This window comes from Periplaneta americana, chromosome 2 (assembly GCF_040183065.1).
Source record: "Periplaneta americana isolate PAMFEO1 chromosome 2, P.americana_PAMFEO1_priV1, whole genome shotgun sequence".
Lineage (NCBI taxonomy): Eukaryota > Metazoa > Arthropoda > Insecta > Blattodea > Blattidae > Periplaneta > Periplaneta americana.
Genome location: NC_091118.1, coordinates 75,071,474 through 75,359,831, shown reverse-complemented (window position 1 = coordinate 75,359,831; position 288,358 = coordinate 75,071,474). Strand labels below are relative to the sequence as shown.

The 288,358-nt window shown below is 36.3% G+C and overlaps 3 protein-coding genes and 1 long non-coding RNA gene across 16 annotated transcripts in view; 3 read left to right on the top strand and 1 right to left on the bottom strand.

Annotated features, from left to right (window-relative positions):
• The window catches only part of LOC138694345 (serine/arginine repetitive matrix protein 2-like), a 139,620-nt gene extending 105,272 nt beyond the window's left edge, over positions 1 to 34,348 (top strand). For all 3 annotated transcript variants that reach the window (XM_069817972.1, XM_069817974.1, XM_069817971.1), the window contains 2 exons: positions 12,607 to 12,725; positions 31,729 to 34,348. In XM_069817972.1, the coding sequence (XP_069674073.1) occupies positions 12,607 to 12,725; positions 31,729 to 34,020 (2,411 nt within the window). In that variant the 3' untranslated portion in view covers positions 34,021 to 34,348. The remainder of the gene's footprint in view (positions 1 to 12,606; positions 12,726 to 31,728) is intronic.
• A 31,505-nt stretch (positions 34,349 to 65,853) lies between these two features.
• LOC138694344 (uncharacterized) lies at positions 65,854 to 102,504 on the top strand. Of its 3 annotated transcripts, none has more exons than XM_069817970.1 (4): positions 65,854 to 66,472; positions 69,951 to 70,049; positions 80,399 to 80,536; positions 96,779 to 102,504. In XM_069817970.1, exons 2-4 carry the CDS (start codon positions 69,951 to 69,953, stop codon positions 96,836 to 96,838), a joined length of 297 nt encoding a protein of 98 aa, XP_069674071.1. In that variant the 5' UTR covers positions 65,854 to 66,472; the 3' UTR covers positions 96,839 to 102,504. The 3 variants fall into 3 exon arrangements, with proteins under 3 accessions (XP_069674071.1, XP_069674070.1, XP_069674069.1); XM_069817969.1 differs by having other exon boundaries at positions 65,857 to 66,267; positions 69,826 to 70,049; XM_069817968.1 differs by having other exon boundaries at positions 65,861 to 66,472; positions 69,826 to 70,049.
• Positions 102,505 to 139,063: 36,559 nt separating this feature from the next.
• LOC138694343 (uncharacterized) lies at positions 139,064 to 188,456 on the bottom strand. Of its 2 annotated transcripts, XR_011330908.1 has the most exons (4): positions 188,336 to 188,456; positions 162,445 to 173,305; positions 153,420 to 162,316; positions 139,064 to 144,739 (listed from the first exon to the last, which is right to left on the bottom strand). It is a non-coding gene; the product is annotated as an uncharacterized lncRNA (long non-coding RNA). The 2 variants fall into 2 exon arrangements; XR_011330907.1 differs by having other exon boundaries at positions 153,420 to 173,305.
• A 2,606-nt stretch (positions 188,457 to 191,062) lies between these two features.
• Positions 191,063 to 276,328, top strand: LOC138694341 (uncharacterized). 8 transcript variants are annotated; one of them, XM_069817962.1, is made up of 6 exons: positions 191,064 to 191,242; positions 228,650 to 228,805; positions 253,987 to 254,176; positions 261,260 to 261,456; positions 270,579 to 270,807; positions 275,167 to 276,328. In XM_069817962.1, the coding sequence occupies exons 3-5, from the start codon at positions 253,992 to 253,994 to the stop codon at positions 270,767 to 270,769; spliced, it is 573 nt and encodes a 190-aa protein (XP_069674063.1). In that variant the 5' UTR covers positions 191,064 to 191,242; positions 228,650 to 228,805; positions 253,987 to 253,991; the 3' UTR covers positions 270,770 to 270,807; positions 275,167 to 276,328. The 8 variants fall into 8 exon arrangements, with proteins under 8 accessions (XP_069674068.1, XP_069674063.1, XP_069674062.1 ...); XM_069817961.1 differs by lacking the exon at positions 191,064 to 191,242 and adding an exon at positions 192,009 to 192,206; XM_069817960.1 differs by lacking the exon at positions 191,064 to 191,242 and adding an exon at positions 193,770 to 194,726.
• Positions 276,329 to 288,358: the final 12,030 nt, after the last annotated feature.

Below are 288,358 nucleotides of genomic sequence, written 5' to 3'. Positions count from 1 at the left end.
GCAATATGCGGAACCCGAATCACATAAAATGAAGTGGGTAGGCATTGAATACATACATACTTAAAAACAAAACATATATATTTTTTTTTTTCATTTTTTTTTATTTATTTGGTTGCAATGCATTACAATCTTGAATGACTGCATTAACCTCTAGTCAATATAGCTGTCATTCACACATCAACATACATACAATTTTATACACACATGGGTAGGTCTACTTACACTACACACACATTAAAACATTTGAAGAGTCCAGGGGAAAAACACGTTTTATTGTCTTTTCATTTGTAATTGTATGTGTCTTCAAAATCAAAGTGTACAAACAGTGACTACACTGCTCCTTCGATTTAGTAGAAAGTCAGTGTTCGTCTACTTAGATGTAACACACGGAGCAAGTCCCCTGCAATCTGTAAGCATCATCTTTTGGTAGAGCAATGGTATTCCATCTATGGTACATGTGCCTCCAGAGGTATGTGGGATTGTCTCAAGGGGTATACATCCCACTGATTATGTATGTAAAATTGCTAACATATTTATTTTATTATACTACTTGTTGATAAATATTTCATTATATTATAGTTTCTTTTGCAATACCAGCTCTTGTTTTTCCTTGCTTGAATACCGTTTCACGTAAATCATTACTATTATTATTATTGCATCAGTAACTACTGAATAATAATAATAATAATAATAATAATAATAATAATAATAATAATAATTTATTTTTAGTGCAACATCAATCATAGTCTTTTGTTAATTCTTATATAATTGCAATGCAGTTTGGGGATACAAATATATTTTGAGGGTACACTAGCAAAAAAAGATTGAATACCACTGCCATTGAACACTGCCATATCAGTGAACAGTATATTTTATGAAAAGTTTTGCATGCTCACTATTCAAAGTTGCTTTACGTAGCTTGTTCCCACCCATTACAGACGATTGCTTTTTTTTAAAATCGTGGTAATAAGATTATTAAATTAATTATCCCACATATGGTACAAAATCTAAGTGGAAAAAATAAAGTTATAAGAAATTGGGACAATGAGTTAGCAAAAATAATTGAAGAGAAAAGATCTGCATTTAAAAAATTTGTAACATCAGGAAAATTAGAAGATGAAATTACATACAAACTAAGAAGAGCTATTGCAAAAAAAGGCAGCAAGAAAGAAACATAGAGAGAATTGGAATACTTTTGTGAATCAATTAGAATCTGATATAACTTGCCCAAACCAAAAAACTTATAAAATTGAAAAAAAAAAAATTAAATCAAGAAGTGAAAGAATCAGCCTCTATAAATATAATTGATAAAAATACTTGGCTAAATTATTTTGCGAAACTATGGGCACAGAAAGAAATTGCGGTGTTGACCAAAGTAGATCCTATAACAAAAACAGGAAGAATTTATTGACAGAATTTGAAACTCAAAGAGCAAACAAGAAATTTATCAACACAGAAGAAATGAGAGGTTTGGTAATAGAAGTGCATATCAAATTGAAGCTTGTGAAATCCCTTTAAAATGAGTGTAAAACAACTCTGTAGGATGTACAGAATCAGAATTATTCAAGATAGAAAGAGTTACTGAAAAAAAAGTGTTTGCAAATTTTAAAAATGAATTATACCAAAACCTAATAAGATACCATTTTTCTAAAAATATATTTTAATTTAGGCCTTTGGGGAGAATGATTCCTGAAAGTTTAATTACAATCCAAAATGGTAAGGTTGAATAATTCTTTAATAAGTTTCGTTGGTTTGGCATGGAATGATCCTTATAGTAGACCTAGGTGTTATTTATAATTCAGTTTTTGTTTATACTCTAGATTTGAATTTATTTATGATTAAACTTAATTTTACGTTTATTTTATTGCTGTAATTATTGTAATTTGATTGTACATTATATATCACTGCCACAGGGAGTATACCCAACTGTAGTGCTAATACATAGATGCAAATCGGGTACATGTAAATTAATTTTTATTTCGAAGAATTATCTTTACAACATGTGACCCATGATTGATCATCCTTGTAGTTACTGGCCTTACAAATAAAATTTGGGCCTCCTGCCCTTAACATAGTACATAGTATTGCACATTTTGGAAATATAATGTAATTTTATGGTGGTAGTTTAAATTGATATTTTAATAAGTTTTGTCATTTTGGCTGTCTTACAATCAAGCAAGCACTTTAAAATATAGCAGACGTAATTATAAACATAAAGCTTCCTTCCAATGCCGATCGCTTAAAAATCCCTTGTAAATTCAACGATTTTCACTTCCAAAATCACCAGAACTGCCTTAGCTCTAGTTTCAGCCTATAGAGGGATGCTGAATTATTCTTAATTGTATAGATAGGCCACAGTACGAAGAAGAAATTTTATCTTATCTTTTGAAGCCCACGTGACAACTATAAATAGCTTCTGCCAATCTGATTCCCTGCAACTTGTGAAACGAGATCTTCGATATAATTTTCTGCAACTTTTGAGATGAAGCAATCGATATACTCGTAATTACAATTGACAGGCCTTGCCGGTTCAGAGTCCATGTATATTGTGACGTTTTTGATGATCCTGTCATCTGTTATCAATTTATGGAACTATTCATATGACTGCTTGAAAGCCCGCAAGGTTGATCAATCATAATACAGTGATCAGGGCCGTCATCATGCAATTTCACTTGTCTTGTCAAACACCACCAGTATACAAAGAATTCTTCAGAAGGACTTACACATGCATCCATACAAAATTCAAAGATGCTGGTAAAGTCAACCACATGACTTTCTGCCAATAATTCTTTGATCTAAATGTTAACGAAGACGTCCACAATATGCTGATGAGTGATGAAGCTCATTTTCATCTCTCTGGATACGTCAATAAACAAAACTTTCGATACTGGTCACCAACTAACCCTTATGAAATGCATGAGGAACCATTATACAGTGTCAAAGTCACAGTTTGGTGTGCAATAGCATCATTTGGAATCATCGATTCTTATTTCTTTGAGGACAATAATGGAACATCTGTTACTGTAACATCACAGCAATTTGTCCGAATGTTTCAACAATTTTTGCCTCCACAAATTGCCAATAATCCTCTCATCAATAGAGACACGTGATTTCATCAGGATGATACGACCAGTCACACGGCTAGATGTAAGGTATAGTCACACGTTGCTACTTTTGCAGCGCTGCAGTACAGAAAACTGTGCAACTCTCATACTGTGACATGTTAACAATGGTGGAACCTGAAAAGTAGTGGCTGCCGAACTTACTGCCTGCTATTTTTTCATGCTGCATGCAGCTTAATAGTAGCGATGTGTGAACTGGATTCTCAAGATTGCAGCCGCAGCATTTTTGAGATCAGTTTTGTTGAAACTTTTGCAGCGGTTGTGACCAGTGTTGCGACCAAATATGCTAATGATACTTTTATTTTTGGATATATTTTAATGTTAGATGTGATGAAAATGATTTGTAACAGTTACTAAATATACAACACAGAGTATATTTGCTGATATAAATAATTTTTTCAATTTTCTGTGGCATAGTTTCAAAGAGGAGAGTTCCCAACATTGATTACGTGAATAGCTGTTGGTTATCATTTAAGTATATAAACATTTTTAATAGCTTTATAGTAAAAATAATGCCAATTTCTGTATACTAGTTGGGACAGAAAAGCAAATAATAAGCTATCGCATGAGTTTCATAATCCAAAATTCTAATGTGAACATAACCACAAAACGTATATTGAAAATTCAACACGTAGATGAAAAGCTGTAGTCTGACACGCAACTTTTGCAGCTACAGTACAAAAGCAAAAGTAGCAATGTGTGACCATACCTTTAGACTTGGAGAATATGTGCAACGAAATGGGTCTCACCTGCGGGATTTAGTGGTCAGAAAATAAGAATTTCTTGAAGTACAGGTGAATGCTATTGTGTATACTTTTAATGTAAAATGAAAGTTTCGTTTCAAAGTAATCAGTGCAATAATTATTAAAGTTTTAAAATTGTCTGTTTCATTGGCTCACCTTGTATTAACAGGAATGTGGATATTTTCTTGTTAACTACCTGCATATTGTATGTTCAAATAAAAATTAAAAGTAGTTTATATTAAAACAGTAAATAGAGAATGATAAAGTTATCTTCAGTATTTGAACTATCAAACAACATGATAAATTTATTGATGCCCAAATATTAGTGTCACCACTAGTATTCCAATAAAATTTTTATTAATTTCGTTACCACATTATATTTCATTAAACGTAATACTAATGAAGGTCAACATAGGATTCCAAACACTTCTTTAAAATAATGTTAATGAAGCCTGAGTTATGTAACTTTAAGACTAACAATAGTACTTCCATTAAGAGTAATATTCGTGTTATTTTGTTGAATCAACAATATGACATATTTATCCATCTTATACCAGAAGGGACTCCGACACCATGGTATCAATTACGTTTAATGAAATTTTGGTATGAAAATAGGAATTGTGCTAAATGTACCATCACTGCTTACGTTTGACTCACTGTGTATCACTGTTTTATCAACCTCAAATGTCATGGAATTTATTGTTTCCTTTGGTAAGAAACCATTTGCTTACTTATTGGGCTTCACATTTTGATAACGTTTAGCTGTGCCGCTGAAAATATCTATAAAATAATTATTTGTTAGGTAGTAACTCCATGAATGTATAATGAGAAGGTGTATGTACTTTCATCTGCACTGTATATATAATTTCGAATGTTTATTGCTTTCTTTTTACGTGTTTCACGTGGCTGAAAGTCCTGACACTTATGCAACTTCTACAAATTGGCTGTGGTCAGACTATCAGGTGACACCATGTTGGGAAGAGAGATGTCACAGTTCTGTTACATTGAAACCTAGCAAAGATCAGAATTTCAGATATACAGTGATACAGTGCATACAAGTGTGCATAAATCATATATAGTGTGCCCCTTAAATAAGGAAACAGTTTTTTTTTTTTTTTTTTTTTTTTTTAGGTGTACTGTGAATAGATTTCGAGAAATATTTCAACTGTTGTTGTTATCCAGTGATATCAAGATTGTCTTGTAGTTTTAACCATTTGCCTTTCCACTTATCATATCACTTTTATGCTCACTTTTTCCAAAACTAGTTGAACTAAGTTTAAATTAAACAAGTTCCACGGTTTAAACTCAGCTTCATTTTATCAACAGTCTTTTAGCCTAGGTTCAATTTAAACCACGCAAACTGAAAATACTTCATTGTTGTCTATCCTTTTTAAATGTTTATGGAGAGAAATGAAGATCAGTTTAATAATATTTATATAAAACAGCTGATATTATTTTCATTGATTCGTACAAAAATGAAGTTATATTATATTTTCTTCATAGTTTAGTCACACCTTTCATAATATCTCTACTTAAACCTTCCCATGTTGGCACTCTTAAAGATGATACATGTACATGAATACAGTATTATCATCATCATTCACTACATTGTGTCATTCGCCCAAGAAATGTAAGACACCCAGTGAGGGGTAGAACTACTAGTTCTTTTCCTCCATGTCATTTTTCCCCTACTTAAGTAACAGCAGCTTCAATCTGCTTCTTTTGCTCGTGCATAGTATTAGAGCTTTAAACAAAGTAGGCTCTATAAGATCCATTACTGTTTGCCCAACAAATAAAGAGACTTGGTAAGGGTTTTTGGAGGTTTGAGGGTATATGTCTCAAATTTATTGTTTTGGTTGTTATGTCTAATTTTGTTTTCTTCTTCCCCTGATTCTATATTGCTACCTTTTTCCCTATGGATATATCCAGAAACATATCTTAGGAATTGCATTTCTGTAGTTTCCATGATGTTTATAAATTGTATCTTATTTATCATTTAATATAATAAATAAAGAGTCCTCTGTAAATTGTTCTGTAAGTTTGCTAAAATTACTAGATCATCAGCATGTAGTATTGTACAGTCAACTCTGGATATAGTGAACTCGGTTATAGTGAATCTAAATCATTGGTCTCGTTCTGCATACATTAAAAATAAGTACATTAATATTTCCGTATATTCATCCTATCACATCATCGGGGTAATGTAACTCTGCCCCAACCTCAGAAGTGGGTTACAATTAAGCCACGGCCAGGAGAGAAGACCAGAAATGTCGAAAAGACAACCTGGTGGCATTGGATTAAAAAAAATATATATATATTTCCGTATATAGTGAACCCTCGCTTCAGTTATAGTGAACCTTAAAAATTGAAGTTACAAGAGTTGTATCCTGAAAAATTCTTCTTTCAAGTCAGACCTTCTTGTATAAAATTGGAAGAATGTGTTGAGAACAACATTCTAACTTTCTCTTTACTCCTTTAGTCAAAGGACAAAGGTAGGATTAGTTATTCCTAGACAGTGAGCTGTACTGTAAATCCAGACAATGTATGACGACCTTGCATCACTCCACGGTCAAAGGGTTGTTATTCTGTTCTCAGGCACAATACTCTACTGTTATTTCTAATCCTCTGCCGTCAGAGGGTTGCCTTTTGTTCTCAGAAACATTTCCATTATGACAGATAGCATTGAAACAACTGAAAATGAAATTACCTTCTTTTATTAAAAGGGGATGGACATTATATCCAGAGCATAAATGAAGGTAAGATTCCAATGGTTTTCAAACTCCATCAACCCCCTCTCAAGGCTAAGTACGCAGTCACATCATAACAGCATTTGTCATTTCTACCTGATCAGTCTGTTTCTAGTGTTCGAACAGTGAATGTACTGTATAAAAATGTCAAAGCGTAAAGTGTTTTCTTTGGAGGATAAGCCGATTATTATAAGTGATATTGAACGTGGTCTTTCACGAGTGGACGTGGGTCAACAGCATAGTTTAAGTAAATCAACTGTAACAGTATACAGTGTAATCCATTCCACAAAAATGAAATATTTTAATTACTGTATAGTATTTTATTTTATTGTTCACAATTTCATTCATTCTGTCATTTAAGGTTAGGTGAGAGACACTTTGGGTTTAGTGAATCTCTGATATAGTGAACTAAATATGCAAGTCCGCAGAGGTTTGCTATGTCTGGAGTTGACTGTATTTAAATTCAAATCATTGGTATGTGTTCAGCTTTGCATCCCACTGACATAGTTGAGGTGATGAGGGGAAACTGGAATTGATCGTGGATAAGAAGCTGTGGGCTTTGTTCTAAGACAGGGAATTGAAAATACGTATGTTGGTTTTACTATGGTCTTTTTGTTATAGTGCTAGCCATACCTGTGCGTTTTTGGACTTAAATCTGTTATATTTTCAAATACAAGTTTGTTATTATTAATGAATAGGCCTAATCAGTTTATTATAACTCGTTTACTCCTGAATTATTTTCAAGTTGTGTTTAGAAGTATGAATGAAACTGTTATTCTATGCAATACACTTTGGAGTTGTTCAATTAATTCTAGTTTTAAGCTTGGTCTTATGTTAGATCTAACAGCATCTGAAATGGAATATATTTGTAAGAACAGGATTGTTCTCCCAGCTCTTAGCTGGAAGAGAGCTTTGTCACCAAACGACACCACTTGGAATAAGGTGTTGCACTGTCTTATATTATTTAAAATGTTTTGATAGCGGATGTACTACTATAAGTAAGATTTTAAATGGTTGTGGGAGATCTTGAATATCAGAAATAACGTTTCCAGCAGCACAACACAATCTGTTTAGTGCTTTACTCCATTTTTGCGTTTCATTTTATCCGTTTTACTTATTTGAATATAATTAAATTCAGAGTAATCGATATTTAGATCGTAATGGAATGCTAACATACGTATTAACATGCATTTAACTCTCGACTATGCTGTCTAGTTCTAGCAATACGCTCTCATTGTTTGTTAATTCTCTGAGAATGTTCAGCGCTGTTTTCTCTTTTTCGACCCTGGTAAGTTCGAACTCTCTTATTGGCATGTCAATCAAAGCGTTCGATGCTAGTTTCTCTTGTTCGAACCACTGCAATGTTTGCAAAGTTATTTAAAAAACGATTCTCCCATTCTTCCTCACTCTTATTAAGTCTCCGAATTTTGTTTTGCCTTCAAGCAGAAGTGTTTCGGTATAACTGAGACTTGTTCGGCATTTTCAAGCCATTATCACGTGAAAAGGTAACAGACAGACAAGACATACAAACAAAAAATTCAAAAAGCAGTTTCTGGTTTCAGGATGATTAATTATATATGTTAACACCAATAATTTTTGGAAAAGCGAAAATTACCAGAAAAATTTTGGTTATAGATTTATTATTAGTATAGGTGACTGACCAGTGGTTGATAGAAGAAATGAGAAAGTCTGGATTGAAGTTAGGATATGCCTAGAAACTTTGCCTTGAAGTTACAGTATGACGAATGACAGGATGGTGAATGAGAGGAGAATGAAAAGTGCGGGGGCCTTCTGCTATCAGCCTTCAGTCGGAATCTTAATGATTTGCCATGGCCGACCATGAAGGAGAGTATAACTCGAGATTATCAAGGTTAATAGAAACCTAAATGTTTTTGGATGAACGAAAAATTCGGATAATTGAAGCTATGTAATGTTATCGAAAATTGACTCTTTTGTTTAGAAGACATACATAACACGAAATATTTGTTTTCTGTCACTTCTCTTTACTGTAGCAATTTCAATCATAGTAGGGAATATATATAGCATTCGCGACTATGTTCTTAAATTAATATGTATGGGCAGGGAAGGAGGAGCCAGCAATGCATTTATATTTAAGTAATTTATTTATATTGTATAGCAGACTGTAACTCTATACGGGAAAGTGCTTTTGAACCAGCATAGGACAGTGTGTGTGAAGGGAGAGATTGCATTGAGAAGAGACATTGTAAGCTCAGTTCACAATAGCACATTTGATGCCCTGCTGCCTTATGTTTTTTATTTAATTTTACAAAAAAAAAAAAAATAAATAAATAAAAATAAAAATCTGAAGAAGCACACATGGGGAATTCCTAAACAGAATAATTTGGGCACAGATAATGACTTTGCTATATTTTACTAATATACAATGTCTTATAATATCTTTGAAAAATATTGGAGTGCAAGAGGTCAAATGACTTTATTGTCAAACGCCTGGCATTAGAAAATAACAACAACATTTTACTTTCTAACTGACTGGCCAGCAGCAAGACTTTATTCAGCCCAGTCCAACTGATCCGCTCTTTCTATCTCCCCATGCTCTCTCACTCATGACATATTTCATACCATTCTGAACAAACAGTACCTATTAATATATTGAAAATTAATTATTCTTATTTCAGTAGTTACTTGTTTTTGTACAAATTTTGTCTTATTTAATGGGCTTCCTGTATATGATTTGCATATGTACAAAAGAGACAAAAGCTGCCATAATCGCAGTTTCATGTATCACTATGAGCAGTTTGATTTTAGATTTTTATGGACCTTACAACTCTGTTCCCAACATGTCAGAGAGTATATATGTGAGTAACAATTTGAATTTGGTTTGTTTCCTTCATCGAACCAGCAGGATGGATGTGTTCAGAAGGAGCTTGAGCATTGCAAGAGTAGCAAGCGGTAGCTCGAACTTCTAGGGGGCTAGGCCCCTTATGCTTTTTGCTAAAGACTATTTGCAATGACTATGATATACATTATATCTCCATCTTTGAAATATTTTATTACGCACACTCTGGAATAATTAGAATTTTAACTGTTTCTACTGTTTACTGAGTTTTCGTGCAGCCATTATTTCAGCCCATGAGTGAAGAAGTGGAAATGAAGCAGTTGTACCAACCCTGAAGACGTCATTTGTAACCAGAATTCCACCATGTTGTGGAATGCTGACAAATTGTCACTGTAACATTGCCTGTTATGTATATCAGTATCATGTAAAGTGGTTAAAATTGTAATATATATATACCAGAAGTAAGTGATTGTTATTTTATATAGAAATGTATAGAGCCCAGGTTTTTATGCAGAGTGCATATTATGTAACATTTACAAATTTTGCCTGATCGACTAAAGAATAAAGTAATTTAATTGGTAAGTTATGTATACTATTGTAGTTATATTTATTATGATCGAATGTAATAGGGCATTTTGTATATTATTTTGGACTCTGATTTTGATTTTTGTGTAATATTGTATTATTTTTGTAAACCTAGTTATGGTGTAGTTGTGTTAATAAATATTAACCTGTCATAATGTTGTCCTAATAAAGAAACCATTCCTTGCCTGTTTAATTATTGTGCTATAGTTAATTAATGTAATAGAGAAAATAATAAAATATTTACGGCTTGTATTAGATTACTACATCTTTTCTAATGAATTGTGTATTAACATAGTTGAATGTTCATGACTGCAACTTCTCTCAGTGCACACGTTCTGTTGTACTGAGTGTTCTCAAATCGAAATATCCAGAAGAATACGTCAGTGATTTGTCTCGTGATGGTTTAATATTTACCTGTTGCAACGAAACGTGTGTTCAAAGTGCTTTGTCAGTGATTTGTGTTGTGATTTACATCTTGCAAGTTGAGGAGGACACAGCATTTTGCTGGAAATTCCATTTTTCACTTCAGTTTTGCGACAGCTTTTTTACACTGTGGGAAATTGCGAAATATGTGTAGTATCATTTTATGTTAATTCCAAGTTTATGGCTCATTCTTTTTTATGTAAATTTATATATATATATATATATATATATATATATATATATATATATAATTCTCACTGCAGAGAGGGATGGCTCTTATTTCATTGTGTACAGTGTCATAACTAAAGGGGGAACCTATCTAGCTTTTAGACCTAACATGGTCCTGAAACCAAAATTTGAGGTTTTGGCATAAAATCATTCCCCGACCCTTGTGTCACATATATATTTATTTTTCGTTTGGAACCACTTTTAAAGGAACTACAGCAGCATTTAAATGACATGTGCACTGCCCTTTAGGTTATTCATTGAAGTTAGAATGGCTTTTTCTCAAAATAACTTTTTTTACAATGCAAAATGTTCCAAATGCTTCAGTTTTGCTCCGTTCTCTTTGAAAATTTACATATATATATATACACATATTTATAAGGTGTGCAACATATACACATACAATATAAATTGTGTATAGATTGTACTATGCATATGGGGAAAAAAGAGAAGCATTACTTTTGATAAGAATTTGTGTGAGTCTGAAAAAGCAGAAAATAATAACGAGAAAAAGTTAATATTGTATATATATGTATATATGTATATATATGTGTATATATATATATATATATATATATATTTGTTATTTCTTTCTTAAAACTGTGCAAAAAAAAAAAAACATAGTACAACTTCATTATATTTCATATGTGTATCCTGAAAACGTTTCAGAGTGATAACTAAAAAAATTAGGATGTCTGGAACTTTTTCAAAATCACTTCAAATATGTTGTCTTACTATTAACCATCCCGAGTAACACTGAAAGTATTATGAAAATTTGTTAAAAAATAAAAAACCCTTAATAACCAGACAGTTGATATAGTGTCATAGAAGCATTATTGTGTCTTAGAACACCATCATTTCTCATGAAATACAGAAAATACGACATTTCAAAGGTTGGATCTATTTTCATCTTCAAATGAAAATGGAAAGGAGAAAAAATGAAACTCATATTGATTGGAACAGTTGCAGTTAAGATCAATGAAATGGGTATAGAGTTCCCCTTTCCCTTGTTTCTGCCTGAGGACGAAAATATATACAACCTTCGAAACATTGTAGTTTCTGGAATTGTGGTTGAGTCAGGAAACATTTTGATTTAAATCCATTCTCTTATAGTCAGTTGCTGGTTTGGCTGTTATTATTAAAATCATATTTATTTATATGATTACATACTATAACTCATTATCAAGTTTTGCTATTACTTTTACAGCTAAATTCGGTAAATGTGAAGTATGGCTTATACATTTGTTACTTGGAGGATTGGTATTATTTTCATTAGAGATACTCTTTATGAAATTCTGTATAATTTTGCACTGCTGTTGCAGGGTAATATCTTTATAATTCTATTCTATATTTAACATTTATGTTATTTTGGAAAGCGTAGAACTCAAAATTTCTTGTCAAATTTTTTGGTGCAGGAATATGGCGAATATTATTAGTCTGTTTTGAAGAAATCATAGTGCTTCATGCACAACTCTGAAGTGATGAAATTACATTCATTGAATATCACAACACACTAATGTCAAATGTATTGTAGCACTTTCATTAACCATATTCACTACTACTTTGGCAGTGAATTGCGTTTTTAACATGAGATCGCATGTAAAACAGAATTAATTATTCCTTGTGATAACACAGTGGTTAGTAAATGGTCGGTGAATTTTTCAAGTTGTGTCCTCATTAAACGACAGATTTCTTTTATGTATTATAAATATACAGTGCATGACCACAGTTTTACTTTCCTTCTGAACCAGTCACTAAAAAATTTTGTTGACCTTGTAAATGAATCTCCATTGACTGGATTTGAACTCACGTCTAATTTAATGGCAAGCACAGTTATTGTTCGATCATGAAGGATTTGTGAGTTGTTTAATAATCTAAGCCAATGAAATATATCGTGACACCTGACAAGTCAGTAATGTTTGTCCATGTTGTGTTTTCCACAGGCCTGCAGTTCTTCATCTCTGCAACAGCTTGGTACTGTAAACTCTGTGATGTGTGGATTGGCGACCTGCACTGTGCGTCCCTCCACCTCAAATCCAAGAGACATTCTGAAAACTATGCTGTAAGTTTCTTCTTGTGGCCACATAAGAAATCGTATATTTACTATGTTTTCATGGAGTATTCAGATCGATCTGAATACACTTACCGTATTGAAATCTTCATGAAAACGGGGATTCAATTCCATCTGAGTCTCAAGGTCGATACACCTAAAAAGTGGGATCAGATCGTATTCAGTTCGAATTGAGTTCCATGAAAACAGGTATCGTATTCAATTCGATCTCAATACGCTAAGTGCGTGATCGATCGTCATTTGTTTGATGTGTCAGCTGTTTTTACCAACAGTGAGGACAATATGTTTGTTGAAAAAGAGTCTTGTAAAACATAATATTTCGTGTTTTCCTAGAAGTCAGTATTACCATTGTTTATTGTTTATTGTTTATTGTTAATAAAATAACATTGACAGAAATACAATCTTAGTTCTTCCCTGAAGGAGTAAAAAACTCGTGCTCAGGGAGATATCTAAACACAAAGATAATTTTTGACACAAACTGGGTCAAGAAAAAAAAAATAACAGGAATAAATTTAATTTAAAATACAATTTCAATTTTAACAATTTAAGTCATACAAATACATATACATATTAAATCAATATATATTCTGTAAAAATTAAATTCCTAATGCTATTTTTGAAATTCCTGATATTAAAATTTTCCAAATTTGGGTATTTATCAATTATTTTATTGTATAACCTTGGACCAAAGTAGGTACCATGGCTCAGAGCTGTGCTTGTGAAACACTTTGGTTCCTCTAGTCATATAAAATCGGATCTTTTAGTTCCATATTTATGATGATACAATTTGAATTTTTTACGGTTTTTATGTATGAAGATTAATAAGGCAATATAATAAATCTGTTTAATTTTCAAAACATTAAAATCAGTAAACAAAAGCTCAGATGAGTAATCAATTGGTTTATTAAGGCATATTTAAAGAAACAAATATCAAAAGTCCTTCAATAACTGTCTATTCAAAATACAAAATATTACATAGGTTACATGAACATATTCTGACTAGCGCTTTCACTATAATAATAGCATCTTCAGGTCAGACTTGCGTGATATTAAGCTTTTCATATAAAGACATAGATGGACAAGTAACGTCGAAATGTGTTAAGGTACATGACGTGAAGATATAAAAATACAATGGTAAGAAAAACAAGTAAAATTTGACTTATGAATAGTCTAATATATATATATGACAGTAAAACCTTCACGAGGTCTCACAAATTAATACATAAAAGTATTTGACATGTGTGCAGCTTATAGATCAAAATTTGTTTAAAAAATTGAAGTCTGCAAGATATATGCAGCTTAAAATAGAGACACAGACAGTTAAAAGAATAACAAATTAAAATATTGTTTTGCATCAGTCATCACGACGTGGCAGCACATTGTAAAATCTGCAAAAATCAATAATAAATTTTAGTGAAGGGACCTGTATAGAACCAGAAAGAGAAATAAAGTGACGATAAACTACTTACAAGGTCTTTGGTCTTGGCGTAATAAAAGAAAGTGATGTTGCCTGGTCTGTTGCGTAGTAGTGACTGGTGCAATAACACAGTATGAAAAAACACGTCATGATGTAAGTGGAGGGGGGTACGTGCTGCAGAGAATTTAACTTGTCAGACCAACATGCCTTTCAAATTTATTAAGGCATATTTTAATGACTCTTTTCTGAATAAGTATTAGTGGAGTGAGATTAGAATTACAAGCATTTTCCCACCCTAAAATTTCATACTGGAGAATGGATTGAAATAAAGCTAAATGAATTAGACGTAAAATATTAATTGGTAAATATGACCGAAGTATAACAAAGATATAAATTGTTTTACGTAATCTATTGCATAAATATATAATATATTTGTTCCATCGTAAGTGTTGGTCGATCATAATGCCTAAATACTTAACTTCTGAGGATTTGGTTAATATGGGACAATCACAATTTTGAGAAGAACAATCTGAATGATGAATTTTGAGCCTAAAGGAAGATTGAGGAGATTGAAGACCACTGGACCTTAGTGAAAATGGAACAACAGTTGTTTTGGATGTGTTTAAGGAAAGAGCGTTTGAATCGAACCACTCTTTAATTACCTGTAATCCATTATTCGCATTAATATAAGTGCCTTCCCAAGATTGTTCACCAAAACGAAATTACGGTATCATCCGCATATGAATATATAACCCCATTATATTTCTGTAAATCTGTTAATAACAAATCATTTATATAAATCAAGAATAAAATTGGACCAAGAACTGTGCCCTGAGGGACCCCTTATTCATTAACAGCCAGAATATTAAGTTTTCATGCGCCTCATTTGGAAAATGCAACATCGTTTATAGCCTAATGCCTACAGAGTGACCAGCATGCTAATATGTCGATGACATGTTAACCAACATAACTACTTCCGAAACTTCAGCTTCCGTACGCAGATCGTTTTCAATACGTATCGAAAATTGCAAGAAAACAGGGATCGTATTCAATACGGATCGTATTCAGATCAATTTGAATACTCCATGAAAACGTAGTAATAGTATGTAGTACTTTGTATATCTCTAGTAGCATTCATGATGTTTAAAGTCGTACTTGTCCACTGCTGTGGAGTAATGGTTAGCATGTCTGATCATGAAATGAGCAAACCCGGGTTCAAATTCTGGTTAGAGTTTTTTTCCGAAGTTTTCCCCCTTAATCAATTGAAGTAGAATTGCTGGATGACTTTCGGTGTTGGAGACCTTGGACTCATTTCGCCTTCATTAATTTCAACTTCATCTATCATCTTTCAGTAGTTTCAGATCGACCAAGAATGGAGCCAATGTAGTACAGTGGTTTGCATACAGATGGCATCTATCTGAGGAAACTGCAGAAATCCCAAGGGGACAGAGGGGCTTTTGTAGTGGACTCTGTTGGATGTGAATGATGTTTTGCTGAATTGATAGGTGGCAGCAAATAGTGAATCATGATACTTACAGTTACGCAGTATTCAAGTCAATATAGGAACATACTGTCTGATAGCCATCGAAACTTAACTCTTGAAAATATGGAGAAATATCCTGTGACACATTGCACTTCATGCCTTGATTAACTTTAGGATCGCACCAAAAACTATATCATGACATATATAAACGTGTAATTTGTATGAAATTAATCTTCTGATTGACCTTTATTTAAAATAAAATTATTTTTTAAATGAATAGCAATTTTTAACTCCCTACACAATTTTGATATTACATATTCAGTACATAGTTCGAGATTTTTACTTATATATTTATATACATATTTTTAGGGTCAATATTACATAAACATTCGGACTCAAGTTGTTGTAGTTTAATCAACTGTCCGAAGACAGGTCTGGACCCCAAAGTGACACCAACAAGGCATCACTCATGAGGCAACTAGGTCAGGAGACAATGGGGTAGGATGGCCAGTTTCTTTCCCCCTTATTTATGAGTAATGGAAGTAACTGAATAAAATTTGACCTGGACAAACCTTGGTGTATGAGAAACATGATGTCCTCATAGCAAGTATTGAAAGTGGTCGCCATTAGCTCAAGGCATTCCTGCACATCCTCTTCCTGTTACGAAAGGTATTCACTATTCACATTGGGAGCTACAGTCTCAATTTCCTGCCGAATGTTTTCTTGCAGTTCCATGAGCCCATGGCTTGTTGTGATACACTTTCCCTTTCAGTATGCCTCATAGGAAGAAATCCAGTGGGTTACGGTCAGGCGACCTAGGTGGCGAAAGTTCCTTAGAAATGACACAGTATTCAAAAAAGAGAATAATTTCAGCATTTGAGGTGTGGCAGCTGGCACAATTCTCTCGCCGTCCAGGTGATTCACTGACGCATGAAAGATGTCCATGCAGACTGTGGTATTCATTGTTGTATGGAAGAAGGTGGGGCGAATAATGTGGCTCCACAACAGAGCACACCACACCGCAATTTTTTTTATAATGAAGAGATATGTCATGCATGACAAGGATTCTCACTAGCCCAAATATGGGTGTTCTGAGAATTGAAAAAAACAATTCGTCAGAGAACCATGCGTAAACCAGTATTCCCTGATGTACATTGACTGCTGGATCCAATGACAGTAATTGAGTCTCTATTTGTCAGGAGGTTTCAATTGAATAGCTGCCTAGAATAAGGTTGTAACAAGCGAATACGAAATTCTTAAAAAAGGGGGGGGGGGAACACATTGTACTGTACATACATTTAATTTTTAGAGCGAGGTTGACAATCAGACATGTTTGCTGGTTTTAATATGAGTACAAACATTACATGTATCACATCATTAACAACCATTATTTACGAAAAAGTCAACTTATGAGATATGAGGCTTACAACCTTGTTTTGGGCGGCTGTTCAATTCTTGCACAGCAGTAACACAATATACATGCAACTGTGCTGCAGCTCGTTGATATGTGCTTGTGGAAACCCCCCTTTCTTGCGATAGTTTACGGAAGGACACAGTCTGTTTTTCACTTCTTGTGTCATTGTGTCTGGCATTTTCTGATGTTCTTCTTTGTGGACATCCAACAATGTTCCTATGGCTTCCAGTTCTTCACCAGATACTGAATGGAGTATTTTGCTAGTGGTTTCCTAACCCCAAATTCCGCAATAAATAAATTGTCTTTGACACTCCTTTCTCGACGCAGTTTTCCAGTACATGTGGACAGTAAACACATACTGTCCCACTGTGTACCAGTTCATACTCTACTGTAGTGCTCGTAACAAAAATGCACACTGTTGACTATTCTATAACAGTAGCACAGCCAGTTGTGTAACAGCAACTGCAGAGGAAAGCAAACATGCAATCGACCTTAACTTTGCGGAGGTGCTATACATAACCCATACAGTAGCACCACCACTCATGTCTTCATAACCATCCTTCTCATACACCAAGGTATGTCCATGTCAAGTTTCACTAAATTACATCTACTAATATAAAAAAACAAGGATAAAGTGTATAAAGCATGTAAATCTACAACATGAGACCTCTACTATTCCTATTTTTCTACAGACAACCATCACAAGAAGTTTCTTTGGCCCTTAAAACCCATCATCGTTGACAACTGGACTTAAATTAGTGAACTTCTGTTCCATTACATGGCATGTTAAATATTAAACCATGAAGGAAATTACGGAACTGTAGGCATAAGTATGTGTAGTATGTGCTTAATTTATGAAAATGTTCTTATTTGATTTGTTCGATAAACCTTTCAGTCCACCCACTTCATTACCACGGATAATAGAAGTTCTACTGTAATTACTCATAATCACGATGGAAAATCAGTCAATGTCAGTCATCTTATAATCTCTCATCAAATTTGTTTCTTAAATTCTCTGATTTTCATATCAATGGAATGTAGCTAACTTATCTCCTAGTTTAGGCTGATTACCTGGTTAGGTTTTTTCCGAAGTTTTTCCCAACTGTAAGGCAAATATCAGGTAATCTATTATGAATTCTCGGCCTCACCTCATCTCGCCAAAAAATTGTGTAACTCTTGACTTGTTCCACATCTTAAAACTTTGGTACTAATGTAAGATCTATGGGATCAGGGGCGGCTTTCGAAGGGGGGCTGCGGAGCTGCAGCACCCCCAGACATTTTGGGTCTTGTCTCGTTTTTTTTTGTGAAGTACATTTATTATACAGTCTCTATTTAGCGGCTCGAATTTTTTTTTTTTTAAATTTCGCTCTCATTGATATGCACGCAATCGTTAGTGAAGTCACTTCCTCCCCTGGTGCTGCCAGAGCAAAATCAGAGACAAGGACTATAGGGTGAAGTCACTTCCTCCCCTGGAGCTGCCAGTCTTGTCTCGGAAGCTTTGCGCTTTAGTTTTACTCCTCCCCCTGCTGGCCCCTTGCCATGAATCCAGAGTTTCCTGGTGCTGCAAAATTTGCAGCAGTTTGTCAGTAGCGCGCAGTTTTAAATACATTTTCTTTAATGTTGTGAGTATAGCAAGTGCGACAATGTTTAATTCTGTACAATATTTACAGTCTATTCATTTCAGTACCTTAACAATTCAGGAGAAATGTGAAATTAAGTGCCCATCAGTTGAATCTCATAATGGAAAGAGCCGCTAAACAAAATAACCTACAAAGCTCGCATATTTTTTGCTAATGTATCCAGTATCCCTGTTTTCTTCTCTCGATCTCCACACAGTCTGTATTAAATTAATGTGTTTGAAAGACAATTCCATCAGCTGGGGCAACAAGATGGAGTTTTAAATAAGAACAGTAAATGTTGTTCATGAGAAGAAGGAGCCATTGCTAGAATGTTTTCAAACCATAATGGAATCTGAAACATCTAACAACATCACAATAAATGGGGCAATCACCCTGGTGTATACTCTTGAAGATCCCGAATTCAATTTCTGGCTCATTTTTTTTTTTCCATTTATTGATGTGTCATTTAGATATATTATACAACCAACTACAACATCGCCAGTTAGATATTTCTAAGGTTCAAATCTGCATATAAAAAATTAAATTATGGTTTATTTCACGACACTCGCAACTGCAGAGGTTATATCAGCGTCGTTGATGTGGCGGAATTTTGTCCCACAGGATTCTTTTAAATGCCAGTAAATCTACTGAGCCTATCTCATTTAAACACACTTAAATGCCATCAACCTGGGCCGGGATCGAACTGCAACCAACTATGCTACCGAGGCCGACTCTGCATATCAAGCTTTGTTAATGCCATGCAGACAGTACGGAACAGTGCACAGTAATCTTGAGCAGCGAGATCTGTGAAAATGAAAACCCTAAAAAGCGTCGTAAGGTCGAAGGGATTCAGACAAGGGTTGCGGCAGCCAAGGAAGTGTGTGACCTCATTTTCACACAAGCTAACACCCAATTCCAGTTCAAGATCATCTGATATTATCTTCTCTTCTGTGTCAAGAAAAATTTGAATGCTACAAAAGCTCATTTCCTGAAAATGACTTAAATGTATGTGTGAAGCTTTTCCCAATGCTCGATAAAGACAAACTAAAAACGGAACTCACTGTGTTATGTCAGAGACAAGAATTCAGAAATATCAGTGACTCAGTCAAGCTCTTGCAGTTTCTTCTATCTGAGAACTTGCAGACCTCATTTTCAGAAGTTATGAAACTACTACGCATAGCTATCACTATACCAATGACAACTTCCTTACCAGAACGTTGCTTTTCATGTTTGAAGAGAGTAAAGTCCTATCTTAGAAATACGATGAGAGAAGAGAGACTGACCACATTAGCTATGTTTTCCATTGTAAAGACTATGTTAAACGACATATCGGATTTTAATAAGGAGATGATTCAAAAGTTTGCAACCTACAAGACAAGGCGCATGGAACTAATCTTTAAATAAAGTAAGTTGCTTGGTTTATTTTTGTATGCAGCCCCCCTTAATTCAATACCCACGAGCCGCCACTGTATGGGATACAATAACTCTTGACTTGTTCCACATCTTAAAACTTTGGTACTAATGTAAGATCTATGGAATACAATCAGTGAAATGAAATAGACTGTATTAGATTCAAAATATATTATCACTAGACCTCGGATTTTTAGGTTCTAAAAAAATGTAGATTTAGGCACCTAAAATAGGCTTTAAAAACTGTAAGATAGGTACTGAAAGTACTATTTTAGGCTTTTAAAAATGTGTAATACCACATGATATCACTATGATTTACAGGAAAATGGTTGTAAGACATCATATGAAATTAATGCATGGTTCACAGTGACCTGGAAAGTCAGAGAATGTCAGAGTAATAAATAATTATCAAGGAAAGTCAGGAAACTGTTTTAAATATGTTGAAAGTCAGGGAAATAGGCTATCTAGTTTTCAGAAAAATATCAGGGATATTTTCACAGGGATTCTCCTATTGTGGGTTTTGCAAAAAGGAGAACGACACAGATGCGGATTCATTGTTTTTAATTGTCTTGAGTCATCAGCTGGACAATAGTCTTAACCATTAGTGATGATATTAAGAAATATATTGATAACCAGAAATCACTTCATACTAAGCCTTTGAAAAACATTTTAACTCAAAAGATGAATTTTTAAAATGTAAATTGTGTAAATTGGCTTTTTTAAGGCAATTTCTCAAGAATGTGAGGAAATTCCAAACCTTTGACCCTTTTGTTCCATTATTATACGCAGATCTACAAAGTCTTTTACAAAATTTTATGGAGAGATTTGTAAAATACCTACATCACTGAGCAAATGTTTTCACTTAATATGAATGACAAAGAAAATTTACGTGAAGTAAAAAACATTGATATAGGCTTCCAAACAAAAAATTTCTTAAAAAAGTTACTGCAAATGAAGCTCAGATCATGAGATTTAAAATGGAATGTCAAATTGTCTTAATTAAAATGATAGAGAAAATTTTGGAAAGATGTCCTCTAAAATATAAATTGTCCAGGGACTATCATCTTTGGATCCTGATCTTATTTATTATCAACCACAACAGGGCAAAATAAGATTCACATTACTGCTAGATGAATTTTATATTCACAATAGAATTGCAGATGTTGTTGCAGAGAGGGCCAAAGGGCAATATTTTTTTTTTTTTTTTTTTTTTTTTTTTTTTTTTTTTTTTTTTTTGTGGGGAAGCCCATTCTGGTCTTGAGCTTAACTTCAAACAATTTTTTGAAAGTACAACAAATGCAAGACTTGATGATTTCTTTTCATCAATATTGTTAGGAAACCAACATTACTTAAGAGTTGTGGAATATTGTGAAGCTTGGTCTAATTTTTTCGCATGGAAATGCAACAGTGGAGAGTGGGTTTCTATCAATAAAAATTATTAATAGTAAATTTAACTGAATACAGTCTCATTTCTCAAAGAACTTGAAAATGCAATAAGGTTCTATGAAAACAGAAAAGATTCCTATCACCCATACAATGCTCACACATGTAAGGACTGCTCATATAAGATACGAAGAGTATCTCAAGGAATCAAAACAAAACCAGAAAGGAGAAGAAAAGAAACGGTTTGAAAAAAGTAAACTCTCCATAGAAATAAGAAGAACTTGAACAGAGAAAGATACTAAAACTTCAGACAGCTGAAGAAGAAGATCCCATAAAAACAAAGATTGAAATGCTGGAGAAGAAGAAATTGAATTAGTTTTACTGATTTGTTTGTATTTTGAGTTCACATACGTTTTATGTAGCTAGGACATAATGAAAACAGTTGTCTTTGTTTTGTTCTTAATTTGTAATGTTCATATGTAATGTTTTGTCAAATATAACACAAATAGTAAAATAACAAGGAGAGCTGTGGGGATGGTGGAGGCCGATTAAAAAAAAATCAATGGAACAAAATTGCATAGTATCAATTACTTATTTCCGTTGAACTTTAAAAATTATCACCTTCTGATTTCAGTAAATTTAATGATGTTTGGAAAATTTTTTCAGAACCATATTCCAAAATCTCTATTGTCAGGGAAAATATCTCAATATAGTCATGGAAAGTCAGGGAAATCAATATATGAAAAATAGTGTGAACCATGTAATGAAAGAAATTAAGTTAATTAACCATAGTAAATCTATTTATTGACCTGATTTGAATCACGATAATACATGCAGAATGTGACTGCCGAGCTGAACATCATTTCAAAAGATGCATTCCAAAAGTGCTTCCAACAATGATGGGACTGCTGAGAGAAGTGTGTCCATTACCAAGAGGACAACTTTGAAGGAGATTAGATTAAATGTATTGTGTATGAATAAATGTATTTTTGTCGACCAAAGGTTCAATATTTTTTTAAAACACCTCGTATGTCAGAAATTGGTTTTTGTTTAAAAACAGTTATGAGATTACAACTTAACTTTGTATTTTTCCGAGAAATTAAAAGATTCCAAAGTTCTCCGAAATATTTAATTTAAGCTCAAAAAACACAAAATAGGTACTAATGGGTAAAATAGGCATTTTAGGCACAGTTAAACTCTTCCAAGTGGTGTAACTTTTCATTTAGCGTGCATCTACATCATTGGGTTTTATTTATTCCTTCAGAAAAAAAATAGGCATGAAACCTAAAATCTGAGGTCTAGTAATAACTGACTATTGACCACAGCAGCTACACTGTGATTCACCCCTTCAGGTTACTGTGGTCTTTATGGGGAAGACGATGTTCCCACACTTTCCCTCACTTTCGCTTTTAAAGACGTTGCTGCGACAACGGCCACGATGGTCAGAATGTAGGGGCGGAGGGTTTGTTACCTCGGCCTGCGACTGCTCTACTACTTACGTGAAACACATTAGACTCTTTTTTTCGACTGCAAGTCTAATCACATACATTACAGTATTTACAAAACATTCAGAACAGAGTATTGTCAAGATACTTAACTCACCTGCCAGCTGCATTATTAGTCTGGTAGCGCTGCAACACCCAAGTCAGAGTCAGAATCGACGTCATCGTTGTCGCTATCGTCGTCAGAAGAATCTTCTAAATTTATGATGACGCTGTCATGAATAACGTCCAGCAAACAGTCAGTGTCCCACATGTGTTGCTCGATACTTTTAATATGAGAGACATAGTTCCTCCACTGCTCGGGCGTCACATCGTTTACACTGGCTTCCACAAGCTCCTGCACCCTATTTAAATTAAATGTGTTATTTTCTAGCGCAACTTTCCTTTTAATCTGGCTCCAGGTCTCTTCTATTGGGTTAAGTTCGCAATGATACGGGGGTAAACACAGCACTTCATGTCCATATTCCTTCGCCATTTCGTCGATTATGAATTTGGGCTCATAGAGAGGACGGACAGATTCCACTAGTTTCAACAATTCAGTCTTAAGCATGGAAGTATCCCATTGTACACCCTTGCTTGTCACCCAAGACTGAATTGCTAATTTAGTATTGTTTTTAGTTGGAAGTCTTTCAGTTTTCCTATAATGGATAGTCGCGTTGTCCAATACAATGACACTGTTTGGTGGAATGTTCGGAAGAAGCTTCTCTTTGAAATATTTCTCATACATGGGACCGTCCATCTCGTCATGGTAATCGCCATCCTTTTTTCCATGGTACACCAAGTGGGCTCCTGGAATGAAGCCGTTCTCGGTACCGGCGTGAACTAATATAATGCGTCCACCTTTCCCTGATGGCAGCTTGTTCCCTGTTGTAAGCAATTTCCTTCTTGCATCTAATGCTGAGGTTATTGTCTTGTCAATCCAAGATTTAGAAGTAGTGGAGCCTGCGTTTATCTAGGTTTAATCAGTATACACAATACTTCTGTTCGCAGCTCTATGTCGTTTGACAGATCGCAGATAGCTGTGACGCCAAGCAATAATATCGTCTCTGTCTATCAATAATGAGTCTCTCTTTCTTTTCACAAATTCAAAACCCATGTCAATTAAAAGCCGTCTCAGTGTCGATAATGATATGTTTGGAAGATCAGGATCAGCGTCGAGAACAGATTTTAACTTTTTTAAAGTGGGTAACTTATTCTGTCTATAGAAACAATGAACTTGCTTTCTAATACCAGATTGAGTCAGTGAATCATATAACTGCAGCCTAGTCTTCTGATTTCCAGGGCTTGTCTTCTTCACTGGAGTTGATAGTTTTCCAGCTGTAAGGAATTCTTTTTTTTATCGCAAGTACTAGCTTGTATGAAAATCTGGTAGCATCTGCAGTCTGCTTGGCAGCCTGAGCCACAGAACAAGCGCCACTGTTCCTAAAGTACTTATATACATTCAGCACTATTCCTCTCTCTTTGGAATTCAGTACTCTTATTTTCACACTTAGCTTATTGTAACATTCAGGCGATTTCTCCATATTTACAAGTTGTTAACTACCTATTGAATGTTTTGAAACACTGCACTAGATTATTAGGTCTATGTGTTAAGGCTATAATATATAATATATATGTACACTTACACTATTTCACTAAACCACAATGAATCACTTCCAATGGTTTTCCTTAACACTATAATATATGTATATAGGCTACACTCTCACTATTACACACACAATAATATCAGCGGTCAATGTTTTTGAAGCAGATAGCTCAGTAGCTTACTCGGTCAACGACAGAGTACGACTGACTAGAAAGAGACAAGGGAAGAGTGACACTTTGCAACGCGGTAGGATGAATGTTGCTAAGTTTCAGGTATAATCCCAAACCCAACACATAGACAGAAGGATCTGGAGACGAAATATTGCAGCAATGCACGCTATTCCTTTTCTTCAGTAACCTGAAGGGGTGAATCGCAGTGTAGGCGACAGTACCAAGATTAAATAAGTGAAGAAGAACAACAGGGGAGACTGTTGTACCTTGAATCACTTTTCACATTTTAATTTTTTTTTTTAGTTTTGAGAAACGAAATTTTAAAAATGAAAAAATGCTTGAAAAAATTATTGAAGATTCCTTTACAACTTTCTACAGATATTTTCCTGTTTTACACATTTATTAAGGATGAGAAAAGTAAAAGAAGGGATATGTAAAGTGTTCCATGGTGCAACACATTCGTGTACTTTGGATCATACCCTCTTGTACCTTGGAACATTGGAACACATGGAATATAAATGGAAATATAGCTGTAAAAATTCACAATAATAAAAAAAAAATGTATTTTCCATCATATACAGGCTTCTCTGATAGAGATTTTAATTCCTGGAGGAGCCATAACTTTTTCAACATCTTTCTCTAAGGCATCCTAATCAATTGGGATCCTCTTTAACTCCAGACTTACTTCGTGGCATGAGCTTAAAATAAAAGAAAAACAAAAACCGATAGCATTATGTACCTTGGAACATGTTCCTTGGTACAAGATGTTTTGTGATCCAAGGTACAAGAGGGTGCACGTTTAAATAAATATGTCTGCCTAAACTAGAGATGAGAATAAATCATGGATATTAACATATGAATTTACTCACCAGATGATTGGGGGAACACTCCGTACTTCATTGATAGATACAAATATAATTTGGTTTCGTGTTAGAAAATGTAGAACAATGAACGAAATATTTACTTTTGGTACCAAAAAATGGTTTCATCCACAGAATTCACACTTTGTAATAAATCAAACCGGAACTATGGCCAGAGCTACCTAGCAGCTTTCTCTACAATCTACTCCAAATTGAGTCGGCTAGGTAGCAGCAAAAATCAGACACAAAAAAAAAAATGATCTGTGTGAGGTAATTCCATGACTGTCTGTTTGAAATAGTACATTGGATTGCCATTTTGCTTTTGTCTACTAGTCAGTCCACAGACATGAGTTACCATCTAATGGCCATATCTGAAATATGTCCACCATCAGTTCTTGCAAAACAGTATTTGTACCTTTTTAGTGAAAGTGGGAACCAATCTGGCATTTGTCTTTTAAATAACTAGTTTCCTAGTTATTGTTATAATAAAGAAGACCATTAAAAATTCCGATCAAATTGGCCGGCCTTAGGATTTAATCCAGGACCTCCGAAAAGCGAGTCCAATGTCTTACCATTGAGCCACCTCATTCAGTGAGTTCAACTGTGGCACATAGAAGGAGAACAAGGAGAACGGAAAAAGTCGTTGAGATTTTTTATTCAAAATGTCATTTGCTAGTGATAAAATTTGCAAAATGATACTGGAGCCACTGTATTAATCTTACTATCTGTGACTGCAGAGCATTTCGGATTATGAATTCATCTGCTCTATTGTTGTTATGTTTCTGCTACTCTGTTACTGCCAATGAGAATATTTCAGTTATTAATAATAATACTGTCTGACCAAGTGGTTATGTTGTAGGGTCGGTGAAATGAGGAAGTCATGTAACAGTTACTTTACAGGGCCCTTTTCTTTCAATTATTTTGAACAGTTGTATAATATTACGTAGACTTCCAATACCAAGCAACTATTTTCAGGAAAGAGCCTAACACCTGGCCACTAGCCTTTACAGAGAGGCCAGCAGAAACGGGTGGGGGAAATCGAGATGCAACATAACCAACTGTACATTAGGCCTAGTAAAGAATCCCTGAACAACAAAACAAATGAGGTGTTGCAGATGTTAGGGGCGAACTCGCAATCGAGATCCTTTGTTGTGTTTGCGTCTTATATCCACAATACCTCAAATATTTTTCAGAAGGTATGACACTTTAAATAAACCAACCCCAAAGATTTACTATTCCCACCCCAAACTGTCTCCAACCATCAGGATTACAGATTTGATTCAATTGCAGACCAAGTGATTTTGTAAGCTATTTTTTTGTATCAGCAAGCAGTTTGTGTCTCAGTAAATTATTTCTGCCATACTCTTAAATTATACTTCAAGAAAGTTAATTCATACCATGTTCATCCTCCTCCAGTTTTGTTACTGAATTGCTAGCTATTGATGCTGATCTTCAGTGTTTTACTCAAATTTATTTTTCCTAATGTCATGAATGCAAAATATATTAACATTCAGCTGCCGCAAGTAAAATGTTTCCTGGACAGAAATAACCGGTAAATAAATATTTTCCATAAAATCTATTTCAAGACATAATACATGGGGTTGAACTTCAAGTTTGTTATAGAATTCCCTAGCCTTTCGTTTGTGCACCAATTTCTCAGCCAATGCACACCGTTTTGTCTTATCATTAATATGAGGATGTCGAAGTTTAACTTTTATCCAGTGTTTCACCGGTAAAAATGTTGTTATTATTATTATTATTATTATTATTATTATTATTATTATTATTATTAACATCTTTGCACAAATGCAGGTTCTTAGCAAGAAGGGCTTCAGTCCTGGACTGAATTCCTTTCTGCATAGAACTCTGAGCCTGACGCTTCAGTTCCTATCTTTCCAAGCATTGGACTGAACAGCTTTCTGCACAGGCCGATGGAGCCACCCATAAAGATATGATTTCCATCGATATCTCATTTTTCAAAGTTTGTGACTGAAGCCCTTTCTGCATGGGGCGATTCATTTAGAGTATGAGTATTAAGGAAGTACCTAGTTTAGAGGCTGAAGCAGCTGAAGTTGGATTAAAAATCAATAGTAAAAACCAAGGACATGCAAATCAATTCAAGAACCGATACCAAAATACAAATAAATAAAGAAAATATCGAAACAGTTGACGAATTTATTTATCTAGGTAGCACAGCATGTATTATAGTGTGTTAGTTGGGAGGCCAGAGGGAAAAAGACCTTTGGGGAGACTGAGACGTAGATAGGAAGATAATATTAAAATGGATTTGAGGGAGGTGGGATATGATGATAGAGACTGGATTAATCTTTCACAGGACAGGGACTGATGGCGGGCTTATGTGAGGGCGGCAGTGAACCTGCAGGTTCCTTAAAAGCCATTTGTAAGTAAGTAAGTAAACACAGCATGTATGGATTTTACTTTGTTATTTAACGACGCTGTATGAACTGCGAGGTTATTTAGCGTTGATGGAATTGGTGACAACGAGATGAGGTCGAGGATTCGCCATAAATTACCTGACATTTGCCTTATGGTTGGGGAAAATCTCGGGAAAAACCCAACCAGGTGATCAGCCCATGCGGGAATCGAACCCGGGCCCGAGCGCAACTCCGGATCAGCAGGCAAGTGCCTTAACTGACCAAGCTATGCAGGTGGCTGCATGTATGGGTGAATCCAGAAATGCAGTGTTACTTGGAGGACCTGAGGGACAAAGTCCTTTGGGGAGACCAAGATGTAGATGGGAAGATAATATTAAAATCTATTTGAGGAAGGTGGGATATGATACTAGGAACTGCATTAATCTTGTTCAGAAAAGGGACTGATAGCGGGCTTATATGAGGGTGGCATTGAACCTCCGTATTCTTAAAAGTCATTTGTAAAATAAGGTAGCATAGTGACAACAAATATAGGAACTCAGAGGATGTTAAAATACGCATTAAAAAGCAAGTAGGGCCTTTGTACAATTGTATATAGCAATGGTTCCCAATTACTTCAGAGTTGTGGACCCCCTTTTATTTTAAGGCAAGGTCACACCTTTAAATTTTGGTATCTGCGGAGAAATAGTAGTTGAGAGGTAGGTAGCAATATTAATAACAATTAAATTGAACATACAGTATATACCTGAATCTAGATGTCATGAAAAAAATCACACTTCTTTTTGTTTCAGATAATTCTCTCTACATCTGGTTCAATATTTGCTACTTTTAGTCTTAAATCAGTTTCAACATCGAGGTGATTTCTATGTTTGTTTTTCAGGAAACAAAGTATTGAAAATGTTTGTTCACAAAGATATAATAATTATAAGTATGGTTTATTTAATGACGCTCGCAACTGCAGAGGTTATATCAGCATCACCGGTGTGCCGGAATTTTGTCTTTTACATGCCAGTAAATCTATTGACATGAGCCTGTCACATTTAAACACACTTAAATGCCATTGACCTCGGCCGGAATCGAACCCACAACTTCGAGCATAGAAGGCCAGTGCTATGCCAACTATGCTACCGAGGGAGACTCTAAGATATATGCTACAAAATGAAACTAGGTGTTTCAATGCCTTTTCACCTATTTTCTTACACTCAAGAAAATACCTTCACCCAAAACTGATCATGTGTACATTGTTTGAAAAATATTTTAAATGAGCCATTACAAATTACATTATATTACATCAACAAGTTCATCTTGCTTCTCCTCAGACAAAGTTTTAATTGTATCATACCATACTCGAAAGGATTTCTTATCCATGAGTTTTCAGAATCTGATGGAGGGAAGTAATATCTGAAGCTAGTCGCTAAATCATTCAGATGCTCAATGATGACATGTTGAGCTTCTTGTGGCAATTCATCAACGGACTTCAGAAATGACTTCAATGTTGGGAAGGTACTAAGACTATCACCTTCAGCTCGGATTGCCCACAGCCATATTTTTATAATGCTACCTCAATCCTGTCTCCAACATCAAAAATATTCACTACCTTGAAGATTCACATCGACTATGTTCAAGTACGTAAAAATATTTGCTAAGTAGGCTGCCATAGACAACCAAGAGAAGTTATTCGACTGATCACATGGAAATTTAGTATTACTCAGAAATAGTCTACTTCATCACTTTTGCATACAGGAGTGCATTGGTTATCCAGAGGAAAAATTCTGCAGCAATTCTTCGCAAAATTGAATGTTTGTAAATTATGAAATGTAAAAAATGCCACGGACCCCTTAAATTTGTACCACCAGGCCTTAGGGGTCCACGGACCACCAATTGGGAAACACTGGATAATTACCTGCAAGACATTCCTTCTGAAATTACAGTGCTACATTTGTTTTCCAACAACTGTGCAGGGCGGAATAGAAACCATACCTTAGCAAGATTGCTCATATTTTTAACAGATACCAGTCGATTTGAAAGAATCGAGCAATTCTTTCCTGTAAGAGGTCATTCTTTTCTGTCCTGCGACAGAGATTTTGCTACAATCAAACACTCCCTTAGAAGATATGATCGACTGTACTCTGTGCATGAAATAACTGAACTGATCATACAAAGTAAGGCATCTGCGAAGTATGAGGTATGTAAAGTCCAAATTGAGGACATTTTGGATATTAAGAACTGGTGGCCAATGTTGTATAAAAGAAACTGCACCGAAGTCGGTACCACGAGATAAGAAGTACATTTTGATATCAGACACAATGAAGCAGTTTTCATACAACAGCCAGTTACGTGGCTGTATAATCACATCCCAGTTTATTGATGGTATCGTGAAACACACAGTCCGTCCTTTCCACCAAACCGTGCATATCCAAAGGCAAAAATTCCAGTGAAAGCGACAAAAATAAATGACATTACTAGTAGATCACTCCCTTATGTACCAATGAGCATCAGGAATTCTATACTGAACGATCGGTGGAGCGGAGAAAAATTCTCTCCGACACCGGGATTCGAACCCAGGTTTTCAGCTCTATGTGCTGACGCTCTATCCACTAAGCCACATCGGATTCCAATTCTGCTACCGAATTGAATCCTCTCAGTTTAATCTCCACCTCTTAGTCTCCCTTTAGTGGCCAACCCTCATGCACTACGTCACAGATGTGTGACAGTGGCACAATGTCCAACACACACCGCTCCACCAATCCATCATATGAGAAAGCAGAATTTCTGTACGGAAATATGATATGTACTTCGGTATATTACATTATTATATTGACATTTGGCACTATATTAACTGCAATATTATATTATAGCATATATTACAGGTTTGTATTTTCTTTCTTTCGCTTGTGTTGTTTGTTTTGTTTTTTCTTATTATGTATTTTGTATATGTATCCATATAAGCAACCTGTAATTGGAAGCCTGCTTCTTTTGGTGGTGGATTTAAAATAAAATTAAAATAAAATAAAATTAAAATAAAATATCGAAGTAAATCAGGAATTCTACCAAGAAATTACACTCTGGTCCACAAGTGAAGTTGTTGACCAAGAAGAGCAAGATTACTAAAGAAATAGATAGTGTATTGTAATTTTTTTAAATTTCTGGCATTTGCTTACATAAATATTGTTTCAGAACCAATTGTTTTACTTTATTTTATGCTCATTACTCTTTCACAACCCCAAACTATAACCATTACCCCAATGAAATAATTAATGATGCTCATTTTTTCAAGAAAATAGAAAAAATGTAAAGATATATTTTGCTCCATGCAGAAAGGACTTCAGTCCAGCACACAAAACTATTTTTTTTTGGTCATTTAAAAAACTTCAAAGTCGTTGCAACTCTGTAAGAGCATTCTTGCTAGGTCAATAAATAACCGTGATTTTTTTCATAAGCTTCGAACTCATAATATAGTGCACAGAGTGTTTTTTTTAGTTTTCTCAAAACTAGGTCTAATGGACTGAAGCCCTTTCTGCATGGGGCGATTCAAATATTCTGATGACTACTTTATGGCAGCTAACAAACTTTATCACGCATCACTGTTTAACACTATGGTAACAGAACCTCAATTGATGGGACTACATGTTGCTTCTGGTTTAGATGTTTCAAAGATCGGAAACTGTAAGATAGAATGCTGAGTTCACAGATGTGACACTTGGTGCAATATGAGTGGATAGCTCTGTCTTACAGTATGAACTGTTCTCTCTTTTCAGCAATTTACGGAGCAGAATCCTCACTGGGAGACAGACTGGCTGACTGGCAGAGAGCGGGCCTATGAACGTTGTTCAGAAGCGAGGCATCGGGTAAAGGAAGAGCAAGACACACTTCCTCCAGGTATGGAACACTCGTTATCAGCGCCTGCAAGTGACAAACAGTTTGTAGACATCAAGGCAGTGCCTGTGAAGGAGGAGAAGATGAACCAGAAGACCAAGAAGAAGAGTAAAGAGCAACGTAAGAAAATGAAAAAGAATTGCATAACAGCATTGGATGAGTCAAAAAAGAAGAAACGACGGAAGAAGAAAGGGAAGACAAAGAAGGTGCACAACTCACTAGATAGCAGCAGCTCCAGCAATAGCAGCAGTTCGAGCAGTTCCTCTAGTTCAAATGGCGAGAGTGATGCTGAGGATGGAGACAAATCCAAGAGCATACGTGTTGCCATGAGGAACAAGACTGCACCAGCATTTGTAAGGGCACCAAGGAGTAGGTGGGATTCACCTGAGAAGTTGAGTGACAAAGAGCAGGAGAGGAGAGGGGAAGAGCACATGGAAAGGGAGGACCATGAGCATAAGTCAAAAAAATCTACTCAGAAAATTGGTGGTGATGACAAGCTTATCCGAGAGTGGATGTCCTCATCGAAGGACGTATCAGATGGTGAAAAGCAGCTGCTGAATAGCATCAAGGACAGACTGAAGCAGAAGCAGGAGGCTGACAGAGAGAAAGAGAAGGAGAAGAAGAGAGAAGAGAGGGAACGAGGCTACCCCTACGACAGCAAAGGATACTATGATGACCGCAGGGACTCCAAAAGACCCCGCAGACGAAGTGAAAGTCCGATGTCACCATCCTACAAGAGCAAGCGTTCTCGAGGTAGTGATAGATCACCTGATGACAAGAGGGACAGGTCTAGGTTCGATAGATATGAGAGACATGAAACATCTCATAGGTCACCAGAACATTTCTCAAAGAAGAGCCCATCACGGCGTGAAAGTACGAGCTCTAAGACTGATGCCAAGTTCAAGGAAGAGCCAGAAAAGAAATCAGAAATTGAGAAGAAGATAGCAGGAAAGGTTGAAGCTGAGGAAGATGATGACGAAGAAAGTGCAGAATCCAAATTTGAGAAGCAGACAGCAGAGGCTGCAGCAAAGCTTATGAAGAAGGGCAAGAAGCCTGCTGTAATGACAATTCCCAAATCTAAACTGCCCTTCATTGGCCGAATGCCAATACTCAAGCATTTTGCAAAGAAAAAAGGAAAACCCGGTGATAAAACAGATGAAGAAGACAAGAAACAGCTTCCAGAGGACCCTCTGGTTCAAGCTCAGTATAGTCTGGAGTTCACAAATGTCAGTGGGAAAGTCAACATAGGACCCCAAGAGCAGCGTAAATCACGGTTTGATGAGAAGCCCGCTGGTTTAATTGGACCAGAACTACCACCAATGGGACCAAAGCTGCCACCGAATCTAGTGGAGCCTACATCTCTTGGGAAGGTGGAGCCTGCCACGGAGGCAGTGAATGATGCAAATATTGTGCATGAAGTGCAGGATATGGAGATAGACGAAGATACGTGCAATGTGCCTGTTATAGAGACCTCACCCTTACCAGAGAACGATGTTAGCAATCCTTCTCAGTCCCCCAAGAAGCCACTCTCTGAGATTCCACTGCCCAAGGACTTTCAAGATGCTTTGAACATATTGTTTCCAGGTCCAGAAGGAGCAGAGAAGAAAGATGATGGCCTTGCAATGGGTGGTATGATGTCGCAGAGTGCTGTGATTCAGAGTGGTCCAAAACCAGCCTCCATCCCTCCGAATGCATCACAAGGTCAGTGGCCTCAAGGCGGACCTCATGCACAGATGATGCCTCCAACACACCCAATGCAAGGCTATGGGCCTCAAGGGCCTTCTCAGATGATGGGAGGAGGTGGCCCTCCAATGATGGGACCAATGCATGGGATGCATGGTCCTCCTCAGGCACCACCAAACATGCAAGGGCACATGCAAGGACCACAAGGTATGTATGGTCCTCCTGGGATGCCTGGACCATCGGCACCTTACGGAATGCATGGCCCTCCTGCCCCTATGATGGGCCCACCTCATAACGTAATGCCATCGCATCAGCAGAGTGAAGCACGACCTCCACCTCCTCCTCTGCCAAAAGAGAGTAAAGCACCTAAGCCACCACCTCCGAAGAAAGAAACAACAGGAAGGAAGTCAGACACAGTGGGGGAAATGAGTGCAGATGAGTTGGCAATGATGGGAATTGATGTTGGGGATATGGCAGCACAAAGTTTCTGAGCAGATGGACAGTGCTGTTTGATACACACATAATAGTTATGAAGTATATACATTATATATCGTTCCTTTGTAATTTAAATAAAAAGTATATGCCGAAATATATACAGTGAATATTATATTTTCTTCCTTCTGCAAGCTTTATGTTTCTTGGTCTCTATTTTAGGCTCTTTTATGTGTAACAGCAGCACTAAAAGATGTCGAGAGACCAGATTTGTATGCAAAATCGACTAGTGAAATATGCATATAAACATTAACGCAAAATTGAAAATATGCATATATTATACAGTATATATAAAAAACTGAATAAACTCTTTGTTTTGTGACACAACGTAGCATATTCTTACTGTTGTACAGAAGAAAAATCACTGTGAGATTTTCTTCTGTGAAACCTGTACATCTGTCAATGAAGAAAATGTTTTGTGTGGAGAAATTTATTTTTATGTCATATAACTCCACTGAAGCATGTGGGAAACACCACATCTTTTTGGTTAACTGTATTTCCACTTCTTCACCAGACACATTTTGGTAATTCCAGATTCTTCTATGGACAGGACTTTTATCTAAATCATTACATAGTTTATCAAACATAAGTTTGTCATAACTATGGTTTTCTGAAGATAGTGTTACTTAAATTTGATCTACGAGTGAGAGTTAATGTTGAGAAGACTTAATTTGTGTCCCAAGCTATGTTATAATTTCAGTTAATTTTTAAAAGTGGTTGTAGATGGATATATTTGAACTTTCTCTGCATGACATCTTTAGTAAAACATTCCTGAACTATTGTAATGCTGGCATCTTGAGAATTCAAAGAATCTAAGACTGTTCCCAATTAACAGAATTGTTCCACATGACATATTCTCCTACCATAAACCCTATCGAGTCTAAACTGGCTGAGGAGATAAGGCATAGTTGAAGTAAGTTCACGAAATTTTTAAATTGGAATATGTGCCTTATAAATACTTTATTTACATAGAAGGCTAGAAGGTCCACGTCTTGATAATGGTGTCTAGTAATATTAGCAACATAAAAAGAAATGTTTTAAGGCAGATACTGCTTCTACACGTGTGATGTTTGATGTAGCATCACTAAGAAATAATAAAACATTGTTGTACTGAATTCTCTCTGGCCACAAGACAGCTAATGAGTCATTGGAGAGTTTAGCAACAAATCGTGGAATGATTTACCGGGTCTAGGGTTGCCAACTTTTTTTTTTTTTTTTTTTTTTTTTGAAGAAAACATGGGCGACTAAGAAATCGAAAAAATGTCACATAGAAAATCGACAAATTATTCGGTTCAGTTACTAAAAAACAACTTTATTATACACTTCGGCAGTTAGGCTTAAATTAAGAGTATTTTGAGACAGATTTTGTTTCGTGTAATAGTTGAATTAGACTACAGTTTGCAGCTCTGATTTGATTAGATGTGTCGTGCTCCTGTTTCAAACATCTGTCCAATTATTGTTCATGAGATAAAACATCCTCTTTGTATGAGCATTACTACTTAGTAAGGTTAGAACATGAAAATAGTTTGATTTTAAACGGGTGAGCACCAAAACTCATTTCTGACAACCATTACCTTCGACACACTGCACATTTTAATGCATCTCTGGAACAACAAAATTCATCATATAAATCATCATTCACTGCAGAATCAAATGTTTAGAATAAAAATTTTATATTATGCAGAAATAAGGAAGAAAAGTGCTTGAAGAGAAGAATAATATGGGAGTCTGTTAAAAATTAGGGGCAAATAGGGAGATCTCGGGAAATACTGGAGGGTTGGCAACCCTAACTGGTCACATATTTGTATATAGCTTTTATTTGCACCAACTACAGCAATGCACATGCATTATCCTACTGCATCTGAAGTTTCGTCAATAATAGATTTTCAGAATTTTTATGTTTCAAGGTAGCCCTGTGTTGTACATTACATACTGAAAACACTGTCTGGAACCCTTTGTTTATATATATTTTTTTCTGGGAAATCCCAAAGTTTGCGTTATTTAGTTTGCATAGTGTAATTGTGGAAACTAGAGCCATGCAAAACAATGGTTATACTCAGGAAAGATTTGCTTATCCTTGGGTAACACTCTAACCAGTTCCAAACCATCTCATTTAGTACACCTCATCTGTCCAAATGCAATGTGTGTAGGCTTGTCTTGCTCAAGCAGTATCTGCCATGACGATACACGGATGATATGTCCACAGTCCAAATGTCCAGTTTCTTCTGTCCTTTACATTAAAGTCCATTAATTTATAGATCCAGTTATTTAAAGACCACTACATTGCAGGTCCATTTGTAGTTGTGTCCACAGATGGTTTATCCATAATTTAAAAGATCCACAAATCTGAAGTAATAACTGATTTAAAAAATCATCAGTCTGCTTTTAATATGATGGAAATAATACAGTCAACCAGATGTACATTATTTTAAAATTTTAATATTACATAATAACTGTAATTGTAACATGTTTTTTTTTTTCAATTATAAAAAAAACCCATTAATTTCCTTTGTTATTGTTTTCATCGTAAGGAAGTTCTTCTGCATACAGTTTCAACCGATAATTAATGCCTCTAAGATATCTGTCAATGTCACCATTTTCTCTGTATACATGGTAATTCCGCACCATTTTCTCAATGTATCTTAAATTTAAAACATAGAACTTCTATATGGGATGACGTATTGCCATATGACCTGTCATTAATTGATTTATTAATAACTAATTGTCATTTTGGTCCTTCTGCAAGTTTCCGATGAACTTCCATATGTTAGCATGGTGAGTTACTAAACATTTTATAAATTTGGAGTGCCATCCTTCTATTGTATTAATTGTCCTTTGAGTCCCATTCAAGACTAGGTTATAAACATTCCAGACACGTGGAGGAAAGCGAGGCGGTATCTCTAGTCTTCTTCCTCTGGCAGGTATCCCTCTTACGAAGGTACTTTCTATGTATAATGATAAATCTAATACTGATTCTCTACACCATCAGAAACTTCATCAAATGTATTCACAATATGATCCAGTGGTATGAAAGGTATGGACATTAACTTTCGGATGCCATTTCTTACTTTGTCATTTTCCCTGTTATTATAAGCAGCCTTTAATTCAAGTTGAACAACATGACGCCAAATGACCTGACAGAAGTGGAAAAGACAATCTTTTATTTCTATTCTGTAAGATGTATTATGGACATTATAATCAATTGATAGTAAAAGTCATTGTATATAATGTATATGGACAAAATTTCTTGTGGACATATTTGTTTGTGGATTTAATGTTTATGGACGTTATGTCCAGTGGACAAACAGTTGTGGACATAACGTGATGATGGACATTTTTTTCTTTGGACTTGACGAAAAATGGACATAATTATAATGGACCAATCATCCTGGAACCGCCATGACATCATCCTATTTCAAGCCCTAATTAAACTGAACTGAAAGGAAAGGGATTTTGTAAATATTAAATAATTATTTATTTTGTTACTTTGAATATTCATCAATATTTTATTCATCTGTAACCTTTATTTTTAGAAAAATTATATCTATTTATATTCCTCTCTTTTTGTTGTTTAGTAGGAAATGTCAGTTCAGAAATATGATTACATTTACCGTAGTCCCTTACTTGTTTTGTAACATTAAATGGAAAAATCAACAGTATCTTAACTTAATACTGGGTAACTATACTAGTTTCCCACCTATGGGGAAAGAATAAAAAGTTGATCATTTAAGGAGAAGCTTACCGAGTTTTTTAGGCCTAAAGTGGATGGTTTGGTTGGTTGCTAATGCTCGGCATATTAGAGTTCTTCCATTTGCCTTCTTGCTTCCCAGTATCATAATGACAGAGCTATAGCTGTTAAATTTTTACAGTTCTTGAGGTGTGTCATATCCATTATAGTATTATCTTCTTTACAAAGTAAACAATTAGGAGTAGGAAAAATATTTATTTTATATAGATGGGCAGCCAAACAATCATGTCCCATATATGCGTATAATCAGAAAAGAAGTGTAGTGTAGCCTAATTGAGGACCGTTTTTGCAAAACTTGCTAACTGCAAAATTTGCAAAATTGAGATTTTGATGGATTCATTAACATAAGGCAGGCCTCTACATGATGTTAAAGGCGTCTTAGTAAAATTGGATTATTTCTCTTCATTTTAGTGTGTCAAAGTGTGATCGTTTTTTCAAAACTTGCTTTCTGCTATAATTAACAGTTACAGCAAAACTTGCTTGCTATAGTGTTTTGTCTCTCCTGTAAAAGTTAGTTTTTTTTTTTTTTTCAGTTAGCAAGTTTTGCAAAAACGGTCCTCTGTTGTGCAATGAAACTAAAATGAGAGTTTTGGCATAAAATCATATCCCATCCCTTGCATCACATGGGTTAAATTTATTATTCATGCTCAACCACTTTTAAAGGAACTACAGCAACATTTAAACGACATGTGCACTGCCCTTTAGTTGTTCATTGACGTTAGAGTAGTTTTTTTTTTTTTTTTTCAAATAACATTTTTTCAAAATGTTCCAAGTAAAAGATCATTTTCTGTGTTCAAGAGTGTGCTTTAGATAAATACATGAGATTGAGTGAACGACATTTTGCCCTACTCGAAAATTTACATACATAATACATACACATACAGGAGAACTGTAAGTAATGTCATTAATTTCAGGGAAGTTATGAGATATTTCAAACAAAAATGTAAATACAATTTTGCTCATTTTTTTTTTTTTCCTTTCCGAGATAATTGTTTTATATGAAACATTTCATAACATATTTTGGGAAAGCCATTGATTTAATTCCCAATATGCTCCGAACAAATGTAACAATTTAAAATTCCTTTTCAAAACAATAAATTACATTTGTTCGTATCAAATTTCTTCAAATTTAAAGGATAAAACTAAAATTTTTTCAATCATTTGTTATCATAATCTACTGCCCTCTTAAATTGACTGAGCATATTGGGAATTTTAAATTGTTACATTTGTTCGGAACATATTGGGAATTAAATCAATGGCTTTCCCTAAACACGTTATGAAATGTTTCATATAAAACAATTTTTATCTCGAAAACGCACAAAATTGAATTAACATTTTTGTTTGAAATATCTCAAAGAATAACCCTCTGAAATTAATGACATTACTTACGGTTCACTCTGTATATGTTATATATAGACTGTACTAGTCCACACCTGTGGAGTAACGGTCAGCGCGTCTGGCCGCGAAACCAGGTGGCCCGGGTTCGATTCCCGGTCGGGGCAAGTTACCTGGTTGAGGTTTTTTTTCCGGGGTTTTCCCTCAACCCAATACGAGCAAATGCTGGGTAACTTTCGGTGCTGGACCCTGGACTCATTTCACTGGCATTATCACCTTCATTTCATTCAGACACTAAATAACCTAGATGTTGATACAGCGTCGTAAAATAACCCAATAAAATAAAAAAAAAACTATGGATAGAAAAAATTATCCATTACTTTCAAAAATATTTTGTGTCAAAGTCTGAAAAAGCAGAATAATAATTTTAAAAAGCTTAGTCAACTGTCTGAAGACAGGTTTGAACCTCTTAAGTAACACCAATAAGGCATCACTCATGAGGCAACTAGGCCAGAAGATAATGGGGTAGGGTGGCCAGTTCCTTTCCCCCTCCAATGTATACATCGCCAATTAGTTACATATTCCACTAATCAGACTTCAGATGTATAGAAACAATTGTTCTTCCTCTGACACATATCGTCAAATGAAATGTACTGCCTGATAATAGATACATATATCAGTCAGAACCTCAATCAGAGGTAATGTTGTTGTTTAGTCAGCTGTCCGAAGACAGGTTTGAACCTCATAAGTGACACCAATAAGGCATCACTCATGAGGCAACTAGGCCAGGAGATAATGGGGTAGCTTACATAAAACTGTACAAAACACCCTATTTATTTATTTCAAATATGTATCCTAAAAAGTTTCACAGTGATAACTAGTAACTAAAAAATTGGGACGCATGTGACTTTCAAAATTATTGAAATATTCTTTTTTAATCTGGAATAAATCCTAAACTATGTCTCCAAATAACTTCGGATTTAATAGGTGTCTCTCTTTTAGTCATTCTAATTAACACTAAAAATATGGTGAAAATTGGTTAAAAATGACCCAGTAGGGTCCCCCTTAAATGAATGGTAATGTTAATGTTCTAATAACTGTTGTTATTTATTTGTCAGTAATTTCTATTGAAGAAGCATAGAAGTTTTGCCCACATTAGACCTCAACGTGCCACCATTTCATACACAACACAAATCTTATTGTGAGACTTATTTTTCCTAGGTGGTTTTTTCCAAAACTGAGAATGTTTGCTTTGAGATCATCAATATCCCTGGGGCTCTGTGTATAGACATCGTCCTTCACAAAATCCCAAACAGTAAAATTGGGTGGTGTAAGGTCTGGGGAATTTGGAAACCATGTAATTGGACATCACGACCTCAACATTTCATATCGAATGCTATTCACGAACTTCTTTTCCTCAATAAGATAATGAATACTTGAATACCATGCCCATGTGTTTTCCTGTTGCATCTGTGGTATGAAAAGCAAATGTGATCCATTTCTGAAGATACATGTTACATAATACTTGAATTCGTTGCATGTAGTAAAAATTCAGGTCAGTCTCGGTAGCGTAGTCGGTATAGTGCTGGTCTTCTATGCTCGAGGTTGCGGGTTCGATCCTGGCCCAGGTCGATGGCATTTAAGTGTGTTTAAAAGTGACAGGCTGATGTAAAAGAACTCCTGTGGGACAAAATTCCAGCACACCGGCGATGCTGATATAACCTCTGCAGTTGCTAGCGTCGTTAAATAAACCATAATTTAATTTAAAAATTCAGGTAACATTGATAAGTTGCGTATGGCATAGTTTTGCATAGTCAGTTGTTTGAGACTATTCTTAGGACTTGCTGCTATACCTGCTCTAACAGCAGCTTCAATTCGAGAATATACCTATGGCCACCAGTGATAATGGCATGTTAACAGATCCACTTTCTTAAGACATGTGGTACTATAACCATATTTACGTGTAACTCAGAGTTCTTTGTACATCACACTCATAGTTACAGCAACTTGAACTGGTGTTACACTTTCAAATTTTCCAAACCACAAACATTTCACTAGTTATCTTGCAGTAAGTGGCTTTTTGTTTATTCAGTTATTGCTAAATGACAGTCTGACTTCTTTTGTTCGTAATAACAATGATAACAAAACTCCCGTATTTTAAGGTCATATTGGAACTAAAATAACTTTAGCATCACTCCTGATATAATTTTTATAGCAACTTTATTTTATATTTTCCCAATTGGATCATTTTGAATTGGGTCATGCAAAAGTTCATAGCGTTTTTTCATTGTGACAAAAGTTTTTATTTGAGATGAATAGAAGACAGAAATTAATTAGTAATATATTCTCCTAGATTATCTATGAGACTCTGCCAATGCTGGAGCAGTTTTTTGATTGCACATCTGAAGAAATCTGCTGGTTTGGAGTTAAGTCCTCAAGCCAAGTTTGTAAAGTATCTTCGTTATTAAAAGGAATTCCCTTGAATATTGTTGAATAGAGGAAGGAGAAAGTGAAAATCTGAGGGCACAAGTGGCGGATGTGGAATCACCTCTCAACCAAGTTCCTGTTTAGCTGCTTTCATCATGTTAGCAGAGCATTGGCATGCATTATCGTGTTGCAGTAGCACTTGATGCAGGCTTCCTGGTCATTTTTCTTCAGTTGCGGCCGCAAGCCGTCTGAGTTGTTGGCAGTAAATGTCAGCAGTTATGGTTATATTCCTGGAAAGCATTTTGTAGTACATGATCTACCAGATGCATAACATCATCTTCTGTATATTATTTAATGTACTGAAGTATATAGGATGTTTCCGTGCAGATATTCTGTGTCATCGTACGATGACTCATAACGAGTGCACCTCCGCACATATGTGGACATTGTCCTAGGTTCATAGACATCTATGACGTAGTGCAGAGGGCAGGCCACTAGAGGGAACCGACACCAGGATGGGAATCTAGTGTGGCTTAGTGGATAAAGCATCAGCACGTAGAGCTGAAAACCCGGGTTCAAATCCTGGTGCCGGAGAGAATTTTTCTCCATTCCACTACTCTTTCATCGTATCATCTTCTGTTTGAAACGACAGAACTATTTTCTTGCAATGCTTTCATCGATGAATTCTCCCCGTATACTGTACAAATATTTCGAGCCACCTGTGCTGCCTTTGCTCCTCTATTAAACTCAAACAGAAGAATATGTCGGAAGTGTTCCTTTTTTTTTTTTTACATTTTAACTTCATTTTCTTTAGCTGACATCCACGAAATTCAACTTATTTATAACCACAACTTTTCAAATAACAAATAACGAACAATAAACGATCTCCTACATATCTCGGATTTTATCTCTGCCTCTGTGCAACGTTACATTTGCGGTGGGGAAGTGAGGGGGTGGAAGGAAAGTTGTAATGCTTTTCAATATGCTGACGCCCACGTTGTAAGATAAGCCATTTGAAATTTAACGGCCACTAACTGGCAGAGATATAATCCAAGCTCTGTATCAACACAGTGTTATGATGACAAACAAAAACACTACGAACTCATGCACCAACCCAATACTTTGTTTTGTAATAGATTTAGTCTCCTGAAAAAGATCAGAACACTGGTTTGAAACTGATAAGAGTTGTATAGTTATTGTTGATAAATTAGTAGATCACTAACACAGCCTGGATCCAGCCGGCTGTTGCTGTTAATCTCACTTAAACACTTTCACAAGGTGTGCTTGTTGCTAGAATACACAAGATACATCTTACAACTTGTGACAGCACTGACAGATCTCTTTCATGTCCCCTTCACTGTTTTAAAAAGTTATTAAAATTTAATTTATATCTCACTACAAAGAGTCTATTATTCTTCAGTCTTTGAAACAGTCTCTTTTTCTGAATGACAATAATAATGCTGTTTAAATTCCTCTATTAGGGAAAAAAATCAGATGATGCAAAAAATGTATTTTAGAATGAAGATAAGGTAAAACAGTTTCTTGCACATGACATTTAGGCTTGGTCACATTCAATCTCAGAGCTGCGTGTATATACTGTAGCTATATCCAATAGCTTATAGCCCTCTCTAGTCAGGCCCAGCCCACACTACGTGGCAACAACGGACAGCACGTTAGTTGCCGTCCTACCATGTTGCGTAACTGTTAATTGCGAGAAAAGCAGTAGACTACATCGTTTTTCTATTTCAAAGGAAAAGTAGTGACTTTCTGAATCTTTAGCGAGTTCACTAAACATTATAGCTCACCCTATTATTGTCAGTTATAACACAGTGTTTTGCAATCCTCATACATTTATTTATTGTAAAATATCTTTATATATTTCTGCTGAACCTGCCCTGTAAGTTGTTTAACCGCAACAAGGCTTATCACTTATCACCTTTTTAAAATTACCAAAATGCAGAGCTAATTAAAAAAGTTACTGGTACAATACTTTTTGCGAGATCATCTTATTTGTAGCAATTCCAAACAGTCGTCCATTTTTGTAATCTACAGTTCCTTATACTTGAATTTAATCTACTTGAATCTTCACAGTTTTTTCACGCTGAATACTGCCTAACATGCTATAAGAACTGTCTATTCTCAGATATTGAAGAAGGGAATACTTTAAATGAGGGAAGTTTTCTTAAATAGGCTATCAAGGGTGCGGTAATGAGAAGATGTTGTTCAGTGTAATCATATCTTAAAACTTGGCATTCTGGATATAAACTAAAAATGAGTGTATAATTATTGAGGATACATCGTACTGTCACCCTGGGTGGCACAGTCGGTATAGTACTGGTCTTCTGTGACCGAGGTTTCGGGTTTGATCACAGCCGAGTTCAATGGCATTTAAGTGTGCTTAAATGCAACAGGCTCATGTCTGTAGATTTGCTGGTATGTAAAAGAACTCCTGCGGGACAAAATTCTGGCACGTCAGCGACACTGATATTACCTCGGTAGTTGCGAGCATCGTTAAATAAAACAATTTAATTTACATCATACTTAGGTTTTTTTCGTAAATATTATGTCAAACTTATTACGTAAAAGATCAAATTTTTAAGCTGCTTTCATCACAGTTCTCATCATTTTCAACAACAGTTTCAAAGTTTGTAGTGAGGCAGTAATTTGAGATAGAAAAGTGCTTTTATTATTGATATCTGTTGAAACCTAACAATCACAAAAATCTATTAGAGATGTAAGCTATTAGCAAGTTAGAGGCTGTCCATATTAAAACTTCATTCGGTAGACGTCCACCATTTATGTGCATTTCCACACTAAAATCTCTGTTTATTCTAATGCTAACAGTTATTTTAGGAGCATTAGTTATGTTTAGTTCATTCACTATTCAACAAGATTCGTTTTTAAATAGTGACCCGTCTTTTTTAGACAGTTTTTTTGATACATTTTCCAAAAATAGGAAAATGCTACACACGGTTTTCTTCGTCTGCCTCTCTCTTTCTGGTTTTTAAGGTGATTGTCAATTTCTTCTCTCCTCTGTTGCGGATTTTTCCATTTGGTTTCATTCATACTGCTTAGATATGAAGGAATATATATATATATATATATATATATATATATATATATATATATTATCCAATGCCACCAGGTTGTCTTTTCGACATTTCTGGTCTTCTTCTCTCCTGGCTGCGGCTTAATTGTAACCCACTTCTGAGGTTGGGGCACCTGGAAGGCGGAGTTACATTACCCCGATGATGTGATAGGATGATTATGATAATGTAGTGCCAGGAGAGGTCTTAAATCTAAACTTAACCTAAATTCCAGACCATGGACGAACACAGGAATAATCCCCTTTAAGGAAAAATTCCTGTGCTCTAACCGGGAATCGAACCCGGGACCTCATGAACTATAGCCAGAAGCTCTGACCACTAGACCATGAGGTTGGTCATGAAGGAAAATATGGAAATGCATTTGGAACTGCACCTTCACACAAAACTCGTCTTTCCGTCCTTGTCAGCGTATTTCTCAAAGCTCAAGTCATTTTTCCTGAAAATGTTCCTTTCATACCACAGATGTGTTGGTTGGTGACCAGTCTGCCTATGGAACCAAACGAATCCATTTATTGCTTAGTTCGGGATCTTTAGGAAACCGAAAACAACTTATAATATTATCCTTCTGCTTTTTTTGTCTTTGTGTAGTTACTTAAGCAGACCGGCACTACACATACATCTATTTGGCATGGTTATGAAAAATTTATGTTATCACAGACAACATAACAAAGGAAATATAGGCGCAAATGCACAGGTGAGGAGAGCGTCGTACACTGAAACACATGCCACATTGCTGAGCTGATATGACAGGCTGTGGTGTTACCACATTTACAAGGGCCGGGCCATGACTAGAAAGTGCTATGCTATCACATTTGTGCTCACATACTCTGCCCTGCTGGAATAGGGTGACCATATATTCCGATTAATCAGGATTGTCCTGTTTTGAGGGCACAAAGATTTGTCCTGAACTTTTCTTGATAAATTTCCCTATTTTCGCAATTTTTAGTGGCAACATGTAAAAAGAGACTGAGAATTTTATTTCTTTTAATATTAAACTGTTAAATAGTTGTGACAGACAGCAAAGAGATTTCAGATAGCTGTGTCTGCGTTTTATGATGCTGCAGTTGAGTATTTCACTTCTTGGTGTGATAGATTATCTAACTTTTCCACATTTTCATGGACGTTGCAAAATCAAATTGGTCCGTAGTTGAAAACTGTTAAATGATTAAAAGATAAAATATTGTAGCAGATGATTAATGAAATAATTCATATCAAGTCATTTGTGCAAAATAAAATTGAAACTTACAGTGAACACTGGGATGATCTAATGACTCATAAAAAATGGTGTCATTTTTTTTTTTTTTAATTATTGCCATCCTAACAAGCAGTTCAGTGAATCCCTAAATATAGCACAATACTTATTTTCATTCCTAACACACAATGCCAATGTAGAGAGAGTTTTTAGTACACAATGCTAATATAGAAAGAGTTTTTAGTCTTATTTCTTCGTAGTGGACAGATGAGAGAAACAGCTTCAGTATCAGAATCATTAGTTATGTTTTGTTCACTTTGTTTCAGGTTCAAAAAATTTAGTTGCAGTTACTTTTATAGTAATTTACTTGATAAACCTGATAATGCATTGACTGGAGTAATAAACTGAAGTAAATCCCTTTTATGACTTATAATAAACAGTACGTCTGAGAAATCTGTATACCCCTATAAACCTTTTAATTTATTAGTGAACTCATGGGGCTAATTGTCTAAGGGGTCCATATGTGCTCCATCATGTCGGACACCCAAGTCTATGCACCTCCAAGTCCTTCGTGACATTTTTTCCAACATTGCAGGTGTGACCAAGACAAAGGCAGCCCATACTGCTTGATCCAGTTCACTGTTGGTTCTGTAGCAACACGCAGCAATCTTCCTCTTGAGAATACCCCACGAGTTTCCCGGTGTCGTGAGGTTGGAGCTACTTGGTTTATAGGGATATATTACCAAGGAAATTATGAAGGTCTATGATATAATATGATAAGGGTATATGGACTTCCCAGACGTACTGTATGATGAAGAACATAATATTGAGCAACTCAAGTATTTTCTAAGTCAAAGAATGCCACACTGTGCTTGCTCTGAGCTAAAAGCTTTGGTTCATACGATCACGAGAGTTTCGCTTTGCTTTTCTATTTAAATATTGCATATCTATGCTGACGAGGAATTAAAACTGTAGCCTCTTATGAACTGCACTGTAGATCTTGAAACATTTTGGCCTGCTCAACATTTATGTCCCTCATTGTACATATACCATATTTGCCAGCATACAAGATACACGCTGTTTTTTGTACACATTTTTGAGGGATAAATCTTTATCACTGAACATTATAATGAATTTATAGTATTTCAAATATGAAGTAATATGAAGGATTCAGAGCCATATTGGGCCAAGTGCCATTTATTAAAAACGGAGAAAGCAAGGGTTAAAGTTAAGTGAATATCATAGTTTAATGAAGATTGACATATCATTTAGTTTTAATGTGTATACTTTATATTTCTTGCTATATGTTTCCATTGAATTATGGTAATAACTTCATTTTAATCCTTGTTTTCTATGGTTTTAATAAATGACACTTGGCTCACTATGGCTCTGAACCCTTCATATGTAGGTCTACTTTCATCAAATACCTAATGTAACTGGGAAAGAACATCTTTTGATCTTCGTCAAACCCAGAAATTAATTTTCAGAGCTAAATGAAGAGTCACTTCAAACCTTTCCATAGTTTAATGAAGATTGACATATCATTTAGTTTTAATGTGTATACTTTATATTACTTGCTATATGTTTCCATTGAATTATGGTAATAACTTCATTTTAATCCTTGTTTTCTACGGTTTTAATAAATGGCACTTGGCTCACTATGGCTCTGAACCCTTCATATGTAGGTCTACTTTCATCAAATACCTAATCTAACTGGGAAAGAACATCTTTTAATCTTCGTCAAACCCAGAAATTAATTTTCAGAGCTAAATGAAGAGTCACTTCAAACCTTTCCATAGTTTAATGAAGATTGACATATCATTTAGTTTTAATGTGTATACTTTATATTACTTGCTATATGTTTCCATTGAATTATGGTAATAACTTCATTTTAACCCTTGTTTTCTACAGTTTTAGTAAATGGCGCTTGGCCCACTATGGCTCTGAACCCTTCATGTGTAGGTCTACTTTGATCAAATACCTAATCTAACTAAGAAAGAACATATTTTAATCTTCGTCAAACCCAGAAATTAATTTTCAGAGCTAAATGAAGAGTCACTTCAAACCTTTCCTAAATCAGAATCTGAGTCCTCATACAACAAATTGTCCTCTGTACCATCCAATGCATTACTAATGCCACACTTCTTAAATTATTTAATCACTGTCTCAGTTTTCACAGTATTACATGAAGCTTTGACCCATTCACAAACTTAGTATTGACGTATAAGACATACCCTGTTTTTCAGATTCATTTTCAAAGAAACAGAAAGTGCGTCTTACACCAGCAAATACGGTATATTAATATACAGAGTGAATTAAAAGTCTGGAACCATATAAATGTCTTCCATATGTTTGATTTTCGATTACTATAGGTGTTACCAGTATCTGTAAGACCAAATGCTCTACCAGTGACACATTCGATTCTAGCCCTCAGCTATCTCAAAAACCGCCATTTTGGATGCAACTTTGAAATTTTAAATGGAAAGGGGGTCATGTAGGTACTCAAAATCATGTCAAATTTTCTGGAAAATCAATGCCACAATCCGTTTTGAGTTATCTCTAATCGTTTTCAAGTTATTTAAAGATAACTGTCATAATGACACAAACATTAGTTACTGCATCTACAGATATTTTGTAACATGGTGCAGTACTAAGGAGGCTTTGGAGAAGGTATTTTTATGCAATTTTGGTAATTTAACTTTTCCTGCTTTACTGTTTGGTTAACCTGTGACAGTTTCAATGCATTGTTGTGATTAATTGAAGCTTTCCTATAACAAATTTCTTTATTTTCGTGATGGCATTATCGAAAGAGAGAAGACTTAATATCATTTCCATTCTGGTAGATTTAGCCACAGAAATGTTGCAGCAGACAGGACGAACAATTCCCTGGACATTGGATTGATCGGTGTGGACCAGTAGAAAGACCACTCAGTCTCCAGATTTAACACCCCTTGATTTTTTCTTTTGGGGTTACATAAAGAGCTTGGTATATGAAGAGAAAATTGAGAATGTGGAACATATAAAGAACTGTATCATTGATGCTTGTGCTAAAGTCACCCTGAAAATGCTACAAGATGTTTTCTCCACATTCTCAATTTTCTTTTCATATACCAAGCTCTTTATGAAACCCCAAAAGAAAAAATCAAGAGGTGTTAAATCTGGAGACCTGGCCAGCCATTCTATTGGTCCACACCGATCAATCCAATGTCCAGGGAACATCCAGTCTGTTGCAACATTTCTGTGGTTTAACCTACCAGAATGAAGAATGATATCAATTCTTTCCTCTTTCCATAATGCCATCACCAAGATAAAGAAATGTGTTATAGGAAACCTTCAAATAATCACAACAATGCATTGAAACTGTCACAGGTTAACCAAATAGTAAAGCAGGAAAAGTTAAATTACCAAAATTGCATAAAAATATCTTTTCCAAAGCCTCCTTAGTACTGTACTATGTTACAAAATATTTGTAGATGCAGTAACTAATGTTTGTGTCATTATGACAGTTATCTTTAAATAGCTTGAAAACGATTAGAGATAACTCAAAACGGATTGCACCATTGATTTTTTTCAGAAAATTTCACATGATTTTGAGTATCTACATGACCGCCTTTCCATTTAAAATTTCAAAGTTGCATCCAAAATGGCGGCTTTTGAGATAGCTGAGGGCTAGAATCGAATGTGTCACTGGTAGAGCATTTGGTCTTACAAATACTGGTAACACCTACAGTAATCGAAAATCAAGCATTATGGAAGATATTTATATGGTTCCAGACTTTTGATTACCCTGTATAGAGTAAAATTATTTGTTTATTATGTAATGCTGTTTATTGTACATTTTTTGTTACATAATACTGTTTTATTGTAAAATTATTTGTTAATTCCATGATGTGTTTTAAAGTGAATTTCTGTAAAAATTTTTGAATGGCTGGGGGTTATGACAGGTGTCCCATTTTTGACTTACGCAGTTATGGTCATCCTATTCACAGTCTAATGGAAACCACAAAAGCTGAATGCAAAATGAGTCACTGGAATTTAAATTTAACTTCGCTGTGTTGATAATAAGTTGTTGATTTCAAGTAGATTTCTCCTGTGTTCTTATGGTGTCTTATATTAATATGTTGCACAACTTAAACTTCTGTGCAGAAGGACTCCTTTCACATGTTACATAATATAATATCTTTTCATTTCCACAAATAATATTACTTCAAAACTCCTTTATGTATTTATGTAACATAGCAGGTTGCCTGTGATTTTATTGGTGGGATTCCTTGCAAAATCAGATTTCGCCTGATTCAAGTCCACCTATTTAATTTGCATTAATTAACCTGAATGCACATAGACTCTGAATATACTACACTTAATAAACAAGAAAACTACCCTCTTCCACTCCTACATACGTCATTAAATCTTAGCAACACAAAATGATTTCACAACATCATAAGTCTCTGGTATATTCACTTACTCTTGTGTTTTATAGTGAGTTCTCTACATATACATTTAAGTTTCAATTTATGATTCTGTATTAAAATTGCGAGCAAATTATACATTTTTTGATAAAAAGCAAATATACATTCAATATAATTTTTCCCAGAAATATGTGTTTACATCACTATCATTCATTTCATTCATTCATTGTTTTCTGCCCAAGGGCAGGTCCTTCATTGCAAATCCAGCATTTTATAATCTTCCCTTTTTTCCACCTTTCTCTTCGTCTCCACATATGATCCCATATCTTAATGTTATCTATCATCTGGTATATTCTTCTGCCTCGAACTTGTCTTCCATTCACCATTCCTTCCAATGTATCATTCAGTAGGCAGTTTCTTCTTGGCCAGTAACTCACCCAATTTCTTTTTCTTTTCTTGATTGGTTTCAGCATTATTATTTTTTCTCCCACTCTTTCTAGTACACCTTCATTGTCTGTCCATGTCACATGCTCCATTCTTCTCCAAATCCATATTTAAAATGCTTCCTGTCATTTCTCTTCACTTCGTCATAATGTCCATGTTTCTGCCCTGTACAATGTCACACTGCACACAAAACACTTCACTAGTGTCTTCCTTAGTTCTTTTTCCAGAGATCTGCAGAAAATGCTCCTTTTTCTATTAAAAAGTTACTTTGCTATTGTTATCCTCCGATTGACGTACTGCTTACAGTACACTCAAAGTATTTGAAGATTTTCACTTATTCTACTACCTCAATTCGAACTCGAGCATTTACCTTCTTTATTTTTCTTCCATTAACTATAGTATTCGTCTTGTTTACATTTATCTTCATCCCATATTGTTCACAGATGCCATTTAGTTCAGTTAGCATATCCCTTAGTATAATTTCCTCTTCTGCTAACAACACCATATAATCAGCAAATCTTATGCACTTTATTCTTCTTTTTCCTACTATCACCTCTCCCATGTTCTGAAAACAGTTCTTCACTAAATCCAAGTAGATGTTTTTTTTTTAGTTGGTTATTTAACGACTCTGTATCAACTACTAGGTTAGCTTCAATGAGATTGGTGATAGTGAGATGGTATTTGGCTAGATGAGGCCGAGGATTCGCCATAGATTACCTGGCATTCACCTTACGGTTTAGGGAAAACCTCGGAAAAAGCCCAACCAGGTAATCAGCCCAAGCCTGTGCGCAACTTCAGATCAGCAGGCAAGTGCCTTAACCAATTGAGCCACGCTGGTGGCTAAGTAAATGTTGAACAGGGTAGATGGTAAAGGGCATTCTTGTCGTATCCCTCTCCCTATTTCACTTTTCTTTAACACAGGCCTGCAGAACTCGCAAGTAGGGGAACTATGACGTCAGCCTCACTCCATTTCTATTGGGGATGATTGACTTCCGCCGCGAGAATGAATGTTGATGCAGCCGAGCATAACTAGAACACCGTGACCGCACAGGTAGAAAAGGTGGGTGGAGTAAGAAAGGGGAGGAAAGAAGTCGCTCTCAAAAGCTACAGTTCTGCAGGTCTGCTTTAACAGAACAGCCTTTGGAAAAGAAGAATGAATTTTCAAACTAGAAGATAACCACAAAAATGGCTGAGACATATGGAAGTAGTTTGTAATATCTGGTGGCCATTAGAGAACCTGAACCATGTTTTTGTATCATGGAGGCTGAAAACCAATCTTTAGAAATTTCGCTCATCTCATCCTGCTCTCCAGAGCAGTGTCACTGCCCTTGTCTACCATTAACTTAATTTGGATTTGTCAGAGTTTGAAGTCAGGTCTTCAGCATGGAAGCCAATCCTTATCTGTATATAGCTAGCTAACAGTGAACCAAAAGAATAGTTAGTGTAGTGTATATTATACTTTCAATATTTTTGTAGCAATTTAGAACGTAAATATTTTATGAACTTGATGTAAAGTATTGTTGGAGATACTTGATATTCTGTCTCTGTAAATGTTGTCTGCAAATAGGCAGATAGTGCGTACGAAAGTGTACTGAATGTAATGCTAAAGACTGTATTCAAGAACGTCATTTAAACTTCACTTCGTCTTGACTTCAAGTCAGAAGTTGGTCTTATAAAGTAAAGTGCAGGATCCATATTCAAGGACAATCTTTTCTTTGACAAAATCAAATGTAGGTAAAAAGTAAGTAAATCGACGTCATGATGTAATGACATAGTGCTTGCAGCCCACAGCTGCTCTGTGCAGAAAGTGCAGAAATCATCCATTCATTATTGACTACATTTCTTTGAAACCTGTTATTTTCAAAACCATCCATTTTAACTGTAGATGAAGGTGCAGACATGCATCAAAGAACATGCCTACAAAATTTTTAAGCATGTTCTTATAGTTGTTTTTCTTACTTGGTTGTTTAACGATGCTGTATCAACTACAAGATCATTTAGCATTGATGGAATTGGAGAGAGAGAGATGATATTTGACGAGATGAGGCCAGGACTCTCCATAGAGTACCTAACATTCGCATTATGCTTGAAGTAAACCTCGGAAGAAACCCAACTAGGTAACCACCCAAGCATGAATCGAACCCACACCCAAGTGCAACTTCAGATCAGCATGCAAACATGCTACTGCCTGAGCTATGCTGGTGATCCTTTTTTAGTTATATAAAGAAGTGATTGAAAATAAATCGGCAAAAAAGGAATGACACGAAATTTAGAGCACAAAAATACAAGTAATACTGATAACATTAAGTACAGTATATGAAAAATTGAATTAGAATCTTAGCCTTATGTTGAATAAAGTGTGTGAATATAAGTTTATAAGTAATTTTTGTTATAAGATTAAACAATTATATTCTATTGTAGCCTAGATATTTTTTGTTTCAAACTATATTTTGTTATACAAATATTTGCAGTTTATATTTTGTTGCAGTATATACAAGTAACCCATGTATTGTGGGTCCCTATCACCACGGCATGGCGTGTCCTCAGGTTGCGGATAGAGGAGACGGCCTCCAGATATGGAGGGTAGCTGCGAATATATTGAATAAGCAGTCGTGGACAGCCGATAAGGGGTGGTCGTCCAGCTTGGGGGTTGAGCGAAGGGCTAACAACCCATCACCGTAAAAAACAGCTTGTTACGTATCTCTATAATAAGCCTCGGAATAGGACTGATTCTCTAGCACGACCACAGCAAAGGAATAAGGATTTGAGATTTGGCACTTGGAACGTAACTAGTCTTTATAGAACAGGAGGGGTAACATTAGTAGCAAAAGAACTAGCTAGATATAGAATAGACTTCGTAGGAGTACAAGAGGTTAGGTTAGATGGGAATGGCATATCACAAATAGGAGATTACTTGTTGTATTATGGGGAAGGAAACAATAATCACCAATTAGGAACAGGATTCTTTGTTCATAAAAGAATAAAATCAGCAGTAAAAAAGGTCGAATTTATCAGTGACAGGTTATCATATTTAGTACTTAAGGGTAGATGGTGCGACATCATAGTTATAAATGCTCACGCCCCTACAGAAGAGAAAGACGACCATATAAAGAATAGCTTCTATGAGGAATTGGAACATACTTTTGATCAGTTCCCTAGATATCACATGAAAATTTTATTGGGGGATTTCAATGCTAAAGTAGGACGGGAGGATATTTTTAGACCAACTATTGGAAAAGAGAGCCTACACGCAATTAGTAGTGACAATGGAGTTAGATTAGTCAACTTTGCCACATCGAAAAATTTAATTGTCAAAAGTACAACATTCCCCCATAAGGATATACATAAATATACTTGGACTTCTCCAGATGGATTGACACACAACCAAATAGATCACATCTTGATAGATAAACGGAGACATACTAGTTTAGTAGATATTCGAACTTTCAGGGGTGCAGACTGTAATTCTGACCATTATTTGGTGATTGGAGAATTAAGAGAAAGATTATCAGTAGCCAAGCGAGTAGAGCAACAAGTTAATATTACTAAATTCAATATTTTGAAATTAAAGGACGAGGAAGCTAAGCAAAATTATCAGGTCGAAATTTCGAATAGGTTTGCCACTTTAGAAAGTTCCGACGAAGTTGAGAAAGAATTAGATGTTAATAGCGCGTGGGAAAATATCAGAGATAGTATCAAAATTGCAGCTGAGCAGAGCATAGGTTATTATGAAACTAAGAAAAAGAAACCGTGGTTTGATGAAGATTGTTGCATGGTAGTAGAAAGAAGGAAACAGGCAAAATTGAAATTCTTACAGGATCCAGTTGAGGAGAAGAGAGATAATTATTTCAATGAAAGACGGGAAGCAAGTCGTACACTTAGGAATAAAAAGAGAGGTTACTTGAAGGAAAAACTGAATGAGGTAGAAACAAATAGTAAGAATAAAAACATTCGAGATTTATATAAGGGTATAAAGGAATTTAAGAACGGATATCAGCCAAGGGTAAACGTGATCAAGGATGAGAATGGTGACTTGCTTGCAGACTCTCCATCAATCCTAAACAGATGGAAAAACTATTTTGCGCAACTACTAAATGTACATAGGCCAAATAGAAATGATCGGGACGAAATTGAAATACAAACTGCTGAGCCATTTATACCCGAACCCACGCTTACAGAAGTCGAAATTGCGATAGTAAATCTGAAAAAGTACAAGTCTCCAGGTATCGATCAAATTCCAGCAGAATTAATACAAGAGGGTGGGAGTGCATTATATAGCGAAATTTATAAACTTGTACTTGCTATTTGGGAAAAGGAAATTGTACTAGAACAATGGAAGGAGTCCATAATTGTACCTATTTTTAAAAAGGGGGACAAAACCAACTGTGGTAACTTTCAAGGAATATCACTTTTGTTGACGTCGTACAAAATTTTGTCCAATATTCTTTTGAGAAGATTAACTCCGTACGTAGATGAAATTATTGGGGATCATCAGTGCGGTTTTCGGCGTAATAGATCGACTATTGATCAGATTTTTTGTATTCGACAGGTAATGGAGAAAAAATGGGAGTATAAGGGTACAGTACATCAGTTATTCATAGATTTCAAAAAGGCTTATGACTCGGTTAAGAGGGAAGTATTATATGATATTCTTATTGAATTTGGTATTCCCAAGAAACTAGTTCGATTAATTAAAATGTGTCTCAGTGAAACGTACAGCAGAGTCCGTATAGGTCAGTTTCTATCTGATGCTTTTCCAATTCACTGCGGGCTAAAGCAAGGAGATGCACTATCACCTTTACTTTTTAACTTCGCTCTAGAATATGCCATTAGGAAAGTTCAGGATAACAGGCAGGGTTTGGAATTGAACGGGTTACATCAGCTTCTTGTCTATGCGGATGACGTGAATATGTTAGGAGAAAATACACAAACGATTAGGGAAAACACGGAAATTTTACTTGAAGCAAGTAGAGCGATCGGTTTGGAAGTAAATCCCGAAAAGACAAAGTATATGATTATGTCTCGTAACCAGAATATTGTACGAAATGGAAATATAAAAATTGGAGATTTATCCTTCGAAGAGGTGGAAAAATTCAAATATCTTGGAGCAACAGTAACAAATATAAATGACACTCGGGAGGAAATTAAACGCAGAATAAATATGGGAAATGCGTGTTATTATTCGGTTGAGAAGCTCTTATCATCCAGTCTGCTGTCGAAAAATCTGAAAGTTAGAATTTATAAAACAGTTATATTACCGGTTCTTCTGTATGGTTGTGAAACTTGGACTCTCACTCTGAGAGAGGAACATAGGTTCAGGGTGTTTGAGAATAAGGTGCTAAGGAAAATATTTGGGGCTAAGCGGGATGAAGTTACAGGAGAATGGAGAAAGTTACACAACACAGAACTGCACGCATTGTATTCTTCACCTGACATAATTAGGAACATTAAATCCAGACGTTTGAGATGGGCAGGGCATGTAGCACGTATGGGCGAATCCAGAAATGCATATAGAGTGTTAGTTGGGAGACCGGAGGGAAAAAGACCTTTAGGGAGGCCGAGACGTAGATGGGAGGATAATATTAAAATGGATCTGAGGGAGGTGGGGTATGATGATAGAGACTGGATTAATCTTGCACAGGATAGGGACCGCTGGCGGGCTTATGTGAGGGCGGCAGTGAACCTTTGGGTTCCTTAAAAGCCATTTGTAAGTAAGTAAGTATATACAAGTAACACTGATTTTCCTCATTTGTGTGGTTGATTCATAGGAAGGTTATGTAATTTTTGTTAATTTGATTTTTTATATATTTCTTTATCAACATAAGAGAAAAAAATAGTACAGTATTATTTCTTACATAATGTTGGTATTTCGTGTGCCTAGACTCTAGAAGTGGTATATCAATAGCAATGTTTTTGTTAAATTTCGTAATGAATAATGAGCTTTCTTAATGAAATACGTCGAAATTATTTTCACTTTTTACATCTGCAAACAAATTCAACTTGAATAGTTCCTTTGCAACAAAAACTTTTAAGAACCCATGAAGTTAACTATCGAGTATTTTAGGAAGATAATGGATATAGTGGTACCTTTCGTGTAACCTTGTTCATAAAGTTGATGTAAGTAATGACTTCACTTCTTTAAATAGCACTACATGCATTTTATTCAATGAATCATTTAACCTCTTCAAAGATCTATTGCAATGTACCATTCTAATAAACAAAACATTCAGTGGTGCAAAATATGGAACTCATGGTGTACATATTGTACATTCTGCAAGCCCGAAGTAAAATAGCACTTTGTAGCTTTGCAGTATCGTTATTGGGCCTTATTTTATAAATGGTACCCTAAATGGCAGATGATATGCCAGATTCTTAAAAATCATTCTTCCTGATTTTCTGGAGACCATACATTTGAGGAACAGAATGGTTATGTGGTACCAGCAAGATGGATATCCAACTTTACATAGTTTATATAATTTAACCGTAAGAGCCCGTTCATATTCTGGACTGAAAATATCCTGGTAGGTGGATTGAACGTCATGGAATAGTTAGTTGGCCTGTTCATTCTCCTGATCTTATGCCACTGGACTCTTTCCTCTAGGGAACAGTCAAAGACATTGTCTATCAAAATGTTTTTTTTTTCCTGTTATTTTACGATGCTTTATCAACTGCTCTGGTTATCTAGCATCTGAGTAAGATGAAGGTGATAATGCTAGTGAGATGAGTCCAGGGTCCAGCACCGAAAGTTACCCAGCATTTGCTCTTAATGTGTTGAAGGAAAACCTGGAAAAACCTTAAACCAGGTAACTTTTCCCAACCAGGATTTGAACCTGGGCCTGCTCGTTTCATCCAGGCAGGCTAACTGTTACTGCACAGCGGTGGACCTATCAAAATGTTCCAACAACACCATATGGCATGCAGCAACGTATTATTGATGCTTGTACATGCATTCAGCAGCAACACTAGAATGATACAGGACATCATTCATCCAAAGATTGAAATAATGCATTAATTCCAATGGTCACCACTTTGAGCAGGGCACGTAAATGTTATTTTACTTCCGACTTGGCAGTAAGTATGTACACTATCAGTTTCATATTCTTTTGCACCCCCTCAAGTTTTATTAGAATAGTACATTGTAATACATTTTTGAACAGGCCTTGAAAAGGATAAATGATTCATTGAAAAAAATTCACATGGTGGCATTTAAAGAAATGAAGTCATTACTCGTATCTCTTTAATAAACAAGGTTACAAGAAAGATATACCCATAGTATTAATTCCTCATTGTACTTGAACAACTTTTGTTTAAAACTATTTTTAATTTAGTGTCTAACAAAAAATTTATTTAGGGTGAGCAAGAAAAAAATTTAAATTACGGTTTGTTTAATGACGCTTGCAACTGCCGAGGTTACATCAGTGTCACCAGTATGCCGGAATTTTGTCCCACCAGAGTTCTTTTACATGCCAGTAAATCTACTGGTATGAATCTTAAATGCCATTGACCTAGACTAGGATCAGACTCGCAACCTCGGACACAGAAGACCAGCACTATACCACCTGTGCCACCCAGGCCCACGGTTGAGCAAGATAATGGATCACTCTGTAAACAAGGTGTTGCAAAAAAAAAAACTGTAACTCAACTGATCATTTTGTGTGTGTGCGTGCGTGCGTGCGTGCGTGCGCGCGCGCACGCTTTTTTTTTTTTCAACACTCCATCTAACAGTGTAATATATTTTAGGCTGGCCAGATTTTTATGGTCCACCAGGGGACATCGGCAATTTCAAGAAAAACCACATGCTTATCTAGTCACTGTCTGTTGAAATGTTGCTTAAAATACATGTAACAATAGATACTATGATAACACTGTGCACACTAAATTTGTAGAGTATCTTAACTGTTTTAATTAAATGCATAAACATACGTAACTCCTATACATAATTATAGTCACTAAGAATTCAATTTTAGTACTGACGCATGCATGGAAGTCTTTCACATAATATTGTACACACTGAACTCTTAACACTCACATTTTACAAGTACTTGTCTGAAGAATGTATCTTTTTAAGGATTGTTCATTCCCATACAGCTTCACACTAAGTTCTTCACATGAGAAATGAAAGTTTGTTTTCACTTGTAATAAAGCTTGAACTGTTTCAATGTTCATTCTTGAATTTTCATCAGTCCAGATTGAGTTCATTGTGGAGAAAAGTATTTCAAATGATGAATTACTGACTGAAAGACACATGATTAATGACACTATTTTGAGAAGGTTTTCAAATGGAATGGAATTTTTTTTTCAAATGTTGAAAAAATCATACCACTTTTAACCTATTGATGTGTTACATAATTCCTCACTTTTGGAACTACTTAAAAATTGACACTGCGGCAGTTCTAATACTTCAACGCAATGCTAATGAAGACAAAGATGCTATGTTCTTCTCAAATAGTCCAGAACATCTTGTACTGTGCTCGCTGGTTCTTCTGTCTCATACTGAGAACTGTTCAGAAATGTGCACGAATCGCAGCAGTTTCATCGTGATACTTAAATATATGTGTAAAATTTTACTGAAACAAAATCAAAACTTCTGGGGACAAAATTAATTTCTGGGGATCAAAATGGGGACATTTGCTCCCAGGGGACAGCAACTCAAAATCAGGGATGTCTCGTCAGCCTAATATATATATATATATATAGATATATATATATATATATATATATATATATATATATATATAGTATTACAGAGAAATTTGTGTATCTTAACTATTATTTATCGTGAATTTGAGGTGACATATGCACCAGAAAACCAAGAAGTTTCGATTTTGAGTGCATAAAATTTTCCTGTTTGGGAACTTTAAAAAGTAAGATTAATCTCGGATTATTGTAACTTATATAGTATATGTAAAATTTTGTATATAATAAGGAATTTAATTGAGCCACTGTAGTCCTACTTTGGAGAATTGGGACATGACATTAGCACTATAGTTGGGTAAAACTACTCAATAACACAGCAGAGTTTCCAACATACAAATCAATGCTTCATTATTATTGGAGTCTAGCCTTCATTTTGCATTTTTAATTGTTGCATACTCTATAAAATTTATGCTTGTTATTATTTGGTTAAGAAGCTTTTTATCATCCAGTCTGCTCTCAAAAAAGCTGAAAGTTAGAATTTATAAAACAGTTATATTACTGGTTCTGTATGGTTGTGAAACTTGAACTCTTACTTTGAGAGAGGAACTGAGGTTAAGGGTGATTAAGGAGAATAAAGTGCTTAGGAAAGTATTTGGGGCTAAGCAGGATGAAGTTACAGGAGAATGGAGAAAGTTGCACAATGCAGAACTGCACACCTGACATAATTAGGAACAATTAAATCCATACTTTTGAGATGGGTAGGGCATGTAGCATGTATGGGCGAATCTAGAAATGCATATAGAGTGTTAGTTGGGAGGCCAGAGGGCAACAGACCTTTGGGAAGGCCGAGACATAGATAGCAGGATAATATTAAAATGGATTTGAGGGAAGTGGGATACGATGGTAGGGACTGGATTATTCTTATTCAGGATAGAGACCGATGGTGGGCTTGTGTGAGGACAACAATGAACCTCCACGTTCTTTAAACGCTATTTGTATAAAAAAAAAACACTGGAGAAGTCATAACAATGATTCTTAATTTCACAACGTATATAATTGTCCACACCTGTGGAGTAACGATTAGCGCATCTGGACGTGAAACCAGGTGGCCTGGGTTCGATTCCCGGTTGGGGCAAGTTACCTGGTTGAGGTTTTTTCTGGGGTTTTCCCTCAACCCAATATCAGCAAATGCTGGGTAACTTTCGGTGCTGGACCCCAGACTCATTTCACCGGCATTATTACCTTCATCTCATTCAGACACTAAATAACCTAAGACGTTGATAAAGCGTTGTAAAATAACCTACTATATATATATATATATATATATATATATATATATATATAATTTCTGGACATGAGAAAAGTCAGTTACTTAGCATTTGTTCATTGGTGCCATGTTAATTCATAAATTCCATTACACCAACTACAGAATACAGTTGATATTTTGTTAGAACAACATTGGTTCATATGACACTTAATTAAATGTTTGGTGGTATGAAGTAATTCTTCTGCTTTGTTTAATGTGGCAATGCATGTACAAGCATGATCCAGGAAGTAACGACCATTTGCGCATTCCCGCCACACAGGTCAGTCCTTCTCTATTCAAGGTGGACTGGATTACCAAATATCTTTTCTCAGTATTCTGTGAGTGTATGTTGTAACAAGTTATTATTGTGCATTTTATGAGTGTAAATGTGAATGAGCTGTGTGATACAAGATCTTGCTGACTGTGAGGTGTGAAGTGTTATTAGATTCTTGAATGCTTAGAAGTTGAAATCTGCAAAAATTGATCTGGTTGTCTCATACGTCCCCAGAAACCAAGCGACAATCACTTGAGTGGCATCATCTTTTATCATCCAGAAAACCTTGCGAAAATTCAAACAGACTCTGTCAATGCGAAAAGTCATAGCGACAGTTTTTGGTATCGTGAGGATGTTCTCTTGGTGGATTTAATGCCAAAAGGCACTGCAATCAGTGCAAATCAATATTGCAAGACACTAAGAAAACTATGGCAAGCCATCAGAAACAGTTGGTTTGGAATACTTTCTCCATGGCAGTGCTCGCTGCTGCATCCCAATACTTGCTGGATCAATTTGGGTGGGAGGTTTTTGATCATCCATTCTACAGTCCAGACCTTGCTTCTAGCGATATTCTCCTTTTTACTAAGCTCAAAGAGTTTCTGAGTGGAAAACGTTTTGGAAGTGATGACGAGTTAAAGAATGGCTAATAGACTGGAGGCAGCAGAGTACAATGAGGGGATTCTAAAGCTCGTGGACAGATATGACAAATGCTTAAATGAAAGAGGTGATTATGTGGAGAAGTAAAATAAGCTTAACTTATTTAAGAGAAATACATTTTTTTAATAAACACTTGTTTTTAAAGTTATTACAGTCAAATGGTTATTACTTCCTGGATCACCCTTGTACCTCGTATTTAACATCATTGCCATTCTTTTGTGTTCAGTATAATTTTATGATTTCAACATACATTTTGTCCTTGAGAAGTTGTATCTGCACATTCAGGTAAGTTTCTTATCCCACCCCCATTATTTAAGTCGGCTCTGATATATTGTACCTGCACAATACTTGTACAGTTCAGCAAAACAGCATATTTCTGAAGAGAGAACATGGCTACATAAAGGAAGGTAATTAGTATCAAAGAAAAAAAATTACATTGTGGCTGTATCAAGGATCTGAACATGGGTTTTACATGAATATATCTGGCTTAAATTGACAGATCTAGATGAGATCTTTCATTTGGTACCAAAATCATATTGGAGTCATGAGATTGGCTATACTAGACTGTGACATAAGTATACAGAAAGAGGAAATTTAGGAGTTGGAGTGAAGAGAAGGAGATAAGTACTTACGTAAATAAATAAACGATAGAATAATAGGGAAATGATAAGTAATGTAAGTCTGTAAAATAGAGAAAATGGAAATGCAGACAAATAATTATTTAGGAAAAATAATGGTCAAGAGTAGATAGATTTGAGAATAGAGAATAAAAAGAAATACCAGTAATGCAAATAAAGAAAGGAATATAAACAGAAGAATAGGAAGTAATCAGAAAATACTTGGCAAATTAATATATTAACACAAAAGGGTGATATTCAAGTGATGGTGGATTGAAAACTAGAAATGTAAAGATACACCGTAACTGAATTGCAAAGTTGGTTCACAAATATCAATATCAAAACCATTCAATAGCCGTTTTCGTAATTTTGCCTCTTTAAGAGCCCAGATTTCAAAATTAGAGTACCAGTACTATACCTGAAAATAAAAGTTAACTAGACTACTCGTTTCAGTGGTTAATAAATTGGATTTAAGGCTGGTGCTAACTCCGGAGTATTCACCACCACATTGGTGGTGCTGAATCCCAGTGATGTGAATGTCCACAATCCCTTGGGGATGCAAATCATATATGTACTTCATCTTAGAAATTTTACTCTATTAATATTGTGAACATCTGTCAGCATCTTGGGGTATGAGCTCTGGAAGTAGGTACTATTACAAGTTTCACTTGGAATATATACCAGAAATTAAACATTTTTTGTAAATTAAAGTTGTGATTACCAAATATATTGGGATTCATCACATAAGATTATCTCTTGTTTGGTCTGATTGGTTGGTTTCTTCCGAGGTTTTCCCCAGTCATGGGGCAGATGCCGGGTGATCTATGGCGAGTCCTCGGCCTCACCTTACTTCAGCCCCGTTTGGTCTAATAACCTGGCTGGATTTTTTCCGAGGTTTTCCCCAACCATATGGCAAATGCCAGGTAATCTGTGTCGGATTCTCTGCATGCTCACTACACCTCGCCAAAAAATTATAATCTTGTAAACTTTTGACTTGTTCCACATCTTCAATGCTAGTGTAAGATCCATGGAATACAATAAATCAGGACTTGCAAAACTTTTCATAGCGAGGGCCACAATAACCATCCGAGAAAGAATCACGGGCCAAGTTACATAAGTTTAAATTAAGTCTAATAAACAAAGCTCATAAACAACATTGGTATTCAAACTTGTGTTTTATTGATCTAAAATCTACACTTTCAAACTGTTTTCTTTTTTCACTCAACTGGCAAGTTATGTATTTGGCAATATCTTCCACTCTGCGTGCAACTGTATGTACTGAAAGGTTAATGTTATTAAATGAATCCACTTTCTCAGGACAAATCTCCTTTGTCTCCATTATCATGCAAGATTTAATAAATTCACCATCACTAAAAGCTTTTGCCCTTTTCACCAGTTCATGCGAAACTAGCCACTGTTGCTGCTTCATTGTCTGATCTCTGTTTGTTGAAAATATTCTGTTAAGATGATAGTCCATGCTTCATTTCTTCAAATTTATCATCCCATAACTTCTCCATAAATTGTGAAAATTTTGAAAAATGTTTGATTTCATAGTGCCTGCGAATATTATATTCTTTCAAGACAGCAACTGATTCGTTACAAATCAGGCATAATTACTTTATTTCCAGTTTGAATCATAAAATAGTTTCAACTGCAGTGTTGTTTAAACACAGAACATTCACTGTCCATTTTCTCTTTTTTTCTTTCCCTGCCATAATTGAAGTTGTTATGCTGTAAGAATTACTAGCAAATGCTTGTGGATTACTCAAAGTGCTAATACTATTCTTAACTGGATAATATTTACCACTTCACATTTCCACTGCTCTATTATGTGTGAGTGTGTACCGAAAGAAGTCGCTGTTGTCAGCTTACTGCGGTGCAATGTCTGGTTGATCTGTTGTCACACTTCGCGCTTGGGCTGGACAACCTACAGTCGCCTGGCGGCTGAACGCTTGCAACCAGTAGCCTATATTGTAGCAGCATCATTGTTACCCACAGTATATGAGCAATTTGTTTAAGTATCTGGGCCTCTGATTTGATTTTATCGATCGAAATTCGTGAATAAATTTATCTTCTTTTTCTTCTTTTATTGGCTTTTATTTTTTTATTTTTATTTTTTTTTCAAGTTTGTAAATGGACAAACAAAAGTAGCTCACGGGCGTAGTTTGGCAAGCCCTGCAATAAATGAAATGAAAATGAAATTTCCTAAGAAACTAATATGGCTGTCTTTTCAATGTTGCCAGACATCACCAAAGCAGGTAGGCTCGGTACCTAAAATCACAATGCTGTGTACTCAAACAATAATATTGAGTATTTATTATTTTTAATTGATTGCTCTAATATTAAAATATATTTTGTCTGGCAGCATGAAATTCATTGGTTTGACTATGATTCATGAGACCTGACCTAAAAATTCGGTTTGTTTGACCACATGAAATGATTAGTACAAATTCTCACACTTTGAAATGTACTGTATGCTGTTTATTTATTAATAATTGTCAATTATGTTAAAATTTCAAATAACACTCGTTAGTGACCACCTCTGGTAGAGGTCAGCATGCTGGTCTCTTATGCAGAGGGTCCAGGTTCGATTCTCGGTTGGGTTGAATTTCCTGGTTGAGGTTTTTTCAGGGTTTCCCTTCAACCGTAAGGCAAATGCCAGGAAATTCGGGCCACAACATCCCTGAATATCACCGGCCTCATTCATCACTGAAATCATATTCATAACAAATCAGTAATACATGTACAGTTGCCATCTAGTTCACAACAATAGAACCAGTCTCAACAATAGTACATAGGCCTTCGGATTTCACACAGAAGATTAACTCGCGATATAACCAGAGATGTTAAAGTGAGTATAAATAACAGCGAGGAAAAAAAAAAACACTCTCTAGTAACTTTCGTTTCTTGAATGTTGGCAGCTTCTTCAAAGACATACGATTCTGTCAACATAACACTTAGGAAATAACTGCCAGTTGTATTTGTCAGTACCAAAATTCTAAACAAAGCAAAAGAAAAATTCAACCTAAATTTAAAAAATCATTATAATCCACTGGCGTATGTATTAGTAATAGGAAAAAAAAAATGGTTATAGATGAAAAGAAAACTTGGACTATAGACAGAATTGGTTGGCTGGATGGCTTTATGAGAGCTGAACCTGGGACAGATCCGTACACTTGGGCAATCCCATTGTGTGTCCTATATGCGATGATTATCCGAGTCCGATATGTGGTGTGGGTGGCATTCATGAATCCGATGCTGATAGGTCTCAGCCTGTGATAGAGTGAGGTCCAGTTTTGTGGTCAAGTAGTCTGATAAGCCCCAAGCCATTCCCGTCATCATTGACTGACAGGTGGGCCATTCTGTCTCAGCCCCTGATAGATCCAGATCCCGTAGCCTCATAAGCCCAATAGTCCAGAGTCCCAAGCACTTCCTATACCAGCATCAGAAACCTGCAGATAATTGATGAAATGAGGAGGAGGTGTTGAGTGTTGGTGGATTGATAGAGTACCCTGAGAAAAACCCTCTGTAACTTCTTCTTTGTCCACCACAAATTCCATCATGACCTAGCCAGGGATCGAATCCGGCCCGCTTGGATGGAAGACCAGCATGTGCACAGAACACTCATCTTAAAGATTTATATTATAGAAGTGGGGCATTTAAATTGACTAAGTCAACGTTAAAATATTTTGTTGAGAGTGAGAATATGGACGTCATAAAACAAGTGGAGAAGACTAAGAAAGAGCTGAAGTTTATGTCCAGACCCTGATCACATATATAACAGACTGACCAAAACCATGTTAAAAATGGTAACTTGTGGAAGAGAACAACCACTAGGATTGCCACTATCGATTGGTAACGACCGCTAGATGGAAGTATAGTTGTTCAAATGAGTGGTATAACGTGACTTCTTTGGCAGTCGTTAGATGGCAGCATAGTGGAATTGATAAAAATTGTTGCCTTCAAAGCCCATAAGAGTGATCGATCTGTTATAATGGGATCTATGGTCCGGACCGATACAGAACAAAAACAGGTTACAGGAACGCAGCGTCTGATCGAGTTGGCCGTGAGTGATCAGCTGGGTGGTCAGTGTGTGAGTAAATCTGTCCTTGATAGTGAAACATTTGACATATCTTACTTTCTTGGTTCAAATTAAGTGATTTTGTTGAATGAACACTGGTGTTCAGTTTGCATAAGATCATTGATAAATTCCGATCGAAAGTAAGGAAGACTGTGGACGCTGTAGTGTGAAGAATAACCAGGCTAAGGAAAACACCAAATAGATGTAAATAAACCAGGTATGGGCAATTTTAAGATACGATGACTTAATTTTCTTCATGGGTTAGATGAGTTTAATGAGAGGACAACAAACTGGCATTAAGCCGAGGTATATGACAAGGTTAGTGGGTTAGTTGAGGGAATTATTTAAGTCAGTGGTATTCAATCTTTGCTAACGTATCCCCAAAATATATGTACCCAGATCTTGGATACTAGGGGTAGGCTAACGTTTCGCTTTCGCAATTACTGCCAGCATAAAAGTCTGAACCGACCTAATCTAACCCGTCACAGATTGTAGATACAAGGCATAACAAAAGTCTAAACTTACGTAATGTCATCACATTTATGTTGATATGACTGAGGAAATGGCGGACTCGACAGCGTGCGTTAGTGTATCCCAGATAACTATTTTCTTGAAAATTTTTTAGATATAAACCCAGATCACATATATAACAGATTGATCAGCCTTATAGGTTTTGACAGTAACAACTTTTGTCAGGTTTACTGTGCTGCCATCTAATTGTTACATAAGCAGTCACATTATAACTCCCTTTTGAATTGCATTAGCGACTGTACTGCCATCTCGTGTCCGTTTATGGGGGACGAGTGGCGATCCTGGCGGTGGTTCTCCTCAAAGTGCTACCGATTTTAACCCTAGATCATATATGTAACAGATAGCTCCTTGCTACGTTAAAATCGGCAGCACTTTGAAGAGAACGACCGCCAGGATCACCACCCGTCCGCCGTAAACGAACACGAGATGGAAGCACAGTCGCTAATGCAATTCAAATGGGTATTATGACGTGACTCCTTATGTAACAACTAGATGGCAGCATAGTAAACCTGACAAAAGTTGTTAACCTCAAAGCCTATAACCCCGACATATCTGTTACATATATGATCTAGGTTTTAACATAGGGATAAGCAGTCTGTTATGTAAGTGATCAGGGATTTAAGTTAACGAGGCTTAGCAGTTTTGGTAATTCTTTAAAATTGCATTACCGAAGGAAGACTGATATTTATCCATACCCACCTACAGATCAAAATTCGTGTGCAAGACATACCAAAAACCTGAACTAACCAAACCTAGCCTGTCACTGATACTCGACCTTACGAAAACTCGCTTTCTATCTAGCCTATATGCCGGTACCTAGCAAAAACTTTACATGCAAGACATGTGATGCCGCCTCCCTGCTGGCCACTACTGGTACTTTCACAGCAGCTTTTCACACTTATTCTGGTGCGAAATTGGCTTCGTAGCTCAATTTGTACTGTATTTTGTTTTATGTAACGTAGGTATGACTCGACTACAACCCAAGTACGTACATCCTACCTTTCTTTGATAACGCAATTGTAAGGAAACAAGAAGTTTTACAACCCAAATGCTCAAAATTTTTTGAACAACTAACCTAAAAAAATGATCCATCATTAACGTCACGTTCATACGAGGCACAGTCATTAAGTTTGTGGACTGTTGTTCTGTTGCACCATATTACAAGATCTCCACACACCACACGCATATGCACAGGCACAGGCACAGATGGTCCCTCAAAGTAGTCTCCGATGGCCGCTATTCAAGCTCTCCAATGTAAGTACTGCTGCTGGAAATACTGCTGAAAGATGTGTCGGCTTCTCTTGTGGCAGTGATGATCTCCTCAGCCAATTGAACTCTATGTCTACATAGCCTTGCTTTCAAGCAGGGAAAGAGAAAGAAAGAAATCTCATGGTGCGAGATTAGGCGAGTATGGAGAATGTGGCAAAACTGTGACCTGTTGGACAAGCACAGATCGACGTGGAGGGGTGTTGCTGTGTACCAACAACCAGTTTTTCTTATGTGAAAGCTCAGGATGTTTACGACAAATTGAATGGCATAGACAGTCAGGAATCTCCAAGTGCTGGATCTTATTTACAGTTGTTTCATGTGGGATTAATTCCATGTGAAGAATTCCTGTAGTTGAAAAACAGTTCAAGCATCTTTTTCCTGTGGCGATAATGGCGAATTCCAGGTGGCTGATTGTCGTTTCAGTTGTGAAGCATACAGAAAACACCATATTTCGCCTCCTGTTGTGATCAGGTTGCATCGCTGTCAGCACCACTGATCAAGTCAATGCAAATGGTCGTGCAATTGTCATGTTAGTCTTGCAACAGGATGTGTGGAACACTGTGCTAGGTAACATGAGACATGTTCAGAATTTTATGGCATCTACCATGGCTAATCCCTACTGCTGCTGCGAGATCATCTAGCTATTGTGAGCAGTTGGCACTTACGAATGTTGAAACTTCTTCGATCTTACATACATTTCATACCATTTTTGGTTGACCAGTATGCTCATTATCCTCCAAACTGTCTTTACCCTGGGAAAAATATTGGTATCACTTAAACACAGCACTGCAGCCCACGACTTCTTTGCCGTACACATGCTTTATCATTTGAAATATTTTGCTAGAGAATTTGCCTAATTTTTGACAGAATTCGATGTTTGTCTGTTGCTCAAACTGCGACATTCTCCACCTTCACTGTTTTCATTCAACTACCCTTCACAAAAGAGACCGTAGTTATGCTTATACAGTATGCACGCAACTGCCTCTTGCTGGGACAAGAGAAGAACTGACACAGTACTATCCTGTGGCACAATCCATCTGCTGTTGTGCACCACAGCAAAACTATGCGGCCAGCCCACGAACTTATTAACCATGCCTTGTATGTCGTTACTAATGATCATAATAAACTAGGTAATTACCAGTTAGTTTTTACTATTTATGTTAGATTTGAATAGGAGTACCCCAGTGCTGTCATGGTAATTTTTTTCTTGGCCATACGCCTCACCCCTTGTTTTCTATCTTGAAATATATTTTACTCTCCTCTCTCTATCTCTCCAACTGTCTTTTAATGCTTGTTTTAATATTAAAAAAGAAGTAAAGAAATTGTTTTGCTTTACATTTTAATTGTACAGCAAGCTTGATTTAAAGAATACATCATGTAGCACCACCATAGATGCACACTTGTCTCTATGAATCTTGGAGTGTGTATTTGCAGCACTTCTTGTTTTTCAACCATTATTTTATATAATTCTGGATTCCAGTGCTGCAGAGGTGGACAATTTTTGTTTATGAACATCAAACAAAATACATTAGGAACAGTAAGAGATGATCTAAGTACTGTACAGATCTTCGCGTACAAAACTTAGGGACTCATATACCGTACGGCTCTGTACAGACAAAATTTTCTTTTCCCCATACGATTAATTAAAAAAGTTGTAGATTCCCATACGATGTATGGCCTCCATGACAGCACTGGAGTAGTCTAAATTAGTTTTAGTATTCTCCGTTATACTTGATTTTAAATTCTGACCAGCAAACATTCTGTGATCAGATGTCAGTTTCTGGCTCAACCATATCATGATGAATGAAAAGACAGAACCAGAGGATGACCCATTTGAAATAGAGACAAATGGAACCTATGTAAACAAATGCCAATTTCTGCCTCAACCTTATCAGATGGTGGACAAGATGGAACCAGAGGACCCATTGGCATTGAAAAGAAATGAGGATACAGACACAGAAGAGAAGAAGCCTTTGTCAAACTTAGACATGAAGGTGACTATAGTAATAATATTTTTACATACCAATATATGACAAATTAAAAAGTTCTCATGTGATGTTGATTATGTTGAATTTAAAAATAAGGCTAGAATTTTTTTTTCTGTTTTTCACCATAGCACATCTTCGATGTTTTATACAGAATAACTAGTTCTGAGTTAATACATACAGGGTGATTCACGAGGAAAGGTAAAAAGTTTAGTGTACGACATCTTAGGCCATTTTGAATGAAAAGTTCATATGAACATAGGTCTGTTTTTGAACGATGGCAGAGCTAGATGAATTTTTTTGGTAAAACATCTTGCCCCAATGTGAATCAGACATTACCATATGCTGCTAACGTGAGATGTGAGACAAGGTCATGGATCGCAATGATTGATGTGACATTGGAATCTGCATTGTAAGCGATGTGGATAAGTTCATTCACCTCACAAACTGGGTGATGGGGTATTACAAATGTTCAATCGTCTGCCTTTATCTGATTTAATGACACAGATCCCGTGCATAACACAGATACACTAGCCTATCGCTTATCAGTTCACAGCAGTTCAGTCAGCTAATTACAGTACAGTAGTTATACAGGTACAGTTATCGGAAGCGTTAAGTTGTGTTTTTCAAGATGCCTTATAAATTTTCGATTGCAGAATATGCCGATATTGTGTATGTTTATGGTTTGTGCGATGGAGTTCCTTGCGTGCCTTCGCTGAATATGAACGACGTTTTCCGAACAGAAGAGTACCATATCGAAGAGTATTTACTGTCTATGTGATTGGATGAAAGACTTGGTGTACCAAAGGAAGGTGAAAACGAGAGAGGCGCTAATCGACCGTATTTTAGATGCTTTGTGCTGCATAAAGAACAGTCACATGCAACTCTCCTGAGCGATGAGCGCGATTCACGCCTGAGCGCAACAGTGCATTGAAGCAGAAGGAGGTACCTTTGAAATTGTGCGAAAACATCGACCCTGACATCTAGAATATTAGATATGTATGCATACTATAAACTTAAAATTTGTCCTTTATCTGTCTCTAAATGCGAGTTAGTACAATGGAATCTTAGAGGTTTTTGTGAAATCGAAGAGCCATATCTCCGTAATGGTTCGAAAACTGACCTATATTGATATGAACTTTTTGACTCGGAATGACTTCAGAATTCACATCCCAAATTTTTTACCTTTTTCTCGTGAATCGCCCTGTACATTCTTAATATTGATTCAAATAAGAGAGAAAGAAATGGTGAATTGTTTAGAAGAGGTGTAGGCTGGACTGTTTCCATGGCTGGTAATGAAAAATAAAATCATAACATTGATTCTATCAAGCATGTAGATATCCTGGGTGCCAGGTACCAGGACAACTGTGTTTTTGCTACTGGTGCCTAAGTTTCGACCCAAAAAAGTTCTCTTTACTTTCTTTCTCTTCTTCCTTTCTTTTCTTCTTTCTTTTTATTTCTTTCATTCTCTTTTTTCTTTCTTTGTCTTTTTTTACTTTGTTATTTAACAATGCTGTGTCAACTTAGGTTGTTTAGTGCCAATGGAATTGGTGATAGTGAATGCTATTTGGCGAGATGATGCCGAGGATTCGTCATAGATTATCTGACATTCGCCTTACGGTTGGAGAAAACCTCGTAAAAAACCCAACCAGGTAATCAGCTCAAGCAGGAATGGAACATGCACCCAAGCTCAACTCTGGATCGGCAGGGAAGTGCTTTAGTCGACTGAGCTATGCTGGTGGCTCTTTCCTTTTCCTTTCTTTATTCTCTCTATCTTTCCTTTCTTTCCTTTTTTCTTTCTTTTTTCCCCTCTTTCATTCCTTATTTAATTCTTTCTTTCTTTCTTTCTTTCTTTCTTTCTTTCTTTCTTTCTTTTACTTGTAAATCTACTGTAAAAGCCCTGCGACATCTGTCATGACATCACTGAAGAAGCTTAAAACCACGCAACAATCTTCTCAAAAATGATCAGCATCAAGTAAATGAATATTTAATTAAATGAACCTTATAAAAGGCAGATTCAGGTAGTCATTAGAAACAGACATTTTATGTGATATGATGATTTGTAGTATGAATGGTCCAGCAACAAAGGAGTTTGATTCTGCAAGGACTTTGGACCAAGTAGCAAGACCACAAGGGCCACATCTTCCATTGTCATTAAGGACCATGCAAGAATTAGATAATTATTACAAGATTTTAGTCCATGTTGAATTTTTTTTTGTTTTGTTTTTTTTTTGTTTTTTTTTTGTTTGTTTTTTTTTTTTGTTTTTTTTTTTTTGTTTTGCACTTCGTAAAATGTAAATGATGGGTCAGTCCATACCAAATGGTCCAGGAGTAAAATAATATTGTTAGCTTGACCATTTTAAAAAATGTTTATTTTTAATAGTGATGACTCCTATCTGGAAACAGACAATAATTAGTGTATCTTTCACAGAGTAGGCCTACTATTTATATTACAAATTTGAAAGTTTTATTAGGTCCCCCACCAGAGATATTAGGGCTCAAATTAAGAGAAAAACTGAAAAGCGATCATTTTTAAACTGCTTTAGCTGAGAAAGATTATTTTTTGTTAAAGGTTTGAGTGTATAGCTGTCTTCTAACAAAATGTCAGGCCTGATATTTCATTCCTTCACACTGAAAATAATACCATAATCGACTTTGGCTTTAACTTTCAATTATCACAAAGCGAGATAGGTAGAAAGATACTGGATATAGAATGTAGCTTGGATTGTGCTGAAAATATTAGTGTGTTCCCCACCTTTCCATCATTTTTTCTGAGCTGAGCACTTACTGCAACTGTCTCCGAAAGCCAAAAATGTCAAATGTCAAATGCCATAATACAAAAGCAGCTGCCATTTACATTATGAAGGTAAATAAAAATAAACTACCTAATGCTAATTTCATTGGAGATTTATCCTTCGAAGAGGTGGAGAAATTCAGATACCTTGGAGCAACAGTAACAAATATAAATGAGGAAATTAAACACAGAATAAATATGGGAAATGCATGTTATTATTCGGTTGAGAAGCTTTTGTCATCTAGTCTGCTGTCAAGAAATCTGAAAGTTAGAATTTATAAAACAGTTATATTACCGGTTGTTCTGTATGGTTGTGAAACTTGGCTCTCACTTTGAGAGAGGAACAGAGATTATGGGTGTTTGAGAATAAGGTTCTTAGGAAAATATTTGGGGCTAAGAGGGATGAAGTTACAGAAGAATGGAGAAAGTTACACAATGCAGAACTGCATGCATTGTATTCTCCACCTGACATAATGAGGAACATTAAATCTAGATGTTTGAGATGGGCAGGGCATGTGGCATATATGGGCGAATCCAGAAATGCATATAGAGTGTTAGTTGGGAGGCCAGAGGGAAAATACCTTTGGGGAGGCCGAGACGTAGATGGGAGGATACTATTGAAATGGATTTGAGGGAGGTGGAATATTATGATAAGGACTGGATTAATCTTGCACGGGATAGGGACCAATGGCGGGCTTATATGAGGACGGCAATGAACTTCCGGGTTCCTTAAAAGTCATTTGTAAGTAAATACTAGTTTCTTAGGGATCATCACTATTAAAAAAATTAACATTTTTTAAAAATTGTCAAGCTGCTACTGTTGGTTGGACCATTACATTTGAATTGACCCTGACAATAGTGTTCACCATTTATAGTTCTACTGTATATCTAATACATCTTATTGACATTTTTGACAGTTTAAAATGTTTGGAAAAAGTAATGCCGAGGTCAGTGTCATGTAGCAACTTGATTAATGGTAGGAATCAGGTTAGTGGAATCGTTGCTGACTTCTAAATTTTTGTGCTGGCTCCTTGTATGAGAGAAAATTTCTTCACCCCTGAACTCTACCTTCATCTTCGGGTGAACAAAAAAATGGGGTGAGGATGTGTCATTAAAAACAACTATACAGACTATCTGATTGACTGACAAACAATAACTAGGAGAGTTAGGGATTATACTTATAGGCGAAGGAACAAAGGTCATATGAGGATTTCAGGACTGAAATTATATGATGAAAGATATATAGGAGAAAAATGAACAGTATAAGTTAGTTATGTAGAAAGACAATATAATGGAATAAAAACATTAATGTACAGAGTCTTTCATAAGTAACGATTCTATCGAAAAATCAACTATTTTGGATAATTTTTTGAAATGATATTCATCCTCACGAGAAAGAACCCTTCCAGATGCCATACTGTCGATTTGGAAACAAACACCTCATCACCCCCTCCCCCCGCTGCCAGAGGAAGCTACTTATTCATGTGTAATGTGCATTTGATTGCATATAGAGTGTTAGTTGGGAGGCCGGAGGGAAAAAGACCTTTGGGGAGGCCAAGACGTAGGTGGGAAGATAATATTAAAATGGATTTGAGGGAGGTGGGATTAATCTTGCTCAGGATAGGGACCAATGGCGGGCTTATGTGAGGGCGGCAATGAATCTCGCATTCCTTAAAAGCCAGTAAGTAACTAAGTAATGTGCATTTGATGCCAACTTAAAATAGCCTGGAGTTTGTCCTTCTATACGTCAAGGACTTAAAATGACCTGGAGGATGGCCTTCTATATGCCAAGGATAATGGCACACCGCCATGCCTATACACCTTGTTGTGATAAACTGGAATGATAAAATGCCATGCAGCTGCTTAATGTTACTGCAGAAGAGAAAAATTGCTGCCTGGTTCGAACTTGGAAACAGTGTCGCTCAAATTAAGTGTTTATTCCGTCAATGAAGTGAAGGTGGATTGGTCGCACAGGCCCCATCTGTTGTCCTCTGCGATCACCTGATTTGACTCCCCTGGACTTACTTTTCTGGGGATTCATCGAGAATCGTGTCTATGCAACTAAGCCACGTGCCATTCCTGAATTAGTGGAGCGAATTGAATAAACGATACAAATGGTTACGTCTGACATTCTCACCAGGGTTCATGAAAAGTTGATACGTCACTTACATTTGTGCATTCAGCAGAACGGAAGACTGTACAGCACCGGGAAGGGTTCATTCTTGTGAGGATGAACATCGTTAAAAAAATAATGCAAAATAGTTATTTTTTCGATAGACTCGTTACATCTAGTGGGGGGGGGGGGGAGCGAATTCCGCTTTACTTGTAGTTTACAAATTTCGTCGCTGATGTTAGTTAGATTTAGACTGCATTGGAAATCATAATGTATTAAAGGTTTTTTATTAAGTTTCGTTTTCAGGTGGGGAGGGAGAGGAATTAAGGGGTATCTACACTGACCGGCAAAAAAAAACCGATCACTTGAAAAAAATACTAAAAGTCAAATTTAAATGTAAATTATGAAATAATCTCAGAAATAACACAACTGTTATCGTGCTAAATTTAAAAATTACACTTTTATGAACATTTGACATGTAAATTCACGCCTTTCACACCAATTAATCTTCGGTTTATCGCCTAACAACGAAGGAGTGTGTTTCTGTGCTGAACATGTGGGGTAGGTCATCATAAACAATTGAAGAGGTTTTATTGCTTTAATGCTTCCCTTCCTTTTTGAAAATGAATAACAACTGTCGAAAATGGTTTGTTTGCCATTTCGTCAGTAAGTTTAGTTCAGACAATGCCTCTGTCACCTCAAGACGTTGTCAGAGCTGTCGCTCTCATTGATGACGGATGCAGCCTCAGTTATGCTGCTGCTACCATAGGCACACCATACACCACGGTGCAAGAGGCTGTGAAACAGTTCCGAGAAACATAGAGTTACTCCAGAAGACCTGGATCTGGCAGAAAAGGGAAGACTTCAGTCCGAGATGACCAATTTCTCGTCAGCCAGGTTCTAAGAAACCGCCATACCACAGCAGTTGAAGCTCAGAATCGATTACAACATGTGCGGGGTATTAATGTGAACGAGAGGACTGTTTGACGACGCCTTGGAGAACAAAATCTTTAATCACGACGACCTACTACGGGACCAGATCTGACCAGACAGCACCGAGACGACTGTCTTCATTTCGCTCGTCAGCATGCCGAATGGACTGTGCAGCAGTGGAGCAGTATGCTGTTCTCTAATGAGTCCAGGTTCTCCCTGAAATCCCCAGATGGTAGGGAAAGAGTCTGGATAGTGGTATGCAGAGTGCACATTGTCTGCAAGGACGCCATTTGGTGGAGGCTCCTTGATGGTGTGGGGCGGCATCTCCATGGAGGCCCGAATGGAATTGGTGATCGTCGAGAATGGTAGTCTCAACGCTCACCGCTACATGAACGAGATTTTGCTCCATTTATTGGAGATGATTTCATATTCATGCATACAATGCTCGTCCACATACAGCGCGCTGCGTATCACAGTATCTTTATGCATTGGAGATTGTTCGTCTCAACTGGCCAGCTCGGAGTCCCGACTTAAATCCTATAGAACATCTCTGGGAAAGGTTGGGTAGACGTATCCAGGATCGTAATCCTGTTCTGGAGACCTTAGGTGATCTGTGGGCGGCACTCCAAGAGGAATGGGACAATATAGACCAGACAGACATCATAACCTTAATTGAGACCATGCCTGAGGGAATGGCAGTGTAATTAGGGCCAGAGGGGGACACACCAGATACTGAGTGTTTGTTTCAGTTATTGTTAGTGTGAATTTAAGTTTTGTGCATCATCATTTTCAGTGAAGTTTAGTGGACAAATATTCAGCTGAAAGTTAAGTGAAAATTTTTACAACATTTCAACAAAAGTGTAGATTTATGAACATATGACGGTCATTGACTCAAAATTGGTGTGAAAGGTGTGAATTTACGTGTCACAAGTTCATAAAAGTGTAATCTTTAAATTGAGTACGATTACAGTTATGTTAATTCTGGGATTACTTCATAATTTACATTTAAACTTGACTTTTAGTATTTTTTTCAAGTGATCGGTTTTTTTTTTGCCAGTCAGTGTATTATTGACGACGAAATTTGTAATTTGCATATAGATTTACACTGCCCTGTTTATTTTCACTGGTGATATGTAAGAACGTCTTGTACTTCTTCTTTTTCTTTTTCTACCTCATGTCCACATTCGAGGGTCGAGTTTTTTTTGTAGAGTCTCACAGTTGAATTCCATCAGAGGCGTCATTTCAGTTAGCGTCTCTTACCCGTGGAGAACACAGTGCACCATGGTGCACTCGTAGCTGCTAGTGGGTATGCTCTCTACCTCTTCATGCTGCACGACGGGGTACATGGGATGACTCCGCTTATCCTTTGCACATTTCAGCGAGTGCTGACAACCACTGCCTTATAGGGTATATTGCATGGCTTACTCCCTATTTCTCTGAAATGAACTATTTTTCATACTGTAAACTGGGGTTAACTTGGCCATAAGAAAAGGGATTTAAACTGAATGGCATGTCTCAGCACTGTGTCAAAATGGGTTTGAAATAGGTTTGGCATTTTATTTCATGAAACTTATATTGCCTTCCTATGTTCCATATCTATTTTATTTCTTTCTATATTTTTTATCACGTAATTTCTATCTTGAAACCTTCATATAATTTTCGTTCCTTTGCCTACATGACCTGAGGGGCTCAAACAGATTTAGCCATTTGCAACGACCCCAATGAGTAGGAACCCCTTCTTAACTCTCGCCAGTGGCTGACTGGTTAGTCTCTCTGCCTTCCACTGAATGACCCAGATTCGATTTGTATCTGTCTGAATCACAAAGAAATTTGTGGTGGACAAAGCGGGCAGGAAGAGTTTTTCTCAGGGTTTTCCCGTTTCCCCTGATCATTATTCCACCCTCACTCTTTGAAGTCACAAGCCAGGCCTTCAGAACAAAACAAATGTCTGAAAGTTGTACCCATTTGTGTTTAATAAAGACTATTAACTTTTTTTTTTTTTTTGTTCATCTGAAGACAACTTTTTTTTCTTTACTAGCAATGGAAGAGATCCAGTCTATACTTCTATGTGAACTTAGTGATTGATTAGCCTTGGCACTGAATCTATGTGCTAAGGAGGCGAATTCACTATACTAGTGTTGTCAGCTCTTGTTTCCCATTGTAGACATTGTAATATGATATATTAGTGGCCATAAATGTTTTAAGAGCTTTCTCAGTTTTCCCTGATGAATAATTTCGCATTGTGTTCATTAGGTTGATCAGTTTTTTTCTTTGCATAATTGAATTCGTTAATCCAGTTCTAATACTCCTATTGCTATATTCAGAGTGAATGAAACGAAAAATCACCAGCTTCAAGGAAACCAGTTGGTTGTGAGCCCCTACATGCACTCGGCTTTCATGGCTCAATTTACTATCGCAATAAATCCCACTTCTGCTTCTTGACTGCGGAACAACGCATTTTTATTTGCAATACATTTATGAAAAAGCTTCATGGAGAAAGTGTCTCCGAGAATTCCGTCATCAGTCTCCTGATATTCTTGTGAAAGATAAGACAACAATAGTATACAGATTGATAAAAAATTAATGAGACAGGCTCAGTTCAAAATAAAAGTGTCAAAGCAATGAATTTCAGCAGAGGAAAAATTTGATGAAATAGGTTTTTCGAATTGAACAAAGCCCTCTTAAATCTTTATGGCAATTAGCTCAGCAGGTAGGGATATCTGAAATCACAGTTCAACACATCAATGAATTGTTGAAGTTTAAACCATGTGTACAAGTCCCTGCAGTGATTTTTCTCTCATTTAACACGGATAGCATAAAGGAAAAGATCTGACAAGAAATACAGAACATAAGTCAAAACAAACTACAGAAAGTGTCTGGGAATGTGCTGAAGATATGTGAAGCATGCTTGTTGAATGCATGTCACCATTTCCAGCATTTACAACAATTAAGTAAGCTTTTTTATTTGGGTTTATCTTGCCACAAATTACGATCACATTTTGGCAGGGGATATTTAACCACAGTCTAGTATATACAGTCGCGAAGCTCAATACGTAGTAAATATGCATCCATAGATAATTGCTGACCACTAGGATCGCTAATATCACCTCATTACAGACAATGTGAAATAGTACCGGCTACAGTCTATTGTTCCTAGCACCCTCACAACTCAAGCTTCGTGACTGTATATGTGACTAGTTGCAGGAAATGGGACCTAAAGTCGGATTTTTCGTATTTTGTTTTTTGTGGTTTCAAAAAGAGGATGAAATACTGAACATTAAAAAAATTCATGGTTCTAGGTGCTATAGTTTTTAATATATTACTTATTGAATATTGATATTATATTATGTACTTTTCGAGAAAAATGCAAATTAAAGTTTGCATTTGTTTTCTTAGCAACTATAAGAAAGATTTAGGTATTTAAGAAGCACTGTGTAAAACTACGTCCTAGTTTAGTATGTAAAGAAAGCCTACAGGTAGCACAAATGTCAAAACATAGAAATGCAGTTTTTACACCTCAAATTCGTTATTTTGTTCTCCTGTAAAATTTCCTTTCACGACTTTAGGTCCCTTTTCGCGCAACAGGTCACATATACTAGACTGTGGTTTAACCCTATAGCATGTGGAGGCTGCTAGACTTTCGGTTGAGTGGTGGTGTTTCATCTCGTCCACTCCCTGAATTCAACCTTTTCCTTTTTCAGGCTTTAATTTTTCTCTTCTGTAATGCCAAGTTCCTATTTAGACTTTTCATAGTTTCTATCTGTGCTGTAAGTATGGGGAATTTTTAAAGTAAGGACCATTTTGCAATAAAACATGAATTACGAAACATTTTGAGTACTTTATTTTTTCTCAGATACTACCTACATTTAGCTACTTTTCTGTATAGTTGCCATTGTTATTGAAACATTTCTCATAGCAGGAGACAAGTTTGTGTATACTCTTCTCACAGAAGTTCTCTGTCTGAGATGACAGCCATTCCTAGACCGCTGTTTTCACTTCATTGTTGGTGTTGAAATGCTTGCCGGTGATGAACCTCTTCAGATGGAGAAAGATGTGGTAATCTGTCAGCTCCAGATGTGGACTGTATGAGGAGTGATCCATTTGCTGCTTCCATTACTTCTCACGTTGACTCCATATACTTAGCAGATCTGGCAATGAATCTCTGCTGCTTTAATGTTTCTTTCAGTCAAGAAACAGATTACTGACCTTATTTTACAGGCAGTCGGCAACTTGGTCTTCGTATATTCTTCCATCACATGCTGCAAAGCATACACACTGCCGGTAAGGCTGAAAATGGTGTCCATTGTGTGCAAGGCATGCCGGGAGTCAGTTTGTGTGTGCCATAATACAAATGCACATGATTTAATAAAATGTTACATGAGCCTTACTTTAAAAATGGCCTTCATAGTAGCTAAGATAGCACTGGTATGCAGACACAAGGTACGGACTGTACCATGTGAAATCATCTTAAAATCAAGAAAGATAAATTATTAATTTATGTTGGCGTGTTTTCAATAGGCGCAGAATGTACTGAACGTACATATGGTTCAAATAAAGATGGAGTATGTGGACTCCAGCTGTGATCACTTATCGGAAGTGAAAGTTGAGGAAGATGCAGCACCATTCACATGCCCTATAGTGAAATGTGAGTCTAAGGTGAGTGACATTTATGGTGAATTTTATCTCTTAACGGCTGTTGATAGCTCACTGTTCATATTAGGCACAGTCTGTTTATCTTCATTCTACACAGATGATGAAGATCACAAATCGTCGGCTTAGAGTGTAAACCTGCTAAATCCATTTTTTGTCTAAACTTAGATTTTAGTACCATTTGAAAGGGGACGAGATGACGAATCGCGTAGGAAAAATAGCTAGGCACAATTCAACTGGTAAGCGTACATAAATGCGTGATGAATAAAACAGCCAAATCCACTTTGTTCAAAGCTCGCTGCTAACTCCATAGCGACTGTCCGTGTGGATAGTGTGTTCGGCCTTTTCTCGTGTAGTCAAACAAGTTTTGTGTGTTTATTGCGTTATTCAAGCTTTAAATGGCTGAAATATTGCAGAGAGGTGTATAATTATGATTGTTCAATTACTCTTTAGTGTCAAAGTAATTAGAAACTCAATTAGTTTTCGATTTAAAATTTTTAATCTTCTAGGTACTGAGATTAATAGTTTTTTTTTCGGTGCATTTCAGTACTTAGCAGATATTTTGCATGATGTTTGCTGCTACATATTCCATTATTAATTTTATTAGTTTATTTGATTTACGTTTTCTGCGATTCGAAAATGGGGTTTCTATTGTTTTAGATATCTTCAAATAGTTGTAACCGTCTTTGGCAAGGCAATATCGTTATAGGACAAAAGCTCTTTTAGATTGAACATACCCATGGAAGCAAACTGCATCCATTCCACAGTTGGATGGGCTCTTAAAAACAAAAACAATAGCATATCAGCAGTTTACATAGAAATCTGCAGATCACCCAGAAAAAAAGCCCTGTCCTTATGATGTGACATAGGCTGCTTAAATCATGAATTCTTTAAACAATCTGATGAGGTTAAATTTTATAAGTGCATTCGCCGTTTTCGTAGTAGAGGCGATCCTAAGGGTATTGACACATAACTGCTCTTCACTACACTTCAAATGGTGACAATTATAGAAATTCAGTTTCCCAGATGATTGGAAAATAATACCACAAAGAAAAGCGACATAAGTGATTCCCTTGCTCTTTACAGGCTTACAAAATCTGCACCAAAATAGAAAGGAAATTACTGCAAGAAAGTTTGAAGACTTTCAATATTAAATAATAGAATACTTTACTAGAAGATTACCTTCAGTATTATGACCAGTTACCTCATGATTGAACTAAATGGAGACTGAGTTAACAAATTATATAACTTACCTATTATTCAATAGAAAATGTCTTGAATTTGACTTTCTTAGTTTTAAGTAATTAATATTTTTCATTGTGAAGATTTTAAGAATTAGAATAGAAAGAAGAAAATGTTCAATTAATTCTTAAAAAAGAGTGTTTTATAAGAATAAAAGAGAATGTTTACTTACCGTTTTATTTTACTTTTAATTTTGTTAATTGTGTCTGGAATAGAAGCTTTTTTTAAAGAAAGACTGAAAGAATGTCAAAGATAAGTTAGATGTATATAAATTATTTATTTTTACATCAATCATTCGTTTGAAATAATAGAAAGACATTGGTAAATAAAGCAACAGTTTTCATTAATTTGCTTAATTTTCTTGAAAAAACTGCTAACTCCATACTTAAAAAAATTCCTAGCTGCAAAAACCTGCTAAATTACAAAAACGAATATAAATAAAAATACGTTATATTGTAACATTTCTTTTTTTTATCTATTAATGCACAGAATCAAAAAATGTACCACCTGTATTTCGGATTTGGTCCTAAAGCTTCAAGGTTAATTTTTAATCAGTTTTTTATTTCCCCTGTAAAATTATCTTTTTTTTAGTTAGCAGGTTTACACTCTAAGCCGACAAAATAATTCTTTCAACAGTTTTCTCACATTAAGGAGCAGGACTTATATAAAATAACAAAATTTTTCCAAATATGACAACTTTTGCTTTTATTTTAATTAAAAAATCGTTTCATCTACTGTATGTAAATATCATTAAAGAAAACGTATCATGATATGATGCTAAACAGCTGATTTGTTATTGTTTTTAAATAATCATGGGCGTTCATAGGACATTTAACTGTTGAAACTTCTTCTTCATGTGTTTTCACTATTCTGGTTCTAGGCCACCTGATATGTATACCATATAATAGCATAAGTTTTATTGTAGCAATGTCTGAATATTGTCTTTGCGGACCATCTCGAAAATTCCACTGTGCGATAACACTGCCAGAAGCTTACATACATCTTTTCTGTTTTGTACTAAATATCTCCCTCAATTCATTTCTTTTGTCTAATATAACTTAGATATTAGACATATTCTGAAGTCCACACCTGTGGAGTAACGGCTAGCGTGAAACCAAGTGGCCCAGGTTCGATTCCCAGTCGGGGCAAGTTACCTGGTTAAGGTTTTTTTCGGTGTTTTCCTTCAACCCAATATGAGCAAATAGTGAGTGGGTAACTTTCAGTGCTGGACCCGGACTCATTTCACCGGCATTATCATCTTCATCTCATTCAGACGCTAAATAACCTAAGATGTTGATAAAGCATCGTAAAATAACCTACTTAAAAAAATATATACTGTATTCTGAAAAGGGAAAGGTAACTCCAAATATGATAGTGAATGAACTTCAACCTTGATAGGTTGAGGAGACATCAGTTCTCTACTAATTTGTAAGCTGATTGCATCAAGGATAACAGTTTAAAATTTTCAGTAACAAGAACTGTGTAGTCAATAGTGTAAAATAAATATCCTTTTCATTGAGTTGTGAAGAAAGCTGTCCATAACTGTGTTCCATAATAGTAAAGACAGGATATCACTCTTGGTTACTGTTTCTCTTACAGAGGCATCTTCCACTGTTATTTGTACTACTATCATATTGAGCGATGTTTTATCCACTTTATTAAAGTAGATTCAAAGCTATGCTTTGTAAGGCAATATTAATGTTATCAAAGAGTATCATATTATGTAGCTAATCGGCGATGTATGCAATGGAAAGGGAAAGGAATTGGACACCCTATCCCATTATCTCCTGGCCTAGTTGCCTCATAAGTGGTGCTTTTTGGTGTCACGTGTGAGGTTCAGATCTGTCTTTGGAAAGTTGACTAAACAACGACAAAGAGAGTACCTATCACACCAAAGAAATCTTCATTGTCTATAAATGATCTCAAGGTAAATATTCAATTATATGCTGTATTACTGTCATATTGAGCAATGTTTTATCCACTTTATTAAAGTAGTTTCAAGGCTAACTTATACTTTGTAAGGCAATATTAATATTATCAAAGAGTATCATATTATATAGCTAATCAGCAAATGTACAGTTGAATTGGTCATTTGTAAAACCACATGAGTCCACATTTTTACGAAATGACTTACCGGTACTACAGGAAGCACTATGGGTAGATGCATCATTTACAGTCATAACAACATGAATCCGATCATTACTAAGCATTCTATAAAATCTTAAAATATTGAGTTCTTTCAAAACCACATCAGTTCTGGACTCATGTGGCTTTAACGCTTAACACCATGATGCAGCCATGACGCATTTGCTATCATGCACTTCTTTGTCAAGGTGTTGGACAGTGAGTGTAGTTCTAAGAGTTCTGTAGAAGAAAAAATAATCAACAGAGTTCTATGAAAGTACCTGTACCAGATAGAATAGGCATTAATAAAACTACGTCATTTGAAAGTAAAAATGAACAAGATGTGTACCTGTGTACCTTCAAGGACTTTTAGAAGTGCATGATATAAAGAGAAAAAGTCCTCCAAGAGAGATTCCAATGCAAGAAACATAGTCTTTTTTTTGGAGGGATAATATGCAATTTATGTTATTTTCTTATTGTGAACTAAAGATATGTCTGTACTCATACATTGCCATTGAACATGTGACACACTGGTAGAAAAATTAATTACTCGCGAATAACTTTTTTTAAATAAGGTATGATATTTTGAATTTAATCTGTGAATAATATGAATCATTTTCAATATGAAATAAAAATAACAATATAAATTGATTGAAAAAATGTATAATAATGTATTTCACACTACAACAAACAATACACTCCATATTTTGTCAGGATACTGGAATTGTTATTATTGGTACTTTTTAAAACAACATGTGTCCAAGAAATTAAAAAATATTTTAAGAGTTGATATGAAATAAGATAATTAAGATACAATGCTTTTGTAATCAGACATACTAATGTATGGTCCCCTAAAAAAATTTCACAGACCTAACAGAAAATCCATTAACTATAGGTAGTTTTTTCTGTTTTTCTCGAAACTTATTTTCTGTGACTCATGTTTTTTTTTTTTCAAATGACCGATTCAATTTTCGAATGTACAGTTCTAATTTAGAAGGTTTCCCTAGGATGTATACAGATAATGCATGTAATATTAGCATCTTCTTGCAAGTATCTGTCAGACAGTCTCTCCAGTACGTTCAACAAGGATGATTTGAGTATATTGGGTATCGGTAATATGATTTTGCTATTCATTCTTACAAGAGAACTGTTAGTGAGCTGTTGTTAAAATTTCTTCTCAAACTGTGCATAGTTAGATATCCAAAGCGATATCATGGTGGTCTAGTGGCTAGAATGCTGGACTTACAATCCTATGGACCCAGGTTTGATCCGCAGTGTATCTCCAATTTATAACTTGGGTTGGGCAAGCCCGTGATCCAGATAACACAGGGGTTTTCTTCGGGAGCTCCAGTTCCCCTGTGACATTCCAACAAATCTTCATCATCTCATCTCATCTCATCTCATCTCATCTCATCTCATCTCATCTCATCTCATCTCATCTCATCTCATCTCATCTCATCTCATCTCATCTCATCTCATCACAGGTGTAGCATAGACCAGTTTTCTCTTGGGGAGTGACTCTATGTCCATAAATTGGCCTACGCAACAGATCATTAAGGGTGAATGATGAACAATCAAGTATCAGGCATTAGTTTATATATATATATATATATATATATATATATATATCCAAAGCAAATAGATAAAAAAGAAAAAAAAAAAGTAACAGTTCATACTAACTTCAAGGGAAGAAAACTACAGTAAATCTTGCTAAAACGTACCCTCTATAAAAAGGAAACCTACACAAACGAAACATAAATTTGGAAATGAAATGATTTCCTATGTAAAATAATACTTTAAAGTGGAAAACTGCCTAACATGAAAACAGAATCTTTTGGGCACCATTTAGGTAAAAAAAAAACTGACAAAAACGGATGATTTTAAGCGTAACTGTTGCTAAATTCTTTCAAACCATTTTTAGTTTTGCGTTAATACTGTACGAAGCATGATATAATTTTTTTGTGTGACTACATGCAATGATCTGGAAGACTTTCGCTATTCTTTGTCAGGTGTTGGAGGTGAAGCTTCTCTAACCATGTCACTATTCTGTGCTGCTTATTGTTAAGGACCCCGGGCAGATTACTGACCTCCTGTACCATTACTTCTTTCAACCCTCTTGCATTTTCTTTCATTTATTCTCAGTTTTGTGATAACAAGCCAATACGGTGTTAAAGGACAGTGCGAGTAGAATAAAACTGTGCATAATTGTAGTGTGTCGCATTTCCGCTTATTTATTCTGAGTTTTGTGTTAATATGCTAATACAGTGTTAAATTACAGTGCGACTGAAGTAAAACTGTGCGATTTAATAAAAAAGTCTAGATGACCAGTTCTGTCATGAAAGAGTGGCTTCATAATTTTAATGGAGCAATGAAACATCAAGGTTGTAAGGTCATACTGTTTTTAGACAATGCTACCTGCCATCCAAGGATTGATTTGTCTAATGTGAAGTTAATCTATTTTCCATCAAACACAACTTTAGTTACACAACTGATGGATCAGGGCACCATTTACACTCTGAATTGATGCAGTACGCGAAAGAACTAGGGCACAGAGAGAGGGAGAGAGAGAGAGGCTGCAATTACGTAAGTTAATAATTATGTGCGATATGGAAATTTTACACATCACACCAAAAAGTTCACAGTTAAACATCCTAGAACAATACGAAATATATAAGAATACAATAGCACACCCACAATATATACTTAATACGCAACTACAGTTCAATACGCACACATTGTTTGACGTCATAGTACGTCATAGCATACAGACAACCAACCCCCACCATAGGAGCAACACACCCCCACCCCTACCATCGACAACTGCACATCGCAAAGCCAAAATCAGCAGTGGTTCAAGAGACACTGAAGACGACGACAAATAGCGTCGAAACGGGCCGTCTGTCGAAGGTAAATACCTTTTTAACAATTTTAACACTTTTAACGTGTGACAGAGTAAATTTTATGTTTTTAACAAAGTGTTAACGAGAACTTTAATCAATCAATAATAATTATGAAAATAAAATTCACTTTGCATGTATTGTAGTAACTTTTATTTCAAATTATTTCGTCATAGTGTTCTTCCTACAGTGAGCATACTGCAGTAGTCTATTCTTAGCTTTGCCAAAACTCAACCTTTTGTAAAACGAAAACCTGCGAAAACGGAAAAAAATTCTGGAACGATCGCATTTCGTTTTAGGGAGGTTTTACTGTACTTGGAACTTCGCATTAAGAAACAACAACTTGTATTTGGAGAGAGTAATTGAGTTGCCATCCTGTCACGTGACATGCTAGATATGGTTGTGCACTCAAAGCATTGAACAAGCTGAGTGACCATTATCTGCTCAGCCTGGGAACTACTCAGTTTTTCGATACTAACCTCACAGTAAGAGCATCTTAATGTTTGTATTTTGTCTGTCTGCTGTAGAAATCTGTATGCAATTTGGGAGGAAGGTTCCGACGTAAGCTCATCAACAGCTCTGTTATTAGTTTGAAGACAGCCCTCACTTCCCTCCAGCTAATTAGGATGCATTGAAAGGTATTATATTATATCCCCAATAAGTATGTACTAAGTGGACAAGTAGAGCTGGAAAAATACCATTCAACCCAGGTTCTTGAATGAAGAAAACAAATGCCTATCTTATCTACGGACCTACACATTATTACCTTCCAATTCTCAGTTTTCTGCACTGAGTGGTGAGTTTTCTTGTTTTGGCCACACAGACCAAGGAGGGTTGATGCAAATTGGAAAGTGAGTTTTAAGCAGAATGTTCACAGCTTCTCATATGTAAGACAGCGTTGTTATTATTTTGGATTTTTTGAAAGGATTATTTTAATAATGTTGGATATGTAATAAACTCTGTTGAGTTACGGAAGTATTCCCAAAAATCCCCCTAATTACGCCTTATTTTGATCGTGTGAAAATTTATTTTATCCGTATAGGCTAACCAGTCACCAACTACTGGTATTCTGATTCTTTCTCGCTTCATTAAAATTTTAACTACAGAACTTTTCATTGGACATATTACTTCAGAGATTTGAATGAGAAAATTTTGTATTAGCTCTACACTCTTTTGTAGATTTTTAGTCTCATAACTCTTACTGACTTCTTTATACTGCCAAGTTACCAGATGTGTTCAGTATTTGATCGCCAATCTGTCAACTTGGGATTTTCTCTGACGTTGATGCACGTGGCCATAAGTGAACCTCAGGACTGTTCTGGAAGTTTAGGCAACGAAGAAAAAATTCCACTGTTGCCAGGGATTGAACCTGGGATCTTCAATCTGTAGCCAGTTGCTCTACCAACTCAACTACTTGGCTGCCTTTTTCAAAAGTCTCATTCATCTTCATCTCACAATTAATCTCCATATTGGTAATAGCCACACAAAGATGTTTACTGACTACATCTGAAAGAGTTGTTTGAGAGTGACCCTCCTTATTAGGATTTAAAGTGTCACCACCTTCTGACTTAATTATTTTATAATTCTTTTCTTGTTGTCTCCTTTTGGGCTAGCTTGAGAAGCCACTCCTTGAGGAGTGGAAACAGTGATCTTTTTCTTCAGTTTCTTCTCAGTCCTAAGTTCTTAGACTTGCAAGTGAGCCTTTTGAGCAGAAGCGGGAGTGGTAATGTTAGTGATAGAGGTAATGATATTGCTGAAGTTGGCTGCCTGGCAAGACATGATCCTTCCTCCATTTCTACTTAACTCTCTTTGTACAGTAAAACTTCTTATATACGTTTCATATTTAATTTTTTTCTGAAGTAAATAAACAAACAAACAAACAAATACAGCAAGGATCAAAATAGGAAGTCAATTAACAGAAGAGTTTTCAGTGAATAAAGGATTATGGCAAAGGTGCAGGTTATCACCCACACTTTTCAAATTATATCTGGGAGCAACCTTACAGAACTGGCACAAGAAATGTGAATCTATGGGAGTGTCACTAGGAGAAAGTAGTCTATTCACGTTGTACTATGCAGATAATCAAATTGTAATAGCTGAAGGCGTAGATGATTTAACTTACAGTAAAACCTCGATAAGACGCCCCCGCTTATTACGATATCCCGTGTAATACGCTTTTTTTGTTTGGTCCCTGCACTTTTCATATATAACGCCTTTATAAAATACCCCGGTTGTTGCGCTCAAGTCCAGCATAATACGCTGTTTTTGTAGAATATTTTCGATGTCATTTTCAGCAATGTACTGTAACAGCAATGAAACAGCTTAGTAATTGAACTCACTGGTGCCATTAACCTGAAAAGTATTGGTATTCGACCCTTTACGTACGCATTTAAACCTTCATACTTCATACATTAGTATACTCCACCCTCTTGTTACGCTCTCTTATTCGACTCCTTACCTGCGTGGTTAAAACCTACATACAGTTACAATAGGCCTATCCCACCCTCTTGCTAACCCTCTCTCTCAAAAAACAGCATTCCTCACTCTGCTTTAATAAAATTCTGGAAATTTTTGCTGGGCAGTTTGTTGTCCTTTAGTGTATTGAAGTGTCTGTGAATGTCATTACAATGAGTGTTAAACGAAAAGCGCTTTCTGTGTCGGAAAAATTGGAAATCTTATGATGAGAACAGTACTCTTAATCAGAAACAACTCTCTGATTCATTAGGAATCCCATCATAGATATTAAGAATGATAATAAAAAATCACTACTCAATCACTACAGCTGCAACGTCGGGAGGATGTAAGTGCAGGAAACTGAAGTGTGGTAAACATGAGGACTTGGAGAACACGCACACGGCAAACAACTATAAATGACTTTTTTTTCGAAAGAATTAAGTACAATACATATTGTAAATGTCTTTGACGTACAGTACAGTACAGTAATTACATAATGGAGTAATACTATATTACCTTTCATGAATCATGTATTTCGATAAAGAAAAATGCTAATAGATACTGTACATAAGTCAAAATTAGTATATCCGCCTAATATACGGTTCCGGTTAATATGCGGTTTACACCCGGTTCCTTGAACAGCGTCTTATCGGGGTTTTACTGTATATGGTATAATGGGCGCCAGCGATTTAGGCAGATGGATTTTGTTAATGTGAACTCGAGTGCAAGTTACTCACCGCTGCAAGATCGGTTGTTTTCTCTGTCTGGGTAGGACATAAGAGTAAACATGCACGCCCGAGTATTCTATTGGACTCTGTAGAGTCACCTCCAAAAACTAAACAAATATTACAAGTACTCTGAGATGTACTGTAAAATCATTGCGAACGAAAGTCACTTGTGGCATGCTACAAATTATCCACTCGGACTGTACTGTGGTCCATTTGTATGATTCATAACAATGATACTAGCGGAGGAAAACGTTATCTCCAACTCATTCATGAAGGACAACAAATAGCTCAACTGGCACTATCAGCAAGGTCATTCGCCAGAATCGGTGGTTCCAACTATAAGAAAACTTGAAGAATATCAGAAGACTGGACTAAAGATGAATATGGGAAAGTGTGAATATTTGGTGATTGGGATGGTAAAATTGAGAATTTACCTGTAGATAATAAACAAATTGGAGATGTTAAAGCAGCAAAATATCTGGGAGTAATTTTTAATAAACAAGGGAATAGTAATGAAGAGATAACAACGAAAATAAATAGAGGAAAGACAATGATAAGGACATTAAACTCTGTTCTATGGAGTAAAAAAATAAGAAGAAAAAATGTACACCACTCCAGTTCAAAGTGTTCGTGCTGTATGATTCAGAAGTATGGGATATAAGTAGTGCAAATAAAAAGAAGTTCTTGAGCACTGAAATGGATTTTTTGAGACGGTGTTTGTGTAGAACGTGACTGGATAAAGTACAGAATGACGTGATAAGAGTAGGAATGAAAATGAAGAGGGATAATTGATGATATTCAGAAGAGGCAATTATTTTGGTTTGATCATATGACTAGAATGAAAGAAGAAAGATTCCCTAATAAGGTATTAAGATGGATACCGGTACCACCTCAGCAAAGATATCGAGGGTACCCATGACACAGCTGGAGTGATAGTGTTGACGAGGCTATGAAGACAAGAAAGCTGAATATTGAAGATTACCAAAATAGACAAAGGTGGCAACTGAGAACAGAGAGACGGCGACTGCTTTAGAAATCCGTAGAAGACAAAGAACAAATATATAAACAAAAAAGGCCTATGGTAGGAACTAATATCTCGTCCACAAACCATCAGCGTAAAAAAACTGCCCCATTTTGCGCACCATGATGTCCACCAGATCGTGGAACAGGTGGCTACCTCCTCCCATTCATCTAGAACTATCTCACAATTTGTCAGCTGTCTGAATGGGTCGCTGTCCTGCTCAGTTAGGTCGGGTGCACACACAATCAGATGCAGCGCAGCTCTTCGCGATAACTTTTTGCTTTATAGTGTCTTACAACACCTCGCAATTGCTTACGGCTGGGATTATGATGAACGTTCATTTGCATTATGTTACGTTGCATTCATCTGTATGTTGAACTTCTACCGAACGTTCAGAGGCTGTGTATTATGATAGACGTTCGTGACAACTATCACACTCTGCCAGCCATAATGAGTACTGAATTGCACACGCCAGTCAGTCAACTGTTTATGATAAACGTTGAATTTTATGGTAAATTTGTTTGAGACAACATAAATAAAATAGGCCTACCTGTATTACAAAAATATTTTACGACAGAATAATATGGAATGACGATAATGATAAAGAAATAATAATAATAATAATAATAATAATAATATAATACCACAGTCTAATAGATGGTTTGTGGACGAGATATTAGTCCCTACCATGTATTAGACTGTGATAATACTGCGTAACAAATTTTAACTTTTTTTCTTTTGCACTGGGCATGTGATACATGTTTTCTGTATAATTTGAACTTCCTGAATACGAATATGACAATAAAAAACAGTTGTTTGTTACAGTTTTTGAGAAATTTTCGAATTTGTATCTGTTCAAAATACTGCTTTATATAATGACAATAAGGTGAAATACTCACTGTTCAGAAGATTACAGCTTTCTTTTTCTGCATTTCTTTTTATAGTGGGCATCAGGTACATCCAACAATAGTTTGCTAGCATACTGGTACTCCACTGTCCTTGGTATCTTTATTCCATATTTGAAATTTCTTGATGAAAATGTTCACCATGCTCATCACTGAAATCTCCACAATTTTCGGGGAAAAATTCAAGATGGGAGTGACAGAAGTGAATTTTCAGGGACATATTACAACCCATAATTTCATACGCAAACAGTAAATTTTGCACTAGTTCTTCATAGGCTAGTTCTCACTTCTATGGTTACCCAGAAAATTTAATACAACCTCCTTGAATGCAATCCAGGCGGCTCTCTTCCTTCCAACAAAGATTCGAAGTGATTGTCTTCATTATTTCTCTAATTTGTGTTTCATTGAAAATTCCCTCTTTTATTTTTGAGTCATTAATAGTAGGAAATTTTTCCTGGATATGTTGAAATGCTTCAGTTTCATGAATCATCCCTTTAACAAAATTCTTCATTAACTCTAATTAATGTGTAAAGGGGATAAAATTACTTTACTTTAAGGTACAAGGGGTTGATGTACATTATTTTTCTTCCCTGGCTCTAGTGATTGTCGTATTGGCCATATTTTTATTTTATAATACTTATCTCGAGCACGACTGTCCCATTTTTGTGTAGCCTAATTGCATTCCAAGAAGCAATGCTATAACCTTCAAATCAGAATATACAGCTGTCATGAAACTTGCACAACTGTCGTGTTTGGGGTACACAGAAACCTCACAGAATCATTGAACATGAGCATGATTCATCAAAGGTGAATGTTTTCTGCGCGTTGTCACAACGAAAACTGTACGGACCTTTCTTCTTCATTGAGGCTACTGTGACTGGACATTCATATCTGGACATGTTGGAGCAATGGTTGGTGCCTCAACTTAGACAATATCTTGATGACGATTTCATCTTTCAGCAAGATGGGGCTCCGCCACATTTCCACAATGCAGTTCATGCTTACCTGAATACGGAGATGTCTGATCGTTGGATAGGAAGGGACAGATGTTTTATGACATGGCCACCAAGGTCACCCGATATGATTGCATGTGACTTTTTTCTATGGGGGTAACTAAAGGACTGTGTGTTTGTACCGCCTTTGCCACGTGATTTAGGGGAACTAAAAACCAGAATTCGAGAAGCTACCGCCACAGTCACAGAGGATATGTTGAAAAGGGTATGGGAAGAGTTTGATTATCGTTTGGACATCTACCGAGTCACTTGTGGTTCACACATTGAATCTCTGTAAGGTGTAAACAGAACTTTGAGAGTTTGACTTTAAACTGACGTGTGTTTGAAAGTGCTATCATTTGTAGTTTTTGTGTAATAAAACATTGAAAATGTCACCGGACTTTTAATATGCCCTGTATAAACCATTCGTACTTTGAATATTATCATTAAAGTACACTTTTAAAAAGTACACGTCTTACACAGAATACTAACACCACAGAAATCTCCTGGTAAACTGAAGCAATTTCATATGACGAACCTGTTTCTCCCCCTCCAAATGGAACCGAAATAGCAATAAAACAATTTCTGTTTCTAGAAGTGATTTTGACAGGATGGTGTATTGCAAACTATAAACTACAATAGTGTCATTAAATCTCACAGTGAAGGAAATACACATCTCAAGTAAAATCAGGTAAACTGAAGCGAATTCATGCTGTGAACCTGCCCCCCCCCCCTCCAAACAGATTCGTGAAAGGGCAATAAAATAATTTCCTTTTCTACAAGGCTTCTAACATGTTGGCCTACTTATACTAATATCGTTTTCACATAATGAGTCATTACATTTGTAAAACAAAATAGTTACATACGGTAATTTTTTAGTAAAATGCATAGAAAATGAATTATATTGTGCAACTCGAAAACCCGAACTGATGGAACATTTTCGTTGTTATTTTAGAATTCAGGAGATCGAAATTAGTAAGAATTTGTTAGTTTTATGTCTGGCGTATAATGATTGTTGACCAGTGAAAGTCTTTATAATAAAATTATTGTCTAAGGAACTATTTACCACAGTTTTTTTTTTTAAGTTTTTGTCTAACAATCTACAGCAGTGATGTGTAGATGCTGAGTTATTGGCAAATGGCAGGCTGGCTTGTAGTAGCACAGTAGACTGGCAGTGATTCGTGTAGGTTTTTGACGTTATACAGTACTGTATGTTGCTGACCACATTGGCGGTGTTATCATTAGTAAACATTATGGAGCCAATTGCTAGTAGTTCGAAACTGAAAACCCCTACTCCGTTATTCTGAACTGAATGAGGATTTTTATACCTATTTATGCAGACTAAAAATAAGCAAAATGCTTCATTTGCTGTAAAATTTTGAATCTGTTGAAAAATTCAACCTACGAAGTCACTATATCATCTATCACAGTAAGGATTATGATCAGTATGAAGATGAAGAACGTGTAGCACAAATTAACTGACTAAAGAAGGAAATAAACAACAAAGAAGTGTTATACTGACATATTCCAGTAGGATACTTATAATTTGAGGTTAATTAAATTAAATTTTGTAAATACATTATATTTCACCACCTCTTAGTACTTACAAGGGAATATCACTCAATGTTAAGAAAACTTTCAAACAATTTATACACCATTCGAAAGAGCATCCTGAAAAAATGATGAAATCTCTAATATTACATCCTGCGATGCACATATGAACGAGCTAGAGAGAATTAAAGAAGCTGGAGTGGGGGTCTCCGCCATCCTATGGGAGTCTATTATGTCTGACCTGGCGGACGTGAGGATTGAACAAATTTATTCTCCTGCGAATGATGATGAATGTTAACAAAAGAATGTTCGAAACACAAAAGTTTCTTGCACCAACTACACTGTACCAAAGAGAGTTATGACACTCACTTTCTTCCATATGAAATTCACATGTATTAATTGTCCTTCTAATACAATAAATTTTTTTGAAGGGGAATAAGCAGGAACTGTCACATTATTATTGAGTACAGTAAAACCTGTCTGAAAGACCCCTATGGAGAGATCACTCCTTCTAAAGACCGATTTTTTACAGAACCGAATTAAAAATCCATAAAACCAATGTAAATCACACCCCTTTTAAGAGACCATCTCTCTCCCCGACCACCGACCAGTGATTGAATAACCATTTCCTTCATTTTACCCCTTTTAAAAGACCATACTGTATTTAAAAAATTTACAATTTAGTATTTTATTACATTACTGTAGCCTAAATAAATTCCAAGAAATTCGTACAGTACTACAAGTTAAAATGATGTTTGGCAACGTTGTTAAGTGATACCGTATTCACATTGAATGCCCATTTCTGTCCTTAATCCCTTAAGGAATGTTGGGGATTGCTACGAAAAAGATACAATGATCACTTGCAAATGGCCTCTGAGGTATGACAAAGGGTTATTTGCACTGCTATTTAGCAGTTTCGTGAAAGGTAAGATTTCTCATGTTGTATTCTGTTTTTAATTTTCGTTTTGTACATTAAAAATCAAATCCTTACTTGTTAATTGCAGTGCAATAATTTATTTTTTCTTCCTCCTACCTATTAGAAAAATACGGTGATCAACCCACCGATGACGAGGATGAAGTCAAGAGAGAATTTCATTTCGAAAAAATGTGACTAGATCAAGCCTTATGTAATATTGAGTTATTTCAACAATCGGCACCACTGAAAGACTGTTTGAATCTAGAACATATAAATGAACTTCTTAACATGTTAAAGAATAGTTTTGAAAATGAGATTGTAAAAAGGAAATGTAAAAAACTTAATCAGAGCTCAATTTATGATTTTGTGAAAGGGGAATCAAAGGAGAAAATTGGAAAAATAACGTGAAATAAGAAATAAAGTTTTGATTTCAAGCTTTTATTATTAGCAATATTTTCCACGTTTTTATTTGATTGACATAGAAACGTTTTAACCCACTATTTGTGTAAAATAACTCCCACTATTTCGTGACCAACCCTCTGAAAGATCAGTTTTTCATGGAACCAGCAGTGGTCGTTTAATACAGGTTTTACTGTACATGTTTGATTTTGTTTTTTATGATGCGAGGATTGAACAAAGTCATTCTCCTGTGAATGATGACGATTGTTAACAAAAGAATGTTCGAAACATAAAAGTTTCTTGCACCAACTACACTTTATCAAAGAGAATTGATGACACTCACTGTCTTCCATATGAAATTCACATTTATCAGTGGCCCTTCTAATACAGTACATTTTTTTGAAGGGGAATATGCAGGAACTGTCACATTATTGTTGAATACATGTTTGATTTTATGTTTGTTTAGAGAATTTCATACGCATTCATTGTAATGTGTTTAAATTTCTCCCTCCCCCCTTCCAACGACTCACGCGCATGCTCACAATATAACAGCAGGTTGCAGTGTAAAATTAGCAGGATTAATACGTCCCAGAATTATGTTTCCAAGTTGATGTATAAATTGTTTAGATCTTTGCAAATCATTATTCTGTTTAGATCTTTGCTTAACATAGATTTGCTCACTCGCTACACTGTTTCATATTCTACCTCGCTCCCAATAGATCAAATGTAATAGACTCCCATTAGATGGCAGAGACTCCCACCCCTACCTCTTTAACTCTCTCTAGCTCGTTCATATGTGGATCATAGGATATAATATTAGAGATTTCACCAATTTTCAGGATCTCTTTCGAATGATGTATAAATTGTTTGGAAGTTTTCTTAACATTGAGTGATGTTCCCTTGTCAAATAAATGATTCGTAAATATTATAGGTGTCTGTAAAAATTAAAATAAAAAAAGTCTGAATTATTTGAAGTTAGAGACGTTTACAATATATATATATTTTTTTATTATTTTCAGGACAATGAAATTATAAACAATGCTCCAGCTGTCCGCCTCTCCTACAGAATTTCTTTGTAAATAGCTAAAGAATTACTAAGTTCTTCAGATGGAACTTTCATCAAGGAATTTTTGAAAATGACAGCAAAAGAATTTAGTCCAAATCTGGTAAAACAGTTTGAATCAGTTAGCCTTTCAAGACTGACTGTAAGTCGTCGAATTCAAGATATGAATGAGGATCTACAAAACAAACTTAAAGGATTATGCCATGATTTTATTTCATATTCACTTGCCTTGGATAAACATACTGATGTAACTGATGCAGCACAATTTGCCATTTTCATTCGAGGGGTGAACCAGAATCTCCGAGTCACGGAAGAACTGTTAGACCTTGTACCAATGCAAGGCACCACAACTGGTTCAGATATTCTCGCCTGTATGGAAGAATGCGTGAAAAGCTTCGCTCTCCCATGGAATTTGCTTGTCAGTGTTACTACAGATGGAGCACCTGCAATTGTTGACAGCAGGAATGGGCTCTTAGAACTTCTTAACAACAAACTGAAAAACCTTAAGTTAAACGTTAATTGTGTTTATATTCATTGTATTCTACATCAAGAGAACCTTTGTGCGAAAAATGTAGCCTTCAAAAACGTTATGGGTGTAGTGGTGAAAGTCATAAATGTCATTAGATCATCTGCGCTCAATCATAGTCAGTTTAAGGCACTACTTGACGATCTTGATAGTGAATATGGTGAATACTATTGTAAAGTGCAATGGTTTAGTAGAGGAAAAGTTCTTGATTGATGTTTTGAACCTCGAGAAGAAATAGCTTTGTTCATGGAAATGAAAGATGAAGCCATACCAGAACTTCGAAGTAATAAGTGGGTATGCACTTTAGCTTTTATGGCTGATGTCACTGGTGATTTGATTGAATTGATTACTTCTTTACAAGGAAAGGGTGAAATGGTATTTCAACTCTATAATAAAGTAGTAGCCTTCAAATTGAAACTGCACTTGTGGCGATGTCAGCTCAGAATCAGGAACATTTCACACTTTCCAAAACTAGTCAGTGTTAGTAATTTGATGGAAGATTCATATTATGAAGACTTTGCTAATATGGCAGACACTCTCCATGTACAGTTAGAATCAAGATTTCAAGATCTTCGGGCTCTTGAAACTGACTTCAACATATTTGCAACTCCATTTTCGATTAATGTTGATGATATGCCTCCAGAATTTCAGTTAGAACTTATAGATCTCCAGTGTGATAGGGAACTGAAGAACAAATTCATTACAAAGAGAAATATATCAAATTTCTATGAAAATTTCCCTCGTGTTAGATTTCCCTTTCTTTACAGACTTGCTGGAAAAATGTTGAGTACCGGTATGTTTGGATCTACATATGTATGTGAGAAGCTCTTCTCAGTAATGAAGTTATGGAAGTTCGGTAACAGAAATAATCTATCAAACCTGAAACTCAAATGCGCTGTGAGAATACATTCAGCCCAAAACATAACACCCAGCATAGAAAAACTTGTTAAGAAAACATGCAAGTTAAGTGAATATGTCTTCAATTGTTTTTATCTAAATAATTCTGGCCTTTTATAAAATAAAACTGATCAACGAATTCATATCACACATTATGGGAGTAAAAGAAATTTATATTGAAAACTTGTTAATAAAACATCATCATCATCATCATCTTCCTAGAAGGACTGTTTCAGTCTGCAAAAGTTTTCCCGCCATCTCTTCACAGGGCGACCCAATGATCTTTTCCCTGTTGGTCTGTACTTCAAGATCACTTGAGGAATCCTTGTTTTAGGCATACGCTTGACATGGTGAAGCCAGTTGTCTTGATATTGATGAATATACTGCAGTACAAGTTCCATTCCCAGTACTTGTAGGATGTCTTCATTTCTTTTATGGTCCCAATTAGTGTATCCTGCTGTTCGGTACATAAACTTCATTTCACTGGCAGTAATTCTATTTTTATCGCTTTTTCGTAAGATCCAAGCTTTGCTGCCTTAACAGAGGACAGGTCTTGCTAAGATTTTGTGCAGACGAATGCGGGTATGTTTCTGGACTAAAGGTTTCATTATACTGTTGATAATGCCTGCAGGTTTATTGAATTTAAAATTTTTTTGTGAGATATCTAGATGCGGTAGAAAGGAAAGCTTGAAACCAAGATAATTGAATTCATTAACTCTTTCTAAACTGTTACCATTTATACAAATTTTGCTTTGTACAGGTTCTTTGCCACAGAATGCCATTATTTTTGTTTTTTTTTCCCCGTAGATCTTTCCATGCGATATTTATCAGCTATTAATTTTAAACTATAGACTGATCATTGTAAATCATCTTCTCAAGTAGCTAGCAAAACCAAATCATCTGCAAAAGTCAGTATGTCCAGACACAAATTTCGATTTATAGTTATATGACCATTTCTTGAGTTTCTAAATTCATGCACTATTGCATTCACATAAATATTAAATAAGAGGGATGAGAGAGGACATCCTTGTTTGACACCGGTAAAAATTTCCGTCCAATCAGACATTTTCGTATCAATTTTGACAAATGAAAGTTTCTTTGTATAGATAAAAAATATTTTCAGATATTTGTTGTGGAATATTATCACATACTACTATTTCTATAAATTTGTTGCAGTTTTCAAATACATGAACAAAAGCTTTCTTGAGATCAATAAATGTAATATGAGGAGCGTCATTTCAAAACGTATGAAGTCCACTAGTGCACGAAATTAAATTCGTTACTTTCTATTCCTTTATCTTTCTTGCTGTGAAGTTTGATGGTTCCAAGTCGTCATATTTGTAAACTGTGAAACAAGTACTTAAAAATGGTTTTGTGTAATGTATTGAAAACTTGTACGGTTTACGAGTAATTCAGTTTTTTGTCATTCGTGTAAAAAAAATTGTATGTTGGACGTAATATGATTTGAAACGATGCTCCTCATTATGTGTTTCTATATTAAATTCCCGACGTTTCTCTATCAAAAGTTAATAAAACATATAAGTAACAATGTCTGCAACTGTCAATTACAGTTTGTATTGTTATAGAACAGTTTCTTTAATTACACGTTTTCTTTTATAAAATATAACTGATATAATTAACGCACAAGTTATCTTAGTGTAAATTGAAAAATGCCACTAGTCCGCATGACCTGAGACCATAGGGAATGATAAGCCAATCTGAACCTGTTTAGGCTGTGTACTGGCAATGTTACTCTCAGGCTTGCCCCAGCGATCAAAGCTTGCAAATCATTGACCTACAGTGTATTTGAGTGCCTGCTTTGATTTTTTTTTGACTGAGTGAAGAAAATTTTGTCACAGTTATATAAAACAGGCATTATTCTTCTCCGAAAGTCTCACAAACTGCTTCATAAGACATAGTCTTATGTGTAAGGATTGTAACAACACTTTGGTGTGGTCAATTAATGGTTTTTGAATAATGTGTAAATGTTAGCCTTCTTGACCATTCTTTTCTTCTCCAGTAAGGAGACCTGTCTCTACTGTCTCATTCACACAAAATTCGCGGATTCTTTTTTAAGTCATTTTGTTGATCCAATAAAAAAATAATAAGATAATTTCCTCAAACTGACTGCTTATGATCTGATGGCTGTGAACAGCACTTCAAACAGAAATACATGCTTTGCTACATTACAACAGTAACCGGTATTTCAATAAATTGGCATTTCATTGCCACCTCACATGGCAAGGGTGCTGTAGATGGTGTAGGTGGGTGTTTGAAAAGAAGGTTACAGGAAAATCTTAAAGCAAGACAAGTTGATCCAACCAATATAGAGGAGTGAAAAGAAGGTTACAGGAAAATCTTAAAGCAAGACAAGTTGACCCAACCAGTATTGAGGAACTGGCTAACTATGCAGCAAAAGTGTCCAAGCATTTCTATACTTTATGTTTCTACTGAGGTTATTGATGGATGAAAGTCAAAACTTGATAAAATATGGAACACTAGTGTTCATAATATTCCAGAAACTCGAAAAGCTCTCTGTTTATTTTATTGAAATACTTGCGAGAATGTATCTGTTAACACAGACTATGCCCTTCTCATATTAGTTCTGCAGTTTATTATGACGTCCATGACAGTGGAATGTCAGTTAAGGAATTATTGTAAGAATATTATCGTCTTTCTAGGGAAGACTGCACTACCACCAGGCAATGCGACGAAAATTACGATCCTTCAAGGAAAATTACTAGTGAGGAAACTCCTGAAAGTCAAAATTACGACATATTGTTCACAGGAAAGAGCAATCTGACACAAACTCGTATCACAGGTGACAGTTTATGTACTTGTAATATTTGTGGGAAGAGTTTTGGTTGTATGGGAGAACTCAAAAGTCATTTATGCATTCAAGAGCAGTTCCAGTGTGATGTGTGTGGTGAGTGTTTTATAGAATCGACAAACCTTTATATACATGCATTGCAACATAAGGATAAGAATCTTTTCAAGTGCAACGTTTGTGGAAAATGTTTTTCACAATCGGGAAATCTGAAAACACATGTACGACTACACGCAGGGGAGAAACCATTCAAACGTATTGCCTGTGGGAAGTGTTTTTCACGTTCGGGTAGTCTCCAAATGCATTCACGCTTGCACAATGGGGAGAGGCCCTATAAATGTCATGTCTGTGGTAAGTGTTTCTCACAATCTGGAAATCTTAAAATTCATTCACGTCAGCACACAGGGGAGAAGCCATTTAAATGCGATGTCTGTGGTGAATGTTTCTCGCATTCAGGTAGTCTGAAGAGACATGCACGCCGTCACACGGGGGAAAAACCTTTTAAATGTGATGTTTGTGGAAAGAGTTTTACCGAATCGGGAAGTCTCAATATTCATGCACGCCTACACACAGGCGAAAAACCTTTCAAATGTGATGTTTGTGGAAAATGTTTTTCAAAATCCACAAGTCTCAAAACACATGCTCACCAGCACACAGGCGACAAGCCATTCAAATGCCACGTCTGTGGGAAATATTTTTCTAGTGTGGGAAGTCTTAAAACACACACACTATTACATAATGAAGAGATGCCATTAAAATGTCAAGTTTGTGGTAAATGTTTCTCACAAGCGGGAAATTTGAAAAGTCACGCACGCTTGCACACAGGCGAAAAACCATTCAAGTGTAATGCTTGTGGTAAGTGTTTCTCACATTCAGGAAATCTCAAAATTCATGAACGCCGTCATACGGGGGAAAAACCTTACAGATGTAATATCTGTGGTAAGCGTTTCGCAGAATCTGGGAACCTCAGTATTCATATGCGCCAACATACAGGAGAAAAGCCTTTCACATGTCATATTTGTGGAAAAAGTTTCTCAAAAACGGGAAATCTCAAATCTCATGTACGTCAGCATACAGGCGAGAAGCCTTTTAAATGTAATGATTGCGGAAAGTGTTTCTCAAAAACAGGAAATCTGAAAACTCACGCTCGCCAGCATACTGGTGAAAAACCTTTCAGATGTCTTATATGTAGCAAGAGTTTCTCAGAATCGGGCAATCTCAAAACTCATACACGTCTACATATTGGTGAAAAACCATTTAAATGCCATGTTTGTGGTAAGTGTTTCACGCATTCGGGAAGCCACAAAGTCCACGAACGGCGGCACACTGGAGAAAAGCCTTATAAATGTAAAGTCTGTGGTAAATGTTTTACGGAAACAGGAGGCCTTAATATCCATGCACGACAACATACAGGAGAAAAACCTTTCAAATGTGATGTCTGTGATAAGTGTTTCACGTATTCAGCAAGCCTTAGATACCATGTGCGGTTGCACGAAGGACAGAAACCATTGAAATGTGAAAATATTTAATTTTGAAGAAAATTGAATATCCATGCTTCTCAGTGTTTAAAACTCATGTGATGACTTGTTACTATCAGTTTCTTACTGTATTTATAAATTTTTTATTTATGAACAAATAAAGAAATCTTTCTATAACACTTTTGTTGAATTTCTCGTTCATATAGAAAAATTCCATCAACTTTAAGCGAGCAATCTGTGGCTGGTGACCTAAACTCACGGTTTATGTTATTGTCTTGAGCTACTAGTGTAAATAACATTTCTATTTACAGGCTGTTCTAAAATTCTATTCCCAAACTTCTAGGAATTATGAAGGAGACCAAAACAATTATTTTTTTGTTAAGTATCCATGGGTCGGAAACTCATATTGAGTGAATACTGACCATGCTCAGATGAAATACTAGATCGAAGGAAGTTACTTTTTTTATATTAATTGTGATTATAAATGTTCAGTTAATCACAAAAATGCTCAATGTTATCAGTATCACCATCAGCCTTATTGCTCAGCTGGAGGTGACACAGTGGATTATCCCGCATTCGTTGGAACATGTGAGATGTGTCCTGTATTGATTGTGGCCATTGCAAGAATCTGTGGAACAAGTACTATCTCCAAGCTAAGAGTGGAAGAATACACCATGGTTTTCATGTAGTCCTACAAAAGTCTAATGAGGAGGGATCTGGGTAACTTATAGGCCAATATACAGGTCCTCCCCGACTGATCCACTGATTGTCGAAAGTGTTGGTTATTATTAGAGTCCTGCTTTTCGTTACCTAGAGACTCCGAGCAGTCTGCAATAGTAGGAGTACATAGCGTGCTGTACACACTTAGGTCTGGTGTTCAGTGAACATGCCAAAACGAAACAAAGCTAGGCACTCAGATATCAGTGCTCTAAAAGAAGGATTTGGTACCAGTAGCGATTTCGTTAGGAAAGGAAAAAATGTAGCCTATTGTATCAGAAAGAAGGAACATTTTAGTTGAGATACTTCAATGTTTAATCACTCATAATATGTAGAGACTCGTAAAGCAAATAGTCAGTGTAAACAATTTTGTTCCCTTACTCTGATTTATTTTATTACTGTAATTTCCACCATTTATTTATTTATGCATAGGCTGTGTCCGGTTGCAGTGTTCATGTGTTTAATTGATTTCTGTGATCTGGCATTACAGACGGTAATGCATGGACACAAAGATACCTACAAACATTTATAAATTAACAAAAGTTGAAATACCAGGGCCGAAATATATTTTACATATTTCAATATTAGTTCATTGTCATTTTGATAAAATATTACTACCAGTATTTATTTTAAAAAGTCAGTTTAAAAACTGGTACAGGTATTAAAAACTCTGTTAATAGGAGAAACACATTGGGTTTTAATTTTTGGATGAAACAACAATGTACTAGTATGCCTATATAGACTCTATATGCATTTTACTTATTGTGAGAATAATCTTCTGTTGCCCGTAAGGTGGCTTTAAATAAATATTTAGTTTGTTATTAAATTCACGTGTCAGTATATTTTGTACGTGAATACTATTATCAGTGTTCAGTGCCTATATTATTTGCAGATGACACAAGTATAGTAATTACAGCCAATTTTCAACAGAGGAAATTCTCCTCAAAATATGTGACTGGTTCTCAGTCTGTAAATTAGTATTAAACTGTAACAAAACTAACATAATTCAATTTAAATCCTGTCCAAATTCAACCTCAAGTGCAATAATTAACAATAGGTCCCTAATAGAAAGAATAACAACCAAATTTCTTGGCTTAAAAATCGATAATGTGTTAAATTGGAAAAATTATATTAAAGACATTACCTCCAAACTAAATTCAGAAGTTTCGCTATTAGATCTTTACAAAATATAGTAAATAGCAGTACTTTAAAAACAATATACTTTGCGTACTTCTACTCGATAATGAGTTTTGGAATAATATTCTGCGGAAATTCCACAGATAGTACCAGTAACAGTATATTCCTACTACAAAAAAAGAGTAATTAGAATAATATTAGGTGCCAAATCTAGGGAATCGTGTAGGGCTATTGTAAAAAACTACAAATAATGCTTATGGCTTGTCAGTATATTTTTTCATTAATAATCTTCCTCGTATGTAATCGTGAAAACTGTGTAACTGATTCAACCGTTCATGGCATAAATAAGTGTAAATAGTGACTTTCATACTCCATCAGCAAGTCTATCGTGCCATCAAAAAGGAGTGCATTACATGTCAGTAAAAATTTTTAATAGCCTCCCTATGGATGTAAAAAATGATACTCAAAACATAAGATTATTTAGGGCCAAATTAAAGAAATAGCTAATTTCTCACGCCTTCTATTCTGTAGTTGAATTCATGACATTCAACAATGCTTCATGAAATTGGTACCAGTACTAAAACTTTGTGTTGTACTAATAGACTATATTGTAAACCTCTTCTATATATATTCAACTAGATTGTGACTATAAATTAAGACTTTATAGTAGTATTAAGTTTTTTGACTTGTTCCATATTCTAGCTGTGAAGAATTGTATGAATACAATGGAATGTTAATAAATACAATACAATAGGAATAAGAAGATGTAAACACACGAAATGGAGTGGGGAGACGAGTCTCAGCTCCGATCCAAGTAAAGCTAGTCTGATCCATGTACACCTAACCTGTGCTTAAAGTAACCAAACACAGGACTCTATTTATTGCTTAACGAACTGGCTCTGCAAAGTGAGCTGGTTATCATCAATGTAGCTGTCTCTCCCAGTCGATTGTATGCATTGCAGAAAACGTGCGATAATGAGAACATCTTTGTTCAGGGAAATGTTTGCAATACATTCTCTGGACTCTTCGACCATTACCTTCAGCTGTGCTAGAAACAAAGTGCATATCCCTTAGTTTCTTCCACGTTTCTTCAACCCTGACTTAGTTACTAATGCACATATTGTTTACTTTTGTATTATTTTTTAAGTTGGTTATTTAACGATACTGTATCAACTACTAGGTTATTTAGCATCAGTGAGATTGGTGATAGCGAGATGGTATTTGGCGAGATGAGGCCGAGGATTCGCCATACTTTATCTGACATTCACCTTACGGTTGGGAAAACCTTGGAGAAAACCCAACCAGGTAATCAGCCCAAATGGGGATCGAACCCGCATTCGATCGCAACTTCAGACCAGCAGGCAACCACCTTAACCGACTGAGGCACGCCAGTGGCTTCTGTTTACTTAAGTCAGTATGTAATGTCTAGGAGTATGACATAACAGCGTAATATGTACACCAAATCAGCATTTAGTGTCATGATTTGCAAACAGAATGATGTGTTTTGGTTTCTTCCACTGTCATATTTCACCTGTGCATGCTCAGTATTCGCTCAATATGGGTCTCTGATCCATAGTTATTTAACAAGAAATATTTGTTATGGTCTCCTCCATCAACCCTAGAAGTTTAGACATGGAATTTTTAAACATCCTGTTGTTTTGGAACATACCAAACATCATGTAGGAGTTTGAAGCAGAAAACATTTTCTCTGTATTGTCTGCTTGTAATTGTAAATTAGTAGTTCCCTTTTTAAGTGCAACTAAAACTTTTTCCTCCTGTTTGAATATTGCATGTACCATCAAATTCTTTAAGATCTATAAATTAATATTCTGTTATGTGCGTCATGCTTTGTGGAGCCATTATCTATCCACCATACTGATTCTTCCTCAGCTCTGTATGCTTTATCAGAAATAGACAATAAAGCTAGGCTCACTATCTGTTTATTTTGATCACTGTCTGTAGCTTTGGCTTTTGATGGCTTTCTATCAGCTATTCACTTGAATTCTCTTACCCAGTGCCCTTCATGCTTGCAATAGCTGCAAACATCTAACTTCTTTGATTTCTTGTAGCTCTCTTTCTTTTCATTTCCTTCATATCTTTCTAATTTTACTGTTAAAACCTCTTATGATCTTTCACATTTTTTTAAGTTTTAAAAATGTACCTTTCAAGTATAGTATATAACTGAGTTAGCACATGATCATGGTTCTTCAGATTTTACTCATTTTCCATCTATTATAATATGTAGGGTTTGGAATTGATTGGATTACATCAGCTTCTTGTCTATGAGGATGGCGTGAATATGTTAGGAGAAAATTCACAAATGATTAGGGAAAACACGGAAATTTTACTTAAAGCAAGTAAAGCGTTAGGTTTGGAAGTAAATCCCAAAAAAAACGTATATGATTATGTCTCGTGACCAGAATATTCTACGAAATGGAAATATAAAAATTGGAGATTTATCTTTTGAAGAGGTGGAAAATATCAACTATCTTGGAGCAACAGTAACAAATATAATAATGACACTCGGGAAGAAATTAAATGCGGGATAAATATGGGAAATATCTGTTATTATTCGGTTGAGAAGCTTTTATCATCCAGTCTGCTGTCAAAAAATCTGAAAGTTAGAATTTATAAAACAGTTATATTACCAGTTGTTCTGTATGGTTGTGAAACTTGAACTCTCACTTTGAGAGAGGAACAGAGATTGAAGGTGTTTGAGAATAAGGTTCTCAAGAAAATATTTGGGGCTAAAAGAGATGAAGTTACAGGAGAATGGAGAAAGTTACACAATGCAGAACTGCATGCATTGTACTCTTCACCTGACATAATTAGGAACATTAAATCCAGACGGTTGAGATTGACAGGGCATGTAGCATGTATGGGCGAATTCAGAAATGCATATAGAGTGTTAGTTGGGAGGCCGAGACATAGAAGGGAGGATAATATTAAAATGGATTTGAGGGAGGTGGGATATGATGATAGAAACTGGATTAATCTTGCACAGGATAGGATCGATGGCGGGCTTATGTGAGGGCGGCAATGAACCTGCGGGTTCCTTAAAAGCCGTTTGTAAGTAAGTAAGTATTGTAATATGTATTGCACCTTCATGGTAGTTCTAAAAAAAATCTTCGATTTTGTGCTTCAATAGCAGCCAGTCTTGCTCACAACTAAGTAACTTAATGTGTTTTACTAAATCTATTTTCAAATTGAGCTATGCAATATTGACCACAGACTTACTGCTAGTATTATTAAGAACTTATACCTGGGCCTATAAGCTATTAAAGTTTAAATGAAAAATTCATGTGATGATCTGTTAATATAAGTTCTTTAATGTACCGTACTTACAAATTCTTGAATCATAAACAAATATCGGATCTATCTATGACAACCTTCCTTTGTTATACAGTATTGAACTGTATTGGGTCACCTTTAACCGAGATTCGGCCGTAAACCCTTGATTAATGATGATAACCTCGTTGGAAAGGAGGGAGTTAACAATACCAAAAAATTAAACATTTACCTTAACAAGAATTTATTACAATAAAATAAGGTAATAACAATAAATAGAAATTGTTAAGAAGACCAAGACATTCAATTTTGAAGTTGTAGTGCCTTGAGAAGAAGAAGAATAACAATAAATAATGCCATTAAAATTAGTTACATTAAATTTGGTTGATTAATATGTATAAGTAAACAGGTATAAAGAAATCACAGCAATGGGACTAGATAATTAGTAACAAGAGTTGGAGTGAAGCTCATAGAACAAATTATATGACCGGAAGGTAACTAGTAGTGATGCGAAAACAGAAAATGACGAAAAGGGAGAGAAAAAGCAACTTCATTCACTCTCATTCACTATTACAAAACCTTTAATAATAATGTGAATAAGCTAATCGAGACATAAGATGATAGAACAGAAACTTACAAAATTCCAAAGAATCGATAACGTATTCACATACCATTCACAATCACTATGAATGGCAAATCAGTCCACACATACATATTCATCGTCCCACAGTGACTTCCAAATAAATATATATAATACTGAATAGATGAGGTACTGAACCCAACATGAAAACATTATCCATACATATATGTATCAAAGTAGCGGATGAGGGTGAAGCCATCATTACATGAAATAACCAATGCAATTAACTAAACCTGAAATAATAATCTTGAAAAATCAAACAATCAAATGAAAAAGATACCGGTAATGAAAACTAGAATAAATATGTATCTCTCTCTTTAAGTCAAATATCACATCTCACAATATCTCATCCTGACCAAACCGCCCAGCCATCACCAAACCACCAGAATCAGCCATCTCAAGCAGTCCTTGATCACGATCACTCGAGGCAGAGCACTCCTATAACCAGTCCATCTTGCTCTCTCTCACCAACTACCCAGTCGTGTCACTGACTCATACTCTCACTGACGTCCCATCTCAGACTGTGTAACTCACTGGCCGCTTGCCGAGTCACTCTACTCGCCATCAGCCAAAACCCGACCAATGACAAATGGAAAGAAATTTTAAATTTAACCAGTCAGAGAGACATTATGAAACGAACCAATAATCAACAGAATACACCCGGAAATAAACTCATTCTCCACATATGTATAGTAAAATGAAACAAGAGAAATTAAATAAAAACAAGGTTAGGTAAAAGACATCTAGTGGAAAAGAAAGAAAATAAGGAAACCAGCCATGAAGGATAGATGAAAAAAAAATCAATAGGCCTACTACGGAAATAGAATGAAAAGACAGGGTGATAAAAAAATAGTGGCACAATATTTTTCTCTTCCTGTCTGCCTGTCTCTCTTGTCAAAAAGTTTGTAACTTTATCACTAGGCCTACTGGTACGATAAGACCTATGCTTTTTTTTTTTTTTTGCAGCTTTTGAGGTCTCATTTCCTACAATAGATTGAAATAATTTATTTTCTTATTACACAATTCTCAAGAAGAGAAAAAGAAATAGGTTAGGTCACTGGCTGAGAAGAAACTGCCTACTGAAGGATGCACTGGAAGGAATGATGAACGGGAGAAGAGTTTGGGGCAGTTTAAGATATCAGATGATAGACGACATTAAGATATATGGATCATATGCGGAGGCAAAGAGGAAGGCAGAAAATAGGAAAGATTGGAGAAAGCTGGGTTTGCAGTTAAAAACCTGCCCTTGTACAGAACTATGAATGAATGAAATGAATTACACACTTTCTTTTGGTGGTGATTTTGATAATACCTGTCGTGCACGAGCAGTAGCTTTTCTAAGTGAACAAGAATTTTCGTATGCTACTGAAGGTGTTTGATTTTGAAGTGCCATCCTTTGTTTTTTTAGTGCTCTATGCCTTGAAAAGTGTTCCTTTGCTTTCCTTCTTTCTTGTTTAATTATTTTCCTTTTTATGTCATTCAGTTGAGCTAGTTCTTGCCTTTCTCTTATCTTTTTCATAATTGTTCTTGTTTTTCCTTGTATTCAACACATTTTTAACTTATGCCACCAACACCTCATTCATTCTGCTCCAGATAATGGTACAGCTGCAAAATATATTAAGAATTCAGAATTATTTTAAAACTGTGAAATGGATGCTAAAAGTGAAATAATTTTGCATATTTCTTCAACTTTTATACTTGTATGAAAAGTTCTTGTCATTTTTTATGTTATTGGAGGTTAAGTGTAAAAAAAAATACCAGTATGGTATTGTATTTTATCGAGTTCATATTGTAGCTTATTTTTGGAACGGTTTTGTTATATCTTTCTCATATTCTAATTTAGGTCTGGACACAACTGCGCATAGAGTAGGTCATTGGTAACAGACGTTACAAAAATTGAAGCTTAAATTAAAATGCTTGGGTTATGTACAGAAGCTCAAATCAATGTCCTTAATAGTTTATTTAATAATTTGCGAATAAATTACATTTTTTTTTGTTTGTTTAAAGCAAATATGACATTAAGATAAGCTTTTTCATGTTTTGGTCACTCATGTTACAACTTAACCTAGGCCTATAATTTTCAAAATTCGACAAAAAGTATAGTACAAATTCAACTTAACCTTGTGTTCACTTACCTCATATATTTGTTAATATCCTTCACTAAGAGTGTTTCTTCTATTTATTATAAAAATGCTTGGAAATATACAATAAAAATACACAAATATAAATGCTAGGACTATTTGTACAGATTATAAAGTTTCACATATAAAAGACACACAAATGCTTTGTGTAATCTCTATAATTTTGTGCTACCAATATTCTCTCAAGTTTTTACCTTAAGGAAATTAAACTTTTGTTGAAATTAATTTGCTTTAAAATGTTAAGAGTTTTGTCCTATTTCTCATGGACATACTCTATTGGGATTTGCCTTAACTTCTTTTATAAATCTAACTTTGTTTTTTAGCAAGTAGCAAGTAGGTCTTCCTCTTGCTGTCACACATGATTGCTAGAGACAGGTACTTACTGAGTGACCTGTATTTGTTTTCAACAGGATTGGCAGATGGTTTTTTTAAAACCATCTGCCCACTGGGGTTTTTCATTTTTATGGGGGAGGGGGTTTCGTGTTACCGCTATTTACATTTATCCATGTAAAAGTGTTAGTAAAAACTAATTTTAGTTTTTAGATGAACACTTTTTAAATATAAGAATGGGTAACGGAGCAGTACTCTGAGTTCCTGGCTGGAGTTTTGGCATTCATCGTCAAGGACACTGAGGTATACCCGTCTATCTTATTTCATGAAAATGCAGTCTTAAGAATTTTACCAAGTAAATAGTGGAAAATTGTGGGCCAAAAAAACTGAAAAGATGGAAGTGATAGAGGCAAACAAACTGCCCAACGGATTTTGCTCGTTTTACTCTGTGTTAAACACATGTCCGAACAGTCCTGCTACAATTGAAAGACTTTTCTTGACACTTGGAATCGTCTGGACAAAATTGCAGAACAGATTGAGTGTGGAAAAGGCCCAGAAACTCGTCAGCATATACTGGTATCACCATGACAAGAATCTGTACGAATGGGATTGGTGACTTGCAGTTAGTGGTTAGTGGCAGTGTCGATATTCAAATTAAGTGTTGCATTTGCCTTTGTATGTCACATAAAAATCTATTAATTTTTTCTTTTTTGCAAACTTGTTTGAAATATGTGTTATTCCAATACAATAATTTAATTATTACATTGGTTACTACTTTGTAAATTCTAAGAATTTTTGGTGGATTCTTCAACTAAATATTAAACTAATAATAATTAGGCATTTTAATAAATGCTTACAATAATAAATTAAATTTGGTACTGATATACTATTATAGAATAGGCACCTACTTAATAATGATCTGCACAGTATAAAATATGTGTGCTGGTTCGAGTCCTCATGGGGGAAGAAATTTTCTCATGAAATTTCGGCCAGTGTATGGGACCAGTGCCCACCCAGCACTTGGGGAGCTACGATAAGTAGCAGAATCTGGTTGCGAAAGCCAGCTATAACGGCTTGGAGGAATCATTGTGTTAACCACACGATACCTCCATTCTGGTTGGATGATTGTCCACCTCTGTTTCGGCATGTGGACGTGAGGCCAGCAGCCAGCTGGTCGGTCTTGGCCCTTCATGGGCTGTAGCGCCATGGATTTACTTTTTACAGTATAAAATAATAAAAAAAATGATTGGAATTGTTAATAAAAGAAGATTTTATACCACTTACAGCTTTATTTGAATACTTTTTTAAGTATATAAAAAAAAACAGTCAAAAACCCATGGGTTCATTCAGGTGAGTTTAAACCAGTGGGTTTTTGGGGGGGGGGGTTGGGGAAAATCATGCCAAGCCTGGTTTGCAAATGTTTGAAACATGTCCTGTGAGAAAGAAGATAGGCTAGCATGTAAAGACAGAGTATGTATTCGCCAGGGCAGTGTGAATGTGCTGTTTTATTGGTACGAGTCCTGTGTGGAGCAGTCTTCACTGTCACATGCATTACATGTTCTCTAACCTTGAAGATTGTGGGAAAAGATTAAAACATATTCAAAGTCATAAGAAAAATTAAGTGAAGTTAAAATGAAACTTTATTATGTATCAAAGTGAACAAAAATGCATACAAATCAATTAGGTACAATTCAGAATAGTTTATTTGTAATTAAATGTAATTTTGCCACGATTTGTGCATATTTATGTTAAAAATCAGAACTACATATAACTGGGTTATGTATCGCCGAAGTTCTATTGTGTAATAAATATCTGATGAAAAAAAAAAAAAAAAAACAGCAATTTCCATGCAAAATAGACATTTAAATGTAACACACCCTTCCAAATGAACAACACGGGCACATAATAACTTCTAATGCAAAAGTATAAGCTAAAATTAACGTATGATAATTTTTTGCTGTTTATAAGTGATTTTTTCAAACTATTATTGCATTGTAAAAATATTTTAAATTACTTTTTTTTACCCCTTTAGAATTAGAATTATTTATTAGGGTGAAGTTAAGGCCATCAGGCCTTCTCTTCCACTTCACCATAAATCATCCTATACAAGATAATTCATCCAATATAATAAAATTATTACATTCAGTGATATTAGTTATGATACATGCCACAGATGTTAGTAATAATATAAGGTCAGCTATAAAAACCAGACACATTTGCGCACCCCTTATTTAGCTTGGAGAATTAAGACGAGGGAGAAAAGGGTTTAAAGAACACCATAGGAGAATAGCATTTGAATTGCTATGCATTAGCCAGTGATATTGAGAATTGCCTACGTTTTTGTGAGCAACTTACGGAAATGTTGGAAGGTGACAACTTGCTAAATAATCTGATTACGAGAGATGAAGCCCACTTTCCTTTATTGTGGTACGTCAATAAGCAAAACTGATACTGAGCTCCTGAGAACCCAAAGTTAATACATCAGTATCCCCTACACAGTTCAAAGGCTACTGTATGGTGTGAAGTATGTTCCTTTGGGATCATTCATTCATTCATTCATAGTGTTCTGCCCAATGGTAGGTCTTTTACTGCAAACCCAGCTTTCTCCAATCTTTCCCATTTTCTGCTTCCTCCTTGCCTATGCATATGTTGCATATATCTTCATGTCTTCTATCATCTGATATCTTCTTCTGCCCCGAACTTTCCTCCCATTCACCATTCCTTCCAGTACATCCTTCAGTAGGCAATTTCTTATCAGCCAGTGACCCAACCAATCCCTTTTCCTCTTCCTGATAAGTTTCAGCATCATTCTTTCTTCACCCACTTTTTCCAACACAGCTTCGTTTCTTATTCTGTCTGTCCACTTCACACATTCCATTCTTCTCCATATCCACATTTCAAGTGCTTCTAGTCGCTTCTCTCCACTTCATCATAATGTCCATGTTTCTGCCCCATACAGTACCACACTCCATACAAAGCACTTCACTGGTCTCTTCCTTAGTTCTTTTTCCAGAGGTTTGCAGAAGATGCTCCTTTTTCTATTAAAAGCTTCCTTTGCTATTGCTATCCTCCTTTTGACTTCTTGGCAGCAGCTCATGTTACTGCTTTTAGTACATCCCAAGTATTTGAAGCTGTCCACTTGCTCTTGTCTTGTCTTATTTAGAAATCACAAGTTTATCTTCTGTATTTTTCTTCCTATGACCATGGTCTTCATCTTATTTGCATTTATCTTCATTCTGTACTGCTCACAGCTGTCATTTAGCTCCAGTAGCATATCCTCTTCTGCTAACAATGCCATATCATCAGCAAATCTTATGCACTTTATTCTTCTTCCTCCTACTTCACTCCTCCCATGTTCTGAAAACGCTTCTTCACTAAATCCTCCAAGTAGATTTTGAACAGGGTAGGTATTTCTTTCCCTATTTCACTTCCTTCTGATATTTCTTCACCTATCCTGACTTCGACTCTTTGTTTCATGTGAAGATTACTGAACACCAATTTTCTTTAGGATCCCCATCAGTTTATTACAGTCCACTCTGTCAAAGACCTTTTCTATGTCCACAAATACTACACACACTTCTTTATTCTTCTATAGGTAGCTTTTGCCGATTGTTCATAGCAGTCCAATTGCATCCCTTCCTGAAGCCAAACTGTTCTTCTTCCAACTGTTCTTCCATCTTAGAATATAAATGTTGATTCAGTATTTGCAGAAGAATCTTCGCTGAGTGTGGTATCAGGCTGATAGTTCTGAACTCTTTACATTTCTTGGCATTATTTTTTTTCGATATTGGCAACAACACTGTCTCCGTAAAATCTTCAGGTCACTCACCTTTCTTATATATTTCGTTGCATAATGATAGAATTTCCTTCTTGTCTTCACCCAAACATTTCACTAATTCGATGGGGATTCCATCAACTCCTGTTGCTTTCCCATTCTTCATTTCCCTAAGCACTAGTTCAACTTCTTCCCTTAAAATAGAAAATCCATTTTTTCGTCTTCTGATACAGCTGCTTCATTTTCTATAGCTAACATAGCTACATATAGCTGCTTCGTCTTCTATAGCTATAACATAGCTACATATTTCGTCCATGTATTTAGTATTTCTTGCTTTTCTGTTCATTTGGGATCATTGAGCCTTATTTCTTTGAGAACCAGGACGATGTTGCAGTAACTTCAACTCAGATCACTACATTCACATGGTGCAGAACTTAGTGATTCCCCAGATTAACAGACGTAAGATTGAAGAGTTGTCGTGGCAACAGAATGGAGCCATGGTTCACACTGCTCGGGCATCTATGGGGATCCTTCAACAGATGTTTCCAATCCAAGTCATTTTCCGACATGGCAATATTCCATGGCCAGCGAAATCACCGATCTAACTTCAGGTGATTTTTTTCTTTGGGACTACCTCAACCTGCCCCAGCAGTATTGCTGCGCTAAAGGAACGAAATGAAGCAATTCCTCAAGACATGCAAAGGTTCACAAGTACATAAGTTGTGGTGGAGCTCATCTCAAGCATATAGTGTTTTAGAAGTGAACAGAAATGGGCATTTAGCAAATGCTTTAGTGTACAGATCATGCATATTTAATTGAAGCTATGTTAATTTAATAATATATAAAATATATGTATTTGAAATGTGTCTGGTTTTATGGCTCACCTTGTAGAACATAATTTACCATTTGAAAACATAGATTACTACGTACAGAGAGTTAACAAAACAATATTACAAATAAGAATAAGCTGAATTGAAATCATAGCTGTACTGATAATTCACTTGAAAGGTTGACACCTGTGTATAATACATAAAAGGGAGTTGGTATGTAGTTAAATGGTGTTTTAATTTCTACTCTCAGTTCCTCCTTCCTTATCTTAAATGGAAATCCTCTTTTAAGGAAAAATAAACTGTATGGAGGAAGAATGTTTGCCAGAGATTCATTAAAAAGGAGTTTACTGTTGCTGTATTAATAATAATAATAATAATAATAATAATAATAATAATAATAATAATAATAACTGTACATCTTGATTACACAACTTTTAACACTATATCACTTAGAAATAAATATATGGTGATTACTTTCACGTGTTAATATTGAACTACGTTTATAAATATCTAGTTTATAAACTTAGTTCAATATTAACTGTGAAAGTAATCACCATATATTATATTCCCAAATAATAACTGTTATTACCTCATTTACTTTATACAACCTTTAACTGAGAGTTGCACTATCGAGAAAGTTATCTTTTTCAAAGTCTGTTTTTTTTTGTAACAAGTGTAAAGACGAAGAAGGAAATGAAAAGAAGGAGAAAAGCAGAATGCCACCAGGAAGCTAGAAGTGAAACTGTTGACATGAATACAGTTATCGGAGAGTTTTTCGCACTTTTATGTAGTCATTGCATAATTTTGTGTGTGGGTTACATGAACTACAAATTAGTGATGTAAAAATCTTGACTTAATCTCATAGACATTCTTAGCACGGGCTTCCAGTGAATGATCAGCGAACTAACGTTTTTCATATTCATAAACCAGTGTTAGCGATATGATATGATATGATATGAATCCCATACAAGTAACCAGTCGATAGCCGGGGCTAGTTTAGCACGCTCGTAGCGCGGGCTAGCGAAATGTCTATGAAGAGCACCCTAAGACACCATTTTTTAGAATATTCTGAAACACACAGAATAATTTCAGAAAATCCTTTTGTAGACTTCTTAAACTATATTTGATGCAGTACCAACTCTATTTGTATGTATGTATTTATTCACACTGCAAATGGATGAACACTCAGTGGCAGTGGTAACAAATTACTCTCATAATATAATTACAATTCACAATAATAATAATAATAATAATAATTAATCAGCATCATCACCAAATATGGAAACCTAATTTGTCAATCTAATTAAGTACATGTGAACTTCATTATTTACATGTGAACTTAATAATTATACATATTAACTTAATCAGTGACACTTCAACATAATTAATTACACATCCTATTTATGAGGATGATGCAGGAAGTAATGATTGTTTGTGCATTCTTGTCGTGCAGAACAATCCTCCTCCTCTATTCAAAGTCGATTAGTTTAGCCAACATATTTTCTCAGTATTCTGTGAGTGTATGCTGTAACAAATCGTTATTGTGCATTTTGTGAGTGTTCAAAATGAACTGTGTGTTATGAAATCCCGCTGACTGTGAGGTGAGAAGTGTTACTCGATTCTTGAATGCTCAGAAGTTGAAACCTGCAGAAATTTATCTTGTTGTCTCAGACTGCAGAAAGCAAGTGCCAATCACTTGAGTGACACATCCCTCAAAAACAACGAAAGTTCAAGCAGACTCCATCAATGCGAAAAATCATGACAGCTTTTTGGGATTGTAAGGGTGTGGATTTCTTACTAAAAGCACTACGATCAATGCAGATCGGTACTGTGAAGCATTAAGAAAACTATGGTGAGCTATCAAAAACAGATGGCATGAAATGCTTTCTCGTGATATTGTACTTGTCCATGACAATGCCCGTCTTCACACCACTGCTGCAACCCAACACTTGCAGCATCAATCTGAATGGGAGGTTTTTTGATCAGCCACCCTACAGTCCAGACCTTGCTCCTAGTGATTTTTCAACTCTTTACTAAGCTCGGAAAGTTTCTGTGTGGAAAACGTTTTGGAAGTGATGACGAGTTGAAGAATGCTTAATAGACTGGAGGCAGCAGAGTACGATGAGGGGATTCTAAAGCTCGTGGACAGATATGACAAATGCTTAAATTAAAGAGGTGATTATGTGGAGAAGTAAAATAAGCTTCATTTATGCAATGGAAATAATTTTTTAAATATAGCTTATATGGTTTTTCGTAAATAATTTTCCAAAATTAATTTTCTCTGCAACAATAAATTTTGTACTAATTGAAAAATACACAGCTATGAAAATTTGCCTGACATTGAAATAAGGCATATACAAAGTTAAGCAAGTGTGCAAAATCGGTTAAGATTCAGAGTTATGGGTACAGTCTCCAAAAAAAAAAAAAAGAATGTAAATTTCGTAAAATGAAGCATACCAATACAGTTTAGGATAATAAAGAAGAGTGGTGTGGCACAGTGGTATTTAATAACTCGTATTTTCGGGCACTTCCTGATGGCATTTTGAAATAAAATTTCGGTAACCTAATCTTTAAACATGAGAGAATAAAATAAAAATAAAATAATCGACTTCTTTATCCTTTTCATTGACATCTCCCTTATGCTCTCCGTTAATATGCTGTACAAAACAGAGTTAATAATTATTTAATTAAAGCCGTGACATTCATATTGTTCTGGAATGTCAACCTACAAAAGAAATTCAGATGAAATTTATAAATGAAAAGTTCTTACTAATGAATAAGGAAATAGCTATAAAACTTATGAATAATAATAACAAAAAGTTACAAAAGCAAATAGGTTTATATCCCTTTTTGGTTAAAAAAATGAGAATGGAAAGAATTAATGAAATAACTAGAATGGAATGAGATAAGATTTGATAAGAAAAAAGAATTAGTTTTTTAGTACTATCTATAAATATAATAAATCGAATATATTCAAAAGATTTAAATAAATAATTAGAGAAAAATGTTTATACGCTTGTTTTGTATTATAAATGTAGAAGTATACACTGAATAAAGTATCAAGTGTTGCAGTGTGGAGAAATTGGAAGCAAGCCAACATTTCTTTATAATGAACAAATACACTGAAACCAAAATACTGGAGAAAATTGCTAAAATAAAAAAATAAAAGGAAGGAGTTATTAAATGAAAATAAAGTTACTGAGTTAACAAGTAAATTCAATTTATGCAGGATGCATTTTCTAGACTCACCGACAATAACATTTTTGACTTGGTTAGAAACTACTTAGCTATCTTTTTTATTTCTAAATGTAATAGTTTTGAAGGAATGACAAAAGAATACTATACTAGCTGGACACTGCAGGCTTAAATGTGAAGTACAACTTAGGCAAGTGAACAAATACTAATTGTATCAACATACTAATGTGAGTTGAGTCTTGCACAAAACTAGACGCAAGTGCAAGATAAAACATCTTATATTAAATATTTAATTTTAGAAATTGTATTAAAAATTGTATATCTATGTGTAAAATTATAAAGTGTGTAAATGTAAGTTTTCAATGATGATATGTATGTACTTTTTTTTCTGTGAACTATAAATAATAAATATCAAATAATTAAAGCTGCACATTGAAATCGTGAGTTCTCATCAATGTCTTCTACATTCAGATCAGGGCTTTAAGGATTGACAAATATTGAACCCGTATCCTTCTTCATAACAAATGAGTGACGACCTTCAAAAATGTAGTGAAGATGAACCAACTTAGTAAAATAAATTGATTAGGTCATGCTTCACTCAGCCAATAGGCTTGGGGAGGGGATAAGCAAATGAATACGCACTTACATCATGAACAGAAGCTAACTATAGAAACAGATATAATTAGAGACACTATAATTATACAGGCCAGAAGGCCGATTACCTAAACGGGCATTATATGGACACCCAGGAGGATTAAGGAAGAGAGGAAGGCCAAGGCTGAGGTGGCTTCAGGAAGTGGAGGATGATCTGCGGAGAGTTGGATGCAAGAGATGGAGACAACGGACTCAAGATAGAGATGAATGGTTTCTACTGATTAAAGAAGCCCAGGCCCTTCATGGGCTGTAATGCTAATAATGAATGAATGAATAATTATACAGTGAAACCTCTCCTTACGGACATCCCCAAGATACGGACATTCCTCATATATGTACATTTTCAGACACGGACATTGACAGCTGTTTCACAGTCCTAAAGCTTGCATTACCTCCTGACTGCGGACAGAACTTTGATTTCAAGACCTAATGTGTTACAATAATGGAAAATTTAGTTTTGAAAACTGTACAGAAATTCTTTAACATGAAAGAAGACAGTAAGGGTCTCATAGGCTACTGCTAGCCCAGCCGGCTACCCCTTGTTATCTGGAAGCGAGTGGATAAACAAAGTCATAAAATTTAACCTGTCTGATGGGTCTAAGGTTTCCGCAATCGTGAAATTGTATTCGACACATGATGGGGTTAGTAGGATTATTCTCTTCACTTCAATCAGTTGTTCTGTTTCGGAAGACATGGCACCTGAACATAAAGGTTAAGTTGAAAACTGTAAATTGCAGTAGGCTACTGTATAACTGTAGACCTAGAATAAAATTGCATGGCACAGTACTGTATTTTCCTTTTTCGGTCTTATCTACTGCAGTTCAGAGTTGTGAAGAATTTACTGTAGTACTGTAGACTGTATTTAGAATTAAATTACAGTAATACATTTCATTTAAAGTGTGAAGGGATACATAATGCATATTATAAATTTACTGTTAGATTGGGGAGCCTCCCTCCCAATAAAGGACACCTCCCAGATGCGGACAGATTGTTACGTCCCTTAGATGTCCGTAAATGAGAGGTTTCACTGTATTCTTATATCAAGAGAATGATTCCTACTCTAGGAAAAGTAGAGGCAAATATGTAAATGCTGAACTTTAATCATTAATATCATCTTTTCCCTAGTTCCCTTCACACAACGTTTTGCTTCCTGTCAAACAGTGACCTAATTATAAAGGCTTCCTCTGACCCAGTTGTATTTTCTGTTACAGAGTAAGGATGAAGAGTATGCCAATCTCAGACAGCAACTGGAGGCAGAATGCCAGGTGCTGTGCCAGCAGGAAGCAGTAAGTGATGAACTATTACCATAGTTACGGTTATGAGGAGGTTTTCGGAGCTTCATTCAGTCGTTGCATACACGAGTAATGAACGCCAGGTCCAATGTGTAATCATCATCATCATCATAGTTATTTTTTCCTATGACTCAGTGAAGAGAAATTAGAATAAAAGTTGCATTAGTGTAAGGGTTCTTGGAGATTATCACAACATTTATGTGAGCTCCTATTCTAAAGTCCAGCTGTCTCACTTCGATCACTCTGTTCCACGTAAGGAAGGAAGCTGAAAGTTGAGTGTAACATCAACAGACAGTAGGAGGTGAGGAATCTGGAAACAGGCCAACTCATATTGCAGGGGCCAGTTAAGGGAACCTGAGAATCCAGAGAGCTCCTGAACGGGGGATGATCTTAGTAGAAATATGGCCAGGCCTGCCGACTAGTTATGCTCAATTGGTGGACTGCAGGTGATATTGTCACCCTCAGGAAGATTAGGTGGGCTGTTAATTAGTTTGTCTCATTTAAGAGCCCAGGAGTGGATGGTATAAAGTGTGTTAAAAAAAAGTATCCAATATTTTAGGAGGTGATAGTATGCATCAAAACAAGGAAAAAATGTCTAATAAACATGGGTCCTACAACACATACTTTCTGAGATCTGAACACTTGTTCATAGGAGGTGCACAATGTGACATTCATTTATGGCAATGCATTTTTCTGCCCTACAATACAGCAGGCTACTAGATAATCATACTGTAGTTGACATCCCTGGCATGGAATACTCATACGTCGCAAGGAATACTGAAAAGAAAAGTCTGGTTGCGGATATGAATGGGATTCAGCAGAGATTGTTGTGAATTTTCGTAATCAGCTGATGAAAATTCCCTTGCACTTGAAGAAACAAGGCATCAGCACCGATTCTCAATCAACGTATGGGTAGGCATTATTGGCGATAGATTAATAGGGTCATACTTGCTACCACAGAGATTAACTGGGATTCGTTACCAGGATTTTCTAATTAATGTATTACCTACCTTGCTGGAGCATGTGCCATGTTAGCAAAGACTACAGATGTGCTTCATGCATGATGGCACACCAGCACATTTTTCTGCAATGAACGTGAACACCTGACGCTGATATTTCAGGACCACTGTATTGATTGAGGAGGCCCCACACCTTGGCCTGCTCATTCCTCAAGAACAACCAGGTCAATTTCAAAGAGTGCGTGATTCCTTACGCCAGAGGGCAGAGGAATGCATTGCCATGAATGGATGTCACATTGTGCACCTCCTATGAACAAGTGTTCAGATCTCAGAAAGTATGTGTTGTAGGACCCATGTTTATTAGACATTTCTTCCTTGTTTTGATGCATACTACCACCTTGTAAAATATTGGACATTTCTTCCTTAACACCCTGTATATCCGGCTTTGCTACAACAGGAACAGGATATATTTATTCTACTTCTGATAAGAATTTTCTTCTACTGTATGACCACCTGGCCCCTGGGTCCAATTAGTCTGATTTGCGACAGGCTGGAATAGTATTTATTCCTAAGCCTGCTATAAATGCCCACCTTAGGCCAGAGGATAACTGTCTGCTTAATCTAAAGAGGACAGTTAATAGAAAGTTCCACTGGAGCTCAAAACTCAGCTACTTTCGAAAAAACACTTGAAGACTGTATTATAAAGCTGAAGACGAGCAAGATACCAAAACACTAGAATCAGTATAAGGATTTACAGTGGAGGTATAAGAAGGAGTTGAAGAAGGCTTTTAGGGAGTCCTGGAGAGACTTTTGCAAAAGTGTCACTGATCAGCTAAAAATGGCTAGATTGCATAAGGTTCTGATACCATAAGGAAAATACAAATTACGTTCACTAATTACTGCATCTGGAACATTTACTGGCAGGATAATGGATCTCAGGATAAAAATTTTGTACCGCATGTGGTTATCAATTCAAATGAGGTGTATGGTAAAAAAAACTCCGGTTGCCACGAGGGATATTGCTGGACCTACTGCAGTGCGATGCTTCCTTGGTCGATAGAGTGGTGCTACACCACGAAAGGTGAATTACAGGACTAGAATTATGTGCGCTGTAGGAAGGACAATGAGTGATCCCCCAAATGGAAGTGTGCAGGACCATGCACACTGCCTTTTGATAAGAACTGTAGAGAGGTCCATGTGTGATATTGTTTAATATAAACGTTTCCTGCCTTCATTTGATATGGGATTATGAAAATTGTGAATATTAAAAATGCAGGGAATATTTAACAATTGTATCACATATGTCAATTATTATGTTCAGAGAGGAAGCTGCAACTTTTGCTTAGGGCACATTTTCCTGGGTCAGGTAACTGAAAAAGATGCAGTATCCAGGCTGGGGCCTGCCGACCAGCTATGCTAAATTGGTGGACCTCAGCTGATATTGTCAGCTTCAGGAAGATTAATTAATTTGTCTCCTTTAAGAGAAAAATAGTGGAAGTTATAATTCCTCTTTGCTACAGCAGCGAAAGGATATTGTTTATTCCACTTTAGATAACGTATTTAACAGTACTGCCTGGCCACAAGATTCATTTAGTGTGATTTGCGACAGGCTAGATCAGTAGAAATGTCTGCCTTAGACCAAAGGATAACTGTCTGCTTAAACTAAGGAGGATGGTTGATAGAAAATTCCACTGCGACTCAGAACATAGCTACTTTTGGGAAAACACTAGAACACTCTATAATAAAGCTAAAGACAAGCAAGATACCGAAAACTGGAATCTTTAAAAGAATTTACAGTGTAGGTATCAGAAGGAGTTGAAGAAGGCCTCTAGGGAGTCCTGGGTAGACATTTGCAAAAGTGTCAATGATCTACCAAAAAATGGCTGGATTGCATAAGGTACTGATGCGAGATAGGAAACAAAAATTAGGTTCACTAATTACTTCTCCTGGAACATTTACTGGTTGAACAGTTACTCTCTGCATATGAATTTTTTTACTCCTCATAGTCATCTATTCAAATGAGGTATACTGTGAGAAAAGTCAAGGGGCCCACAAAGGCTATTGTTGGTCTTATTGTAATGCGTTGCTTTCTTGGTTGATTGAGGGTTGCTACATTGCGAGGTAAGAGTCACAGGACCGAAACTACGTGCCCTGCAGAAAGGAGAAGGAGTGCTCCCCCGAATGGAAGTATGCAGGACCATGCTTTGATGTCCGACAAGGAAATGCAGAGGTCCATCTGTGGTATCATTTAATATAAAAGTTTCCTGTTCTCACTAAATATAGAATTATAAAAAAATTGTACATTTTAAAAATGTATCAATATTTTACAATTCTATGAAATATTTCAATTGTTTTGTTTGGAGAGGAAAGTACAGCTCTTACTTAGGATGCATTTTCCTGGGTCTCAGGTAACTGAAGAAGATGCAGTATCCAGGCATGCCTGCTGATCAGCTATGCTCAATTGGGGAACTGCAGCTGATATTGTCAATTTCAGTAAGATTAGGTGGGGTATTAATTGATTAGACCCCTTTGAGATCGCAGGAGTGGATGGTATATATTCAGCTTCGCTACAGCAGGATTAAAATATATTTATTCCAATTCTGATAAGAATTTTCTGGTATTGCCTGTCCACAGGTTTCATTTAGTCAGATTTGCGACAGGCTAGAGTGGTATTTATTCCTGAGCCTGGTAGAGATGCCTACCTTAGGTCAGAAGATTGCTGTCCGTTTAAACAATGAGGATGGTTAATTGTAAATTGCACTGGAGCTCAGAAATGAGTTACTTTCGAAAAAAACACAAAAAGGCTGTGTAATAAAACTAAAGACAAGCAAGATACGGAAAACTGGAATCAGTATAAGGATTTACAGTGGAGGTATAAAAAGCATGTCAAGAAGGCCTCTAGGGAGCCCTGGAGAGACTTTTGCAAAAGTATCAATGATCAACCAAAAATGGCTAGATTGAATAATATTCTGATACCATACAGAAAAAAAATTACATTCACTAATTACTGCTTCTGCAACATTTACTGGCTGGACAATGGATCTCTGGATAAAACTTCGGTCCGCCTTTGATCATCAATTCAAATGAGGTGTATGGTAAAAACACCCCGGTTGCCACAAGGGTTATTGTTGGACATATTGCTGCATTGCTACTTTGGTCGATTGAGTGGTATTACACCACGAAAGGTGAATCACAGGACTAGAATTATGTGCATTGTAGCAAGGAACACGAGTGATCCCCCAAATGGAAGTGTGCAAGACCATGGACACTGCCTTTTGACAAGAAATGCAAAGAGATCCATCTGTGATATTCTTTAATATAAACGTTTGCTGCCCTCATTTGATATGGGATTGTGAAAATTGTAAATGTTAAAAGTGCAGGGAATATTTTACAATTGTATTACATATGTCAATTATTTTGTTCGGAGAGGAAACTGCAGCTTTTGCTTAGGGGCGCATTTTCCTGGGTCAGGTAACTGAAAAAGATGCAGTATCCAGGGTGGGGCCTGCCAACCAGCTATGCTAAATTGGTGGTCCTCAGCTGATATTGTCAGCTTCAGGAAGATTAATTAATTTGTCTCCTTTAAGAGAAAAATAGTGGAAGTTATATATTCCTCTTTGCTACAGCAGCGACAGGATATTGTTTATTCCACTTTAGATAAAGTATTTAACAATTACATTCACTAATTACTGTTTCTGGAACATTTACTGGCTGGACAATGGATCTCTGGATAAAAGTTTTGTTCCACCTTTGTTCATTGATTCAAATAAGGTTTATGGTAAAAAACACTCTGGTTGCCACAAGGGACATTGCTGGACCTACTGCAATGCGTTGCTTCCTTGGTCGTTAGAGTGGTGCTACACCACCAAAGGTGAGTCACAGGACTAGAATTATGTGCGCTGTAGCAAGGAAAATGAGTGATCCCCCAAATGGAAGTGTGCAGGACCATGGGCACTGCCTTTTGGTAAGAACTGTAGAGAGGTCCATGTGTGATATTGTTTAATATAAACGTTTCCTGTCCTCATTTGATATGGGACTATGAAAATTGTAAATGTTAAAAATGCAGGGAATATTTTACAATTGTATCACATATGTCAATTATTTTGTTCGGAGAGGAAGCTGCAGCTTTTGCTTAGGGCACATTTTCCTGGGTCAGGTAACTGAGGAAGATGCAGTATCCAGGCTGGGGCCTGCCGACCAGCTATGCTAAATTGGTGGACCTCAGCTGATATTTTCAGCTTCTGGAAGATTAATTAATTTGTCTCCTTTAAGAGAAAAATAGTGTAAGTTATATATCCGTCTTTGCTACAGCAGCGACAGGATATTGTTTATTCCACTTTAGATAATGCATTTAACAGTACTGCCTGGCCACAAGATTCATTTAGTGTGATTTGCGACAGGCTATATTGGTAGAAATGTTTATCTTAGACCAAAGGATAACTGTCTGCTTAAACTAAGGAGGATGGTTGATAGAAAATTCCACTGCAACTCAGAACATAGCTGCTTTTGGAAAAACACTAGAACGCTCTATAATGAAGCTAAAGATGAGCAAGATACCAAAAACTGGAATCTATGTAAGGATTATAGTGGAGGTATCAGAAGGAGTTGGAGAAGGCCTCTAAGATGTCCTGGAGAGACATTTGCAAAAGTGTCAATGATCTACCAAAAATGGCTAGATTGGATAAGGTTCTGGTACCATACAGAAAATACAAATTACGTTCACTAATTACTGCTTCTGGAACATTTACTGGCTGGACAATGGATTTCTGGATAAAAATTTTGTTCCGCCTTTGGTTATTGATTCAAATGAGGTGTATGGTAAAACAAACTCCGGTTGCCACAAGGGATATTGCTGGACCTACTGCAATGCGTTGCTTCCTTGGTCGATAGAGTGGTGCTACACTACGAAAGGTGAATCACAGGACTAGAATTATGTGCGCTGTAGCAAGAACAATGAGTGATCCTCCAAATGGAAGTGTGCAGGACCATGCACATTGCCTTTTGATAACTGTAGAGAGGTCCATGTGTGATATTGTTTAATATAAACGTTTCCTGTCCTCATTTGATATGGGATTATGAAAATTGTGAATGTTAAAAATGCAGGGAATATTTTACAATTATATCACATATGTAAATTATTTTCTTCGGAGCGGAAGCTGCAGCTTTTGCTTAGGGCACATTTTCCTGGGTCAGGTAACTGAGGAAGATGCAGTATCCAGGTTGGGGCCTGCCGAACAGCTATGCTAAATTGGTGGACCTCAGCTCATATTTTCAGTTTCAGGAAGATTAATTAATTTGCCTCCTATAAGAGAAAAACAGTGGAAGTTATATATCCGTCTTTGCTACAGCAGCGACAGGATATTGTTTATTCCACTTTAGATAACGTATTTAACAATACTGCCTGGCCACAAGATTCATTTAGTGTGATTTGCGACAGGCTAGATCGGTAGAAATGTCTACCTTAGACCAAAGGATAACTGTCTGCTTAAACTAAGGAGGATGGTTGATAGAAAATTCCACTGGAACTCGGAACATAGCTACTTTCGGAAAAACACTAGAATGCTCTATAAAATAGCCAAAGACAAGCAAGATACCGAAAACTGGAATCTTTATAAGGATTTACATTGGAGGTATGAGAAGGAGTTGAAGAAGGCCTCTAGGCAGACCTGGAGAGACTTCTGCAAAAGTGTCAATGTTCTATCAAAAATGGCTGGATTGCATACGATTCTGATGCGAGAAAGAAACAAAAATTAGGTTCACTAATTACTGCTTCTGGAACATTTACTGGTTCAATAATTAATCTCTGCATATGAATTGTTTTACCCCTCATGGTCATCTATTCAAATGCGGTATACAGTGAGAAAAGACAAGAGTCCCACAAAGGCTATTGTTGTTCTTATTGTAATGCGTTGCTTCCTTGGTTGTTTGAGGGTTGCTACACTGCGAGGTAAGAGTCACAGGACCGAAACTACGTGCCCTGCAGAAAGGAGGAGGAGTGCTCCCCTGAATGGAAGTACGCAGGATCATGCTTTGATGTCCGACAAGGAAATGCAGAGGTCCATCTGTGATATCGTTTAATATAAAAGTTTCCTGTTCTTACTAAATATGGAATTATGAAAATTGTAAATTTTAAAAATGTAGTCAATATTTTACAATTCTATGAAATATTTCAATTGTTATATTCGGAGAGGAAACTACAGCTCTTACTTAGGATGCATTTTCCTGGGTCTCAGGTAACTGAAGAAGATGCAGTATCAAGGCATGCTTGCCGATCAGCTATGCTCAATTGGCAAACTGCAGCTGATATTGTCAATTTCAGAAAGATTAGGTGGGGTATTAATTGATTAGACCCCTTTGAGATCGCAGGAGTGGACGGTATATATTCAGCTTCACTACAGCAGGATTAAAATATATTTATTCCAATTCTGATAAGAATTTTCTGGTATTGCCTGTCCACAGGTTTCATTTAGTCAGATTTGCGACAGGCTAGAGTGGTATTTATTCCTGAGCCTGGTAGAGATGCCTACCTTAGGTCAGAGGATTGCTGTCCGTTTAAACTACGGAGGATGGTTAATTGTAAATTGCACTGGAGCTCAGAAATGAGTTACTTTCGAAAAAACACAAGAAGGCTGTGTAATAAAACTAAAGACAAGCAAGATACGAAAAACTGGAATCAGTATAAGGATTTACAGTGGATTATACAAATCATGTGAAGAAGACCTCTAGGAAGTCCTGGAGAGACATTTACAAAAGTGTCAATGATCAACCAAAATTGGCTAGATTGCATAAGGTTCTGATACCATACAGAAAAGACAAATTACGTTGACTAATTGCTGCTTCTGGAACATTTACTGGCTGGACAATGGATCTCTGGATAAAAATTTTGTTCCGCCTTTGGTCATCGATTCAAATGAGGTGTATGGTAAAAAAACACCCCGGTTGCCACAAGGGATACTGTTGGACCTACTGCAATGCGTTGCTTCTTTGGTCGATTGAGTGGTACTACACTACGAAAGGTGAATCACAGGACTAGAATTATGTGCGCTGTAGCAAGGAAAACTAGTGATCCCCCAAATGGAAGTGTGCAGGTCCATGCACACTGCCTTTTGACAAGAAATGCAGAGAGATCCATCTGTGATATTGTTTAATATATACGTTTCCTGTCCTCATTTGATATGGGATTGTGAAAATTGTATATGTTAAAAATGCAGGGAATATTTTACAATTGTATTACATACGTCAATTATTTTGTTCAGAGAGGAAACTGCAGCTTTTGCTTAGGGCGCATTTTCCTGGGTCAGGTAACTGAAGAAGATGCAGTATCCACGCTGGGGCCTGCCAACCAGCTATGCTAAATTGGTGGACCTCAGCTGATATTGTCAGCTTCAGGAAGATTAATTAATTTGTCTCCTTTAAGAGAAAAATAGTGGAAGTTATATATCCCTCTTTGCTACAGCAGTGACAGGATATTGTTTATCCCACTTTAGATAAAGTATTTAACAATACTGCCTGGCCACAAGATTCATTTAGTGTGATTTGCGACAGGCTAGATCGGTAGAAATGTCTATCTTAGACCAAACTAAGGAGGATGGTTGATAGAAAATTCCACTGGAACTCAGAACATAGTTACTTTCGGAAAAACACTAGAACACTCTATAATAAAGCTAAAGACAAGCAAGATACCAAAAACTAGAATCTTTGTAAGGATTTACAGTAGAGGTATCAGAAGGAGTTGAAGAAGGCCCCTAGGCAGTCCTGGAGAGACATTTGCAAAAGTGCCAATGATCTACAAAAAAAATGGCTAGATTGCATAAGGTTCTGATACGTGACAGCAAACAAAAATTACGTGCAACAATTACTTTTCCTGGGACATTTACTGATTCGTCAATGAATCTCTGGATACGAATTTTCTTACTCCTCATGGTCATCTATTCAAATGAGATATACAGTGAGAAAAGACAAGGGGCCCAGAAAGGTTATTGTTGGTCTTATTGTAATGCGTTGCTTCCTTGGTTGATTGAGGGTTGCTACACTGCGAGGTATGAGTCACTGGACCGAAACTATGTCAAATGCAATGAAGATAAAGACTGCTCCCCGAAATGGAAGTGTGCAGGACCATGTGCTGCCTTCCGACAAGGAAATGCAGAGGGGGCCATCTGTGATATTGTTTAATATAAATGTTTCCTGTTCTCATTCGATATGGGATTATGAAAATTTTCAATGTTAAAAATGCAGCAAATATATACCATTGTATCACATATTTCGGTTATTTTGTTTGGAGAGTAAACTGCAGCTTTTTCTTAGAATGCATTTTCCTGGTGAGGTAACTGAAGAAGATATAGTATCCAGCCAGGGGGTTACCGACCAGTTATGGTAAATTGATGGACTGCAGCTGATATTGTCACTTTCAGGAAGATTAGGTGGGCTATTAATTAATTGCCTTCCTTAAGGAAAAAATAGTAGATGGTATATATCAGGCTTTGCTACAGCTGGAATAGAATATATTTATTCCACTTCTGATAAAAATTTTCTGCTACTGCCTGTCCACAGGTTTCATTTGAGTCAGGCTAGAGTTGTATTTATTCCTAAGGCTGGTAGAAATGCCTATCTTAGGCCAGAGGATAACTGTGAGCTTAAACTATGGAGGACAGTTAATAAGTTCCATTGGTGCTCAGAACTGAGCTACTTTCGGAAAAAAACACTGGAAGGCTGTATAGCAAAGCTAAAGGCAAGCATGATACGGGAAATTGGAATCATTATAAACATTTAGAGCAGTGGTGTAAGAATGAGTTGAAGAAAGTCTCTCTAGGAATTGCTGGAAAGACTTCTGCAAATGTCAATGATCTATGAAAAATCGCTAAATTGCATAAGGTCCTGATTCTAGACAGCAAAAACAAATTAGGTTCACTAGTATATTTGAATTACAGAAAAATAATAATACTAATATATACTCTTGTGAGAAATTAGGCACCTTCATTAATATGGCACAGCAGAGTTGATATAAAAAATAGCGTAGCGAAACAATATTGGTGTTCTAATTTGAATAGATTGTTTATATATATATATATATACTATTGAAAAATAAATAAATTATATTTTACAAGCTTTCCAACTTCAATAATAATGATGGAGTTGTTTTTCATGCTTAAAATATCTTTAAATTTAGATTCAGTGTTAGGTGTATAGAATCTCAAGTCTGATGTCATATTTAAGTTACTTTTTTTTTTTATTATTATAATACAGTAAAGAGCAGAAAATGCCTGCTCACACAAGTAAGTCTTGGGAAATGGCATGTTTCAGTGCTCATTCTGAGAGAAATAAAGCTCGTTCTGAAAGTTATGACTAGCTTGAACATTCAGTCAAAAAATAAAAAAGCTGCAAACCAGCAAGGAATTATAGGACATCGGGAATATAGTATATACTAGAATTTTTTTTAGTAAATATTCTTGTTCGTAAGAATAAAAACATTTTAGCACCTAGGCATTTTTTATTACATATTCATAACCTGGAAGCATAGTAGAATATACTCAAGTGTCCATCTTGCACAGAATATAATAGACCTAGTCATATTTGGTAAGAATAAAAGCTAGTATATTCTCATTTCTATAAGTTCGTTTTCATGCTGTTTTGAACCTGATTTGTAACAGATTCAGTTCTGTGTATTTGTTGATTTGTGTTCAGTTTAAAGTTGAAAAAAAAAATGGCAGAAATTATGAACAATGTAATGCATCATGGAAAAATATACAAAACGTCGTGAACATATGGATTAAAAAAACTTTAAAAGGCTTTAACACTTCATAATTGATTGAATCTATGGCAGAAAACGACAATATATCAGCAAGAATACCCAAGAAACGGAACCCTCGGCTTATTATCCACGGGATCGAGAATGATTTTCCTGAAGATCGGATGGTGGACTCCATTGCAGATCAAAATCTGCCAATTAAGCAATGCCTTCGGGATACCACACAAGATATTGAGAAAGTATTCATGAGAAGGTCTAAAAATACCTCAACACAGTATGCAGTGTTAGAAGTGACACCTAGTATCTATCAGGCGGCAAAACGGGAAGAAAAACTGTATATAGGCTTTGTCCGTTGTCGAGTGCAAGATTACAGTATATACCTATTGTGAGATGCTACCAGTGCTTAGGGCTTGGCCACGTGTCAGCTGAATGCCAATCGACAAAAAGTTGCTCACAGTGCATCGAAAAACACGAGCTAAGTTCATGTCCAGAAACAAAAACTGAATGTATAAATTGTATAACCTATAATAACAAGATGTCTAAAAGAAAGTTCTTCACACTGTCAGACCCTAATCATGCAACAACTTCATCTGAATGTCCGGCATACAAAAGAATCGTTGAAATAATCAAATAAAAAATTAATTATTGCTGAAATCGTTATCTACCAACAAAATTTACATAGATCTCTAGTACCAACACTAGAACTACTGTTTTATAGTGATTTTCACACCGACCAAAACACAAATAGGAATACCGGTATAACAGAGATAAAAGTACTTTGTGTTCAAGAACCTAACACAAGACATAAGCTAGCGTCTGTTTTCGGATCACCAGTTTATGAAACGGATGATAATAATCAAAGAACTCGCTTGGCCATCATAACAAAATGCAAAAATACTTTAAAACAACAACAGTTCTGTGCACCAGACCTGGTTCTTGTAAACATTATTACAAATACTGTTAGTTTATATATATATTTTGTGACCAATTTGGACCACAAAATAGAAGAACTAACTAAAATATGTCAAGTGGTAAATGGGAACCCTCTATTGATTATAGGGGACATGCTCGTCAGCAACCTTATCATACTTAATGAGAGGAACACCCCAACACATAGACGTGGAAATTCTATAATTTCATAGGTCTAGTGTATGTCATTCTACAATGTTACCATATATAACTGAGTAGAGAGTGAGTGACAAGTCATCCCTTTCAAATCACAGTCTGATTGTTACTAAAATTAACACAACATTAAATACATGTGGCAACATTGAGGAATGTATTTAACAAGGACGTATAGAACAAAAAATGTACTGTGGAAGCATTTAAAAAAATCAACTACTGTACTCGAAAACTCGAACCAGTATCAGATGAGCTACAAAATGTTAATAACTCTTCCGAGTTAAATATTGTTATTAAAAAACTCAGGATGTTAGCACGACTTTGTGATGCCCATCTACTAAAACTAAGCCAGAAATCTTTGAAGAACTACTGATGGAACACTGAACTTAAAATAATAATGAGGAAACGTGTTCTCGCATGTTACTGAAAGTGTAAATGAGTGAAGTGTAACCTTCTTCATGTGAAGTATGAAGAAATCTACAACAAGGTCAAATCTCAATACAGATTGATGATGTCACAAGCGAAAGCAAACAGTTGGAAAATCTTTTGTTCTACACAAACAAACCCCTGGGGTATTGTATATAAACACTCTTGGAAGCCGCAAAATTTCAATAAATTGCTAACAACATTGAAAACTGAAAATGGACCCACAATAAATGCAAAAGACACTGCAAACGCCCTAGCTAGTAAATTCTTTCCGGATGACACAGAAGACAACGATGTCCAAAAAGTAATTTGTGCGACAACAGATGTTGAGCTAGATACATTAGATAATGTATATTTCACACCTCCTGAAGTGAAATGCAAAATTCTGAGGCAAAATGATTGTAAAGCTCCGGGACTTGATGGACTGTCGGTAAATGTTGTCAAACAAATACATCTCTCACATCCTTCACTTCTACTGAATCTTTATAATAGATGTTTGGAGCTCAGGGTTTTCCCTGATTGCTGGAAATTTGATGTACTTAAAGTAATACCGAAATGTCAAAGTAGCAACAAAGTTACTACCTCTTCTTTTCAACCAATCAGCTTGCTGCCTGTGTTGGGAAAATGCCTTGAGAAACTCATCATAGACCACATTATGTATCACTTATTAAGTAACAGATTCCTCAGTGAACTTCAGTTTGGATTCATGCTACTGAAATCGACAGAACTGGCAGTTTGTAAAGTTGTAGATTGGATACAGGAGGTACATTCAAAGAAAGAAATTGGAGTATTAATCTTCTTGGACATATCAGGTGCGTTTGACAATGCTGGTAGCCAAAAATTCTCCATCAACTAAAGCTTAAAAAATGTCCTAGAAATTTATATAAAATAGTTGAAAATTATTTCGAAGACCACAGAAGTTAGCTCACCATAAGTGATGAGACCATTGTCAAGCATGTGACGAGAGGATGTCCGCAAGGATCAGCATGCAGTTCAGGTTTCTGGATTACACTTTATGATGATCTGCTACAACAATGACTCCCTGAAGGATGCACACTGCACGCTTACGCTGACGATGCTCTCAGACTTGCAAAATCAAGCACATTTAGGCACTTACAGGACATAGCCAATGAAGCACTAGCAACCGTTCACATGTGGGGCAAGACAAATTCAACTTCAATGCGTCCAAAACATCAGCAATCCTAACTACAAGAAAAAGGAAAATAGAACCAATAAGCATCTCTATGGATAACACAAGCATTGTACTAGTTGATGAATTTAAGAACTTACACGTGGTCTTAGATAAGCATCTGACTTTCCATCCACATCTTCAACACATTGCTGGTAAAGCTAGCAAGCTACCTTCTGCTCTCTCCGCTGCAACTAGACCCACATGGGGCCTTAACTCCTCTTTACTAAAGATAATATATCGGGTAGCAGTATAACCTATGGTTCTTTACTGTGTGGCAGCATTTGTACATATATTACAGAAAAAATGGGCGCAAGAAGAACTATCTCAGATTCAGCGAGGATATCTCTTAACAAATTATCCAAGGATATCGTACAATATCTACTGCAGCCTCTCAGATTTTAGCAGATATTGAACCATTATATCTGGTTGGTGAATTTAAAGAAATTGAGCATCACAGTGCGATGTAGTCAAAGAGGATATATGACAAGAGTATATACTAACATTTAAATGATCAAATCTGCTTCACAGGGAGGTTTACCTGAAAGCTAGATTTACATGATCAAGAAGCTGTTGAGATGAATTTATATTTGCGTTAGGTAGAACGTTTTTATTCTTATGGAAATGAGTATGTTCTAGTGGTTACGAGTATACTGTATAGTCACAGGAAGTGCTCATACTCATAAGTACAAACCTTGAGAAAGTACTTCACTTTCATTCTTACTACCCAGTGCCTTTAAAGCTGCCTGGCTATGAGCAGATATAAATCCTGTCCTTGAACCAATAAGTTCTAATAAATGATATGCACAAGCAAAAATAGCAAATATTCGGCCTGAAACACCGTAGTGAAGCAACTTAGAGGATAAGATAGCTTCATCTTTGGACCATGAATGCCAGCCCAGGTCTCCTCATTACTCTTGGAACCGTCTGTATACCAGACCAGCTCCTTGACGTGGTTAGGAGACTTTGAGCCACGAGTCCAATCTTCCATGGGTGGAAAAACAGCTAAAAAATTATATTTAGATCCCATAAAGTCACATTCCATCGCAAAAATTGGCTGCGACTTCTGAAGCCTTGTGAGGGCTGCCAAATGCCCTTTCAATGAATGTCTAAAGGACCAGCAGCTCAAACACCAGAGTCGATGTGCAGCCAGTCTGACCTCTCTCTGAACTATCAAGTCCAGAGGAAATAGACCCAATAGTGCCGCAAGAGCACTAAGTGGAGTAGTACACATCACCCCTGTTATTCCCAAACACGTCAAGCTTTGGATTTTATTTAGCTTATTTTTTCTTAAAGCAGCATGAAGAAATGGACAATTCGCGAAACTTATCAAGGACAAAATTAAGATAAACAATTTGGTTTTTAGTGTAGAGGAGTGTCTAGTAACATAAAAGGAACCGATTGTAGGCTCAGAAGAAAAGAAAAGGAACAGAAAAATTTTGAAAGAAAAAATCAAGAATATCGTATCTAAAGACGAGGTTAGTGTCACAAGTGTGGTAAGTATATGCAAGACAAATGCAAACATGTCAAACTCAGCGAAAATTTCCGGAAAGCAAGCAGTGACGTCATCTGAAGAAGAAATAAGAGAGATGCGAACTGATATTCAGCAATCACAATAGAATAAGACCTCAATGCAAGCAAATGGAAATAGTGGACATCAGATGGGAGCAATTCCGAAGTGGGTGAAGGAACTAAGATCTAAATCGAGGCTGACGAGAAGTAGATTAATGCAAGTAGGAGATAGTTCAGGGAGCAGTGATGAAGGAAGAGGGGAAAACAAGGGGAAAAAACAGTATGACTTAAGGAAATGGTGCGGAGGGAAATAAATCGTGAGAAAAGAAAACTAAGACCTAAATAAAGTAGCAATGTGGAAAAATTAGCAGTGAAAAGTGCAAATAGTTAGAGATGTGAAGTGAGGGGAAATGTGTCATACAGGAAGGGGGGGTCAAGAATTAGAAGTATAGTATTTTTGGTATAATAATGGGTTAGGAGTAAAGTAGTGAAAGAATTGATGACAGACAAAAAAAGACTAGTGGAAGAATTGCAATAATAAATTAAAAATAAGTAATGTTCTAAATGACTTGTACGAGAGGCATTGTAAAATGGGGAGATGGCACTGTATACTAATAATGTGAAGTGCCGCCTCACCAGAAGGTACATTGCTTAAAGACAAATTTATTAATTAATTCATTCATTCATTCATTCATATTTAGCTTATGTGTCAACACACCAGGCCACCATACTAAAGATGCAAATATGATAGAAAGCCTAATTATAGAGATATAGGGCCACTTTGGGCCAGAGTCCCCAACTCTTATCAAAGACTCTTTGGCAGGTCCACAAAGAATTGCAGGCTTTAGTCACCTTGTACTCAATATGCTCTCTCCAAGTCAGTTGAGAATCCAGAATAATTCTAAGAACTTGACTGACATGGAGCGATGCAACTTCTTCCCGAAGAAAAGAGGCTCGAATAAGCCATCCAGCCTTCTCTTTCTTGTAAAATCAAGGTCAGGATTGACTGAAAGTTCCATCTCATGACACCAATTTTGTACAATCTTAGGGGAACTTTGAACATGTCCCGACACTGTCAGAAAATTTGTCCATGACCATTGTTTTATATAATAAAGTTTATTTAACACATTTTAGAACAAGAACATAGTCCAACATTGTGGAGTAACAGTTAGCATGCCTAACTGGGTGTGGAGAAAATACAGTCGACCTACTTAGCAACCTGTATGTCAATTGTTTTATTACTTAGTACTTGTGAGGTTTGTATGTACTACACAAAATGTACACAAAGTTTTTAGTTGATTAAAGCCTTAACAAACCTTGGAGTTATTATTAATAATAACTGTGATGTGAGTGGTTGTGTCAGTGACAGAATACAGGCTGGAAACCGGGCTTATTATGCTGAATGTTAGTGATTAAGTGAATAAATAAGTTAACAACTATGGAAGAGTTCAACTAATGTAAACAATGTTGGGAACAATTAATAAGAGATTGAGAGAAGTGACTGTTTAGTTAAATGAGATTAGTAAGAATAAGATAGATAACTAGGAAAGGGAAGGGTAAATAGAAAAAGAAGGGAGGGAAACAGAGGTGAGTGATGTGATAGAAAAGTGATCAGGGTCATTTATGTGTAATAGCCGGATGTTTAAAAAAGCGTAAGCAGAATATGTATCCAAGGGAGTGATGGCACTGTATGCAGAAATGTGAAGGGCCATCACGACTGATGTAAGCTGGTGGAATAAATATATCATGCCATATATCATATCAAATTCGTACCCAAATGCATTATTCTCTTCTTCTGCAGTTAATTCCAGCCCTGCTAATAGCAAACCTGAATTTGCAGAGTCAGAAGAATCTCCTGCTTCTGAATTTGTGTCTGCTACTGCTAGATATTTAAAATGTTTCTTTTGTGAGTACATAACAGAGTAGTGTCCTGCTAGAAATGAGATATGTAAACACTGTTCTAAAAGAGGACATTTTGCTAAAGTTTGTAAAAGTGCTTCTAGATCTTCTGTTCAGTAATCATCCATAACTAATTCATTAGCTTCTGTTATTGCTGCTTCACTACCTTGTCTCCCTGGAGCTGTCATGAAATAAAATACAACCAGAAGCTTTAATTGATACTGAAACTTCTCAGAGTTTCGTTAGTGAAAGATTAGTAAATAAATTTGTAATACCAACTTTTGCTGTACAAGGTGAAATTACTATGGTCACTACTTCATTTACAGTATTTCAGAAATAAATAAATCTTGAAATACAAGGAGCACATTGTGGCGCCAGCCTGAATTGTTCTGGTTACCTCAGGAGTGTGTGCACGCATCTAGCGAGAGGGAAGGTGCGGGGAAACGGAAACTCGAGCTTCGGTAGGAGCTGTAGTGCGGTACGGAGCGAGGGGAGAAGGCTATGGAGTGGAGAGAGCAGGGGAAACATCTAGAAGCAGATTGCTCTCGAAAATCCACAAAACCATGCGAATCGAAGATTCCAGAATATGTGGTGTAGCAATAAAAGCGCGAGTTGCCGACAGATAGTCAGTCTGCAGTCAGTCAGTCTTGAGTCTTCAAGTCTTGTCTTGGACAACGTGAGCGACACAGCAATGGGGACCTGAGTTCGATGCGCAGTGGACCACAGCTGGGAAACCTGAGTTCGACGTGCAGTGAACTTGCGTGAGTGTGTAACTGTTCCAGTGTCCACCAGGCGAGCGTGACGCAGCTCGGGGAGGGTTCGACGTGCAGTGCAATTGAATAGTGAGCTAGAAGAACTAGCTAAGGCAAGCGAACTGTGAACTGGAGGTTTTATTCTGCACATAGTGCATTGAGAATATTAATTGAAATCAGAAGTATACATTGTTCTTCTCAATAATACACGTCGTGCATTGTCATTGTCGTCGTGTGGAGTGCAATAACGACTGTTGTGTTGCTGTATTGGGTGGAATACCCATTGTTGTCGGGTGAATTATTAAAAATAAAGTCACATTGTTGTTGGCTGTGTGGTGGTTAAAGTGAAATAAAAGTCACAATATTATAAGAGGATAAAAGTTTCTGTTCTTACTCATAAGCAGAGAGAGAGAGAACCGTTTCCTTGGGGAGGGGGGGTCTAAGCAAAACCATAGAATCCCGATATAACGAGGTTACAGGGGATATCATTTACTTCTTTCCCCTGTTATAGCTTGACCATGGTAAAGCATATTGGAATATGATCATTTAATAGAAGTGTTTTTGGGGTGCAATTTCTTACAGTGTGCAGGGAAATCATATCCAATCCATATCCACGATGTTTCGGACCAAGTTGTGTAAGGCTTCAACTGTAGGTCTACTACAAATTATAATAGGGCATAACCATAGGCAGAGTTATGAGAGGGTATGTGGGGGTACTGCTCCCCCCCCCCCCCAATTTGTTTGAACTTTTTTTTTTCTATTAACATTACAAAATATTGAATTCAAAAGACTTTTCTTGCTTTTGTTTATGAATGGAATATTATTTGTAAATGCTACCTGGGAAATGGCTGGTTTCACAAAAAAATCTTTGGGCTATGGTTGTTTTATGAAAACTACTGAAAATTTCCACTTCTTTACCATGGGACTATGGTGTTTTTTTTTTTTTTTTTTTCACTAACACCTAATTCGGTAGATGACCGCTGCAGACTTCTAACACAGGAGTACAGGCTGTTGCAAAAGAAACATTACAGTGCTTCCATTGCTCAAACGAGGTACAGAAATTCTTATACATTCAGAAATTTAAAATAAATATTATAGTCTAGACACATGATCTGAAGGCATTAATTCATCAATTTAAGGAACAGAAACTTAATCATAAACAAAAGCAAAAAAAGTCTTTTGTATTCAATATTTTATAATGTTAATAGAAAAAAAAAAGTTGAGACAAGTTTGGGGGGGGGCACTGCCCTCCCCCATAACTCCGCCTATGTTTTTACTAATCTTTGTGCAGATTTTATAATAGGACACGACATTCTTCGTCAATATTTTCTGGTAAAAGTTGCTCTAAACCTCCTTCGACTGTGAGTGGTCTATTTAGTGCAGATGTGCCACCTGTATTCATTACTCCTGATTGTAAACCAATTGCCATTAAATCAAGAACATATTCTACTGAAAAATCGAAATTCATTAAGGATGAAATTCAGAAACTTCTAGCTGAAGGCATTGTAGAAGAAAGCCACTCACCTTGGCAAGCACAGGTACTTGTGTGTTAAACATGAAAACCATAAGAAAGAATGGTGATTGATTATTCACACACTATAAATCGATTCACATTAATTGATGCTTACCCACTTCCAAAGGTAGAGAAAATTGTTTCAGATGTATCTAAATATAGCTATTTCAGTTCTGTTGATTTAGCAAGTGCTTATCATCAGATTCTTGTAAAAGAATCTGAACGACCTTATACTGCTTTGAAGCTGATGAAAATCTGTATCAGTTTTGTAGAGTACCATTTGGTCTAACTAATGGAGTACCGGTAGCATGTTTTCGACGTGTTATTGATTATATGTATAATTAAAAAGGAAGCATTAAAGGACACATTTGCTTATTTAAACGATGTAACCATATGAAGGCACAGCCAGATTGAACATGATTTGAATTTAAAGAAGGTCTTAGATGTTGCCACAAAATACCGATTGACCTTAATTGAAAACAAATGCAAATTTTCTTTTATTTCTATAAATCTGTTTGGCTATTCTATTCAAGATTATACTATAAAACCAGATCTTGATCGACTAAAACCACTCATAAACCTTCCAGTTCCTACAGACCACACTTCTCTTTGTAGAGCTCTGGGCATGTTTGTACATTACTCTAAATGGATTCCTAAATTTTCTGAGATGATTTATAGACTTGCACATCTGAAAGGATTTCTTCTAACAGAAAAAGAGATTATTGCTGTCTTTGAGAGACTAAAGGCTGATGATGTTATATCTTTTGTAGACTACCATAGATGATGATTTGCCTTTCTCTCTGTGAAAACTGATGCTTTCAACCATAGTATTGCTGCTACTTTAACACAGGATGTAAGACCAGTTGCTTTCTTCTCCCGAACTCTTTCAGAATCTGAACAGCGACATTCAGCCATTGAGAAGGAAGCCTATATTTGGAAATGGAGACAGTACTTAATCGGTAGACATTTCCATTTTATAACTGATCAACTGATTGAGGTTCTGACTGATATGTACATCTGTTATAATCTCACTTGATATGTGTCAGAGGAAGAACAATTGTTTGTATGCATCTGAAGTCTGACTAGTGTAATATGTAGCTAATCAGCGATGTATATGATGGAGGGGAGAAGTATCTGGCCACCTTACCCCATTATCTCCTGGCCTAGTTTCCTCATAAGTGGTGCCTTCTTAGTATCGGTTGTGAGGTTCAGACCTGTCTTCAGACAGTTGACTAAACAACAATAACAACCAATCAAAAATCTGACTTTCATGTTTAATACAAAACACGAAGGGAAAATCAAGAATGACAAGATATCTCCTACCGCCCTGGAAAAGAAAATATTGTTGCTGATACATTCTCAAGAGTCTGCTCTTCAACTAACAGTAATACTTTTTATCTCCTACATAATGCCCTATGCCATCCTGGTGTTACTCTAATGAGTCACTGGATTAGAAGCAAAAACCTACTTTTTTTTTTTTGATGAGATTCGAAGGATGACTGCTTCCTGTTGCATTTGTGCAGAAGTTTAAACCTCGTTTTTACAGAAATCCCAATGCTACTTTGATTAAAGCTACCTCGTCTTTTGAAAGACTAAACATGGATTATAAAGGTCTAAAGGCCCTCTCCCATATGAAACTAATAACAAATATCTATTGACTATAGTAGATGAATATTCCTGTTTTCCTTTTGCTTATCTGTGTAAAGATATGACTGCTACAACTGTTATATATTGTCTAATTGATCTAATGTCTAGTTTTGGTATGTATTCTTGTATTCACACTGACCAAGGAACAAACTTTTTGTCAAAGGAACTTAAAGGATTCCTACTGTTTCGTGGAATAGTTATCAGTAACACCTCCCAATATAATCCTCAAGGAAATTAACAGATTGAGCGCTATAATGGGATTATTTGGAGTACAATAACTCTCGCTTTAAAATCAAAACAGATGTGCATAAAAGAATGGGAACATGCTCTGCCTGATGCATTGCAACTAATGAAACCCCTCATGGGCATATGTTTCATCACCCTTGTCGCTCCTCTAATGGAAGCTATCTACCTACTTGGTTAATGTCACCAGGTATTGTACTTATGAAGAAACATTTACACTAGAGCAAATACGAACCATTAGTTGAAGAAGTGAAACTAACAGAAGCAAATCCTCACTATGCTATTGTCGGACAGTCTGATGGGAAGGAGGTTACTGTTTCTACAAAGCACGTAGCTCACACAGTCAATTCTCTAGATATTTGTGTTGAAACTTCACCATCAAATAACACTGAGCCTCTAAATACTTCCACTCCAGGATCATTGATGAAACCACCTGATCTTTTGGATAATTCTGAAGAAGTAACTTCTATGACTCAAAGAGCCTGCCCAGAGTCATCTACAAGCTCTTTGTCGCACAAATAGAGAGAGAAAACCTCCTGAATACCTAAAAGACTACGTTATATAAAATAATAATAATAATAATAATAATAATAATAATAATAATAATAATAATAATAATAATAATAAACGGTGGGGGCGAATGTGGGAAAATAAAGTAACCTGTTTTGTTGGTTACTTAGATACCTTGAGAAAAAAAAAAAGTTTGTATATACTACAGAAAATGTACGTAGAGTTTTTAGTTGATTAAAGCCTTAACAAATGTATTAGGTATTTTCATAACACCATGAAACAAGTGGGCCCAGGTTCAATTTCGGAGTTTTTCCTGAACCCATTAAGAGCAAATGCTGGGTAACTTTCGGTGCTTGACCCTGGATTTACTTCGCCAGCATTATCACCTTCATATCATTCAGACGCTAGACAACCACAGCAGTTGATAAAGCGTCGTAAAATAACTCACTAAAAAAAAAAAGGGAGAATCCATTAAGAGCAAATGCTGGACCAGGACTCACTTCCCTAGTATTATCACCGTCATATCATTCAGACGCTAGATAACCACAGCAGTTGATAGAGTATCGTAAAATAACCCACTTAAAGGAGGGGGGGAAACAAGAACATTCATAACTGGGGACCGGATTTATAAGTTTTATCTATTTTTTACCTTACTTCTAAACTCTTAATTTCTTAGATAATTTTCCGAATCATGGTCATAAGAGTCATACATGCAAATTCTGTTGAACCTAAAAAAACCTAAATCATAATTAATATTTATTCTTCTATAAATATACTTACAAAATTCAATATTTATAATTTTTATTCTTTCTGTAGTGAAGAAAGTGACCCAATCTGCAGTCTTTATCCCTGCAGTCTCTTGTTGTTTTGGATTAAATGGTTAACAGGGAATTCTGTCTTTCTTTGTATAGCGGGCTGTCCTTCAGAGGCTTCACCCTCTCAAGGGCAATGATTAGGACTGTATGTATCTTGGAGTGTCCACTATTAGCAGATATGACATGCCAGTAGGAGAGTAAGAAGTGACTGAACTTTCTTTTGAGGTGAATGACCTGCGAAAAAGTCGCATTGTTGAAATTCGTGAAGTTTTCGGGCATGCTCCATGATAGAAGACTGTGATTTTGCATGTGTGGGTATGAGCTGTGAACTTTTCTGAGATCTCTGTGCAATCTGCCTTATTCTGGTGCTTCTGGTGTTAACATTGAATTTTTACATTTTGTATTTTGTTAAGCTATGCTAAAACAAGTGAAATAACACTTATTACGACAATGGCTTGGAAATGAGTCCATCTTTACCACCGAGGGAAAAGTTATGTTATTTAAAATTGACTGTAAGAGTATATTTTTAACAATCAGGCAATTTTTGCAACACCTTTCACAGTTTGGACAAAAAACTTAAAAATCCAGTCCCTATTCACTAGTATATACAGTCACGAAGCTTGAGTTGTTGAGGGTACTAGGAACAATAGACTGTGCAGGTACTATTTGGCATTGTCTGTGATGAGGCGATAGTAGCGACCCTAGTGGTTAGCAACAAGCTATGGATGCATATTCCCTACGTATTGAGCTTCGTGACTGTATATACTAGACTGTGCAACAAGCCCAAATATCACCACATAGTGTACATAGTTACCATAACTATAGTGATGTACAGTAGTGGCAAAAACATCAGGACCGACGGAATAATCAAAGTCCCCGAAATGAGCCACTGCGCATGCCACGCTCGCATTCACAAGATAGCGAGTAATCAATTGAAATTGTTGTAGTTTCGACTGCTGACGTAGCCCATTTCGAAAGCCAAAAATAAATAAGCTGGTAAAATTCATGTTCTGGGAATAATAAGTTAATTAAGTAGTAAAATATCACTGCAATCGAAAAGTATTTGGAATAAATTTTAATAAGGAACAAAAAAAAAAGTTCCCTTCCCAGGCAGGATTCGAATCACGAAAGTCTTAGTTACCAGTCTATCGTGGCTCTGGAGTGAACAAGGCTCTGAAATCAGCTACAAGGGTCGGTCCAGTTTTTTTTTTTGCCACTACTGTAGCAATACATATAAAAATCTCCCTCTTTTTTTTAACAGCAAATTAACAGTACATTAATTAGAACATTCAATACTTTTAAAAAGAAGTATGTTAGAAGGTTTTACAATTCTCCCTGACCTAGTAACTGGAGGATGAAGTTTTGAATAATTGTTCTTAAAATTGTCCTTATAATTGAGTTTCACCTCATTATTATATGATTTTATATTTTCAGTCCTAGGCATGATGTTAACTTCATTTCTTGTATATATCCCTTCTCCTTCTTCCTGAATCTGATAAGAATGAGGACCAACAGTTCTTATAATTTGTCCTGGGACCCAGCAGAAATTCGGAATTTTTTAAACATTATTTTCTGACCAATATGATAAGACGGATGATTTTTTGCTGATCCATCATAATAAGCTTTTGTCTTTAGTTTCTTATTCTCTAATAGTTTCTTATCTTTAGAGTATGTTATTACTGGCACTAATTTCGTAACAGCACAAGGAATATTAGTTCGCTAATTTCTATCTATTAAAATAAAAGCTGGAGACTCTACAAGTTCTCTAGGGATATTTCTAAAATTAAATAACCCAAAATATGGATCTTCATTTGCTTTTGTGGCTTTTTTTTTAATTCTTTTAACCATTTTCACTGCCCTCTGAAGCAGTAATTAGGAGAGGGAGAGACCGATTTATTAGCGAAGTGATATCTCCATATTTTTATTACATGTATTCGCGGGGATGTTCTGGCGACTTCATTAGAATTAGCTTCCCACACAGGTGTTTCGTCACTTGTCAGCATCGGACAGATTTAGGGCCACCTTGAGCGGGGTTTCGTATAGAGACTCGATGAAGCATAAAGCCGAAGTCGGACTAGACCCGTGGGAAAGATACTGCCAAGCTTGGGTTTTCCAAAGAACGGGTATTCTTGTGAGATATACAAACTAATTAGATGTTATGGGAAATCCAAAGTTTAAATTTAGAGATGACATATTTCGCGCCCAATAAGGAGAGATCTTGGTCCAGCTTATGAGGTCACTTTGGACCAATAGGGAATAGATTTTAGGCCAGTTAGTGACGTAGTTTTTAACCAATAGGATAGTTAGTTTTAGCGTAGGATAGGTTTTTATAAATAAGGGTGACGGGGAGCGGAGATGACGACTACTATTCCGCTTCGGAGCGGAGATCATCAAAACAACTTTACATCGTGTCGGCGGCCCTACATACAGGGCAGAATAACTACTTCGTTTGGTGTCGACAGGACTACTATTTCGCTTCGTGTCATAGTGTACTGGACAGAGTATTGAATTTGTAGTATCGGATAGAGCTTATTCAGAGCCGCCATAGAGTCGATACAAAAGGCGACCAACGATTGAATTATATGTCAGCCGGAAATACATATTCTAGGGTTTACCAAGTGGATACGACAATAAACTTATAGTTTTGAAGTTTACGCTGCCTTTTATTTAAGTAGCCGGCTTGGTATTATTCCCGACATCACCCTATACCACAACAGTACCTCGGCTACCCTGAGTGAATCTCACGCAACGTCGAGACGCACCCACCCTCAAATGGCGCCCAACGTGGGACCTCAACAACGATTCCACCCACAAATGGCGCTTCCCAACGTGGGGCTCGAAGGAAGACAGCTGTTCCAGTGACCGGCCCCGGGTGCGAACACAGCACCAAACAACGAGGAGGACCGGACGGAGCAGTTCAGCCCTGCATAGCCGAGGAACGACGCTGGAAGGCGGGAACAGAACCAAGCCATCGCGACATCACGACAACACTAGAGAAGACAACACGGGGACCACCAGAGAAGGCGACTCGGAGAGGCGGTGGCAAGTATGAATAGAAGACGTATAGATATGTATATATGTATATGATATTTTGGGGGAATAATTATAAAGTGTATATGTTTCAATTTCTGGTGTGATATTTCGGGTGTATATATATATGTATTTTTTTTTGTGTGTGATATTTTGGGGGAAAGTGAAATAAGTGTATTGTGTAATTTGTGGGAAGTGAGTCGAGTGCAAATACAGGCCTACTTAGATTATTATTGGGAAAGCAAGCGTCGGATAGATGACAGAGTAGCATATAGATGATACTACGTAGCCATAGGAGTAAGGTAGTTAGGAAAATACGAGAAAGACGAGGAAATAGAAACAAGGGAACCATGGAGCAAAGGAAGGACGAGGAAATTATGGAAATTAGGGAGGAGGTCGAGAATAACGCAGGACAAGAAATAGAGGGAGAGCGAACGGTGGAAAAGCAACAGAATAGAAACAGCGGCAAAGGGGAAATGACGCTAGAGCAGTTGTGGGAGCAGATGAGACACTTCATGGAAAATAATTCAAGGGAAAGTAGAGAACAAATAAAACAAATGGAAACTAAATTAGAGAATAACTCAAGGGAAAGTAGAGAGCAGATTCTGAGGGAAAGTAAAGAACAAATAAAACAAATGGAAACTAAATTAGAGAATAACTCAAGGGAAAGTAGAGAGCAGATTCTGAGGGAAAGTAAAGAACAAATAAAACAAATGGAAACTAAATTAGAGAATAACTCAAGGGAAAGTAGAGAACAAATAAAACAAATGGAAAATAGATTGGGGGAAAGTTCGAGAGAGATTAGAGATCATATTGCAAAATTAGCGGAGAGAGGAAACAAGATGGAGGACAAAATAGAGAAGCTAGAGGGGAAATTAGCCGAGAATGGGATCGGAATGGAGAACCAATTGAAGATAGCTATGGATAGGATGTCAGAAAGTATGAAGGATTTAGAAGTTAGAGTTAGAGATAGCGCTACTAGAGAGAATAGCGACCTAAAATCAGCTGTTGAGGAAACGATAGTGGAGAAGGTTCGAGAAATTCAGAATTCGGTGGAAGAGAAAATAGGTGAGATGGATCAGGAAGTGGACGGTCTCAAGCGAGCCATAAAGAATAAAGAGAGGGCGGATAACGAATGTTTGGAAGAATTAAGAAGTAAACTAAACTCAATAAACGACGTACTAAATGGGGGTAGTCCCGCAAATTTAAGCGGACATAGCAGCTCGGACCGTGCAGTTTCTAGACAAGAGGGCACAAGTGAGAGCCCGGCATCAGGTAGCAACATAAATGTAAGACATGTTAACAATAGTGTTGGTGAGGAATGTCAGACCTCACGGGATGATGTGCGTAGTGAGTTGATAAATGTAAACGACAAGGCATATTTAGGCCGTCCCCAGTACCCCACTCACATTTTGAATGAGATTGGTTACCCTATTTTTGATGAGGTTGAATTTTCAAACCCACATAATTACATAAGTGAGCTAGAAACGTACTTTAGAGTAAGAGGGGTGCCGGATGACTTAAAAATGACTGTCGTACGAAAGAGCCTAAAGAGCCGACCACTCAACTGGGCGCTAGTGGCCCTAGGGGATAATGTCACTTATGAGGAATTCAGAGAAAAATTTTCGGAGAGATACTGGGGACAAAGACAACAACAAAGAATTAGGAAGGAAATTAATCAGAGCAGGTTTGACGCGGGAAGAGGCGTCTCTATGATAGATTATTTTCTTGAACTGGTTAAGAAAGGGAAAAGCCTCAATCCGCCAATACCGGATTCAGAGCTGATCCAAACTGTGATTTCGCAGTATCCCGAGAACATAAGATATAATCTGATTGTAGCAGGGCCCCGAGACTTCGGGGAAACAATAGATCTATTGACTGCGCTGGATGGTTCGGACGCCACGCACTATGAATGTAGTGGACAGGCAGATTATGAACATGGCAAAGGAAAGGGTTCAAGCCCCACCGACCAGAAAGCGGGGAAGGGGGCAAGTACGTTCTTCTCATCCCCAAGGACAGGAGCCCAAAATCAGAGTAACTGGGGTGGTGACAGGAGCCCCAACAATGCATATAGTCGGTACCATAATGGCCATAACGGAGGGAAAAGTCCCAACAGGGAGAGAAGGATTGACCCGCCCTTTGGGGGTCCTTACAATAATAGTAGGAATAACCAGAGTAGTCATAACAGGATGAGAAACGATAGAGGAGGTGTTGGTCCCGTGCGTAGGGTTAACCACATAAGATGGTACACGGGAAGACAAGAAAATGGAAATAATAGGCTTAGAACCCAACCACACTGGCTTAGGAACAGAAATTACAGACAGGGATTCTGGCAGCCTAATTTTAGCAGGGGACCGCAAAATCGAGGTGATTGGAGGAGACAGGAGCAGGAGAGAGATAGGCGAGACGTCCTACAAGAAATGGCCTCACAAGGGTGCCATAGGCCACCTACACAGTGTAACGTGGGACAAAGTAGGAATAGAGACATGAACGGACGTCAGCAAAGTCCGGTGAGAATGAGTATGGGCCGGGAGCCTATAAATAGTAGAAATAGAGACGAGATAGCAGTGGAACCGACTGCATCGCACTCGGGAAACTGCTAGACAGAAGTCTCAAGGGTTCGGAGATTTCTGTAGCTAAGTGCAATAGGTCACTATCCAAAGAATCCACCAACGCGGTAAGCGTAAAGAGACAGAGCGATATTACTAACCCAGAGTTAGAAAATAATGGGACTTATGTATTGCCTTATATAGATGCTAAAATATTTGGGACAAAGTGTTGTGTGTTGTTGGACTCGGGCTCCACAAATAATGTATGCAGCTTGGAATTTTTTCAAAAGGTTAGGGATTCAGGAATAAAACTGCAAACGTTACCGATATGTTCACTGTACTGTGCAGGCGCCCTAAGCAAGAAGAAGGAAAAGGTAAAATATCAAGTATGGTTCGAGTTAGAGTGCGGAGACGTGAAATTAAATGCTATTTTTCTTGTGATACAAAGGTTGACTACCGACATCATTATTGGATTAGAAAGCTTTTATGAGTGGCACGCGCTATTAGATTTCAGGGAAAACAGACTAGGGGTTACGACAGGTAACGGCAGTGTAGGCCATGTCCCATTCAGTAGCAATAGCGCTAGATCGGAGTTAGATGAAAGAACCGCGGAAGAGATAGGATTACAGGAAGAGTTATTTTTCGTAGAGCATCTAAAAATTTGTAAGAATGTAATTATAGAGGTTAATCCGTGGGAAGGTAACGAGGTAACTAGGGGAGTGTGTCAAGTAGACTGCGGAGAATGCGAGTTGTGTATCGGCGAATTAGTCCAGGCGAGACAAATAGGACGCAATCTCATTAGCGGTAGGGCCAGATATTGTAATGAGAGTTCGCCGGGCGATCTTAGGCAGGTAGTCGCGTCTAACAATAAGAGGACAGATATTTTCGAAATAGTGAGAGATAAAGTTAACCAGGCACACGGCCTGAGTGAGAGTGAAAGAAAACGCTTAATGGATGTTGTAGGTAGCCATTTAAATGTCTTTTCAGACGCGCCGGGTCTGTGTAGAGTGTATACACACAAAATTAAGGTGGTAGGAATGGAGGAGTTTCGGCATAAATGTAGACCCATCCCCCTATCTTTAAGGGATCAGGCAGACGAAGTCATAAATGATATGTTAAAAGACGGAGTTATAGAAGTATCGGACTCGCCTTACGTAAATGCATTGTGCTGGGTTAGGAAGCCCAATGGAAGCTTAAGAGTAACGATCGATGCCCGACACGTTAACTCGTTTTCAGTTAAAGATAATTTCAGGACGGAGTCAGTGGACACTTTGTTAGGCCGTATCAGTGACTGTTCTATATTCACTAGTTTAGACTTGACCAGTTCGTATTGGCAGATTCCGCTGGACGAGGACTCGAGAAAATTCACAGCGTTCCTACATAACGGGAAAGTTTATCAGTATACCCGATGCCCATTCGGCATCGCGAGTTCTGGATCTGCGCTACTAAGAGCACTTGACATAATTTTTGGTGATTCGACGAAAGGTTTTCTGGCACAGTACATTGACGATTTTCTTATATATGGCAATAATGTGGATAGGCATATTAGGGATATTGATTTTGTACTTACTAAATTGAGAGAGGCTGGTATGACAGTCAAGCTGGGGAAAACAGCATTTTTTAAAGTTGAGACAGTTTTCCTGGGTTACGTAATTTCGTCCGACGGAATTAGACCGGACCAAGAGAGAATTCAGAGCATTTCGAGGATCCCGCCGCCGCGGAACCGGAAACAGGTTCGTAGGTATCTAGGTATCCTACAATACCAGAATCGGTTTCTCGTCAATTATGCTAAGCATGTTGCCCCACTCAGAGCATTGTTGAAGAAGGATACACCCTTCAGGTGGGGGTCGGCAGAGCAGGAAGCATTCGATCGAACGAAACTGCTTTTTGCCGACTCAATTCTGTTGGAAAGGCCTAACGACAGCCTACCTTTTCAGATTTATACGGATGCGTCTTCATATGGATATGGAGCAATTCTATGTCAGACAGATGAAGATAATAAGCGACATGTGATTGCCACAGCTTCTAGGGGACTGTCGCGTACCGAAAGCAACGCATCAATCACGGAACTAGAGATTTCTGCTGTGTACTTCGCACTACAGAAGTTCCGTCAGTATATCTTTAATAGGCAGATAATCATATTTACTGACCATGTAAGCCTAGCATTTCTGAGTAGATGCAAATTGACGAACTCTAGAATATCTAGATATGTGCACGAGATTTTGGCTCATGATGTGACGATTAGACATATTCCGGGGGCAGACAATATTTTTGGCGATTGTCTCTCTCGTTTGAATTCCAAATCGGGGCTACCGGAAACTATCACCGCCCCCGCGTACGAAATTGCCGTGATGAAAATTGATTCCACGAGGAATGGAGCTCTGACGGGAAAATTTCGGAAAATTGCAGATTTGCAGCAGGAGGATTCCACGATAAGGGCCTTAATGGACAAAGCTAGAGAAATCTCACAGGTGAAAGACGAAGTGTATGGATTGCGCTCTGGTATCTTGTATAAATTGCATGGTAGGGATATCCAGAAGTGGAAGATATACATACCTGCGAGTATGGAGAGTGAACTTATAAACAACTTTCACCTATCTATGTGTCACTCTGGGAGTGATAGGATCATTTTAACTATGTCAGAATCATTTTATATTAAGCAACTGTCAAAGAAGGTTAGAAGGGTAATATCTCGTTGCGAGGTCTGCCAGAGGGCGAAACCTCTAAATGTAAGGTATGACAATGTACCACAAGTCATTATCAGGGGTAAAAAGAATGAACTTGTAGCAGTGGACGAACACGGTCCAATGCCCACATCGTCCTTCGGACACAGGTACATATTTGTTACGTACGATGTATTCACAAAATTTGTAAAGATTTACCCTTTAAGAAATATCTCTAGTAAATTGTGTGCTGACAAGCTGGTTAGAGATTACATACCGACTTACGGTCCGGTAACAGCGGTGCTCAGTGACAATGTGTCGGTACATAAATCGAAAGTGTTTTGCAAAAGGCTGGAAGATGCGGGCGTGAAGCTGTACAATTGCTCCGCATACTTTCCCAGCGGTAATCCCTGCGAAAGAGCGCTTAGGGATATATCACTGTACCTCCGTATTCTGTGTCACCGAAACCATAAGGACTGGTTTAGGCAATGTGAGGTGATTGAGAGAGTCATGAACCACTCTATCAATCCAACGACCGGAATAGCTCCGATCAAACTTATGTTAGGGATCGATCCCGATCCTATGATAAAGAGTTTGCCGCAGGCAATACAGGAGGGTGAGCCTCCTAGTGCGGAACTACTGTGTAAACTAGCTTTCGACCGAATCAGGAAAAAGGCTGAGTATAGACTCGGTAAAGTTAAAAGATATCGCCACAAATGGGAGCCCACACCCGGCGATTTGGTATTGCTAAGGGACGTGAAGTTATCTTCCGCCCTTAGAGGACGTTACTCACGCATGGAGCTACTGTACAAGGGGCCCTACGAAATTAAGAGTAAATACGGAGACCATACTTTCGAATTGGTAGAAAGGGGAAAAAGTAAACCTGTTGGTAGGTACCACAAGCAACTCTTGCGGCCTTTCAAACAGGAGAGGCTAGGAGGCAGGAATGAGAAAGAGTAGGATGGTTAGTCTCACACGTACAGCTAGGTGAACCTGTACAGGGCGGCTGGTACAACCAAGCACGCAGAGTGTGTAATTGATCAATTAATAAATAAATGTAAATATGTGAATGAATGTTATTGTACATATGTAAATGTGGATATAAATTGTACATTGTTGTGCTTATTGTGTGAGAGTTGTGTACATAGAAAGGCTTGTGAAGATATATGTAATATTTATTGTAATTGTTTGTAGTGACATTGTAATCTCACTGTATTGTAAATAATGTGTTACCGGCTGATCGCGTGGGGGAACTATGAGGCTAGCTATAGGCAGAAAGCGGGGACATCTCATAACATTGGAAACTCTTTCGGGAATTTCCAATGGTTATGTAGATGGGCATTTGAAGCAGTAATTAGGAGAGGGAGAGACCGATTTATTAGCGAAGTGATATCTCCATATTTTTATTACATGTATTCGCGGGGATGTTCTGGCGACTTCATTAGAATTAGCTTCCCACACAGGTGTTTCGTCACTTGTCAGCATCGGACAGATTTAGGGCCACCTTGAGCGGGGTTTCGTATAGAGACTCGATGAAGCATAAAGCCGAAGTCGGACTAGACCCGTGGGAAAGATACTGCCAAGCTTGGGTTTTCCAAAGAACGGGTATTCTTGTGAGATATACAAACTAATTAGATGTTATGGGAAATCCAAAGTTTAAATTTAGAGATGACATATTTCGCGCCCAATAAGGAGAGATCTTGGTCCAGCTTATGAGGTCACTTTGGACCAATAGGGAATAGATTTTAGGCCAGTTAGTGACGTAGTTTTTAACCAATAGGATAGTTAGTTTTAGCGTAGGATAGGTTTTTATAAATAAGGGTGACGGGGAGCGGAGATGACGACTACTATTCCGCTTCGGAGCGGAGATCATCAAAACAACTTTACATCGTGTCGGCGGCCCTACATACAGGGCAGAATAACTACTTCGTTTGGTGTCGACAGGACTACTATTTCGCTTCGTGTCATAGTGTACTGGACAGAGTATTGAATTTGTAGTATCGGATAGAGCTTATTCAGAGCCGCCATAGAGTCGATACAAAAGGCGACCAACGATTGAATTATATGTCAGCCGGAAATACATATTCTAGGGTTTACCAAGTGGATACGACAATAAACTTATAGTTTTGAAGTTTACGCTGCCTTTTATTTAAGTAGCCGGCTTGGTATTATTCCCGACATCACCCTATACCACAACAGTACCTCGGCTACCCTGAGTGAATCTCACGCAACGTCGAGACGCACCCACCCTCAAATGGCGCCCAACGTGGGGCTCAATAACGACATTCACCCTCACCTCTCGGCGAGGCAGTGAAATCCCAATCTTTAGCAAATATGCAGAATAAATCAGAATCATAGCACAATGCCCCATCAGTGTACAATACTTTAGGGTTGCCATACTTGCTTTAATTCTGTCAATTACATTAATACCTGTGAAATTATTCCAACTCTCAACCTCTACATAATTGAATGGTTGCCTAGAATAATGTTGTAAGTCAGTTTTTATAGTTTGTCATGAAATTAAAAATATGTTTTTTTCCATACTAACATTGTTAAATATTACAAAATATGACAGTGTGGGGTCTGTATTAATACTTCAGTAAGTATTCACACCATTTATATATATATTTATATATATATATATATATACTTACTTACTTACTGGCTTTTAAGGAACCCGGAGGTTCATTGCCGCCCTCACATAAGCCTGCTATTGGTCCCTATCCTGAGCAAGATTAATCCAGTCTCTACCATCATATCCCACCTCCCTCAAATCCATTCTAATATTATCTTCCCACCTACGTCTCGGCCTCCCCAAAGGTCTTTTTCCCTCCGGCCTCCCAACTAACACTCTATATGCATTTCTGGAACCGCCCATATGTGCTACATGTCCTGCCCATCTCAAACGTCTGGATTTTATGTTCCTAATTATGTCAGGTGAAGTATACAATGCGTGCAGCTCTGCGTTGTGTAACTTTCTCCATTCTCCTGTAACTTCATTCCTCTTAGCCCCAAATATTTTCCTAAGAACCTTATTCTCAAATACCCTTAATCTCTGTTCCTCTCTCAAAGTGAGAGTCCAAGTTTCACAACCATACAGAACAACCGGTAATATAACTGTTTTATAAATTCTAACTTTCAGATTTTTTGACAGAAGACTAGATGACAAAAGCTTCTCAACGGAATAATAACAGGCATTTCCCATATTTATTCTGCGTTTAATTTCCTCCCGAGTGTCATTTATATTTGTTACTGTTCCTCCAAGATATTTGAATTTTTCCACCTCTTCGAAGGATAAATCTCCAATTTTTATAGTTCCATTTCGTACAATATTCTGGTCACGAGACATAATCATATACTTAGTCTTTTCAGGATTTACTTCCAACCCTATCGCTTTACTTGCTTCAACTAGAATTTCCGCGTTTTCCCTAATCGTTTGTCGATTTTCTCCTAACATATTCACGTCATCCGCATAGACAAGAAGCTGATGTATATATATATTGCCTTCATCGTCCAAATAACACAACTTTTCCAACATTTACAATAGAAAAACGTATGTCAGTCCAGAAGAACAACGTTGTAAAGCAAAGAAACTTCATATTTCCTGGTAAATTCTTTATAGTTATTACATTTGAGTAGGCCTACATTAAATAATAATAATAATAATAATAATAATAATAATAATGACAAATTTATATCATTAATATGAAACAAATTACACTTCTTAGATTATATGTTTAGGCATACAATATCAATATCACACACACAAGAATCATTTTTATTTATTCTGTTATTAGGCCATAATACAATTCAGAGTAACCATGACCAAGAGAAAGAAAACTTGACATTACAATCAGATAATTTTTTTTCTCTTTTGTGATTGGAATAGGGCCATGATAAAGACGAGGTAAGTTATCATGTGAAATATGATTTACTGTCTTATTTTTTGTATGCTTGCTTTTTTTTTTTTTTTTAGAGAGAATACACGTCCATGGTAACATATCATGGAATTTCCTCATTTTCAGACATAGGATCATCAGGCAGTTGTTGTTATCTTGAGGTTTGGATCCTTCTTTATTGTTTGCTCTGCTAACCCTTTATTCCTAAAGTATTCTTGTTATGAACAACCTCAAATGGTTTGCTTGGCCTTGCATTGGCAATAACCTCTACTCATGTGACACACTAGAAGTATGATTGTCCGGCATTTTGCTTTACAACGTTATTCAGCTCAGCAACACAATCAAAATACTACAGCTCTCGAAGTAGTGTGAATATCAGCAAGATGATGGCAGCACATGATGCAAGATGTGCAATACAACATTTTTCAGCTGAAAACTCAGTTTGGTCAAAAACGGACTTACAACATTATTCTAGGCAGCCATTCAATTGCTCAAAGCATCAACTACAACAATATAATATTTTTTATTAATTTCAAACACATCAAAAGCCACATCCATCCATGGTAATTGTGGAACTTTTTTTTGTAGGTTAGTGGAAGTTTAACCTATCAGACTGAAATTTCGAACAAATCATACATAATTTTACAAATTTCTTTATATCCTAATTAATTTCTGGCCAGTAAAGTGTCATTTCAGCTCTACTTATAATTCTGCTAATGCCAGGATGTCCTGTATGTAACTTATGTAGCATATGTAGTATTTCTTAACATTTTTGGAACAATAATCCTGTCCCCACAAAATAAAAGTCCTTTAATTACATTAAATTCTTCTTTAAAATACCAATATTGTTTCACAAGAATATCAACATCTTTATAGTGTTTAGGCTAACCATGCAAAACATATTCTTTCAATTTACAAAATACAGAGTCCTTAGTTATATGATTTGATATTAAAATCATGATTATGATGATGATGATTATATAAACTGCCAGTTTTCATGAGTAAGAGGCAAATTTTCTATCAGTGAAGCTACTTGGCATTCAGTATCATCGTAACAATGTATATTATTGTCACATCCATAACCCGTAAAGTCTCGAGACAGAGTATCAGCTAAGTACAAATGTTTACCTGGTGTGTAAAACAAGTTTAACCTGTAAACCTGTAAAGCTGTAAAGAAGCTTACTGAACAAGCCTATGAGAGGTGTATCATCTGTTTCAACCTTAACATCTCTTCAAATTATATACTGTTTAAATTTTTCTGTTCCGAAACAATTACCTAGAAGTTTTCTTTCACTCTGAGAACATCCTACCTGCACCTCTCTAAATATTTTTGAAGCATAATCTATAGGGTGGCCCCTTGGAGCAAAGCTGTTCCTAATCCAAATGAAATGCAACAACACTCAAGGTTAACTCTTTGTTTGGAACATAAAACTGTAAAACTGGTTTATTTCAAAATGCTTGAAACGATTTCTCATGAGTCTCATTCCAACATTCAACTCTCAGAGAGGACCAGACAAATCTGCAAAATTAGGAATAAATTTAAATAAATAATTAAACATTTCTACCATTCTTTGTAAAGACTTCTTATCAGTAGTATATTTAAGTTCCCTGATTGCTTTTATGTCATCTCCTTTGAGCTGAAAACATGCCCAATTTTTTTTTTCAACAAAAAAATTCACATTTCTGAAGACTACATTTTATACCCTGTTGCTTTGCACTTTCTAAAACTTACAACTATATTGCATTTAGTTTTTTCTTGCTATCAGTCCGTAACAAAATATCATCTTGATATGTTACGATATTTTTAATGTTTTCAAATAATATTTGAGATGTAACTCTGTGAAAAATTTTAAGGTTATAGTTCAGTCCAAATGGTAATCTCATGAACGAATATCTACCCCACAACTTTTGAAATGTACAATCATAGAAATAATTGATGGCACACAGATATTTTCAATGTCCCAGATAGGAGGCTCTGCACATGATCAGAGGACGAGCAACCAGGTTCACAAGCGAACCACCAGTTGAAGTAATACCATTCACTCTGTTTCATTGTATGTCATTCTTAAGTAGCCACCAAGTGCCAAGGAAAAGAATTTAGTGTAAAGAAGTAGTGCAATAAAAGCTTTTTCACCACCAAGACTCATGCCATCAACTGTTTCAAGATTGTAAATAATCAGGAACTAGCTTCATCTAAAGGAAGCATCCAAAACCCAGATTGTGCATCAAGTCTACAGAAATATTTAGCAGACACTAGTTTCAGAGAGATGTCATCAATACAGGGAAATAAAAAATGTGATCTTTTAATTGCCTTACTTCGTGGTCTGGGATCTAAACATACTCATAATGAAACATACTCAGAGAGATGTCATCAATACAGGGAAATAAAAAATGTGATCTTTTAGTTGCCTTACTTCGTGGTCTGGGATCTAAACATACTCATAATGAAACATACTCAGAGAGATGTCATCAATACAGGGAAATAAAAAATGTGATCTTTTAATTGCCTTACTTCGTGGTCTGGGATCTAAACATACTCATAATGATCCATTTTTATTTTGACAAACCACCATCTAATTAACCCAATTTGTAGGTTCTGTTACCGGGCTTTGTGATTCCTGCCTTTTCCATTTTGCCTAATTCTAGTCTAACTTTAGGTTCAAGAGCAAATGGAATTCTATGGGATAGGCAAAATAAAACTCGCCCAAGGAAAAAAAAATATGAAATATATGAATTTATATGTATAAGACTGATGCTGCTATGTGTGTCTCACAATTTGATGGAGCGAGCACAGCGCTGCATCGACATCAATGGTGGTCATTTCCAGCATCTTCTGTGATGTTCATTAACAAAGCTCAGTCTTAAACAGTCTTATAACTATAAATATATATAAATGTAAATATTGCAGTTTTTTGGGCCAGTTTTATTTTGCCCACCCTGTACATATTGGTGACACCATTGTTTTTACATTAGGATCAGTTTCAATTTTAACATAATGGGATATACATCCTAGTTCACCATCAAACAATCTACAGTATTTTTATGGAATCACTGATAAAATTGGCAAATTAATATTATCAAACCTTTTAATAAGACTTCAGTATTCTGAAGTTTTTAAGCCTACAATATTGTAACAATATATTAACAATAAAAAAATCAATATCATTATTAATGTTTTTGTAACAACAGCTTAAAACACATTTACCCAATACAGGAACTTTATCTTCAGTGAATGAAGTAATAACTACATTAGATTTTTCAATCATAGCTATATGAAAGCCCAGATTACAAAAGGAAAAAAAAAAATTTATCTGGATATCCTCTCATTGTGGCATTGCAGGCAACATTGCAGCTTATAGAGAAGCCAAACAAAGCACTAAAGATTCTACCGCTCTCGAGAATACCCTCTTACCACTTTGAGATTTCATTTCTCTCATAGACAGTAAATGTAAAGAATCATGGATTAAACTTTGGACTCTCAATTCTTCCAGAAAACTTTTCAAGGTCAAGCCAAAATGCTCTATTAACAAGCTTAGTAGAAAAGATCAGGCTTTATTCTCAAGATTAAAAATTGGACATACAAAATGAACCCACTCCTACCTCATATCAAGAGATGAACCAACAACCTGCGAAACCTGTCATTGCTTCCTCACCATCTAACATGTCATCATAGAATTACAAAGATATCACACCTCAAAGAAAAAGTACAATATACGAAACGATATAACTACAGCACTCAATGATGCAAATGTTCTTCCACAAATAATCAAATTCTTTAAAGAAATTTTTTGTACAATATGATATGGTTGCAAACTTTTATTGTCATACACTGTTCATTATCTTTTTTGTTTACTTTTTTTGTACATCCAGTTACATTGTAACATATTGTGTATTTTGATTGCAATCTTCATTGATTGTATTGTATTTTCCTGTATGTGAATACTGCGGTCGCAAAAGACCCAGCAGTTATGCGACCTAAAATAAATCTTAAAGAAAAAGAAAGCCCAGATTAGGAAAACTTCTAAAATTTAAAATATTACACTGAGCTCCAGTATCAACTTTAAACCCAATTTTTTGTGACCTAATATATAATGTATAGAAACCATCTGACTCTTTAGGAGCACAATTTATGGGTATAACTTTCAACAAAAGACCATTCACTAGGTATCCCTTATTATTGTCCTCTTCAAAATCCTGGTCCTCCAAAAGACTGACATGGGACTACCACCAATAAATCGACACACTCAGTGTGCGATTTGTGATTTTAACAGAAGGGGGGATGCCTCAAGAGTCCACTATCAGAATTAAAATTTTAAATATTGTGGCACCACTCTGAATTGTTCTGGTTGCCTCAGGAGTGTGTGCATGCATCTAACTAGAAGGAAGGTGTGGAAAATTGAGCTTCAGTAGGAGCTGTAGCGCGATACAGAGCAAGGGGAGAAGACTACGGTGACGACGTGGGGCGGAGAGAGCAAGGGGAACATCTAGAAGCATATTTCTCTCGAAGATTCTGAAAGCCACGCTAATCGAAGATTCCAGAACATGTGATTTAGTAATAAAAGTGCGAGTGGCCGGCAGTCAGTGAGTCAGTCTTCAAGTCTTGTCTTGGATAGCAGCAAGCAAGGGGGACCTGAGTTCGACATGCAGTGAACTGCATCTGAAAGATTTGGGTTCGACGTACAGTGAACCGCATCTGGAAGACAGGGGTTCGACGTGCAGTGAACCGCACCTGGGAGACAGGGGATCGACATGCAGTGAACTTGAGCAGTGAGCTAGAAGAACTGGTCAAGGCAAGCGAACTGTGAACTGACAGTTTTGTTCTGCAAATGGTGCATTGTGAACATTAATTGAAATTAGGAGTACATTGTTGTTCTTCTCAATAACACACGTCGTATATTGCCATTGTCGTCGTGTGGAGTGTAATAACGACTATGGTGTTGCTGTGCTAAGTGGAATACCCATTGTTGTAAGGTGAATTATTAAGAATAAAAGTCACAGTGCTGTCAGGTGTGTGGTGGTTAAAGTAAAGGAGTATAAAAATTACATTGGTATCTGAAGTGGGATATTGTAGACATAATGGATAACCTTATGCTACAGTAGATCCTGCAAAGCCATCAAAAAAGTGAAAAGCGACATGAACATGAACAAACACATCAGTGAAGACATAAGTGAAGTGAAAACAGACATGAGAAACGATATAAGTGAAGTAAAAAATGACGTCACTACGCAAATCGGTAGTGTTTCCACGCATGTGGATGGAATTGTTACCATCGTGAAAGATGAATTTAAAACCGATTTCGACAAACTAAACGAGAATTTCGCAACTGCAAATAAAGCAGTGCCCGAACTAAGAAAGGACGTAGACCATTTCGACGGCAAAATTCGCGCTCTTGAGCGTCATCAAGAGCAGACGAGTGAGGTGCTGTTAAACTTGCTGAGGAAAGCAAGCACATACTCGCGTTAGTGGATCCTCAGGCTAGAGAACATGAACAGATACTTGCCGAAGAGATTCGACTGGCCATGGAAAAAGTGGCAACAGAATTAAGGACCCATATACTGGCCCTGTGGAATCAACGCCTCCAGCCAGACATTTGAACGTCAAGACGCCGAAGTTCGACGGTACGACGTCGTGGGCGATTTTCCGACACCAGTTCGAGGTTACAGCGGTGCATAATGGGTGGATACCAGTGGAGAAAACTACCCAGCTGCTGACTGTGCTTCAGGACAGGCGTCGGAGATCCTTCACAGCGTCCCAGAAAAGGGATCAGTCACAGAGATAATGGAGGCCTTGGAAGGACGTTATGGTGACTATCAACTTGCGGCAGCATTTAGGACCCAACTGAAAACGAGGGTCCAACAGTCAGGTGAGTCCCTACAAGAATTTGCGATGGCAGTAGAACAACTGGACCATAAGGCCCTCAGGGGCCTACATCCTAGCTTCGTCGCTGAAGAGGCGCCCTACACCTTTGGCTGCGGAATCCGCGACCCCGAGATCACACAACTACTCTTGGCTGAGCATCGCAACATCAACGATGCTATGGAGGCGGCCAAGTTGACGGCGAATGTCTCAGCACTGCACCGGATTAGGAGTGTCGTGGCGACCGACGTTGAGGTACGTCAACCAAAGTCACCGGAGCGACGGAGATGAGGAGCGCCCACCTGCTGGTCCTGCGGCGGACCTAGACACTTAAGGAGGGACTGCGACCATCGTAAAAGATGAATTTAAAACCGATTTCGACAAAATAAACGAGAATTTCACAACTGCAAATAAAGCAGTGCCCGAATTAAGACAGGACTTAGACCATTTTGACGGCAAAATTCGCGTTCTCGTGAGTAGTCAAGAGCAGACGAGTGAGTTGCTGTACAAGATGAGTGAAGTGCTGGATAAACATGCTGAGGAAAACAAGCACATACTCGTGTTAGTGGATCCTCAGGCTAGAGAACATGAATACATACTTGCTGAAGAGGTTCGACTGGCCATGGAAAAAGCGGCAATAGAATTGAGGACCCATATACTGGCCCTGTGGAATCAATACCTCCAGCCAGACATTTGAACGTCAAGACGCCGAAGTTCGACGGTACGATATCGTGGGCGATTTTCCGACACCAGTTCGAGGCTACAGCGGTGCATAATGGATGGATACCAGTGGAGAAAACTACCCAGCTGCTGACTGCGCTTCAGGGACAGGCGTCGGAGATCCTTCACAGCATCTCAGAAAAGGGAACAGTCACAGAGATAATGGAGACCTTAGAGGGACATTATGGTGACTATCAACTTGCGGCAGCATTTAGGACCCAACTGAAAACGAGGGTTCAACAGTCAGACGAGTCCCTACAAGAATTTGCGATGGCAGTAGAACAACTGGACCATAAGGCCCTCAGGGGCCTACATCCTAGCTTCGTCGCTGAAGAGGCGGCCTACACCTTCGGCTAAGGATTTCGCGGCCCCGAGATCAGACAACAGCTACTCTTGGCTGAGCATCGCACCATCAACGATGCTCTGGTGGCGGCCTCAGGATGGAGGTGGCCAAGTTGACGGCGAACGTCTCAGCACTGCACCGGATTAGGAGCATCGCGGCAACCGACGTTGAGGAATGCCAACCGAAGTCACCCGAGCGATGGAGACGAGAAGCGCCCACCTGCTGATCCTGCAGCGGACCTAAACGATTAAGGAGGGATTGCGACCAATCTGGCTACAGTCAAGAGAGAGAGGCGGCCGACGTTGAGGGACGCCAACCGAAGTCACCCAAGTGATGGAGACGAGGAGCGCCCACCTGCTGGTCCTGCGGCGGACCTAGACACTTGAGGGACTGCGACCGATCTGGCTACAGTCAGGAGAAGGGGCCGACACTGAGGGACGCCAACCGAAGTCGCCCGAGCGATGGAGATGAGGAGCGCCCACCTGCTGGTCCTGCAGCGAACCTAGACACTTAAGGAGGGACTGCGACCGATCTGGCTACAGTCAGGAGAGGGGGCCGACACTGAGGGACGCCAACCGAAGTCGTCCAAGCGATGGAGACGAGAAGCGCCCACCTGCTGGTCCTGCGGCGGACCTGGACACTTAACGAAGGATTGCAACCGATCTGGCTACAGTCAAGAGAGAGAGGCGGCCGACGTTGAGGGACGCCAACCGAAGTCACCCAAGTGACAGAGACGAGGAGTGCCCACCTGCTGGTCCTGCGGTGAACCTGGACGCTTAAAGAGGGATTGCGACTGACTGATCTGGCCACAGTCAGGAGAGAGAGGGGTCCGATGCTGGGAGGGGCACGTCGGCGTCGTCATCACCGTCCCCTCGGCTAATTTTGAAGCCAGTTAAGAGAAGATGTGGCAATGGGCTGATTGCTGAAGGATGGATAAGAGGCCGTCCATGCAGAGTCAACTGTCTGAAGATAGGTTGGAACCTCGTGACACCAATAAGGCGTCACTCATGAGGCAACTAAACCAAGAGACAATGGTGGTCAGATCCATTTCCCTCTATCTCATACATCGTTATTTCACTAATGAGACTTCAGATGTATACAATATTGTTCTTTTTTCTTTTTAGTAGGTTATTTTACGACACTTTATGAACATCTTTGGTTATTTAGCATCTGAATGAGATGAAGGTGATAATGCCAGTGAAATGAGTCCGGGGTCCAGCACCGAAAGTTACCCAGCATTTGCTCAAATTGGGTTGAGGGAAAACCCCGGAAAAAACCTCAAGCAGAATATTGTTCTTCCTCTGACACATATCGTCAAATGAGATGTATTGCCTGACAATACATAAATACATATACATATCAGCCAGAACATCACTTTAATTTATTAAAATATGATTTCTTAAAATAAACATTGTGAGATTTGTAAGGGAGGATGGGAGGATTTCCCATGACGTTTCGATTTGATCTATGTTGTTGCAAACTTTTCTGCGTAGAAGCAATGTACTAGCAGACCATTTATTGAGATAAAAAGCAGATTTGAAAGTGTTTCAACTTGTAACTTGTTCTTTGATCAAGCAATGTCAGATTCATTGCACTGAACCCCTGCTCACATTCGGCTGTAAAAATGGAAATAATTTCAATTGTATTTATAGGGTCCAGCATAGAATGCGGGATGAATTTTGGATTTTCTGTGTGGATACGAAATTCTTCCACAAGTGATGTGCATGTGTTTCACTTACACTGTATTTACGAGATATAGACATACCACCATAAAACACATATTCACATTCATTTAAGGGTCATGATTTAAGACTGCTGCATTCGAAAAAAAAAGCCCATGTTTTCAAAATGGCTCTTACCAGATTGAAAGAATTGCTTTTGAAAATTTTCACATTTTTGTCGTCATTAGCATTGGGTCTTTGAGATTTTTAGAATGTATGGTCTTCCTCTAACTCCCGAATTACCTTCTCCCCTCTATATCCAAGAAGTTAGCCATAGCAAGTTCTCCCTGATCCAGCACTTTCTCAGCCAGCATTACGAGCTGATAAAGCATCGTCTCAACAGTTCTGCCAGCTTGGTACCCATCATGATTAGGAAACCGAGGCTTCTTTGCCAGAGCTTGATTCCTAATATAACTATCCACCAACCTTTCCCAAACATTCAAAATGAAAGAGGTCAGGATCATAGGACGATAATCTTTTGGACTAACGTATGCATTTCTACCAGGTTTAAGAATAAATACCACACTAGCCTGTCGCAAATCAGACTCAGTGAACCCTATGGACAGGCAGTACCGGAAAATTCTTATTAGAAGTGGAATCAGAATATCCTGTTCCTGCTCTAGCAAAGGGTTCAGAGCCATAGTGGGCCAAGCACCATTTATTAAAAATGTAGAAAGCAAGAGTTAAAGTTAAATGAATACCATAATTTAATTAAGATTGACATATCATTTAGTTTTAATGTGTATACTTTATATTACTTGCTATATGTTTCCATTGAATTATGGTAATAACTTCATTTTAACCCTTGTTTTCTACGGTTTTTAGTAAATGGCACTTGGCCCACTATGGTTCTGAACCCTTCATATACCATCCACTCCTGGACTCTTAAAGGAGGCAAATCAATTAACAGCCCACCTAATCTTCCTGAAGGTGACAATATCAGCTGCAGTCTGTCAATCTGGATACTGCTTCCACTTCAGTAACCTGAGCCCCAGGAAAATGCGTCCTAAGCAAGAGCTGCAGTTTGCTCATCTCAATAAAACAATTGAAATATGTGATAGAATTATAAAATATTGGCTACATTTTTAACATGTATAATTTTCATAATCCCATATTCAGTAAAAGGAAAGCCCACTGTTGTGGCTGAGGGGTTAGCGAGTCTAACTCCGAAACCCAGCAGTCCCAGGTTTGATTCCCGGTCAGGACGAGTTGCCTGGATGAGGTTTTCTCGGGGTTTTTCCCTCACTCCTATGGATGAATATCAGATAACTTCATCAGGTGATTGGAACTCCACTCATCTTCGCCACTTTCTTTCCTCCCCCATCATCCCATTTCTGGTTTTTCAGATCACTCTACCAGCGGCTCCTGAAGCTGCTGACTCTCTCGACCGGTCTCTGTAGAATGTAGTTCAGCAATGTTGGATGGCTTCTGCAATGGCACCCGAGGTGGACCTATTCAGGGGAGGAGTTTCGCCTCAGACCAACAGGGGGCCTTGGGGGAATTTCCCAAAGCAGGAATGGTATATGGATTCTGTTGGCTGCAGGGACTGGTCATTAACGGAATCATGTGATTAGGGTGGTGCATGTAGGAGATCTGTGACATGCAACTCATTCCATATGGAGGGTTAGCACAATAGATCTCAATAGGTCGCAGTGCCCCCATGCCCCCCCTCAGTTAAATTCCATTCCATTCCAAGAAGAGGAAATGTTTATATTAAACGATATAACAGATGAACCTGTCTGCAGTTCCTTCTCGGAAGGTGGCACATGGTTCAGCACACATCCATTTGGGGAAGCACTCGTTCTTACTGCAGTGCACATAGCTACAGTCCTGTGATTCACCCTGCATGCTGTAACAAATCTTTGTCGAGCAAGAAAGCGACATGTTACAAGGAACAGCAATATCCCTTGTGGCACCTGTATCTTTTGTCACTGTATACCTCATTGGAATAGAAGACCATGTGGAGAAAGAAAATTCATATGCAGAAATTCATTGTCAAGCCAGTAAATGATTCAGAATGACATATTGATTCAATTTTGGAAAAGAATAAGAGATATCACTACTCACATTCTCTTAATATTAACCATTAACCCCAAAGTCTATTGTACGCATCATTCCATTGACGACTTTTAAGGTTCCACGAAAATACTCATGTATGGAAAGGGGATTCACAATGCTAACACATTTGAGAACCATTGCTCTTAAAGAAATACCTGCATGTGATGGTAGTGACTACATACCCCGCAAGCAGGATGTGTGGAAGAGAAGTGGAATCTTCTCTCCACATATGATGCGATTTGGAGTCTTTGTCCTCCTGGGCTCACAAGAGCTGGGACCAGAGGATATAAGGAAAGGAGACCCGAGGGCAATCTTTGCCTTCAAGGAGGCTTCAGGATTTGGGTAATTTTTCCAGTGATCTGTGGCACAATAGGCCCACTTAAGTGATCTGTGTGCACAGGACCTAATGGACCTGACTCATTCCACATTATGTATGGGAAGGGTAGTTGATCCATAGCTCATATCTTTTAGCGCTCATGAAAATTCGGATTTTGTACCAGAAGTTTAGCTGATCCATGGCTCATTTCTTTTAGCTCTCATCACGAAAATCCGGATTATGTACCAGGAGATTAGTTGATTCACGGCCCATTTCTTTTAGGGCTCATCATAAAAATTCATCTATTATCATAGTACATCTCACTTGACATTATGTGTCAGAGGAAGAACAACTGTTTGTAAATATCTGAAGTCTGATTAGCATAATATGTTACTAGTCAGCAATGTATGCAATGGAGGGGAAAGGAACTGGCCATCTTATTGCATTATTTTCTGGCTTAGTTGTCTCAAAAAGTGATGTCTTATTGGTGTCACTTACGAGGTTCAAACCTGTCTTCGGACCGTTAACCAAACAACAAATATAAAAATTAGGATTATCTATGAGGATAACAGTTGATCTGTGGCCCAATTTTAGAACTCATCATGAAAATCCAGATTATGTACCAGGAGAGTAGGTGATCCATTATCCATTTCTTTTAGGCCTCATTCCGAAATTTCTCTATGTCAGGAAATGACAGAGAAACCAGAGGCAGAATGAGTGGCCTCAATTTGGAAGACTGAGCCAATTGACCCATTTACATTGACCTTGGTAAAATTGTGATGGAGAATATGCCATGTATCAAATCCCATCAATCACCCTGGATTATAGACTCCTGAATACAGGAGTATAACTTGCTCACTTCCAGTGCCCGAGTGATGATAGAGATGAACTGGGGCTGGGTCTAATGTGAAAGCCTCTATCGAACATTCATAGCTCCTGTCTCTTGTCCTGATGCTGTATACTGGACTATGAGCCTGTTTCCTTCATGAAACCTATTGCTGCAAGTGAAATTATCACATACAGGTAACCAAATGAGCTTCTTCTAGCCCAGAATTGTTTTTATTAGAGAGTTATAAGGAACAGCTGGCAAACCTTAGACAAAAACTAGAGGCTGAGCGGGAGATGTAACGCCAGCAGGAAGCATGATTACATTTACGATGAGGTTTTTAGAGCTGCATTCAGTCAATATATATTTCTGTGTGCAGCATACATGAAATCATCATCAATTTTCTCTAACTCAGAATTGTTTTTATAAAAGAGTTACAAGGAACAACTGGCAAACCTCAGACAAGAACTAGAGGCTGAGCAGGAGATATGACGTCAGCAGGAAGCAGTAAGAGGGGAACTGTTACCATGGTTACAGTTACGAGGGGGTTTTCAGAGCTTTATTCAGTCATTGTATATTTATATGTGCAGCATACATGAAATAATAATAATCATCATCATCAGCTTGCTCCAGCCAAGGATTGTTTTTATTAGAGAGTTACGAGGAAAAGCTGGCAAACCTCAGACAAGAATTAGAGATTGAGCAAGAAATGTGACGCCAACAGGAAGCAGGGTCAATCCATAGAATATAGGACATTGATGCAGAAAAATAAAATTTTTTTCTGATATATCTTATTTGAAAGTTTATTGTCTCTAGTTTAGTAACTTAGCAATGAAAGTGAATCAGTTTTCTTTATTTAATCAAAAACATATGTCAAACTTACCACTGTGCACTTAATTTGTAATATGGTTGAAATAATGCAATTTGGCAATCCTATATTTACTAACTGAAGCTGAATATCCACATGGTGGTTTTTGAGGACAGTCTTTGTTGTGTCTAGTTAATGTTTCAATGGTGCTTGGGTAGAGTCGGGTATAATGAATCATATTTTCAGGTAAGTCAAGCAATTGTATACAATCTGTCACACCAGTATCCAGAAAATGCTTTTTTTTCATGATAATTCAATAATACATGCTTTTTTACACTTAATATTGTAGTTGTAAAATTAGTCAAACATCACCAGTATATTCTGCTATTAATATGATTTGGAAACCTTATTGTTTAATTAATTTTAATGATTACGGGTGTGACATCTTTATCATGAAATTTCAACTTTGTAATAAATTCTCACTTAGTACCTTTATTTTTAGGCCTAGATATATTGTGCGACCTAAAGTAAAATAATATTGATTTTAGGTTAGATAATCATGCCTATGACATCAAAAGAAAAGTTTCAAGGCACTGTGCCAAGTTGAAAGAAGACCCAAAAAAATATCAACAATATCTGGAGAAAGAAAGACAATGAGATAACAATCGAAGGTGTAATCAGATCAACTGATCTCTACTGTAGCCAAACAAAACAATATTTGGAAGAGATGGATGGATGTTAACTGCGGAGATTTAGATGATTCAAGCAGAAAAAGGGTGAAGTATAAGGTTCAGGTTGTCAGCACTGATAATGAACTTCTTCAGTTTAAATATCTAAAGAAAGAGAGAAAAGTGTGGGTGTAAAAATCCGTGGCACTACAGCCCATGAAGGGCCAAGACCGACCAGCCCGCTGCTGGCCTCATGTCCACATGCCGAAACAGAGGTGTATGATCATCCAACCAGAATGGAGGTATCGTGTGGTTAGCATGATGATCCCCCCAGCCATTATAGCTGGTTTGCAAAACCGGATTTTCACTACCTATCATAGCTCCCCAAGTGCATCACGATACTGAGTGGGCACCAGTTCCATACACTGCACTGGCCGAAATTTCATGAGAAAATTTCTTCCCCCATGAGAACCCGAACCAGCCCACATTCCGTAACGCGAGTCCTAGGCAGGATGCCTTAAACCACGACGCCAAGGCGCGGGACTAAAGTGTGGGTATACTCTAAAGAAATGTCATTGGAATCCAGAAAGCAGAATTCCCAAAACCAAGAATGTTAGATAGTAGAAATCAATGAGTTTCAAATAGCCTAATTTTTAAAATGAAGAGTTAATTTATAATAATCTGTAATCACTTGATGTTGTTTATCAGTTATTAGTCTGTATGTAATATTGTATAGTCAATAGGAATAGTAAAATTGAATAACAGTCGAAATATATCAATTAAATTTTGCACAGATCACTCCCGTAACCATAATTTTACAAATTAATATTTCATTCCACAACCTATATAAAGATATTATTGTTCCATGTTCTTGATCGTTGGTGCCTTAAGTACACATAAAAAAATTACTGTGCCTGAAAACTAAATAGATTCACAGGAATCTGACAGGGAGTGTGAGAAGTCAAATTTCCATGTCCTTTTCTTGTCACACCCGTAACCATTACATATTAATTTTATTCTCACGTTTATAACAAATTAATTTCAAATATTTTGTCACAGACCCAAAGAACAACTTTCATTGTACTAATTCCCATTTTGGCAATTTTGAAAAATATGTGCAGGTACAGATTTTCATGCACATTTATTGCTGTAGATGTCACATCCGTAACCATGGATTGACCCAGCAGTAAGTGGTAAGCTGTTACCATGGTTACAGTTACGAGGGGGTTTTCAGAGCTTCATTCAGTCACTGTATATTTATGTGAGGAGCATACATGAAATAATCACCATCATCAGCTTCCTCTAGTCCAAAATTATTTTTATAAGAGAGTTACAAGGAACAGCTGGGAAACCTTAGACAAGAGGAAGAGAGTTACAAGGAACAGCTGGGAAACCTTAGACAAGAATAGAGGAAGAGAGTTACAAGGAACAGCTGGGAAACCTTAGACAAGAACTAGAGGCTGAGCGGGAGATGTAACGTCAGCAGGAAGCAGTAAGTGGTGAGCTGTTACCATGGTTACAGTTACGAAGGGGTTTTCAGAGCTGCATTCAGTCAATGTATATTTCTGTGTGCAGTATACATGAAATAATCATCATTATCAACTTCCTCTAGTCCAGAATTATTTTTATAAAAGAGTTACAAGGAACAGCTGGGAAACCTTAGACAAGAACTAGAGGCTGAGCGGGAGATATGACGTCAGCAGGAAGCAGTAAGTGGTGAGCTGTTACCATGGTTACAGTTACGAGGGGGTTTTCAGAGCTGCATTCAGTCAATGTATATTTCTGTGTGCAGTATACATGAAATAATCATCATTATCAACTTCCTCTAGTCCAGAATTATTTTTATAAAAGAGTTACAAGGAACAGCTGGGAAACCTTAGACAAGAACTAGAGGCTGAGCGGGAGATATGACGTCAGCAGGAAGCAGTAAGTGGTGAGCTGTTACCATGGTTACAGTTACGAGGGGGTTTTCAGAGCTGCATTCAGTCAATGTATATTTCTGTGTGCAGTATACATGAAATAATCATCATTATCAACTTCCTCTAGTCCAGAATTATTTTTATAAAAGAGTTACAAGGAACAGCTGGGAAACCTTAGACAAGAACTAGAGGCTGAGCGGGAGATATGACGTCAGCAGGAAGCAGTAAGTGGTGAGCTGTTACCATGGTTACAGTTACGAAGGGGTTTTCAGAGCTGCATTCAGTCAATGTATATTTCTGTGTGCAGTATACATGAAATAATCATCATTATCAACTTCCTCTAGTCCAGAATTATTTTTATAAAAGAGTTACAAGGAACAGCTGGGAAACCTTAGACAAGAACTAGAGGCTGGGCGGGAGATATGACGTCAGCAGGAAGCAGTAAGTGGTGAGCTATTACCATGGTTACAGTTACGAGGGGGTTTTCAGAGCTGCATTCAGTCAATGTATATTTCTGTGTGCAGTATACATGAAATCATCATCATCATCATCAACTTTCTCTAGTCCAGAATTATTTTTATAAAAGAGTTACGAGGAACTGCTGGGAAAACTTAGGCAAGAACTAGAGGCTGAGCGGGAGATATGACGTCAGCAGGAAGCAGTAAGTGGTGAGCTGTTACCATGGTTACAGTTACGAAGGGGTTTTCAGAACTGCATTCAGTCAATGTATATTTCTGTGTGCAGTATACATGAAATAATTATCATTATCAACTTCCTCTAGTCCAGAGTAATTTTTATAAAAGAGTTACAAGGAACAGCTGGGAAAACTTAGACAAGAACTAGAGGCTGAGCGGGAGATATGACGTCAGCAGGAAGCAGTAAGTGGTGAGCTGTTACCATGGTTACAGTTACGAGGGGTTTTCTGAGTTGCATTCAGTCATTGTTTATTTATGTGTGCAGCATACATATCTTCATCACCACAATCATCATAATAGCCATGTTTGTAGACAGCTCATCACACATATGACTGTGCTTCCTCTCAACCACATTTATTTTTAATCATAAAGTAAAGAAGCACTGCGAGAACTCAGAGCAGAACTGCAAGAAAATGAGGACGAACTGAAGAAGACGACAGAGCAACTGTTAGCAGAGCACCAAAAGGAAGCTGCGAGTGTGAGATGTTGCCATGGTTACAGTTACTAGATGGTTTTCAGTAATGAAGATCACAAACTGTGACAACTCAGATCGCAACCAGCTGGAGGTGAAGCTGTAGGCGAATTAAGATGAGATTGTTGATGAATGAAGTAGTTACTGTATATCGAGGGCATCATACCAGAAGGATGTATCAACAAATTTTGCGTTATTCAAATATTTTAATGGAACTTATTTACGTTTTACAACAATCGTTTGAGAATTACAGAAGACATGAGACAGAATCGAAGGGTGTACCTTGTTACGTAGACAAGGTTAAGAAAAATCATTCCATATTTAAATGGTTCTAATACCATTAATATCCTCCTTTTGACATCCTGGAAATAGCTCATAAATAGTAACACGAGCTGCTGCCAGGAAGCCAAAAGGAGGATGGCAATGACAAAGGAAAATTTTAATAGAAAAAGGAGCATCTGGAAGAGACTAGTGAAGTGCTTTGTGTGGAATATGGCATTGTATGAGGCACAGACATGGACATTATAACGAAGTGAAGAGAAACACTAGAAAAATTTGAAATATGGATGTGGAGAAGCATGGAGCATATGAAATGGACAGACAGAACAAGAAACAAAGCTGTGCCAGAAATAGTGGATAAAAAAAATAATGTTGAAATTGATCAGAAAGAGAAAAAGGAATTGGCTGGGTCACTGGCTGAGAAGAAACTGCCACCTGAAGGATGCACTGGAAGGCTTGGTGAACGGGAGAAAAGTTTGGGACAGAAGAAGATATCAGATAGTAGCATGAAGATAAATGATTTTATGCGGAGACTAAGAGGAAGGTGGAAAATAGGAAAGATTGGAGAATGCTGGGTTTGCAGTGAAATACATGCCCTTGGACAGAACACTATCAATGAATGAATGTAAACTTGTAGTTTTGTTGATAGGCCTTTCTGGCATGATGCCCTCGATATTATTTATAACATCTGACACTGCATTACACTACAATGCTGTCTATGCTAGACATCTGTGGCCAGAATTAGTTGCCTGTTTCGCACCCATATTATTTTAAGTTCAGCAGAAGTTTGGGAAGACATGAATTAAAAATATGAACAGCTAGAAAATTAACCTGTTTGAAGTTTTTATATTACTACTAATACTGCTGTTGCTGATTTTATTGTAATTATTACTGACAATTTTGTTGTTACTACTACTGCTGATATTACTAACAATTAATTACATCAGTTGCCGGTAATTGTGTGCCACCATCAACTGCATGGAGATGCAGTGTAGTGGAACTGTCACCTAGCTGACTGAGCTTCCTCTGACCCACGTTGTTTTGCTGCTGCAGGATTCCAGAGCTGCAACTCTGTAAGGTTGGAGCTGACCTGGAGAAGTTGACAATGACGGGATGACTCAGCTACACTGGGCAACACAGCAGGTGGACATGAACATGGTGCAGATCTTCCTGAACGCAGGCAGTGACATGAATGCCGCAGATACTGATGGCTGCATGCCCTTGTACATGACAGCACATGAAGGCCAACAGGATGCGTGCAGGGCGCTGCTGACTGTCGGGACATGGCTGGATGTGAACACAGGACCATATGGCTGAACTGCTCTGCATGTGGCTGCATCCCATGGGCACCATAAAGTGTGTCAACTGCTGCTGTCAGCTGGGGTGGGGCCGAATGAGCCTATTGACTCACTCCAGTGGACTTCACTCCACTGTGCAGCATGGAAAGGCCATGCCCCAGTGGTGCAGCTGTTGTTAGAGCATGGTGTCCAGCAGTGAGCAAGGGATGGACGGTCCTGGATCTGGCGTGTCAGTATGGACACATAGAATTGGCAGCCATGCTGGAGTCCTGAGTCTGCCACAACAGCTGAGCAGGCAAAGTGCTGCCAACACGACGGAAATATCATTATTATTAAATTATTATTATTGTTATTCTTATTATTATTTATCTAACATTAAGATCAAATAATAAGCAGAAATATGCTGTGTTGAGTCAGCAAACCTGTTATTGGCATTTGCTGCACAACTCATACCTTAATTATTATTATTATTATTATTATTATTATTATTATTATTATTCAAATCTAGTCTTTCAGGTAAAACTTCCTGTAAACCAGATTAGAATAATTTCAAGGGAAAAATTGTTCCGGGGCCGGGTATCGAACCCGGGACCTCTGGTTGAACGTACCAGCGCTCTACCACTGAGCCACCCGGGAACTCTACCCGACACCGTCTCAATTTTTCCTTTTATATCCACACAACTCGTCAGCCCACGCGAGTTGTGTGGATATAAGCTTGCACACCTCATGCCATAGTCTATGCGTACAATACTTGTAAACCGTAAATATGACTTTTATTTGACTTTTTTTCCGCTGTCTAGTAATGAGAGTGTTAGGCATACATTCAGTAAAATATGGGCAGTTTAAATTTCACTGTGGCATATTTTCTAGTGATGTATCTTCAAATGATGACACCAATCTTAACCTAGAGCAGTACCAGCACTCTAGTATTTTTAATTGACATATATTCAGAGCCTGTGTATTTCAATGAAAATATACTAATTTACATTACTGATGAGCATGTGAATTATGTACATTTCAATAATCTCAATCATGGTGGGTTAACTGTGCCATCAGATGTGTTTCCTGTTTAAGTTTGTTCATTCTTAATTACACTCTTTTAACACTTTTATATCACTAATAACCAGGGAAAGGATTTATATGTAAATACATATTTACTTATAAAGCTAATATAATTTATATTTTGCATTATCTTTATGTTTCACAATGTGTAGGGTTGAAAAATCCTACTTTTATTTTCCATATTTTTCCATATTTTAGAGTTTAGTACATATTTTCGTTAATTTCCATATATTTTCCATATTTCATATAAAACAGTCCATATTATATTAGGTTTAACAATAAAACAAAACAAAATTCCATTAACTTTTAAAAATACATTTCAACAATAGAGATTTAAACACATGTTCAGTAATCCCTTTAACATCAGAGTTATTTGAAAATTAGCAGTCCTATCAACAATGGGAAAGTAAGTTACAAAACTGTATTAATTTAATTTAAAATTTTTAACAGACTTCAGTTGTGCAGCTCAACAGTTAAATGCCAGTCAGAGTACACATAGGTTCAGTTTTGTAAATCATACTATAAAGACGGTAAATATGCCAAAAGTACGTCATTCAGTCAATTTAAAATCAAAACTAACAAGTTACATTTCAGAATTTAAAGAAGATGGTTTATCAACTGACAATAAAATATTATTTTGTAATTTGTGTCAGTGTGCAGTATCATCTACACAAAAGTTCCTGGTGCAACAACACATTACAACTAGTAAACATCAGGCCAACAAACAACTAAATTCCAAGCAGAGACAATTGTTTTTAACACAACCAACAACATCGAATGTAAGATCTGAGTTTAACATCGACCTGTGCCGTTCTCTCATCTCTGCTGATATTCCTCTCTACAAACTAAAGAATAAGGTCTTCAGGGAATTCCTTGAAAAATATACTCAACATACAATCCCGGATGAGTCAACACTTAGGAAGACGTATGCTCCATCCATCTACGATGAGACAATACAGAAGATAAGAGATGAAATTAAAGATAGTTCAATTTGGGTTTCCATTGATGAGACTCCCGACAAAGAAGGTAGACTTGTTGGTAATGTAGTTATCGGTTTGTTAAGTGAACAATATTCTGAACGAATTCTTTTACATTGTGATGTTCTAGAAAAGTGCAATAACAAAACTATAGTTAAACTGTTCAACGAAGCTATGGGTATCCTGTGGCCAAAGGGTATTATGTACGATAATGTGTTATTCTTTATTAGCGATGCTGCCCCTTATATGGTCAAAGCTGGACAAGCATTATCTGTTGTATATCCTAAATTGACTCATTTTACTTGTGTGGCGCATGCATTTCATCGTGTGGCAGAAGTGGTCAGAGACAATTTCCCTAAAGTAGATTTGTTGATTTCATCAGTGAAAAAAGTATTTCTCAAAGCTCCCAGTAGAGTTAACGTGTTGAAAGAAATGTACCCTGAAATTCCATTGCCACCAAAGCCAATTTTAACTAGATGGGGTACATGGCTAGAAGCAGTTGAATATTATGCCGAACATATAGACTCTATTAACAATGTTCTCCTTGCATTGGACTCTGAAGATGCAGTCTCAATTGATACTGCGAAAACAGTTACCTGTGACATAAGTGTGAAGAATGACTTAGCTCACATTCAGCATACATTTTCATGCATCATAAAAACGCTCAAAAGTCTCCAAAATAGGCACCTTTCACTATCTGAAAGTTTTGAAATTATAAATAGTACTGTGGAACAACTGAATCGTGGTAGAGGTAAAGTTGCAGATGCAGTAAGAGCTAAGGTGGACACTGTACTTTCAAAAAACCCTGGATATGAAGAACTACAAAAGGTTGTTGCTGTGATGAGTGGTGAATCAACAGTGAAGATTAACTTGGACTTATCCCCAGCAGACATTGTGAAATTGAATTATGTACCAGTTACTTCTTGTGACGTCGAACGCTCTTTTAGTCAGTATAAATCTATCCTCAGAGACAATAGAAGAAGATTCACTTTTCAGCACTTGAAAGAAATGTTTGTAACCTATTGTTATGGTAACAGACAATAAAAATTGTGTTTTGTTGAAACTACATTGGAAGATAAGGTACGTCCATTATATTTTTTGTTTAGTTTGATTAAAATGTACCAATATTTAACGTACATAGTCATTTTTTTATAATTTTAAGTCCATATTTAATTCCATATTTTGGTAAAAATCCATATTTAATTCCATATTTTGGTAAAAATAACTACATATATATTTACATATTTCATATATTTTTAGTCCATATAAATCCGTTCCCTGCTAATAACTATTAAGTTATTTAAATTAAATAAAAACTTCACTGTGTTAATACTGTATGAAAACTGTTGAGTTATTTTACCTGATGGACTAGTTTCGATGTAATTTCCATCTTTCTCTGAATTCTAGAATTAAATTAAATAACTTCACTATATTGATATTTAAATTGTAGAATTCAGACGATAATGGAAATTGCATCGAAACTAGTCAATCAGATAAAATAACCCCACAATAAAATTTAAATATTAACACAGTGAAATTATTATTTATTTAATTTAAATAATTTAGGTTTGTTTGTATGTCTTATTATTCAGAAATTAGTGTCTCACATCATAAGAGTATATATTCCTTTGTTGTGGCAGTAAAAATTACAGCTAGCAAAGTTGGTGGAACAAGGATCACATGTAAATGATAATCTTAGTGCATTCCTTTCAGATATCTGCATTTCCGGATGATTGGCACACGGCAATTGTCACATGGGTCATTTCACCTACTGCAAAATCATACACAGCAATTGTCACACACGCGACATTTTGCCTACTCCAATGTAATCTACAGCATATTTTGACTATACTTACACTACCGGTCAAAAGTTTTCGATCAGCTATGAAAACAACTATATACTTTATTTCAATGTACAAACACATTGGAAAAACTAAATAGACCAACAAAATAAATATTTTCTCTCTCTAGCATTATGATATGATACAATATTCAAAACGAAATCCCTGTTTCAACCACAAATCCATAATTATGAAAGGTGATCGAAAACTTTTGATCGGTAGTGTATATGTAGGTTAAATAAGAATAATATTAACAATTTTTCTAATATATAAATATACACTATATATGGAAAAGTTATTGAGTATCAAAAGTATTGTTTATAATATTACGGCTGATAAATTTTACGAGTATTATTGAATTGTATTTCATGCTTACAAATCTAAGTTATGCCCACAGGAACATAAATAATCCAGTATTTGGTCCTCATCTTTATACTCATTATAATGCTCAGCAATACTGTGCAACCGATGATTGACTCGTGCATAATGCATTCTTTGTCCCTCCCTTATTCTTCTTCAAGCAATGACTTCAAAAATCATTTGTAACATGTCTTCCTGTTCTTTTTTAATTTCGTTCCTTACTGAATACAGAGAGGGGTGACGTTTTCCAACCATTAGTTGGAAAAGTTGATGCCATTCTCTGTAATCTTATTAGTTCTTGGCTCTTGCAATATGACTGCAGTGTATTGGTTCCATAAATGGAGTGCATACTTCGGACGTACAGCTTGTTGTCTACCCCTTCCTTGTCTTCCTCGAATATAAGTTATATTAAAATAATCTATAACTTCTAATAATGATTTTGGAATATCTTCATACAGCAGAGTATGCTAAAGATACATCTGCTACTGGAACGAAGCCCAGACTTAACAGCTGATGTATTCCATTCCTAAATGCCCTATTGTCTCCATTGTCATATAAAGCTTGCAAACCTCTAACCTGTAGAGTCCTATAAAATGATTGTCCCAAGTGAAAGAAACATAATCTGGTAGAAGCTGCAGGAAACACAGCTTAATGGACAGTAAAAGTACAGTGTTCTAATAATAATGTATGAAATATACCAGTAGGCTACACAAGCAGTGTTTAAAATATATAGTAGGTCAAGTCAACATAAGTTAAATGTCTCATAGGTTAAAATAACAGTAGACACAAGCTCCTTATGTCAAATGAAGTGTGGCAAATGTCATGGAACCGATATCTGCCCTTGTGGCAAACGAGTATTTAATATTTGTAAACAAATTGTATCTATCTTGTCTAACACACTACTCATCAATTACTGTAAAACAGAAAATGACTAGCGGCTCTGGCAAGAAGAGGAAATTAGAAATATTGTGCAAAATTCCATGATGCGTTGCAGAACCCTAATGAATAAAAATGTATGAATTACAGGTAAATGCTTTCTATTTTGAATTAATTAAATGTGATGTTTTCAAGTTCAGTCTAGCCACTGGTGTAGCTCGGTCAGCTGAGGCACTTGCCTGCTGATCTGAAGTTGTGCTCAGGCATGGGTTCGATTCCCACTTAGGCTGATTACCTAGTTGGGTTTTTTCCGAGGTTTTCCCAACTGTAAGGCGAATGTGAGCTAATGTATGGCGAATCCTCGCCCTCATCTCGCCAAATACCATCTCGCTATCACCAATCTCATCGATGCTAAATAATCTAGTAGTTGATATAGCGAGCGTTAGTAAATAATCAACTAAAAAAGAAAGTTCAGTCTACAGGCCTGCCCCGAGAAAATTTAGACAAAATAACTTGTGTTACCTCCATTTTGTATATTTTAAGTATTATTATTATTATTATTATTATTATTATTATTATTATTATTGTTATTTGTATAGCTCATAATAGAAAATTATTTCGGACAATAGTTAATCAAGAGTAATATTAGGGCGCCTACTGTGTGTGTGGTTTTAAATTTTTAATTATTTCCTGAATTGTAAAAGTGTGTCCACACCAAGGCCACTGTTCCAACTGGCATTGCTGCATGACAAAAATCAGTCGGCAAAATCCAGCAAATCTGTCGATATAGGAGAAAGCCAATGTTTACCTACTAAGATATAACATGCAGAGCAAGTCGCCTGCAATCAACAAGTATCATATTTACGTAGAGCATGAAAGTCAAGGAATATCATGGAGAGTAAAAAAAATCGTTCATACAGGAATGGGAATTTCAGATTATTGATGTACTTTTAAAAAGCAAATCTGATACAACATTAATACAAATTAATTTCCCACAATATATCTATCAATAAGATACAATAATAAATAAATAGATAGATAAATAAATAAATACTGGTATTACCTTAAATACTCCCAACAGTGTCCTTAATATTTAAGCCATTTTCATGGTGTTGAATAATGTTTACTTTGTCAGAAATACTCAGACGTGAACGTGATTGTGACATAATGCCTTATCAGTATGTGCAGGTTTGGATTCTCATCAGAACAAACCACATTGAACTGTTTTGCTGCTTTCACTAAACTCAAATTCTACTAAATCATCGGAAACGTGTAATTAATATCAAAATGTACCAGGAAAATGTGCTGTGTGCTGCTACTGCTTTTGTAATAATAATTGCAAAACCACCTCGTAAAAGAAGATTTTGGATGAGAGTTACAACTGCTATACAGATGCAATGGTAGTTTCAGAATTTTTTTTAATCTGACTGGACCAAAATTCAGTACAATCAATACTAATTACAGAAAAGCTGTTCCTACAAGTGAAAGTCTTCCTAAAGGTGCGTCTACACAGTTCAACTTTTGCGCATTCAAGCAATGCATGCAAGAGTGAACGAAACGCATTCAATTGTGCATGCCTTTTCCACTAAAAATGAAAGTGCATGCTGCAATTGAAAGCTATCTTGTGCGTTATTTCGTTGAGTAGCAGAATATAGCGAGTAGAGCTGATTGGTTTAGGTGGCCATGAATAAACTAAAAATTGTTTTGTTTGATGATGGTGTACTTTTAAGCTGAAAATAATGGCAAGTACAATTAGCTTTATGGAAGATTATCTCAAATACGAGTGCCTATGGAGTGTTTAACCATAATTTTGAGAATCAAGTAGCCTAAGTATTGGATTCATATTTAATATTTATTCATTAATATTATATATGTAGTGAAGATGACGCTCAAATGATGCACTGTGTAGACACAAAATCTGCATGCATTTTAATTGGACATTCGTTTTCAACTTGATTCTTTCAATATTCTCCCCGGACTGCATGCGTAAATGCATGGAAAATTGAATCGTGTAGATGCACCTCTACGGTTATTTGCATCAAGAGTTTCATACTATTCTTTAATGCAGCAGTTTCCTAACATTTTGAAGGTGCAACCAACTTTTGGACGAGACTTAGTTTGCAACTCCCACCATCATACTGGTACTTAATCCCATTAAAAAAATACAAATCCCTGTAAAATCTGAAACGATAATACTCAAAACCAGTAGATACCACTCAAAGGATGACCAAGATAGATAATTTGTATAAACAAAAGCCGCCTACTAATCAATTCATAAAGAATAATAAGAAAACAAAACAATTTTGTGACACTTGGAAAGAAAAAAAACCATTAACATAAGAAAACATAGGAAATCATTTACAATAAAAATTTTATTGGGTACAAATGATTACTAATTATAGCTAAGGATGATTTTAACACGTGAGATCCTATGGCATCAATCGTTGCATCAGAAATTTTATATTGTTTAAGATGATTTAAAGTTTCATGTGGGATCGTGCCACGGGCACCGAACATAAGCCCAGAAACTGTCCAATGTGTGATGTATTGTGCTCCAAGATGCTGACAACAAGGCTCATAGATTACTTGTTTTTCACGACACACCTCTTGTGGCTGTTGCTCATGCATCTCGAAACGGATTGTGGGATCAAGAATGACACCCTTATCCTTTTGCCGATCAATTATGATGATATCAGCACTAGTAGAGCCATGAGAAGAGATGCAACCAACCTCCTCATAAACCTCATAGGAAGCATTCTGACGGATTGAAGCTGTGATGAGAGAACGAACCATATTATGTCTGTTGATTCGGAGCAATTCCCCATGATGGCAGAAACCCAAGACGTGAGGAAGCGTTTCTTGCTCGTCACATCTTCTGCAATGGGTTGAGTCAAGAGTTCTACCAAGAAGAGTATGTACAGGTATTGTATTACAGTTCATCTTAATGGCTTGCGTCCACTGACTGCTCGAAAGTCCTTTTTGGTTGAGATCCACGAATTACCTTTCTTCCAGTGAGAATAGAAAACAACTCCCAAACCTTTACTTTTCAATTTGCTCCACTGATGAAAAGAATCTTCACGCAATGCTTTTCGTAGTTTTTGAGAAGAAATACGTTCAGAGCAATTGAAGGTAATTGGTAATTGTTTGATGCAATGTTCAATTTCGTTTGGAAGATTTCAAGTGGCTGCTACATGAGGGTTGTCAACGTGTAAAAGTCTTTGACAAATATTTAAGTGTTGAAGGTAAGCTTCCCACTGGGCTTTAAATCTCTAAACCTCGCAATCTTCTTGGTGCATACAACATAGCATCCGGGGTGTCAGTAGGAATGTTAATTATTTCCTTAACAGCGCTGCGAATTAATTTGTCAATATCAGATAGAAATTTCACTTTAAGATCTTTTAAAGGAGCACATTGGAAGGGGTAAACCAACTGAGGCCAGATATATTGATTTAATATATTTATCTTTTGGTCAGGCATGAGTAAGGGTGAAGTGACCAGTTGATTAAGTTTTTTTGTCAGTTTTTCAATTAGTTGCGCCGCATTAAATTTTATTTCATCATTAAAAGTAATGCCAAGATATCTTATAACTTCATCCGATTTGACGCAAGATATTTCTTGTCCATCGATCAAGGTGAGGGAATCAGAGCAGAGACATCCTTTACGTAGGTGTATAACATTACTTTTATGCGACACGAGATATTATGTGAATATACTTTTACCGGTAACAGTTCAATCGTATTGTTGAGAGACATGTGAAATACAGAATATTAAACAACTAGTACGAGCTAGTGAAGCCATCAAAACTTTTGACATTTAAATACCAAACATTCTGACATAAGAGACAAGCCTGTAGCATTCTTTGAAAGAAAGCGAAATCTCTTCCACAAGGAGTAAGGAGTAAGCTGTTTTACCTCGGCAACCAGCATAGGCGGAGTTATGGGGGGGGGGGGGGGAGCATGGGGGGCACTGCTCCCCCAAACATGTACGAATTCTTTTCCTTATTAGCGTTAGAAAATATTGAATTCAAAATATCTTTTTTGCTTTTGTTTATGATTAAGTTTCTGTGCTTAAATTGACGAATTAATGTCTTCAGATCATGTGTCTGGATTATAATATTTATTTTAAATTTTTGAATGTATAAGAATTTCTATACCTCATTTGAGGAATGGAGGCACTGTAATGTTTCTTTTGCAGCAGCCTATACTCATGTTAGAAGTCTGCAGGTATTCAGGCCGCCACTTGGAGAAAAATATGAATAACATACTGAACAACAATGCAGAAAAAAGAAAAGTGGTCCTGGTATAATGTGTAAACTTGAAGACAGGATTAAATAAAATAATTAGAGTTTACAGTTCATAATACTTTATCTTCGGGAAAGCTTAATATAAAAAAGTTTCTATTAGCACTGTTATGTAGTTTTATTGATGTATATATTGTGTTCCTGTACGAGAGAGAAAAAGAGGGAGATTGTTTTAAACTATGCCCTATTATAATTTGTAGTAGATCTGTAGTTCAAGCCCTACAGTAAACAATTCGGTCCAAAAACATCGCGGATATGGATGTAACACTGTGAGAAACATGCCCCCGAAAATATCTTTATTAAATGATAATATTCCTATATACTGTATAGTACCACAGTCAAGCTATAACGGGGGAAGGAGGTACATGATGTCCCCCATAACACCATTATATGGGGATTCTATGGTTTTGGTTTGCCCCCCCCCCCCCCAAGGAAACAGTTCTCTCTCCGCCTTTGGCAACCAGCACTAATGAAAAGCATTACTAGCAAGTTCAAATTGCAAAATACAATAATCCATAAACAGTTGCTAAAAAATTTGCTTTCACCAATAGCTGTGGATGTAATGCAAATAATAGTTGGTAAAAAGGAGGCTAACAAGCTCAAGCAAATACTATCTCTCTCCAGTAACACGATTCAAAGAAGGGTACGCGACATGGCTGAAGGAATTGAAATACAAGTTCTTGAAAATAATAAGAAGTGCATATATTTCTTATTGCAGATGGACGAATCCACAGAATAGACCTATATTTCCATTTGTGTTCAATTCATAATCTTTATAAGATGTAATACAGAGAATAGTATTGTCATCAAACAATACATACGGCCTAGCACAATTGTATCAGACCTATGGAGGCATAGCTAGGCTGCCATGGGATACCATCATCTCACCATCAATCATTCTTTGAATTTCATAGACCCAACACTGGAGCACACACTCAAACTATCGAGTCAATGTGGCAGAAATTTAAACATGAAATCAAGAAGTCATATGGACTCAGTGGTGTCACTGGCCCAAGTTTCGATGACTATCTGCAAGAATTCATGTGGCGAAAAAAAATTTACAGATCGGCAGGGCCTATTTTATTTATTTTGGAATGAAGTGCAGGGCTTGTACTCTTGTCGAAATTAAAACATTGTAATATCGTAAAACATTGAAATAAAAAATTAATCAGCATTATTAGTTTCTACTTGTAACAACATGAGGGGAGGATATTCCGAAACAATACCAGAGATTTTATTTAGTAAACCATTAGAAACCAATACCTACAACCAGAAAATTATGATTGAACAATTTAATGCGATGTAGTAAGTACGTACGATATTGACTGGGCGAAATACAATGGTAGACCTTTATGCACAAATGGCGCCAAGCAGTGGTGTATTTCTTTAAAAAAAAAAAAAAAAAAAAAAAAGTGCCCTGCTAGTAAGTATGTACAATATTGCGATATTGACTGGGCGAAATGCAATGGTAGATCTATATGCACAAATGGCGCCAAGTAGTGGTGTATTTCTATAAAAAAAAAAAAAAAAAAAAAGCAGTGCCTTGGTACTGTTGTCACGCCAGGAGAAGTCGCCTGAAGTACTTAGACGGGGCAGAGGGGAAACAGTCGCGCATGAGCACCGCACTGTTCACTGCAATATTCCTGTTTCACTTTTTTTTTTTATTTTTATTTTAGTAGGTTATTTTACGACGCTTTATCAACATCTTTGGTTATTTAGCATCTGAATGAGATGAAGGTGATAATGCCGGTGAAATGAGTCCGGGGTCCAACACCGAAAGTTACCTGGCATTTGCTCATATTGGGTTGAGGGAAAACCCCGGAAAAAACCTCAACCAGGTAACTTGCCCCGACCGGGAATCGAACCCGGGCCACCTGGTTTTGCGGCCAGATGCGCTGACCGTTACTCCACAGGTGTGGACTTCCTGTTTCACAAACATCTACTACACGTGTCTAAGAGTCTTTGCGACTTTGTGAAATAATAGTGGGGTTTTTATTGTAGTGTTTTATTAGTTTCAACAAGACAATTGTTTTCAGTATACCGCAAATCTTTGTATTGCTTTAGTTATCCTTTGCTTTTCGTGTTAATAGTGTTGATAATAATATAGTTAATAGAATTTATGTTATTATATACTGTTATTTAGGTTTATAGCAGTTTTTTGTTTATTGTAAATATGTCGACAAAGAGGAAACAAGGATTGACAATATATAGCAAAGAAAGGAATATTATTAGAAGTGCAAAATAATTCTGTGATCAAGAAAAAGACCAGTGCCTTTGCATTCCTCTTACGAAACCTACAGCAAAGGTAGAAAAGTACTCTAATCTATCCACAAGAACAATACAGCGTATTAGGAATGAAATGAAAGACTGGACAGAACAAAGTGCGTTGTCGACACCTGAGGGAGAAAAAAAAACTGAAATGTCCGGACTTCCGAAACGCAAATGTAGATGACTTCGACGGGAGATTGACAAAAAAGATGCAATTGAGAATTTTTATTCGAAAAAGAAAGAGGGCCACCGGCATAGCTCAGGAGGTAGCGCGATTGCCTGCTGATCTGCAGTTGCGCTCGGGAGTGAGTTCGATTCCCGCTTGCGCTGACTACCTGGTTGGGTTTTTTTCCGAGGTTTTCAAAGCGGAAGGCGAATGTCAGGTAATCTATGGCGAATCCTTGGTTTCATTTCGCCAAATACCATCTCGCCATCATCAATTCAATCGACACTGAAGAAGCTAGTAGTTATTATAGTGTCGTTAAATAACAAGTAAAAAAAAATAGTACCAAGCTGCAACAAACTTCTACCCTTTTACAAGAAAAAATTGATTTGAAATGAAAGACAACATTAAGACGAACACTGAAGAAAAAGGATTTCAGGTGGAAGAAGTGTGCAAAAAAAAAAAAAAAAAAAAAAAAAAAAAAAAAAAAAAAAAAAAAAGTTGAGGAAAACACTGTAAATTAGAATATGTGAAGGTTCCTACAGCAAATAAGAAAGCTTAGGAAAGTGGAAAAACCGATTTTGTATCTGGACGAGATGCGGATAGATAGGCCTACCAATTTAACGTTTCCCAAGTGCTGGCACGATAAAAATGTTACGGGAGTTTTGACTACCATAAATGTGTCCAGAACACTCATTGTTGTCCATCAGGATGGGGACGGTGGGGCTAATGGCTTTGTTGAGAGATTCGAATTAATATACACGGCTGGAACATAAACAGACGATTATCATGGACAGATCATACCCCAGCAATTTTGAAAAATGTGATGACAGTCATAGCGACAACACCGAAGATGCGAAATCTTTTATGTCTGACTCCGTTCCCTTGTAGCCAAATAAGTGGACTGAAGTTTTCAGGTCAGAATGTAGCGTAAAGTTCCCCCGTCCCGCCTATCTACTACCCGCGCCAACTCGTAGCGCGAAGACAGTAGTAAGTACGTACGATATTGCGATATTGACTGGGCGAAATGCAATGGTAGATCTATATGCACAAATGGCGCCAAGCAGTGGTGTATTTCTATTAAAAAAACAGTGCCCTGGTAGTAAGTACGTACAATATTGCGATATTGACTGGGCGAAATGCAATGGGAGATCTATATGCACAAATGGCGCCAAGCAGTGGTGTATTTCTATTTAAAAAAAAAACCAGTGCCCTGGTAGTAAGTACGTACGATATTGACTGGGCGAAATGCAATGGTAGATCTATATGCACAAATGGCGCCAAGCAGTGTTGTATTTCTTAAAGAAAAAAGAAACAGTGCCCTGGCTCTGGTATTTCGGTAGTTCAGATAGTAGAAGGTCGTCGTTTTCGTTATCATTTCCGTAGGCGGCTTGCAGCTGTGGATTATAATTTATGGCCAAAATAAGCGCTGTTGCTAATACGTCTTGACGCTAATCGGTGCATCTTCAGTAAGCACGTGTTTTAGTTTAATGTTTCTGTATAGAGTTATTATTTTTCTAGTTTTATTTGATAGTGTGTAGTTAATACTTTCAGTAGTATTGCATAGTATGCATTAAGTGCGAATATATAAAGTACGGCAACAACGCGTCACAAAACAACTGCCTCCCTGCCTTTTTTTTTTTTTTTTTAATTATTAGTAGGAAGGTGATCAACAGTGAAAAGTGTTTCATTGTTTCGGGAAAACCCGTGGGCTTGAATGAGCGCGACTTCTATACCACATGAGGGTTTTCGAATGCAAACATAATTTTTGCGGAAAATGAGCTAGTTAATACATGTAAATTTTTGATAAATCGCAATAAAGAGACCGCCACTAGGGGAAGTTATCCCCACCCACATGAAATGTGCATTCAACACAATACTCACGTAGTGTGTCTGGTGAGCTAGTAGGAGAAAAGTGGAAGGAGTGGTGAGCGGAGTTTCTACGTTCTGCTTATTGCGATTTTCCCTAATTTTTTTTACCACGTGAGTGTCGATTGCACATTAATTTTGGCGGAATTGAGCTAGTTAATAGGTGTAATTTATGTTTGTTGTGTTATGCTAAATACGTGAGTGTCGAATGCACATTTCAGTATGGTGAGCTTAGGAGTGAGCCCCCGGGGCGGGGAGTAGACAGAGAGAGCAGCTGCCGTGTGGCGAGCGTGCGGTGAGGCGATGGGATAACTTCCCCTACTGGCGATCTGTTCTTTCATATTTAGCCCAATTTGAGTACCAATTAATAGTCTTAATAATATATAATTTAAAGATGATCCTGTAGTACCTAATAATGTTAATAATATATGTTCAGCAATCACACTGCCTGTATATGAAAATCATAAAAGTGACCTGGCACCGCGCGGCGTTTAAAAATAGTACCCTGGCGCTACTAGGAGTTCACACCTGTGGATAACGGTCAGCTCGTCTGGCCGCGAAACCAGGTGGCCCGGGTTCGATTCCCGATCGGGGCAAGTTACCTGGTTGAGGTTTTTTTCCGGGGTTTTCCCTCAACCCAATATAAGCAAATGCTGGGTAACTTTCGGTGTTGGACCCCGGACTCATTTCACCAGCATTATCACCATCTCATTCAGACGCTAAATAACCTAGGATGTTGATAAAGCGTCGTAAAATAACCTACTAAAATAAAAAAGCTATCAGGAGGGCCCGCCGGGCCTGAAATACACCCCTGGCGCCAAGGAAATGACGTGATATCGAAGTGGTCTCATTGTCGGATTAAAAGAGATAATGCCGAATGGCTACACTGTTTTTACATTGAGAAGCTCTTGCATCAAAATAATTACTGTCTGGTATGGATTGTTTTAAAATCTGTCACTAAAGTGATAGATTCCATCAAAGGAATAGTGTTGCTGCTTCGCGCGTCTTCACTGCTTGTGTAGGGTTGATTTCCTTTGAGGGAGACTGATAACTGTCGGTTTCAAGATTGGCATGCCACCTGGCATAATTCCCAACGTGGCAAAAGCTAACTAGTCCTCACCAGACGCTTGGCAATGCCAGTTGGCACAGCAACCTCGGTGGAGACGCACCTTTTAAAGATTGGCATGCCACCTGGTATAATTTGCAACGCGGTCAAAGCCAACTAGACGTTCACACAAGCCGCTTGGCAATGCCAATTGGCACGCGGCCTCGGTGTAGACACACCTTAAGATATGAAGCAAGTGCTGGAATCGCCTTTATTTCGCTCACTAATACAATATGGCCAATGTTTTATGAATACATATCCAACAAAATTTGGAAATCTAATTTTATTTAAGAAACATTTTATATCCAAGCAGACGATGGCCTCCACGCATGCACTGTAGCGGCGATGCCACGTTCAGCGCGTTGGCCGGGATATATATATAGATTTCTTACGGCAATGTTAAATCCCTGTCTATACCCTCAAAAAACACAAGGTATATACAGAAACATTCTGCAATATGCCATTTGTTATTTAATCTTTGAAATATGAAGTCTAATTTGCATATATCTTACCGTTATATAGACATAAACGAATGAACAGACGAACGCACGAACGAGACACATTCACAGACGTAGATAGTAATTCCTCGTACTGGCAGCAGATGTCAACCAGATCGAAGCGCATTGCGATCTTACAGGGCTAGTACTAAAACAAACTAAAATAGACCACGGATCACACTCACTGTGCCATTTCGAAAAAAATAAAAACCTATGACAATTTAAAGCGAGGTAATAGATTTAAAATACAGTTATTATTTTGTTTTGATTGCTTGAAAATCTCCAGTCTTTTCTGCTTTCTGATTTTCCAGTTTCTCTCTTTTGAAATTCCTTTATGCACATCATTGGCGTTGGCAGCATTGTATCTATGTTGCCTATAACCGTTGCTTACGAGATTATACAAGCTGGCGCATAGAGCTTGAAAAACGAGTCTGAAGTGGTTCCCTCGTAATGCCACTTCCGCCGCTCGGAGCGCTGTTCTGCCCTATATATTCATAGCAGAACACTTAAAAGACATTGACATTTGGGACATTTAAAGGACTCACCATTGCTTATTAAATGCTTCGTACAATATTTTATGGACAATAGACGTAATTTGCAAACTTCTACTCCTCAATTATATTACAATAAAAGGCTGTCATTCTTGATATTAAAACATATTACATATAAACTGAGGGACTGTCTGCTCTGTACTTCAGTTCATACACCAAACATTTCCGGAAATAAATTAACTTGACATCTTACATATACGCACTATAGCCTACCCTTTTCACCTAATATTATTAATATTGTTATTAAATAAGATATTGCAACTAATTAAGGTACTGCATTATCTTTAATTTCCTTGAATTCATAATTACGCATTTGCAAGAAGGCCTAACTTTTCCCTCTCTTTTTAAAAAAAATACGGACGTCACAATAACTGAGAAGTATAATTATTGCGCGATTTTTTCTTGCAGTGGTGAAAACATTTCTATAGGCCTACTGATTAATCTATTGAGCATAGTAATAGTAAACGCTGTAGTATTTTAGTGCGTGTACGCCTACTTAGCTCTTGTAAAACGAAATTTTCACTTTCACTTTCAACGGAACACTCACTTATATTCAGTTCTTGTAATCTTGCAGTAAATTATCCATTTGTGATCATCTTTCCAATATAACCTCTCATTGAAACGACCACTTAAAATCATGAGCTAGAATTTATTATTTTAAAAACATTTCCACGCACATACTATTATAATTGTTATGAACCACAATAGAAAAGACAACACTGTGAAATTGGATTAATTTACCACGATCAACATCAATACCGGTAGTATAAAATCACATATATGCCTAGGCTATATTCTTTCATTACTTTATGGTATTAATTAGAAGAACAAACTTCAAATAACACTGTAATATGCTTGGCATATTTATAATATTCGTACTCAATCAGTAATGCACAATTAATCGAACTATTTTCACGATGCACAATGCTTTGTAATGGTACCATTCATTTCATAGGGCAGAGAGGCGAACCTAGCGGCAGAAATTGTCATGACTCACAGAAACCTACTCTCGATCGTGCTATGCGCCAGCTTGTGTAATCCCGTAAGCAACGCCTATAACACTGCGATCGTGATCTAGACCAGGCCGTAATGCAGGTTGTGTGACGTCACTCGATGAGTCGGGCTTTTCTATTTGAGTATACGGAGCTGAGTGAAATATATTACTTTATAGCGTGTCGGCGCTCAATTTTATTTAGTGTAATGTGTGTATAAGACCCCTTCACACTTCTTATTGCATAATATGTTGCAGAAATAATTACAAAACTGTGTTATTTTAATGTGAACGGAGTTTTACATGTTAACATAACCTGGTTGCATCAACATTTTAAGTTTGGAATGGAAGCTATTTTGAGATTTAATAAAGAAGAATTATTTATATTGTGATTTTAATTTAGCACATCTACCTTCCTTACTTGTAGGTACAAAATTTACCACAGTCCCTCCTATGAAATTAGTGTATGTACAGTTGCGTGTTAATCTGGTAGGTTAGATAAATACAATTCATTACAACCCAGTATAGTAGGGAACAAATAAATAATACAATTATATTTTTATTCAATGTAATATGTGCATAAGTTCCATTTATGTGTTGCATAATGTGGCAGGAATAATAAATAAGACTTATTTTTATGTGAAGAGAATTTACCATGTTAACATAACCTATCTGCGTCAACATTTTAGGCTTAAGTTGAGAACGAAAACTGTTTTGAGATTTAATAAAGAAGAATATATTTTTAGGATAAACTTCAGAACACGGTTACCGTCCTTACTTATAGGTAGAAAATTCACCAGAGTCCCTCTTATGAAATGTACATACGTTATATTATTTAGTAGCGCTGAGGTATAGTTTCGGTAATTTCTGGACTGAAAACAGTTGAATTTATTTTTTGTGGAGATGCATTTGATCCTATAAGCAAGGCATATTAAAATCCTGAACGAACCGAACTAATTTGTATATACAAGATGTATTAATACGAAGGGAACTACCTCAGCGCTAGTTTAGCCCTAGTAACTTAGCATGCAGGCTTTCACGGCCGGTGTCTAGTTGAAACAGAGCTTCCGGGCTAAGATGCCGTGGTCTACTGGTGCTGACGTTACCAGACGTTTCGTCCACTTCTACGGCAGACATCTTCAGTGGTTAGGTATCCTCGGTCGAAGTCTTCTGCTCGGGATACCTGTAGCAACGTCAGCACCAGTAGACCACGGCATCTTAGCCCGGAAGCTCTGTTTCAACATATTAAACTAATCAGACTTCAGACTGGAGTACCGTATGAAACGAATAAATACAATTGAAGTGTAGACAAATTGCATTTATAAGTTATACGTAGCGTTATGCTTAATTATAATGCATAATTGCGAATATGGAAATAAGGCAAGTACTGATAGAATAAACATAACCTATAACTTCAACACATTAAAATATGCGTGCGATGCAACTGAAAATTGTTGAAACGTGCATAAATGAATGTGCAAGAATTTCGTAATGAAGCATGAGTGCTTTATTTCAAATAATTACAATTCTAGATACTGTAACAGTAATGAAAACTATAGGGTATAATTTTTCGTAATATACTATATGTATCTCGTTTTTAGTTCAAATTGTGTATATTATCAAAAGTCGTATCATTTACTCGTATAATGTAGGTTATTCACAAATAAAAAGGGCGCAATAATTTAAATTTAATAAGACAAATACGATAAACTAACAATAATGGATTGGACAAGAGTAACATCGGTAACGCTGCACTTAGGCCTAATCCCAACTTACTTTACATGCCAGTTAATGTTTCACTTTCACGTATATATTATTACACATATTTAGCCTACTGTTTATAAGACCAAAATTTCACTTAACCACATAAGGGCGCAATATTTAATCGAAATAAAGGCAGGTATTACACATACAAACTTTGCCTGCAACAACGTAATTTTCACACCAAAAATAATATTATACCTTAAATTGCAAGTAAATTGTGTCTCAAGTGTCTCGCAATCACTGTTTAAAATTTTACTGACGCAATTACACTGTATTTCAGAGAAATATATGTTATTCTTCATGCACTGCAACTAATTCATATGGTTGAAAGACCGCCCTTCGCGATCAGCTGTTAAGCGAGTCACGTGGTCTGCCTTACGGCCTGTATTAGATCACGATGGCAGTGCCTGTGAGTGTGATAATTGTAATTCGTTTCGAAATATAGATAGCGTTTTATTTAATTACTTTGTGGCATTTATTAGTCGGTAGTGTTAACCAATATACTCTCACCTACACGGATTATTGTGTCGAAGAAATAGCTACTTTGCGTTTTGAAAGAAGTATCTTCCTAACCATCCAAGTAAGTATTTGGTTATTTTGATCGTAACATCAACGATTGTTGCCATTTTCAGTCAAAATACCAAAAAGGGTAATTATCTATAAATACTGCTTTTGGTTTTTTAAATTAAATTAATATTTTAAAACATTGTGATTATTATTCCTAAGTGAAAACACTAAGAAAAAATGAGCGGAAAGGAATGATAGTTTAGATTTATTGGTAATTTCCTAGAAGACGGGCAAAATCCAACATGGCTGACGAAAACTACCAAAACGTTCTGCCAACTATGAAGTTCAAATGTCACCAGACATCACAAAATCAAAGATGGAAAATCAAACATATATTCATATTTTTAAAGAAGAACAAGCCCTTCAAAAAATGAAAATATGTTTAATTTTTCATCTTTGATTTTTATGGTGTTTGGTGGGATTCGAACTTCATAGTTGGTAGTACTTTTCTGGCAGTTTTCGTCCGCACTTTAGCCCCACAAATCACTAAAACATAAAACAAAACATAATAATTTATCATCTTATCAAATAAAATTCAATTCTCATCGACGTCTTCAACGACAACCTCTTCACTTCCAGTATAAATGATACCGGCTTTAAGGCATTCTAAACTTAAACCATGCAGGCAACAAAGAACTAAACCAACACTTTGTCGTACAGTCAACTTTGCATAAATATACCACGTGTTTACACTAAATGAAATTCTCTTCGAACACTTATTACATCTTAACTTCTACAGAAAATTCAGTAAATAATTCCTTTAAACCACATAAAAACAGTTTTCTTCTCAACATTCAACACAATCCTTCTTCACCAGCGAAAGAACTAAACCAAAATCGACACAAAATTTAATAGATAAATTTCATAACACGGTTTCCTTCCTTTCCCTCTTACTTCAAAATTCCAACCTTGTGCACATAAAATAAATTATTGGCACTGAAAAGTGGCTTTTCGTAAGCATGATGATGCCCATTTGACAAATGCAGACAAATCTACAATGTAACACCACTCACGTCAAACAACAGAGAACAACAGGACAACGTCATTATCCATGAAAAATTAATGATCATTCTAGAATAAATGATAACTATAACCAATCAAATCGAAAGAAAATCACAAAAATCAGAAAATGAGAAACTTTCAATAGCTTTAGCCATCAGACACAACATAACACCACTCACGTCAAACAACCAAGAACAACTGATAACGTCATTATCCATTCAAAATTAACGAAAATTCTAGAACAAATGACAACTATAACCAATAAAATTAAAAGAAAGTCACGGCGACACCTAGTACAAAAACCTAGAACTAACATGTAAAAGTCACTAAAAGATCACTAACATTTAACTCTGAAATAAAGAAGTTGGTAATACTTACTATATTCAACCAAGTGCCCGTCTTCTATGAAATTACCGATTTATTATATTAACGTACTTACGGATATCGGCCGATTGGAAATGATCCACTTGTGAGGTGTGTGTGTGTGTGTGTGTGTGTGTGTGTGTGTGTGTGTGTGTGTGTGTGTGTGTGTGTGTGGTACTACAGTAGAGTTTTGGTGATGGAAGGAACATGTAGTTCTACATCTCGCGATGGTGGTTTGTGTAGAGGTTGTAGTATATGTGCGACGGAATTTATTCGGTTATATAAGGATGAAGAAGAGTTGCGTGGGTTTTTGTTTCATCACGGTGTTTTGTGTGATAAATTAGTATGTGAAAATTGTGGCTCAAGTTTGAAGGCTAATTGGAAATCTAATTTATTTAGATGTCAAAAGTTAGTTAGTAGAAATAAGAAGAAAAGAAAGCGGTGTAATTTTTGTGTTTCGGTTTATAAAAACACTTTTTTTGCAAATGTTCATTTAACTGCTCAAACAGTCTGTTTGTTTGTTTGTTGTTTATTGGTTGACACGTGATCCTCCACGTCACGAGTATCTTAAGAAAGAACTTTGTATTGCTCATCAAACTGTGGTTGATTGGAGTTCCTTTTGTAGAGAAGTTTGCTTATTTTGGGTTTCAAAAAGGAAGAAGAAATTAGGTGGTCCCGGAGTTACTGTGGAAATAGATGAGGCTAAAGTTGGAAAACGGAAATATAATTGTGGACGTTTAATGGAGGGTCAGTGGGTTTTTGGAGGTTTGGAAAGAGAAAATCCGTTAAATATATTTGTTGTTCCTGTTGAAAAACGAGATTCTATGACATTATTGGAAGTTATTAAAGAATACATTTTAGAAGGCAGTAAAGTGGTGAGTGATTGTTGGCGATCCTATGATTGTTTGGAGGATGAGGGGTTTATAGATTTCAAAGTGAATCATGGTGTCAATTTCGTCGACCCTGTTTCTAAAGAACATATCAAAACATAGAGCGTGCTTGGAGAGAAGTAAGAAGTAAAGTTCCTAGATATGGGAGGAAGAAAGCCCATTATAGCGGGTATTTAGCAGAGTTCATGTTCAAGAGAGCATATCCAGATCATCGTGAACGCGTGCATTATTTTTTCATGGAAGTGGGAGAAATGTATCCACCTCTTCATTAATGTAAGGTAAGTGGGGATTGTAGTTATTTACAGAACTTGTCGTTGACAGATTAAGTTAGGTTAATTTAGACTATAGGTTATTAGCTTAGGAATGTTATGTTGAGCGTTATAAATTGAAATGTAGCCCCAACTTTGAAGTTGTCTATTTAAAGGGGAAAGTTTTGGGTCGGGCAATTGTGAATTTACTTGTGGAAATTGGGAGTTTAAATTTTTTTTTCTCAAATTAAGTTATTCGAAATTTTAATGTTTTCTGCTCAGTTTTTCGTAGTGTTTTTATTTTTGGGACAAAGCTTGGAGGGCTTTGGAATTTTTTTTCTCGAAAGGACAGAAGCAGTTGTTCTGGATATTTACCAAAATGTTTCGTGAAACAATACGATTGAGGTGTACGAAATCAATATTACTAATAATAAAATTGTAACCGAAATTTTTCTGGTAATTTTGCTTTTACAAAAAAAAAAAAAAAAAAAAAAAAAATTGCTGAACCAGAGCGGCGAATATTTCGAATACCGCCAGTCATGACGCCGTCTTATTTACTTGGAAATAAAAACGAAATTATACTCCTGTTCTCCTCCTACTACTCTCCTTTTCTCCTTCTCCTCCTCTATTTGTCATATCTTGCCACCTATTTTATATCACAATGTCACTAATTTTACACATTACTTATAGTTAACCTACATTAAACCGACTACAATATGTATTATACTTTTAAATTACTTATTTTTCTTAGCGGGATTCAATCCTTCACTCTCTAACTCAACGTACTAATAGCTTTAATAGCTTAACCACTATGCTACAAAGTCAGGTTACGAGAACAACCTCCAAATCTCCAACATAAATACACCTTCATATCATTAATATAAATTTCACACTAAATGGCATCGACAACGATGTTACCTAATTCAAAGTATTGAAAACAGGGTTTAAGCTAACGAGTTAGAAAGAGAACCATGTCACCTGAGGCAAAAAAACTGAACGTGCATGTAAGCTTAATAGCTTGCTCATCATAATTTTCATGAACGTTCCAAGCGCCCTTTGGTGCAAGAACGGTTTTGGAAGAGGGACAAAGTAAAAAATTTGTCTCATCTCCATTGAACACACGACGAGAATCTTTCAGTAGTCACTAGCAAAAACCCCTTCCTCTTTTAGTGTGTCACCAACACTCTTAAATCAACCTCTGACTTAGATTCTGAAACGCAAGAGCTAGTTGCTGTGACAGACTCAGGTGTACGATTTACAATTTCTAGATGACGCTTCAGAAACGCCCTTTACAAGCTATCTCCAGGGTGATTGTTAATAAAAGGTGTTTTTAGACCCTTCTCTTCAACATATTCTTTTACACTGTCCAAGACGTCGTCTTTTCTACGTGGAAATCCCTTTCGATGACAATCAGTTAGCCTATCCATTGCACCAGAGAATCTTTTTCTTCACCCAGCACTGGGCGAGGACCAAGGGATACTTTTCCTTCAATGGGATATTTGTTTCTGAATGCTATGGTTACTTTTGGGACACCAAACTTCCTGGCAGCTTCATTTAAACCAATTCCATTGCAGACAGCTTCTACAGCATTTTGTAAAGCTTCCTCTGTTTAATGCATCTTACCTGGCTTAGACATAATATAATATCAGTGCTGTAAAAATCACTTTCATTTAATTGAATATGTTGTAGAATTATAGCAAATTTGTTGTTATTCTAACAAATAATTTATAAACGACCAATCACTGTAGTTTGTGGACATTCACTTAATGGTGATTGACCATGGGGCATTTTTATGTCATATGAAAGCTTTTACAAAATAATATTCTGTGGACGGAAATCTTATACCTTTCCTCACACTATGAGTGTAAAAACGAGTACCAGAATTTATGTATCCTTTGCAGAATAAAAAAATTATAGCATGCATTATTCTTAGCAATTACTCTAGTTACTTACATTTGTTTACGTTCAGTTGCATTTCCATTCGATTTCAGTTCATTCAGATAACAGACACTAACTCAGTGGGATGAACAGCGACAACTAACCAAAAGTAAGGGTTGTTACAAGAGGTATATGCAGCACAAAGTGAAATCAAGGTCGTGGTTTATTCATAATATGCTTGAAAAAAAGGAAGCGGTCAATCACCTATACTGGTCAATCTAGTTTACCCTGTGAGTTTTAAAATAACAATTTTTATGTCAGTGCCATTTCAGATTCCAGCTCACTGTTCAGTCTTCATTCACTTCTAAAAATCGCTTCGTTTTACAGTCTACACACTCCTTCTGCAACTTTTTTGCATGTGCAAGTAAAGCATCAAGAGCTGTTGCGTCTGGACTGGGCTTAATGAAGAGAAAACAAATGATTACATTTATTTAAGGCGGACTTGCATTTATTTAATTGGACTTGCACAACAATCGGAAGATACTCATTTAACAACCCTTTTTATTCAGATATAATTGTAACCTATTGTACAGGACTACTACAAAAGAATCATTCTTTTTCAAACTACTATATTCTCCAAAGTATTACCCGTACAACAATAAGTGATAATTACATCAAAAGAACCGGAAATGCACCTAGTTTGCATTGTGTACCCCAGTTGGCAGCACGAGTGTAGTGCCTGCACAAAATGGTGACAAAACAAGAAAAGAGTTTTTGTGTGTTGGAATATGCCAAACAATTTTGTCTTCCAACAAGAGGGGGCACTCCCTCATTGGATGCTTGATGTTCGTGAATACCTGACCATGAACTGCTGAATCGCTGGATTGGGCATATTGGTGCAGATGACCAAGCTCTGTTCCCTTGGCCCCCCAGGCCACCAGACTTACCTTTGGGGGTACATTAAGTACTAGAGTCGGGCAAACTGCCTCTTACTCCCGCTCGTTCTCGCAGGCGATACTAGCTGGCCGATAACGCCAGTTCCGAGAATCGTATTCTCGAGATTGGCACTCTCGGGCACGAGGAATACTGGGTCCCGGCCTGTTATCGCACGGCCGACTTATCGTTATGAAATGTGCACACTGACTGCCGGCTTAATTACTGCTCATCACAACAATTTGTGACTCTTATTGAAATTTTAATGTTTATAAAGTGTGTAGGCTACACAATAACATATATGATGACGACATTCTTGTAGAATTCGCATTATTTTAGTTAACTGTTGCCTTTCTCGGGAGACAGAATATTGCAGCATTTTCAGTATTTGCCTGAGCTCTTCAATAACAAGCTGTGATTGGATCTATAACGTGTTTTCTTGTTATCAGTATTTCGTTCACATTGTTTTTATTCATTCAATAGTGTTTTTGAATACCGCAATAATTGTAATGGATATCACAAGAGTGTATATTTACAATAGTAAGTAAAAGCTAGTCCGCCTCCTTAGTCTGATCAAGATGGACCGGGTTCGATTCTCGGTCGTGAAGTCAGGAGTATTTAATTCGGACCTCTTCACGGGGACTGGTTGTCTGTCCATTGTCCAAGTGTGTGTGATGTCTCGCAGTGGCCCCCGAATATTCCGACCCAGTAAAGGGGGAAGTCCTGCAGTGTGTGCATGTGTTCAATATAGTTGTGGGTCTAGGTACAGTAAGCCTCAGGCTACGGTTCCGAAATTAGTAAAAATAAAAGCTAATTAAACAGTAGGTACTGGACAACAAATTACACGAACGATTTTACAATAAGAGTACATATTATAAAACAAAATGATATAATTTGAGTTAGTATGATTGACAATAATAATTAATACGGCAATATAATATGTTAGAACGCATAATAGAGTAATTAGGTATTCGAATTTCATCATTATGAAATAAAATGACATAAAAAATAAATTGAGGTAGTAGAATATTGGCAATAAAAATTAATTATAGGACGCATAGTAGACAAGCAAAGTATTTCAATTTTTTCACATGAAATAAAACGTTACAAAATGAAATAAAGTGAGATAGTATAACTGGCAATTTAAAATCATTAATAATAGGAATTTAAATGTTATAACTCATAAAAGACAAATTATGGTTTCAAATTATGTCATTACAAAATTAAATAATTTGAGATAGTATAATGGCAATTTAAAATCATTACTAATAGGAATATAAATGTTCGAACTCATAAAAGACAAATTATGGTTTCAAATTATGACATTACAAAATTAAATACTACAAAATGAAATAATTTGATATAGTATTTGAGATGGTAAATCAATAATAATAGGAATATAAATGTTAGAACTCATAAAAGTCAAATTAAGGTTTCAAATTATGTCATTACAAAATTAAATACTACAAAATGAGATAATTTGAGATGGTAATTTTAAATATTTAAGATTTAAAAAAAGTGTACTATTATAAATACAGTAAAACCAAGCCTATGACAAGCCAAATAGGTCTAGAGGATGGCGAGAGGGTTAAGGCTTCCACCTTTACAGACACTCGGCATTTAATGGCAGTAAGGGTGTCAGTCCTACGTGCTCGCTGCCTTTACCTCCCAATGAAATATGTCTCTGGTAGGCCTACTCATTTCTGTTAGAGATTGAGTAGACCTCAGGGCCATAGTGCGGCTGGAAGGATTAGATCAGTGGAAAAATCCATGACCCCATCGGAAATCGAAACCGCGACCTTCCGGCTTGAGCGTTACGCCTTAACAGCGACGCTACCGTGCGTTTCTTTACATAGAGTAAATACTAGTCTTTAATTCACGAATTTATAGTATTACCGTGGATTAGTATTAATTTGTCAAAATGAAATATTATAACTAAAGAACAACTTCCTTAACTTCCTTAAAAATTCATACCTGAAAATTTATCGAACATACACTTGTTTTGTCATTTACAATCTTTCCCACTAATTTATAGGTTCCATCCGCTAATTTACTCCTCACGGTTTCTTTTGTATTAGACTGCATTGTATTTAGCAAGCGCAACTCATCACCACGTAGGCCTATAGCATACTGGGTTAATGAGTGATCGCTACAGAGTCTACACTTCATAAATAGCTTGAGATATCGATGACATTTGCTCTTGAGCATATCGTCCAATCTGCGAAAAAATGTGACGGCTGTTATCATCTCGCATCCAAGTTGACCCGTTTTAACCCAAGTAACCATAACACAGATATCTGTCTCCATACGTCCTTATTCCCTGAAGGTTATACAGTTTGTGTTGAAATCGAAGTGAGATGTACTATGTTATACTTGAGCTTAATTTTGTGTTTGATTGATTTCACAAGGGCTGGATCCGGGATGGATCCTTGCACTTAGGCCAGTTAGGCCCATTGTACTCCCTATATGCGATGATTGCCTAACAATAAGTCCGAAAGATGGCCCGGGTGGCATCAGTGTATCGATACTGATAAGCACGCCATCCTTCTTGTACCTTGCAGGCAAGGTCCCATAATCTACTAACAAACCCAAACCCGGGGCCCGGAGCTTCAAGCTCTTACAACCTCGGTAAGCACCGGAAATCCGCACTACTGGATATCATTCCAGCCTCTTTTTGACTATTACAGATGATAAGTGAAATGAGAGAGGGTGGAGTGTATTGGTGGGATGAATGAGAGAAACGGGAGTAACCCGAGGAAAACCATTTGCAACGTCTATTTTATCCACCACAAATTCCATCCAGACATGACCGGGGTGTGAACCCGAAACGCCTAGATCAGTGGTACTCACTAGCAATTATTGAAGAGCCAACATTGAGAAATGGTTATTTTCCGAGAGCCACAATGCATTTCATAGTATTCAAGCTTAACAAAATACGTTGATTTATTATTATTATTATTATTATTATTATTATTATTATTATTATTATTATTATTATTATTATTATTATGAGTTATTTAATAATAATAATACTAATAATAATAATAATAATAATAATAATAATAATAATAATAATAATAATAATAATAATAGTAGTAGTATGTGATTGGTGTTTCTGAAAATTAAGGGCGAACTTTGCTACTCTTCTGCAAAATCACATCAATAGTACGAGAAGGTTAAATTGTTATTTAATCTGTTTTTAATTTCCAAATATTGAACATAAAGTGTCACATAGGCCTACAGCTGAAAGACACTCCTTTAACAATCTCCGCACCTATAAATGGCTTAATTTCTGCTACGTGATACGATACTTTGGTTATAGTTCGTTTTTATGTACAGTGGAATACATTGATTTCTGTTCAGATATGAGACATTTTTTATATTTTCAGCCTTCTGTTCTTGGATGAGAATATTTTGGACACTTCTTATCAAATTTTGAATGCATGCTATTGTAATATATATTAAGATAAACACGTTTACAACCCATTATTATATCAAGACATAATAAGCACATGGACATCATGACTCTATCCTTTTATAAAGAAAACAAATAGCTACGTGTAGTAGCTGAAAACCTTCATTGGCAGTAATGATGCAGGGTAACCAAAGTTTTCTCCAGTTGCACATTATTACATATATATATATATATCATAAAAAATAATAGTAATAGTAATAGGCCTATTAGTTCAGGGGCCGCAATAAATGTTTGAGAGCCGCAAGCGGGCCGCGGACAGCGTAATGAGTACCACTGGCCTAGATGGAAGGCCAGCCTCATGTTATACATTCTATATTAAAATACCATTTAATATCATCCGTACAATAACGGGTTTTCATGCGTTGAAGAGTTCCGTACAAATTTTACGGAACAAACGTTTGAGTCACGAGTCATGCGCCAACAGCTTCTTTGGTTAACTCGCCGTTATTCGAGAACCAGTAAAGATTTTGAGTGGCCATCACTTTTAAAAGTAATTTACATCCTTTCTCAACATTTCTCTCGCTTTGACCCCCCATCTAACGTGAAAAACAAAAAAGTTTTCAGCTTATCAGAGGTGAAGTTCCAAATGTCTATTCTGAACAGATCAATCTCCATCGAAGTTAATATTTTTTTTCTCACTTTCCAAAAAAGATTTTCAGTTCGATTTTTTTTTCTATGCTTTCCTTAGACATTGAGCTATCAATCCAAAAAATTACAGCGCGATTGATTAAGTATTATAGGAGCTACGACATGATATATATTTAAAGGATCGGGAAATGTATAAGCCAATGCTTCCTATAGAAGCACGGCCCGAGCGATATTGCTTCCTTATCAGTACTACAGTCCCGCCTAGACCTCCGAGACTGTCGGGAGCGACCTAGTATCGGTAATCTCGGGACCAAGAGAATCTCGTGTTCTCTATCAATGAGTCATTTGGCTACGTTCGGTATTCGCGCACTAAGCGAGACTGCGGTGATTACGCAACCGAGAACGGGCGATAATATGAGGCAGTCTGTCCGACTCTATTAAGTACCTCCACTGCCACAAACACTGGTACTGCTGAGAGAGCGCATCAATAATGCAGTAATGTCCATTGACAGGACAACGCTACACAATGTGTGGAATGAACTGGTCTACCACCTGGATGTATCTCATGTCACCTGAGGGGCACACATAGAATATTTGTAGAGTGTGGGAATAAATGAGTATGGTTCTTTTGATATATCATTCATTGTTGTAAGAGTAATACTTTGGAAGATATAGCAGTTTGAAAACGAATGATTCTTTTGTAGTAGCCCTGTATTGTACTATATTGTATTCTGTGATGTGGATGCGTGTTTATCTGTCGTACTAATATAAAGATAGAGTACTTATTTGTGTGTTTGTATGAGGCAGTCTTAGAAACTATTTAACTGATTTGGATAGTTCTTTTACCATTGGAAAGTGTAAGTTAGTTCCTCTAGATCAAACCTTCTCAACCTGGTGCTCGCGAGCACCATAGTGCACTTTTATTGACATTTCATGTTCTCGTCATGCGAGTAGAAAAGTGTTCACGAGCACAGAAGCTCAATTCAAATTTTGTTTTATGAACAAAATCTTAATGAGATAATAGTTCTGTCTTTAACTTATCCTTGATGTACGAGCTGGAACAAATCAAGTTCCTATCCATCCATTGTCATATCTGACAGACCTGATAGGGCTTCTCATATTTCATGGTATTAAGTACATGATTTCAATTCAGTGTGGACTTAAAAGAGAAAGAAAGGTTATTCAAGAGAATGATATGGCTGTACGTGAGGAACTTGAATTGATAGATCTGAAGTCTTTTCAGCTTTGAAATATCTATTTTAAAAGGAGAAATCATAATCTTCAAATATTTCTTTCAGTGATCGGCGTGAACTACTTGAGCTGGATCTATTATCTTCTGCAGTAAGCCTAGGTGTTACACTTGAAATTGGAGTTGTTTCTGTTGCAGAATTCAGTACTATTTCATCACAGCCACCATCACCTTTTGCAGCATTTTCTTCAGAAGGAGGCCTAGATGGTGTCTCCAGAGAGTTTTCTGAAATGGGCAGCTCACTACATGGACTTTGTATTTAATCATTCTCTTGTTCTTCAAGCTGAGGGACTGTAGCATTTACATTTACAGAATCCCTTGTAGAAATATCATTATCACCTGCTACAGCTTTCTGCCATAGCTCATACAGAAATGTCGCTCTCTCATCTCCATTCCATGGTCCACCTTCTTGCTTGTTAAATTCTTCTAGCAGAAAAGGATCAATTTTTCTTTCTATATAATCCAAATGGCCCTCAGGCTCATTGAAACGAACATGTGGCTCCATATGAGGTTGGTTTTTTTTTTCACACATTTAGAGTAAGTACATTGTCAGGATTAAACGGGTAAAGTCCAGTGACACGAAAGCCTGACTGAATATCAATTGGTAATTTATCATGTACCAAAGCTTCATTTAAGAGTTTGCAGAAAGTTGCCCTGTTGACCTCTTCACCATTGTGGTCTATTCTCCACTTCCGAGTCACTTTTACCCATGATTTCTTGAATGGATAGAAGACTGCAACATCAAGGGGTTGAAGAATAGCAATTGCATTTGGTGGCAGTGCTATTAAAACAATACCTCTTTCTTTGCACAACTCACTCACATATTTGGTAATATGAGATCTACATATGTCCATCCATAAAGAGCACAGTTGGTTTTGTTATGTCTCTTTCCTCAATGTATGGTATGAATACATTGGTCATCTTATTCATAGAATGACTCTCCAGTCATCCAGCCATTTTCTGTGCCACCTGGTCTCCAATTTGGAGGAGTATTTCGGGATATCTCTCCCAGAATCCTTTCATAAGGAAACAATGCTAATGGAGGAGCTAATTCCCAACTTGCATTAACTGTAAATAATACTGTAATGCACTGTTTCTCAGAGTTGGCACTCACAGCATATGTAGTTTCACCTTGTGCTGTCAAAACCAGTCCGCCTTTGGTGACAGATAAACTGCAGTCTCATCTGTGTTCCAGACATGAGATGAATCTTCATATAATTTCATGTCAATACCATCTTGTTGTAATTCAGTTTTAATTTCCTTAAACCAAGTTCTTATTGTATGTTCTGAAACTAATGAATGTGCTAACCCTAAATGCTCTGCTTGTTTGACAGAAATCTCTGGAAATCTGCGTAGAAAACCTTCAAACCATTTTCTGCTGGTCTATTGTCTTTGAAAGGTACATTCAGATTCATAGTATCCACCAACTTCTTCACAGAATCTAGTACACTTTCTCTATCTAAGGAAATCCTTTCCGAGCTAGCTCTAAAATATAATCTTTCAAACTAACTTCCAGTTCAGATGGAAGCATGCTTACAGGACCAGGATGGCATGCTTCAGCTGGTGATTTATGATTAATTTTGTTCCACACCATGGTCCTTCGCACACCAAATAGTTTACTGACCCTACGGATTTGCATACCATCGCTTATTGCTCTAAGAGCATTTGTTACTTTGCTTGGCGAGTAATTCCCTTTCTTCAGGGACATCTTGCATGGTTTTTTTCTAGGGCCTAGTGGTGTCCTTACCATTCTAATAAAGAAAGAAAATAAATATATTTACTGAATGGAATGTTAAAGTTGTGAATAGAAAATAAAAATTGATGCATGTAGGCTATAGTGACTTTAAATTTATTAAATAGGCCTAATATTCTCTGACCAAATTTGGTAAGCCTATATAAAAGAAAACATGCAGTGGTAGGCCCTATATATCTAGTTAATTTAAGATTCTAAAATGTGTAAATTTAAAAATTAAATAACAAAATGGGTTATGGGACAGTTTTGTGCCAGTTATGGACATATCCATAATTATATTCATGATAAATATGTTGGGACAACTGGTAAAAACATATTATATCATCATATGTACTTCGGTACATTAAATAATATATATGATATGCGTAAATCACTTTGTGATTTAAGACGGCACTTATTCCGTCGGATCCTGGCCAGTCAGTTACTCATAATGAGTGTACCTCCGCACATATGTGGACATCGTCCTACATTCATAGACATCTATGACGTAGTGTAGAGGGCAGGCCACTAGAGGGAACCCATGAGATGATTCGATCTGACACTGGGATGGAAATCTAGTGTGGCTTAGTGGATAAAGCATCAGCACGTAGAGCTGAAAACCTGGGTTCAAATCCCAGTGCCAGAGAGAATTTTTCTCCGTTCCACTACTCTTTCATAATATATCACATTATTATTTAGATATATTATGAATTATAATGCAAAGTCTCATAAGACTTCTCTGCTTTCCAAATAACAAAAACATCAAGATAACACCAGTTTTGGACCATGGCCCATGTAACTGGATAAATTTAATTGTATTGTTCCAATTTTGGGCACCCCCATATAACATGCTTAACAAGCTATGTAGTAAATATTTTGTATCTAAAAATATCCTCTGCATCCTAACAAATTCATATATATAATGTACTTTATAGTAGAACCTAATTTAATGTATACACAAGACAATTTAAAAGAAGTCACTTTCTAACAGACTAAATACTGTAAGTACCTGTTCGTTAGATCTCCTTCACCTTCACAACTTCAATAAGCTTCTTCACAGACACACGAAAGATGAAAACAAAATGGAAACCCATATGCTAAACAAAGACTTCTGGTGGTAAACCACTGCAGTTATGAATCTCCTATGTTGCCAGATGTCCTTGTTTTTTTTAAAATTAAAGTTTAGGTGTACCATAACAGGTGTATGGCCCATAAGTGATACATTAACCCTATCTGTTTATTTATTCTATTTATGTATTCATATAGCCCTATTAACCCTATTCCATTTCATGGTGCTTGCCCATTTAGTGTTACATGTGGGCGGTGCTCACAATCTAAAGATTGAGAACTCCTGCTCTAGATGGATAACCTATGTCATTACAGAAGTTCCTGAATGAATCAGGGACTGGGCACAAATACATCACAGCCATTCCATGCTAAACTGAGCCTGGACATTATTTTTTAAAGTTTAGTATTTCTTTCTGGAGACTAATAATAACAAACCCTTATTATTTATATTTTACAGTAAAAATAAGTTCAACAACATAGTTCACTGTGTAGGTGTTTATTTTATGAACAAATGTGAAGTGTGTACATGCTGAACTTCAATGTGAAAAATAAGAGTCCTTCAATTGTTCCCTTTTTCATTAATCAGCTGATCTGGTGTCATCTTATCTACTGCACTAGTTTTCTTTCTCATTTTAGGAATTCATTCTAAAAGCAGGTGAGGTAGATAATGAGTTTTAATTACATTAATGGTAACAGTTGTGTGTGTCACACCCATCTCAAAAATTACAATGAAGTTTAGTGCACACCACACGTTTAATTTTGGTGAGTTTCTTTTGTCCTCATGAACCTCGCAAGGATTTTCACTACTCCAGATACGGCAATTATTGGCCGGTTTCACCAAGCTTCTTTAAATCAGCACAAACGACTTGTCAACAAATGGATCGTTTAATTTTAACGGAATCTTTAAAAGTTGACTATTTCACCAAGCCTCGTATCTTTAAAATTAACAGGCGTTTACTAACGAGGGGATTTTGTACTTGTATCTTGCATGTTTTGTTTTTCATACGACCATGGCTTCGAAATCGCGAATTTCATTGGTTACATATGATCATGGCTGACTTTGTTTGGCATGAGGAAACAATCATAGGCAAACGGGTAAGAGGCAGTAATTTTAATAACATCTTCCTAAATACAGTATGTTGTCATACCGCAATTAAAAAAAAAAAAGACAGCTGCTTCCAAATGTAAATAATAGGAATATAGAGCAGTTAAATTGTAGCTTCTAAAGGAAATCTGAGAAAATTTAGCGGACTACAAGGTCGACAGCTTAAAAATTGATGCCACAATTAATTATATACAAAGCATTCTAAGCAGTTATATTAGGCCTAAATTTAGGACGGGAAATCGCCTCTTCCATAAATTGCATACTACTTTTCCACTGTATTTCATGCAGATTTATTAGTACCCTGTAACAATTTTGCCATACTTGTGTGGCAGGATTCAGGAGAGATGTCATTAAATTGGATTTTAAGGGGTATCCATTGTCTCCTAAAAGAAAATCTCTTTGCACCCTTTTCATTTAAAAGGCATCCTCCTTTGGAATGTTGTGCTATCCGTGTAGACCGTAACATTATCTTAAACCGAGAAGAATCTGTAGGAGAGGCGTTAAGTGGGTGATTCCTATCTGTCGTATTCTAACCTATTACAATTTCAATAAACTAGCGCTGAGGTAGTTCTGAGGTAGAAGTGAAAATCGTTGAACTTATAAGGGATTTTTTTGTGGTAATGCAGTTGATCGTATATGCAAGGCATAACAAAAAATTAAACTAATCAAACATAACCTGTCACAGATTCGTATGTGCAAGGTGTAGGCTATAAGCAAAGTACGAAGGAAACTACCTCAGCGCTAGTTTAGCCACAATTTTTCTATGCGGAGTGTTACATAGGCCTATGAAATTGTTTGAATATTGAAGGAAAAATAGGATCTTCTATTGCAGAATCTTTTGGCTATATTACTGCCAGGATATACGATTGGAACATGTACACAATCTATGTTGTCTATGACAACATAAAATTTAGCTATAAGCTTATTAGGCCTATAGAAATAATGACTATTGTAATGTTGGTAGTACGTCTGATAATTTATTCACATATCTAGACAATACAGCTTTTGATACCCCGTTCATATCATCAATTACTATTTCAAAACTTCCCGCAACATTATTTTAAAACGAGAAGAATCTGTTGAAGAGGCGTTAAGTGGGTGATTTCTGTCGTATTCTAACCTATACAGTATACTGGTATTCAGTTTCTTCTAGAACATTCTTACTACTTATTTCCTTAATGTGTAGCTTTCGTGGAATTCTTTATCACTTAAATCTTCAAAATGATTATTCCATATAAGTTCGTCGTTATGTTGAAGTTCTAAATAAAGAACTTCATCATCGAATAATTACGTCCGCCATGTTGTTGACTTCTTAACGCATCATTACTGTTTTAACGCGACGAATAGGCCCTAATAAATTAACGATGAATTTAAAGATGCGTTAGCAATAATGATACTTGGTGAAACACAAAAACTGACTAACGTGTCATTAAATTATTTAACGAGACGTTATAATGATAACGAAGGTTGGTGAAACCGGCCATTAGTCTGTTAACTTTCTCACACACGTTAAAAGTTGCTTCATCATAGAAGCATACTTTATCCAGAAAAGCACCATCTTCTTCAATTTTATTCAAAACGTCTGCAGCAAATGCTTGTTATTTATGAGCAATTCCACGAAAATAAGGACATCAGGCTTAAAAAATTAATTTGATTTTTTCTGTAAACTCGTAACGTCTTTCACATTATTATGGCTGCTTGTAATATTTTAATCACCAATTTGCATTACTTTTTACTATAGAAGTCAGGTTTTCCTCCTTTTTTGTATACATGGACCTGAGAATTTTTCAACATTGATAATGTATCCTTTCTCAAGTAGGTAATTGAAGCTTTATTGATTATATAATTAAAAATAAAGAAATATTCGTATAAGAAGGAACTTTACTGATAATTTTTAACATGAAATGATTATTTTTAAAATTCAGTATGATGTTCAACATAAGCTATAAACAGTGCTAGTTTCTGTGTTGTGTTAGTAACATAAAAGTTATTAAAATTGATGTTATAGGCGCTAAATAAATTAGTCAACTTAAACTGACTACATAGGTTCTAACAAAATTACCGTTCAGTTCATGCAATCTGTGACTTTTTTCGAAACTAATTTCGAAGCTATTGATGTTACTGACATAATGCTCCACTGATATAACACTCTTAATTATTGACTTCATATATCAAGGTTTCGGACAATATGCCTCCAAAATCTTCTGCTGAAAGGGTTAGAAAATACAGGGAGAAGCGAAGTGACGAGAAAAAGAGAGAATTCCAAGGAAAGATTGCAAAGCAGCAAGCACTTTTAAGAAAGAAATGGTTTAGAGTGCAGAAGAAAAAAGAAACTGAAAATAATAGTAAATTACGAATGAAAAAATACAGAGAAATTAAAGGCTGAAGCATTGTTAAGAAAAGTTGGATATGGTTCACCATCTGAGTCTTTTTCCCCAACACCTCAGTCATTGGGGAAGGCAATACATCGGGCACAAATGTCGTTACTAACATCTCCAAGAATGAAACTTGTTGTTGTGAAGAAACTTGCTGAAAAGTTTGGAGTTGTAGAAACTAGAGAACTTAAGTAGAAGGAAGGTGAAAACTCTCATATGATTATTCAGCTGTTTCACAATTTTACGAAAGTGGTTTAGTGTATTCCCAGGGCACAAAGATTTTGTCGCTTTCATCAGTAAAGATGGAGAAAAAGAAAGAAACAGTAGAGTGCTTATGATGACAGCAATGGAACCATGCACAGTTTTTAAAAGTTTATATCTAGATGTTCAATTAAAAATAATCTAAGTTTGCTAATTTACAACCAAAATATGTACTTCCAGTTTCTGAAAAAGATCAAAATGTTTGCTGTTGCCAACATCATGAGAATGTAGACCTTCTTATAGACGGATTACTCAAGTGCATTGGAATAAATATCCTTCCAACTAATAAATTAGTGGAAATGTCCACATTTGTCTGGAATATCGAATGCTACTTGGAAAGCCAAATGTAATAACACTGAACACATTGTTACAAATCAAGAGTGTTAGACTAGAAGAGAGGCGCTCATAAGCCGGATTAAGTGTAATCTGTCACGAAGCTTCTTTTTGCCACCAGTGGAGCGCCACATGCAAAAAATGGCGGGAATTTCAAACGACTTCCTGCACAGGATAGCGGGAATTTCAAAATACTTCTCTGCACATCCCCGTTATATTCATATTTACATGAATGTTTGAAATGTAACCATCCCTATTACAATTCTGACTTAAAAAAAACTAGTCAATACCTTTTTTTTTAATTACAATACCATCAGTGTTTTCAGAACATGATATCCCACGAAGTAGAGGAAGGAAATGGACTGTGAAATTTGAAATGATTTAGACATGACCAAGCAAATCTGTTATGTTAGAATTTATCAGATTTATTTAGTAATAATATTTTATTTTGCATATAAACACAAAGATCTTTATTACAATTAACTGTTTGATGTTTTTCTGTAATACAGAAAAGATCCTGAGCTCACGATTGGTACAATATATATACAGGGTGTTTCCGGGCTGGTGTTACAAACTTTCAGGGATGATGGGGAAGGGCACATGTATCAATTTGAGGTAAGGAACCCTGGTCCGGAAATGACTGAGTCGAAAGTTATAAGCAAAAATAGTTGTGTGGAAATGGAATTGTAATTTCGCACCACGTGCCATCCTTCCCTTAACCTCTGAAACAGTCGTGGAAAGATGGTGTGGGCCGGATGTCTCTCACGTGGGTACGTGACCCGATAAAATCTGTGAGCTTTTCTACTGTTCCCATTGGCTCATCCGTATTCGAAAATCATGTCTGCATATTCTGCTCTCGTGTACTCCATTTCACTAGGACTGATTGACTGGACACTGCAACTTGTACACATACACTGCTTCTACAGACGTGCATATCAGGACCGACCATGTCTGTTACACATTCCGCTATCTACATTGCTTTAGTGTAGTTTCCTGTCCCTACCCCTCAGACCGCACTGAATGGAATACTGCAAGTATACCGTAAACAATGTCAGATGAATAGAGTATGTGTAAGATGCACAGATAAATACACATAAATAAGGTGTACAGAGGAATAAAATTATTTCATTTCCACACAACTACTTTTGCTTGTAACTTTCGACTCAGTCATTTCTGGACCAGGGTTCCTTTTCTCAAATTGATACATGTGCCCTTCCCCAGCATCCTTGAAAGTTTGTAACACCAGCCTGGAAACACCTGTATGTATGTATGTATGTATATATATATATATATATAATGTATGTATGTATGTGTGTATATATATATATACACATAATTAACATAATAGTACATATTACACAAAGAAAAAAATCATACATAAACATTCTTTACTCTCTACATATTTATTAATGAAGTAATCTCTGCTCTTTGTTTTAAAGTCAGCTAATCACTTAATTTTCTGATCTTTGCAGATATACTATCATTAGTTATTATTGTGTTGTAAGGAAAATAATTTCAATTCATCCTTAGTAGAAACTGCAGTCTACAATGCTGTGTTCTTAATGTCTCCAAATAAATAGCTACAATGTGTAGGCTAAAGTCTTCTGGTTACATTGAAGTCAATCATGCACATATTTTTTTTTTTTTTTTTTTTACTCTTAAGACATTATGTCAATTTGTTCGTGAACTTCTACATTAAGTTACATTTTGGACTAAGCCTATATGTGGGGAATATTGGAAAATATTCTATTCGCTAGTGTAACTTTGTGTTCTAACATTACGAACATTCGTATTGTAGTTAGTAGTTAATTTAGGTTTCTTTTTTTCTGAGAAACAAATATAACATAATATTTAGAGAAATAAAACCACACACTGTACATGATAAACATGAAATCAAAACAATAAAAATGAATATTTAATGACATTATGTCAGTTTGTCTGTAAACTTCAACATTCAATTTTAAACTGTGTGTGGGGAATATTTGAGAGTAAGAGAGTTAATGGGTTTATTCCCAAAAACTCAGCATTTGTTGATTAAGAATACTAAACACTTTCAGTAAGTTGTACAGGTTTAAGAATTCCAATCTACATGTAGCACCTACTACTGAATTTACTTCCTTAATGGCATAATTTGCCATTTAATTTGAAAATATTCTACTTGCTAGTGTAGAATACTGTTTGTGTTCAAACCTTACGAATATGGTAAATGGAGCCTACAGTACCTTTCACAGGCTTTGTTTACATATGCCAACAAGATGAGTCCTGTGTTTGATAAAAATTTATATACACCTATTATTTCAAGAAAAAGTAGTACAATTATTGCTTTGAGTTACTTCGTATTGTAGTTAATTTAGGTTCCTTTTCTTTGAGAAAAATAGATCAAATTACAAAATACCAAATCATAATAAGAAGTATGTTGTTGTTGTTTTCTAATGCCAGGCGTTTGACAATAATGTCATTTGACCTCTTGCACTCCAATATTTTTCAAAGATATTATCATGGTCAGCCACTGAAGCACAAATTTTGAAGTGTTCCGAATCCATTTCTTGGTTTGAGTTGCACAATGGGCAGTTAGGGGACTGATATATTTCAGTTCTATGCAGGTGTTTGGCCGAACAATCATGGCCTGTTGCCAATCTAAATGCAGCTACAGACGATTTTTGTGGTAAATCGGGAATTAACTGTGGATTATAATGCAGAGAGTTCCAATTTTTCCCTTGAGATTGTGTTATCAAATTTTGTTTGTATTTAAATTAAGTATGTATATTTAATAAATCTTTTCACAGAGTAATACTTAGATTTAGTAACAGGTGTGTAAGTAGCAGTGCTGCCCTTCTTTGCTAAAGCATCCACATACTCGTTTCCCAGGATTTCACAATGGGATGGTATCCATGGAATACAATTCTTTTATTGAGTGGTATTAATTGAGAGAGCATTTTAATTATTTCTGCTGTTTGAGATGAAGGTGTGTGTTTAGAGACTATATTGATAGAATAGCTGCTTTGGAGTCTGACAGTATAACTGCATTCTTAAATTTATTGATGTGGCATAGAAGATTCCTGAGACTTTCACTTATTGCAATGATTTCTCCATCAAAACTTGATGTTCCATATCCAAGAGATCTATAAAGTGAGAAGAGACAGCACGTAACACCTGCACCGGTACCTTGTTCTCTGGAGATCAAGGATCCGTCGGTGTATAAATGAAGCCAGTTTTGTGGAGGGTACCTAATATTAATTATCTCTAAAGACAATTGTTTCATTATTTCAGTGTTTGCTTCTGATTTCAGAATTTCTTCTGTTCACTTAAATCGGCTACAACTTGCCATTTTCACTCCGATCTGAAATGAGTACCATTAAGGTAAAATTATCCGGAGGTAAAATAGTCCCCCAATCGGATCTCTGGGTGGGGACTACATTAATGGTACAGAATCAACTAATAAGAAATACAGTATAATGTACCAAAAATACAAGAATAATACAAAATAGCAATAAATAGCAACTAAAATTAAACATGCAAAATCTTAAACCAAAAATACACAAAGAAAACTTACTAATTTGGCCACAATACCACAGTATCAGTAAATGTGCAGATCACTTTTCTGCATCCAGTTTCACAAGCACATTAAGTGCAAAACTTTTCACATTTGCAGTTCTCGTTGACATGAAGAAAAGGAGTGCCAGCGAAGATAAAGTTGTGCTTAAAAAGTAATGTTAATATTATTTTAAATACACAATCTTGCAGACAATTAAGTGTGATCCATCTAGGTGCATGTAGGCAAACACAATTACTGTAATGTTCTGTGAAATTATTTCACATATAAACTTCAAAGGCACAGAGCTCTTCAAATCTTCGTATGAAATTTTTATTCATGTACATAACCAGAGATAAGAGGAACACCTACTACCAGGAGGAAGCTTGATGTTGCCCCAGAAGTTACAATGCAAACAGAGGTAGTTGAACAACATTCACCGCCATTCCCTTCCAGAAAGACAGTAACACCAAAAAGTGGAAAAATTCGAAGTCTTCACATCCAACTGTATCACTAGAGTATGGAAAGAGAAAACAAGGCACAAGAACTGAAGACAGAACAAGTCCTGTGCACTATCAGACAAGCTGTACCCGAGCAATCATATGAATGAATAAAAAAATTGTACTGACTCTGGTTCACGTTTTGTACAGGAATGTTCCTGGTTAACAAAATTTGAAATGTAAAGCCGTTAATATCTACTTACACAGTACAAGTGAAACAGAATTGTTAGAAAATTATTGAGTTTTCCTTGTAAAGCCACTCTTCTACGTAAGTTTGCCTTATATACAAATGATGTTGGGTTTTGTGAGAAAATACTGGATAAGCTAAAATATGCTTGTGACAAAATAAGTGACATAGATGAGCTGTGCTGTCTCATATGCGATGAAATACCACTAAAATCAGCTTGCCTTGTAATAATAATGATGATTTTGTTGATAGGTTTGAAAGATTTGAAAAACACTAGTCAGGTAAACCTACAAATCAGATGCTTGTGTCTACGGTAAGTGGTCTATGTCTTTATTACAAGCGGTAATGAATCACTTCTTAGCAAATTCTGGTACTCCTGGTATATGTTCAATAGACCTTATTTTCAAAGCAATTCAGAGATTACAGGACATTGGCCTTAAGGTAGTAGCAACTGTGTGACCAAGGGCTTAATGATTAAAAAGTCTAAGATAAAGCCAAATCAACCATTTCACTCAGTAAATGATCAGATAACTGTTGAATTTTTTGACACAACCCATCTTTTAAAATGTACACGAAATATGTTGAAAAAGTATAAAGTAATATGTACGGTATCTGAAGATTATTGAAACTGCAAACTGGAAACATTTACAAGATCTACTGTACATAAATTTGACAAATATAATCAGTTTCAGTTAACAAAAATTAATTATACACATGTATACGTAAGTGAATTCAGACTTATTAGAGTAAGAACTGTAATACGGACATTAAGCCATTTAGTTGCTGCAGACATTTATTGCTTGTCAACACTGGCAGTATATGCAGCAAAATTTGTAGGAAACGTGAGCAAGACAGTTGATTCACTACATGGGATGTAGTTTTCAAGAATAGGAAGCCAGTATGTGTGGATATGAAAGAAAAGTCTGTGCATACATGCACCTGGAATGAAATGTTGAATTTTTTTTAGTACTATAAAATTGTAAATAACGACAAACTGTACATGCTCCATCCGCATCTGGTTGGATTTATAACTTAAATGGAGCAAAATTACTATGAGAATTTGTTTAACAAGTAGGTATGCATTCTTCCTTAATTTGGAGTATTAATAAAGATTGCTTAGAGAATGACTTTTGCATAATTAGAAATAAAGTTGGTAGCAAAATCCAGATAACTCTTCAGGACTGGAATTCAAATCCGTCCTCCAACAAATTCTCAACTGTATTATTTAATTTTCTTTATTAGTTTGTTATTATTACAAGTTACTAAGATTAATTTAATGGTGTCCTACATTTCAATACTGCAATTATTTTCTAATAATAGTGTAATTATTTTGTCAATATTTTATGTTTATTCATAATATGACGTTGAGTGCAACTTTAATAACTTACATGGTGTTAATTCATATTAATCTATAAAAGGTATCCCCGTAACATGCCATGAAAGCACCTGGGGGGCATGGAGGTAGAGCCCCATGCTTTCCATGACCTCGGCACTAGAATGAGGTGGTGTGGTCGGCACCACGCTCTGGCCGCCTTTTACCCCCGGGAAAGACCCGGTACTCAATTTTATAGGAGGCTGAGTGAACCTCGGGGCCGTTCTGAAAGTTTGGCAACGAGAAAAAATCCTGTCACCACCTGGGATTGAACTCCGGACCTTCCAGTCCGTAGCCAGCTGCTCTACCAACTGAGCTACCCGGCCGCCCCATATTAATCTATAGCATTTAAAAATAAATGTCATTATTATTCTGTTCATAATGTTACAAACTTCTACAATGTGTAATATGACTTTCAGTAACATACAATCGTATACTTCGCTTAGTGTACAAAACATATTGATGGAATAACGGTGTATGTTGCCCGTCCAATAGTAAATTATTTATGAGCGGAATTACGATGCAACATTTTTGTTCCTCCTGCACAGTTAGCAGATTGTAACATAGACCGTTATTCGGTCCAATGCTTCAATTATGGGATCTACTGAGTCTGATACAAAACTATTTGTGTGAATGTCTTTTCTTTATGTATTCATTCACAGTCTGTAATTACGACAGAATTTATGGGTATAGTTATGAAACACTGAAATTGCATAATATAAAAGGCATGCAGTTACGTAAGTAAGTTACCTTGACCATTGGAGATAGCTTGAACTTTGCAAGGTATGGCTCCTTTATTCAAGCGTGTGCGAAGGATACTTGTAAAGTATTTCTCCTCAAAATGGTCCGCACATACCCGAAAGCTGCTGTGTAGTTTGTTGGGCTGTTTAACCATTAGGTCGTATCTGCCCATTGCTTCTAGCCATGCCTTGCATCTGAAAAAAATTGAAATAAATGTAAAATAAATATAAATGATGACCACAGGAAAACCATTTCATGGCACTTAATAAAATCACTTTGAGAACCTAGGAAAATTAAAAGAAACTCCTCCAGTGAGCTTCACGTTAAAATACTAATTATCTCATCATTTCTATTGTAGGTCTAATTTTGGTCCAGGAAAAAATTCGTGTTTGAAGACAATATTTGTAAAAATACAATGTAGGCGAAACAAAAAAATAAAATAAAATGTAGGTGGATAAAATATGTCATAAAATGGTTTAAGTATAAGCTACACCACCATAGCTCACTGCAGCTGTTCCCTTTCACTTTATAGGCTGTTAGAGTGATTTTATAAAGTGGCACGAAGTGGCGTTCCTGTGCTTACGTTAATTTCATACACATATACAGTATAGCCTATATAACATTTAATTATATCATAAATAGACTTTTATTATTATTATTATTATTATTATTATTTCAATTTATTATTATAAATATTAATATTATTATTATTATTATTAATATTATTATAACCTAATAAATATTATAAATACTGTAATGTAAAGGTCTCAATAACTTTTTTCTCCCGTGTGTGTTGAGCAAAGCATCAAAGTTTCTCCTGCACCTTATATATAGCTTCGAAAAGAAAAACAAAAAATATGCCTCTTATATATATATTCAATCAATAGAAATAATAATTAAAGTCTGTTAATATGTAATTAAATGTTATATATTCTGTGTATGTTTGTATGAATTAATATCTGATAACCTAACCTAAGCCTATATGATTTAAAATGATGCACGTGGGTAGCAAAATTTACAAATATATCAAATTAGTTCAATGTGATAACATTCCTATATATTGTAAATGAAAACTCACCTTTCACTGTCTCCAGGTATTTTGAAGAAACATTTTGTGGGGTGACTACTCTTCTTACTTCTGCAGTGCTGATATTCACACTTAATACATGCGGCCATCCATGGCCTACGCAAAAAAAAATTCAATATGTCTTCTTCTTCAGTTCTTGAAATATGAGAGCCCTCGCGGCATTCAATTGTTCTAGGACTAATCACTTAAACCAAGAGCACGCAAGTTAATTTTCCATTTCCAGGAGTCTAAATTCAGCGACGGAATGTTGGTAAGAGGCGATGTTAGCACTCAACATGGCAGCGACTTAGAGTTAACAGAGATTGATAGGGAATATATACGAATGATCCCCTCTCCTTTATCTAGTCCTCTTGTTACAAATCTGTTCTCAGATAGTACTGAATTATAAAATCAGATTTGTAGTTTTCATCAGTGGACAGACACAAATAAAATGGAGGCAGTCATCTGTTCTCTTGAAACTGCAAGAAATATATTGATTGAACAACTAAAGGCTTTGCACAAACTGTTTCTTTGCAAAATCTCAACTGCAAGAAATAACATATTGAAAGGAAATCTTGCATCCTATCAAGCTGTATTACAAAAAGACTTTGCAAAAAAATTTGGGATAAACATCAGGATGAGATAATGTCCGCACATTGAATCAACAAGGGTGTTACCATATTTACAGATATTTTGGATGAAGTAAACAGTACAACATAATATGCTTTGGCCACTGTTGGTGTGCAACATGTGAAAGGTGCAGCAGTAACATTCAATGGAACCATATTGGAAGATGCCATGCACAGTGAAGAAATAGAATACTCTATTTTCACATTCTATTTGTCAAAAAAGTATACGATATCGTCTTGGAAAGCTCTACAATATCTACTAAGTTTAAGTGTAGGAGAATTGTCCATTTATATCGTAATACTTATTTTTACTGTTCTGATCGTAATTTAAATACAATTATAATTTTCTTGGATAATTTAAACAGAGATAAATAAATGTAATTTGCAGTGGTTATGTCAGTAACAAGCGAATGTTACATCAGTAACATTATTTGCATGTTATTTACATTTGACAAAAGTGTTAACGATTATAAAAAAGGTAATCTATATGAGATCCATAAATTATATTCATATTGCCTTTTTACTGTATACTGTAACTTCAGAGAAATTCATCATTAAACATTTCATTATAAAATCTGTGTCCATATCATGTTACATTAGTAATAATGAAGTTTTTATTTTTTGTAAGGAAAAATAAAATCAAACAAATTCTTGTTGCTGTTATTGCTTATCTACGTAAAGCCCATTGACATCTGGTAGGTTTTCCTAAACAGGAGTTCATAGTTAAGAGAGGGGAACAAATTTAGTGGTAAAGAGCACTACTGAATGTTACGTCATTAACCATGGAATTGCCCATATGTTTCTCATCAGGATATATTCGCTGATGTAACTGAATCTTGTGTAAACGTAATATTTTGTGACTACATCATGAACCGTGGACCGTGGAATGCCGAGCTCTACACTGGCACATCAAATTGATTTCTTCGGACTTCTTACAAAGACCAAACAAATCCTTACCACATTTTCTGCAGACATTCTGTTTGCTATGCTTCCCACGAGTAGACAAAAGACTACCAGTTTCTCGTAACTTCTCTGTCCCATTTCACAATACTCACATAGGTGAGAACATCGTCGTGACACCCAAGGTTAAATTTACAGCGAAAATTTTGTTGTACATGGTTCACAGATTTCGTTTGTCAGTCCAAGAACACAGAAAACTTTTTGTTGTAATGTCCACATCGACATCTTTGCATGTTCTAATCATGTGAGCTTTGTCATTGTTTCAAGCATAAATTTCATAAATTGCAAGAGACCTACTAATCATATATGAAAGAATTTTTTATCGGGATCTGATACAACAAAGGTTATAAAAGTTTGTAATGTTAGACATATAAGCCAGACACATGTATGAGAAAGGCAAATGGCCTGAAGAGTTTACACATACAGTGTTGCTTTCAATACCAAAGAAAAAAAAAAAAAGAGGATAGCAATGGCCAAAGAAGGTTTTAATAGAAAAAGCAACATCTTCAGCAGTCCTCTGGAAAAAGAACTAAGGAAGAGACTAGTGAAGTGTTTTGTGTGTAGTGTGGCATTGTATGGTACAGAAACATGGACATTATGACGAATTGAAGAGAAGTGAATAGAAGCATTTGAAATGTTGGTACAGTTTCTCTGGAAATATAATCAATTATTGATGGTACACTGTTCTACACATCTCCCGAGATTGGAGTCGTTCGGGCCATTCTTTCTGGGTGTTGCCTTTTCCCTAACAGTAGTGTGATAAATAATATATAAAATACAGCGTAATTTCCACAATCATTGCAGAATTCAGAGTTGAGGGCGTGGATGGAGGATTTACATTACCAGTCCGAGCGCGCAACCTTTTCGAAATGTGGCCCTAAACAGCTGATAGACCGATCGTATGGACATGAAAATTGGCAGAGGACATCTCTACACCATGAACAATTTTTTAAAGATAAAAACAAAAAATCAATATTTTTGACCAAAAATGACAAAATTTCACATCAGTGTATCCTTAAGAAAAATTGCGAAATTTCGCAGAGAAGGAAAGTATATTGTGTATTTAGACGAAACATGGATACATCCACATTATACTGTTAAAAAATGCTAGCAAAGCGATGATGTTTCTGGCGTTACATCTTACGACAGTCCTGGCGAACGGCTGATAATCACTCATGCTGGAGGCAGGAAGGTTTTATTGATGGTGCTACTCATTTTCAAGTCAAAAAGGAAAATGGGTGATTATCACGACGAAATGAACAGCACCAACTTTCAGAAGTGGCTCCTGGAGAAACTGATAAGTAATTTACCTCCCAACTGCATTGTGGTGATGGACAATGCAAAATATCACACAGTTCAAGAAAATAAGCCACCGTGTACTGCAAACAAGAAGGCATAAATTCAACAATGGCTGCGAATGAATGCTATAACCTTCGAAGAAGATATGACAAAAGCAGTATTGTTAGAAATTGTAAAAAGGAATAAACCTGAGCCGACTTATATAGCTGACCGCCTCCTTCACGAACACGGTCATACAGTGTTGCGATTGCCACCATATCATTGCGATCTTAGTCCTATTGAGTATGTGTGGGGTTTGGTAAAACAAAAAGTTGCAAGTAAAAACATAAAATCTAGTTTAAGCGAGATAAGAACTATCACAGAAGATGCTATTTCATCAATAACAAGTGATGTATGGAAAAAAGAATGTGAACATGTACAGAAGCTAGAGGCGGAATATAGAGAGAAGGATGGATTAATAGAAGAGGAAGTGGCTCGATTTGTTATCAATTTGAGTGAAGACAGCAGCAGCAATAGTAGTGAATCAGATTCAGATATGTCCGGGATATGCCCTCTGTAGTTTCATGTATAGGCCTAATTCAAGTCTTGGTCTTTTGTAAATATGTAAATTGTCAATTATTTTCATAAGCATAAATCAGAACTCCTGCACATTATCATTATCAGTATGTTATGTTATATAGTATGTAAATATGTAAATAAGGTCTATCATATAGTAACTTCGCCATGGCCGGTCCCTAGCCCAGATGAGAAAGAAGGAGGGTACATGACTATATGTTCATTCATTCCCAAAAATTTTACAATTTCATTAGGACTTCAAGATCACGTTCCAAACCTAACAAAATAAGATAATGAGGTGAAGGAGAAATATTTATGACGAAAACACTTCTCTTTAAAAACGAAATAGATTCCCTTCGCGTACTTTCCATTTAACCAATAAATATCCACTGTAATAATATAATTATCTGCAAACAATCGTAAGTCAATCAGCGTCATTAGACCTACTTAAATTAAATTATGAATAAGTAATAATTAACATTACATTATTACAAGCAATATTCAAGGGATATGACACTGTTTGACGGAAGTTTGGCAACATCCCTATTCGGCAAGGATCGTGGCCTGCTGTTTGACGTAGTAGGAGAGAAACGGGTGGAATGGGGTGAGTAGAGGCATTAACTTTTCCAAGAACGACGACAGCGCTGAAGGGGCATAGATCCGTTGGTGCAACTATACATAGGCCTAGTATGGTGGCTACCTATTTACGATATAAATGTACTACATAAACTTGTTTTTTTATATGAAATAAATTAACATAAACCAATTTTTGTAAGTTTTTAATTCAAGGAATTTAAAAAATAATAAATATTTTATACGAACTTTAGGCATAAATTGTCTTATGCTAATTTTAGGCCTACACACTATATTTTTACAACAGCCGTTGTTTAGTCTGTCCAAAGACAGGCGTGAATCTCACAAGTGATACCAAGAAGGCACCACTTATGAGGCAACTAGGCCAGGAGATAATGGGATAGCGTGGCCAGTTCCTTTCCCCCTTACAACAGTTATGGAACACATATTTTCAAGAGTGTTTAACCTACAGTTTATGTACATAAAAAAAACGCATAGGTGCGTGTGCACGCACACACAATTATCTAAATCAACAATAAGTATTTGAAATTCCACCACTAATTATGTTTAGACGTAAAGACTTCCAATAACAACAAAAATTGTAACTGGATTTTAGGATAAACTTTAGTGACACACGAAAATAACATTTTTGTTCGTGTGTCACAGTCATTGTGTTACGTGTGTCACGTGTTTTTCTTGTAGAATACGTACATAAATCAAAATGTTGTCCATATAAGAAGTTGATTGTTATGTGATGTTTCTCACTTTTACATTTATGAAACATGAAAAAATTAAATGGTTTTGAAGAAATATAAACAAATGTCCATTTGAGCGTGACACACGAACTCTCAACCTTTCCTTGTAATAATTATTGCAATCAAGCACGAAATAATCATTGTATTACGGTTTCTATGCATTTTAATTATTAACAAAGGTCCGCACTTCATTATTAATTGCATTTAACATACAGAAGTAATGATTTATTTGCCTTAAATGTGCATTCAAATATGTGATTTCTAGTAGATAATTTCGCGCTCTTAAACCGCAGACTTCTTGGTGCTTTTTCGCCCACATACGTGTTGTTACACAATGAGTGTTAACAGATTAAAAAAATTCGGATCATAACGAAAAAAAAATGACATATAACAAGCAGAGATTCGTGAGATTTTTATTTTTCGTGAAAATGTCGCATTTTCGTGGAATGACCCCAATATAAAAAAATATAATTCCAGACATTTTAGGTTCTTGAAATAATAAACAAGTCATTTACGAAGTTAACAGATCAGAGTGATCAGAGTGACCAGAGTGACCCTAAAAATGTCTTCTATTTTCATTTTACTTCTAAACAAACTTTAAAAATGCAGATAGAAACTTGTTAGTCTCAGCACTCAATTGTTCGGCTTGTTTAAGTGGTACTGATTTTACCGCCAAACATTGAGTTTAGAAAAAAATATTTCAAACTTTTTATCATATTTCCTTATTAAACGGCAAGCTAGGACGGAGTTGTTAATCTAATTTCAGGCGAAGTGTCACATAATAGTTAAAAACTCTAGAACACTCGTAATTACTAACTACATTGAAGAAAACAAAGCAAATGCATGAGCTTAGCTTGCAGTAAGTCTGTTGCCGTTCACACAAGAATTTCAGTGCACTCTAGTGCCAGCTAGAGGGAAAGAGATTTCTCGCGAAAAAGTGTGAAAAAAATACGAACCAAGAAAAAACGTACCGGTACACTCCTTTCCTGTTACATTGCCATAAAAATGATTACTTACTTACTGGCTTTTAAGGAACCCGAAGGTTTATTGCCGCCCTCACATAAGCTCGCCATTGGTCCCTATGCTGAGCAAGATTAATCCATTCTCTACCATCATATCCCACCTCCCTCAAATCCATTTTGATATTATCTTCCCACCTACGTCTCGGCCTCCCCAAAGGTCTTTTTCTCTCCGGCCTCCCAACTAACACTCTATATGCATTTCTGAATTCGCGCATACGTGCTACATGTCCTGCCCATCTCAAACGTCTGGATTTTATGTTCCTAATTATGTCAGGTGAAGAATACAATGCGTGCAGCTCTGCGTTGTGTAACTTTCTCCATTCTCCTGTAACTTCATCCCTCTTAGCCCCAAATATTTTCCTAAGAACCTTATTCTCAAACACCCTTAACCTATGTTCCTCTCTCAAAGTGAGAGTCCAAGTTTCACAACCATACAGAACAACCAGTAATATAACTGTTTTATACATTCTAACTTTCAGATTTTTTGACAGAAGACTAGATGACAAAAGCTTCTCAACCGAATAATAACACGCATTTCCCATATTTATTCTGCGTTTAATTTCCTCCCGAGTGTCATTTATATTTGTTACTGTTGCTCCAAGATATTTGAATTTTTCCACCTCTTCGAAAGATAAATCTCCAATTTTTATAGTTCCATTTCGTACAATATTCTGGTCACGAGACATAATCATATACTTAGTCTTTTCGGGATTTACTTCCAACCCTATCGCTTTACTTGCTTCAACTAGAATTTCCGCGTTTTCCCTAATTGTTTGTGGATTTTTTCCTAGCATATTCACGTCATCCGCATAGACAAGAAGCTGATGTAACCCATTCAACTCCAAACCCTGTCTATTATCCTGAACTTTCCTAATGACATATTCTAGAGCGAAGTTAAAAAGTAAAGGTGATAGTACATCTCCCTGCCATAAAAATGATTAATTCATAATATACAGCTCCAAACATTTCTAAGCGTGATGTACCTATCAGGATCTAAAGAATTAAGTGGAAAATGCTACCACCCGCGCTTAATTATCGCCACATTGAGTGGAGCCAATGGACGGAGCGTGCAATTCAGACAAATTTTTATCACATAAAGAAAAAGGCCGCCAAACAAAACGAAAGTTTTAATGTTTGGTAACATTAAGGACTGCAGACCATGTACTATTACTGTAACAGATTTTCTTAACTGTGAACAAGTGGGGAAGGTAACACGCGAGGGCGATCTATCTGAAACTGGCTCAATTTGTAAATACTTACGTCTAAATAGGTGACGAACCCTGCGAACTACATTTCTTAAACGGGGACAGCAGCCACCCTTCGCACTTCTCTTATCTTCTTCTTTGACAAATGATAGTCCAAGCGTGGAATCTTCCTCTTTTCTTCTTCTTTTTCGAAAGATGGCGCTGGTGTGGAAGATGGTATGGGACCCATGGACGCTGCCATGGGAGTTCGAAAGGGCGCTGGGTTGTAGGCTGCAGGAAGCAAAATTGATTTGTAAAACGCTAGCTTGGTTTGACAAGGTTCTAACTGCAAAAACCATTATTCTGAGAAAATTGAGTTTAAAGTTTCATTATACTATAACTTTTTTTTATTTATGAATATTTTTCGAAATAATTTTATATACCTTCTTAGATATCAATGGAAAGTAGTTTTAATGAGTTCTCTTTAAAAAATTTATTTTTAAATCGTAGAATCTGAGGTAGCGAAAATGCAGTTAGAACCTTGCCACTTTAAATTTGACGCTTCAGGAAAGTTACAAAGGTGTAAGTGCACATAGAACCTTGTCAAACCAACTTTTTAATCACTATTCAAAAAATGTGTTAGTTACAACTCCAGATTATAGGGACAAAAAAATTAAAACACCGTAAATCTATGGTGAAAAAAGAACATTATGGTATCAACTATAAAATAATATTGGATTGTGACACTATTTCAAACAAAAATGTATTTAGTCTATACTAAGTGTGTCGCTGAGTACTAACTTGTCTTGCAGAGCCATGAAAGGGATAGCTGCTTTGATGTCCTTTTTCAAATCTGAGAGTTCAATCTCCTTATTTTGGATTTTTGGTTTGATATTCTAAATATGTATTGATGCTGTGGAACAGGCTTCAACACTCCTCTGTGTTCATTAAAATTGATATTAGCAACTTCTTTTATTCATCTGTCTCTTGGGTTAATTTGTATTTGATTTCATGATAAGGCCTATGTTTTTGTGAACTTCACAGTAGCTAGTTGGGAGAATAGAACAGTCTTGTAGGCCCTAATTTAATAGCTTTACAGTTGCTGAAAAATCCTTGATGTCTTCTACGCTCATTTGTATTACCCGATAAGGGTTACGACGGTTCACCTGCTTTAACAGTCTTATTAGATCTATTGGAGAGTAGCAGACTGCAGAAAGTAATAGGTTCTATGAAGCTCTACTTGTTCTTTGTGAGTATTCTTTGGCTACATTTATATTTGCATATTGCCTGACATTTTTGGTATATTTACAATTTCTTACGAAACAGATTTTCCTCTCCTCTACGATTAACATAGTCTACACCTTACCTTCCTGATGTGCTTTCTTCCGCATATTACATTTCCACGACACTGGTTTGGCCATAACCTTCCGTACATTCTTCTTGTTTGGTGTATTTTGTGGTGGTCCACGATATGTATTAGTTTCAATTCCAACCGTACTCCTTTTTTCTACTTCATTTTCATCAACATCCGTTTTAAAAACTGTTTGTTGTAATGTTACTATTATGTTCTGCTGTTGCTGTCGCACAATAAATATTCACGTTCGATGGTTGAGGACTAGATCTTCACATAATACAGGAAATTTTAGTTTTTTACGTCATGATGTCTTTTTTACTTTCTTCCTCTAATGATTAAAACAACATTATAAGTTACTTACTTTATAGGCCCACAGAATTTCTGAGTTTTATGTTCCTGTTAGTCAAGAAGTAACACATTTATAACAGTAACAGAAAATAGTAATAAAAATTATTTATTGAGCTCACTGTGTATACCATATTTTAAATAACACCATTATAAAATTATGTGATATGGTAAAAAGGGCTCATAATTAAGGTTACTCTAAAAGAAAACTAATTCCGGAATGGGGTATGTGATAATAATGTCTAATGGATAACTATGACACTCATACAAATTCTTGCGAATATTGTTAACTGGTTCGATTTTTTGGACATACTGTAGTTACAGAAATAATTCATTTTATTACTTAGCAGTATTTTCATCACTACTGATTGGTCTCGGTAGAAGTAGGTGGGACGAAATCATCTGAATCACTGTTTGAGAAAATATCTTGTTCGGATTTATTTTCACTCATGACTGCATTATAAGATTCAATCTAACAGAACATAAATAAAGTCACTTCAGGAAAAATTATTTATACGAGTATCCAACAATGAGTAGATAACCAAGAACGTTTCAGTAACAGGGATGCGCTTTTAAACTGCCAACACTGCTGAACAAAAGCATGAGCTATGGTTTTGTAGTTACAACCTTGTCAAATTAAAAAAATAACCAATTTCAATGCAGATAGAACTATGGCACAGTACTAATTTCTTTGTTTGTCAACAGATAACAATAAAAGTCAGTTTCCTATAAAGATCTGATTGAATGAAGGGTTATGAGTACACAATCTCAATTTCACCGATTTTGTCAGTTAGAATCTTGTCAAACCAAGCTCGCGAAAAGTCAGGCTGTGGTTTATTGTTAAGCATTGGTTTTGTTGGTGTAATTATTACGAGTATTTCTTACTTCCATAGGAAGTATAAAGTAAATGTAAAAATAAACTACAACTCTTTGCGGAATAAACCTTTCATATCGAATTGTAGTGCACATGCTGGAAAGTGATTAAATAGTATTGTTGACAATATACTGTATAATGGAAATGTAACTGAGAATTGTGGTTACTATTTATAGCGATAAATAAGAAACACATTCAATATGATTTTCAACAACACATTCTTGTTTATACAAGCATTTAAATTTAAGCAGTTTCATAGTATTAACAAATACCTTACTACAGTGGTTCCCAGCCTTTTTTTTTTTTTTTTTGACTGACGACACACTTTACTGAACGCCCAAGATATCGCGACACACTTACTTGTTTTTTTATATAAAATAATAACAACCAGTGCTTTTGTTCTGGAGAAAATGGTGGTGCAACTCTGTGTAGAATATTTTATATCGGACGGGGAGATAATTAAGTACTGTTCACTGCACGGGAATTTTGTTGTTTTAACCTCTTTCCCCCCCCCCCCCAACTAAGCCTCTCAAGGTTTAAGTGGAATTTATTCACACATATTTGAGTTCCATGATGAAAAATGCAACAAAAAGGTGCGGGAACTTCGCGACGCATTTGGGTGTTCTGCTATTAACTTCTTCAGTCATTCTTTTTCATTTTCAGCAAGTCGATTTTCAAAACTCTCAACTAAAGAAAAGGGCAATAATTTGCCTCCTACATTATAACCGAAGACTCCCAAAACTTTAGGTTTTTACTAAATCTTTGAATTTTGTTTCTGGCAGAAATAATAGTTTCTGTTTTGTGTTGTATGCTTGTATTGAAAGAGCTCAGTCTCTCGAAAAATTCGGCAAAATATGCTAGTTTCCCACACCAAAAATTATCTTCGAAAAGTTTAGCATACTCTGGCTTTTCGTCCTTAAAAATAAATAATAAGCTCCACCACTAGCATAATTGATGTACCCCTAGAAAGCTACATGAGAATGATTACTTTCCAAATGTTTTTTCTGCTTATTTGACACCGTCGCATGATTTGATAAAACATTTCCGCATATGAGACACTCGGGATTTTGTTTATTATTCATCTCCAATCCACGTAAAACGATATTGAAAGTATTCATCACTTTATACTTACGAAATGCGGTACGTTTTTGTAAACTTTGAAGGGAATTTTCGCTCACTTTTGAATTAGCACTGCTGTCATCTGATCCAGAACTTGATTCAGACTGTCTTTTTCGAATTAAAAATTTGACCATGATAAAATCTAAATAGGGCACTTTTAATAAAATAGTCGCGCTATTACCCGCTCACCCTATATACTGAAACTGACTAATATGTTCTGACGATTCTAAACTCTGTTTTTATAAGTGTGAAGAGTAAACGAATTGCTAAGTATTGGTGCAGATGTTCACTTTCATTCGAATTACTGCTAGGCAGAAAAATCAAATTGAGCATTGTTGCAGGTGTTCACGTTTCATTGGTAGAGTCTGTCTCAAAATAAAATGTACCATACCAAACACTTCGTTGTAAATAAAAAAAAATTAGTTGTAAAGAGACTTTTTGGATAGCGTAACATTTATTTTTCGTTCCAAAATTTCGCGACACACTCCATGGGGTTGCGCGACACACTGGTTGGGAACCCCTGCCTTACTATAGTAAGGTATTTGCCCTAATGTAAATGTATTGTATTACGTAAGCAGATACGTACCGGCATTTATTTATGAATCTGTTATAAATTCATAACATGTAAGTCGTTGAACTTTTCAAAGTGGCATGGTGTATCATTATGAAAAATAATTCATTAATTCTTATTATTCACATTTTATATTCGAGCTCAATCCTGTGGTGTGTTTGTGTCATATTTACACCAAGAGGCCTTCAAATAAGCCCTCTTGATTTACACGTCGCTAGATGTCGTCTGTGTTAGGTTAGGCCGAGAGAGAGAGATCATCTGCAGTCTGTACTTTTTGTGCTGCTACTGTATAATATGCATGTTTGGTTTTTTTTATAGTATGTAAATGTCAGAGCGGAAGAGAATCTGGTAATCATAAACTGGGTGGGAAGATAGTGACATGGTGTTGCTATTGCTGCGTGGGCCCATGAGGGAATGAGATGTAAAGGCGAGAATTCATGCTGCTGTAGTGGGAAGTGTAATTAAAAAAAAAAGGTAATGTTTACTAGTTGTAGCCCACACACAATTAGTTTTATAGCTAACAAACAGTTATAAATATACCGCAATATTATAATTAAATAATCAATCAGAATGCGTGATAACTTGCATGATACAAACCGAACTTAACAACGTTCGAATTAAGGTTAGAAAGCTCTTATTTAACATTACTAAATGCACCATTCTTAAGGTAAATATTGCTTTTCAGACAAATAGAATGTTTCACAAATAGTTATAGAATGTTGTGTCGTTCCCATAATTTTCTCACATGCCTAATCAATAAACATTAGAAGTCAGTCTCGGATGTTTTGAGTTTGGACGGATATGATGTCATCAAAGCAGAGTAGAGCGAATGAGTAAATATCTGTGCGATGTTTAAATTTTTTAAATTATGGTTTATTTAACGACGCTCGCAACTGCCGAGGTTATATCAGTGTCAGCCATGTGCCGGAATTTCGTCCCGCAGTTCTTTTACATGACAGTAAATCTACTGACATTAGCCTGTTGCATTGAAGCACACTTAAATGGCATCGACCTGGGCCAGGATCGAACCCGCAACCTCGACCATAGAAGACCAGCGTTATAGCGACTATGCTACCCAGACCAACTCTATGTAATGTAGGTCATTAATAGTCTGTAGGTCATTAATGTTAGTAACATATTACACTAATCAGACCAGTGGTGGTTCCTCGGGGGAGGGAAGGGAGGAACGTCCTCCTCACATTTTTCTTCTTTTGAAATGAAATACCAAATAAAATATGTGCCTTGAAATTCAAGGAAGATTCGATAATATTTAAGTTCACAACTATAAGAAAACCTCGGTTGATCGAGTTTTAAATGATGCGCGCTCATGTGCTGCTAGAAAACTGTGAGAAAGATGCGAGATTGTTTGTGTGGAGGAAAGTCAATCCATTCCTCCTTTACTGCAGTTAACACACATAGACAACAGCGCATTAGCGGCCAGAGAAAGAAGCAGAGTTTTAAAGCGAGTAAATGAACGGAGAGGGAGGAGAACCTCCTCTGAATCAGCGCATGGGCGGGAAATAGAAACCGAGTGGTCATGCAGCAAGCTCACTACCGCTGCCATCTAACGATCTTGAATTCAACCAGACTAACACACATCTAGGAGCAGGCACAGTAAAAACAGTTTTAACGCAATGCTATGAAAGACACCATATAAACTTTTTTTTTTTTAAATTATGAATCAAAAATATTATTCATTGCACTTTATATAGGCTACTATTCATGGTTTGGAACTTTCAAGGATATTTGAAAGTTAAAGTCGGGTTTATATAAAACAAAGAGGAACTACTTCTACTTTAGTATCACAGATCTTTTTGGCCCCTGAAATTCACTTCCATTCATTGTGTACTAGACAGGGCAACAGCCAAGTTGTCAGTTTTGTACAAATATATTTGAAATTGAAAATAGGTACCCCAAACTACATTATTTCTAACGTAAAAAATTGGCCACCGGCAACTTTGAACAATAATGATAGTATGACTTTACAAGAACTGATATTCTTCAAAAGCATGTGATACTGAACTTGTAAAATGTACATGTGGCAACACAGACCACGTGGGTGGGTGCAGTGTTCTCGCTTTCCTCAGATTATTTCCCACTCCCATTTCTGCGGTTCCGATTACGTGTTAGTAGCTATAGTCTCTTCCAACACGTGTGATGCTGTAGTGTGCTCGAAAAATGCTGCGAGGTGAATTTCCTTGTAATTGTTAATTTGTGCAATTATTCAACAATGAATGGAAATGAAAACATATATTTTGGAAAATTTAGGAAACTCGGTTTACAAGAACAGATTATTGCTATACAGAAGGGAAGGCCAACCCTAACACTACCTGGTCTTACATGTATGCATGTTGGCTAATTTGTAGCATGTTTCATTCAAGAAGGTGTCATTTCGTCCTGTTACCTTCTTTCCTCCTCTTAAGAAATACACAGGAGCCGCCACTGAATCAGACTTCAGATGTATACAAACAAGTTATTCCTCTGACACACATTGTCAAGCAAGATGTACTGTCTGATATATGTAGATGTACATATCAGTTAGAACCTCAACCAAAGGTAATTTCATAAATAATCCTGTATAATTTTTCCCTTTTGTAATGCTTCCAAATCTCGCTTGTGGTGTTTTTTTTCTGATCAGAAATGAATAAAAAATTCCACATAAATTGCGAAACCTGTAATGTTTTAAAAGCATGCTGAAAAAAAAAAAAATGTTGCTGTGACTGTACTGAGGGTCACCACAGCACGAGTGCAAGAAAGAAATTTCACCTCTGTTTGGGGGGGGGGGGGACCTCTAGTGTGCACTGTCAGAAGTTGCACTTACTTTGTATGAAAGGATTTAACGCTGAAAAGTCTCCCTGTCAATACATTCCTGTCCTTTCCGTAAAATTAGTCATCCTTTGAATTCTGTGGAGTGTGCAGTAAGTTTGCTTTGCAAAATGGCATAACAACCTGTGAAATGAATGCTCCTGTCATAATGGATGATGACGAGGATTGGGTTCCTGTATAGGAGAAGTTGGGAGAAGTTAGGATTTTATTTCAGTTGACTATGGTCTAGTGACCTCAGAAATCCACGGCGTTGACATGATTGTGATTCTTGCCCATGATGAAGACAGTGATGAGAAAATTGAATATGCAGAGGAAAGTATTCTCAGAGCAGTAAATGTGCTTCGAAAATATATTAATGTTGCTCGTACCTGGTGTATCAGGTGAAGTTATCTGTAGTTCCTTGTGCTGCATAGAAAATGTTATCATTCATAATACAATGAAACCTCTTTAAGTCGACCACCAGAAGTTGCACATAAAAAGTGGTCGTCTAGAGAGATGGTCTTCTTAAGGAGCCATCAACAATTTAGATTTATACATTATTTAAATTTAGCATATGAGGACCTTTTTTGCAGAACTTACTGAAAAAAAAACAAAATATTACAGGAGAGACAAAACACTATAGTAAGCAAGTTTTGCTGTATCTCTTATAGGAGAAAGCAAGTTTTGAAAACACGATCACACTTTGACACACTACAATGAAGAAAAATGACCCAGTTTTACTAAGACGCTTTGAACATCATGTAGAGGCCTGCCTTATGTTAACGAATCCATCAAAATCTCAATTTTGCAGTTAGCAAGTTTTGCAAAAACGGCCCTCATATAGCCTAATGAAGGATTTAAAACTCATCCTTTTCAGATTTCTTAGGATTCATAAGAGACTAAAATTCAATTTATTTCCTAATTCAAGACCTGAAGACCTATGCATTGCATTACTACCAAGAGCATCTTTAAGGGGTATTGGTTCAATGGTAGGCCTTTCATCATCCTTACTGTCACTTTCTTCATTGTAGCTTCCAATACTTTGAGTAATTTCTGTGACAACTTCATGCCAATCGTCACTGTCTTTGAAACACTCAACAGGCTCATATATAGTATCGTTATTCTTAATATCTTTAATTGCCTTTTTAAATCCAGTTTGTCAGGTAGGCCAAGAACTTGTTAGGGTACTGTATTGTCAAAACTCATACGAACCCATCTTCCCTAAACCTTTTGTCAGAAGTGATATTGTAAATGGTCAGACAGACTTACTGTATCTTTTGACACGCAGTTAGGAAAATAACTTAGCAGTAATCCTGAACAGTGAACCTGGTTATATTGTTCTTTGCTGGCACTGAAATGCCGTTATTCTTAAAATTCTAAGACGACACAATACAACTACCTGAGTTGACTAATAGAATGGCTGGAAGTGGCCTGCAGGCAGGGCGAGAGTGAAGCATTTGTTTTTGTAATTCTAAGAATACTGTATAGGAATAATACTACAGTATTTCCAATTTTATTTTAAATTCTGGTTGTCTTGGGGAAAAACCATTTGTTTCACGGTCAAAATTAATGGTCGTTGGTCGGGGAAAGGGGTGGTTGTCTTAACCCATCATATCCCGAAATTAAAAAAGTTTTTAATATTTGTTGAAAACTTGGAATATATTCTAATTTATTGATCTTATAACGACTATATTCCAATTTTTATAATATTTTGAATTTTTCTAGGTTTTTTAGTGCGTATGATATTTCATACGATGGGCAATAAGGGGACTATAATACTAAATATTGAAACAATTGGAAAATACATGAAGATACATTGGTTGATGGAAACTTTTTGTCCTTATCGTGTGTGGTATAGCTTGAAACACAATTTTGAGTGTAACCCAACATTACATTTTATGCAAACAAATTTTGTGCTTTTGCCACAATGAGCACATCGTCGTTGCGTTTCTTCACTATCCACAAGATGACTTTTCTCATCATATCTTGTTTCCTGGAGGACTTGAAATAATGCGTAATAAATTCAATTACAACTCCAATCCCCCGTAGAAACTGACTAATGCCAGAAAGTTATTTTTTATAGTTTTACTTACATTAGTTAGATATCTAGGTCGCACACCTCGAGAAGATTGCATTGCAGGTGAAGAGAGAATGGCTATCGCTATTCTTCTTGTGAACTCCAGAAGATTCGTTTTGTCCACATGGCGATACAAAAGCCACAAGTTCACACTGTCCTATTCAAGCAAAAGTGAACAAATGACCAGTACCACTTCTTAGATTTGATTCGGATGTGATAACAAACCCCGCAGATTGTCGAAAAGTTCGATACCGCCCATGCCTTGATTATATTGACGAATGATAGGCTTGGTTGTATAACCTGCTGCTTCTTCTCCTTGCTATTCCATCTGTAACAACTAGTCTGTTCAAGTACTTCATCACTGCATGAATTGGACGCAACTGTCACCGTGCTATTATCTTGGCAACGAATGAGAGTGATCATGTTTTCATTATCTTGTAGGACTTTGTAGGCGCCTCTTGGTTGTTTTTTCATATCACAAAATGGTGTCTTTCCCACTCTGTCACTACGAATTGTTCCTATACACTTTATATTATTATCAGTGAGGGATTTCAGTAGAGCAAAGGAGGTGAAATAATTAATTATCAGTGTACACTGTACTGCCATCAGATATGAAGTTTACACAAAGTTTTTCAGTAACGCAGGTGCCTAAAGTCTTTCCTTCTTCTTTGTTGCCTGCCCAGTGTAAGGCTCAAACTTGACAAGATAACCGTTGTTTGTACATAAGCACCAAAATTTAAAACCATACCTAATAGTTTTGCCACGGATAAATTATTTTAGGGAATGATGATCATAGTACAGTTCCATGGCTTCATCTACAGAAAAACTATTACCCAAAGGCATTATCATTTGTTGGAACTTTTGATTTAGATGACATATCAAGGGACAAACTTTGTATAGTTTGTCATTTGGATCAGTGGTGCTATTATCATTGATATGAAAAAAATGTATGAATTAGGTCAAAAGAATTTCGTGACATTGCTCTTGACACTAATAAATTGTTAATATCCAAACGAGTTTCCCAATATATACGTTGGTGCATAACTTTGCAATAACCTGATAGTATCAATATGCCTACATATTTGTACATGTCTTCTTTTGAAAGTTGAATTATACTTCCTTTTTGAGCAGCATATTTCAGTTTCCTTAAAAATCTTTTCAATAATTTCATCATCAAAAATCTGAGTGAAGAAGTCGATGGGAGCAGTTTTATTCTTCAGTAAATCACTTACAATTGAAGGGGCTGGGTCTGTAATTTTTGGAGTTCTTTTTTCTGGATTTAAGTTTTTCTGTTGGTAAGTGCGAGAAGGCCTGCAATCACTTTTATTCTTTTAGATGGTGGTGCCTGCGGTAATGATGAATGAGGTGGTATGATGTCAAGATCCAATTTTTGAGATTCGCCTTGAGAAACTACTCTTACCGCCATTTTTTTCAGCAAGAACACCTTTGCCTAAGTCAATACGTGTGGTTTGCTCCCCCTCTTGATCACTTCCTGCATCATCCTGATCAGATTCCTCTCCATCATTTGGTGGCACATCAACAAACTCAAGGGCTTCTGTATCCTTAATTTGCGTTCCCACAATTTCAGAATCATCCAATGTATCCAAATGATTGATAAGTTCTTCACTGTCTTTGAAGTATTGCATTCTGAAAAGAGATCATGTTAAGTAGTCACCATATCCCATTGTACAATATTTCATACATCGAAATATAACAGTGAATTATAGCATCCAAAAATAACCACGAAGCTGTAATAATAACTACTAGGTTTAACTATGATGTCTATTTGCAAATGTCAAAATTGTCACTAACTCATATAGAGACCACAGAATTTAAGAATTTACTTACCTTTGCATTGCTTTCTTATTTCCTCCCGCCATGTCCATTCTTGCTATGCTATTACACTACCGACAGCAATGATAATGGTAAAATAACAACTTTAGGTGAGAATTGGATACTTTAAAGTAGAAGGGTGCAAAGTGCCAAAATGAAACATTGGAGATAAGATAAAAAAAATGTAGCTATAAGAATAATTGTACACATATTTGTGTCATGTGTTTTTTTTTTTTTTTTTTTTTTTACTGATAGAAAACAGCAATAGTACAGTGTTTACTCATTAATAACAGTGGTATGTAAAGACATTATTTCTCAATATTTAATTATATAACACATTGTGAAAAGGGTTAAGTAATGGGTACAGGTGAATAGAATGGTGCAAAGTTCAATACCTATTTTTTCCTATTCTGGAGCAATTTTTACTCACAGATCTGCCTGTAGAACTGCCTATGCTCCTCATTTGGAAGATAGGAAGTCATTGCTAGTAGATCCCCCTTCTTTTCTTCAGTAATTTCCCTATTTTATGCTTTAACTTGAAACAATGCTGACTGCACATCTTTCATGTTTTTTTTTTCTTTTTTTTTTTTTCCTTTTCCTTTTTAAGCACTTTAATGGTATGCACTGCTTCATTATCATGAGACTATTTCACAGAAACACTACCTGATTTACTAACATCATACTAAATGCAACATGCCTTAGAAATATTCAAGTTCTTGATGGAAATTTAGTTGATCAGCAACATCTTGCATATTAAGGAAATATGACTCTAGCATTGAAACGGTTTGAAATGGTTTTACAACTTCAGAGTCTTGTACGATTTTAAGCAGGTCACTAAGAATGAAGGCTTTTGTCACTTTCTGTCGTTTTTCAATCAAAGCGAAATCAGAATCACATTGCAAGAAACTGTGGCCGCTGAGAAGGAAAAGTTGTTCTATGTGCTCAAACCAATGGCAACTAAAAAGAGACACATGAAAACCATGACACGAACTTTGTTTTTAGCTGCACAGTTATCAGATTCTTCTTGTTTGTTATGTCCACATTCATCAGTTTTAGTACACACGAGGCAATCTCATTGGCACCTCTACTCGCGATGCTTTCATCCCACATACACATATAAGACTGCATTGTATCACATATACAAACTCCAAAGTTATAATGTGAAAGTTGACATCTGTAAAACATTTCGCTGTTTATAAGTTTGGGCACAAACATGACCTGTTGAAGATTCATTGCATTCTATGATGCAGCTCAATAGGGCGCTTACTATCTGAAACTGCATGGTGTTGGCAATGTAACATATAAATATCTCGCTTAAGAAACGCAACTGGATGTAGCCTCTTTCATACATCATCCTCCTAGGCACGTTGCACTTTTCTGCATAATAATTTCGTTTTCTATGATTTTGGCACTTTGCACCATTCTACTTTAAGGTATCGAATTGTAATGTTTCCTAACAATGCATGTAAGATTTGAATTTGAAGAAATTATGTACAGTCTGTTCAAAATATTCTGTCACTTGTATAAAATATCATACGATGGAAGAGAAGCAAAATACATTGATCTTATGAGAATAATATTCTGTGCCAGATAATAGTGGTCGGGAATAGGGGTGGTTGTCTTAAAGGGGTGGTCGTCTGGAGAAGTTTCACTGTACATACTAGTACAAATAGGCTACATGGCAAACAACAGTCAGAGGTGGTTTTCATATGAAATGAGCTTTTATTTACATTTTGCGCTGTAACCAATGCACAATAAAATACATTTCTTATGAAGTGGTGTCTAAATTGTTTTCTCTGTTTCATAAATTCTTTCTCGTTTATAGCTCTATTCCGCTTATTACGCTTGAAGGCCACAGTCCCTTGACAAGCACATAATGGGATTATACTGTTGTCATGTGTTGGCCATGCTCGGCCTTAAGACTGTCCACATTTGGCTATTGTTGATACATGTATAATAATCTGAGGTGTTGCAGTTGGTCTTGTCTTCCCTACTTTTAACATTTTGGTCAAAGATGGAGAGAGAACCGTTTCCTTGGGGGGGGGGGGGCAAAGCAAAACCATAGAATCCCCATATAACAGGATTATGGGGGACATCATTTACCTCCCCCCCCCCATAAGATGACCGTGGTACAGTACAATATATTGGAATATGATCATTTAATGAAGGTATTTTCGGGGGGGAGGGGCATATTACTTACAGTGTTACATCCATATCCGCGATGTTTCGGACCGAATTGTATAGGACTTGAACAATAGATCTACTACAAATTATAATAAGGAATAATTTAAAACAATCTCTCTCTCTCTTTTTCTCTCTTGTACAGAAACACATATGAAATATGAAAAGCCTGAAATCCCATAAGGGAAACAGCCTCCTACAGGAGTGTAGAGTGAGCTGTAAGTCTACTACACTTATACATCAATAGAACTACGTAACAGTGCTAACAGAAGCTTTTTATAGTAAGCTTTCCTGAAGATATCATATGAAATGTAAACTCTAATTGTTTTATTTAATCTCATCTTAAAGTTGACACATTATACTGGGATCGCTTTTCTCCTTTCTGAATTGTTGTGCAGTATGTTGTTCATATTTCTCCAAATGGCGGCCTGAACACCTGCAGACTTCTAACACATGAGTACAGGCTGTTACAAAAGAAACATTACAGTGCTTCCATTCCTCAAGAGGTATAGAAATTTTTATAGGCTACATTAAAAAATTTTAAATAAATAGTATAGTCCAGACACATCATCTGAAGACATTAATTTGTCAATTTAAGCACAGAAACTTGATCATAAACAAAAGCAAAAAAGATTTTTTGAATTCAAGATTTTCTAATGTTAATAAAAAGGAAATGAGTTCAGACAAGTTTGGGGGGGGGGGGCAGTGCCCCTTCCCCATGCTCCCCCATAACTCTGCCTGTGATATTGGTGTTATGCAAAGGGAATCCTTGAACTTATCTTGCCAAAATACATTGAAATCTCTTGTATTCAACACCCAAATAACTGGCAGTTTCAAAACAATGGAACTTTCAAATGAGAAAAATAAAAACGAAAATAGGGAGAAAGTCTTAGTAAATAAGTTACAAACTGAAGTACGGCGACGATGCTCTTTCTTGATGTCACTGTTATTGTTCCGGCTTTATGAGAAGCCTTGACAATTCATCCATTTTCTTGAATAATGATAAAGTCCATATGATTCAGTGGTTAACTCAAAAATAAGTTACCACCTATTAATTCAGTAAAATATGTTTTGGGGTTTTATGCTTGGTATACATAGCAACATTATAGTTCCCAATATTTGAAATTAATACATTTTCATTTTATCTTGTTTGTGTATAAAAATTGTTAGTAATAACTTGGATGTATTCAGAAACTGTAGGCATTTCAAGATCGTCGTGCATCTGTATTTGTCTTGTATTAGAAGTCTTAACTCCCTATTATTCGAAATGCTTTATTTTGGACCACTTTTAGATGATGTAAGTAGTATTTGGTGCAAATCCCCAAGCTGGTGCTGCATATGTCATTTGACTTCGAATATATAGTTTATATAGACTTAATTTACATCGTAAGGATAGAACAGTACTTAAGAGCAAAGGCATGATACGGCTTACATTTTTTAATGAGATGCTTAAAGCTATCACCACTAGATGGCAGTATTATCGATGTGTGCACAAGCAAAATAAATAAACAGCCATTGCTAATTTCGCATCAGGAAGTGAGACTGAAATCCGCCATTTTTAAAGTGGGCAAGAACCTGTGTTGGCTTTACAGAGTTGTTATATCCTATATCAGTGGTTCCCAAAGTGGGGGTCGTGACCATCTGGGGTGTTGTCTGAAGAGCTCAGGAGGATTGCGAAAGGATTTACAAAATAATACAAAAACGCCTTAGTAACGTACATTTATTTCGTATTTAGAAATATAAACATAAATCAACGTTAAGTACAAAAATTAAAAAAAAAAATTCGGTAGTTATAAAAATAATTGATGTGATAAATGTGCCTGTTTTTCAGAAAGTAGCGTTTCTAATCAGAATTAAGCTTATTTTCACGACTTCGTCAAATACACCAGTTGCATGAGCATCCACAATGTACATATCTTTACAGATGAATAAAAAAATATCTAAAGAAGGTGCTATTGATCAGGTCAGATGCACTTTTGTTGTATTAGCTATTAAGGAGGTAGTGACATGGACTAAACTTAATAATTACTGGTACAATATTATAGATATATTAATTTGTCCTACAGAATTTATCTGTAATATTGACACTTAATATTTTAGGAGAAAAATTCGCTCTGGCGCCGGGGATCGAACCTGGGTCCTTGGTTCTACATACCACTGAGCTACGCCGAATTCAATCCACAGCACCGGATCGAATTCTCCTACTTCGATGTTTCCCTTTGTGGCCTGACTCCAAGTTATGCATATATGTTGACGTGTATCCAATGTCAACTGCCATTATACTAGGAGCGCACTCAGCTGAGTGACTTGTTGGCCGGGAATCCGCAGTTATTATGCACTGCTAGCTAAGAGAATATTATAGATATATTAATTTGTCCTGCAGAATTTATCTGTAATATTGACACTTAATATTTTAGGAGAAAAATTTGCTCCGGTGCCGGGGATCGAACCCGGTTCCTTGGTTCTACGTACCAAGCGCTCTGACCACTGAGCTATGCCGAATTCAGTCCACAGCACTGGATCGAATTCTCCTCCTTCAATGTTTTCCTTTGTGGCATAATAACTGTGGATTCCCAGCCAACAAGTCACTCAGCTGAGTGCCCTCCTAGTATAATGGCAGTTGACATTGAATACATGTCAACATATATATGTCTAACTTGGAGTTAGGCCACAAAGGGAAACATCAAAGGAGGAGAATTCGATCCAGTGCTGTGGATTGAATTCGGCGTAGCTTAGTGGTCAGAGCAGTTATTTGATGTATGTAGAACCAAGGACCCGGGTTCTCCTAAAATATTAAATTAATAATTACAATTGTTGCATCTACAGTGATTCACAAACAGCCCTCAAATCTATAATAAGTTTAACTTATATCCTCTGGCAGAAGAAATTTAATACCTTGCGACAAACACATTTGCTTCACATGGGTGTGAGAACACAGTGGAACAGCAGGAAATGAAAGAGCTGATGAACTGGCAAGAAATACTGCAGTTTCGAACTTCAGTTTGAGCTGTAGTCTTGTCCTTATTCATATGTGAAACAAAAAAATAAAATAAATGAGCACATAATGAATAGGTGGAACAATCAGTGTTTATGCAGTACAAAGGGTTCAGTTACAAGAGAAATCTTTCTTCACCTGCTTAAATAGCAACAAAATTATACCGGATTTTATACTAACGCAATTTTTATTGGGTCATGGGAAATTTGGGTATTATCTAGAACGATTTAAATTACATAAGGACAGTGGCTATTTATGTATCTGTGAGGAACTGCAAACTGTGGATCACCTTTTGTTTCATTGTTCAGTATTCGAAAACAAAATATTTATTTTGGTCGGACATTTACATATTTGTAATGTAATATATGGCAAACCATTATTCAATGTGTTCAGAGAAACATGCTGTTATAAACAGTTTTGTAATTTTATATGTAATATATTTAAGAACTTGTAATTAATTCAAATTAATGTAGTAGATATGTGTTAATTTTAAGTAGCAAGACTGGGTTATCCACTTCAAATGAATTCTCATTATAATAATATAAACTCAGGCTATAACTATAACCCTAATATATTTTCGGGTAAAATAGGGTTCAAGAAATTGTATATTCAAATAAATAATAAAATCAGAACTAAGTACCGTAATTTCCCATAACTATGGTCCAGGCACCCAACTATGGTCCAAAACGCATTATGTACTACTTAGTCCCCCAAGAGCTCAGTGTTTGCCATTTAATGGGCCACTGTGATGGAATTGTGTTCCCCATAGATGCTTCCATCTACCATTACACGTGGCAATGATATGGATGCTTAACAAGGTCAGTGTGCATTCTGTTGAATGTGTGAAGACACGAAATCATTCAGTTTGTGATTGTCTGTTTTATTAAGGTCTCCTCTGTAGAACTGATACGTTATAGATATATGATTCTTTGTACAATTAAACCTGGCTATATAGTGTTTACTTTCACTTAATAATTACACTGGCAGAGGGTAAGAACTCTGCGTGAAAAATGTTTAACCTCAAGCCTAGAAATCAGTCCTCAACTATGTACCACAATTTTTCGTGGACCATAGTTATATTTCATTTTGAAATATTTGTTTCAATAAAATGTGATCAATGTGATCATTTACTTTTGCAAATACGGTATCTCAGTATATTCTAAAACACCATTTAACATTATAGTCAAGTAAACAAAGAAACAGGCTGTTCCAGCATCAATGGTACTAGCACGAATGATGGTCCGGTAAAACGAAAACTTCAGGGTGGAAGGAAAACAACCGTCCCTGTGAGTGACTATGAGAGCGATAAAATTGAATTGGATACAGATTATGACTCAATTTCAGAATTACAAGAGAAGTGGAGATTCAAAGGATCGAAATAAGCCGATGAATGTAGTTCTCAGTACGATAAATAAACATTGTAAGTGAATTTATTTGCATAATATTTTGCTAAGAATGTGTTAGTTTATTTTGATACCGTACTTTTGTTCTTTGACATACACTCACCTGCAAAAAAAAAAAAACCGGGCCAACTACATTTTCTTTAAAAATTTTTTAAATTGTAGGATTTTTTAAATAATTGTAGGTGTGCTGAGGTTCATTTAGTTATTCATTTATTTTGTGATATGTAACAGTGTAATACTGAATACGTAATAGCCAACAATGATCTGAAAAGAAGATTCGTTCTTCTTGTAATATTGTGTGTAAACTTCTCGGACTCATTTCGAGCTAAGCTGAAGATGTCTACAGACTGGTAAGCTCTTTTGAGGCAGTATTGGAGTACTTCATTGTATACAATGTCACTAAATCCTACCGATTCAGCAAAAGTGGTTGCATTGATAGAAGTTGGGAGTAGTCAGAGTTGTGTGGCTGCAGTTCTTAAGATTCCTCGATCGACCGTAAAACGAGTGTACCATCGCTTTAGAGAGACAGGAGGTTATTCCAGGAGACCCCGTTCAGAGAGAAAACGAGTATCTTCGGCTCGTGACGACCATTTTATTGTCCTAAACACATTAAGAAATCGCCATTGCACAACTATTGAGACCAGAAGAGCCTTCCAGAAAATAAGAGAAGTTAACGTGAGTGAGAGAACTGTAAGAGGACGTCTGGATGAATGTGGTCTGATTCCAGAAGACCAACTAAAGGCCTAGAATTGCTCCACCAACATCGTGTTGAACGATTACATTTTGCTCACAATCATGCTAATTGGAACCTGGGGGAGTGGCGACGAGTGCTCTTCGCAGATGAATCGAGATTTAGTTTACAGATGGATGTGAAAGAGTGTGGAGAAGAGAAGGAGAACGTTTTTCTTCATGTTTCTTCAGTCCACATGTCAGTTTCCAGGGTGAATCAGTAATGGTATGGGGCATGTCGTATGACGCTCACACAGAACTTGTTTTCATTAATGGAGGTACTTTGACTGCTCCAAGATACATCGAAGAAAGTCTAATTTAACATATGGTACCATATGCCCCACTTATTGGTGAAACGTTCCTGTTAATGCATCACAATGCACGCCCTCATGCTACAAGAATCGTGGATGAGTTCCTTCACGACGTTGGATTGAATAGGATGGCATGGCCAGCAAGAAGTCCTGATATAAACCCTATTGAACATGTGTGGGGAATGCTAGGGGCAAGTTAGAATTCGCCTAACTCCTCACAGCAACTTACAGCAGCTCCAAAATGTTCTAAGTAAAGAATGGAATAGAATCGACCAGACTGTCATCCAGAATCTGATCGAAGGGTTGAATCGGCGAATGGTAACAGTCATACAGTCACGGGGAGGTAATACCCGCTATTAGCAACATCTGGGTGGCCACAAAATCAGTTGAACATTTGGAAGAAAATTGATATAATTTGTAAGTTTTTACACCTTTTAATTATATCCATTGTTTGGCGTTGAAAATAATAGCGCAAATGATAATGAATAAGTTTTTTTTTTTTTTTTTTTTCTGGGAAGCAATGTTTTCTTCATTTTTCATAAAGGATTTTCTGATTCTCACCTCATAAAAATTGAGAAACTTTAGGTGGCCTGGTATTTTTTGCCGGTGAGTGTAGTTGTTCATTATTGCAGAAAAATGACTTTCAGATTTCACTTGTTTATTGAGTGTTTATGTACTGTGTACTAATAAAAAGAATCCATGTACTTTTCATTTATTTATAATATTTCTGTGCTAGATTATATTTTTACCCTTAAATTAGAAACTCAATGTATTGATTTATGAATAATTACAGCTCCAGCTATAGTCCATTCTTGCTTTCAAGCATGAATATATGAGTGGACCATAGTTGGGCAACTCAGAATACAACTATGTACCAATGCTTATTACTTTTTTAACACTTGTAGTTAAATAATTTCAAACACATATGTCAATATTTACTTAATATAAACTTACAAGAGTCCGAAGCCAAAATTTCACTTAATCTGGATGAATAGTACTGAATATATAAAGAAAAATGTGACAAGTGTGGACCATAGTTAGGGGAAACTACGGTATGTCATTTTCAAATTCAAGGAATTTTTTTGTTTTTGGTTTGATGGCAATCATTGAAGACAAACTTATTTCGTATATTATATTATTACGATGTACTGAAGTACATATGATATTTCCATGCAGAATTTCTGCATCATCATCCACTCATTCTTCATCAAACTTATTTCGTTTAAATACAAGGTTGCAAATGTTACCAAAAATTTAAGAGCTTCTTTGCAAGCTTGAGATATTATTTTGATTGAAAACCATATTGTGCTCTGTGAAAAGAAGTCTGGTTTCATTTTTCCATCAATAGGTACATATTTCAATTTTTTTTTCTTTATTCATTGATTTTTTTTTCTGCCAGTTGAATGCAACTGTCTAAAAACGGATTCAGTATTCATCTGTGACTGTTGTAATTGTTTTGAGATTTTCCGGAAATTACTTAAAAAGCTGTTGTTTAAAGTCGTACTTTGGGAGATATCCAGTGGTTTTGAGTAAAATTATAGCTGTTTGCAATATATTTTCAGTCGGATCAAGAATCGGTACTGGTATGGTATTGGGGGGTCGCAAACAGAAGCCTTGCCCAAAAATGGGTCGTACCTTCAGAAAGTTTGGGAACCACTGCTCTATATAGATGTGCAGTTTACATACTGAGTGTGACGTTATCACATTTACACAAAATGTTGATGTTATGTGCTACTTTTGGGTGCACAAACAGTTATTACGTGAATAATACATACTTTCTTGATTGCTCAACAAATGGTGAAACAACTAATTCACAGACTTAGTCCTAAAGCTTCCAAGATATTCAGTATTTGATGTAGATACATTTGGAAATAACAATTGCAAGATGGCTGCATATCTGCACGAATGTACCAATATGTCTATTTAAGGGGTTAGGTGCAGCTTACAGCAGTAAAAATTTGGCAATATTCAACATTTTTTTCCTCCATTACTGTATCTTGTACAATAATGAAAATTAGTAGGTGTAAAACACAGTGCTTCTGCTATATGAAAAAGATATTTTTACGATTCTAAAAAATTATTTACATTTTTTCTATAAAAATTCAGTTCACTATGCAGTAATGATGAGTTTTTCACATAACTCAAAAACTATCAACTTTCTGTGATGAAATTTTTTTGTGTATATTTATGCATGCCATATCTACAATATGATGCAAGATCACGTCTCTACCTTTGATAGATTGTGTGATAAAAAATAAATTCATTTAAAAAATAGTCAGATATCAGTATTTTCTATTACACAAAATAAAAAAGATATTATTTATTAAGGAATGTAGTTGAAAGAGCAGGATATTGTAAACATGAGTTTCAGCAATAAAATAAAAGAGAACATGAAAAAGTTAACAAGTTTTTGAGTTATGAGGGAAACGCTTCATCACTGCACAGTGAACTGCCAACATTTTGAATTTTGAAAAAGAAAATATAAATTTTTTTTTTTAAATAGTAAAAATATTTTTTTCATATAGCAGAAGGACAGTGTTTTATACATGCCAATTTTCATTATTGTTCAAGATACAGTAATGGTGGGAAAAAATGTTGAATATTTCTGCTGTAAGCTGTATCTAATCCCTTAAATAACTTACAAAATTATTCTTCCACTTAACCAGCAAAATGGTTATCTGGCAGTGGCTTTGCCCCACATTTGCCAGATACCAGGGATTTTGTACCATCTTGCTGCCATAAATTTGATCCATGATAGACTTTTACTATGTACGAGGCGCATCCAGAAAGTAAGTTTCCCTATTTAAAAAAAAAAAAGAACACACACTTTCAGGAAAACATTTATTGGCAACAGGTACAGCAATGTTTCAGCTATTTTTCAACATAGCCACCATCAGAATTGAGACACTTGTCATATCGTGGGATCAACTTTTGTATCCCTCTGTCGTAGAACTCTGCCACCTGTGAATGGAACCAGCGTGTGACAGACGTCTTCAACTCTTCGTTGTTGCCAAAACGCTCACCGGAGGACAGGAATTTCTTGAGGTGCAAGAAAACTTGAAAATCTCTGGGAGCAAGATCAGGACTGTAGGTGGATGATCAAACAACTCCCAGCCAAATTCCGTCAAAACAGCTGCTGTGCGCTGAGCCGTATGTGGAGGAGCACAACACCTGCAGTAAGCATTCCACGCCTCTTGTTTTGAATGGCACATTAGTTTCACAGTAACGGTCAGCGTTCACTGTTTCACCTCTTGGAAGGAAGTCAGTGAGCAGAATGCTCTTCCTGTCCCAGAACACCGTGCACATCACTTTCTGTACCGACAGCGTCTGTTTGAATTTCTTCCTGACCGGAGATCCACTATGCCGTCAATGCATTGACTGCTGCTTGGTTTCTGGGGTGAAGTGCGAAATCCAAGTCTCATCGCCCGTGACGATCCTGTCGAGGAACTGGTCGCTGTCATCGTGATACCGTTGCAGAAATGTCAGTGCTTCTCCTAAACGTTGCATTTTGTGTTCTGGTGTCAGGTTTTTTGGCACCCACCTGGCACACACTTTTTTGAACAGCAGGTGCTTAGTGACAATCTCATGCAACAAGGATCGCGATATCTGCGGAAAATGGCTGCTCAGCTCCGTAATCTTGAAGCGACGGTTCTCCATGATGCACTGCCGCACCAGCTCAACACGATCATCATTGATGAGGGACGGTCGCTCACTGCACTCGTCATCATGGACACTTTGACGACCTTCGGAAAACTGCCTACACCAGCGATGCACCATCTGCTTACTCATGATGTTCGGCCCATAGACCTGACAGAGCTGCCGATGAATTTCAATTGGCGCAATGCTTTGTGCATTAAAGAACTTTATCACCGACCGAACCTCGCAGGCGGCGGGAGAAGGAATAAGAGCTTCCATTTTGGACCACTGCTGCCATGCTACTGGCACCAGGTGGGACCTGTCCGGCTGGCATATGATTGATACGTCATAGATCTGTTATGCATGCGCAATTGACACGGCTAATTACGTTTACTTTCAAGGGGGAAAAAATCGGGAAACTTACTTTCCGGATGCACCCCGTAATTACTAGTAATCATTAATTAACCAGCATATCTATAGCGTCGCTTTGGTGGTGAAGGGTCTTAACCCACAAAATTTTTATTTTTTACTTAAAACCATTTATGGAGTCTAAGAAGTTTAAATTTTATATTAGTTAAACGTAATATGCGATTAGTTTAAAAAATAAAGAGATATTTGAATTTTGTGAAAACCCCTATACCACAATTTTATATTAGTTAAACGTAATATGCGATTAGTTTAAAAAATAAAGAGATATTTGAATTTTGTGAAAACCCCTATACCACAATTACTGAGTTGTGAATAGACTTAAGTGTCTAACATCCATTCATAGTTCCATTGAAAGTAAAAATGCTGGAACATTTGTACGGTTGTGAAGGGTCTTAATCCACCTGCAAGTGTCTTACATCCATTCATAATTTCATTTGAACAGGAATGCCCGAAAGGTTGTGAATTGTGAAGAGATGCAAACCACATAAAATGGTTAAATTATTTTATTTTTAATTTCTGGGTGCTTAGGAATTTGGACTTGTGGTAGCACTGTTTGATTAATGTTTGTGTATTGAACCATCAGAATCAACTTCTAGTAAAACTGACATAAATCCAGACTTTGAAAACAGTAGTGATGAATTATTTGGGGATATTAGTGATGATGATTGAACATACCATCCAGACGGGGAGGATGAAGAGAGAACTTCTGACGATAATTTAGAATCACCAACACACTGATGGACAGAAAATAACAGAACAAGTTGAGAAAAATCAGATAAGCGAGAGGAATGAAGACATAACAGAGGACAGCAATTTAACTAAGTAAAGGAAACTAAATCCGACAAAATGGAAACATAATGTTCAAAAGAAATTACGAATAACCGGTACAATAGAGGCAGATAAAGGGGCAAGAAAACCCTACCATAAAAGAAAACAGAGAGTGCGAGAAACATAATAAGGTCTCGTAATATAAAGACACTACCAGTAGTATCTTTACATTACTGTCGAAGTTCTACTTGAATGAAGTACCTTGCTTCCAGCTTATCCGAAAACAGGCTATACAGTGATTATAAAGAATAATGTGCAGAACTTAGCATAATTCCTGAGAAGGCCAGTTATTATAAAAGAATTCACCACTGAATTTAATTATAGTTTTCACAGGCCGAAAATGGATCAATGTAATTTCTGTATGCTTTTTAATAACAAAGATGAGGCAGGGTAACAAGAACTTCAGGAAAAAATGGCTAGAAAACAGGAAGCAAGTGAATATAAAGAAGCTAATAAAAGAAGAGCTAAATCTGAAAATTCATTTTCCTGTTTCACAATGTATATGTAAAAAATTCTTGTCACACCAGCGTTGAATATTGGAAAAGTATATTCCTTACAGAAATTGAAAACTTTTAATTTCACTACATATCATTTGGGAAACTCTGAAGCTGTAAATTTTATGTGGCATGAAGGTGCTGGATCAAAAAGGTCCTTAGAAATAGCAACGTGTCTTTGGGAAACTTTAAGAAATCTTCATACAGCAGTACAAGAAGTGACTATCTATTCGGATACATCATCAAGACAAAACCGTAACCGTATAAATGTGGCTATGTTTCTGCTTGCTGTAACGATGTTACCTATCAACGTGATTAACCAAAAATGTATGGACTCTAGTCATTCTGAAATGGAATGTGATAGTGTCTATTCTGCCATTGAAGGTAGAGAAGACAAGATTGATATTTTTACCCCAGATAGATGGTATACTATTGCCCGAGCAGCCAAAACACAAAACCCTTTCTATAGGGTAGTTGAAATGGACCTCCGCTGATTTCTTGATTTTAAGAGCTCCTCTCCTCGACTGATAACTAATAAGATATTTGATGACCTTCAGAAAACTGCCTACACCAGCGACGCACCATCTGCTTACTCATGATGGTTGAAGCTAAAATGGTTGTAATACAGAAAAGGAAATTCAACCCGCATATTTCTCGAAGAAAGATTGAGTAACCTAGAATTTCTAATCATCAGAGTGAAAAAGATACCTAAATGAAGAGAAACAGATTTTCTTACTAGTGATATCAGCATAGTCTACTCTGAATCTTGCCAATTGAGAAAAGGAACAGCATCCCAAAATCATATAATTCAATTTATTAATCCTTAAAACCGAAGGATGCAACATCTACTACAGCATCTTCATCAGAAGAAAATGACTTATATATAATTAATGCATTGTATCATTTGTTGAATATACGTAGTATTAACTCTATCACGCAAGTGTACATCACTTTTCCAAAAACAGTTTACCCTAATTTAAAAAGTATAGTATCTAGGCCTATAAAATAAGTGTAAATTCTTAATTTGGAAACATTTCTATAATACTTGAAGATATTTGACATTAATTTAATTTTAGGCCTTAAATGAGGTTGAGGATACCTTGAATAATTACTTAGCATGGTTTTTTGTCTTGTGCTACAAATAAAAATTGAGGCCAGAAAGGATTAATACACTAATTTTCTGTAATTGATATTTTTAAAAATAAAATACATGTGCTTAGCATATCTAGAATACTTTTGTTTCGTATTACCGGATTTGGATTATGTCCTTTCATCATTTTAAGTTAGTTAATTCCTCATTCGTAAATATGGTGAAAGGTTCTAAGGCACATTATAAAATATAATTTCAATACAAATAAAAATTGAGGCCAGAAAGGATTAATACACTAATTTTCTGTAATTGATATTTTTAAAAATAAAATACATGTGCTTAGCATATCTAGAATACTTTTGTTTCGTATTACCGGATTTGGATTATGTCCTTTCATCATTTTAAGTTAGTTAATTCCTCATTCCTAAATATGGTGAAAGGTTCTAAGGCACATTATAAAATATAATTTAATCGTCTCGATTATTCTATTAAATATTTTTGATCGATTAATCTTACAGCAGAAATTGATCGATTAATCGATTAAATCCCACAGCAGTATTTATTGCCAATTGAAATTATTGTAAATATGTTATAATATATTCATTTTTCCATGATACAGTAGAATGAAAGTGAAGGATGACTAGGGAGATAAGCTATTCGATTCATGTTTTTATGTTCATGTAATGTGCATTTTCATAGTTGAGCTAAATTTATTTTAATTGAAATTATTGTAAAAGTGTTATGGTACAGATGATCATGTAGTAAGCACCGGAGAGGCCACCATCTGACCACAATAGAGGTTCTGGGCCGTTAGAGTGTAAAGGGACTCACAATATTCTAGTCATAAAAACAATTTCAAAATTTAATTAAAACGTATGTATATATTTGGTAATCTAAGCCTGTGTGCTCTGGATCCGTATTGCTGAAAGATTGCCTAACCAATACTTAGTACATAATTACCATGTAATGTTATATTCCTTACTCCATGATACAGTTGATGTAAGTATGTTTTACTGTTATAAATGTCAAATAGCTTTTCCCCTCACATTTCAAAACAAAACCAGACATTTCCAAAAGATTTTTCTCTATAAAATACACAGAAAATAACTAAAATCATGATCATTGACACCATTAGGACAACAGACTAACATGCACAAGACATAAAATTATCGTTCACTTTGGGGTAAAGTGAAGGCTCAATACAGTTTTTTCTACTTCCTGAAAAAAAAAAAAATACTATTTTGGAGAAAACCAATTTGTTCGCAACCTCCACAATTGAGAGTTACGTCCTAGATCATATATGTAACAGATAACTCCTCGCTATGTTAAAATCGGCAGCACTTTGAAGAGAACAACCGCCAGGATCGCCACCCGTCCGCCGTAAACGAACACGAGATGGCAGCACAGTCGCTAATGCAATTCAAATGGGAATTATGACGTGACTCCATATGTAACAACTAGATGGCAGCATAGTAAACCTGACAAAAGTTGTTAACCTCAAAGTCTATAAGCCCGACATATCTGTTACATATATGATCAGGGTTACGTGTAACCTAAATACAGTAATGTAAAGGGATACCATGACAGATTTAGATGCTGTTTGACAAGTAAATATCATATCATATATATTACATTTATTGCTTAACTTATTTACATGGAATTAATACATTTCAACAGTTCAGCGTGCTTTCCTACTCTGGTGAGAACAGTAAGTGTTGCTTCTGTTAGGTTGTTTTGTCGTTCTTTTATTGGGACAGCACTATTCATAATGCGAGCGACCAATTCATTTCTTTTGTTTACTTTGTGTACACTTAGTCTCTCAACTGCCCCCACAGACAAAAATCGACAGGAGTAAGGCCTCAGGACCTTGGTGACCTAATGCACGTGATCACCATAACTCATCCATATTTGGGAAATATGGGATTGTAGATGTGTCACTCGATGCCTGAAGTGTACAGGTGCTCTGTCATGCTTGAAGAACATGCCCATTCTTGTATCCAAGGGAACTGCAAATAGCTGTTCCTCTACACCCATTGTGAACAGTGCTGTCTCAGTCGATCTCCGAAGAGTGAGACACATATTATTCATTTGTACACAGTCAATTGTCGTTTCTTCATATCATTTGTAAGGATTGTTATGTATAATATTCAAACAGCTATATTTCCACACCCAATGAAAATTGGACACATGTTTATACAGTAAAACCCGTTCAAGACGGAAGTGACATGGTCCTAATTTTTTTTCGTTGTGGACAGTTTTCTGTATTATTCAGATGTGAAATTAAAAAGGAATATTTTATCATTCGTATACATGAAAAACAAAATGGCATGCCGCAAACTGCAAGAAGTACAAAGTATTCCATTTAACACTACTCACATTAAATCAGCTTTCTGTTGCTTATTCCATTGGTGAATCATCTTGATGAAAATCTCATTTTCTGTATAAATGTTATCGTGACCCACTCATTAGTTATTAAACACTACTAAAGTTTACTAATCTCATTCAATTTAATATCTAACACTATATTATAATACTGTACTGTATATCACTGCACATTATTAATTAATTGGACTAGGAACCATCCATTAGAAGCCTTAAATTCTGGTTTATCTAATTTCTTTGCCAGTCAATGGCTTGCTTTGCAGAATAGATCCAGAAATTGGCATGTTCTTTGAAAGGTCATGAAGAACCCACTCCCATAACAATTCATTTATTTCTACATAAACAGTTTTTTTCTGGTTCCTTTTGTGTCACCAATATTGGCCACAAGCCACTCACTCATTATGATCATTATTTTTTGAAGTGTCACACCTTAGTTTTACACAACTGAAGTTCAACATTATTTCACATACACTTAGTTTCTAATTTTCCTTTAACTCGATAACTTTTACTTCATCACTTAACGTTAATGCCACATTTTACGGAACTTTTTTTTTTACCAGGAAATCACTACACTTGCGCTCTGTCCAGCTACGACAGTATAGGGGTGTAACGCATTGAAAATCTTTGAAGGGACTCGTCTGCCTAGTCAACAGGGTAATAAAATGTATTATCGACAGGCCAACACACTCTTGTAGGCCTACCCTCTAAAATTTTTCAAAGCAAACTTGTTTTTATCGTTTGAAGAGCTCAAATGCAAAACAAGTTATATCCCCAGAAAAGTTTTCTCAGAAATGAGCAAAATGTACCACACAGTATATTTACAGTGTATTTTATAATTCTTTTTCCTCATCCAATTCCTTCTATAGTAACAAGATTTTAGAGCAAATATTGGCCTTTAATATTCCTCCTTCATCAAGTTATTTAAATTTAAAAAGTGGATATAACTTGATTTGAACAGATCTGCGTGTATAACTTGTTTTGCACTTAAACGTGATGTGAATAGACATTAATTTTGAACTTACTGTACTGTAGAATATTGAACAAAGAATATGGTTATCAGTTCAAATTATACACATTATTATTTTCATAATATTTTACAAAATTACTGAAAAATATAACATTTTTTTAAATATACATCTTGATTATACAACTTTTAACACTGTATCACTTCGGAATATGTATGATAAGAACTTTGTGTTAACAAGGTACGTTAAAATTTTTTTTAAGATTGCCTGCTGAAATTTTCACACGAATAAAGACCTAATTTTATTATTACCAATAAAAATTATACACATAGTTGTTATCATTGCAAATTATACACATATTTTTCGGTAATTTTGTATTTTATGAAAATAATAACATTTTTATGACTGCCTGCTGAAATTTTCAGAAGAATACAAACCTAATTTTGGATACATTTTTAAAATGAGTAACGAAGAAAGTCCTTTCCAGACTTAACTGAAATTCTGTTCTTTTGGGGAATTTCTACACATGCTCTACAGGAAGTTAAAAATCAACATAATTACAGTTCTCATTGGGTTCATCATGGTCTTCCCTAGCTGCTGGCATTGACTGCAATTTGGAGTAAATGAACACAAGAGTCAACATGATTACTGAAAATAGTGTGGTACTATTTAAAGAAGCAAATGGATCACTATACTTGGATATTCTTCTTTGCCTGTCTGTTTCATTGCGTTTCCTCTTCCTGGAACCCACGTTTCCTTCCCCAACTGTCACCATATCTCCCATACTTTCCATTCTCTTGCCACTCACATAAATGCAACAAATTCAGATTGCTCTCACCACATTGACTGTTACAACGGTAGACAACAAATAAAATTATTTAAAGTAGCAAAATTTAAAAAAAAAAAAAAAAAAAAAACCTGTTGCACATTACGTCAATAAAACAAGAAAAATGGATATAACTTAAACTGAAGCAAACAGCTTTTTGGATGTAACTTATTTTGAAACAAACGCAGGTTTTTATCATCCTGTCAACTGTAGGATATAACTTTCTCTGCACAGAATACCACACATATAGACCCAGGGGACCCCTAAAGTAGCAGTAGCAGCAAGAACTCAATTTAAAACAAAAATGAATATAACTTGTTTTGCATTTGAGCTCTTCGTTTATTCCTTGAAATTACACGCTGTTTCAAAATATAGTTTACATTAAAGCAGTATGCTCAAAATATTATTTCCGTTTTGAATAGTAGCAGGCAGTTTCTGTTTCCGCATTGGACAGTTTCCATTTTATTCAGGAAAAATTATACATAATAGGCCTACATACGAATTTCGCCGGGACCAATAAATTGTTCCAAAATAGACAGGATTCCGGATTATTCAGGTTCTGATTTGAACAGGTTTCACTGTATGAAGTTTTTTGCTCAGAATAGTCTATATTACCATCCCCTAAATTATTTACTATTCCTCCTGAATCACCCAATATATTTTGATTTTAGGAAAGATGGCTCGCAAATGGTTTAAGATGAGAGTTTTGTGCGTGTGCCTTCTTGCTGTGAGTTTATATCTAGTGCTCAGAACACGGAAACAGAATGTTGTGTTCGAGGCTACAATAAGAAACTCAAAACCGGTGGAGGTCTGGGAATTTGTAGCAGACTTCAGCAATATGAAGATGTTGAATCCAACTATGTAAGTATAATTCAGTTCCCAGGTTCCAGTCCCTTGTGCCATTATGATGTATTAAAAATAGGAGAAGTGAATGAGCTACCATGCAGAGATGGGGATGGGTAATGAAAGGCTCGCGTCCCATTAAATACGAATGTTGCTTTCACAGTTTTATCACAGTCTAGTATATACAGTCACGAAGCTCAATATATAGTAAATATGCATCCATAGAAGTTGTTAACCATTAGGATCGCTAATATCACCTCATTGCAGACAATGCGAAATAGTACTGGCACAGTCTATTGTTCCTAGCACCCTTACAACTCAAGCTTCGTGACTGTATGTACTAGACTGTGGGTTTATTATGTTTCGTTGGAACTCTTGTGTTTTTCTCTTTATCCATCTAGCAGATGTCCTGCAAGGGTTATGTGATGCTACAACATTAGCTACTATGTTGCATCGTTTTTGTTCACCAGCCATTACTGTCTCTGAATTTACCAGAAATTGCTTCTTCTTCTTTTTTTTTTTTTTTTGCAAGTCTAATTGCGTTTTTTTTAACTACTTTGCAAGCCTTCACTCATATCACATCTCGTGTGATAGCCATTCACTACCTGCATTTTTCATGTACATAGCCCACTGCTTCATCTTCAATTTCTTCAAAATGTCCTTGTTACAGACCACAGAATACTTCTCTTATGGAGCACACATTTTTTTTAAGACAATCTTTGTCATTATGCTAACACATTGGTTTCTCGGTGTTGCACAATTATTGAAGAAACTAGTGCTACTGCACAGGTACTTGTGTTGATTTTGGAAGTGAAATTGTTGAATTTATAAGGGATTTCTTTATGGAGGTGGAGTTGAAAATGTAAGGATTTTATAGGGATATATTTGGAAAAAGAAAAATTGTTGGAAAATTTAATAAATTATGTTTGGAATGAGAGGTGCGTCGCAATGGAGGTGAATATGTTGTAGTTTCTAGTGAAATAAGAAAATATATGGATATAAAACACATGATGCAGTGTATTGTGAAGAATGTATAACTTGTATTAATGGAATAAACACTCAAAAGTAGTGAAGCAGAAGAAACTATAATGAAAAAAAAAAAAATACAGTTTTCGTAATGTGACTTCGTTTGTACATCCGCCATTAGAATAGCTCTTCATTACTGACAATGTCACTAATAAAAAATCACCAGCCTTTGCACAGCACTTGAAAATCCTGCACTCAATCGCTGTTATCTTCATCTTTGCATAGACCACCAGGATAGAGGGTCTTGACATCTTCTAAGCTAAGCAAACCTAACCTAAATAATAATAATAATAATAATAATAATAATAATAATAATAATAATAATCCGTGGTGCTACAGCCAGTGAAGGGCCCAAACCGACCAGCCAGCTGCTGGCCTCATGCCCACATGCCGAAGCAGAGGTGGACGATCATCCAACCAGAATGGAGGTATCGTGTGGTTAGCACGATGATCCCCCAGCCATTATAACTGACTTTTGCAACTGGATTTCGCTATCTATCGTAGCTCCCCAAGTGCATCACGATGCTGGGTGGACACCAGTCCTATACACTGGCCGAAATTTCATGAGAAAATTTATTCCCCCATGAGGACTCGATCCAGCGTGCATTCCGTAATGCAAGTCCTAGGCAGGATGCCTTAGACCATGATGCCACGGCATGGGACATTAATAATAATAATAATAATGATGACGATGACGATGACGATGATGATGATGATGATGATGATGATGATGTTTTACCTTGAAGACTTCAATTGTATAGTCTGACATTTTTGGTAAATCTTTACAATAGTGTTACCAAAGAAAGGCAGACAACGAAAAATGGTACATTCTTAGACATACATCTGCCAAATGGCAGGTCTTTCACTGCAAACCCAACATTTTCCAATCTTTCCTATTTTCTGCCTTCCTCTTCGTCTCCACATATGATCCATATATCTTAATGTTGTCTATCATCTGATATCTTCTTCTGCCCTGAACTCTTCTTCCATTCACCATTCCTTCGAGTGCATCCTTCAGTAGGCAGTTTCTTCTTAGCCAATGACTCAACCAATTCCTTTTTCTCTTCCTGATCAGTTTCAGCATCATTTTTTTTTCACATACCTTTTCCAATACAGCTTCATTTCTTATTCTGTCTGTCCATTTCATATGCTCCATTCTTTTCCATATCCACATTTCAAATGCTTCCAGTTGCTTCTCTTCGCTTTGTCTTCACTTTGTCGTAATGGATATGTTTCTGCTACATACAATGCAATACTCCACACAAAGCACCTCACTAGTCTGTCTCTTCCTTAGTTCTTTCTCCAGAGGTCCACAGAAGATGCTCCTTTTTCTATTAAAAGCTTCCTTTGCCATTGCTATTCTCCTTTTGACTTCCTGGCAGCAGCTCATGTTACTGCTTAGAGTACATCCCAAGTATTTGAAGCTGTCCACTTGCTCTACTGCCTCATTTAGTATTCGCATGTTTACCATCTTTATTTTTCTTCCGACAACCATGGTCTTCGTCTTGTTTGCATTTATCTTCATCCCTTACTGCTCACAGCTGTTATTTAGCTCCACTAACATATCCCTTAGTATTGTCTCTTCTTCTGCTAACAACGCCATATCATCAGCAAATCTTATGCACTTTATTCTTCTTCCTCCTACTTTCACTCCTCCCATGTTCTGAAAACAATTCTTCACTCAATCTTCCAAGTAGATGCTAAACAGGGTAAGTGATAAAGGACATCATTGTTGTACTCCTTTTCCTATTTCACTTCCTTCAGACATTTCTTCTCCTATCCTGACTTTGAGTCCTTGTTTCATATCAAGGTTACTGATTAGCCTCCTCTCTTTCCAATCCACACCTGTTTTCTTCAGAATTCCCATATCAGTTATACCAACATAACTTAGATAATTTTGATTATATGCAAGGCATATCAAAAGCCTAAACTAACCGAACCTAACCTGTGACTGATTCGTATATGCGAGACATAACAAAAGTCTAAACTAACATAGCCTAACCCACAGTCTAATACATACAGTCACGCAACTCATACGTATAAAATATGCCAACATTTATTAGCTGACACAATAGTAGCGCTCTAGGGGCAAGCAAGTTAAGAGTGTGCAGACTACATATTATATCACATCAAAAAATGGGTTTTGCGTAATTTGTTTTATATTTTTATGCTATATAGTAAGTGTATATGGTTCTTATTAATTTTACTTTAGAATCCTAGAACAATTTCACATGCAGTTAATCTACAAGTTTCAGAAGCTGGGAATAGCTAGCATAGCTAGCTAGCAGTGCATCATAACACTGAAGGAGGAAGATTCGATCCGGTGCTGTGGATTGAATTCGGCGTAGCTCAGTGGTCAGAGCGCTTGGTACGTAGAACCAAGGACCTGGGTTCGATCCCCGGCGCTGGAGCAAATTTTTCTCCTCAAATATTAGTTGTCAACATTACAGAGATTATTCTGTAGGAAAAATTAATAAATCCATAATATCTTACTGATGATACAATTACATAAACTTTGTTAATTTTTCCTGTAGCCAGAAAAAGTTTTATTCCATGTTTTGTATTTAAATATAAATAAAAACTACAAAAAGGTAAAGTCAAAGATAAGAATAAAGGAGAGAGCTGGATGGTTATGAGGGTGGTGGAGGTCGTTTAATTTTTTTAGTACGAAAAAGTTTATATAAGCATATGTGCAGTAGTCAGGGAAATGTTGGAAAATTAGTCTTGAAAGTCTGAGAAATAAATTTCCTTATTTCTGTGGAAACCCTGTCAGTGCTGTAGTTGGACTGGTACGGGCCGATATGCTTTACCGTCTAAAATAAACATTCACTGTTATCGTACCAGAAAAAAATATAGACTCGAAAATATATTAACTATGTTTAATATACTGTACTTTGAAATGGAAGATGTTTGTTATTTGAAAAACATTTTGATTTTGATTTTGATATCTGGCATAAAAGTAACGGCTAACAGCTCATATCCTTTGCTTAACTGCTTGTCCATTCGTTGTTTTACCGAAAACCATGGTCTAGCACAGACGTGGGTATCAGTAGTACATGTCGGAGTCGAACGGAATGACGTGATCTCCCTCCCTCCACACCCCTAGCTGTTTACGCGGGGAACCTGTCCGACCGGTTGAGGTACAGCGGTGGATTTCACTAAAAAAAAGTCGCTCTCTGAGGAAGCTCCTGAAGTAAAAAAGTCGAAAAATATTATTTCCACAAAGAATGGGAAAATGAATTCTTTTGTTGTGAAGAAGGGGAAAGCGTTAGGTGCTTATTATGCTACAAAATTTTACTAGCACGTTCAGCGACATTATGAAGAGACTCGTTTTAATAGAATTTTTTTTTTAATTTTTTATAATAACAGGAATAATAATACTGGTGGTGGTGGTGGTGGGGGGTAGTAAGTAGTAGTAACGTAATAATATCGTCGGTTTACAAACAAAACACATTAAGTAAAAATATTATGTCTGAGAAAAAGGCACTTTTATTCCGACAAAACTGAATCCTCAAAATATTATTAATTTGAGTAAGTTATTTCTTTTTAATTGTATTTTATTTTCCAATTCTAACTTTATATATATGCAGTATGTAAAATACTTATTCCTTTTTCTCAGAAGTAATATTTCTGACTTAATGTATTTTGCTTGTAAAGCAATGTTATAATCATAATGCGTTTCCTTTTCGGGGTGAAATGATAAATGAATTGACAGACGAGAGATGGGTCATTGATTTGGCTTTCCTGTGCGACATAACCTGCACTTTTACAGACTTCAACATTTCTCTTCAAGCAAAAGATAAAAAATATCGTACACATGTACGATGAATTAAAGCTGTTTGTGTCACAACTGCGTCTATTTCTGATGCAGTTAATTCAGAGAGAATTGTATCGACTTTTCTTCTTTAAAATCGCTTAATCTATCACCCGATGTTAACATTAGCCACTTCTATCAAATATTTGAAAATGTAATAAATGAATTCACAGACAAAAGATTCAGTGATTTTAATAAATTAGAGAATGAATTTCTATTATTTTTAATGCATTCTCCGTTAATGATCAATGTGTAAGATTAGACCTTCAGTTAGAAGTTCTTCGACTGAAAAATGACACATTTACAATATGGCTCGTTTAGATATATATAAACAACTTTGCAAAGTAAAATATTCACATCTTCGGAGTTTTGTTATGAAAATTGCTTCTATGTTTGGCTCAACCTTTATTTGTGAACAGTTTTTTCTCAATTGGCCATTGTAAAATCCAAATCAAGATAACGCATTTCAGACGAAAATTTATTCCATCAGCTCACAATTGCAATGTCTGACATAACTCCAAATTTTGAAACATTTGCTGATTTACGTGATGAAGAAGAATAAATGAAACCTTTCTTTTAAGGGCATGAGTCAATTGACGTAAATTGACAAAAAACAACAAAGAACTTCAGTAAGAAATTAAAAAAAGTGCATAATTGTTGTTTTTCTGTTTCTTAGTAATGTGCTTGATATTTTGTTAAGAATCTATTTTTTCTTAGTTCCTTAATTTTATTTTCAAATGATGCAAATCAGTGACTGATGCCCTTTCAAAATAAATAGGTTCAGATTATGGCATCACATTTTAACTGTTGCAGAATTGTACTTTTTATGTCATTTTATAAGGTTTTTACAGTAATTGTTTAAATATTAGAAATACAGTTATGTTTCAGCTTTTTGTAAAATAGTTTGTACTTGTTTTGGAAAATTTGTTTTCTTTCATTGTCATTATTCATAAAAATAACATTTGCAGAAAACTGTATCTTCTTGTCCTGCTTGATTACTTAACGTTTCGTGTTTCAATACTTACACGATCCACCGCTGAGTATTACGTTAACAGGTGATGCGTGTTGCAGCAATCAGAGTAGTATGGCGCATCTCTTTAAATGCTCACTAGCACTTCAAGAGTAGTTGTTAGTTTCAAGCTTGCATAATGCCGTGGTATTTCTATAACTTTATGGCATGGCGCCTCAAGAAATCTGCTACACTGATTTGCTAATTTAAAAACTTGCGTAGGCATCTAATAACACTAATATCGCATAATACTAACTTTATGATGTGGCACCTCAGGAATTATGCTGCACTGATTCGCTAATTTTAAAGCTCGCTCAGGTATAATGCTAGCAACTTGCTAGAACAGGGAAATTGTTACTTTTTGTGCATTCATGAATCTTGAGTCCAGTTACGTGTTGTAGATTCTATTTCAATTTCAACTGAAGAATGTGAATGAGCATTAGATACTGTAATGAACGATATCTGCACTAAGAAAAGGAATACTCTTCCAGTAAAAGAGTTCTTAGGCTTTTGTTCCTAAATAGTGTTGGGCCATCACTGTCAGCGTTTAATTTTTTGCCTTATATGCAATTGTGGCTGCGATCTGGAAGGAGGTCTGCATGACGAAGAAATAACTTTGAAAAAGAAGTGTAGTAAGAGTCCATACAGAGTCTAGTCTGACCAAGGAGATTTCAACAGTACTACTTAAAATTTGTTTCCAACTACAGCACTGAACCCTATATAACAAAGACACACACACTTTCATAAATGGAAGGGGAGGAGAGGGTAGCAGCATGGTAATGTGAACATTAAGAACTTTCGTAGGTAGTGGGGAGGTAGCAGCCAGTGTTCTTCACTACTGTGACGTTACGATTGCAAAGTGACCCCCAATTTTTTCACATGACATTTCGAGAAGAAAAATCTAGTGTTTACATTGCGACTAGGTATGTTGATAGATCGAATTATGCACAGTTTCATAGCAGTAAAATGTATTTTTTTTTTTCATTGTCTACTCCTTATAACTGCACAATATGTAACTTTCTGGTTGCTCCTTGTATTTTCTAAAATATCCATCACTCAAGATATTGCTATTTTTCTTCTCTCTCTCTCTCTTAAAATTCATTCTTTGCCCTTCTCTTCAGTATTTATGATAAAATTATAATTTATGTAAGAATATTAATTAATTTACACATTCGTTGAAGCTAAACTTTGAATCCATGAAATAAATACTAAGTAAGCTATAGTGCCTTATATCTGTTTATTGTGTTGACAGCATAGACTTCAACATCCTGTCAGAAACCGGCAATTATGACCACTGGAGCTATTCAGCAGAGTACACAGAGTTCCTGTCTTCCCTCCCATTCATCCACAACTTTGCAGATGCTCATTTCAACGTGAAACCCATGAAGGATGGCTCTTATGTCATCCAGTCAACACACAGTACCTGCTTCATCAGCCGACTTGCTTGCTGTGAGTATCCTACAAGGTTGACGAAGTGGCGGCTCGTGACCAAATTATTTGGCGGGGCACAACTTAAAACATTATTGGATTAATTGAATCCATAGGTTCTTTACTACACCAACATAGGCTTGCGATACTGAATAATTGCTGAAAATTTCAATAGCAAAATGTAAATATAAAGAATGCATTATACACGAACCTTTCTATTTATAGATGAATTCCATTCTTAGATCCTTAGCTCGAACAAATACTTCGATAACTCACTGGTTGAAGTTAGGAATCAAATGTAACCTTTTACTCTCAATTGAAAGCATTTGCTAATGCTGTCAGTCTTTCTTGGCGTGAACTCTGCTGTCAAAATCTAATTGTCTTCCAGTTAGTTCACTAACTATTCATATTGAAATGAACAAGTACACAAGCACACAACGAACACTAATGTAACTACCTTCATACTTAAAATAAAAAGGAAGAGAGGTATTAATAACACTCAAAATTTTATTATTGCCGCTATGAATACAAATGCGGGAACTGACAACACATATTTCGTAGAATTGTCAATGTTGCCAACACTCTTAATGGAAAAGTAGCCTACCATAATTTTGAATATAGCTAAACTTCTATATTAACAATGTTAAATGGTTTAATTTTAGTAGCTAAATTAATCGGAAAACATAGTTAAGCATTGCCTCTGATATGAAATATAGCAATTATAGTAACTAATCTAAAAAAGCTATATCTAACTACAGAATAGCTAAGATGGCAACTTAATTGGTTCTTTGGGCCATGGCAGTGTTACCATCATACTTCTATACGTAATGCCTTCCTCATGCATTCTACACATTGTTTTAAAACCATTTGCGCATGTGCACAGGATGACCACGCTAATGACTGAGTCCTGGCCGATGCTTCCCCTCTCATCTTCTCGACCCCGCATCCATCACCTCACACCACTCTTCTTGCACTTGAAACTCTTGAGTCATCTGTGCACATGTGCAAAGGATGGGCACTAGAACTACGGAGCCCGAACCAAAGGATTCCACAATTCCACTCACTCGCCGTAGCTGAAAGCATTCACATTTCACAGTAGGCCTATGTTTATGCCTGAATAGAAACTCTTAAATCATTAAGTTTTGAGCCGATAATTTTAAGCAAAAATTGCTTTTTTTTTTTTTTTTGTGGGAAAATAAAACGAATGGGAGGGCACGTGCCCATGTGCCTCTTAATGCTAGCCGCCACTGTTAGACAATTTATACCGTTTCATCTCGCCACAGCTGTAGGACAGTGAAACATAACTTTCCAAATAAGGTTGTGGATTCTGCTTTGCCTAAAATTCTTCAGCCTGGAACTCTGAATTCACAGCCCTACTTGCACTACTGTTCACTCTTTTAAAGCTGATATTTATTAAAAATGTAGCATGTTGATTTCACTTTCAGTATGTTATAATATACAGTCATACCTGATTTCAATTGCTTGTGAAAATTAATGGTTTAAGATATATATTTAAAATAAACGCCATACGATAGAAAAACTGATCAACTTTAAATTCCTTTTTGTAAGATGGAGCAGATGTCAAGCAGTGTCGAATCATGAGCATTGTTGTCAAGACGTGACATCAGCGATCAGAGTCCAGGTTGTAATCTGATATGCCGAGTTATTAGGTTGATGCATAAGTTCATAGGGTTTATGTTCGTCATCACAACACTGCATTATTAGGAGATTGTTTATTGTTTGTTATTTGGGGTATTGTGCTTGTAAATATGCCTCGAATTTAGTGAAGTTGAAGATTTGGACTAAAGAAGATTGAGTGTCAAGTGGAACAAAACGAACACTTCTGACATATTCTTCTGTTTGAGTTCAATAGAGGAGCAAAGGTGGCTATCATGTATGGGGAGAATGCCATCAGAGAAACTGCTGCAACAAAATGGTTCTGTCATTTCAACACACAATACCTGTATAAAGTTAGTGTCCATTCACAGAAGATGATGTTATACATATGTTGGGATAAAGAAGGCATCAATCAATCAATCAATCAATCAATCAATCTTCTTAATGTATCCAGCTGTTTGCTGACAACATAAAGTCCGTTATAGTCCACTGTAGTCTATTCAGTTTTTGTTTTTTGTGAGAAATGAGGGGTATTTTGATCGGTATTCATTATAGATGCCTGTTGCTAGTGGCCAGAGTTGGGGCTTAGTCAATATATACTACAGGGCTGTGTCTTCTGCAACTGGTACTGATGATTTTAATTTACTTCTTTTGTGGTTTATGGATGGACAGCATAGAAGAATGTGTTCCAGATTTTCATCATGATTATTACACCATAGACAAGTAGAAGTATCAGAAAGGTGAAATCAGTGTAGGTACAATTAATTGTGTGACAATGTGACCTGTTGTGGCTCTTGTTAAAAATATCTGAACATGTCTGGGCAAGTTTTTGTACATTTCCAGGTCATTTGGTTTCCTTTGTCAGAAGAGAGCCAATTGTTGATCCGTAGGTTTATAAAATGATACTTTACTGAAGCAAAAGCACTGGATAGAGATATCACTGGAAGAGGTCTTGGTTGCAAATATGTTGGCTGTTTTGCAATATTATCGACTTTCTCATATACCACAATGACTAGGTATCCATTGAAATGTTATTTCCTTTTGGAGTTTTTTTAGTTTACTTAGTTGTTTCTGAATTGGAATAATTCTATGTGCGTATAGGTTTGGTACATATTTAATTATATTAAATATAGCCCCCTTGGAGTCGGTAAGTATGCAAATAGATTTTTCTGAAATTTGAGTAACACGCTGAAGAGCAGCATCAATAGCTAGCAATTCAGTGTCAGAACTGGAGGAGGATGAACATGGTATGAAAGAACTTTCTTGATATTTTGGAATATAATACCCTGCTCCTGATGTCCCATTATTAGGATTTAGAGATCCATCTGTATAAATTTGAAGGTGATCCTTATATGTGCTGCAGAGTGGTTCCATGGCATCTAACTTAAGAGTGTATGGAGGATCATTTTTGGAATGATTTCCTGGAATTTGTATGCTATGTTCTGGAATCACCATTTCCATGGAGGAATTTCGTTCACAACTGGAGTTTTAGCAATGAGTGTCTGTGATATGGATTGGCATTTCTTCTTTGTTTATTTTATAGAAATTACACAGGATATCATCTGACAGTTTGAAGAACAGCTGAGATCTGGATGAGGCTTGCAATTTTAAATCTATTTTTACATTCTTTTGTAATACATAGTATCTGATTGGTTGAATATTACATTCAATTTCTAGGTCAACAGTTGATATGATTTTTGGTACTCCTACGCATAATCTTAAGGCTGAGTTTTGAAGAAGAAGAATTTTTTGTAGATGAGTTCTGGTGGTCCTCCCCATATTTCAATCCATAGATCAATTTTGATCGTATATAAGCATTATAAAACTGACGCATTGTGATATCTGATCCCCATTCCTTATTAGCTATGACCTTCAAGAGAATAAAGAAGGCATCATCTACTACAAATTGCTTCCTAGAAATGTAACCATAACTGCCAACAACTCATATGGCTTGCAGCTGCAATTGAAAAAAGAAACTATCGGGAAGACTGCATCAAGTGCTGCTGCAGCATGATAATGCAGACTCACACTCCGCTAACATGACGAAAGCAGCTACCCAGGAGCTTGGTTGGGAGGTAATTCCACATCCCCCAAGTTCTCCCAATCTTGCGCCCTCAGATTTCCACCTTTCCATTCACTATCCAACAATCTTCAAGGGAACTCCTTTCATAACGAAGATGCTTTACAAACTTGGCTTGACGACTTCTTTAACGTTGCTGTATATAAAAAGGCAAATAGTATGCCGAAAACCACTTTTTTCTCGGCAGTCATTTTCGATCTATTACAGTAAAAGGCTGTTGCCATTTACCTCAGCAAAACCTGTTTCCTGGCTAATGATCTGTAGATACTAAATATAAAATAATAAAATCTGTCCATTATGTTAGTAGATGTTGTACTTAGACAGGCAGATGGTATGCCGAAAACCACATTTCTTTACAGCATTACATTATTTTCCCTTTATATAATTTGTATAACTAGAAAACAGAAATCAGAAAGCAAACTCGTGTCTTTTTTTTTTTTACGGCATCACAATATTTTTCCTTTACACTTCGTATAATGAGAAAGTAGAAACGAAACTCGTGTTTTATTACAGTATCAAAATATTTTCTCTTTATTTATACTTCATATAATGAGAAAGTAGATATCTGGATGGGCCGAATTTCTTAGACCAGGTCCAATCTGAACCAGACCCAAACCCAACTCGAAACCCAAGATTAGCTTATATTATCACTTGAGCCTGACCCGAAACCGAAAACTGGCAGATATCACTTCAGTAGGAGCTTGAAAAAGATAGGATGATCAGACGTCCTCTTTTATCTGGGTCATGCCCTTCTTTTTAGGCCTTTGTCCGGGGTCCAGGCGGATTTAAAAAAAAATCAAGAAATATCCTCCTTTTCATAACTTGTATGCCTGATATTTTGAAATTATCTGATTTGGCGCCTTTTTCAAGTAACTTGCCTGTAGGTGGCAGCAGCATCCACGGAATATACTCTTTGCCAACGATCATGATAACTGTCTTTGCTCTATAGAGCTCACTGTTTTGCTCCCCCTAATTATGGTCGTTGCTCACAGGTAGCTAGCAAATCGAGAGATCGAGGTGCGAATGTAAATCTAAATAGATATTTTCTGTCCTCTTTAATAATTATAGTTCCCTTGACTTTCATATGTAGCTAACTGTAAAATGGTTATTATTGTTTTCATAATTATTTTGTAATAAAATAGATATGAACATACTTTTAAATATGATGTAAGCCTAAATCTGTACTGTAAATATTTTGTAATAAAATAGATATTGACGTAATTTGAAGTATAATATAGGCCTAAGCCTAAATCTAAATACATATTTTCTGTCCTCTTTTTTCGAACAATGTCCTCCTTTTTGAAGCTTTGTGTCCTCTTTTTTTATTGATGTGAATCTGGTCACCCTACAGAAAGAGTAATCTTCCAGTCTCGCAGTTAAAACAGAACAGATAATCAATGTTCTGTGTCTGTGACCTATGACAGAGAGAGATGACACAAATGCCATTACGAAATACAAAGTCGAACTAAACAATAACATGATACCAGTAGTCTGCTGTTCTGGATGGATGTCGGGTGGACATGTAATCGTGCATGCGTTAAAATCTTCATATTATTTTTTTTAATTAGCATATAATTCGCGGAAAAGAAATTATTTGCATTCTTTAAGGCCCAAGCCTGGCCCAAACCCAACAAGCATAAGTAAATTTCGTCCTGAGACTGCCCCATGGGCCAGGCTGTACATGAACCCATGGTCTTGATCCAAGCCCGTGCAGAGCCCTGTGAGAAAGTAGATGCCAAACTCGTGTGTTTTACATCACAATTGAGGTGCTCAGCTCACAAATGGCCCAATCCACAAAATTTGCATATTGAGTTTATTGCTTTAAAGAGCTCCTCATATTGTTCTCTTGAAAGTGTAAATAGACCTCATTATTATTCCCATTTTTTCCACGAGATTTCAGCACAATTTTCGTTTGTGTATCACATTTCGCACACTATTACAAAGAGGCAAAGTGAAAATATAATTTTGTGGGTTGGACCATTAGTGTGCTGAGTGCCTTAATTATATTTCGTATAATGAAAAAGTTGTAGGTTTGGAAGTAAACCCCAAAAAGACGAAATTTATGATTATGTCTCGTGATCAGAATATTCTACGAAATGGAAATATAAAAATTGGAGATTTATCCTTCGAAGAGGTGGAAAAATTCAAATATCTTGGAGCAACAGTAACAAATATAAATGACACTCGGGAGGAAATTAAACACAGAATAAAATATGGGAAATGCGCGTTATTATTCAGTTGAGAAGCTTTTGTCATCTAGTCTGCTGTCAAAAAATCTGAAAGTTAGAATTTATAAAACAGTTATATTATGGTTGTTCTGTATGGTTGTGAAACTTGGACTCTCACTCATAAGGACCTACTAACCAATGGCAGGTGTGGTCCTCCAAACAGTTTGGGGATTGTGTGTGGATGGTATAACTGCCATAATATAAAAATATGGTGCCTGTGTTAAAATAGATTTATTTTTACCACATCATTTTCCAGTATCTTTATGAGAAAGGAAAAACCAAACTTGCGCATTAAGTACTGTCTGGTATAATGGAATATTAGTTTGGTACTCTGGCTAGAATATACGACGATATTATTTAGTCTGTTCAATAGTCTTCCATTCTTGACACATGTAATTTCCACTCAGAAGTTACCTGCCTAGCCTTGAGACTAGGCTGAGTATCAATTGAAGACTTCATTTCACTGGCCTCTTCAAAGTCCAGCACGCATCGAAGATGCCAGCCAGGTGAAACCTTGGAATTGAAAGGGTTACATCAGCTTCTTGTCTATGCGGATGACATGAATATGTTAGGAGAAAATCCATAAATGATTAGGAAAAATACGGAAATTTTACTTGAAGCAAGTAAAGCGATAGGTTTGGAAGTAAACCCTGAAAAGACACAGTATATGATTATGTCTCGTGACCAGAATATTGTACGAAATGGAAATATAAAAATTGGAGATTTATCCTTCGAAGAGAAAATTCAAATATTTGGAGCAACAGTAACAAATATAAATGATACTCGGGAGGAAATTAAACACAGAATAAATATGGGAAATGTCTGTTATTATTCGGTTGAGAAGCTTTTGTCATCTAGTCTGCTGTCAAAAAATCTGAAAGTTAGAATTTATAAAACAGTTATATTACCGTTTGTTCTGTATGGTTGTGAAACTTGGGCTCTCACTTTGAGAGAGGAACAGAGATTAAGGGTGTTTGAGAATAAGTTTCTTAGGAAAATATTTGGAGCTAAGAGAGATGAAGTTACAGGAGAATGGAGAAAGTTACACAATGCAGAACTGCACGCATTGTATTCTTCACCTGACATAATTAGGAACATTAAATCCAGACGTTTGAAATGGCAGGGCATGTAGCATGAATGGACGAATCCAGAAATGCATATATAGTATTAGTTGGGAGGCTGGAGGGAAATATACCTTTTGGGAGGCCGAGATGTAGATGGGAGGATAATATTAAAATGGATTTGAGGTAGGTGGGATATGATGATAGAGAGTGGATTAATCTTGCACAGGATAGGGACCGATGGCAGGTTTATGTGAGGGTGCCAATGAACCTCCGGGTTCCTTAAAAGCCATTTGTAAGTAAGTAAGTAAGTAATAGTTTGTTTCCCCTTTCATCTTGTGCGAAAGATTAAGTTTTCAATTAATCATGTTGGGCCGGCTGAAACAATTTTCAGCTATATTAACTTTCTTGAATCTTGTCAAACATTGTTGTGGTCCATCGTACATTGGGTCTCAGCAATTATTTTGTAATTAATATGTCATAGTTTTCGACATTGTGAAAATTCAAAGAATTAATGTTTCGACAGTTGTGATATTGTATTTTCGCAGTTATTATGATTGTATTATGACAGTTGGACATTATTTCAATATTGTGGAAGCCATGATGTTTAATATTGTATTGATTCACCTCTGTCGTTCAATCACATGAATATTGAATAAATTTTATTTTAATTTAACATATGATTGTGTTCTAATTAGGCTCTTGGTTGGGTTAGTCCAGAAACTTCTTTTGAGTGCAGCTGACCCGCAATATTTACCCTTGGTTGCATATCGTAGTCTAAGTCAATGATTGCCAAACTTTTTGAATGTGTGGCCCATTTTTGGACGAGAATTTTGTTTACGACTCTCTACTATACTTGTACTTAAGCCCACTCGAAAAATACAAATCCCTGCAAAATCTAAGACGATAATATCGCTAAAAAGTAGTGGATATCACGAAACTTCTAATGTACCGGTACCTGCAAGATGAGAAACTGGAATATGCAAACCTATTTTCCGATTTCCTTTTGTTTCTTAGACTGACCTTGTTAGCCGATATGGTATATTTTTCAAACATTTAAACACTTTGAATAATAGTTTGCAAGGTCAAGATGTTAATATAATAGGCAGAGATAAAAATCGACGGATTTATAAGGAAACTTGAATTCTGGTCGACATAACTTGACAAAAAGAAATTTGATTTATTAAATAACTCGTGGAAAATTTAGCTATGTACCACATGCTATGATATATAATGCTTGTTTTTGCGGACATGCAGTTGAGTTTGCACACTTTTAATCAACAGATATATATTTTTTTTTTTAGAAGAAACTTGAAACAATTATGACAGTAACAGAAGGATACTGAATCCGTTTCTAAACAGTGGCATTCAACTGGCTGAAATTCCAGAGAATATTAAAGAAAATCTCATTAAAATATGTATCTATTGATGGAATGCTGAAACTATACTTTTTTCATAGAGGTAGACCAATTTTGCTTCAAAAGAATGCGAGAATACCTCGAGCTTTCAAAAGAAACTCTTAAATCTTAGATAGTATTTGCAACCTCGTATTTATAAAAGTTGTTTCCTTTCTGCAACACTACCACTAAAACAAAAGCGAGAACTCTACTTGAAATTCAAATATCATTTTTGTGTGTGTGTGTGTGTGTGTGTGTGTGTGTGTGCGTGCGTGCGTGCGTGCGTGCTTGCGTGCGCGCGCTCGTTTTTGTTATACAGAATTCAGATTATAGAAGCTACTTTCTGAAAACAGGCACATTTATCACATTTTTTACTTTATAACTTCCGGAACTTGTTTCTTTTATGTTCTTTGTTGTTTATATTTACGTTTCTAAATATAAAATAATGTATGTTACTAAGGCGTTTCTTGTTTTATTTTGTAAATCATCTCACGATCCCCCTCAGCTTTTTACTTGACCCCCACTTTGAAAACAAGCTAAGTGATGTTATAAGTGCACTATAAGACAAGGAGATTAGAAGCAAATTACATCAGTAATCTATGCACTGGATAGCACCAGCACCAACTATGTGCATCTTTGAACACAGCCTTTCGTGTGCAATTACTATAATCCTTTTCTTATCAGTCTTCATAATTGCATCATTTTATCATCTGTTACAGCATCTATAGTTTGTGACATGGTGTAAGTTTTGTTTTTGTAGTGTCATCTGAATCTGAATTTCGGTTTGAGCCAGTAGACAGCAACACCAGATGCACAGAGAATGTGACATATGAGTGTCCATATGTGTTTGGACCACTCTGCCACCGTGAAGTGATGCACCAGCGGCAGGCAATCATGTCAAACTTGAAGAAGCATTTTTCATCCCCTGTAATGCTGTCCAAGAGCATGTGATACTAGCTGTACCTCTTCCCACCATATGTCTTACAGAGGTGAGTTGTTTCAACAGTGGGCCTTCATTAAGCTAGTACCCATCCAAAGTCATCCTCCTGCTTGCCACCTACTCTGCACAAATATTGAAATAATATGTGAAACTTTTTTCTGAACATTAACAGCCCAATTTGCTCATTACTTTAATTATCATTACATTTAAATCACAACTTTTTTTTATCAATTACTTCACAGTTTCTGTTGCCACTGTGCCCAAGCTAACGATGCTTATGTTATAATTACCGTATTTACTCGCGTATGTCTTGCACCCTATTTTCTCAGTATGAAATTATAGGGAAAAAAATCCCTGTATATATATCTTGCATTAATTTTTTGGTAGACAGGCATACTGTAAGTATGATCATAATTTTAAGGTTCAAATTCCCGTGTGATGTGGCAAAGGGAAGAGGCAGTGAAAGCAGTGACAACTCTTGTCAACACTTCCCACCCGCTAGACTTCAAAATCTCTGTGTTAGTATGCCGGTATGGGCTGACAGAACAACGAACGTGATGCATGTAAGGGCGAAAGTAGCTCAGAGTTGGCAGCAGTAACAACAGAGACGATGAATAAGGTGAGAACACCACTCGCCATGTTGAATGTCAGCTTTATACAGTTATAAGAATAAATAAGCATAATGTGTCTTAAGTGCTTTATTTTCCAACAACATTTTTCACACACAAAAATCTCCGCATAAAATATGCACCCAAATTTCCCCCTCTCTATATTTTCGGTAAAAAAGTGCGAGTTATACTCGAGTAAATACGATATTAAATCAACTCTGAATTTGAGCTTAAACTAAAGTAAACAGCTTTTGATGTAAATAAATGCTTGTGTTTCAGTTAATTGTGATTGCTTGATAGCTGAAGCTCAACTGCCACTTGTTAGATGTGTGCAACTAATAATTCCACTAAAATAAGGTACAGACGTGTGCAAATTATTAGACTCAAACGATAATATATATGCTTCAAGTAACATTTATTCTACAAAACTCATTTATTACACACTGTTTGCAACAATTATTATTTAATATGAAACCCTTTGTTCTTTATCATCAATTTTATGCAGTTTGGAATGCTGTTCATGAGATTTTCACATTGTTCTTTTATGTTTTCATCCCTGTGCCATATTTGGATAAGTGCTTTTATGAGGTCCACCTTGGTGGTAATCGTTGGTTTTTTTTTTTTAGTTTTCTCTTTACGATAGACCAAAGATTTTCAATTGGATTTGCGTCTGGGCTGTTACCTGGCCAGGGAAGGACGTCTACATTATTTTCAGCCAGAAAATTAGTTACTTTTCTGGCTTTGTGACAGAGTGCTCCATCCTGCATGAAGACACATTCACCATCAGGGAACCAGTACCTCATTTGTGGAAAAATTCGGGTTTCTAGGACTGTTTTGTACTGATCTTAATCTTGCCGCATAGAGTCCTACAGAATTATTTTGTGGCCAGTAATTCATGATAATTATGAAAATATAAAAAATGTGGTACTGAGTCTAATAATTTGCACACGTTTGTACAATTATTATGATTTTTAATAATTTCCGCAATATACGAGGGTCATTTCATAAGTCATGGCAACCATGTTATGTCTTCGGGACATCTGGCAACATGGTTACTCCAGTATATACATTTGAAAACTTCGTTACACTTTACAGAATGTCACCCCCAAATGAAGTCTGTGTGCATTGGTGACTATTTAACACCACACACAGATTTAATGTGCTGACGGCCATGCTCCAAGATGGATGTAACTAAAGTTGAACAATGGTCATATGTAAAAATTCCAGTTCTTCATAGCAGAAATACTCGTCAGTGTCATGCAGAACTATGAGAAGCATTGGGTGATAGTGTGTTGCTATATCGAAGTGTTGCATGTTGGGTAGAGCCCTTTAAATGTGGACTCATAGCAGCGTTGACCTGCAGCACAGTGGATGTCTCGTGTCTGCTCACACAGTTGTGCAAGTGGCCATTATCGAACAGGCTTAACAGAAGACAGGCATTGGATTGTTGAGGAATTGTCCTCACATATGGGTATTTCTGTGCCGACAGTGTTTCGTATTTTATGACAGGACTTGCAGATACACAAGCTGTGTGCAAAGTGGGTGCCACATCAGTTGCAGAAGTGGACTCTATATGAGGCATACCGTACACATCTGGAGTGGTTTCCTCGCAAAGGAAATGACATGTTAAGTCGAATTATTGCAATTAACAAAACCTGGGCACAAGCATACGAACCTGACCTAAAGTGTCAGTGAAGTGAATGGCGTCATCCTGCTTCACCACAAAGACACAAGTTTCGGAAAATCCATTACCTACAAAGGTCATGATCATTTTGGCTTATGCCAGCAAAGGTGTTCTGGAGTGTCATCCTGTTCGTGGGGGCCACACTGTCAATGCCCAGTACTACAGATCATTTCTGCATTATACAATTTGGAACACTACTAGACAACATCATAATCCCCCATAATCACACTATAGCCAACACTGCAGCTCGTTTCACGGACCTTTTACAGTGGTGGGTGTGGGATATCTTAGAATATTCTACCTATTCATCCGATATCAATCCATGTGACATTGCTCTCATAGTATTACCGCAGTCTAGTATATACAGTTACGAAGCTACGAAGCTTGAGTTTATGAGGGTACTAAAAACAATAGACTATTTTGCTTTGTCTGTGATGAGGCGATAGTAGCGATCCTAGTGGTTAGCAACTATGTATGGATGCATTTTTACTATGTATTAAGCTTCGTGACTGTATGTACTAGACTGTGGTATTACTGAAGAAGGTGCTGCGTGAGAAGCACTTTGCAAAGAAGGAGGGTATCTTAACAGCATATCGACGATGGGGGTACACATTGATGAATCACACACAGCTGATGGTATTCAGTGTCTTCTCCATTGTTGGCAAAGATGTGTGGAAGCCTTGGGGGACTATTTAGAAGGGTGATAGCTATGTGTAATGTACTTTGTTTACTTTAGTGTATAATAACGATTTCTATTTATGTATCTTGAATTGCCTCCTGTGCATTGGCTCCTGTGCCTAGGCCCCATTTAGTGGTAGCATTGTGATGCACATTCCAGCAGTCCTCAAACACATATAGTGGATTTCCATTGCTGCAACTTTATCGACTTATCTTATAACACAGTTGCCATGACTTACGAAATGACCCTCGTATAATCAGTGATTTTGAAATTAGTAAGAACCTATATTAAAAATGGAAGTTGAAGACATGTTGTACAGTATGCAGGAAGATCTTTGTATGACATGTATGACGAACTTGGATTTATTCGCACAAAACTTGAAAGTAAAAACTGCGGAAAATCTACATTTTTGGCTCGAGAATTAAAAACACAGTAACAGCTCTTCAGGCACGTAGTAGGATATGTAATTTATTAATTTATTTCCATGAAAATACTTATGCCATATAAAAACTCGTGTAAAATATTAGTTTTTCTACGCGATGTAAATTACATACAATTTTCATACAATTGTACCAGTTTTTTTAGTTAATTTACGTGGCCAACCCTGGAGACAGGCCTTGTGGAAAACCCTGAGACACACTGAGAATGCAGTTAGATTATGGCTGGGCATCGGGAGTGGATCCAGACTCTAAACGGGGATGCATAATATTCATCCGTCACTGAATCAACGCTGCGCGTTGTTCTGTGGGAAAGAAAGGGGATGAAGAGAAATCATATGGCTCCCCGTGAGAGAGTAGAATCCGCTCTTGCTGCCCAGTCCTGAGTTAGATGGACCATGTGAAAAACCACCAAGCACGAAATTTATCTTACACTAATGTTTCTCTGCTGCCACGTATGATGCCATAGTTTAAGAGAAACCTTTCATGTCAAAACATTACAATTTTTCTCTCCTTGTAGGTCGAATATAGACATTTCACATAAAAAAATTTAACATTACCAATAATAGCTCAAAGCACTTCGATAAATTAAATCTCGAAATAAACATTGCCTAAGTAACTGAAATAAAACAATTTGAAACAAGTAGTGTAATAATAAATCTCAGTTGCTTTTTAATTAAGTTGTACTTTTATTTTTATGTAAGTCTTATTTTGACCAAGTTTCTGCAATTTTAAAAAATGTTCTGACTTTTGAATAGTTTGTGGACAGGAAGAATAAAAAAATAAATAAAACTTTTGAGTACACAAAACTAACACAGTACCACTAACAGTGTAAAACCTACGTTAGTTTTATGGTAGGTAAAAGAAGAAATTTGTCAAATGTGAGCCATTTGAAATCCCTCAACCAGTTTTTATTAGCTGTAACAGTTCAATAATGTTTTAAATCTCTTACTTGGCATGTGTGAATTATTTTAATATCTGTAACACCATTTTCTTCCAGATTGTTGGTCACATAACACAATCAGTGGCAGCTTCAGGATGAGAATCTGCAGATACGTGTGATGTTGACTAGCAGACATACCTGCCTGTGAGCAAGAGAGCTTCAGGGGCAAGAAAAAAATAGTTGCTGTAATGAATGAAGTACATTACTGGTACTGAATTACAGTAATTACATAATAATTATGTGCCTGTGTCTCAAATTGAACTAATTCATGTTGAGATATTAAAATATAGTTTACCAGATGAGTGCTACTTCTGAACGTGCATATATGTGCCATTTATTATTTTTATAACATATTTTCATAATGTTGCATTTATATAAAATTTGTGTACATGATTTCATTAAGTTGTTCCTATTACTTATTATTTTAGCATTAATTAATAATAATAACGGAAGCGCACACAATGTGCAGGATAATATATTATTTTAGCTTTCGATGCTGCAGAACTTGGTCAGTGAAACTAATCGGTTTTTACATTCCATCACATGGTATCTTCCACATAGTTCGTCACAAAGTAAACACATGCTATACTAAAGTTATTTCTATTCTCAGATTATCAGGGTTGATCAGAATGTTTTTCGACTGAGAGGAAGATGAGCCTGATGTTACAACTATGATTCCTTCGGTTAGTTTGTAGTAGAGTAAAATCTGCTGCTTTATTTTGTGTTTAGATCAAGGTAATAGTATAAGATATTATTATGGTATATTCTTCTAAGTAACATAGAGAGCCTAGTACTTTTGTGAGATAGAAAATATTCGAAATAACATTAAATTCTGCTTCAGACTTAGAAAAACTGCCTTAATAACTTCAGAAATGTCAAAGAAGGATTATATACAGTAGTATCATCAAGAAAATGTATTGCATAAGCATTTCAAGAGATGTTGATTGCTTTACCACGACAGTACTGCTACCCTATTTCCAAATCTTAAAGTGGCACTGAAAGAAAAGAGATTGAATACTCATTGTTTAGTTAAAAAAAAATTGCAGGAAACGTATCATTAAATTTTGATAAGTGAGCTTCAAGCAGTACTTTGTGGAAGTATGCAATTACTAGGAAGATGGCATTGTTCTGTAAGGAGACTACTTTGAAGGATATAATATGTGGAAGTTACTGATATGAAGAATAAGATTAAATTCACAGACATTTTGGTCAATCCTCACATGTTGCATTTTTTTTTTACATCCATTTCCCTTTCTCTGTTTTGTCTTTATATATTCCATTTCTCCTGACCTATGTGTGTGGTAGGAACAGTCATTTTTAATCATTGACTTTCACTATCTGTTCATAGAAGAGAGTCTGTATCATAATACCACAGTTTAGTATATACAGTTGCGAAGCTTGGGATGATTTTTTGCATTTCTCGCGATAGTTGCTAGCCCCTTGCAGCGCTGTGAGTACTAGGAACACTAGACTGTGTCACTACCATCGTGATTTAATATAGGCAGACCATGTGACTCGCTTAACCCGATCACGGAGGGTGGTGTTAGTTGCAATGCATAAAGAGTAACATATATTTCTCTAAAATGTAGTGTAATTGCATTAATAAATTTAAAACAATGATTATGAGACACTTCAGACATAATTCACTTGCGAGTTAAGGTGTAATATTATTTTTGATGTGAAAATTACGTTGTTTGTATGTGTAATACCTGACTTTATTTGGATTAAATATTGCACGATTCAATAATTTTCAGTTGCACCGCATGGATATTTTGATATGTTGAAATTATAGGTTCTGTTTACTGTACCAATACTTCAATATTCTCATTTATACATTATAATTAAGCATAAAGTTACGTGTGATAACTTGTAAATGCAGTTTGTCTCTATTTCAGTTGTATTTATTCGTTTCTTACAGTATTCCAATCTGAAGTCTGATTAATGTACTATGTTAGTAGGCTAAACTAGCGCAGAGGTAGTTCCTTTATACTCATACTCCTAACAGATCTGTGACAGGTTAGGTTTGGTTAGTTTTGGCTTTTATTATGTCTTGCTTATATGATCACCTGCACCTCCACAAAAATCTCTTATAAGTTGAACGATTTTCACTTTGGAAATTGCAGGAACTACCTCAGCGCTAGTTCCACCGCTTTATGAGTGCTGCCTTATTGGCTTTCAAACACTTGATTATATTGAAATGCGGTAACCTCACAGCGCTATTACTAGAGCAACTAGATTTACAAAGTCTCCAATGCCCTGCCATTACATATGTAGGCCTATGTTATGTAATATGGAAATTATAGGTTATTATTTATATTTCTATATTCGCAATTAAGCATAATGTCATGTATGATACGCCACACATTCAATTTGTCTGTATTTTAATACTACAATCGAGTATGTATTGAATCATTGTATTTATCTATTTCCTAAGAGACGAAATAACACAATCGTATGGACACTAATTTCATAGGATTGGTATGGTAAATTTTCTATCTACAATTAAGGAAGATAGATGTGCTAAATTAAAATCACAATATAAATTCTTTTTTATTAAACCTCAAAATAGCTTCCATTCTAAACTTAAAATGTTGATGCGAATAGATTATGTTAACATGTAAAAGTCTTTTCACATTAAAATAACACAGTTTGTAATTATTTCTGCAACAAATTATGCAATAAGAAGTAGATGGAACTTATGGACACATTACACTAAATAAAACTTAGCAATGATACGCAATAAAGTTATAATATAATATTTCACTGAGCTCCATACACTGAAATAGAAAACCAGAACATACATTATCGTCTGCTTGGGAAAGGATGTGCTGAGGCGATAGTAGCGATCCTGGTGGTCAGCAACTATCTGTGTATGCATATTTATTAAGTATTGAGCTTCGCAACTGTATATACTAAACAGTGGTATTCAGTCTATGGTACACATACCCCCAGGGGTAGTCAAAATTGTCTCAAGAAGTACGCATTCCACTGACTGTACGAGGCGCGTCCAGAAAGTAAGTTTCCCTCACAGCTTACAGATAGCAGACCATACATTGCAAGAGGCTAGTGCACATGCATGACAGAGTAATGACGTGGCAATGGTATGCTCCAGGTGAAACTGCCTGATTCCTCACAGGAGCACCAGTATAGCAGATGAAGATGGCAGCTTTAATTCCTTCCCCCTCCGAGCGCATGGGATCAGCATTGACATTTCTGAGCAGTACCACGATCATGGTGAGCCGTGTATCACGTCTCGACTGTGTTAGCAGCCTACTTGAGCACGTCTTCATTTCGCCTTGATGCCACCTTGCAGTCAGCGCCCTCTTTTCCGTGCATTTCCTTTCATTTTTCCTGTCTTGTCGCGTCATAGGTTGTGCTGGAGAGGGGGAAGAAAGATAGTTTTCCTAATAGCAGCTCGGAGATCGTCAACTCACTCGGGGAACTTGTTTCCTGGCATCAACATCGAAGTTTTAGGAGCCTCTTTTTGGAGTTGAATATCAATACTCACTTGGGAAACTTGTTTCGTCGTGACAACATTGAATTGTTAGTAGATATCGCCTGCTGCTTGGGCATTGGAACATTTAGGAGAGTCATGTCGTGATTGTATGAATTTAGTAAAGTTCCATTGTGGCGGTGATTTATGCAGGCAAGATTGTTCCTTTGTATTTGTTATTCATTAGCCTTGTTCAGTTTTGTTAATTTAGAAGTGGCTTACAATAGCGTTTTAACCATTGAGCAATGTTCGATTAGACGTTTGTGTTGCATAGCGAGTTACTTCCGCGTATATTAATGAGATTAGTTTATGGTTGAATTGTACTCGTGTAACATTCTGGAAGGTATTTTTGGGGCGAATTGTAGCTCGCCATATTTGTGGTATTATATGGAGGTTGTCTTATGGGATTTTGCGAATGGATTTCGCGAGTAACGCTACGCATTTGCGTGTATGAGGATACGCGAGTTTTAAAGTTAGTTAATGTCGGATTGTGTGGGCTATACATCCGAGTTTATTGCACGTCGTGTTCTAATATTTGATGAATCTTTTGGGAACTTTGGGCTTGATCAGAGTAATTGCTATCGTATTACATCTACCAACTTCAGTAACATTAAATCGGTCTTCTTGCCCAGTTTATTTCCGTGATAGTGTTTCTCTTCCCTCTTTCTCTGCGTTATTCATTATTAGTGTGCTGGTATGTTGTGCGAATGTGTGTTTGATGTTTGATTTTTATATTCTAATTCATTATATATGTAATTTATTGTCATATAATAGTGGGGTTTATATTCTATCTCCGTTTGAATTCTGTATCAAGCTAATTCTGTATTGGCGTCCCGAATATTGCCTTCTGTAATAGGGATTTGTGTGCAGTCAAGTTGGAACTTGAATGGAATATTTCTTATGACATTTATGTAGCGATACAGTTAAATTGATTTAAATATTTGTATGGGAATGATGCCAATTTTGATTGTATCACATACTAGAGATAGCACGCGGGATAGAATTCAATTATTTGTAATACTCAAATTTGTTACACATATCTTTATTGGTATTTTCAGATTTCTTTGTAATCATTTGTTTTTTTTTTTTATTTGAACTTCATTATTGTTTCTGATACTTTATTTTCTCATTTGTATTGTGTCTAAGGATTTCATTCAGTCAATTATATCATTTGTTACTGAACATACGCATTCATTATTGTAATTAATCGATTGCCCTATGCACTTAGCTTCCACTGCGCCCACCGACCAACTCAGTCACCTTTACGACCTGACAAGTGGCAACATAAATGGTGGTATTAGGTGGTAACCAGTTGGTTGGTTTCAATGTCGAGGAATGTCTGGACTGGATCATGACAAGCGATGAAACGTGGGTTGCACACTTTACCATAAAAACCAAACAGTAGTCTATGCATTGGCGTCACAGTGGATCTCCAACCAGGACCAAATTTAAGCAGACTTTGTCGATGCAGAAAGTGTTGTGCATGGTCTTCTGGGACAGAGAGGGCATTCTGCTCATAGAATTACTGCTGGCCAGAGGTGAGATGGTGAAAGCTGAACGTTACTGTGCAACACTGCAGAATTTGTGAAGGGTCATTCAGAACAAGTGGCGTGAGATGCTCAGTGCAGGTGTTGTCATCTTGCATGATAACACTCGGCTCAACAGTTCTTCTGCAGCAGTTTCACTGGGAGGTGTTTGATCATCCACCCTATAGCCCGAATTTTGCCTCCAGCGATTTTCATCTTTTCTTGCATATCAAATTCCTGTCCTGTCAGGATCTCCACGTATCACTGTGATGCAGAGTTGCAGGCGGCTGTTACAGACTGGTTCCTATCCCAGGCAGTAGACTTCTACAACACAGGGTTACAAAAGTTGATCCCATTGTATGACAAATGTCTCAATTCTGGTGGTGATTGTGTGGAAAAATAGCGCAACCCTTGTTGTATCTACTACAATAAAGTTTTTCTATGGAATTGTGTTTTCTTTCTGTTGACAACCTAGGGAAACTTAATTTCTGGACGCTCCTCATGTATGTAAAAATGCTAATATTTATTTTATTCTACTTGATAATATTGCAGTTTACATATATTCTTTTAAAATATCAACTCTTGTTTGTACCTTGCTTCAATAATATTTTACATGATTCATTACTATTATTATTACATCAGTAACTACTGGTACATTTAGCATGTCTGATTAGTGTAATATGTTACTAGTCAGTGTTGTATGCAATGGAGGGAGAAAGGAACTGGCCACCCTACCCCATTATCTCATGGCTTAATTGTCGCATGATTGATGCCTTCTTGGTGTCACTTATGAGATTCAAAGCTATCTTCGGACAGTTGACTAAACAACAATCCAATCCCAAGCCAGTCCAATATCATATAACTGAACTATCCTGTCACCAGGCCCAGAATTGAACTGCATGTCACAATATTAGGAGATATGTGACAGTCAATAGGTCACAAAGTCAAGCACACCAACGAAGGGGACCTTCACTATAGCTACTTTTGTCAACAAGTGAGTATACATTACTTGAAATACGTATTGAATATTTATTCATTTTACGAATGCACACTGGAGCATTTTCGCGATTTCTTAGAAATGTAATTTTTTTTAATGGTTCTTTCTTATATTAAGATAAAGAGGAAGGATGTGGGTACCCATTGTTGCTTAACTTATCCATTGACTTCGAAATCTGAGTCAGAATTTCTGTTTAAAAGTTTACTTTGAGCTCTGCAGTTGTTCGTATTGCGTGATGGTGAGTGGAAGGTCTTTGAATGTTTATAAATGGTGATTATTGAGGCGAATGCTTGCAGCATGGATTCAATTTCTGGAGGTATGTACGAGGGACATTCCATATTGATTTACACTTTCAAATTTCCCACCATCCATGGTCTGCCATTTGGCTTGTCATTACAGTTGCAAGCATGTAGTACATTGGTCTGCCCACAGGTGGTAGCACAATACAGAGGGGAATAATTAGTGCAAACTACAGCGCATTTCCTCACTGCTGTCATTACGTGAGTGGACAGCATGGAGAGTGATCATCAAAGAAAGTGCTGGACGACGTGGTTTCTGTGGAAAAAGAGTGTAAACACTACAGATATTCACAGGCGATTGATACCAGTGAAGGAGATCACTGCTCACGTCCTTGCGCTGTTATCTGTGTGCTGCAGTCAGTGACTTGAGGACCCACTTGGCAGTCACCTTCCCCATCTTAAGGTGTTCATGCACTATGCGGTGCAGAGTGATTCTGGCAAGTCCTATGGCCACCTCTAGTTCTGAGAATGTGATGCACCTGTTCTCCAGAATATGCTGCTCTGCTCTAGAGATGTTGACTGGCGTTGTCAAAGTCACTGTCCTTCCAGAACTGATTCCCTTCTCTGTTGATGTGCGGTCACGTTTCCAGCCATCCACCCAGTTGTACACGGTTTTTCGTGATGGTGCATGCTCACCACACACACTGCCATCAATTGCCTGTGGATATCTGCATTGTTTACACCCTCTTTCCACAGAAACCACATCATCCAGCACTGTCTTTGATGATCACTAGATCCCAGATGTTAGACAAGATGCCTTTTTTAAACTGAGTGTATGTATGAAAGACCTATTAGAGATAAACATGTTTCCACACATTTGGGGACGATAGGCCAAATTTTTATTTTGCCTATTTTAGCTTCTGTTGTTTATTTTAAGGTTAAATGCCTTTTTTTTTTAGTTTTTTACGTCGTTATTGTACATTTTCTATATTTTTAATGCATTTAAAGTAAACCGCACATAAATTATGTAAAAAACACAAAAAAAAAGAATGGTTGTACAAATTAAAAATATATTCACCTCACACAAATATTTGCTGAGAATCTTATTCTCCAGCAATACATATGTTTCCAAGAAGTTGTAAACTTTTCTCCCCTATCAATTCCATCTTTTATGTCATTTAGCAAAGATGTTTGAACAGTATAACCCTCAGTGCATAGGTCACTTCAGGGTTTAGCAGCGAAAGAAAGGGGATGAGGGAAGTATTAAAAGCAAGTCTCTAGGTCCCGTTACTCTTGTCGCTTGCACGCACAAGTCACACGTACTTTGAAGTCTCTATTCCCTTCTCACGCCCCTCTTTGTGAGACAATACACAGTCGGTTTTTCCCGATCTCTGAAAGAAAGTAGAGACAGTTCTTCTGAAATAAGTTGTTTTAAGTTTGCTCCAGTCACAACTCTTTCCGATGCCAAGTACAGTTACGTGAAAATCTTAAGAGCCTGCAGAAAACGTAGTTTCGTTATTTCCAAGAAAGGATTCTTGTGTGTATTTAAGAAGACTGGCAAAGTTCGGATGGGATTAATTCTAGAGTGGAAAAAGCGAGCAAATCCACCCCATCACAAGTCGCCGCACCCCACAAGATGATACAAATTAATTCCATTCGAGCTTTACCAATCTTATTAAGTATACACAGCAGATGCCTTTCTTGAAAATAGCGAAACCTCGTTTATTGGAGGCTTTTATTTTCACTTAACTGTACTTGGCATTGGAAAGGGTCGTAATGTAAAAGGCTCGATTTTCTTGGGAATTTCTGCTGTGAGTCGCTGTGCACTCTGACTATGAGATCACTCACTACTGGTCTGTCACCTCGCGCCACAGTTCAGCTGTCGTGTGACTCCTGAAGCACATGTCATTCAAATTCCTTATCAGAGATCGGAAACAACCCTGTAAACTCGTGTACAGCTTTCTTATTATTAGTTTGTAGCAGGACTTCCATGATTTCACAATGTGAAAAACAGTGGTAATCTGGAATAGTAATGAATAATACATAAGTATCTGAATTTTAGCACATTAAACAGAAAAGTGCAAGTAGCTACAGCTGAATACGTCTTTTCTGCAGTCTCTTTAAACCATCGACACAAAAGTTTTCGTAACATCGAGTTATATGCACTTTATAACCCTTTTCAAATATTGAAAACTAAAATATATTAGCTTAAATTGCATCCCTCCGAGTTATCACAAATATTCTCACTCTATTTAAACCAATTTAAAATTACATACATTCCTATTAAAACTTACCCTTTGTTCTAACATTCTCAGCCATTGTTATTTCTTTATTCATGAATGTGACCATGTAACACCACCACTGTCTCAAGCACATGGCCTAGGATTGACTGGTGTAACAAATTGCATAGAGAGAGAGAGATCCTTAAGGACAGTATACAGTACTTAAAGAAGGCAACTGGCAATGAGTAAAAATGATTTTACAAATATATACTTGAAAGAATTTACTACATTCATAAACTCTATAGACTTACATGACATGAATAACATCAAGTGTAACAGCCATCAATTGATAACTTATTCTTAATTTCTTCTTCCAGTGGTACTCTTATTGGAGTTGTCTAGCCCGTCAGGAATCTGGCATCTCAGTAGAGGTGTGAGATCTTGTTTTCTTTCTGCTTTTTTGGATCAGGCTTTCTGGATTTTAAAAGATGCTCGTTCATTGGGTCCTGATTATTGCATAATATGCATCCTTATGAGTTGATATAGTTCACATCTGTTGAAAGCCTCAATCCACACGTGTCCTTTGGGTGGTGCCAAATGAACAACATGACTGGTCGAGGTGCTCCCAATCATAAAAAAGAATCGCCTGCTCTATGCAAAATATTCCAATGGAGGACTATGCTTCTGTAAGTTTTTATTCTTAGTGTATTTGTACATATGTACTATATATATATGTGTGTGTATGTGATTACAGTAGAACTTGGTTATAGCGACCTCGTTTTGTGCGACACCTCGCCTGTAGCGTCAAATATTCTGTGGTCCCAACTAATTCCCCATAAGACATATGCTTTTCGCATATAACGTCATTTTCAACCTCAGTTTGGAATACAATTTTCTAAGTATTTTAAGAAATATTTTGCTGAAATCTGGCAAATCCTTTACTGTTCCCTTCTATCATAGACCTCTGGAATGCAGGCAGATTCCCCATCCCATTGTAACCTGCCTGAATTCATGCGGTATTAATGGTACCTGCATGCGGTCAGTTTCGACAGGAAGTTTTCACTAAGTGCACGCATTTTAACGCAGTATGACCACTAAAAGAAGTGAGTGACACTTTAGAAGCCATTAGAATTGTGAACATTTCTATGAAGCTAGGAGAAGGAGTAGTGAAATTTCAACTGAAATAATGAACATAGAATTTAATTTAGAAAGTGTATATTGGGCAAGTAGGAGACAACAGAGTAAAATGACTGATTATTTCACTCCTCAGTAAATAAGTTTGGTGAGTAACGAACAAACTGTTTTAATACAGAATACTTACTTACTTACTTACAAATGGCTTTTAAGGAACCCGAAGGTTCATTGCCGCCCTCACATAAGCCCGCCAGCGGTCCCTATCCTGTGAAAGATTAATCCAGTCTGTATCATCATACCCCACCTCCCTCAAATCCATTTTAATATTATCCTCCCATCTACGTCTCGGCCTCCCTAAAGGTCTTTTTCCCTCTGGTCTCCCAACTAACACTCTATATGCATTTCTGGATTCGCCCATACGTGCTACATGCCCTGCCCATCTCAAACGTCTGGATTTAATGTTCCTAATTATGTCAGGTGAAGAATACAATGCGTGCAGTTCTGTGTTGTGTAACTTTCTCCATTCTCCTGTAACTTCATCCCGCTTAGCCCCAAATATTTTCCTTAGCACCTTATTCTCAAACACCCTGAACCTATGTTCCTCTCTCAGAGTGAGAGTCCAAGTTTCACAACCATACAGAACAACCGGTAATATAACTGTTTTAATACAGAATACTGTATTTATAATTGTACATGTATTTTATTGTGTTCATGGTATGTTTAAAAGTGAATACATAAATCTAAAATAAGCCTAATTATGTTTATTATTTTTCATTTTCCACCTCACTAGACTGATAATATGAATCTCGGTTACTACGACACTCGCTTATAACAACATAATTTTCAAGGCCCCTTGGGTGTCGTTATAACCAAGTTCTACTGTATGTATATATATATATATATATATATATATATATATATATATATATATATATAAAAGGGTACAATGCATCAGTTATTCATAGATTTCAAAAAGGCATATGACTCGGTTAAGAGAGAAGTTTTATGATATTCTTATTGAATTTGGTATTCCCAAGAAACTAGTTCGATTAATTAAAATGTGTCTCAGTGAAACGTACAACAGAGTCTGAATAGGTCAGTTTCTGTCAGATGCGTTTCCAATTCACTGTGGGCTAAAGCAAGGAGATGCACTATCATCTTTACATTTTAACATTGCTCTAGAGTATGCCATTAGGAAAGTCCAGGATAACGGACAGGATTTGAAATTGAACGGGTTACATCAACTTCTTGTCTATGCAGATGACGTGAATATGTTAGGAGAAAATCCACAAACGATTAGGGATAATACGGGAATTTTATTTGAAGCAAGTAAAGAGATAGGTTTGGAAGTAAATCCTGAAAAGACAAAGTATATGATTATGTCTCGTGACAGGAATATTGTACGAAATGGAAATATAAAAAAATGGAAATTTATCCTTTGAATAGGTGGAAAAATTCCAATAGCTGGGAGCAACAGTAACAAATATAAATGATACTTGGGAGGAAATTAAACACAGAATAAATATGGGAAATGCCTGTTATTATTCGGTTGAGAAGCTTTTATCATCCAGTCTGCTGTCCAAAAATCTGAAAGTTAGAATTTATAAAACAGTTAATATTATCGGTTGTTCTTTATGGTTGTGAAACTTGGATTGTCACTTTAAGAGAGGCACATAGGTTAAGGGTGTTTGAGAATAAGATGCTTAGAAAAATATTTGGGGCTAAGAGGGATGAAGTTACAGGAGAATGGAGAAAGTTACACAACACAGAACTGCACGCATTGTATTCCTCACCTGACATAATTAGAAACATTAAGTCTAGACGTTTGAGATGGGCAGGGCATATAGCACGTATGGGCAAATCCAGAAATGCATATAGAGTGTTAGTTGGGAGCCCAGAGGGAAAAAGACCTTTGGGGAGACCGAGACGTAGATGGGAAGATAATATTAAAATGGATTTGAGGGAGGATGGATATGATGATAGAGAGTGGATTAATCTTGCTCAGGATAGGGACCAATGGCGGGCTTATGTGAGGGCGGCAATGAACCTTCAGGTTCCTTAAAAGCCAGTAAGTAAGTGTATATATGTATATATTATATATATATATATATATATATACATACATACACACACACACACACATAGGCCACACCTGTGGAGTAACGGTTAGCATGTCTGGTTGTGAAACCAGCTGGCCCGGGTTCGATTTCCAGTTGGGGCAAGTTACCTGGTTGAGATTTTTTCCAGTGTTTTCCCTAAACGCAATATGAGCAAATGCTGGGTAACTTTCGGTGCTGGATCCGGACTCATTTCACCGGCATTATCACTTTCATCACATTCAGTCGTAAAATAACTTGCTAAATATATATATATATATATATATATATATATATATATATATATATATATGTAGGTACTGTATGTGTGTAAACATCACGTAAACATCTGTGTTTTCCGAGAATAGTAAATAGTAGTATTTAATTTATAGAAACGGTAACAGCTCCCTTTCCTGACATACTACTAAAAGTATAAAATAACAGATGTTCAAATTATAAGAGTGTCACACAACAATGGCAAGAAATATTACGTACTATTACAATCTTCAAATGCAAACAAAACTATTTTTGTTATTAATGCACTGTAGCTATACTTTACAGTAGGCTTAATGTTTATATTATTTATGTAAAATTTTAATGCTTTAAATTCTTAATTCTTAACCCTAGAACATAGAGAAGATAACATTAAAAGACGTTTTTCAGCTGGTCGCTGTTGTAGAATAGATAAATTCGTGCTTCTATCAGTTTACCGTTTCTTCTTCGGAATGACATGTCGTATAAACAGAACACCTTACAACTTCCTGAACAGAGCTCTAAAATCTAAATACATCTTTTGGCAGCACTCCAATGTAGTCCATTTCACTTCTGGTTGTCTCTGCCATTGTGGTTGTATTCCACACACAAGATTGCAACCTCATTCAAGAAATTAAATTACAACATCGAATACAGAACAAATAATACTCTACAAAAACATCTCAACACACAAACAACACAGGCGTATACAAACTCAAATGTAACACCTGCAACAACTTCTACATAGGTCAGACACGCAGATCATTTCAAACACGTTACAAAGAAAACATCACAGCCATAATAAAATTACAAAACACTTCCACATATGCAGAACACATCACAAATGCTAACCACACCTACAGAGACATCAACACAGACATGGAAATTCTATACATCCAACCAAAAAGCCAGAAACTGAACACACTAGAACAATACGAAATATACAGACACACAAAAACACACCCAAATGAAATTCTCAACACACAACTCAATTTCAGAACATACACACTCTTTAACTCCATAAACACATCCCCACAAGAAACAAAACAAAAGGCGCCAAGACTAGCAACAACCAGTTCTGAAGAAGGCCAATAACAGGCCGAAACATGTTAACCATGTACGGTAAAATCTAACACGAGAAAGACATATACATATTCCGAAAATATATTATAATTTTTTAAAACCCTTCCATCATATTATTTATAAGAGTGTTAGAAATAAACTGTAAAAATTTCATTGTTCTATTCCCAACAGTTTTAGGGAACAGGTACAATAAATATCACTAATTTA

Coding starts and splice junctions, on each gene's coding strand:
- LOC138694344 (XM_069817969.1), top strand. CDS start 69,852: ATGATGAATGAAAAGACAGAACCAGAGGATGACCCATTTGAAATAGAG. Junction 70,050..80,398: donor TGTCAAACTTAGACATGAAG/GTGACTATAGTA, acceptor TGTTTTCAATAG/GCGCAGAATGTACTGAACGT. Junction 80,537..96,778: donor TAGTGAAATGTGAGTCTAAG/GTGAGTGACATT, acceptor TATTATTTTCAG/GACAATGAAATTATAAACAA.
- LOC138694341 (XM_069817967.1), top strand. CDS start 253,992: ATGGCTCGCAAATGGTTTAAGATGAGAGTTTTGTGCGTGTGCCTTCTT. Junction 254,177..261,259: donor AAGATGTTGAATCCAACTAT/GTAAGTATAATT, acceptor TTGTGTTGACAG/CATAGACTTCAACATCCTGT. Junction 261,457..270,578: donor CATCAGCCGACTTGCTTGCT/GTGAGTATCCTA, acceptor TTGTTTTTGTAG/TGTCATCTGAATCTGAATTT.